Raw genomic sequence first — 288358 nt, 5'->3', positions numbered from 1 at the left:
TCCTCATCCTATTTATGAATTATTGTTTGTAATCCTTTGAGTTATTGTAATATTGCCGGGATTCAATAATCTCATCATAGGGGATTCTAAAATCACGACCAAAAAGTAAATAAAAAGGGTTGTCTTTGGTTGTTTCTGAATAAGCAGTATTGATTATGTTAGTTGAATAAGGTAAGAATTGATCCCTATCGTTCCTGTTGTCTTTTGTATAAATGCTTAATACATTCGAAAATATTTTATGCCTATTTTCTATTTTACCATTAGCTTGTGGGTGATATGGGGATGTCACCAATTTCTCTATGTAAAGAAAACTCATTAAGTATTTTTTTACTTTTGAAACGAAATTGCTTCCGTTGTCACTTATAACCTTATTTGGAATGCCAAATTTTAAAAATAATTTCGCTAACGCCTTACTCGTGGCGTAACCGCCTTGATTCTTTAATGCTTTAGCAAGATTAAATCCAGAAAAGTGATCTATAACTGAAAGAATACAAGTATGGCCTCTGTTGGAAACAGGTAAGCCTCCACTGGTTCCATATAAATCAAATGAGACAATATCAAAGGGGACTACCAGGACTCTTGCCATTGGAGGATTAGTATAAGCTTGGGGGTTTTTCTTAAGTTACACGCTTCGCATGTACTTACAAATTCCTTAAGTTTTACTACTGCCGACGGCACGTAAAAATATTGTTTTAATTTATGGAAAGTTTTCGTTACTCCTAAATGTCCACCTATACTTGAATGAAAGGTGTTCGAATGCAGGTGCTATTAAGTTTTGGGGTAATACAGGTATTATTGAGGTTTGGTTTTTATTTGCCTCAGCAGTCACGATTCTGCATAGTATTTCTTCATCAAGATCATAGTAAAAATTATCTAACTCTTTTCTAATAGTTTTGAATATATCCTGTAACGCATCGTCATTCAAAAAAATAATTAATAAGTGCTACACACATTTCGTCCTTTTTTTTGCTTTCTTTTTATATTTTCTTAAGACAGGGGACAATAGTTATCCTTATTTTCTTTTACTGTGTCTTTGACTTTGTTTTTCTTACATTTATGTTTGCTCTTAGTATTGATAGCGTTAACTTCATTTTCCTCGGCGTTCGACGGCATATTTTCTGGGAATCTACTCAAAAAGTCACAAGCTGCATTTTGATTACCCTTCAAATATTCAAATTCGTAATCTAGATCTTGGATTTTCATAATCCATCTAGCTAGAATTCCCGTTGGGTTTTTAAATGTGCGTAGGTACTGCAAGCTTTTATGGTCTGATCGTAGTATATATTTTCTACCAATTAAATAGTGTCTAAATTTGTCCAAGTTCTGGATTATAGATAATAATTCTAAGTTTGTGGCGGAATAACTATTTTAGCCTTTTGATAAAGTTCTACTCGAGTAGCATATAACTTTTTCTATTTTTTTTTATTAGAAGGTCCTTGTAAAGGATCAGGGTTTCCTATTGGAATTATTTGCGAAAGAATAGCACCAATGCCTTTTGAACTAGCATCAGTTGTGACCACAAATTGTCCGTTTTCAAAATCAGGTGGCGATAATATTGATGCCGAAGTGAGTGGCTTTTTGAGACGGTCTAGAGAGGTTTGAGCTTCCTGGGACCAGATAACATTTTGGAAGTTCCCTTTAGTTAATTCCGTGAGGGTTTTCGCAATTTGGGCATAATTGCGCACGAATTTTCTAAAGTAGCCAGTAAGACCTAGAATTCCTCTTAATTCTTTCATAGTTCTAGGGGTTTTGAGGTTTTCAACACATTTTATTTTATCTGGGTCTGGGGATATCTCTCCTTGCGTCACCACTACTCCCAAAAATTTAATTTTAGGTTGAAATAAATTTACTCTTTCAGGCCGGCATCTTAAATTGCCCTCACTGAATTTCTCGAACAGTTTAGCTAGTGTTGCTAAGAGTTGTTCAGAGTTTTCTCCTACGCATATGACATCGTCAACAAAATAAATGATATTCTTCAATCCTCTTAATAGATGTAATAAGGGTCTACATAGCGCGCTTGAACTTGTCTTAAGTCCAAAAGGTACTCTTAAATATTCATAGGAACCGCACTCAGTTGTAGAAAATGCAGGTTTATGGACATCTTTTTCGGCTATTTTCACTTGGTGATAGCCTTGGGTCAGGTCCAGAGAAGTGAAAATTTTGTTTTTAGTTGAAATATAGTTAAGAATTTCATCTATTCTTGGTAAAGGAAATTTATCACTAACTACTTGTTTATTAAGGGCTCTATAATCTACTACAAGTCTCAGGTCACCATTCTTTTTTGGGACCAAGATCACTGGTGCAGAATACGGACTTATACTGGGGCGTTTAATTTCATTTTTTTCTAATTCATGAATTTTGTTTTTTAACCACTTTGTGCTTATACGGTATACGATATGGCTGTTTCGCGACAGGATTACCAGTCGTTAAAATTGAATGTTCATAAAACAGTATCAGTCTGATGTCATCTTTAGATGCGGAAAACACATTTTTGAAATTCCATTATAATTCGCATAATTTTTTCTTAAGTACCAAGTCAGTAATATGATCCATGGTAAATTTGTTTAAGAATTGCGATTTAGTTAGCGGATAATTATTAATTGAAGTTTTAATACCGCTAACTAGGTTTCTTTTGAAATTTTCCCACCTATCTAAATCATTCTCCGAGACAACTTGGATTTGAACTAAACACGTCCCCTTTTTTATTGTAATTGTATCATTTTCGTGGTTATTAGTTACCCAAATAAAACTTTCTCCTTTGTCGTAAGATATAATCTGTTCCTCGCATAACAGATTTTCAGGAACTTCATTCGATGGGATCGCAAGCTATATTTCAGATTTGTTATCTATTGGTTCAATCATTTGTGATATTTGAATTCTTTGCAATGTTTTGGAAGGGATCTTTGTTTTCCGTATCGCGAACCCGTAATATTTCTCTTCACTATTATTGTCTATTAGATTCATACGGGCACTATGCTGCGTCATTGCGGCATCTTGCGGCGTCAAATTGGATTTTACTATGTTTTTCCCTTATTCCGCTATTTTCTTGATTTCGTTCGACCTCTGCTGTCGGATATCTCCTATTTTTATTTTTGCAGATTGAATCCACTTATTATTTAAATTTACTTCATCTCTGCAATATCTCTCAGAATAATTGAACAAATTTCTGATTATGCCATGTCCTCCTTGCGAGACAGGAGGTTTAAAACATTGCGACATTATACTGCCAGAAATTATATTTACTGTTACATTCTCTTCGTAACCTCTGTTACAATTTCTTAAGGTAGAAATTTCTTCCCTTACCTTAGTCGGGTAGACAAATCTTTCGTTTGCTACGTCTAATAATACCTTATTCGACCTTAAAAAATTTGCGCTGATAATGACTTCATATGGGAAGTTTTCGTTTATCACAAAGTTTGTCGGAAAAATTCCATTATCCCTTTCTGCGGCTAGGCGAATAGAACCATTTGCATCCAATTTATAAGCTGTCACGCTAGTTAAATTGGGATAATTAAAATTTTTCTGCCGCCTATCATGAGAGGGCAACATATTAAATACGCATGATTTTATGATATTCGCCGTGGCACCAGAGTCAATTAAAGCCTTAAAGTAAACATTTGCCACACAAAAATCATTAAATATAGGGAACTTATTGTTACTATCACTACAAGACGGTAGTACTATTGGGTTGGACCTATAAAATATTCTAGGCACCCTCTGGGTCCAATTTATTCTTCTGAGGGGCCTGACACGTTTCCCTGAGGATTTATTTCATACGTCGGTGTCTGCAATAGAGATTCAGACATGTGAGATTCCGTAGGCATATCTAATTGATTTACATTTGTCTGCCTTCGCCATGTATTATTACGATAATTTGTATTTCTTGCGCCAGTGCTGGTTGCTGGTGCTGACTGCAAATACCGTTGGCTTGAAAAATTTGCATTTCCCGTCGGCCAATTAACTATTTGCCGTCGGCTTGAAAAATTTTCAATTCCCGTCGGCAAATTTTCGTGATTTCTATATACCCTTCCCGCATTATATTGGCTTTGGCGAGTATTTGGGTTTTCAAATCGATAATTAGTTTGTCTATTGGAGGGAGGATTGTACAAATTTCGTTGGTACGCGTTGTGAGGTACTGATTGGCGTAATCTTCCCTGGCTATAGCCTAGTGCACCACTGGGGCTAAAATTTGTTCTTCCGAACAAATGGTTGCCATAATTTTGTGTTTTACCGACGGCAATCCTTGGTGTGTGATTGGGGACATAAGGCACTCTCTTGCGATATGCCCAACACGATTAAAAATATAGCATCTTATTATTGTCGGGTTGTTTTCATAACTAATTTGTTTGACGGGCTGAAAACGTACTGTTTTCTGCCTAGCGAGTTCTTGCGTTCTATTTCTTTGTGGCACTGGGGAGTTATCCCTTGAAAAGAGATTACGCCTGATCGCCCTTGAAGGTCAGGCTTGCGTTTGATTGGCCTAGGATATTTATTTTTGTTTTCCTGTGATTTGCCACAATCGTGTTAATTTCGATCATTCGTCCTACCTCCTGAACTGCAAGATCTAACGTCTGAATATTTTTGGATATTACTATTCTATATAGTTTTTGGGGTAGCCCTTGCAAAAAGGTATGTAGTATGACTTTTTCATATAGTTCTCCTGAACCTTTTCCGAATTTTGCTTCTACATTAATCCGTATATTATGAAGATATTCTCTTTTATTATGTGAATGGTCGAAGCATACCATTCTGTGTTTTAATTTATTTGTAGAACTAGTTTCGATAAATCTGTCTTTGAATGCCGTTAACAATTTGTCCACCGTATTTATTGGCAAGTTGTTATCATCACCTATAGTATTTTCGATCTTCTTTGGGAAGGTTAAGGCCTGCCCTCTTAATCTAAGTAGAAGCATACCGACCAAAGTTTCTTGCTCTGTTTTGTTAATTCTACAAACTGGGCCAATTGGATATGAAATTCATCGATATCTGTTTATCCATCATATTGGGGAATAGATTTTGCTATTTCTACATGTTTCGCGACCAACTTTTGCGCCATTAATAGTTCGCTTAATTCTTCCGACATTTTCTCGTTTAAATAATTCAAAATAAATTTATTTTTTTCACTTAACCTATTTGGGGGAGGGTATTATCTCCTATGAGATATTTTAAAAGGGTTTCCTATTATAGCTTAGCGATTATAGGCCTAATCATTTTTTCTTATAAATCAGTATCTCTTCAATGATTTAAATTTAAATTCCGAAGTTTGTAGCCTAACTAGTTCGCATGTTTTCCTCCAAATTTGCGACCGCGCCAAATGTAGAAATAAAGGTTGCGCTACAGGTCGTGCCAAATGTGGCAATAATGACTTGCGCCAAATGTAGCAATAAGGATTGTGGCAATTGTGGTAATAAAGATTGACCATGTCAAATGTAATATTAAGATTTAAAGCTGTGAACTTACACCTCATAAGTTTTTCGATAGCGCCACTTATAGCGCTAAGGATTGTGCCATCAAGGACTGCACCACAGCAATGGGGGGTAAGGTAAATGGGTGACCGTGCCACTCGCTGAAAGCGAGAAAATAAAACGCGTAACTATAGTAGGTTAGAAATTCTCCAACTGTCAATCCAGGAGTGTAACCTCGCTTCCTCGAGTTATCTCCTTGTCAATTACCTCTAATGTTATGTAGAAATCAGATTCCTGGGAGCCTTACCGATGGAAACATACGAACTAGTTACCTGCTGTGTGATAAGATACAGAACATAAATAAAACAAACACAAATAGAAAAGCAATAGTTTTATTGTGACTTACATTATAGGCGTACAACAGTGCTTCACTTCAACTGACGACAAATAGAGGCAGAGATAATAATGTAAAAATCTCTACAATGACTGCATAATGATAATTCTGAAAAAATGAAATGCCCAGTAATAGTTCTGACAAACGAAGGCCTCGAAAAACACTTTTCTTCACTATATCAAAACTAGTCCTGATTCTGCGCCTTAAGAGCTATTTCATGATTGGCCCAAGTCCTGTGGAGGGGGCCGCTACCTTGTAATTATGTTTACAAACTCACTTCATTATGCTAACTGCCCATCCAATCAATTGTTTAAGTTTTTTTGATGATTAAACATTCATACTGCTCTTGATAACTTAAACTTCCTGTAAACTTTGTATCTAGCGACTTTCTTATTTCCAAGTACCTTCGCAAAATTCAAAACCGTAACCTGTGATTATTTGGCTGAGACTAAAATGCATTTTTTCTTTTGCTGATTAAGAAGTTTTCTTTTTGAGACGGGATTTAAAGTTAATTAGGGGAAGTTTAATTTATGTCGGAATTATCCTTAGAAGGAAAGTATTTTATTTTTTTGTATTTTAAATATATAACTTATTACTCACGGTACACCCCCACGCCCATCATTCCCCCAAACACATCCGATCAAAATTTAGAGATAGGCATTTTGTCAGCCTAGCTGATTTCCAGATATAAAATATCTTTTTGAGGAGGATACTCCCCACAACTCTCAGGGCAAGGGTTTTAAGTTATGCCCTGGGGGCATATAAGGTTTTTATAGAAGGCGTTGTCGTAGAAACTTCAAACAGGTTCATTCGATTGGAAATTCAAAGGGCTAGTGCCAGTAGAATGTTTCGTCTGGATTTGCTCGGGGATATAGCAATTCCCATGCTATGATTACCAGACCGGTTATTTGGCAAGGTATAATGTAGTCAAACATGTTTTGAGAGTATGATCGTAATTATATAACTTAAAGCAGACAGGTTTTTTTCTGTTAATCTATGGAATTTGCTCAGAGGTATAGGAATTCCCATGCTATGATTACCAGACCGGTTATTTGGCAAGGTATAATGTAGTCAAACATGTTTTGAGAGTATGATTGAAATTATATAATTTAAGCAGACAGGCTTTTTTTCTGTTTTTGATAAGAATTACACAATGAATGTACATCGTGAGTTCACGTGCACATTTTTCTTAAAAACTGATTTGATATAAAGTCGTCAATTATATTTTGGGGGCCGCCATGAAATCATGTAGCTCAACATCTGTTTTTTATTCGTTCTTGAAATTCTGTATAAAATGTTCATGCATTAGAATTTAATTTTCATTATGTTTTAACATATCGTACATAGTACACTGCATATTATTAACTTTGAAACAATGGATTCGTCAATTGTCAATGTGAGTACAGCTTATTAAATTTCTTAATTTATTTCCAGATAAAAAGCATTTACCAGTAAATTTAAATTTCAGGGGGACTTAGCCCCCCCACCCCCAAAAATAAAAACCCATACGATAGTATACTCGTTAGAAAATGCAAAGTACGCTTTTTTCCTCTATGTAAACAAAAACCACCCCCACCCTGCTCTGTAGAAATAGTAATTTCGTTCAAAAATGCCCTTTTTTCCAGTTATCAAAAATCTTTTTCCGATCTAAATAGAAGCATCTGTGTTACAAGAAACAGTCGCTTTTAGAGAACAGGCTTCGCACGCTCATGCTATCACAGAGATTAAAACCATATGTGATTATAATTACAGAAAAGGGTCCTTTTTTGGAACCAAACTTCAAACGTGTCGTATCTGAAAATAAAAGCTTGGTGATTAAGACGGGATTTGTCTAATTCTAGCTAGAAACTCAGAATTGATAGGGGGCAAGATGGAACGATGCCACATTCTGTGTTTTTTTCTTTACTTGGTGGTCATTCAAAAAGCGAGGATTTTTGTTAAATAAATAATTCTTATACCTTTTAAAATAGCTTTACGGGGTTTGATAGACTCTGATTTTATATTCTCCGTGATTATTTATTTACTTGGTCACCAATCAAAAAGCGACGATATGTGTTAAATAAATAAAATTATTAAACCTTTTAAAACATCTTTAAGTGGTTAGAGAGACTCGTTCTTTTCCATTCGTGTTATTTTTTCTTTACTTCATGGACAATCAAAAATCGATGCTTTATGTTAAATAAATAATTATTTTACACTTTAAAATATCTTTACGGGGTTTGAGAGACTCTGTTGTTTTATTCTGTGTGATTTTTTCTTTACTTGGTGGGAATTCAAATAGCGAGGATTTCTGTTAAATAAAAAATTCTTTTAACTTTTAAAATAGCTTTACGGGGTTTCAGAGACTCTGTAGTTTTATTCTGTTTGATTTTTTATTTACATTGTTTCCGATAAAAAAGCGAGGATTTCAGATACAAAAAAGAATATTATACCATTTAAAAAATCTTTAAGAGGTTTTTTAGACTCTGTTGTTTTATTATGTGTGATTTTTTCTTTACTTGATGGCCATTCAAAAAGCGATGATTTCTGTTAAATAAATAATTTTTATACATTTTAAAATAGCTTTACGGGGTTTGAGAGACTCTGTTGTTTTATTCTGTTTTATTCTAAAGTGCTAAGACATAGAGTGCTACAAACACCAGAATAATCTTTAGAGGGCAATTTATCTGTAAAAGAGGGCTTATTATTTCCTTACTAAATTTTTTTTTTTTTAAGGATGTGGAGGTGTATTCATACAATTACTCCCCCCCCGAAAAGAGACCAAGATGGGGTGATATCACATCGATGCAAGCTGCAAGACCATCAATAATCAGATATGCTAGCTCCATTGCAGGTTCTCTGGAGCAGCCAGGAGCCTCTCAAGCCAGTGTCAGCTCTGCACAACCCTCTATGCAACCTGGCAGAAAATTCAAGAGGGAATGGATAGATTCTCATAATGCATCAGCCTCATCTAGTCAAGATCGGGAGGTCACTCCCTATCAAGCATTGCCAGACCCTTCACGACCAATGCTAGGCGAGAATGATGTGGCCCTTATAGCTCTCGACATGCAAACTGAAAATTTATATGTGAGTTTTCAATTATTATTTCTCGCTAATAATTCTTTTTCCCAAGTGAATTTGAAGGAGTGTATGAGCGGTGCATGCGCCGCTTATTTTTCTGTCTACTCGATAATTCATGGATATAGTATAATGAATATTGCAAATTCAATAACGTCGTATTGATTTTCTTTTTTTTTTTGTGTGTTTGTGTGTGTGTGTGTGTGTGTGTGTGTGAGCGGTGCATGCATCTAATCGATAATTCATTGAGATACTATAATGAACATTGCAAATTCAATAACAACATAATGATTGAATGGCATTTGTTTATTTCTTATGTTTGATCAAAGTGGTAAAATTTTTTCAATATAAATATTAACTGAATTGTATTTTAATGCTGATTTTGAATATCTTTAAATTATTTCGTTTAACTTAATCCATCAAAAGTTATGAGAAAATTAAGAATTTTTGAAGTAGAAATTCTGACATCTCCTAATTTGTTTCCGCAGCAAGTTAATTTGTTTCGTCAGCACGTTTCTATCTGACTTCAGAGGCATAATTACTTATAGGCTAATGGAATATATGTAGGGGTTAGAAACGTATTTTCAACCTGTAAGAATATTTCAGCGTGTATGCGCATGTGTGTGTATGTGTGTGTGTGAACGTGTGTGCGTGTGTGTGTGTGTGTGTGTTGTGTGTGTGCATGTGTGTGTGTAGTATGTGTGTGTGTGTGTGTGTGTGTGTGTGTGTGTGTGTGTGTGCATGTGTGTGTGCGCATGTGTGTGTGTGCGCATGTGCATGTGTGATATTAACAAAATTTGTAATTTATTATTCACTTGTTTTATAAATAGTGTTATAAGCAAAACTTTTTAATTTATTATTCATTTTTCTTATAAATTTGAATCTAATGAAGAAAAAAAAATTTTTGATGAAAGAAAAGTGTGCTATAATTGTGATAAAACTTTTTTCAAATAAAAAAAACTTAATACATTCATTTTCTAGTTTCAGGGGGAAGCTATGAAAACTTCTGCCTTCCCTGGTCCGGGACTTCAAAGTATCATTGGTAATTGTCCCTTCTCACCGGATGATGTTAGTGAAGGTATGTCATTTAATATCCCCCCGGATTTTCAATTTACAGCTGAAGAAATGGACAGTCTTATGCAAATTGTTGGACCTAATTTTTCTAGGGATAGTTTTGACGGTATTTTTATAACTGGTGAATTGAATCCTGTGCAAATGGATGCAAGACATGAAAATAGTCTCATGCCCTCGGTATGACGTTTATTTTATTTGTTAGCACCTGCTCCAGGTCTCTTAAAAATATAGAGAGTTTATTTTGACCCTCCAGAAAACCTAGTGGTTGACAATGTCGTCATTTTAACAGACCCTGTAAATGTTGTCAATAGCTACATTGACAAAATTTGAGCACAAATTGAGAATCAGATTCAGAAATGGGGGGGTCAAGGGGGGATTAAAGCATCAGTAAATCAAAAAGTTTATTTACAAAAGGGAACATATGGGGATATTTTTTATTTTCATTTTTCAACTAGCAATCAAACTTTTTACTCTTGTGTAAATGAATTGGAGAGCAACTTTTTCAACAGGATGAATAAATTAATATTAACTTTTGACACGTTTAGCGAGAGGAGAAGTGGTTCCACAATTTTATGCATTGAACACATGGATCTGAATCTCAGTAGATTTTAAAAAATCTTTATTTTAAGAGGGGCAGGGGGTACTCGACGAATAAAATGCCACCCAGATTTGTCGGCTACGGGAGGAGTTCAGGGTTTCAATTTTGAAACGGGGCTGCAATGCTTTAAATATGCATTTTTAGCAGCAGCCCATAAAACATTAAAAAAAGATTCATCAATAAAAAATCTCGACAGATTTGCACGTAAGGGTGGTGAAAATTTCCCTAAAGTAAATTTTGACTGTTTAGAGGGGAAGTATCCGGTGTCCTTGAAAGAAATAACCATATTTGAAAAAGCTAATGAAAATCTTGGGTTGGGGGTGGTTGTTCTCCAGTATGACACGGAATTTGTAAATGGGGGAAGAAACCAAATAAAAAAGGGGTTTTGTATTCAATTAGGACACCGATGGTAGATAATGTTAAAAATTGGGTTTGGGTTATTTACAAGCCTCCCAAATATGTAAATTCCTATGGTCATTTTTTCCCCGTTACAGCAATAAGTTGACTCCTATCCCAAGGCAAAAAATATGGGGAACGTCACTATTGTCCCATGTGCCTTTCCTCATTTAAAATTGAAAGAACATTCTCGGATCACATGAGGCATTGCAAAATTCATGGCAATCAAAGAATTGAAATGCCGGTAGAAGGCAAAGATACTTTACAATTTAAAAATTTCCAAAATTCCCTGCTACAAGCTGATAAAGTATGTTTAGATTGTGAATCAGGACTGGTGGAGGTATCAGACCCATCAAGACCAAATATAGTCAAGGAACAAAAACTAGTTGCGTGTTCCTATGCGCATGCCCGTCGCGATTCCAATAATAAAATGCAGTTGGAAGAGTTTTTTTTGGCTATGGATGAGGAGGGTAGTATGGAAAAGTTATTGGTATCTTTAATAAAAAACAGCAAACAGTGCAATTTCACGATTGCGTCACACCAACTACCCAATGACATTATCAGATAAAGAGCAACTGGCACTAGAAAAGGGGACGATTTGTTAGGTTTGTGGGAGTGCTCTTGCCCTAAAAGACGATTTACAGGATCATAATCACCTTATTGGCCCCAATTCAACGGGGAAAAGTATCTTTCGGGGGTGGGCTGACAATTCATGTAATTTAAAAATTAAACAGCAACTCTTTCTTCCGGTTTTTATGCATAACTCTAACTACGATCTGAAGTATGTGCTATGTAACTATGTGCTACCAGCAATGGCACGTCTTCAAAGAAATGGAACAGTGGATGATGCATGGGTGATAGACAGCTTTTCCTACAAAATCATTCCTAAATCATTGGAAAAGTTGCCTGTTTTGGAATTTATGTGTAAATTTGTTGAAGACGACGTTGAGTACACGCATAAAATTCGCTTTTTAGATTCATACAGTTTTTTCCCCAAATCATTGAGCGAATTAATTCAAGTGCAGAAAAACGATGAAGGCTGCAACGCTTTCGCCCTTCTCAAGCAACAATTTCCAAATGATTTATATGATTTGTTGACGTTCAAAGGCATATATCTTATTGATTATTATTGTTCCATGTCGAGATTCACCGAGGAAACTATTCGATTAATTGAATCGTTTTACGACAGTCTACAGGGTCATCTGTGCATCCCCTATGTATACAGTTTTGATAAGAATGTGTGGGCAGAGGGAGGGTGTAAAAATGGCTTTGACTTCAGCAGGCTGTATTTGTCGATTGATGTGTTAACTTTGTTAGACATTATGTGTAAAAATACGGAAAAAATCTATGGGGAATTTAATCTTGATTTGGGCTATTTTTTTCCTCTCCTCATCTGGTGATGGACCTCATCCTAAAAATTAGTGGGGAAAAAATTGGGCTAATCACTGACATTGATCAGCACCTGTTCATCGAAAGGTCAATGAGGGGTGGATACGTTTTTCAGGGGGATTGTATCTTGGAAATTGATCCAACTGGAGAGAAGACGGGGACAAAATCAGATCCAGTTTTCCTTGATATGAATTCTCTTTACCCCTCGGCCATGTTCCATTATGCGCTACCTTGCGGTGACTATAAATGGGTAAATGACCCTCAAGCTCCCCATTTCCCCAACATTGACGACAGTGTTGAGAAGAATGGACCGGTTGGATGGTTTTTTGAAATTGATGGGGAGATACCAGTTGAGCTTCACGATTCAGTAAAGGATTTTAGTTCTCCTTACATCAATGTACCTGTGACTAGGGACTCTTTGAGCCACCGCAATAGGCGAATAGTCGAGGTGGATGAAATGCATTGGTCATCTTCAAGAGAAAAACTTACTGCTGACCTTCGGCCAAAAAAAAAATATTGTTGTACATCAAGTGGCTTTAAAATGAATGTGTAGCAACGGTTTCAACGTCAAAAAGGTCCACAGAGCACTCCAGTTTAGCCAAAAACCCTATCTAAAAACGTTTGTTGACACTTTTGTCAAGAAACGTTCTGAAGCACAAACGAAAGCTGAACAAGAAATTTATAAACTCATTGTGAATTTAGCTTTTGGTGAAAGGTGTGAGAGTGTTCGCAATAGAAATTGTTGTACGTCTTAACCGACCCCTAACAATGTGCTCGAATTATTGCCAATCCAAATTACATTCCCTTCACGATCAGTGCCCCGGACATGGGACTACGGAATAGGAAAAAAAAGACGCTCTGTCATAAATAAAAATATTGCTTTAGATATCACGATATTAGGGGTCTCAAAGAAGAGATCTGAAATCTTAATCCTGCTAACAAGTGGCTAGTAAAAAATGACTAAAGGAGAGACACGTAGAAGTTTGCTGTGGGGACGCGAATTCCTTACTGTTAAAAGTACAAACCCCAAATATACTTGATGAATTTGTGCAATGTGAAATTATCGGCAAACAGATGGACTACACCAACTAGAGGAGTCTTTGCCCAGAGATAATTAAATATAGGCAACAATTCAGCTTTTAGTTTTTAAAACGGAAACGGGACGTGACATTATTTTCCGTGGTATGTTTGTAAGTCCAAAGGTGTATTTTATACAGACACACGACGAGGAAATCAAGAAACGTTGCAAAGGAGTGCCCACGCGCTATGTGGATAAGAATTTCGACATGGACATCTATAGGAATTGTATTGTTCAAAATACAATTCCACGAGCCAAATTACTGGCAATTCGTTCTCTCAACTACAGAAACTTTACTGTAAATGTAGAAAAAATTGTCATGAGTACCATCTCCGACAAGGTCTATATTTGTCAAGACAGTGTGACTACCCTCCCCCTTGGGCACTATTTAACTTCAGACCCGGCCGAATGTGTTATCCATAGGGAAAGTCTCGGTTTGAATAAAGTCCAGTAAATTTTTTCCTTAAAACCTTTTTTTTTGGGGGGGAGGGGCCTCCTAGCCTTTGAGGGGGGGGGGGGCCTTGCGGCCCGGGGGGGGGGAGGGGCGGCTGCCAAGGGGGGCGCACCGCCAGCCACTACCAAAGTTATCTTTTTTTGACTTAGAGCAGATTTTTTTTGTGCTTTTATAAATATACATGTTCCATTCAAATTAAAAAGTGCTTTATTCTAATAAATGTTGTATTTTTTCTATAAATAAATAAACAAAAAAAAATGTGTATTTATTTAAGTGTTTTTTTTTCTCTGTGCCCATGTAAATGTTGTATTTTTTATTATAAATAAATTAAAAAAATGTATTTTTTTCATGTTTAATGTGCTTTTTTTTCAATGTAGTATTTTTTTTTAAGTATTGTTACTTTTTTATGCATGTAATAAAAGAAAATATGATTCTTTATTAGTCTTCTTCTTCTTATTATACTTGAACGTAGTAGTAGTAGTAGTAGGGAAATTATTTAGTCATTTGACAATTTTAGTCCAGAGTTAGTTTTCCAGGTGAACTGTTGGAGGGAGAATGCATCAATTTAAACGACCATTCAGATCAATTATGTGTGGGCCCTCAATGTCGGGCGAAACAAAACTCTTAAATAAAATAATAAAAAATTGCGTGAAACGTTTGCGGAAAAACCGAAAAAAATCTACTATTGTTACAGTATTTGACAGGAGTCTTACGATAAAATAAAATCAAATGCCACCACGGGATTGGTGCAGATAAAATTCATACAGGGACTTGATGTTTTCAGCATTATTGAACCAAACTCTTGGCTGATCATTGACGATCTGGCTGAATCTATTGAACAATGGTCCCAGGAAATGCTAGAACTGTTCACTGTTCTCTCTCATAATGAACAGATTTCCGTTACTCTGTTTCTACACAATTTCTTTCATCAGATCAAATGTATGCGAACACTTGCATTGAACTGCACCTACTATATCATCTACAGAGTTGTCCGTGATTCTAGCTCGCTAATAACCCTCAATAAACAAATCTATTCAGGCGCCCCTAAATTTCTGCTCTCAGCATACAATCAGGCAACTGATGAGCCCATCGGGTACACACTATTACATTTTAATCCAAATACACCCAACGATATGTGTTTAGTCCCAGAAATTTTCAAAAACTGAATTACAATACATCTCCCCGTGACCAACAAAAATATCAATTACTTGCTAACGTGACACTGAAGAAACAAAATGAAAATAGACATCGTTTTCGGTTCTAAGCACTTCAAAACCCTCGCTTAGGAAAGCCATACTCAAATATGGTATTGACAATGATTTCATTAATCTACTATCTGAACTTTGTTTAAATTTGACCGAGGGTAATGTTCAACTGCCAGAAGTAGTTAAGCAACAGGCAAAGCAACATCGTTCCATTGTACGTACATTGGCCTCTAAAAAGCAAGAAAAGAATTTTAAAAAGAAACAACTTCTTCAGGCGGGAGGTAGCTATTTCACACTTTTACTGCCGATAATTGCAGGAGTTTTAAACAGTCTTCTCTCGGGAGAAAATGGTAAAACCCTATGAATTGGCTCCAATAGAACTTGCTCTCTCATCCGTGGAACACTTTGAGAACAATCTGACTAGATTCCTTGACAACGAGAATATTGAGGATGATAAAAAACTGCTTTTACTTCAAGATGCACTTCGCCGAGTGGACAAACATAAGTCCTATCGTGTGAAGGTCACTGCTGCTGTTGCTATTGATCACAAAAAAGACTCATCTCCTTAAGAGTCTGCTGCTGGAACACAATTTAAGAAGGAAGAATTGGATTCAATTGTATTGAAAATTATAAATCTAATGCCCCAGTCATATCTTGAACAAAGAAAACGACTCCTAACCTATCTCATGAAAAGTGGTCAAGATCATATTCAAGTTGAGAGCAATCGGAAAGGGATTATAATTCAGGGCAAGAGCTATAATCTACTTGATTTAATCTATGATATGGTTACAAATCGTAAAGGACTATTATCATTTGACGCTCATCTATACAACTTTCTAAATACATTAAACTTCCCCAAAAGTCTGATTAGCAATAGAAAAATTAAAAAAAAAATTAAATGAACATGCATCATTGTCAACACCATTAAAATATGAACATGAAGAAGAAGAAGAAGAAGATTTTAAATCAATTTTGGAAAATACTAGCACACCACTGATAGCTAGACAAAAGCGAAGACGTATCAAGTCAACGTCACCACCACCACCACCAACCTCCAGTATACAAAAGGGTAGCGGACGTTAAACAACGTGTTTACGTTTAAAATGGTTGAAGTTCTGAAAGGTGTTTATGAAAATATTGGTGAAGTGGGGAGTTTAAGTTCCCCCGCCACTCTTTCCAAGGTCACTGGTGTTCACACTAAAAGTGTACATGACTATGTACAAAATGAATCCAGTTACACTTTGCATAGAAATCATAGACTTCGTGCTAATCAATATCGAAAAACTAAAGTCTTTTTCCCATTGCATATAATGCAAGCAGATCTCCTAACTCTAGATGAGATTCAAAGACGTCACAATACACCGCAAAAGTACATTCTTCTTATAATCAGTGTTTTTAGTTGCTATGCATATGGAATTCCACTGCGATCAAAGAGAGGTATTGAAGTTGCTCAGGCCAATGAAAGCATTTTCGAACAGAATTCATATTAAAAATTCAAACGGATCGTGGTAGTGAATTTTTTAATCCGCATGTTGCAAAAGTACTATTGAAATATAGTACACTGCTCTATCATAGTCATAGTCCTATAAAGGCTGCATTGGCCGAACGATTGATAAGAAATATTCGACTTTTAATTTCAAGATATTTTACCCTGAAAAATAAACCGGCTTATACTCATGTTTTATATAAAATCTTGTTGATTTATAATCAACGACCTCATCGATCATTGTCCAACTCAACCCCAACGAGAAGTTCATCATACTGATCATGATGCATTTGATACTTTTCTTAAACAACATTCCACTGGAGCGATTGTCAAGAAGAAAAATAAATTCAATGTTGGTGATACTGTTCGAATTAATAGGACAACTAATTTTTTTGAAAAGGGGAATTACTTGTGGTCCATCGAACTTTTCACGTTATCGAAAACCCATTGCGCTATATCAATTGCGAACTGTTTGCACAGTAACAAGGATGAAGAGCGTCTTGGTATCTTTATGGATATTAGCTACAACAGGTTAAAAATAATAGTGGAGACTATATAGTTGAAGATATTAAAGACTTGTGATTATAGGGGTAGGAAAACGTTATTTGTATTGTGGCTAGTATACAATTCCACTCTCGGCTCCTGGGTTAGCGTGGTAGTTTATGGACGCGCTCGCTTATTTCTACGTAACTTTTATATCTTATGTTTCCAATCCTCTCTACAACGATTTGAATAGGACAAGTGATTTTGGACAAAACTCTCCCCCGCCATCAAATTTGACCGTGCGCATGAAGTGGCTCTTGTCAATTCTATTCTCAAAACTACCTACAGGATCCTTAGAAAGGCTTTTGTGTACGATTCGAAGGTTCTACATTTTGACTAATAATTCTTTGTCGACTATGAATTGATCGAGGCATTTAAATCTAGCGAGTATCAATATAACAAATTTAAATATATTGAATATGATAAAATGACAGATTTGTTTCGTACAATCAATAGAAAAATATCATATCGTAGGAATGGTAAATTCCATTTTAATTATTCATTGGAATATGATAGGATTTACATTACTTCACCTGTTGACACTGAAATAATTATTCTCAATGATAATCTGAGAGACGTTCTTGACTTTAAACAGAATACGATCAATGGGAAAAATGCTGGTGCCGTTTACGGGATGGATCAAGTTATTTTTGCTAATTATCCACCTGGTTTCGCCTCGGACTCTTGCATATTTCTCTATGCATCCTTGGTGGAAACATCGAGAGTCGGTAATTCAAATTTCCCCCTCCTACGTGTTCTTGAACGAAAAACAACTCATGAACTTGTTCATTACTTTAATATAAAGCATCTTCAGTATGTTCCTGTAAACACTTCGTATTTGGAACTCTGTCAGTTAACACTAAGAAGTGAATTGGGTGATCCTCTGGCAATAACAAAAGGCTCAGCAGTGATTACATGTCGTTTTCGACCCGTTGTCGGCGACAGCACAATCACCTAAAATGAACAATAGAAGAATTCCATTTGTCTGCCCCGATATCGATTGCTATGTTGGTGCTTTGAGTCCACGTCAAAAAAGTCATGGTATGAACTAATACAAGGGTCGTATAACGGTGTATGGATAACGCTATGATGGTTGCTTCGTTAGTTATTTTTGTTTATAGCTACACCGTGCCCAAAAATATATTGTGCTTGTTGCATCGCAAATTTCAGCCCCCACACAATAGGACTGAAAGTTGGGCAAGAATTTCAAGGAGAGTGTTAAGGAAAATATTAGATCTTCAGCAAGAGCCGTTGGTGAGCAATTAAAATCTCGACAAACTGGAGGGGGATTGAAAAGGATGCGTGCACGTCGTTCACTCATAAGTCTTCAAACAGGTGGGGAGCGAAGGACATCAACAAGGACTTTGAGGAAGAAAACAAGGAAGATCAATAAGCAGAACGAGAAGAAAAAGAAAAAGATTGTTAGATCAAAGAAGGATTTCTTCTCATAAGAAGACTTATTTCCCCCATAAGGAATCATATCCTTCAGTCAGTTCCTCATTAAATCTATTCAATGCTGAAAATGTTCATGTTAGTATCAAGTATGGCTACTATGAAGAATTTAATCCCCAACAACCCCTTTCGAAAAATAAACACTTTCAAATATTTTCCAATGAAGACTCTTTCATTGATTTGTCATCAACATTTATTGATTTAAATGTTGCGGTGAAGAAAAAGTCAGATAATACAACTCCAAATGCTGGTGATGGTCTCTCCTACGAAAACTGTATTCTACACAACCTATTCAAATAAATTAATGTATTTATTAATGGAACATTGGTGAGCACTAGCAATAATTTATCAAACTATGCAAGCTACATACAATTTATGATGATGACACCAAAGGCATACAGGGAGTTGAGAGGACAATCATTGGGCTATGAATATCGATCAGAGGTTGATACTGACGGTGAGTTGACTACTGCAGTGACCCAAGAGTATCATTTGGTTGGAAAATTAAATCATGAGATATTCAACAGCTGGCCCCATCGAATTTCATTTTGAGAAAAACACTTCCTGCAGCACCCGATGCAAATGTCATTATCACATCGGCAATTCTCCACGTCCGAAAACAACAAGTTATGAGCACTATTGCATCGGCAGTGGAAAAGCTAAGAGCCAATGGCAACAACATTAAACTTCTTGTCCCCCATACGATCACTAATCAACATAACATTGCCACCGGCTCTCGTAGCAATAGCGATTCATCATTTATCAATGGAAAAATCCCACCAAAATTGGCTTTGGCCTTTGTGAAGAGTGGTAGTGCTTTTGGATCCTAGACTGAATCCCCCCATGATTCTAGTTTCTTTGGTCTATCTAGCCTTGTGTGCAAAGTGAATGGTATTCTACTGTACACTCTATCATTTGACAAAAACTCCTATATAATTCTGTACGAGTTGACCATGCAAACTCTAGTTCATGACTCTCAATTATTTGAAAATGGAATAACCGATTCAATGTTTTCAAAAAATCATGGGGTAGTTGTTTTGGACTTGTCGGGGACTCAGGATATGAGCATAGTACGAACAGGGAATGTACGTTTAGAGTGTACATTTGCCAATGCTTTGACTGAGAGTATCACGCTAATATCATTGAGTCAATTTGAAACCTATTGGTAGATCACACCTAACGACAGTATTCTGCTAGACCTAGCACCATGAATACAAACCAAATAATCAACATATTTAGTATGGATCTATACGTTTCCCAGTATGTCTCCTATTGCATACCTTCGGACTTCATTGAAAAAATTCCAAGTGTTAACAATACCCTAATCATTGTTAATAGCAGTCCATCGACTTTGAAGACCGGCCATTGGCTATGCATCTTTCAAACAGCGAAGAATATTGAATTTTTTGATCCTCTTGGCCTATCGTATAAATTCTACACTCCATACATCAGCAACTTTATTGAAAGCAGTGGGAAAACCAATATTCAAAATCAACGAAGAGTACAGGATTTAACGACTAAGACATGTGGCTTTCATGCACTACTCTTTTTCATGTTCAGATGTCGTAACTACACCTACAAGCAGTTTCTCGACATCTACGTTGACTTACCTCGATTGAACGACTTTCTAGTGGAAAATATACTTACAAGCGTATTTAATATTGATTTTAGTGCCCTACGAATAAAATTTTCTAAAAATATATGTAAAATTGTTTATCAATAAATGATAAAAATCTAAATACATGATAAAACTGCTTCTCTATTCTTTACATTTCATCTTCTACTAGATATAGGTCTTTGTCGACAACAACTAGTGCTGGTAGATCATCCGAATTCACAGTATACTGATCCTGATGTAGTGCAATGTCAGAGTCCCATTTTCTACAGTAGAGTGTAACTTCACTCTCGTCATATCTCTTTGTATAGTCAATGATACTATTCCCATTCATTCTATAGAATTCACATGTTTCAATTTGCTTATTTGAAGCAATTTCACAAACAGTGTCCTCAAGTGTCTAATCACATTCCGTCACAGCCAAATAAATATCAGTGGGGTTATAATCGTAAGACCCATTTTCTTCACAACGATATCGTAGAAACCCTTTTCTTTTGCTATTCCAACATTTTAATCGGTGACTCGGCTCCTCCTCCCATAACAATATAAAAACACGACGATACCAATTTCTTAGTACTAAACTAAAATCACGCTTAGGATTCTTTCCAATCATACCGTGATATGTATTCTCCCACTGATTACATTTATCATAATGGCAATTGGAGCATAGGTGTCCTCTAAGATGAGAGTCACACACCTCTTCAAGACAGGAATCACAACCTTTAATTTGTACAGCATATCCTCTATGCAATTTACATGGGTTGCATAATCTAGACTTTTCGTCATACTCGTCAATCATTGTGCAATTCTCACATGATGGCCAGCTGCCCAGTGTGTACATACTTAGGGGACATGTATGGAACATTATTTCATGTGTTGACACTCTCACTGCCACAATGAAACTGAGCTACCAACAACAAAAATTGTCGGAGATAGTGAGAGAGGAGTAAATCATCCTTGAGCACCACCTTTCTCATTAAAAAAGTCCTAAAATTCTAAACTAGTGTTTAAAAGCATGTCCACAATATCATCTTGCCGGGTTATGATCAATATATCAATAAATTGTGTAAATGCATTTGGACCACGACGTAGAAGCTTCATTCAATAGTCTAATGATGGAGAATCAGTTTTCATTATATCGACAAGCATTTCTCGAGAAAATATCTTTCTTTGAATAGACAACTCTAGAAAATCGTCATCTAGAATCAAACGTTTTTCCATAAGCACTAGATTCCCCATGATTCGCTCTTTCTCAAATCTATCCATTTTTTTTAGAGTCCTAACTCTCTCACAACCAACTACAGACTAACCAGAATTTCTTTTTCTACTCTAAAAAATATACGCTAGTCTACTATAGAAAGAAAAATACCTTTGGTTTAGAAATAATTTTATTGAACATAATTACAATAATAATATTTACTGATGCATTTTGTTCTCATCAATATATTTCGATAGGACATTTAATGCTGACCGAAGTTTATTTATATGGAGAATATTCACTTTTCCAGCAAAACATAGTTGCTCCTCCTGCTTAAACTTGCTTAATGATATCACGTATCTAGTATACATATTATCCCATTCAAGGCATAGCCTACAGCCTCTGGCTATTTACACAGCAACATTGGGTACTCGTCGTATATCGTTGCTGCTGCTATCAGCTCCATCATTAATCTCCAATAATGTAAATGCACCACTCATTTTTTCTCTACTAATATCCTCTCAAATTAGCTATTCTCTCTTAATTCAATTCTCTTACTAATATGAATTGTAAAGAAAACCATTCCTTTTATTCAAATCCCAACCACAAATCAAGTTATCTTATTTGGAGTAACCTCCGCTCTCTGATTGGCTCCTAAAAACGGATGTTGACTCAAAAACCTGTCTGCTTAAATGATATAATTTCAATCATACTCTCAAAACATGTTTGACCACATTATACACTGCCAAATAACCAGTCTGGTAATCATAGCATGGGAATTGCTATACCCCCGAGCAAATTCCATAGATTAACAGAAAAAAACCTGTCTGCTTAAGTTATATAATTACGATCATACTCTCAAAACATGTTTGTCCACATTATACCTTGACAAATAACCAGTCTGGTAATCATAGCATAGGAATTGCTATATCCCCGAGCGTGTATAGGAATTCCCACGTTATTTTGCTTGCGTGTATAGGAATTCCCATGTTATTTGCTTGCGTGTATAGGAATTCCCATGTTATTTGATTGCTTGTATAGGAATTCCCACGTTATTTGCTTCCGTGTATAGGAATTCCCATGTATTTGCTTGCGTGTATAGGAATTCCAATGCTATTTTAAGGGCTTATGTCCCCTCCCATGCTATTATAAGAGTTTATGTCCCCTTCCTATGCTATTCCAGGAGCTTATGTTCCTTCCTATGCTATTATAAGGGCTTTTCCGTGCGGTTTTTCTTTACTTTGTACCCATTAAAAACAAAATTTTTGTGTTAAATAAGTAGTTCTTATATCTTTTAAAAGAGCTTTACGGGGTTTGAAAGACTCGATTGCCTGATTCCGTGTGGTTTTTCTTTACTTGGTGCCCATTAAAAACACATTTTTTGTGTTAAATAAGTAGTTCTTGCATCTTTTAAAAGAGCTTTACGGGGTTTGAGACACTCTGTTGCCTGATTCCGTTTGGTTTTTCTTTACTTAGTGCTCATTAAAAACAAAATTTTTATGTTAAATAAGTAGTTCTTGTATCTTTTAAAATAGCTTTACGGGGTTTGAGAGACTCGGTTGTCTGATTCCGTGTGGTTTTCTTTACTTGGTGCCCATTAAAAACGAAATTTTTGGGTTAAATAAGTAGTTTTTCTATCTTTTAAAAGAGCTTTAAGGGGTTTGAGAGACTCAGTTGCCTGATTCCGTGTGGTTTTTCTTTACTTGGTGCTCATTAAAAACGAAATTTTTGTTTTAAATAAGTAGTTTTTGTATATTTTAAAATAGATTTAATGGGTTTTAGAGACTCAGTTGCTTGATTCCGTGCGGTTTTTCTTTACTTAGTGCTCATTAAAAACGAAGTTTTTGTGTTAAATAAGTAGTTCTTGTATCTCTTACAAGAGCTTTAAGGGGTTTGAGAGACTCGGTTGCCTGATTCCGTGTGGTTTTTCTTTACTTGTTGCCCATTAAAAACAAAATTTTAGTAACATATTCTACACTGTGAGCAGTGTAAAAACAAATCCTCTTGATATTATTTGAAGAAATCATTACATAATTTTTTTTTTGTACGTATCTTAAAATGACAAAATATACTTACGGCTCTAACAATTGTGCTCTATGATTGGTCAAAGACACGATGTGGCTTTCCCACTGGTATTCTATGTCCGGTATGTCCGGTCTATGTCTAGGTTCACATAACAAGGTTATTGTAGCATTGAATGCCGACAAGGAGAAGTATTTGAACTATGAAACAAGTACAAGTGGTAGCACTATTGGAAATGTATGCATGCATTGTCATGACAGTAAGGAATTAAATTTCTTTGGAATACCGAAAAAATTCAACTCTTATGTTGGTGGTTATGCGAGATTGAGATCTCCAGAGATGATTTTACTCAAAGAGAATGCCAACATAAAAATAATCGTTGATGATAGAGGACAACTCCTTGCTACTGTTGCAGGTAACACATTACCTACTGATATATCCAATCGTCAGCTTTCGGGTATTAGCATTCAACGGAAGGTCAATAAAAGAAAGGCCTATTCTTCTACTAATATCATAAACCATATCTTGTCTACGTGCCGAAACTGTTACCTGTGTAAAAATTATGTGATTATAGACAGTGAAATTGCCAGAAAAATAAAAAGGGTATTGTCAGAAAATATCACTACGGAATATAAACATGAATCGATGAAAAACAAAGCACCAGCAAACGTTACTGCCATTGATCAAACAGTCAATGAACCAAATAATATCAAAGGCGAAAAGCATATTGACCCAGTTGATGAGACACCAGTAAAAACTGTGTATGACTCAAAATGGAATAATGATTATTCTACTGATTACGAACTAAGAGAAGACAATAGCTACAATATCAAGAGAGAACATGGTGAACTATTTTATGGAAGAGATTCAAAATGTCCAAAGTTAATCATTTATATTAATAATGTATCATAATATATTTTTGTATTAGTATTCTACATAGCATTATTTCATTAAAAATATTACATTGTTATGTGTTCATTATTTTAAGAGTAAGCTAAGCTAGCATATCAAACGTTTAGAATCTCTATTAAAACATTGGAGATGTAAGAAAAGGAATTTGCATACATCTATTGTCAGACACATGGGATAACATTGACTAAATCTAGGTATCAGAATGAATAAATTCATTATCAACATCCTTTACCGGATATGCCGGATAAAATTGATAAAATATAAGTGTCAGAGTGAATAATTTTTTGTTATCAACATCCTTTGTCAGATACATCAAATAAAATTGACAAAATCTAAATTTCAGAATAAATGAATGCTTTAACAACATCCTTTATCGGATATGTCTGATAAAATTGGCAAAATCTAAGTATCAGAGTGACTAAATTCTATATCAACATCCTTTTCTCAGATACATAGGAAAAAATTGACAAATTCTAAGTGTTAGAGTGAATAAACTTTTTTTTATAAACCTCCTTTGGCAGATACATCGGATAAAATTGACAAAATCTAAATTTCAGAATGAATAAATTCATTATCAACATCCTTTTGTCGGATATGTCGGATAAATTTGACAAAATCTAAGTATCAGAGTGAATATTTTTTAACAAAATTCTTTGCCAGGTAAATCGAATAACCTTGATAAAATATAACTGCCAGTGTGAATACTATTTTTTAGTATCAAAATCCTTTGTCAGATACATCAAATAAAATTGACAAAATCTAAATTTCAGAATAAATAAATGCTTTAACAACATCCTTTATCGGATATGTCGGATAAAATTGACAAAATCTAAGTGTCATTGTGAATAAATTTTATATCAACATCCTTTTTACTGATACATAGTATAAAATAGACAAAATCTGAATTTCAGAATGAATAAATTTATTATCAACATCCTTTGTCGGATATGTCAGATAAAATTGACAAAATCTAAATTTCAGAATGAATAAATTCTATTACAATATCCTTAATCGAATATGTCGGATAAAATTGACCAAATCTAAGTATCAAAGTGACTAAATTCTATATCAACATCCTTTTCTCAGACACATAGGATAAAATTGACAAATTCTAAGTGTCACTGTGAATACATTTTTTTCTATCAACATCCTTTGTCAGATACATCAAATAAAATTGACAAAATCTAAATTTCAGAGTGAATAAAATCATTATCAACATCCTTTATCGGATATGTCAGATAAAATTGACAAAATATAAGTGTCAGAGTGAAAAATTTTTTTTTATCAACATCATTTGTCAGATACATCAAATAAAATTGACAAAATCTAAATTTCAGATTGAATAAATGCTTTAACAACATCCTTTATCGGATATGACGGATAAAATTGACATAATCTAAGTATCAGAGTGACTAAATTCTATATCAACATCCTTTTCTCAGATACATAGGATAAAATTGACAAAATCTAGATGTTAGAGTGAATAAATTTTTTTTATCAACATCCTTTGGCAGATACACCGGATAAAATTGACAAAATTTAAATTTCAGAATGAATAAATTCGTTATCAACATCCTTTGTCGGATATGTCGGATAAAATTGACATAATCCAAATTTCAGAATAAATAAATGCTTTAACAACATCCTTTATCGGATATGTCGGATAAAATTGACAAAATCTAAGTGTCAGAGTGAATAAAATTTTTTTTATCAACATACTTTGGCAGATACATCGGATAAAAATGAAAAAATCTAAATATCAGAATGAATAAATTCATAACCAACATCCTTTGTCGGATATGTCGGATAAAATTGACGAAATCTAAAATTCAGAATGAATAAATGCTATAACAATATCCTTTGCCAGATGCATCGAATAAAATTGATAAAATATAAGTGCCAGAGTGAATAATTTTTTCTTTTTTCTTATCAACATCCTCTGTCAGATACATCAAATAAAATTGACAAAATCTAAAAATTCCATATAAGTAAATTCTTTAACAACATCCTTTATTGGATATGTCGGATAAAATTGACAAAATCTAAGTGGGAGAGTGAATAATTTTTTTTTTTCAAAATCCTATTCTCGGATGCTTAACGGATATGTCGGATAAAATTGACAAAATCTAAGTATCAAAGTGACTAAATTCTATATCAACATCCTTTTCTCAGATACATAGGATAAAATTGACAAATTCTAAGTGTTAGAGTGAATAATTTTTTTTATCAACATCCCTTGGCATATACATCGAATAAAATTAACAAAATATAAATTTCAGAATGAATAAATTCATTATCAACATCCTTTGTCGGATATGTCAGATAAAATTTACAAAATCTAAGTATCAGTGTGAATATTTTTTTTTAACAACATCCTTTGCCAGATACATCGAATAAAATTTATAAAATATAAGTGCCAGAGTGAATTTTTTTTTTATCAACATCCTTTGTCAGATACATCAAATAAAATTGAAAAAATATAACTTTTATGGAGAATATCTTATTTAAGGGCATCCTTTACAGGATAATCCAATTATAATTGAAAACATCTAAATATTAGAATGAGCGAATTAAAAATTAAGAATTCACTCACTGATAACTGAAATAACTTTGAAAGAATATATTTGTTAGCGGAGATAAATTTTTTTTATCAAAATACTGTCCGCTGAGACGTAGTAAAAAATTGACGAAATCTGAATTTCAGAATGAATAAAATAATTATCAACATACTTTGTCGGATATGTCGTATAAAATTGACAAAATCTAAATTTCAGAATGAATAAATGCTATAACAATATCCATTATCGGGATATGTCGGATAAAATTGACAAAATCTAAGTATCAGAGTGACTGAATTCTATATCAACATCCTTTTCTCGGATCCATAGGATTAAATTGATAAATTCTAAGTGTTAGAGTGAATAATTTTTTTTTCTTCAAACTCCTTTGCCAGATACATCGGATAATACTGACAAAATCTAAGTATCAGAGTGAATAAATTCATTATCAACATCCTTTGTCGGATATGTCGGATAAAATTGACAAAATCTAATTTTCAGAATGAATAAATGCTATAACAATATCCTTTATCGGATATGTCGGATAAAATTGACAAAATCTAAGTATCAGAATGATCAAATTCTATATCAACATCCTTTTTTCGGATACATAGGATAAAATTAACAAAATCTAAGTGTCAGAATGAATAAATTTTTTATCAACATCTTTTGTCAGATACATCGGAAAAAATTGACAAAATCTAAGTATCAGAGTGAATAAATTCAATATCAACATCCTTTGTCGGATATGTCGGATAAAATTGACAAAATCTAAGCATTAGAGGGAATAATTTTTTTTATCAACATCCTTTGCCAGATACATCGAATAAAATTGACAGAATCTAAGTGTCAGAGTGAATAAATTTTTTTATCAACATCCTGTGTCAGATACATCGAATGAAAATTGACAAAATTTAAATATCAGAATGAATAAATGCTTTAACAACATCCTTCATCGGATTTGTCGGATAAAATTGACAAAATCTAACTATCAGAGTGACTAAATTCTATATCAACATCCTTTTCTCGGATACATAGGATAAAATTGAGAGAATCTAAGTGTCAGAGTGAATAAATTTTTTTATCAACATCCTTTTCTCGGATACACATGATAAAATTGACAAAATCTGAATTTAAGAATGAATAAATTTATTATCAACATCCTTTGTCGGATATGTCTGATAAAATAGACAAAATCTAAATTTCTGAATGAATAAATGCTATAACAATATCCTATATCTGATATGTCGGATAAAATTTATTTCATTTTTTAAGTTTAATTTAGACGAGGTTACGTGCTCGCACGTAACCTCGTTTAAATTAACCTTAAAAAATGAAATAAAGCTATGTCGACTTTGCATGTCTCTCTCACTATGTATGCGCCGTCGCGGTGTACACTCCATGTCTTTCTTGTCAATTTTATCCGATATAGCCGACAAATGATGTTGATAATGCATTTAAAGGATGTTGATAAAGCATTTATTTACTCTGATACTTAGATTTTGTCAATTTTATCTCATGTATCCAAGAAAATGATATTGATATGGAGTTTAATCACTCTGATACTTAGATTTTATCAATTTGATCTGACATATCCGATAAAAGATGAGGATAATGAATTTATTCATTCTGACACTTAAATGTTGTCAATTTTATCTGATGTAACTGGCAAAAGGATGTTGATAAAAAAAAAATATTCACTCTAACACTTAGATTTTGTTAATTTTAATCTATGTATCCGAGAAAAGGATGTTGATGTAGAATTTAATCTCACTGATACTTAGATTTTGTCAATTTTAACCAACGAATCCGATGAAGGATTTTGTTAAAGCATTTATTCATTCTGATATTTAAATTTTGTCAATTTTTATTCGATGCATCTGACAAAGGATGATTATAAAAGAAAAAATTATTCACTCTGACACTTAGATTCTGTCATTTTTATTCGATGTATCTGGCAAAGGATGTTGATAAAAAAATTATTCACTCTGATGCTTAAATTTTGTCAATATTATCCTACATATTTGACAAATGATGTTGATAAAGAATTTATTCACTCTGATACTTAGATTTTGTCAATTTTATCCTATGTATCTGGCAAGGGATGTTGATAAAAAAATTTATTCACTCTACCACTTAGAATTTGTCAATTTCATCCTATGTATCCGAGAAAAGGATGTTCATATAGAATTTAGTCACTCTGATACTTAGATTTTGTCAATTTTATCCGACATATCCGATATAGGATATTGTTATAGCATTTATTCATTCTGACATTTAGATTTTGTCTATTTTATCCGACATATCCGACAAAGGATGTTGATAATGAATTTATTCATTCTGTAATTCAGATTTTTTCAATTTTATCCTGTGTATCCGAGAAAAGGATGTTGATATAAAAAAAATTTATTCACTCTGACACTTAGATTCTGTCAATTTTATCCTATGTATCCGAGAAAAGGATGTTGATATGGAATTTAGTCACTCTGATAGTTACATTTTGTCAGTTTTATCCGACAAATCCGATGAAGGATGTTGTTAAAGCATTTATTCATTCTGATATTCAAATTTTGTCAATTTTTATTCGATGTATCTGACAAAGGATGTTGATAAAAAAAATTTATTCACTCTGACACTTAGATTCTGTCAATTTTTTTCGATGTATCTGGCAAAGGATGTTGATAAAAAAAATTATTCCCTCTAATGCTTAGATTTTGTCAATTTTATCCGACATATCCGACAAAGGATGTTGATATTGAATTTATTCACTCTGATACTTAGATTTTCTCAATTTTTTCCGATGTATCTGGCAAAGGATGTTGATAAAAAATTTATTCATTCTAACACTTAGAATTTGTCCATTTTATCCTATGTATCCGAGAAAAGGATGTTGATATAGAATTTAGTCACTCTGACACTTAGATTTTGTCAATTTTATCCGACATATCCGAAAAAGGATACTGTTATAGCATTTATTCATTCTGAAAATTAGACTTTGTCAATTTTATTTGACATATCCGACAAAGGATGTTGATTATGAATTTATTCACTCTGATACTTAGATTTTGTCAGTTTTATCCGATGTATCTGGCAAAGGATTTTGAAAAAAAAATTATTCACTCTAACACTTAGAATTTGTCAATTTTATACTATGTATCCGAGAAAAGGATGTTGATATAGAATTTATTCACTCTTATACTTAGATTTTGTCAATTTTATCCGACATATCCCGATAATGGATATTGTTATAGCATTTATTCATTCTGAAATTTAGATTTTGTCAATTTTATCTGACATATCCGACAAAGGATGTTGATAATGAATTTATTCATTCTGAAATTCAGATTTCGTCAATTTTTTCCTACGTATCCGAGAAAAGGATGTTGATAAAAAAATTTATTCCCTATAACACTTAGATTCTGTCAATTTTATCCTATGTATCCGAGAAAAGGTTGTTGATATAGAATTTAGTCACTCTGATACTTAGATTTTGTCAATTATATCTGACATATCCGATAAAGGATGTCGTTAAAGCATTTATTTATTCTGAAATTTAGATTTTCTAAATTTTATTTGATGCATCTGACAAAGTATGTCTATAAAAAAAATTATTCACTCTGGCACTTATATTTTATCAATTTTGTTCAAATTAACTGGCTAAAAATGTTGTTAAAAAAAAATATTCGCTGTGATAATTAGATTTTGTCAATTTTATCCTACATATTCGACAAAGGATGTTGATAATGAATTTATTCATTCTGAAATTTAGATTTTGTCAATTTTATCCGATGTATCTGCCAAGGGATGTTGATAAAAAAAATTATTCACTCTAACACTTAGAATTTGTCAATTTTATCCTATGTATCTGAGAAAAGGATGTTGATATAGAATTTAGTCACTTTGATACTTAGATTTTGTCAATTTTATCCGACATATCCGATAAGTATCCGAGAAAAGGATGTTGATAAAAAAATTTATTCACTCTGTCACTTAGATTTTGTCATTTTTATCCGAAATATCTGATAAAGGATGCTGTTAAAGCATTTATTTATATTGAAATATAGATTTTGTCAATTTTATTTGATATATCTGACAAAGGATGCTGATAATAAAACATATTTATTCACTCTTTCACTTATATTGTATCAATGTTATTCCTTGTATCTGGCAAAGGATATTGTTATAACATTTATTCATTCTGAATTTTAGATTTCTTCAATTTTATCCGAAATATCCGACAAAGGATGTGGATTATGAATTTGTTCATTCTGATATTTAGATTTTTTCATTTTTATGCGATGTATCTGTCAAAGGATGTTGATAAAAAAAATTTATTCACTCTTACACTTAGAAATTGTCAATTTTATCAAACATAACAGAAAATGAATGTTGTTATAGCATTTATTTATTCTGAAATTTAGATTTTGTCAATTTTATCTGACATATCCGACGAAAGATGTTGATAATGAATTTATTCATTCTTAAATTTAGATTTTGTCAATTTTATCCGGCGTATCTGGCGAAGGATGTTGATAAAAAAAATTTATTCACTCTAACACTTAGAATTTGTCAATTTTATCCTATATATCTGAGAAAAGGATGTTGATATAGAATTTAGTCACTCTGATACTTAGATTATGTCAATTTTATCCGTCATATCCGATAAAGGATGTTGTTAAAGCATTTATTCATTCTTAAAGTTAGGTTTTGTCAATTTTACTTGATTTACTTGACAAAGGCTTTTTATAAAAAAGAATTATTCAATCGGATGCTTATATTTTGTAGATTTTATCTGATACATACGATAAAGGATGTTGATTATGAATTCATTCATTCTGATATCTGATAATTTTAGTTTAGGTATATTGCAAAGTATATTGATAAAAAAAAAATTTATTCATACTGACACTTAGAATTTGTCAATTTTATCCTATGTGTCTGAGAAAAAGATGTTGATATAGAATTTAGTCACTTTGATACTTAAATTTTGTCAATTTTATCCGACATATCCGATTAAGGATATTGTTATAGCATTTATTCATTCTGAAATTTAGATTTTGTCAATTTTATCCGACATATCCGACAAAGGATGTTGATAATGAATTTATTCATTCTGAAATTCAGATTTTGTCAATTTTTTCCTATGTATCCGAGAAAAGGATGTTGATATAGAATTTATTCACTCTGACACTTAGATTTTGTCAATTTTATCCGAAATATCCGATAAAGGATGTTGTTAAAGCATTTATTTATTCTGAAATTTAGATTTTGTCAATTTTATTTGATGTATCTGACAAAGGATGTTGATAGTAAAAAAAATTATTCACTCTGGCACTTATATTTTATCAATTTTATTCGATGTATCTGGCAAAGGATGTTGTTAAAAAAATATTCACTCTGATACTTAGATTTTGTCAATTTTGTCTGACATATCCGACAGAAGGATGTTGATAATGAATTTATTCATTCTGAAATTTAGATTTTGTCAATTTTATCCGATGTATCTGCCAAAGGAACTTGATAAAAAAAATTTATTCACTCTAACACTTAGAATTTGTCAATTTTATCCTATGTATCTGAGAAAAGGATGTTGATATAGAACTTAGTCACTCTGATACTTAGATTATTTCAATTTTATCCGACATATCTGATAAAGGATGTTTTTAAAACATTTATTCATTCTTAAATTTAGATTTTCTAAATATTATTTGATTTATCTGACAAAGGATTTTGATAAAAAGAAAATTATTCAATCTGACACTTATACTTTATTAATTTTATCCAAAATATCTGACAAAGGATGTTTAAAATAAATTTATCTACTCTGACATCTAGAGTTCATCAATGTTATTACATATTTTTGATATGAGCTGTATGTAAATTTCTTTTTTTACATCTCCAATTTTATATCAGATATTCTCAACGTTCGATGTGCTAGATGAGCATACTCCTAAAATAATGAACACACAACAAGGTAATATTTTTAATGAAATAATGCTATGTAGAATATTAATACAAAGATATATTATGATACATTATTAATATCAATGATTAACTCTGGACATTTTGATTCTGTTCCATAAAATAGTTCACCATGTTCTCTCTTGATATTGTAGCTATTGTCTTCTCTTAGTTCGTAATCAGTAGAATAATCATTATTCCATTTTGAGTCATACACAGTTTTTACTGGTGTCTCATCAACAGGGTCAATATGCTTTTCGTCTTTGATATTTTTTGGTTCATTGACTGTTTGATCAATGGCAGTAACGTTTGCTGGTGCTTTGTTTTTCATCGATTCATGTTTATATTCCGTAGTGATATTTTCTGACAATGCCCTTTTTATTTTTCTAGCAATTTCACTGTCTATTATCACATTATTTTTACACAGGTAACAGTTTCGGCACGTAGACAAGATATGGTTTACGATATTAGTACAAGGGTAGGCCTTTCTTTTATTGACCTTCCGTTGAATGCTAATACCCGAAAGTTGATGATTGGATATATCAGTAGGTAATGTGTTACTTGCAACTGTAGCAATCAGTTGTCCTCTATTATCAATAATTATTTTTATGTTAGCAGTCTATTTGAATGCAATCATCTCTGGAGATCTTAGTATCGCTTATCATTCAACATAAGAGTGGATTTGTTTTGGCACTCTAATGAAATTTAATTATTTACTTTCTTGACAATGCATACACACTTTTCCAATAGTGCTTCCGCTTGTATTTATTTTGTAATTTAAACAATTCCCGTTGTCAGTAGTCAATGTTACAATATCCTTGTTATGCGAACACACTTGATTAAAATGCTCCATCTTCACTTTTTTTTAAGATATGACTTATGTGTTTATCGTTCCACTGCGTAGAAAATACTGATTTAATACATGCAATAGAATAGGTAGTGTCGATAAACAGCCATAGATTACCAGTGGGAAACCCACATCGTGTCTAAGAACAAGCATAGAGTACAATTGTTCGAGTCGTAAGCATATTTTGTCATTTTAAGATACGTACAAAAAAAAATTTATGTAATGATTTCTTCAAATAATATCAAGAGGATTTGTTTTTACACTGCTCACAGTTTAGAATGTGTTACTAAAATTTTGTTTTTAATGGGCAACAAGTAAAGAAAAACCACACGGAATCAGGCAACCGAGTCTCTCAAAACCCTTAAAGCTCTTTTAACAGATACAAGAACTAATTATTTAACACAAAAACTTCGTTTTTAATGAGCACTAAGTAAAGAAAAACAAAACGTAATCACGCAACCGAGTCTCTCAAACCCCTTAAAGCTATTTTAAAAGATACAAAAACTACTTATTTAACACAAAAACTTCGTTTTTAATGAGCACTAAGTAAAGAAAAACCACACGGAATCAAGCAACTGAGTCTCTCAAATCCCTTAAAGCTATTTTAAAAGATACAAAAATTACTTATTTATCACAAAAACTTCATTTTTAATGAGCACTAAGTAAAGAAAAACCACACGGACTCAGGCAACTGAGTCTCTCAAACTGCTTAAAGCTCTTTTAAAAGATACAAAAACTACTTATTTAACACAAAAATTTCGTTTTTAATGGGGCACCAAGTAAAGAAAAACCACACGGAATCAGACAACCGAGTCTCTCAAACCCCGTAAAGCTCTTTTAAAAGATACAAGAACTACTTATTTAACACAAAAATTTCGTTTTTAATGAGCACTAAGTAAAGAAAAACCAAACGGAATCAGGCAATAGAGTGTCTCAAACCCCGGAAAGCTCTTTTAAAAGATACAATAACTAATTATTTAACCCAAAATGTTTTTTTTTGATGATCACCATGTAAATAAAAACAAAGCATAATCATGAAATCGAGTCTCTCAAAGCCCCGTAAAGCTCTCTTAAAATATATGATAAATAATTATTTAACACAAAAAATTTGATCTTCTTATATATAAAGGAAAGAAACACCAACCGGACATTCCTTGACTATAGCATAAGAAGGAACAAAAGGTCCTGGAATAGCATACGAAGGGGACATAAACTCTTATAATAGCATGGGAGGGGACACAAGCCCTTAAAATAGCATGGGAATTCCTATACGCGCAAGCAAATAACATGGGAATTCCTATACATGCAAGCAAATAACATGGGAATTCCTATACCCGCAAGCAAATAACATAGGAAGTCATATACATGAAATCAAATAACATGGTAATTCCTATACATGCAAGCAATTAACTTGGTAATTCCTATACATGCAAGCAAATAACTTGGGAAATCCTATACATGCAAGCAAATAACATGGGAATTCCTATACACGTAAGCAAATAACATGGGAATTCCTATACACGCAAGCAAATAACATACTCACTCTCTTTGAAAAACCAAACCAGACTATACCCACCAAACCAGACTATACCCATCAAACCAGACTATACCCACCAAACCAGACTGTATCCACCAAACCAGATTATACCCACCAAACCAGATTATACTCACCAAACCAGACTATGCCCACCAGAAACCTGATGTGAGGGAGTTCTGAATCTCTTTGAAAAGGTGTAGAGCTTCTATAGAATAACGTTGAAATTGGTATACCTCCGAGCAAATCCAGAAGGCGCATACTACTCCCGTTCTAAATAGACGGCCCTTTTTGTCAGGAGCCATTATTAAAAAATGGGACAAACAGTCAAACTTTAGCGCAAAAAGAGCAAGGTATTGAGGAGTGGCCGACCACTTCATATACGGAAAGATTTCTGCTCGTTTTGAGCTTTAATGTTTCTCCTTACTTTCAGTTAAGGAAAACGTGTTTTCGTATTCGATTTCCGATCGTTTTCAAATAATGTCGGTAAATCTGGCTCTTCCTCCATAAGAAAATCGCCCCCACCCTTCACATGAAACTACTCCGTGGAATTTCATCCAACGTAAAATACAACCCCCCCCCCATAAAATTCCCTCCGGAGCTCAATCCTCACTGAAAATACCCCCCCCCCCCCACACAAACACTTTTCCTTAGCATACTTTCATTCGAAAAGACTAATTTCTAATCATTTTCTCGATCACTCCGGAAATCCCCTTTCCGTGGAAATTTTTCCCCGGAAATGCAAGCACGTTGAATGCCCCTGATAATTCCCCCGGAACATCTCCATATGCAAAATTGAATTGGCAAAGAAAAGGTTAGAGAAACAAAAAGAATTTCGTAGAGTAATTCTGTCAAATCCCCCCAGTGTAAAAGTTTCCCGGGAAAGTTCACCCTCTGAAAATTCTCCTTATGAAAACCCATCTCAAGCATAAAATACCCCCCAACCCCCCCAAAAAATGACTGTATACTTCCCAAAAACAAATTCTATACGTAAACAATATGTAAATTTCATAACTTATAGGCCTCTCCCCACGGACTATGGAGGATCATATTATAATTATGACAATAACTATGTCCCCTATAGACATAGTTATTGGATATTTTAACTATGTTGAAAAAAATAACTATCTCAAAATTTTGATCGGACGACTTTGGGAAAAGAGGGGCGTGCAGGGGGATTAGTTACCCTCCAATCTTTTCGGTTACTTAAAAAGGGCACTAGAAGTTTTAATTTTCGTTCAAATGCACCCTCTTCCGATCTTCTAAGACTATTATTTCGATACGGTCACCCCTGGAAAAAAAAAACAAATAAATAAACACGCATCCGGGATCTTTCTTCTGGTAAAAATGCAAAATTCCAAATTTTTGCATATAGAAGCTTAAAACTTCTGCAGTAGAGTTCACTGATACGCTTAATCTGATGGTGTGGTTTTTATTAAAATTCCTTGACTTTTAGGGGGTGTTTCTTCATTTTCGAAAATCAGGTAAATTTACTCAGGCTCGTAACTTTTGATAGGTAACACTAAACATGATGAATCTTATATATTTAGAATCACCATAATAGTAGGGAGCTATCAATAACTCCAGTACGAACACCGTGCTGCCATCTACAATTGAGTCTAACGCTGTACGAACATAATGTATTAATGTATAATAAATCGAGTATAATTAGGCCAATGTTACCCTTTCCCTGATCGATTTATTTATTGTTTATATGTGCAATGACTGCAGGTTAACGTTATCACCTGCGCATCGAAGGAGCCAGATGTAATGATTCACGTGAGAGGGAGTGGATTTCTGAGAAATTGATTGACATAAGCAAAGACGGTGAATTATTGATCGAGTCTAACTGGAACAAGATCACGTGTCTCTTTCTAAGCCAATCAGGGAAGTTATGTAAGGTTTCCCATTACATCAGAATTTGACCTTGAGATTTTGTATATAACGGACTTGCGTTGTGATTAAACTTTCATAAAGTTTTAAGACATCATGGAGAATACATCTGATATTCTTGATTTGGAAACTCTGGCTACATCAATTTAGAATGTCAGTTCTATTTAGTAAATTTTCTTAGTTTATTTTCAAATAAAATCATTTTGCATAGTCACCCCTACAGTAAATTTAAATCCAAGGGATACCCCCCCTCCCACAATACAAACTTCACTATATGATGTTTATACTGGATAGAAAGCGTAAAATACACTCTTTTTTACCATGTAAACCCCATCTTCCCTCTCCCCCCTGTTTACGACTTTAATTATTTCATTGGAATTAATTCTTTTACTCAAAAAATGCCATTTTCCCATCATGCATTTAAAATCATCAAAATGGAATGTGCTCTCTTTGCGTTCTAGACATAACCGTGTGTGATTAAGGCTTTAATCCTCTTACAAGAGAGGAGCTTCATAGACAATTTTCGCGTGGAAAGAGATTACTGTTAATTAAACTTGTGTGGTTTCAATGCTTTGCGTAATTCTATGTTGACTGAAAGATGGAAAAAATTGTCTGCAAAATTAATATAGATATTTAGGACATGGAAATTATGTAAAAGGAAGAGGGAAACGAGTTATTTCCAAAATTAATGCCTAACAAATATTTTTAGGACATTATGTAAAAGGGGAGAGGCAGGGAAGGGACAATGCCTTGATTCTAACACCCTCGTTGTACGGTGAAAACAAACTGTTTCTTCGCGTGAAAAGTAAGGGGGAGGGCTTAAGAAAAAGATACATAGCTACAATGAAAAGATTTCCTGAAGAGCAGGCCCTTTTAATTTATATAAATCTTTGACCAGAGACGAATAATGTGTAATTATATGTGTTGCGTATCTAGGCATGTTTTTAATTTTTTTTTCAAGCTTTCTTTTGAGAAAGTTTCTTTTATATTTCCAGGGGGGGGGGTGTGAAAACTATGGTTTTTTAACTTTTATACACATGGCTAGAAAGAAAAGACTTTAGGAGTTGCATGGTTCGGTTCAAAAATCGAAAAGACAATGGGCCACAAGGATGGAGAATCCTGCTGTACAAGCCAGTGACATCGACACCAAATTTATGCAAGCCCCTCTTCATCGAGCCTCAATGCTGTCTCTTCATGTCACAGCCTCGGCTGCACGAGCCCAGTATATCGCTGGTCCGGCTGCGAAAGATCGTGATGGACATGATATGATCTATTTGAGCCCCAGTCATACAGCAGGGCTTTCAGGACAAGATAAAATGCCTGGGTCTTCTAGACAAGTCGTAGGCCAAACAATGGCTCCTTCTCATTTAATATCTGAGCTATCAGCTCCCCGTCAAGTTTCAGTGTACTCTCCTCAACTGTCTCCGTCAAGTGCTGAGCCTTCCATGCAAGATAGAAGGGTTGGCCCCTCCAGGCAAGTCATAGACCAACCAATGGCTCCCTATCGTGTAATGTCCAAGCCTCCAGCTTCCTGTCAAGTGGTTAATCAATTTGAAGACGTGAGTAAATGTGTTTCAATCAAATAAGCTATTTTTTAGCTTTTAGAGAGCTTTTCACTCTTTACTTTTATCTTTTCACTTTTTTATATTATTCAGGACCATGTTATAGAAATATCTAAACAAAACTATTTTTCAACCTAATAAAAGTTTGTTGAAGACATTAAAATGTTATTTTCGCTATAATATTAATCCCCCCCACACCCCGTGTTTTAAATTACACTGCTCCCTCCCCTCAGACATACCTAAATATAATGTAATTTTTTTTGCTTGTCAAAGAAACCCCTCTTTTTTAATTTCTCCTATCGCCTTATTTTCTATGCCTACTGCAGACATCTTCTATATTTTTTCAACCTCATAATAATAGTTTTCGCTAATTTCTAGTTTACTGTTAGAGAGCCTTTATCTCGCCATTTGAAACTAATAATGCTATTTTTCGCTAGAATATTATAGTTTTCCCCGAGTTTTAAGGGACTTAGAAGTAAGCCTTTTTTTTAACTTTTGTTTTCGTCATTTTTTCAACACAGTAAAAGCGTGTCAGAGATATTTTTTCAACCTGATAAAATATAACGTTCTCCCTTTTGAATCATGTCAATTATTGCATACATTCAGCCAGCTGAATTCTCATAGCGAAGCCAAAAAAGGCAATATATCCCGGACATAATTTCCTATATATAAGCAAAATCTTTGCGATATAAACTGCATTATTAACGAATGCTTAATCTTGCTTCTACAAATATTATAAAAACAATTTTCTATCGGAAAGAGTTGTATGTGGCCTGAAAGGGATAGACTATCCATTTCAAATCAAATAAAGACCCCGTTTTTTTTCAAAGCAGATAAAGAGTATTAATATGAAATTTTTTTAGGGGGTGTTTGAACAAAATCAAAACCTTTTATCTTATCTTTTAGATTGTATTAAGTTGGAACTTTCAGAAGTAGGAAACCAAATGCTACTATGTACATACTGCTACTAAGCGCGTTTTAAATAATAATCCAATTTTAAAAATAGGGCAATTTAGAGACTTTTAAAATAAACTATTGTCTATTATAGGTTGTATTGGTACCTTATTCCATGTCACCATCATCATCAGTTGGAGAAGAAGACGCGCCTCTAGAGCTCTCCAACAATTCACCATGGGATGGTATCATTTTACATCAAATTCCTGATAATATTGACGATTTTTTAACTGATTTTTTAATGTAGATAATAACGCAGTTGAGCAGGGGGACTTGAGTCCAAACACCTTAGAGCTTTTAGATGATTTTACCCGGGAATTAACAGGGATCCCTCCCCCCACTGATAATATACTTCCACTTCAATAGAATGAAGTGGCATCGAACAATTTTATTATTGAACAATGTGGGGGAGGGGTGGTGATAATATACAAGAGGAAGAGGGGGAGGGTAATATCCAATTTATATCATTTCGTGACTTTCAGATGTCAAATTCAATTTTAAATACGATAGTTGTTTACACTGCAACTTTTAGGGACCCTTTTAATTCACTTTTGGGGGGTAATTTTGTATTTGACCCTGTAGAAATTATCCAAGAATATGTAGATATAATTCGTGCACTGCTAGAAAATCAGATTCAGTTGTGGGGGGATAGGGATGCAATTCAGGTTTCAATTGTTTTAAAAGTGTTTTATTTAAATGAGGGAAAAAGCGAAGCTTATCATCATTATGTACATACTGAGATGCGAGTGGTCTATTCGCATTTAGAAAATTTTGAGGGTTTTTTATAGATTGAATAGACCACATTATTACACATCTCAAGAATTATAGCGAAAACGGGAGTGGGTCTGTGGTTTTATTTGTTGAAAATTTAACTGTAAATATTTGTAAATTTAAAAAAGATTTTATTTTAAGAGGGGGGCAGGTAGGGCGTCTGAGGGGTCTATAGTTTTAAAATATAATCCAGATTTAGAGGGTTGCAGAGGTGTTCAGTGAATCTGTTTCGAAACAGGTCAAAAATGTTTCAAGTACGCTTTCCTCATATAAGCATTTGAGCCTCTAGCACATGACATTACAAAGAAACATTTAGAATATTGGGCTGTGCATAAGAAGGTGGAGTCCGATTTTCCCATTGTAGATTTTTCTTGTTTAGAGGGAAAATACCCAAGAACGCTCAGGTCCATTGATATTTTTGAAAGGACCAATGCCCATTTAAATATCGGCGTTACTGTGGTTCAATATGAAACCGAATTAGAGGATGGGGTTCGTTCTAAAAAGAATGGCGGGGTGTTCCCAGTAAGGGGCCCGTCGATTGAATTGGTGAAGCACTGGGTTTGGTTGTTGTACACACCACCTAGTGAACCTAATGCAGTTGGCCATTTCAACCCAATTACAGACATCAGTAGAGTTCTGGGGGAGGGTAAAAAGGGGCGGGGGTACGTTTCTACTGTCCGGCATGCCTGTCTCGATTTTGGACAGAATTAAAGTTACAAAATCACGTGAAGCATTGTAGACGGCATGGCTACCAGTCACTGGAAATGGTTTCGGGGGATAGGGCCATTTTACGCTTTAAAAATTTCCAAAATACACTCCTCCAGAGCAATAAAATCTCTTTGGATTGTGAAGCGAAGCTAGTGGAAGTGAACAATCCTCAATTTCCGAATCGAATTCAAGAACATCGAGCAATTGCAGTCTCCTACGCTCACGTGCAAAGAGACAGTTCTAACACTATGCAGTTGTTAGCAATAGTCGAAACGTTGGATGAGGGAGAGTGCATGGTCAGGGCACTGACTAAATTAATTGGTACCGCTAATGGAGCTATTTCTCGTTTGAGAATTACAAATTACCCTATGGTGTTGTCTACAGAGGATCATCTCGCAATTAAAAATCAAACAATATGCTGCGTTTGTAAGGGGGAGTTTGAAGAGGGGGATAAGGGGAAAGGGACTAGAGGGAAAAGAGGGGGGAAGGGGAAGTCAGAGATCACGACCACTTGTGGAAGGAAATATCCTCTGGGGGTAGTAATTTTAGAGGGGTAGCACATCAATCGTGCAATGTGAATGTTAGCCAGCAGTTATTTATTCCAGTTTTTATTCATAATTCAAATTATGATTTAAAATTTATTTTACCGGCATTGGCACGCATGCACAGGGAGGGAGGGTGAGTAGATAGTCCATGGGTAAATAATACATTTACCTATAACATCATCCCCAAATCAGCAGAGAAGCTAGTGCTTCTCGAGCTGAAATGGCAGGTAGTGAATAACGGGCATGCGTGCCTGAATAAAATCAGGTTTTTAGTTTCTTTTAGTTTTTTCCCCAAGGCATTGAGTCAATTGATTCAAGTGCAGAAAAGTGAAAATTATGATAGTTTTCGTTTGCTTAAACAGCAGTTTCTAGACAGTGAAATGTAGGACCTATTGACATGTAAAGGTGTATATGCATACGACTATTACTGTTCTGGCACTCGCTTAAGCGAGGAGAAACTACCTCCACTTGAAGCTTTCTATAGTTCACTCACCAACAGTGAATGCACTGCTGAGGAAGATGAATTTGCCAAGAAGGTGTGGGCTAAGGGGGACTATAGAAATGGGTGGAATTATTGTACACTTTATCTTGAACAGTGGCGATTTAACTCTTTTACATATTATCTGCTTAAACGAAGATAAATTCCATTCAGAGTTTGGACTAGATATAGGACTTTATTTTTCCACACCAAATTTGGTGATGGACTTGATTTTAAAAATTAGTAGGGAAGAAATAGGCTTTATAACTTATGTAGATCAACACCTCTTTGTAGAAAGATCAATGAAGGGGGGTATGTTTATCATGGGGATCGCGTTTTGACAACAGATCCAAGTGGACAAGACACTAGTGTAAAGTCAAATGCAGTTTTCTTGGACATGAACTCGTTGTATCCCTCGGCTATGTCTCACTACTCTTTGCCGTGTGGGAACTATAAATGGCTTGAGAATCCTTGCGAGTTCCCCAACATTAACACGGTTGGGGACAATGGGCCGCAAGGATGGCTCTTTGAAATTAGTGGACACATTCCATTGGCGCTTCAAGATTCTGTCAGAGATTGTGTTTTCCCCTGCATTAATAAACCAGTTACCAAGAACTCACTGAGTCCATACAATCGATTATTGGTTGAGGATATAGGGATGCACTGGACCCCCTCTAAGCAAAAAAAGATTGCAGATCTGGACCCTAAAGAGTATATTCTTGTTCATCATGTGCTTTTGCACTGGATGGTGAACAATGGTTTCAAGATCACCAAAATACATAGGGTCCTGCAATTCAATCAAAAACTTTATTTAAAGACGTTTATCGACACCTTTGTTGATAAACGCTCGGGCAAACACTAAAGTAGAAAAGGAAATGTACAAACTCATTCTAAATTCAGCGTTTGGCAAAATACTTGAAAGTGTACGGAACAGATCTCGTTGTGATGTTGTGACAGACCCTCAAGAGTGTGCACGAATTATTGCTGGCCCCAATTTTAAATCGTTCACGAGCATAAAGACAAGCATTGTTCTTCTACACAGGAAAAAGAGAAATGTGGTACTGAACAAGAATATAGCAGGAGGTAGTTCAGTACTTGAAATTTCCAAAAAAGCTCATGTTGTCATTTTTTCACAATGTGTGCAAGGTGCAATGGCCAAGGGAGGGGGAGGTTAAAGTTTACTATGAGGATAGAGATTCTCTGCTGTTAAAAGTAAAAACCGGGGATTTATTGGTAGATTTAGAAAATGGGTTGCACATCAGCTCGTGGATGAATTTCACTAACTGGAATCCGTCCCTCTACCGCGAGTTGGTGAAACGTCAGGCCCCCAACCAACTACTAATTTTAAAATCTGAGACGGGGAGTGATTTGATATCTAAGGGGGTGTTCCCGGGTCCTAAAGTATATTGCGTTGAAACTCATAACAGGGATGTAAAGCAGGCGTGTAAAGGGGTGCCAACACATTTTGTAAAGAACAATTTCAACATGAGTGTGTACAGAGACTGTGTAGAGAGTAGCCTAGTGCCGAGAGCACAAGTGCTTGCAATTCGCTCTCTACAGTACATAAATTATACTGTACGAGTGGAAAAGAATGCAATGTCATGTATATCTGACAAAGTCTTTGTGCTCGAGAATGGTGTAAATGTACTGCCCCACGACCACTAAAGAATTTCAGACCGGGTTGAATGCATGGAATATCGCAAGCAACTTGGCCTGGATAAATTAACCTAACCCAAACCTAACCTCACCCAAGCCTAAACTTAACCCAACCTAACCCAACCTAACCCAACCTCACCTGATAACAATCAAACCTAACCCAACATAACCTTTTATAAATTAAATGCTCTAACCTGCAGCATTGACGGTGACTATTGTATACTTTCTCGATCCCGGGGAGTGGGGCTATCCCGCCCCTGGCCGGTCTTCGGCCCGCGGTTCCCGGGTTTGGGGGTGCCGCCTGTTGCTGGCCTTTGGCCCGCGGCTCCCCGGAGGGTGGGGGATTTATATTCATAGTGTTCAACTGTGCTATTGTTCATGTTCGTGTTTTTATTTCAAGTGTTGTATAAATAGTGATGTTGTACAAAAATGTGTGTGTGTGCACAAAATAGTGTTCCTGGACAAAAAGTGTTTTTTTATGCCAATAAGTGTTATTATTGTACATATAGTGTCGTTGTTCTTGTTGGACAAAAAGTGTTTTTTATGTCAATAAATGTTGTTTTACATATAGTGTTGTTCTTGATGGACAAAAAGTGTTTTTTTATAATAAATATTGTTCTTGTTGTTAATAAATATTATTGTTGGTGTTGTTGAACAAGTGTTTTTGTTCAATAAATGTTGTTCTCATTGAACAAGTGTTTTTTACGTCGAATAAATGAATGAAATATTGTTTTTGTTGTTCTTGAATAGATGGATCAATGGGAAAAATTACTACTTATTCATTGGAAAAGTATGGTTTACAGTTAGTTGTTGTCTGACAGTTGTCAACAACAGCAGCAGCGGTATTTATCAATTAAAAACACCATTCAGGTCGCTTCTGTTCGGCCCGTCAATGTCTGGGAAAACGACACTTTTAGCTAAAATAATTAAAAATTGTAATAAAATGTTTTTGGACCAACCAAAGAAAATTTGTTATTGCTATAGTATTTGGCAAGAGTACTATGATCAAATAAAAGCTATTGCCACATCCATACCAATACAATTCATACGGGGACTTGATGTTTTCAATAGTATTGAACCAAACTCGTGGCTGATTATTGATGATTTGGCTGAATCAATTGAACAGTTCTCACAGGAAATGCTACAACTGTTTACCGTTCACTCTCGTCATGAAAACATTTCCATAACCCTAGTTCTACATCATCAGAGCAAATGTATGAGAACCCTTGCTTTGAATTGCACCATCTATATTATCTACCGAGTTGTTCGTGATTCTAGCTCGCTAATAACTCTCAATAAGCAAATATACCCCGGCGCTCCCAAATTTCTGCTGTCAGCGTACACTCAGGCAACAAATAAGCCCTACGGCTACATTTTGCTAGATCTTAATCAGAGCACACCCAAGGATCTACGTGTAGTCACCGATATTTTCCACAAAGAAATTACTGTATATCTTCCGGTGAACAGTAGAAAAAGCTATTAGTTGCCATTATGACACTGAAAAAAATACACGAGCAAAGATATTTTTTTCTGTTTTAGGTACTTCAAAACCTCAACTGAGGAAGGCTATACTCAAACATGGTTTTGATAATGATTTCATTGATCTAATATTTGAACTTTGTTTAAATTTAACCGAGGGCCATGTACACTTGCCAGAAGGTGTTAGACAACAGATAAAGCAACATTGTTCCCCTGTACGTGCATTGGCCTACAAAATCAGCGGAAAAATTTTTAAAAAAACATGTCTCCTTCAATTTGGCGATAACTTTTTTACACTTTTACTGCCGATAATTGCAGGACTCGCAAACAGTTTTCTCTAGAGAATGGCTAAACCCTATAAATTGACACCATTTGAACTTGTCCTCTCGCCCGTGGAATATTTTGAAGACAATCTAAGCAAATTCATTAATTATGAAAATATTGCCGATGACAAAAAGCTAGTTTTACTTCAAGATGCATTGTGACGTGTGGACAAACATAGACCTTATCGTGAGAGACCCGCCGTCACCGTCAAAGATCCCCCTAAACAGGAAACATCTCAAGATTCAGCAGTGCAATCAAAGGAGAAGGAATTGAATTCTATAGTGACATCAATTGGAAACCTATTGCCAATGACCTATCGAGAACAGAGTAAAAGAGTATTATCATATCTCATGTTGGAAACTGGTGGTGATGATCAAGTTCAAGTTGATAGCGCAGGGAAAAGAATTATAATTCAGGGAAAAAGTTATAATCTAGTTGATTTAATTTGTGATATGGTGACGAATCGTAAAGGACTTTTATCCTTTGACAATAATCTATACACCTTTCTAAATGCATCAAACTTCCCAAAAGTCTTATTGGCAATAAGCAAATTCTAAAGAAACTAAGAGAATTTAGTCCTCCAACAACGCCAACACCATTTAAAAAAGAAGAAGATTCAATATTGGAAAATACTAGCAGCAGCAGCAGCAACAATGATTTAATAACACCAACGATGGTTGCTAGACAAAAGCGAAGACGTATTGATTCACCCTCCAGTGTGCAAAAGGGGTGTGGACATTACACTACGTGTTTGTGTTAAAAATGGTTGAAGTTCTGAAGCATGTCTTTGAAAATCTTGGTAAAACGGAAAGTCTAAGTTCCCCCACAACGCTTTCTAAAGTTGCCTCTGACATAGATGGCAGCAAATTAAAAAAGCAAAAGAGTAAAAAAAGCTAGAAAATGAACAGAGCTACACACTGCATCAGAATTGCAGGCTTCGTGGCAAACAATATCGATAAACTAAAGCCTTCTTCCATCTGCATATAATGCAAACTGATCTTTTAACCTTAGACTCGATTCAACGGTGTCACAATGCACCTTACAAATATATTCTATTGGCAATCAGTGTATTTAGTCGCTATGCCTATGCCATACCATTGCAATCAAAGAGAGGTGTTGAAGTTTCTCAGACTTTAGAAAGTGTTCTTGAACAAGATTAGTATAGAAAAATTCAATCGGATCGCGGTAGTGAATTTGTTCAACCTCATATGCAAAAAGTTCGAGTAAAATATAATAAAACACTTTATCGTATTGACAGCCCAATGAAGGCTGCATTTGCTGAATGGTTAATAAGAACGATTCGTCTATTAATTTCAAGATATTGTACACTGAAAAATATGCCTGCTTTTATTCATGATTTAGATAAAATCATGATAATATATAACCAACGACCTCATCGATCATTGTCCAACTCAAGCCCTTGGGAAGTTCACTGCAGTGAAAATACATTTGATGCTTTTCTAAAGCAATATTCCAATGGCAATGAGAAGAAAAAAAGAAGAAATTCAATGTTGGTGATACTGTTCGAATTAATCGAACCACCAATATTTTTGAAAAGGAGAATTATTTATGGAGCACTGAACTATTTAAAATGTCCAAAATCCTAGACACTACACCCACGACATATCGACTGCGAGACACCAAAGATGATGAGATTCTCGGTGGTTTTTATGAATATGAACTTCAAAAAGTTAGAAACACTAGTGAAATTTATCAAATTGAAAAGATATTAAAGAGTCGTACTCGCAGGGGCAAGAGACAGTTGCTTGTTCGTTGGCTAGGATACAACTCTGATTTTGATTCTTGGGTCAATGTTGAAGATATTAACAATGCCCAATGATTTTTATGTGACTTTCTTGTCCAATGTTTCTGATCATCTCTATAATGATTTGAATAGAACAAGTGATTTTTGGACGAAACTCGCTCCCGCCATCAAATTCTACGATGGAAAGTATGAGGTGGCTCTTGTCGACTGTATTCTCAAAAATACATATGACATCATGAGAAAAGATCATAAATATGAGCTAGAAGTTATACCATTTGATTTGTCGCTCTTTGCAGAGTATGAATGGGTTAAAGCACTTAAATCTAGTGAATATCCTAATGTTATATTGAAATATAAAGAATATGGTAATATGACGGATTTGTGTGCAAAAATTAATAGAAAAATCTCATATCGTAGGAAATGGTTCATTCCATTTTAATTATTCAATGGAATGTGATAGGATTTACATTACCTTACCTGTTGACACTGAAATGATTCATCTCAATGATAACCTGAAAGATGTTCTTGGCTTTAAACAGAATATGATCAGTGGTAGAAATGCTGCAACTGTTAACGGGATAGATCATGTTATTTTTGCTGATTATCGACTTGGTTTCGCCTCAGACACTTGTATATTTCTCTATGCTTCATTTGTGGAAACATCCCGGGTTGGCAATAGCAATGTTCCCCTCCTACGAGTTCTTGAACGAAAAACCAATCAAGAACATATTCACCATTACAATATAAAGCATCTTCAGTATATTCCCGTAAACACTTCCTATTTGCAACTCTGTCAGTTAACACTAACAACTGAATTAGGTGACCCCCTAGCAATATCAAAAGGTTTGGCTGTGATTACATGCCATTTGCGACCCATCGTTCAACAACAAGATGTCTAATAGAAAAGTGGTATTAATTTGTCCTGATATTGACTGCTATGTTATTACTTTTGGCCCAAGACAACAGGGCAATGGAATGGACTATTACAAAGGTCACTCGTCAATGTCTGGCTACGGTCTTGGCAGTTCTTTTGCTAAGCTGTTTCGCTCTGCACTACCTCTGGCTAGAAAATATATTGTACCAGTTGCGACAGATTTTGCATCCTCTACACTATACGATTGGGGTTCTGGCAAGGATTTAAAAAAAAGTGCTTTGGAAAATCTTAGGTCCAGTGCGCTAACCCTTGGCAAGAGATTAAAACAAAATGGAAAAGGTTTAAAAAGGTCGAGAAACAATGCATCACTCATTAGTCTCTACTCAGGTCAGAAACGAAAGACATCACCCCTGTCAAAGAATAGAAGGAAAAAGCCGACACGTACTGTAAACAGTACAAGAAGAAAACCCAGGAAGAGAATTGTTAGATCGAAACTAGATTTCTTTTCCTAAGATGTCATTTCTACTGCATAAGGTGTCTCAACCTTCAATCAACTCCTCATTGAATCTATTCAATGCAGAAAATGTTGATGTGAGTGTAAAACATGGATACTATGAACAATTTTATTCTCAACAACCCCTCTCTGATAATATCCGCTTTCAAATTTATTCCTATGAAGACTACTTTATGGACATGTCTTCGACATTTATAGATTTACAAATAAAAGTCCGGAAATCCAATAGTGTATTGCTTGTTTTTGCCAATGGAATACTGATAAAAATTGTATATTACATATTTTTTTTTATTAAATTCGTGTCAAAATAAATGGCTCATTGATGAGCACAAGCAACAATACCTCAATTTAAATGACCTATATGCAATTCATGTTGATGACACGCAAGTCATAAAAGGAATTGAGCGGCGCCTCCAATGGATATGAATATATTATTAATACTGATAGTGCAGATGCACTCAAAAATGCTACAACTAGTGAATTACATCTAGTTGGAAAAATATATCATGAAATATTTAATATACCCCAATGATTACCACCCAATGTTAAAGTAGATATAAAATTGTCGCTTGCGCCATCCAATTTCATATTTAGAAAAGAACTTCCTGGTAATCCAGATGTGACTCTCTCCCTCACTTCGGCAATACTTCATGTACGCAAACAACAGTTTGTGAGTTCTGCTGCTTTGGCAGTGGAAAAACTGAGAGCCAGTGGAAATAATATTAAACTACTTGTTCTTCATACAATCACCAATCAACGTCATATTGCCACGTTGTCACGTACCTTCACCGACTCGTCCCTTATCAATGGCGAAATTCCATCAAAACTGGCCTTGGCATTTGTAAAAAGCGCTAGTGCAATAGGTACGTGGACTGGATGCCCACATAAATTTGAGATGTTTGGGCTTTCATATCTTGTCTGCAAAGTAAATGGAATCCCACTCTTCGATCTATCTTTTGATCAATCCTATAGGACATTGTATGAGTTGACCATGCAAACCCTGGATCATGATTCACAACTATTTAAAAATGGTATAACCGAAGAAATGTTTGCTAAAACACATGGTATCATTGTATTGGATTTGTCTGGCACCCAGGATATGAGTATAGTACGTACGGGGAATGTGCGTTTATTGTGTACATTTGCCGATCCGTTAGCTGAGAGTATTACACTAATCTCGCTAAATCAATATGAAACCTATTGGGAAATCACTCCCGAAGGCTGTGTTCTACTAGACTTGGCACCATGAGCACCAGTCAAATAGTCAATGTATTTAATATGGACCCCTACATGTCCAAATACAAATCCTATGGTCTGCCCTCGGATTTTCTTGGGAAAATTCAAAGTGCCAATAATACCGTAATTATTGTTAATAGCAGTCCGTCGACTGTGCACACGGGTCATTGGTTGTGGATCTTTCAAAAAATGAAGTCACTTGAATTTTTTGATCCTCTTGGTCTACCCTATACATTCTACACACCACACATCAGTAACTATATTGAGAGCAGTGGAAAAACTATTATTCAAAATTGGAAGAGAGTGCAGGATCTGACGACTAAAAGCTGTGGCTTCCATGCAATACTATATTTTGTGTTCCGATGTCGCGGCTACACTTACAAGCAGTTTCTCAACATTCATGTAGACAATCCACGTCTGAATGACTTTATGGTGGAAAATATCCTCTCTGACCTGTATAATATTGATTTTAGTGCCCTAAGAGTAAAGTGCTTAACAAATGTATGTGAATTTGTTTATTAATAAATGAAAATGTATATATACAACAATGTCTTTAAATCTTCACTTTAGATTTCTTCTTCTTCTGTGTATAGGCAACTGTCGTGAACCACTAATCCTGGTAAATCATTTGGATTCACTGTATATTGATCTTGATTGGCTGCAAAGTCAGGGTCACAATTTCTGCATTATAATGAAACTTCACTCTTGTCATATCTCTTTGTATAGTCAAGGATACTATTTGCATTCATATTATGAAATTCACGAGTTTCAATCTGTCTATTTGAAGCAATATCACATACAGTGTTTTCAAATGATGAATCACATTCATTAACTGCAAAATAAAAATCACGAGGATTATAATAATAATAGGCAGTGTTGTCAAAACGATTACATAAAAACCAGAGTGTCTTGTTATCCAAACAGTTAAATTTTAGACCTGATTCTTTCTACCAAAATAAATTAATTTCTCGACGATACCAATCTCGTAGAAATAAACTAAAACCACATTTGGGATTCATTCCAATCATAGCGGGGTAAGTATTCTGCCACTGATCACATTTGTCATAGTGCCAATTGGAGCACAGATGTCCTCTAGGGTGAGAGTCACAAATCTCTTCAAGACATGAATTACATCCTTTAATTTGCACTGCATAGCCTCTATGTAATTTACAAGGAATACCTAATTTGCACTTTTCACTATAGTCATCAATAATTGTACAATTCTCACATTGTCTCCAACTGCCAAGAGTGTACATGCATAGTGGACATGTAAAGAAATTTTTTTGGTTTCCGATGTCAACTCTCTCAAAGCTAAAACGAAACTGATCCTCGTTAGATAAATTCAGGGGAGGGGTAAGGTGAAAGGAGTAACTCAGTGATGTCACCTCTTTCGAAGGCGGAGCCATCTACATTGAATCTATGGCAATGTTTTCAAAAGTATATCCACGATATTATTCTGCTTTCTTCCAATTAATATATCAATAAATTGAGTATAAGCATTTGAGTCAAATCGACAAACTTCCTACAATAGTCCAATGGGGGAGAATCAGTTTTCATTATATTGTCTAGTGTTCCCCGAGAGAATATCCTTCGTTGAAGAGATAACTCGAGAAAATTATCATCCAAAATCAAATGTTTTTCCATAATCATAAGATTTGATCTAATTCTCTCTTTCTCAAATTTATTCATTTTTTCAATCCTATCACTCTGACTGCTGACTCTAGACTGACCATGATTTGTTAGCCTAACGTTCTAACAAAAAGAAAGGGAACATTTTCGATTTCTAAAAAATTTTATTGGATAATTACAACAATAATACTACACATGTGCATTTAGCGATACGGCTTATTGTCTTCGATATGCTTCACTAATGTATTTAAAGCACTTTGAAGTCTATTCACATGCACTATATCAACTTTTGCAGCGAAGCATAATTGACCCTCCATTTTAAATTTACTCAAGGATATCACATATCTTGCATATACTTCATCCCATGCCAGACAAAGCCGTGATCTTCTCGTGATTTCCACCGCAATGTTTGGTGCTCTTATATCATTGCCACCAACTCCACTATCAACGTCTAATAGGGTAAACATTCCACTCATTATTATTACAAATATATCCTAATGAGTAAAGTCAAACTGTTCTCACTCCTTTGAATTCTATTCACACACTAATAAAAACTATAGCAAAAATCCTTTCTTTGTATTCTCTGCAATCCTGTCCCGCTAATATTTCCGCCCCCCTGATTGGCTTAGAAAGAGACACGTGATCCTGTTCCCATTAGAATCGATCAATGATTCCCCGCCGATTATGTAATCAATTTCCCAGAAATCTACTTCCCCTCTTGTCCTATTCGAATATGTAATCAATTTCTCAGAAATCTACTTCCCCTCTTTTCCTAGTCGATTATGTAATCAATTTCTCAGAAATCCAGTTCCCCTCTTGTCTTAGTCGATTACGCAATCAATTTCTCAGAAATCTAGTTCCCCTCGATTATGTAAATAAATTTCTCAAAAATCCACTTCCCCCTCGAGTCGATCAATACATCTCTTCCCGTTAATGCGCATGTGCAAACTTCGCCCCGGAGTCATTGCACCTAGAAACAACAAATAAATCGACCTTGAAAAAGGGGGCATTGACCCAATTAGACTCGATCAATAATCCTTGAATAAATTATGTTCGTACAGTGTTAGACTCAATTGTAGATGGCAGCACGGTGTTCGTACGGGAGTTATTGATAGCTCCCTACTCATAATAAGCTGATTTTTTTGTATCTATTGATATTAAATGTTTAATTTTTTGAGTTTTTCCGTTTTTAAGAGTATCGGTTACAATTAAGCCGATTCGCTCCTTGCAGTTCAGTCTAATTACAAATCAGTCTGCACGGTCTACGCTTTGGTATCATTGACAAGACCTTAGTATTTCTGGATTTACCTTGTCAATCCTCAACAGCAGAGATCAAAATGTTTCAATAGGTCAAAAAGACCAAAATAGCTTTGTGTAAGAATTTAAACATCCACATTATAGACACATAAGGAAACTAAACTCCTATTTGTGAAGAAAAAATCATAAGAATTGTCATGAATAACACTATAACTCGTAATAGTACATATCAGCCCTAAGCCCCCTGACACTCATACTGTGGAGCAAAGCCTCGTCAGTTTCTTCACTACATATACTTCAAGGATCGCCACTGTTTCCTAGCTCTCTTTACTTTACAAATATAATTGGTTGACCATGGGATGCCAACACAGGAAAGTATCGTTACGCTAAGGAGTGTACCGGAAGAAAGCAAGAGAAAAGCCACTGCGTAACATGCCTGTGCAATGATAGGGGGCCGAAACACAGACTTTGGAGGCTACCTTCTCCTTCAAACCCATAAATTTGGCTGGAGCATTCCTTTTGTGTGATTCACATAGTTCACTTTTAGATACATATACTTTGTAATTATACATGTGCGACAAGGATAATGACGACTCGGTCATTAACTTAAGCTGAGAGGCGTCAAAGGGCTGTTTTCTTACTCAATGAATGTATAGAATTCAAAGCATTGTATTAATCATTGACTTTTCTTTCATATAAATCGTTCACCTTAAAACTAATTTCTCAGTGAGAAAAGGATATGAGGTACTTACATATTATACCGACCTCGCCAAAGAAGTGAAGTAAGAAAACAATACTTTACCCCCATCCCCCTAATATGCAAATATATTGCCCAAATTATATATTTTCAATGCATTCTGCAACCCGTAACTTCTTTTTCCAGTTTTTGTTTCGTCACAAATGATTGAATTTACAGGTACAGGAGTTGAAACATTTGAGACGCATTGGGAGAATAGATAGAAAATATATGATTTGGGTTATATATTTGCAAATTAGGGGGGGTTATAGTATAGCAGGACTGTATAGCAGGACTACATACAAAATGTTTTAGCTACAATTATTCTGCATATTATGAAGTATGAATGATTTATCTGACTTCACTTTTTGGGTGGGGTCGGTATAATATGTAATTACCGGATATGATTCTAAGGATTTGAATGTCCATAATTATTATGCTTAGTTAGAGATACATTGGACTTTGGGGCCTTATTCACAAAAAAAAGAAAAAAGAAGCGCAATGGGCTACTTTAATACATCTTAAAAGTTGAAAAAATTTCACCACTAACACTCCTAAAAGTTAAAAAGCTAAATATATAGGTAAAACGGAAAATCTTAGTCCTTGACGGCTCACCATGCGGCTCACAAGTCTTTACATCTTTTTTATTTCGTAAGTAAGCGTTTAACAAAGTTTGGGTCATGACCTGCCAGCGAGCTGTAGAAAATTTAGCCGGATAGCGAAAACAACAATTAGAATCACAAGTTCATGCAACATCGATCTGGAAATGTGTTTGAAATTGTATCATAAATTGATTTTTGGTTGCTTCGTCAGAACGAGAATTGAAGCATAAAGGTGAAATTGATAAGTTTTTTAATTTCCACAGTCACTACTTCTCTGGGTAAAATCACGTTCTCATCTTTAGGGTGCTTAATAAAAATAAGTGTCAAAAAAGACTAGATGTCAAACCTAATTCACAAATAAAATTAGTATAAATACCTCCTAACTTTCAATTGTTATATGACGACAAACAACGGGACATACTAAGGACAACATACTAAGGACAACATATGTCCTTACTAAGGACAACATATGTTCCATACTAAGGACAACATATGCGAGAAAAGACCTTTCTTCATCTACTAAACATCTAAATGGATACAATTGTTAAACATTTAACTACTTATATTTTTCTTAAATAATCATTTTGAAATTTTTGTATAGAATAAGTGTTCAAATAAACGGTTGTTTTAATCATAAAATTGGTCACAAAAGCTTATGAAATGTTGTTTTTTTTTTTTTTTTTTTTTTTTTTTTTTTTTTTTTTTTGAAATGTTGTCTTAAGTATTTTTAATTATCAATATTAATCATTAGCATATTTAAGCAGACACTGTTTTGTTTTCTTTTGAATAAAAAATTTTAAAAAGAAAACTTTTCTCTTAATAGGATTTTTTTAATACGCCGTCTAACCTATTTTATTTGATTTGGCAAAATCAATTTGATTCGGCAATTCGGTAGTATGTTTTACCGAATATTACCTCATAAATTTCTTTTTATTAAATACTATCATATTTATTATGACCGGTTCATTTTAAGCACCTTTGAAAAAGATTTTTAGCAATACTTGCCTGTTGCGCTTTGAAAAGCTGTTCCCTCTGATGCGTTTCATTTAATTTAATTTGCAGCTCTTGTATCCGCAACAAGTTCTGCTGTCTCTCTGGATCCATTTGCATTTGCTGTCGTTGTTGCACGTTTCCAGCTGTTCTTATTAGTTGGGGTTATAATGTGACAAGGATGCCAATGAGTATAATCTTGGGGGGGGGGCAATGTGACAAAGGTGGCAATAATTGAACGCAATTGAAAAATTCATTCTTAAAAAGAGTAAAAAGAAAAAAAAAGGATAAGAGGGCCTCAGAAAAAAACCTCGGGGATCCCCCCCCCCCCTGGCCTCCCTGGATCCACCAGTGAGCAGACTACGTATATACATCTAAAGTTTTCGGGAGATAAAACATTATTTGGGGATAGGAGAGACACCTTGAAGAGGGCTCTACGAGAATTTTCGTATGCAGAACTTGTTTTCATAATTAATCTCAAATAATGCTTAAATTTCATTTTCCGTTTTTGGGGTGAGAGGGATTACTTTTTTAAACTTCAAAAATAAACAATTCTACGTTATTTAAGTTTAATAAATGTGAAACTCCAGCGGATTTTATCTTCGGATTACATAAGTATAGAAATTGCGGGTTTCTTTTTATTTATTACCTTAAAATGTTTATATTTTATCTGTTCAAGTGGACGAAGTAATTTGTCAAACTGACCTTTTGGCGTCTCCCTTCTTGACAGTCACACCACAAAAGGTCGCAAGTGGGCGTCTCTCTTCTCGACGGTGATATCACAAAGGGTCGCGGGTGGGCGTCTCCCTTCTTGGCAGTTATATCGCTGAGGGATGTGACTGATGGAATTAAAAGGTCGCTGAATAATTTTTACCTTTGGTGTACACCCCTCCCATCTATCGTCAGCAATAACTTGCTTTTTTTTCTCTTTAAAGAACCCTCAGAAGGGAAGTGAGACAAAAATTGCCATTAAAATGGTTGCTGTTGTTGGCCTCAGATAAGAAGAGAGCGAAATTCTAAGTTCTTCTTTCATCTCTTCCGATCGGACGATGCCTTTATTTGCGGCTATTATATTCTCTTCTGGCTGGTAGTTTAAATATTTTCTATTGAATACCTTTTCCTAGGATTTGTTGGACTAGAATGGAAATTCAGATGAAAAAGAGAACTTCCGTCAAGTTTTCTACATTTCTCGTCTCGAAACCTGCGTGGCGGTCACGTATCGTAAATAACTTACGACAACCATGAGAAGAAAATTTGACGGTCTGACATCAATACTTAAACACTAGAGACTAAGATATTGAGCAAACCATACTTTTTTACGGTTTGTTTACCTAAAGCATTTGAATGTATATTTTGGGCATTTTTAGACAATTTTCCGAGAAAAAATCTTTTCCATAAATAGCTGTTGTCAAATTTTGGCTCCTTTGCAGATTTTAAATTTTAGAGACCACATTGGCTATACATGAGTGCGAAAAAATGAATAAGGTAAAGGAAAGTACAGCTATTTTAAAACCTAAGACGAGGATAAATAGTGGTCAGTGTCATTTCCACTGTTTGAAAACAAAATTTATGGTAAAACTTTTTTTAGTTAGAATTACGTCATTCAAAATAGCACTAAAAAATTGCTGAGAGTGCCAGGAATTAATGTCATTATATTTTAAACGAACAGCCTACTTTCATGGGTTCTTTCCAGTTTTCTTGATTATTGCCGTTTTTCTTGTCGACATTTTGACAACAAATCTGTTCAACTGTTTTAAAAGTCACCACTCTTCAAAATTCACATCGTTTCTAATAAAGCAAAAATTACTTAAGTCGTTTAGAAAGTTTGAAAAGGAAGGGGGTGGGTGGCACTACTCTTACTTGTAAACCTTAATTAATCTTATCAGTTTACTTTTTCTGTTGTTTTGTTGATGTGGTGACAAATAAGAACACGCTACTGGAAATTGTTTTCAGTAAAGCCTAGCTCTATTCACGATTTGTCGTTTAGATAACCCTATTCCTGTTTGTGTAATTTATCTCCTTTTTAAGCTTCATATGATTATTAATTTTCGTTTCTATTCATTTTTGGATTCACCTATTAATCCTTAATAAAAGCTTTTATATTTATATATGATGAGACCATCTGCGGGGTCAAAAAAGGAAGTGTTTAAATTACGGTCAGTTAATAATATGGTAAATATGGTAATATTATGGTAATAAATATGGTAATAGTCCCCGAGAGGACTGGGAGGGATGAAAGTATAAGACTAATTTGTCTCTTTAATTTTATCTGAAAAACTTCTTTTTTTGAAAAACACTTATTTTTTTATAGTTAATATTTAAAAAAAGCATTAAGATTTTAGAATACAAAATGCAAATCAGCCAGCAATCAAATGGGTCAACAACCCCAAAATTAGAAGGCCTCTTGACTAAGCAATACTGTCTTAATTCAACGCAATACTGTTTATCCCTTTCAACTGTTAGAAATGATAGAAAACTGAGAAAAACACATGCTACATTTATTCACTTATGTTAAAAATATTTAAATTTTTGTTTTTAAAGTAGTTCATTAAATCATCAAAGTTTTCACATCATCTCGGCCTCTGGATTGGCCAAGAACAAACAATCCCCCTACAAGAAAAAGAAAACGGAAGAAACGCATAAAGGAAAAAAGGGTAAGGAAAACCAAGGAAAACACGTTCTGCATTTTCTTGCTGATATTACAAATCTTTTCTTTTTTGTTGTTGAATAAGACAGTCAAATCGTTGAAGTTTTAGCTTTAACTTAGCCTCTAGAATGGCCAAAAACAAGTCAGAGGTAAGTTAGGACTGCTTTTAATCGTATCGACAATGAGGATAATATGGTGAGTGCCTCACCCCCTAGAATTTTTACAAAGACACAGAGCCTCTCTTCTATTAAAGTTATAAAAACTGCCATCTATAATTCATTTTTTTGCGTGTCAAAAGCTTGTGTTGTGCCCTGGACGCTTTTTTTTGGAGAAGAGGGAGAAAGTCTCCAAAACATTTTTTCCTAAAAAATTTTTGAAAAGGACCCCTTTCACTGTTTTTTTTTCTGTTTTTAATTCTATCTTATCCAATTTATATAACCAATGAAAACCAAGCAGCACTCTTAATCATTTCACTCTGCTTTTCGTTGCTGTTTTTTTCGTCATGTTTTAGTTTTTTTATTTTTAACGAGTCATCTCCCTTATCTCTCATTTAGTTGAATCTATTTTACGGTTGCTGTAAAAAATTAATTTACAAATTAATCAATATATATATATATATATATATATATATATATATATATATATATATATATATATATATATATATATATATATATATATATATATATATATATATATATATATATATATATATATATATATATATATATATATATATATATATATATATATATATATATATATATATATATATATATATATATATATATATATATATATATATATATATATATATATATATATATATATATATATATATATATATATATATATATATATATATATATATATATATATATATATATATATATATATATAATATATATATATATATATATATATATATATATATATATATATATATATATATATATATATATATATATATTTATATATACATATGTAATATTAAATTATATAATGGCTGAACTCTAGTCCCATAAAATATATCAGGTGCGAACTGGCTGAAAATATCATTAAAATAAAAAACATGGAAAGAAAATAAAGAATAATAAAATCAAGACCAAGTCGAGTACTTTTATTTCAATTTGCTTCAATAAATTAATTAAACATATAAAAAAATATTAATCAATAAAACTTATAAGCCTACGTATATCTAAGACAAACCTGCAACGTAATCTGAGGGAGTTGATTCGGATCTTGTTGAGCTTGAACAGTCGTTGTCATTTGACCACCAGCCATTGTCATGATACCATCAAACCCGACATGCCCGCCTGAGGTTGACCAACTTCCGGATTCATTCCAAGTTGTAATAAAGCCATAACATTAGAAAACAAGATAAGCATTTCGTCATTACAGACATCAAGGTCATAACCAAGGCCAGTGATTGTGAACCTTTTCAGCGTGGTACCACGTCACATATAGAAATATTCCTAACTTTTAGATGTTCAAACATTGAAAAAAAGTATTTTTATGTTGAAGATAACCCTTCCCCTTTACCCTTTTGATCTTCTCCTATCAGTGGGTCATACGTGTCAAATTTTAGCCCAATTGGTTCACTCGTTTAGGATTTTTTAGTAAACAAACGATGCATATAACATTTTTACATACAAAGAATCACGCCCAAAAGCATGCATAATATTAATGATTTAAAATAATATTACAGCCCCGACCCTTTGTCTCGTCTAATCTCCTTGCCCCATCTCTTTGCAAATCAAGTAAATTGGAATAGTAAATGAAAACAGGATATGTTTGTGTGGTAAAGAGTCACACATTTAGAAATATACATTTATTTATTATATTGTACTGTATAAAACACATAATTTATAAAGAAAAACTAACAAAAGATAAAAAGTTGTTTAAATATGAGTTTTACTTTCGATTTGCTTTTTGTTTATAGCGTTTATTGTGTTTTGTTTTGGCTAGTTTCTTATTTTGTTCTTTTCCCTGTTGATATAGGCTTCCGAATATGAAACCAAAGTATTCCAACTTTTATGCTTAATTTCTTATGAAGTCATTTTTAACTGTCTTAGAAAAGGATCTTATCCGTTTTTATTAAATTATAGTTTAAACTGACAATATGTACACTTTCACTTTGCTCTGATTACTGTTTTCACTCTCGTATTTAAAAGCCAAATTTTGTTTAATAAAAGTTTTTTTTTTAGTTCTGTTACGTTGTCAATCCCTCAGTTAGTTTTTAATTCTTATTCCGAAACTTTTTCCTCTTAGTTTCCATTTTACGGTTTCAATTCCAGTTTCAGTTTTCCCAGTTTCAGTTATTGATAATTTAGTGCTGAATCAGACGATAGTATGATTGGTCTCTCATTTTTTTGCCTATAGGAATTTCGGAAATAAGCTTATGACTTTGTCCAGTTCCCAGTTTCAGTTCCAAGAGACTTGAAAAGAAAAACATGCTTCCAATTTACCCTCTTTTCTGGGCCAAAAATTCACCCTCGTTTACTTTTTTAATATGGCAACTTGATCGATAGCACATGCTGTCTGACTGTCAAAGTTTATTTAATACATAATTTTTCAATTTTTCAGTTTCCTTTTGTTAAGACTTTTCAAACAGTTCGTGGTAACGAACTGTAAGTAAGGAGCGACCCGGCTCAATGGTAACCGAAACTCTAAAAAACGGAATTTTGGTACCAATAGATACATCAAAAGAATCAGATTTTAATTCTGATTTCAAAAATACAAGTTTCATCAAGTTTAATTATACCAATCAAAAGTTACGCGCCTGAGAAAATTTGGCTGATTTTCGAAAAAAGGAGGAAAGACCCCCTAAAAGTTATAGAACCTTAATGAAAATCACACCATCATATTCAACGTATCAGATAACCCTACTGTAGAGGTTTCAAGCTCCTATCTACAAAAATGTGGAATTTTCCATTTTTTGCCAGAAGAAAGATCACGGATGCGTGTTTATTTGTTTTTTTGTTTTTTTTTTTCCCCAGGGGTAATCATATTGACCCAGTGGTCCTAGAATATCGTAAGAGGGCTCATTGGAACGGAAATTATAAGTTCTAGTGCCCTTTTTAAGTGACCAAAAAAATGGAGGGCAACTAGGCCCCCTCCCACGCTCATTTTTTCTCAAAGTCACCCAATTAAAATTTTGAGATAGCCATTGTGTTTAGCATAGTCGAAAATCTAATAAATATGTCTTTTAAGATGACTTAATCCCCCACAGTTCCCAGGGGAAGGGCTGCAAGTTATGAACTTTGCCCATTGCTTACATATTGTATTGGTTATTGGGAAGTATACAGACATTTTCAGGGCTGGGCTGGGAGGGGTGCTGGAGGAGGGGGTTACTCGGGAGAATCTTTCCGTGGAGGATGTTTCTTTGGGGTAAGGGACATTTCTGATTTCCAAGCATTATTTAAAAAACGATCAGAAATTAAATTAAAAAAAAAACAAGTACTTTCAACTGAAAGTAAGAAGCAACATTAGAACTTAAAATGAACAGAAATTATTACGTATATGAGGGGGTTCTCCCCCAAGTCAATACATCGCTCTTTACGCTACAGTTTTTTTTAGTACTTTAAATAGATCTATCTATTCTAATTAAACGGCCGTTGTGATTAAGGGGTTTAATTAATTTTTTTAAATTTTAACGTAAAGAGCGTGGTATTGACTAAGGGGAGAACCCCATCATATACGTAATAACATATACGTAATAAAAAAAACAATAAAAAAAAACAAGCGATACGGCTCAATAGTTATCGAAACTTTTAAAAACGGAACTTTGATGTCAATAAATGTATCAAAAGAATGGGCTTATAATGCTGATGCTAAATATATAAATTTTATTAAGTTTAGTATTACTCATCATAGGCTACGAGCCTCAGAAAACTCACCTGATTTTTTAAAGAGGGGGAAACATCCCCTAAAAGTGAAAAATTTTTAATGAAAATCACACCGTCAGATTCAGCGTATCAGAAAACCCTATAACATAGGTTTCAAGCTCATATCTGCAAAAATCTGCAACTTTGTATTTTTTGCCAGAAGAAAAACTCACGAATATAGAAGTTCGTTACGTAAGTTAATTTGTAAATTACGTCAGAACCAAATTTAGAGACAGCCATATAGCAAAAGAAAAGTAAAATTTTTATGCAAATTTTGTTTACTTATTCAATGACGGCGAGCCAAAATAAAAGCTGCATTAACTAAAAAACGATCAGAAATTAAATAAAAAAAAACAAGTTTTTTAAACTGAAAGTAAGGAGCGACATTAAAACTTAAAACGCCCAGAAATTAGTCCTTATATGAAATGGGCTGTCCCCTCCTCAACGCCTCGCTCTTTACGCTAAAGTTTGACTCTGTCTCACAACTTTATTTTTTAAAACAATAAAAAACTTTAGCGTAAAGAGCGAGGCGTTGAGGAGGGGACAGCCCCTTTCATATACGGAATAATTTCTGTTCGTTTTAAGTTTTAATGTCGCTCCTTACTTTCAGTTTAAAAAACTTGTTTTTTTTATTTAATTAACAGTAAACTCCACAGTAGAATGGGGGGTACCAGCACAGAACGTACCACGTGGTTTATGGTCCTAATATGGGCATGGAATCCCTAGGGAGAACACGTGGTTAATCGGTCAATGACCTCTTTTTTCCAAGGTCGATTTATTTGATGGTTCTATGTGTAATAACTCCGGAACGAAGGTTGCACATGCGCATTGAATTCTAACGGGAACAATGTTATTGATCTAGGACTCGAGGGGGAAGTGAATTTCCGAGAACTTGATTGCGTAATCGATCGCGAATGTCATGGTGTCCAGAAACAGTATTTGTTATTGTTGTTCAAGCCAAATATTATGAGTTTCCCGGAATTTGGAACACCTGTGCTGTCGACCTCAATTCACCTATCGTGAATCAATAATTCCCCTTAGAAACAACAAATTAATTCCACCAATGACATCATCTGTCAGACTTTAAAAATTTTCGCATAGAAACGATTCTCCAGGAATAGATCCAAGTCATTAATGTCTTTGCCTCGGAAACAACTCTTTTGGTCGAACTCCAAAGGATATTAATAGCCAAAGGCCATGGAAAGAATTTTCCAAGAAACATCTTAGCGATGAATTGTTTTAGCGCGGGAATCAGGTTTCTTATTAATTTGAAATGCATTAGCGCAGAGATGCCAAAAACAAAAGGAACACGCTGAATTACGTTTAGGGATTATTTGGGCGAAACTGTTTTAGACAGGTTATGGAACTATTTCGGCGAAACAGTTAGAGACATTTTAAAAGATGATTTTTGAAGAAATTTTAGAAGAGAATTTAATGGTGAAACTCTGTGGTCGTTATAATACACAAGTTTCATTCGAACAATGTTATGAGGTCCTATACCCCAGCCCCAAAGGATTCCAATCTTCCTATACCAACCCCGAGAGAAACCCCCGGTCCTCAAAGGTCCCCCCAGCACCCAAAGGGCCCCCGGCGCCCCCACCGGCCCACCCCGACCTCCAAAGGCCATCCCCGGGCCCCCCAAAGGCCCATTAAGCTCCCAAAGGACCAACGGGGTCCCAACGGCCCTCCACCGGTCCCCAACTGCCCCCCCGGACCCCCAAAGGCCCTACCTGTGCCCCAAAGGCCCTCACGGTGCCCCAAAGGCCCTCCGCCGGCCCCCAAAGGTCCCCCGGACCAGAGCAGCGCTGCCGGGATGCGCCGTGGGCCCGGAAAGCGCCGCAGGATGTGCCGTAGGGATGCGCCGTGGGTCAGGGAAGCGCCGCAGGGGATGAGCCGCAGGGAGGTACCGCAGGAAAGCGCCGCAGGATGCGCCGCAGGGATGCGCCGCAAAAAAGTAAACTAAAAAGTAAAAATTTCGAAATGTTATCCCCCAAACGCCCTCCTCAGACCCCCAAAGGTCCTCCCCTGGTCCTCAAAGGACCCCCGGGCACCCAAAGGACCACCCGGCCCTCAAGGGCCCCCGGATCCCCAAAGGTCCTCCCCCGGGCCCCAAAGAGTCCCCTCTCCATTTTTTAAATACTTTTTTATGGCTTTATTATATCTTTTCAGAACATGTTCCAGAACCTATTTTCCAGATCCACTTTTCAGAACAACTTTCGAATATGTTAATTTCCTGCTCGTCATGCTCAGAACATTTTCTAAATTAAGTCCTCATCAAGTCATCCCACCACAAAACTTTCCTTTTTTTGATACATAAACACAAAGAAATACTATTCAAGTACCATTTCAGAGCAAGTTACTTTCTTAATGTCCCTCCTAAACCCATTTTCCAACTTGAAGTACTTATCTTTTTCACCCACAACTATACTTTACAGCTTTTGGGATACCTCAAAACCAAGAAATAATTTTCAAAGATCATTTAAGAACAAGTTACTTTCTTAATTTCACTACAAAACCCATTTTACAACTTGAATTACTTATCTTTTTCACCCGTAACTATACTTTAAAGCTTTCTGGATGCCTCAAAACAAATAAATACTTTTAAAGGACCATGTGAGAGCATTTTAATTTCTTAATTACCCTCCAAAACCAGATTTCCAAATTGAATAACATATCTATTTAATCAAAACTATATCCTACAGTTTTTCCGCTACCTCAACACCAAGAAATACTTTTCAAGGATCATTTCAGAGCAATTTGATTTCCTAATGTCCCTCCTAAACCAATTTTGGAAATTTAAGTACTTATCTATTTCACACGAAAGTAAACTTTACAGCTTTTTGGATACCTCAACACGAAGAAATACTTTTCAATGATCATTTCAGAGCATGTTACTTTCTTAATGACCCTCATAAACCCATTTTTCAACTTGAAGTACTCATCTTTTTCATCACAACTATACCTTTCAGCTTTTTGGATACCTCAAAACCAAGAAATACTTTTCAAAGATCATTTCAGAGCAAGTTACTTTCTTAATCTCACTCCTAAACACATTTTCAAACATGAATTACTTATCTTTTTCACCCACAACTATACTTTACAGCTTTTTGGTTACATCAAAACCAAGAAATACTTTTCAAAGACCATTTCAGAGCAAGTTACTATCTTAATGTCCCTCCTAAACCTATTTTGCAACTTGAAGTACTTATCTTTTTCACCCACAACTATACTTTACAGCTTTTTGGATACCTCAACACCAAGAAATACTTTGCAAAGACTATTTCAGATCAAGTTACTTTCTTAATCTCCCTCCTAAACACATTTTCCAACTTGAAGTACTTATCTTTTTCACCCACAACTATACTTTACAGCTTTTTGGATACCTCAACACCAAGAAATACTTTTCAAAGACCATTTCAGAGCAAGTTACTTTCTTAATCTCACTCCTAAACCCATTTTCCAACTTGGAGTACTTATATTTTTCACACACAACTATACTTTATAGCTTTTTGGTTACCTCATCACCCTGAAATACTTTTCAAGGACCATTTCAGAACAAGTTACTTTCTTAATGTACCTCCTAAACTAATTTTCCAACTTGAAGTACTTATCTTTTTCACCCAAAACTATACTTTACAACTTTTTGGATACCTCAACACCAAGAAATACTTTTCAAAGACTATTTCAGAGCAACTTACTTTCTTAACGTCCCTCCTAAACCCATTTTCCAACTTGAAGTACTTATCTTTTTCACAGAAGATATACTTTACTGATTTTTGGATACTACAACATAATGAAATTCTTTTCAAAGGCCATTTCAGAGCAAGTTACTTTCTTAATGTCCCTCATAAACACATTTTCAATCTTGAAACACTTAACTTTTTACCCGTCAACTATACTTTACAGATTTTTGGATACAGCAAGTAAATTTCTTAAGGTCCCTCCTAGACCCATTTTCCAACTTGAAGTACTTATCTTTTTCACCCTCAACTATACTTTACAGCTTTTTGGATACCTCAACGCCAGGGAATACTTTTCAAAGACCATTTCAGAGCAAGTTACTTTCTTAATGTCCCTCCTAAACCCATTTTGCAACTTGAATTTCTTATCTTTTTCACCCAAAACTATACTTTACAGCTTTTTGGATACCTCAACACTAAGAAATAATTTTCAAGGACCATTTCAGAGCAAGTTACTTTCTTAATGTCCCTCATAAACCCATTTTCCAACTTGAAGTACTTATCTTTTTCATCACAACTATACCTTACAGCTTTTTGGATACCTCAAAACCAAGAAATACTTTTCAAAGACCATTTCAGAGCAAGTTACTTTCTTAATTTCACTCCTAAACCCATTTTACAAATTGAAGAACTTATCTTTTTCAATCACAAATATACTTTACAGCTTTTTGGTTACCTCAACACCCAGAAATACTTTTCAAAGACAATTTCAGAGCAATTCATTTTCTTAATTTCCATCCTAAACCAATTTTGCAACTTGAAGTACTTAAGTTTTTCACCCACAACTATACTTTACAGCTTTTAGGTTACCTCAACACCAAGAAATAATTTTCAAAGACAAGTTCAGAGCAAGTTACTTTCTTAATGTCCCTCCTAAACCCATTTTCCAACTTGAAGTACTTATCTTTTTTACCCACAACTATACTTTACAGCTTTTTGGTTACCTCAACACCAAGAAATACTTTTCAAAGACCATTTCAGAGCAAGTTACTTTCTTAATGTCCCTCCTAAACCCATTTTCCAACTTGAAGTACTTATCTTTTTCACCCACAACTATACTTTACAGCTTTTTGGTTACATCAACACCCAGAAATACTTTTCAAAGACCATTTCAGAAAAAGTTACTTTATTATTTTCCCTCCTAAACTCATTTTCAAAATTGAAGTACTTTTCGTTTTCCCACAAAATAATACTTTACAGCTTTTTGGATAGCTCAACACAAATAAATACTTTTCAAAGACTATTTCAGTGCAAATTACTTTCTTAATGTCCCTCCTAAACCCATTTTGCAACTTGAAGTACTTATATTTTTCACCCACAACTATACCCTACAGCTTTTTAGTTACCTCAAAACCAAGAAATACTTTTCAAAGACCATTTCAGAGCAAGTTACTTTCTTAATTTCACTCCTAAACCCATTTTCCAAGTTGAAGTACTTATCTTTTTCACCCAAAACTATACTTTACAGATTTTGGGATACAGCAAGTAAATTTCTTAAGGTCCCTCCTAAACCCATTTTCCAATTTGAAGTACTTATCCTTTTCACCCACAACTATACTTTACAGCTTTTTGGATACCTCAACGCCAAGGAATACTTTTCAAAGACCATTTCAGAGCAAGTTAATTTCTTAATGTCCCTCCTAAACCCATTTTCCAACTTGAAGTGCTTATTTTTTTCATCACAACTATACCTTACAGCTTTTTGGATACCTCAACACAAAGAAATACTTTTCAAAGACCATTTCAGAGCAAGTTACTTTCTTAATGTCTCTCCTAAACCCATTTTCCAACTTGAAGTACTTATCTTTTTCACCCACTTTCTCAATGAAAAAAAAATTAGTTTTTAATCGATTCTAATTTTCCAAATAATATAAAAATTTTCCACTTCGGTTCAGATTATTATCAAAGGGGTGAAAAAATTTAAAATTATTTTCCAAATTTTTCATAGAAGATAGAAAAGTTCAAGTTCTCTTCTGAATTTTATCAAAGAACACGCTTCAGTTCTAATTTTACCAGAAAAAACAAAAATCTTCCACTTTCAGTTCTTTATTTCACAAAGACATAAAGAAATTTAAAGTTCAATTCTAAATTTTTGGTGGAAGATAGAAAAAGTAATACCATACTTGTGAATATTTTCATGGAAGATAAAAAGTTCTAGTTCAATTTACAATTTCCTCAACGAAGTGAAGAAAAGTTCAAGTTCTCTTCGGAATTTTACCAAAGAACAAGATTCAATTATAATTTATCCAGAGAAAATAAAAATCTTCCACTTAAGTTCTTTATTTCACAAAGACATAAAGAAATTTAAAGTTCAATTCCAAATTTTTCGGTAGAAGATAGAAAAAGTAAAACCATACTTGTGAATATTTTCATGGAAGATAAAAAGTTCTAGTTCAATTTACAATTTCCTCAACGAAGTGAAGAAAAGTTCAAGTTCTCTTCTATATTTTACCAAAGAACACAATTAAATTCTAATTTCACTAGAGAAAATAAAAATCTTCCACTTCAGTTCTTTATTTCGCAAAGCCATAGAAATTTAAAGTTCAATTCTAAATTTTTGGTGGAAGATAGAAAAAGTAATACCATGCTTGTGAATATTTTCCCGGAAGATAAAAGTTCTAGTTCAATTTAAAATTTTCTCAACGAAGCGAAGAAAAATTCAAGTTCTCTTCTGAATTTTACCAAAGAACACACTTCAATTCTAATTTCTCCAGAGAAAACATAAATCTTCCACTTCAGTTCTTTATTTCACAAAGACATAGAAAAATTTAAAGTTCAATTCTAAATTTTTCGGTGGAAGATAGAAAAAGCAATACCATACTTTTGAATATTGTCACTGCAGATAAAAATTTCTAGATCAATTTACAATGTCCTCAAATAATAAAAGAGAAGTTCAAGTTCTATTCTGAATTTTAAAAAAGAATTCTAATTTCACAAGATAAAATAAAAATCTTCAACTTCAGTTCTGTATTTCATAAAGACATAAAGAAATTTAAAGTTCAATTCTAAACTTTTTCGTGAAAGATAAAAAACGTAATACCATACCTGTGAAAATTTTCACGGAAGATAAAAAGTTCCTGTTCAATGTAAAATTTTCTCAACAAAGTGAAGAAAAGTTCACGTTCTCTACTGAATTTTACTAAAGAACACAATTCATTTCCAATTTACCTAGAGTAAAACAAAAATCTTCTACATAAGTTCTTATTTCACAAAGATATAAAGAAATTTAAAGTTCAATTCTAAATTTTTCAGTGGAAGATAGAAAAAGTAATAGCACACTTGTGAATATTTTCAAAGAAGATAGAAAATTCTAGTTCAATTTTAAACGTTCTCATTGAAGTGAAGAAAAATTAAAGTTATCTTCTGAATTTTACCAAAGAACACAATTCAATTCTAATTTCACCAGAGAAAATAAAAATCTTCCACTTCAGTTCTTTATTTCACAAAGACATAAAGAAATTTAAAGTTCAATTCTAAATTTTTCTTTGGAAGATAGAAAAAGTAATACCATACTTGTGAATATTTTCCCGGAAGATAGAAAGTTATAGTTCAATTTTAAATTTTTTCAACGAAGCGAAGAAAAGTTCAAGTTCTCCTCTGAAATCTACCAAAGAATACAACTCAATTCTAATTTCTACATAGAAAACAAAATATTCAACTTCAGTTCTTTATTTCACTAAGGCATAATGAAATTTAAAGTTCAATTCTAAATTTTTCGGTGAGAGATAGAAAAATTAATATCATACTTGTGAATATTTTCACAGAAGATAAATACCATACATGTAAATATTTTCCCGGAAGATAAAAAGTTCTAGTTCAATTTAAAATTTTCACAACGAAGTGAAGAAAAGTTCAAGTTCTCTTCTGAATTTTCTTAAAGAAGTGAAAAAAGTTAGCTCAATTCTGAATTTTACCAATGAAAATGAAAAAGCTCCCACTTCAGTTCTTAATTTCTAAAAAGACATAAAACAATCAAAGTTCTCTTCTAATTTTTCCAATAAAATAAAAAGTTTCAATTTCAGTTCAGGTTTTTTCTCAAAGAGATGAAAAATTTAAAGTTCTATTCTAATTTTAAATTAAATTTTAGCTCCTTTGTCTTATGGATTTACCCCTCAAATTTCTAAATTAGAAAATGAGGGACTCGTTCTATTATTAAAGACAATCGTTCAAACTCGTTCATCTAACCTCCAAAACAATAGGTTAGGTTAGGTATAAATAAATATTAATAAATAAATAGAAACATTTCTACATTTTTATGTTGGGTTAGGTTAACTTGTCATGAGCGCTCATGATAAGTTAACCTAACCTTTCCCGGCGAGTATGGTTAGGTTAGGTTAGGCTAGATTAAGTTAGGTTAGATTAAGTTATGTTAAGTTAGGTTAGGTTAGCCCATGTACGTGTCACTTAGGATCGCGTAGGGTAGGTGAGAGCCATTCAACCCGTGAGTTGTATTATTAGGTTAGGTGCTATTAAGTTAGGTTAAGTTAGGTTAGAAGTTGGCTGCCTACGTATGTGGGGATAATTATGGAAACCTCGACTAACTTAACCTAACCTAACTTAATCAAACCAACAATAACCTAATAAAACACCTAACTTTTTGCCTGTCTCGCACCTAACCTAAGGTAACCTAAGTGAAGCGTACGTGGGCTAACCTAACCTAACTTAATCTAACCTAATCTAACCAAACTTAATCTAGCCTAAATTAGAAAATGAGGGACTCGTTCTATTATTAAAGACAATCGTTCAAACTCGTTCATCTAACCTCCATAACAATAGGTTAGGTTAGGTATAAATAAATATTAATAAATAAATAGAAACATTTCTAAATTTTTATGTTTGTTTAGTTTAACTTGTCATGAGCGCTCTTGATATGTTAACCTAACCTTTCCCGGCGAGTATGGTTAGGTTAGGTTAGGCTAGATTAAGTTAGGTTAGATTAGGTTAGGTTAAGTTAGGTTAGCCCACGTACGCGTCACTTAGGTTAGCTTAGGTTAGGTGAGAGACAGGCAAAAAGTTAGGTGTATGATTAGGTTAGGTTAGATTAAGTTAGGTTAAGTTAGGTTAGGCTTGGTTAGCCTACGTACGCGCGCGGACGTAGGCTAACCTAGCCTAACCTAACTTAACCTAACTTAATCTAACCTAACCTAACCTAATCATACACCAAACTTTTTGCCTGTTTCTCACCTAACCTAAACTAACCTAAGTGAAGCGTACGTGGGCTAACCTTACCTAACCTAACCTAACCTAATCTAACCTAACTTAATCTAGCCTAACCTAAGCTAACCATACTCGCCGGGAAAGGTTAGGGTAAATTAAAATTACCGCTCATGACAAGGTAAACAAAACAAAAATAAAAAATAATAAAATTTTATATTTATTTTTTAATATTTATTTATAAATAAAATAAACTATTGTTATGGAGGTTAGATGAACGAGTTTGAACGATTGTCTTTAATAATAGAACAAGTCCCTCATTTTCTAATTTAGAAATTTGAGGGGTAAATCCATAAGACAAAGGAGCTAAAATTTAATTTAAAATTAGAATAGAACTTTAAATTTTTCATCTCTTTGAGAAAAAACCTGAACTGAAATGGAAACTTTTTATTTTCTTGGAAAATTAGAAGAGAACTTTGATTGTTTTATGTCTTTTTAGAAATTAAGAACTGAAGTGGGAGCTTTTTCATTTTCATTGGTAAAATTCAGAATTGAGCTAAATTTTTTCACTTCTTTAAGAAAATTCAGAAGAGAACTTGAACTTTTCTTCACTTCGTTGTAAAAATTTTAAATTGAACTAGAACTTTTTATCTTCCGGCAAAATATTCACATGTATGGTATTTATCGTCTGTGAAAATATTCACAATTATCGTATTCATTTTTCTATCTCTCACCGAAAAATTTAGAATTGAACTTTAAATTTCTTTATGCCTATGTGAAATGAAGAACTGAAGTGGAAGATTTTTTTCTCTGGAGAAATTAGAATTGAAGTGTGTTCTTTGGTAGAGTTCAGAGGAGAACTTGAACTTTTCTTCGCTTCGTTGAGAAAATTTTAAATTGAACTAGAACTTTTTATCTTCCGTGAAAATATTCACAAGTATGGTATTACTTTTTCTATCTTCCTACGAAAAATTTAGAATTTAACTATAAATTTATTTATGTCGTTGTGAAATAAAGAACTTGAGTGGAAGATTTTTATTTTCTCTGGTTAAATTAGAATTGATTTGTGTTCTTTGGTAAAATTCAGAAGAGAACTCGAATTTTTCTTCACTTTGATGAGAACATTTTAAATTGAACTAGAACTTTCTATCTTATGGGAAAATATTCACAAGTGTGCTATTACTTTTTCTATATTCCACCGAAAAATTTAGAATTGAACTTCAAATTTCTTCATATCTTTATGAAATAAGAACTTATGTAGAAGATTTTTATTTTACTCTAGGTAAATTAGAATTGAATTGTGTTCTTTGGTAAAATTCAGTAGAGAACGTGAACTTTTCTTCACTTTGTTGAGAAAATTTAAAATTGAACAGGAACTTTTTATCTTCTGTGAAAATTTTCACAGGTATGGTATTACGTTTTTTATCTTTCACGAAAAAGTTTAGAATTGAACTTTAAATTTATTTATGGCTTTGTGAAATAATGAACTGAAGTGGAAGATTTTTGTTTTCTCTGGAGAAATTAGAATTGAATTGTATTCTTTGGTAAAATTCAGAAGAGAACTTGAACTTTTCTTCACTTCGTTGAGGAAACTGTAAATTGAACTAGAACTTTTTATCTTCCGGGAAAATATTCAAAAGTATGGTATTACTTTTTCTATCTTCCACCGAAAAATTTAGAATTGAACTTTAAATTTTTCTATGTCTTTGTGAAATAAAGAACTAAAGTGGAAGATTTTTGCTTTCTCTGGAGAAATTAGAATTGAAGTGTGTTCTTTGGTAAAATTCAGAAGAGAACTTGAATTTTTCTTCGCTTCGTTGAGAAAATTTTAAATTGAACTAGAACTTTTATCTTCCGGGAAAATATTCACAAGTATGGTATTACTTTTTCTATCTTCCACCAAAAATTTAGAATTGAACTTTAAATTTCTTTATGTCTTTGTGAAATAAAGAACTTAAGTGGAAGATTTTTGTTTTCTCTGGTGAAATTAGAATTGAATTGTGTTCTTTAGTAAAATTCAGAAGAGAACTTGAATTTTTCTTCACTTCGTTGAGGAAATTGTAAATTGAACTAGAAATTTTTATCTTCCAGGAAAATATTCACAAGTATGGTATTACTTTTTCTATCTTCCTCATAAAAATATAGAATTGAACTTTAAATTTCTTTATGTCTTTGTGAAATAAAGAACTGAAGTGGAAGATTTTTGTTTTCTCTGGAGAAATTAGAATTGAATTGTGTTCTTTGGTAAAATTCCGAAGAGAACTTGAATTTTTCTTCACTTCGTTGAGGAAATTGTAAATTGAACTAGAACTTTTTATCTTCCATGAAAATATTCACAAGTATGGTATTACTTTTTCTATCTACCACCAAAAATTTATAATTGAAATTTAAATTTCTTTATGTCCTTGTTAAAAGCATAACTGAAAGTGGAAGATTTTTATTTTTTCTGGTAAAATTATAATTGAAGCGTGTTCTTTGATAAAATTCAGAAGAGAACTTGAACGTTTCTATTTCTATTAAAAATTTTGAACATTATTTTACATTTTTTCACCCCTTTGAGAAAAATCTGAACCGAAGTGGAAAATTTTTATATTATTTGGAAAATTAGAATCGATTAAAAACTAATTTTTTTTTCATTGAGAAAGTGGGTGAAAAAGATAAGTACTTCAAGTTGGAAAATGGGTTTAGGAGAGACGTTAAGAAAGTAACTTGCTCTGAAATGGTCTTTGAAAAGTATTTCTTGGTGTTGAGGTATCCAAAAAGCTGTAAGGTCTAGTTTTGGTGAAAAAGATAAGTACTTCAAGTTGGAAAATGGGTTTAGGAGGGACATTAAGAAAGTAACTTGCTCTGAAATGGTCTTTGAAAAGTATTCCCTGGCGTTGAGGTATCCAAAAAGCTGTAAAGTATAGTTGAGGGTGAAAAAGATAAGTACTTCAAATTGGAAAATGGGTTTAGGAGGGACCTTAAGAAATTTACTTGCTGTATCCAAAAAGCTGTAAAGTATAGTTGTGGGTGAAAAAGATAAGTACTTCAAGATGCAAAATGGGTTTAGGAGTGACATTAAGAAAGTAATTTGCTCTGAAATGGTCTTTGAAAATTATGTCTTGGTGTTGTGTTAACCAAAAAGCTGTAGAGTATAGTTGTGTGTGAAAAAGATAAGTACTTCAAGCTGCAAAATGGGTTTAGGAGGGACGTTAAGAAAGTAATTTGCTCTGAAATAGTCTTTGAAAAGTATTTCTTGGTGTTGAGGTATCCAAAAAGTTGTAAAGTATAGTTTTGTGTGAAAAAGACAAGTACTTCAAGATTTAAAATGCGTTTAGGAGTTACATTAAGAAAGTAGTTTGGTCTGAAATGCTCTTTGAAAAGTATTTCTTGGTGTTGAGGTAACAAAAAAACTGTATAGTATAGCTTTGTGTGAACAAGGTAATTACTTCAAGTTGCAAAATAGGTTTAGGAGGGACATTAATAAAGTAACTTGCTCTGAAATGGTCTTTGAAAAGTATTTCTGTGTGTTGAGGTAAACAAAAAGCTGTAAAGTATAGTTGTGGTTGAAAAAGATAAGTAATTAAAGTTGGAAAATGGGTTTAGGAGTGAGATTAAGAAAGTAACTTGCTCTGAAATGGTATTTGAATAGTATTTCTTGGTTTTTAGGGAACCAAAAAGCTGTAAAGTATAGTATTTAGTTAAAATTATTAGTTCTTAAATACTGAAACTTGGTTGAGGATGGCCTTAGAGAGTTCATAGATCTCAGAAAATGTCTTTGAATTTTCTTTATTGTCGTCTAGGTTACGAAAAAGCTCCTTGTTTTTGATATTGATGAAAAAGATAAGTACTTCAAGTTGGAAAATGGGTTTATGAGGGACATTAAGAAAGTAACTTGCCCTGAAATGGTCCTTGAAAAGTATTTCTTAGTGTTGAGGTATCCAAAAAGCTGTAAAGTATAGTTGAGGGTGAAAAAGATAAGTACTTCAAGTTGCAAAATGGGTTTAGGAGGGACAGAAAGAAAGCATCTGGCTATGAATTGGTGTTTTATTAGTTTTTCTTTTTTTTTAGTTATCACAATAGCTGTAATGTATATTTTTTTGTTACTGATTTAGGTCCTTATAGATTGAAAATGTTTTGAGGGGGTACAGTAAGAATGTAAATTGCTCTGAAATTGTCTTTGAAAAGTATTTCTTGGTTTTGAGGTAACCAATAAGCTGTAGAGTATAGTTGAGGGTGAAAAAGATAAGTACTTCAAGTTGCAAAATGGGTTTAGGAGGGACATTAAGAAAGTAACTTGCTCTGAAATGGTCTTTGAAATGTATTTCTTGGTGTTGAGGTATCCAAAAACCTGTAAAGTATAGTTGTGGGTGAAAAAGATAATTGCTTCAATTTTAAATATTTGCTGAATAGTGATAGTAATACAGTAACATGCTCTGGAATTGTCTTTGATAAGTATTTCTTTGTTTTGAGGTAACCAAAAAGGTGTAAAGTATAGTTGTGAGTGAAAAAGATAAGTAATTCAAGTTGGAAACTTGGTTTAGGAGGGACATTAAGAAAGTAACTTGCTCTGAAATGATCTTTGAAAAGTATTTCTTGGTTTTGAGGTATCCAAAAAGCTGTAAGGTATAGTTGTGATGAAAAAGATAAGTACTTCAAGTTGGAAAATGGGTTTAGGAGGGACATTAAGAAAGTAACTTGCTCTGAAATGGTCCTTGAAAAGTATTTCTTTGTGTTGAGGTATCCAAAAAGCTGTAAAGTATAGTTTGTTGTGAAAAAGATAAGTACTTCAAGTTGCAAAATGGGTTTAGGATGGACATTAAGAAAGTAACTTTCTCTGAAATGGTCTTTGAAAAGTATTTCTTGGTGTTGAGGTAACCAAAAAGCTGTAGGGTATAGTTGTGATCAAAAAGATAAGTACTTCAAGTTGGAAAATGGGTTTAGGAGTGAAATTAAGAAAGTAACTTGCTCTGAAATGGTCTTTGAAAAGTATTTCTTGGTGTTGAGGCATCCAAAAAGCTGTAAAGTATAGTTGTGGGTGAAAAAGATAAGTACTTCAAGTTGGAAACTTGGTTTAGGAGGGACATTAAGAAAGTAACTTGCTCTAAAATGGTCTTTGAAAAGTATTTATTGGTTTTGAGGTATCAAAAAAGCTGTAAAGTATAGTTGTGGGTGAAAAAGATAAGTACTTCAAGTTGGAAAATGGGTTTAGGAGTGAAATTAAGAAAGTAACTTACTCTGAAATGGTCTTTGAAAAGTATTTCTTGGTGTTGAGGCATCCAAATCTGTAAAGTATAGTTGTGGGTGAACAAGATACGTACTTCAAGTTAGAAAATGGGTTTAGGAGGGACATTAAGAAAGTAACTTGCTCTGAAGTTGTTCTGAAAAGTGGATCTGGAAAATAGGTTCTGGAACTTGTTCTGAAAAGATATAATAAAGCCATAAAAAAGTATTAAAAAAATGGAGAGGGGACTCTTTGGGGCCCGGGGGAGGACCTTTGGGGAATCCGGGGGCCCTTGAGGGCCGGGTGGTCCTTTGGGTGCCCGGGGGACCTTTGAGGACCAGGGGAGGACCTTAGGGAGTCTGAGGAAGGTGTTTGGGGGATAACATTTCGAAATTTTTACTTTTTTTTCAGGCGCATTCCTGCGGTGGATCCTGCAGTACTTTTATGCGGTGCCTCCCTGCGGCGCATCCCCCACGGCGCTTTCCTGACCCGCGGCAAATCCTTGCGGCACATCCTGCGGCGCTTTCCTGGCCCCCGGCGCAGCCCGGCAGCGATTCGCTGGTCCGAGGGATCTTTGGGGGGCGGGGGTGGGCCTTTGGGGCACAGGGAGGACCTTTGGGGCACATGGAGGGCTTTTGGGGGTCCGGGGGGGGCAGTTGGGGACCGGTGGAGGGTCTTGGGGACCCCGTTGGTCCTTTGGGAGCTCGTTGGGCCTTGGGGGGCCGGGGGATGGCCTTTGGAGGTCTGGGTGGGCCTTTGGGGGCGCCGGTGGCCCTTTGGGAGCTTGGGGGACCTTTGAGGCCGGGGGGCTTCCTTCGGGGTTGGGGTAGGAGGATTGGAACCCTTTGGGGTTGGGTTAGAGGACCTCACAACACTGTTCAAATGAAACTTGTGTATTATAACGACCACAGAGTTTCACAATTAAATTCTCTTCTAAAATCTCTTCAAAAATCATCTTTTAAAATGTCTCTAACCGTTTCGCCGAAATAGTTCCATAACCTGTCTAAAACGGTTTCGCCCAAATAATCCCTAAACGTAATTCAACGTGTTCCTTTTGTTTTTGGCATCTCTGCGCTAATGCATTTCAAATTAATAAGAAACCTGATTCCCGCGCTAAAACAATTCATCACTAAGATGTTTCTTGGAGAATTGTTTCCATGGCCTTTGGCTATTAATATCATTTGGAGTTCGACCAAAAGAGTTGTTTCCGAGGCAAAGACATTAATGACTTGGATCTATTCCTGGAGAATCGTTTCTATGCGAAAATTTTTAATGTCTGACAGATGATGTCATTGGTTGATTGATCTGTCAAGAAAGGGGAATTAATTTGTTGTTTCTAAGGGGAATTATTGATTCACGATAGGTGAATTGAGGTCGACAGTACAGGTGTTCCAAATTCCGGGAAACTCATAACATTTGGCTTGAACAACAATAACAAATACTGTTTCTGGACACCATGACATTCGCGATCGATTACGCAATCAAGTTCTCGGAAATTCACTTCCCCCTCGAGTCCTAGATCAATAACATTGTTCCCGTTAGAATTCAATGCGCAGGCGCAACCTTCGTTCCGGAGTTATTACACATAGAAACATCAAATAAATCGACCTTGGAAAAAGAGGTCATTGACCGATTAACCACGTGTTCTCCCTAGGGATTCCATGCCCATATTAGGACCATAAACCACGTGGTACGTTCTGTGCTGGTACCCCCCATTCTACTCTCCACTCAATTAATAAATATTTCTCTTTAGATTATATAAAAGTACTTTATTGTTTTTATAGTTGTATTTTCAAAAATAGAATCATTATTTATAATCACAGATACTCCAAAGATACAAATCAAGTACTGCAGTCACTAATAATAATTTATAATTAGAGTTGTGTCTGAGCCGTGCTCATCGTCCTCACAACACATAAGAGGGATAGAATAACTCTGAGAATTTTTGTTACTTGATGATTGATGCAGTGTGATCCAAACGGACCAATGGAGCTGTACAGTCACTGTCACTAACAATAATTTTAAATCAGAATTGTGCTCGAATTGTGCTTATCATCCTCAAAAAACAGAAGAGGCACAGAATGACTCTGAGCCTTTTTGTCAATGGATGATTGATGCAGTGTGATCCAAACTGACAAATTGAGTTGTGCAGTCACAAGCAATAATTTTGAAACAGAGTTGTGCTCATCATCCTCAAAACACATAAGTGGGACAGAATAACTCTGAGCATTTTTGGTACTTGAGGATTGATGCAGTCTGATCCAACGTGACAAATTGAGTTGTAGAGTCACTAAAAATAATTTTAAGTCAGAGATGTGTTCGAGTTGTGCTCATCGTCCTCAAAACACACAAGTGGGACAAAATAACTCTGAGCATATTTGTTACTTGATAATTGAATAAATATGATCCAAACTGACAAATTGAGCTGTACAGTCACTAACAATAATTTTAAATGAGAGTTGTGTTCGAGCTGTGCTCATCGTCCTAAAAACACATAAAAACAAAAAACGTCCCAAAAACACATTGAGGTTTGACGTAGTGCGATCAAGACAGAATATACCACTTTCCCTTATTTACTTTATATAGTTAGGTATGTGTGTATGTCTAATTTTATTAACAGTCACTATGTATAAAACCAGGTAACTGATGGACTAGGAGAAGAGAGGAAACAAAAGGAGGGAAAAAAAACTAAAATAAACACAAATCAGCACTGAACAACCTGACTCGCCTACCAAAGGGTATTCAGAATAGTTCTTACAAATCTAGCCGCTTTAAGTGCATCTCATTTCTAATTTGGACATAATCCAGGAAGGTAGCAGCGCCATATCTCGATCATACAGTCGAAACATCGTCTATTTTAGAGGCTTAACTATTTTGGCAAGTGTTTTGCAGTACACGCAGCGGGTTTAAACGGCTTGCAAAATTCATGACTAGTCTGTGACAAAATACAATAAATACTAACGAATCGAAGAAAACTACAACATTTGGAAAAGCTTTTCGCAATAAAAAGTACCTCAAATTCCACAGAATTTCAACATTAGTAACAATAACAAATATGGTATGATCTTCAAAATTAGCAAGTGGTCTACGACTACATACTTTTTGTACACTTTCTAACTCAATATCTACATTCCAGGGGCATAATATTTATTTCTACTATTTAATATAAAATTTTGTTATGTTCTAATTAATACACGATAAGCAGTTTTTCTCCGTCTAACGGTCTGTAAAAATCGGTCTAACTTGATAAAAAAAAACTCGTTTTTCATTTGACACCCATCCTCCAAAGAAGATCGCCCAGATCCTCACCCAAATATTTTCGTTGTATATCTATAATTATACCTGCATACACTCTCTTTGATTTTTAGCATTCCAATACTAAGCAAAAAATTTATGTATCTTACAAAATTATTCCGAGGAAAGTATTCGCCTTTAAAGGGGAAAAAAAAAGATACAAAAGGTTAATCGTTACTTTCATAATGCAAACGATATCGTATCAACAAATTCAAGAAATAAATCTCAGCTAGCAACATACATTGCATTCTATGTTGGTTATAATTATGAAATCACTCAGCCATCCACATTTCGAACATACCACCTTCATTTTCAGCTAAAGGATAGTATTTATATTTAACATTCCTATAAATACTGTTTATTTGCCATCATTGTATTGGTTGCCACAAGCCTTGGGAGCTTGAAGTAAAGCGAATTCCCTAGAAACATCTGAATTACAGATACCAGGTGAGACGGTAAACGCCTAGGTCTGCAGCAAGTACAAGCAAGTGAGTATCAATGGATTGGTTGACCAAGTACGTACAGAAGCTAGATATCACATTTTTCGTTTTATTTAATTTCAAGGACATTGCTTTGCAGATGATTTACAGAGACTGCTAAATTGATTTGAACTATGGCATGACACAAGAAATGTTGATTATCGAGAAATGAATGTGCGCAAAAAACTGCTTATCGTTTATTAATTAGAACCTAACAAAATCTTATATTAAATAGTAGAAATAAATATTATGCCCCTGGAATGTAGCTATTGAGTTCGAAGGTGTACAAAAAGTGTGTAGTCATAGAACACTTGCTAATTTTTGAAGATCATACCATATTTGCTATTGTTACTAATTTTGAACAGAAGGAACTTTCTGTTGCGAAAAGATTTTCCAAATGTTCTACTTTCCTTCGATTCGTTAATATTAATTGTATTTTGTCATAGACTAGTCATGAATGTTCGCAAGCCGTTTAAACCCGCTGCGTGTACTGCAAAACAAAGCCTATAGACTGAGGGGGGTATAGTACATCTAAAGCAAAATTGGACAAACTTACAGGACGGACAAGTATTATAAAATATCCGGGTGCAGCGGTAGAATTATTCCTAAGCTTTAGGGATTGTATTACATTTGATAATATTACTAATACTGAAATTCTCTGGAAAGAAGAACTTTGTTTCAGTCTTTTCAAAATGTTGTGTTTTTCTCTAATTCGTTTGCACTTGTTGTATTGTGTTATTGTATAGTCATCGATATTCGCTAGCCATTTAAACCCGCTTGGTATACTAAAAATAAAGCGTATTAAAGTATTGACTGACAATTTGCCCCTGATTTGCGTTCATCAATTAAAATTAACCGTTTTTCGACTTATTTGAATGGCATTCAAATATATTTGTAAATAAATCTTTTTCAAATTGGTTACCTATATAAATGTTTCTCGATTGTATAAAAAAGGGGAACAGAAGAAGATTCAATTTGGCTAGAACTACGTTTTTAGTTACTGCAAGGTCTAAGTTTTCTACATGGTGCATTGGCCTAGAAAATTAAAATAGGTTTCCGGCGGACGTAAAAACAAGAATGTCCTAGATGACTTCAACGCTTAATTAAATTTTGGTCCCAAAGTCTATCTGTCTTGGCCAATGTAACAGAGATAGAATGAATGACTTTGGAGTGGCATTTTTGCTAACATTTAGGGCAAAATAGATTCTGTGTCTAAGTGGGTGAGTGTCAGAAAGTGTGAGGAGATTGTGAGTGGTTGCAATCTCATTCAGATTCCATTGGAATAGATTCATTTTTGTTCTTGCTCACACGGTTGGTAGGGTAAACACGCAGAACGACAAAAAAAATTTTGTTGTTGAATAAGTTTTAAGTAACTGAAGTTTGTTTTTAGAGAAGGTCATTCCTAACACACAGATATGCATCAAATCAGGAATTTATGCAGCGGTAGTGATTTCTTTTAGTCACTTTATGATTTATTGTTTGCGTCTTTTTGTTGTTGAATAAGTTTTAAGTACTTGAAGTGCGTTTTTAGAGGAGAGGGTCATTCCTAACACACAGATATGCATCAAATCAGGAATTTATGCAGTGGTAGCGATTGCTTTTAGCCTTTTTATGATTTATTGTTTGCGTCTTTTTGTTGTTGAATAAGTTTTAAGTACCTGAAGTGCGTTTTTAGAGGAGAGGGTCATTCCTAACACACACACATGCATTAAATCAGGTATTTGTGCAGCGGTAGTGTTTTCTTTTAGTCATTTTATGATTTATGATTTACTCTTTGCTTTTTTTTGTTGTTGAATAAGTTTTAAGTACCTGAGGTGCGTTTTTAGAGGAGAAGGTCATTCCTAACACACGGACATGCATCAAATCAGGAATTTATGTAGCGTTAGTGATTTCTTTTAGTCACTTTATGATTTATTGTTTGCTTCTATTTGTCGTTGAATAAGTTTTAAGCAACTAAAGTGCGTTTTTAGAGGAGAAGGTCATTTCTAACACACAGATATTCATCAAATCCAGAATTTATGCAGCGGTAGCAATTGCTTTTAGTCACTTTATGATTTATTGTTTGCGTCTTTTTGTTGTTGAATAAGTTTTAAGTACCTGAAGTGCGTTTTTAGAGGAGAGGGTCATTCCTAACACAAACATATGCATCAAATCCGGAATTTATGCAGCGGTAGTGATTTCTTTTATTCATTTTATTATTTATTTTTCGTGTCTTTTTGTTGTTAAATAAGTTTTAAGTACCTGAAGTGCGTTTTTAGAGGAGAGGATCATTCCTAACACAAAGGTATGCATCAAATCAGGAATTTATGCAGCGGTAGTGATTCTTTTAGTCACTTTATGATTTATTGTTTGCGTCTTTTTGTTGTTGAATACGTTTTAAGTACCTGAAGTGCGTTTTTAGAGGAGAGGGTCATTCCTAACACAAACATATGCATCAAATCAGGAATTTATGCAGCGGTAGTGATTTCTTTTATTCATTTTATTATTTATTGTTCGTGTCTTTTTGTTGTTAAATAAGTTTTAAGTACCTGAAGTGCGTTTTTAGAGGAGAGGATCATTCCTAACACAAAGGTATGCATCAAATCAGGAATTTATGCAGCGGTAGTGATTTCTTTTATTCATTTTATTATTTATTTTTCGTGTCTTTTTGTTGTTAAATAAGTTTTAAGTACCTGAAGTGCGTTTTTAGAGGAGAGGATCATTCCTAACACAAAGGTATGCATCAAATCAGGAATTTATGCAGCGGTAGTGATTCTTTTAGTCACTTTATGATTTATTGTTTGCGTCTTTTTGTTGTTGAATACGTTTTGATTACCTGAAGTGCGTTTTTAGAGGAGAGGGTCATTCCTAACACAAACATATGCATCAAATCCGGAATTTATGCAGCGGTAGTGATTTCTTTTATTCATTTTATTATTTATTTTTTGTGTCTTTTTGTTGTTAAATAAGTTTTAAGTACATGAAGTGCGTTTTTGGAGGAGAGGATCATTCCTAACACAAAGGTATGCATCAAATCAGGAATTTATGCAGCGGTAGTGATTCTTTTAGTCACTTTATGATTTATTGTTTGCGTCTTTTTGTTGTTGAATAAGTTTTAAGTACCTGAGGTGCGTTTTTAGAGGAGAAGGTCATTCCTAACACACGGACATGCATCAAATCAGGAATTTATGTAGCGTTAGTGATTTCTTTTAGTCACTTTATGATTTATTGTTTGCTTCTATTTGTCGTTGAATAAGTTTTAAGCAACTAAAGTGCGTTTTTAGAGGAGAAGGTCATTTCTAACACACAGATATTCATCAAATCCAGAATTTATGCAACGGTAGCAATTGCTTTTAGTCACTTTATGATTTATTGTTTGCGTCTTTTTGTTGTTGAATACGTTTTAAGTACCTGAAGTGCGTTTTTAGAGGAGAGGGTCATTCCTAACACAAACATATGCATCAAATCCGGAATTTATGCAGCGGTAGTGATTTCTTTTATTCATTTTATTATTTATTTTTTGTGTCTTTTTGTTGTTAAATAAGTTTTAAGTACCTAAAGTGCGTTTTTAGAGGAGAGGATCATTCCTAACACAAAGGTATGCATCAAATCAGGAATTTATGCAGCGGTAGCAATTGCTTTTCGTCACTTTATGATTTATTGTTTGCGTCTTTTTGTTGTTGAATAAGTTTTAAGTACCTGAAGTGCGTTTTTAGAGGAGAGGCTCATTCCTAACACAAACATATGCATCAAATCCGGAATTTATGCAGCGGTAGTGATTTCTTTTATTCATTTTATTATTTATTTTTTGTGTCTTTTTGTTGTTTAATCCGTTTTAAGTACCTGAAGTGCGTTTTTAGAGGAGAGGATCATTCCTAACACAAAGGTATGCATCAAATCAGGAATTTATGCAGCGGTAGTGATTCTTTTAGTCACTTTATGATTTATTGTTTGCGTCTTTTTGTTGTTGAATTCGTTTTGATTACCTGAAGTGCGTTTTTAGAGGAGAGGGTCATTCCTAACACAAACATATGCATCAAATCCGGAATTTATGCAGCGGTAGTGATTTCTTTTATTCATTTTATTATTTATTTTTTGTGTCTTTTTGTTGTTAAATAAGTTTTAAGTACATGAAGTGCGTTTTTGGAGGAGAGGATCATTCCTAACACAAAGGTATGCATCAAATCAGGAATTTATGCAGCGGTAGTGATTCTTTTAGTCACTTTATGATTTATTGTTTGCGTCTTTTTGTTGTTGAATAAGTTTTAAGTACCTGAGGTGCGTTTTTAGAGGAGAAGGTCATTCCTAACACACGGACATGCATCAAATCAGGAATTTATGTAGCGTTAGTGATTTCTTTTAGTCACTTTATGATTTATTGTTTGCTTCTATTTGTCGTTGAATAAGTTTTAAGCAACTAAAGTGCGTTTTTAGAGGAGAAGGTCATTTCTAACAAACAGATATTCATCAAATCCAGAATTTATGCAGCGGTAGCAATTGCTTTTCGTCACTTTATGATTTATTGTTTGCGTCTTTTTGTTGTTGAATAAGTTTTAAGTACCTGAAGTGCGTTTTTAGAGGAGAGGGTCATTCCTAACACAAACATATGCATCAAATCCGGAATTTATGCAGCGGTAGTGATTTCTTTTATTCATTTTATTATTTATTTTTTGTGTCTTTTTGTTGTTAAATAAGTTTTAAGTACCTGAAGTGCGTTTTTAGAGGAGAGGATCATTCCTAACACAAAGGTATGCATCAAATCAGGAATTTATGCAGCGGTAGTGATTCTTTTAGTCACTTTATGATTTATTGTTTGCGTCTTTTTGTTGTTGAATACGTTTTGAGTACCTGAAGTGCGTTTTTAGAGGAGAGGGTCATTCCTAACACACAGATATACATCAAATCAGAAATTTATGCAGCTGAAGTGATTTCTTTTAGTCACTTTATGATTTATTGTTTGCGTTTTTTTGTTGTTGAATAAGTTTTAAGTATCTGAAGTGCGTTTTTAGAGGGGAGGGTCATTCCTACCAGTAGTGATTTCTTTTACTCACTTTAAGATTTATTGTTTGCGTCTTTTTGTTGTTGAATAAAATTTAAGTACCTGAAGCGCGTTTTTAGAGGAGAGGGTCATTCCTAACACACAGATATGAATCAAATCTGGAATTTATACAGCGGTAGTGATTTCTTTTTGTCACTTTATGATTTATTGTTTGCGTCTTTTTGTTGTTGAATAAGTTTTAAGTACCTGAAATGCATATTTAGAGGAGAGGGTCATTCTTAACCTACAGATATGCATCAAATCAGGAATTTATGCAGCGGTAGTGATTTCTTTTAGTCACTTTATGATTTATTGATTGCGTCTTTTTGTTGTTGAATACGTTTTAAGTACCTGAAGAGCGTTTTTGAAGGAGAGGGTCATTCCTAACACACAGATAAGCATCAAATCAGAAATTTATGCAGCTGTAGTGATTTCTTTTAGTCACCATATGATTTATTGTTTGCGTCTTTTTGTCGTTGAATAAATTTTAAGTACATGAAGTGCGTTTTTAGAGGAGAGGGTCATTCCTAACAGTAGTGATTTCTTTTACTCACTTTAAGATTTATTTTTTGCGTCTTTTTGTTGTTGAATAAGTTTTAAGTACCTGAAGTGCGTTTTTAGAGGAGAGGGTCATTCTTAACACACAGATATGCAGCAAATCAGGAATTTATGCAGCGGTAGTGATTACTTTTAGTCAGTTTAAGATTTATTGTTTGCGTCTTTTTGTTGTTGAATAAGTTTTGAGTATCTGAAGTGCGTTTTTAGAGGAGAGGGTCATTCCTAACAGACAGATATGCATCGAATATGGAATTTATGCAGCGGTAGTGATTGCTTTTAGTCACTTTAAGATTTATTGTTTGCGTCTTTTTGTTGTTGAATAAGTTTTAAGTATCTGAAGTGCGTTTTTAGAGGAGAGGGTCATTCCTAAAACACAGATATGCATCAAATCAGGAATTTATGCAGCGGTAGTGATTTCTTTTAGTCACTTTATGATTTATTGTTTGCGCCTTTTTGTTGTTGAATAAGTTTTAAGTACCTGAAGTGCGTTTTTAAAGGAAAGGGTCATTCCTAACACAAAGATATGCATCAAATCAGGAATTAATGCAGCGGTAGTGACTTCTTTTAGTCACTTTATGATTTATTGTTTGCGTCTTTTTGTTATTGAATAAGTTTTAAGTACCTGAAGTGCGTTTTTAGAGCAGAGGGTCATTCCTAACACACATATATGCATCAAATCTGGAATTTATGCAGCGGTAGTGATTACTTTTAGTCACTTTATGATTTATTGTTTGCGTCTTTTTGTTGTTGAATAAGTTTTAAGTACCTGAAGTGCGTTTTTAAAGGAGAGGGTGATTCCTAACACACAGATATGCATCAAATCAGGAATTTATGCAGCGGTAGAGATTGCTTTTAGTCACTTTAAGATTTATTGTTTGCGTCTTTTTGTTGTTGAATAAGTTTTAAGTACCTGAAGTTCGTTTTTAGAGGAGAGGGTCATTCCTAACACACAGATATGAATCAAATCTGGAATTTATACAGCGGTAGTGATTTCTTTTTGTCACTTTATGATTTATTGTTTGCGTCTTTTTGTTGTTGAATAAGTTTTAAGTACCTGAAATGCATATTTAGAGGAGAGGGTCATTCTTAACCTACAGATATGCATCAAATCAGGAATTTATGCAGCGGTAGTGATTTCTTTTAGTCACTTTATGATTTATTGTTTGCGTCTTTTTGTTGTTGAATAAGTTTTAAGTATATGAAGTGCGTTTTTAAGGGAAAGGGTCATTCCTAACACAAAGATATGCATCAAATCAGGAATTAATGCAGCGGTAGTGACTTCTTTTAGTCACTTTATGATTTATTGTTTGCGTCTTTTTGTTGTTGAATAAGTTTAAAGTACCTGAAGTGCGTGTTTAGAGCAGAGGGTCATTCCTAACACACATATATGCATCAATTCAGAAATTTATGCAGCGGTAGTGATTACTTTTAGTCACTTTATGATTTATTGTTTGCGTCTTTTTGGTGTTGAATAAGTTTTATGTACCTGAAGTGTGTTTTTAAAGGAGAGGGTGATTCCTAACACACAGATATGCATCAAATCAGGAATTTATGCAGCGATAGTGATTGCTTTTAGTCACTTTAAGATTTATTGTTTGCGTCTTTTTGTTATTGAATAAGTTTTAAGTACCTGAAGTTCGTTTTTAGAGGAGAGGGTCATTCCTAACACACAGATATGCATCAAATCAGGAATTTATGCAGCGGTAGTGATTTCTTTTAGTCACTTTATGATTTATTGTTTGCGTCTTTTTGTTGTTGAATAAGTTTTAAGTATATGAAGTGCGTTTTAGAGGGGAGGGTCATTCCTAAAACACAGATATGCATCAAATCAGGAATTTATGCAGCGGTAGTGATTTCTTTTAGTCACTTTATGATTTATTGTTTGCGCCTTTTTGTTGTTGAATAAGTTTTAAGTACCTGAAGTGCGTTTTTAAAGGAAAGGGTCATTCCTAACACAAAGATATGCATCAAATCAGGAATTAATGCAGCGGTAGTGACTTCTTTTAGTCACTTTATGATTTATTGTTTGCGTCTTTTTGTTGTTGAATAAGTTTAAAGTACCTGAAGTGCGTGTTTAGAGCAGAGGGTCATTCCTAACACACATATATGCATCAATTCAGGAATTTATGCAGCGGTAGTGATTACTTTTAGTCACTTCATGATTTATTGTTTGCGTCTTTTTGGTGTTGAATAAATTTTAAGTACCTGAAGTGCGTTTTTAAAGGAGAGGCTGATTCCTAACACACAGATATGCATCAAATCAGGAATTTATGCAGCGGTAGTGATTTCTTTTAGTCACCCTATGATTTATTGTTTGCGTGTTTTGTTGACGCAAAGTGTGAAAGTGTGAGGAGATTGTGAGTGGTTGCAATCTCATTCAGATTCCATTGGAATAGATTAATTTTTGTTCTTGCTCACACGGTTGGTAAGGTAAACAGGCAGAACGACAAAAAAAATGTTGTTGTTGAATAAGTTTTAAGTAACTGAAGTTTGTTTTTAGAGAAGGTCATTCCTAACACACAGATATGCATCAAATCAGGAATTTATGCAGCGGTAGTGATTTCTTTTAGTCACTTTATGATTTATTGTTTGCGTTTTTTTTGTTGTTGAATAAGTTTTATGTATCTGAAGTGCGTTTTTAGAGGGGAGGGTCATTCCTAACAAAAGTAATAAAAAAATCATATCTTAGTAACTTCCAATATCACCATGCAAAGAGCACAAATACACACGACAGAATAACAATCATATTTTTTGTAGGCTACCCTTATCATGACTTAAATAATTTTTGTATCCTTATTATGATTTTTAAACTCAGTCGTCCTATCATTCATAATTGGTGTTGCAGCAACTTAAAGTATAATCTGAAATCTATTCTACCATATACCTTTTTTCATTTGCAGCAAAATCTGGTTAGAAGCAGAGTCACAACCCCTAAAAAACTAGCTTTAAGTATGATTTTGGGGTCCAATTACACTTGATAATTCATTGCTGTTGCTTTTTTTTGCATGACCACGCTTTCTATATAAACCTTATATTCCCCCCGGGCATAACTTAAAACCCTTGTCCTGAGGGCTGGGGGGATTTGTTATGCTCAAAGACATAATTTCCAGACCTTTTAAATACATTGAACAAACTGGCAATCGGGGAAATGATGGGCAGTGGGGTTTATTTACCCTCTGATCGCTTTCGATTACTAAAAAGGCACTAGTCCTCTCAATTTTCAATCGAATGAGCCCTTTTTGAAGCTTCTACGACAACACTTTATATTAGAACCTTATATGCCCCAAGGACATAACTTACAACCCTAGTCCTGAGGGCTATGGGGGAGGATTATCATCCTCAAAGACATAGTTTCCAGACTTTTCAACTACGTTGAACAAAATGGCCATATCAGAATTTTGATCGGAAGTATTTGGGGAAATGATGGGCGCGGGAGGGGAGTGATTCTCCCTCCGATTACTTTCAACTTTTCCGAACCTTTCAACTACGTTGAACAAAATGGCTATCTCAAAGTGTTTTTGGATGTGGTTGGGGAAATGGTGGGCGTGAGAGGGGGGTTAGCTGATCTCCAATCACTGTCGATTATTAAAGAGGGCACTAGCCCTTTCAATTTCCAATCAAATGAGCCCTTTTTGAAGTTTCTATGATCGCCCTTTCAATATAAACCTAAAATTCCCCCAGGACATAACTTACCACATGCCCTGAGGGCTCGGGGGGAGATAGTTTTTAAACCCTCGCGAACGAAGAATAGATATTTTATTATTTGGCTTAATTCCTCGACAAATGAATTTCTAGCGTATGGCAATGCAAGATAAAAAAAAATAGGTGTCTGAACGCAAGCAAATCATTGCTCCAGGGCTCCGTGTCTGATTGGCCAAGGCGCAAAGAGGTTGACTACCCCAAGTGGAGCACGAGATGGAAGATAATTCTAGTGAGTCAAAAATAACATTTTAATTTAACTCAGCTGAAACTAAAACACACACACATACACACACACACACACACACACACACACACACACACACACACACACACACACACACACACACACACACACACACACACACACACACACACACACACACACACACACACACACACACACACACACACACACACACACACACACACACACACACACACACACACACACACACACACACACACACACACACACACACACACACACACACACACACACACACACACACACACACACACACACACACACACACACACACACACACACACACACACACACACACACACACACACACACACACACACACACACACACACACACACACACACACACACACACACACACACACACACACACACACACACACACACACACACACACACACACACACACACACACACACACACACACACACACACACACACACACACACACACACACACACACACACACACACACACACACACACACACACACACACACACACACACACACACACACACACACACACACACACACACACACACACACACACACACACACACACACACACACACACACACACACACACACACACACACACACACACACACACACACACACACACACACACACACACACACACACACACACACACACACACACACACACACACACACACACACACACACACACACACACACACACACACACACACACACACACACACACACACACACACACACACACACACACACACACACACACACACACACACACACACACACACACACACACACACACACACACACACACACACACACACACACACACACACACACACACACACACACACACACACACACACACACACACACACACACACACACACACACACACACACACACACACACACACACACACACACACACACACACACACACACACACACACACACACACACACACACACACACACACACACACACACACACACACACACACACACACACACACACACACACACACACACACACACACACACACACACACACACACACACACACACACACACACACACACACACACACACACACACACACACACACACACACACACACACACACACACACACACACACACACACACACACACACACACACACACACACACACACACACACACACACACACACACACACACACACACACACACACACACACACACACACACACACACACACACACACACACACACACACACACACACACACCACACACACACACACACACACACACACACACACACACACACACACACACACACACACACACACACACACACACACACACACACACACACAGATAAATTTAATTTTTTCTTACGTTTCCAACAGAAGAGCTAGCCAGTGTCTTATACAACGGGTCCTTGTGAGAAGAATGTAATTCTTGAGGGTTTTGAATATTGTCTACCATAACTAATAAATCGTCTTATATCGATATATCCAAATTATCAGGAGACGGTATGCCACCGTCCCCTAAAATACCTTCAAAATTGAAGTCTTCCGTGTCATTAAGCTTTGGTCGTTTTTGACTTGACGCTTGAATATCAGAGTCCGGGAAATAAAACTCAATTTCAGTCTTTTCTAGTCACATGCTTACCAGCTACTAAATAAGTACCATTTTTATCCCCCCCCCTCAAAACTTAATTTCCCCCTCCTAGTTTTATTTTAACTAAATACTTGCCCCCCCCTCACTTCATATAAAGTAGCCAAAATAGAGCGTAGTCAATTCTAAATTTCACCATTTTTTTATGTTATTAATTACAGTGAAAATAATTAAACAGAAAAAAAAGCTCCGATAAATATTAACTAGTTTGGTGTGGCATACACAATGCAATGTTTTGACTAATAGCAATAAAGTAAAATAAAAAAAAATATTTGTCAAGGAGGTATCATTAGCAATAACCTATTTTTCCAATGAACCATTTCGTTATAGTGCTGCTCGCGTGTTTACTGGATACTAAATAAGTACCAAAAGTCATGTAGCAAAGTTATGGTTTTCTTCCCCACCCCCACTATGGTTTTCTTCATGATATTGTTTGTATTTAAAGGAGACATATTGTTCAATTATACTCTTAAGAAAGAAGATATTTCTGTAAAGGTACATAAGAAACATTTAGAACCAAATAGCCTATACCTGTATTGAATGTCATAAAACACATTTTTAAATATGATACATGAAAAAATACAAATTTACTTCATCTATTATTTATTCTGAATATTAATAGGGGGCGCTCCTTCCCCCATCTCCTCTTTTTTTCTTCAATAATTTCCCCCTTTAGTGAATACGCACACACGCACATACAAGTAGCTGATTATAAATTACTAGCCGAGTAAATAATGATCTTCTCAATTATATATGACACGGAAGATAATTGCTATCTGTTGAGTTAAAATAGAAATTGTTGCGAACGCTATTTTACCCAGATATCTTTATACTTGGCCATCTGCTTTGAAGTTAGCGAAAAATATAAGATCCCTTGTCAATTCGAAAACTATTAGAGGTAATTAAAAGACAGCTATAACGAAAAACCTTTGCTCACTGTTTCAATTAAAGTCCTGATTTAAATATCGCTAAATGCTAATTACCAAATCCGAAAGACATATTTGCAGATATCTATAGGAAAAAAAAAGGAATTTGTAAATCGAAACTGTGAGTGTGCTATAAAGTTGAAAGGTATCTGATAAAGGGTACTTACCGTGGAAGTTACGGCTAGCTCGGTATAATCTGTTCGTGGCGCATAGTGGATCACACTATCTCTCCTCAAGTTCATGCTTCTGATCATGTCCGTGTCAGTGGTGCCAGTCTCACGATTGAGCTTTGCTCACTTTTGACTTGATGCTTGCATATCAGAGTCCGGGAAAATAAAAATCAATTTCAGTCTTTTTCAGTCACATGTTTACCGGGGTATTAAATAAGTACCATATTACGCCCCCCCCTTAAAACTTAATTTCCTCCTCCTAGCTTTATTTTTAACCCCAATTATTAAGTTTGGTTAAGCCATGAATGCATATTGGCATAAAAGTATAGTTTTTGACGAATAAGTCACACACACCCCAATAATGCCAAAACAATGAGCCACCGGAATGCCATAAAACACATTTTTAGATACGATACATGAAAAAATACAATTTCAACTATTATTTACGTTTGAAATTTATTCAGAATATTAATGGTGGGCGCCCCTTCACCCATCTCCTCTTTTTTTCTTCAATAATTACCCCCTTTAGTAAATACGCATACGCGCATATACAAGTAGCAGATTATAAATTACTGGCCGAGCAAACGATGATCGTTTAAGTTTGCTTAATTAAGACCACAAATGATATACGAACAAACTTTCACAAGAAGCGGCTAAGAACCCTTTTACTCAAAATACCTGAACAGCTGTTACAAGAGCATGTGAATTTTGCAGTAACCCGCTGTCAACCCGAAAGCCATATGATAGATAGTTAATTGCTAACTATAGGAATAAAAAAAAGGGGTTATGTTCTTATGATAAATCAAGAATAATGTGTATTTACTCACCATCATAATTCTTTTGTTGTCCATTAGAACGAGTAGGTTTGATACTAATAGGCTTAATATAAGTTCTATTAATCAACTGATCCAGAATGATCAATTTGCATCTTATTTTATAGCGGGAAAACATGCGTATAAGCCCTCCAGCTGTAAACCAGTATTTTTACAAAGAGACCATCCTTTGAATACGTAATATAAGGAATTTTGGTTATTGAACTCAAAAAAATATGTCTGCCAAGTCTTGTACCGTCTGTATCAATTGATGCATGCTAAGGTACATAAAGTCGTAGAATAGCATGGTGATTACTATGCGTCCCGTAGAATCCATACGACATTGTGAGAGGCTATTCACTCTCTTTGAAAAGGTGTAGAGGCCCCGTAGAATACCATAGGAAGGAACATAAACCCTTAGAATTCATACTTAGCATACTACTCTTCCCTCATGCGATATTATGAATTTCATACAATATCCAAAACTTCGCTTTTCATAAATACAATTTAAGTAATAGTAAAAAAAATCCAATGAATGTGAATACATTAGTAATAAGAAAAATTATGATTTTATTCACATAATAAGCCATAAGTTTGGCAAAATACTATAGCCTCTATGTGAACATTTCATTGTAATCTCCAGTTTTCCCAAAGAAACTTCAGAATACGGAAAAAATTTAATTTTAAGATTTTTGGTTTTCTCTATAGATGTTGTTGTTGATCAAAAATGACCTATATCCATGTTAAATTCAGAAAACTAGCTTCTAAGTGAATATTTCATTGTTATCTCCAGTTTTTTGCAAAGAAACTGTAGAATTCGTTGAAACAAATAAAATTTTATGATTTTATCACTTTGGATAAAAAATGAGCCATTTCCGTAAAAACTGAACTAATAAAGCTTTTTTTAGCTGTAAACTCCAGTTTTTGTAACAAAATTATAAAAAACACATTTTTCTGGATCAAATGTGAATCTTTGGTTAGAAAAAGACTAGCTTTGGATCGAAGCTGAGCCACTTCCATAAAACTGAACTAAAAAAGCTTTTTTTTAACTGTGAATTCCTCTTTTGGAACAAAATTATAGAAAATAAATTTCTCTGGATCAAATGTGAATCTTTGGTTAGAAAAAACCAAGCTTTGGATCGAAACTCCATTTTCATAAAACTGAACTAATAAAGCTTTTTTTAAACTGTGAATTCCACTTTTGTAACACGTTATGGAAAATACATTTTTCTGGATCAAATGTAAATCTTTGGTTAGAAAAATCCTAGCTTTAGATCGAAACTGAACCCTTTCCGTAAAACTGAACGAGTAAACCTTTTTTTTTACTTTGAATTCCACTTTTGTAACAAAATTTTAGAAAATACATTTCTCTGGATCAAATGTGAATCTTTGGCTAGAAAAAGCCTAGCTTTGGATCGAAACTAAGCCATTTCAGTATAACTGAACTAATAAAGCTAATAAAACTAGGGTATTTTGGGGGTTCTTGTAGAGTATTTCTGTAGGAATATAAGTTGATTTTCATAAGGGAATTTCATAACTTTCTCTCCGACAAACTGAACAAAACACCATTGGTCAGCGAGGTAGAACACAAACTCCCTACGATAGAAGGTCTGTCTATTTTACTTCTACCTATGTGCTCATTATAGGCAGCTACAATGATTAAGTATGACTTTATCAATGGTCGATGTATATTTCGGGGGGAAGTATTCGTATATCACATGTTGCAGCAGCATAATTTGTTTCTCATAGGAGAGTGTAGGCCAAAGGGTAATGGGAATAGGATAATAAATTATACCCCTCATTAGTATGTGGCCACGGCTCCCCATGATTGATGGTCCTTCTATTTAACTTCCATTCATAGGTTCAACATATGTAGTTTTAATGACTAAGCAGAACTTTAATAATGGTCAAAGTATTATAGGGGTGGTTTTCGTAGATCGTATTGTGTAACAATATAAGTTATTTTCCATAGGGAGTTATCAGGCCAATGCCGATGACGAATGAAACAAACATACAACTGGTCATCAACCATTGTCCGTGAGCTCCGCGTGGCGTCTTGGGTGTCTTCCTACTTATAAAAAAGAATATCAATATTTCCCGGAATATGTGCCTTCATCAATATCGCTGAGTCCATCATTACTTATGAAGAGAAAAAAAAATTACTTCCTCAATAGTTTTCAGTGAAAACCCTTGCCCTTTTATGGCTCATATTTGAACGCGGGTCCATTCTAACTCATTTCCTGGTGAGTACTCGAGTTCGAATTATCAAAAAAAAATTTGGGTTCAATCGCGTCAATGAACTGACGCGATCACAATTAGGAAGGAATTGAAAGCTATAGTTTCAATAATAATCATAACTTTGCGCATTTATGCAGAATTTGGTATCAATATTTCCCCAAAAAAATTAAAAGTATGCACGTCTTATCGTAACCTCATTGAAGAATTCTGTCAGATGACATTCTGTCAGATGACAGTCAGATGACATTCTGTCATCTGACTTTCTGTCATCTGGGTTTCAGCGAACTAGTGCAATTATCTAGTGTGAATTCGCATGTATTGTGACACCTGTTCAGATATATGCTATTTGGCTAAAATGGTTCTTAACTACATTCTACATTGCTTAAATATATCATTTTTAAGACTAAAATTGTCTTTCAACTGGGTTTCAGCGAACTAGTGCAATTATCTAAAGCATCTCAAAGAATCAGGCAGCTAACTAAGTCCCATTAATGCACTGGTTTGATCTTCTAATGATCGTCTTTTAGAATGTAACATTTTTTACTATATGATCTTTACTATATGATTACAAACAGGACAAAGCTTGCGGGTTTTTCATGTTTGGAATAGTAAGAGACGACCCTCAAAGAATCAGGCAGCTACCTAAGTCGAATATATGCAATTAGTAGCTCTTTTAATGATCGTTTTTTAATATAAGCGTAATAACATTAGGGATTCTATACTGATGTAATTACAGCTAGCATTATCATATCAAATTTTTTTCACGTCATATATGAATAAAACTTAAGGTTATGGCGTCATTTATCAATCTTGTACCTGAAAATACAGTTTTTTGTAAAAAATTGATTCTATTTTAAAAACTATTTTGTATTTAATTACAGACGGCACTAGATCAGGCAATTTCCTTTAAAATGAGCCATTGAACAACTCTTTATGATGTTCAAGTGCCAAGCTATCTGTGGAAAAGAAAAAAAGAAAAAAGATAACGTTTAGGCAGAATGCTGTAGTAGCTGCCACTTTTCTTGATTTTCAAGCCAATATTTTTCCCTTTCTGTTCGAGGCAAGGGACAGAAAATTTCCTATATAGGTGTTCCGGACAAGCCAATTCTAATGGTTTACTTTTTGTTTCGATCTGACTCTATTTTTAGGAATTATGGGTTATTACATTTCTGGACATTGGACTTGATCGTCTCTTACTAGGTTACAGCTACCGCTGCAACCCGGATCGGTCTGACCTGATCTGTTCTCGTCTGATCTGATAATTTCTTTGTTTAATGTGAAAATATAAACAGGAAAAATCCTATGGCTTTTTCTTAATTGGAATAGTAAGAGAAGACCTGGCTGCAATCTACGATTATGACGTCATTGATCAATCCTTAACATGATATCTGAAGTTTTCATAAAAAAATAAGTCAATTTTTCAAATAATGGGTTTTATTTACAAAAGGTTTGTAACTCTATTAATTTCCTTTAAAATGAGCCATTGAAACACTCTCTACGATGTTCTAGTGTCAAGCTATCTGTTGGGGAAAAAGATGCCGTTTAGGCAGAATGCTGTGGTAGCTGCACATTTTCCTGATTTTCAAGCAAATATATTTCCCTTGCTATTCAAGCCAAGGGACAAAATGTTTCCTGTATAGGAGTATCGGACAAGGTGGTTCTAATGGTGTACTTTTTGTTTTGATCTGACTCTATTTTTAGGAGTTAAGGGTTATTATATTTCTTAATATTGGACGTTACCGTCACTTACGAGGTTGCTAGCTACCGCTGCAACCAGGATATACACCCATTCACACATGTTGTGCACAATTACCCATTGTTTCCCTTTATAAAAAATGGCTCTTAGTTCTTCGCCCTAATGCCAAGCAAAAATAATAAGGAAAGATGTTCAGGAAATTAAAACAACAAACATTGTATTTTTATTACATTAATTATGCAATAATAAATGGTAACGTAGAATAGCATTGGTGATTTCTTTCAAACAGTTTGCGGTAAGGAACTGTAAGTAAGGAGAGACCCGGCTCAATAGTAACCAAAACTCTAAAAAACAGAAAGAAAGAAAAGAATTTTCATGCTGATTTCAAATATTTAAGTTTCATCAAGTTTAGTCTTACGTATCAAAAGTTACGGGCCTCAAAAATTTGTCTTATTTTCGAAAAATGGGAGACACTCCCCCTAAACGTGATAGAATCTTAATGAAAATCAAACCATCATATTTAGCGTATCAGAGAACCCTACTTTAGAGTAAAGGTTTCAAGCTCCTACCTGCAAATACGTGGAATTCTGCATTTTTTGCCAGAAGAAAGGTCGAGGATGCGTTTTTTTGTTTTTTTTTACGGGTGTTCGTAACGATCCAGTGGTCATAAAATATCGTGAGAGAGATTATTCGAACGTAAATTAAAAGTTCTGGTGTCCTTTTTAAGTGACCAAAATAATTGGAGAGCAACTAGGCCCCCTCCCACGCTCATTTTTTCCCCAAGTCGCCTGATCAAAATTTTGAGATAGCCATATTGTTCAACATATTCAAAAACCTAATAAATATATCTTTGAGGATGACTTGTCTCTCAGAGTCCCCGGGGGAAGGGCTCCAAGTTATGAACTTTGCCCATTGTTTACATTATTTGCTACTTGGAAGAATGCAGACGTTTTCAGGAGGGATTTCTTCTAGCGGAGAGGGGTTCAGAGAAGAAGGCTACGTGGGAGGATCTTTCCATGGAGGATATTTTCAAGGGGGAAAGGACATTTCTATGACCAAGGCCGCCGGATATCCAAGCATTATTAAAAGAAAAACGACCAGAAATTAAATAAAAACAAGTTTTTTCAACTGAAAGTAAGGAGCAACATTAAAACTTAAAACGAACAGAAACTATAACGTATATGAGGGGTTCTCCCCTTAGTCAATACCTCACTCTTTACGTTAAAGTTTTTTTAGTACTTTCAAAAGAGCCATCTATTGTGATTCAGGCCTTTGTGATTCAGGGTTCATTCTTAAAGACATTGGAACAAAATTCAAACTTTATCGTAAATGGCGAGGTATTGACTAGGGGGAGAACCCCTCATTCACGTAATAGAAATATACGAATATAGAAGTTCACTACGTAGGTTATTTCGTAAGTTACGTCACATCAAAATTCCTAGAAAATCATTTAGCCAAAAAGGTAATATTAATATTCAAATTTCATTTTAATTATTCATTTACGGTGAGCAAAAATCAAAGCTGCATTAATTCAGAAACATTCAGAAATTAAATAAAAAAAGACTGAAAGTAAGGAGCAACATTAAATATTAAAATGAACAGAAATTATTCCGTATATGGAATGGGCTGTCCCCTCCTCAACGCCTTACTCTTTACACTAAAGTTTTGTTTATTTTTTAACAAATAGAGTTGTGAGAAAGAGTCAAACTTTAGCGTAAAGAGCAAGGCATTAAACTTACTCTCATTATCTGAAAAGTATATGAAATGCTTTTCATTGAGTGGTTTAAAAGTAAAGATAATCTCAGATGTTAGTAGTAAGCGCCCAATTACCATGGAATCTGATTGCGTAATATGCCTTACCAGGGTCATTCATCTATTACTAGGAACGGTGCATTGGCTTAGCAGACGGGTTTTTTATGAGCTAACACGCATTTTTTGGGGTCAAGCGGTGATATAGAGGAGGCTAGTATATTTGGAGTAACTTGATTACTTGTTTTTTTTTGTTTTTTTTTAAAATTGGCTACGTATGATTTACTCGAGCAAAAACCCTATAATACGTTCACACACGACATTCCGTTCTTCATTATGTTTTAAGACATTGATTATAATACATAACATTTTATTAACTTTGAAAACAATGGATTCGTCTATTTTCAATGTGAGTACAATTTCATTCTATATCTGATATTTTGGACATTTTTGGGACAATTCTTTGTTTGGTAACCTACCACAAAATGGGTGACACAACCACTTTGCAAGTAGTTAATTTTTTTGACTACTTAAGACAGACACTAGAACTAAGGGTACTTTTTCACCTAGAATCCTATTGCTTATGAGCTGAACCCTACATAGTTCTCTTATTGGCAGAAATTTACGATGCGATTTTTGTCAACATCAGTGGCCTTTTCAGGTATGTTTTTGAAAATCATGAAAATTTTTAAAAAGTGCTTATCTTTCAATCGGTAATTTTGAAATAGAATAAAATGTGTATTCTTTTAATGTATTAATTGTTACAAAAGCTTTCTTTGTAGAGTTTCGGTTACTATGTGCCCGATTTCCTCCTTACGTATAGTTTGTCACCGCGTATTGTTGGAAAATGTATTTCAGTGATATTTTAGATCATAGTAGCCTAATGGTGCTTTTGGTCTATAGAAGAAGAAGAAGCAAAAAAATTTAGAATCTAAGCTGCATACCTTAGTTTAAGATCTGAAAATCTATCTAAAAAAAATCTAAATTTGTAACAATGAGTATTTTATTTTGATAATAAAGGAAAATATAAATATTTATTTGATTGAATAAATAAAAAAAATCTCCAGCTCCCCCTTCTTTCCCCTATTTAACACCAGTTTTTAATGTAAAAATAGGCACATATTTCACCCTGTTTAAATCAGAAAAATCCGTGGATTTTTAATCTTTATGACCTAAGGACCAAAATGGACCCATTGTCCCTCCCCCTGCCAGCTTTTTATCATAAATATAAGCATGTTGCAACTTTTTCTAAGCATAATTAGTCGATATTAATTATATTTGATTGCAATATAAACCTGGCTCAGCCAATCCACTTTTTCTTTTTTTTTTATTTCTGTCATTATAGTAGCAAAATATTTTAAGATTCTTAACCTTTACTTAAACTAGAATCAATTACCCTCAGAGTAAGAATCAGCACCCAAATTGTCAAAAGCGTTTTGACTATTCTCTTATAGGCAGAAATTTACGGTGCGATTTTTATCAAGTTCAGTGGCCTTTTTAGGGATGTTTTTGAAAATCAGGAAAATTTTTAAAAAGTGCTTAGCTTTCGATCGGTAAGTTGGGATTAGAATAAAATGTTGATTCTTTTAATGTATTAATTGTTACAAAAGCTTCCTTTTTAGAGTTTCGGTTACTATTAGCCCGATTTGCTCCTTACTTATAGTTCGTTGGCATGTATTTTTAGAAAATGTATTTCAGTGATATTTTAGATCATAGTAGCCTAATGGTGCTTTTGGTCTTTAGAAGAAGAAGAACCAAAACAATTTAGAATCTATGCTGCATACCTTAGTTTAAAATCTGAAAATCTATCTAAAAAAAAATCTAAATTTGTAACAATGAGTATTTTATTTTGATAATAAAGAAAAATGTAAATATTTATTTGATTGCATAAAAAAAAAATTCCAGCTCCCCCTACTTTCCCCTATTTAACACCAGTTTTTTAATGTAAAAAGAGGCACAGATTTCAAGCTGTTTAAATCATAATAATCTGTTGACTCATAATATTTATTATCCAAGGATCTAATTGGACCTATTGTCCCTCCCCCCTACCAGCATTTTATCAAAAATATCAGCATGATGCAATTGTTTCTAAGCAGACTAAGGCGATCTTCAGTCTATATGATTGCACGATCAACGTGGGTCAGCCACTCCACTTTTTCTTTTTTTTTATTTCTGACATTATAAGCAGCAAAATATTTGACATTTCTTAACCTTTACTTAAACTAGAATCAATTACCCTCAGAGTAAGAATCAACAGCTAAATTGTCAAAAGCGTTTTGACTAACAAATGCCAAATGATATCCTAAGCCCCATAAGAAAATTTGTTTTGTTAATTAAAAAGTCTCAAGTAAAGTTTTGTAAAATTTAGTGGTAAATCCAGTTATTGTCAAATTAAGATTCAGTTGCTCAAAAAAGTAATTGAAAACCCCCGATTTTGAAATAAAGATGTTTTTACACTACTTTAGATGCCTAACATAAACTGAATTATTCTCCAAACTCAAAATGCATTTTTTTTTTCATGCTAAATTTTGCCTTTTTTTTAAGGAAGAGGATACGTGCAATAACCCCCCTTTTGAAAAGAAACCGAGATAGAGCGAATCTGCATTAATGCAACCCTCAAGACCATCAATTATCAAAGATGCTGGTAGAATTACACACGATCTGGACCAACCAACGACCACCCAACTTATACTACCAGGGTCCTCTAACCCCAGTGTTAGCTCCACGCAAGCTTGAAGGAAGTTGAAAACAGGATGGACTGCTTCTCATACTGCCTAATTCCAGCATACTCAAGATCGTAAGCTTGACCTACTTCCTAGATTATCAAGGAGTTTAGATGTGGAAACACAGTCAGAATATGTAAGTATATACACAATTTTTTCTGTCCTTTCGTAAAAAAAAAGTCAAATTTCCTCAGCCGTAATACTGTTGCTGAGTAAAAATTCAATATGTTTCTAAACTATTCTATAATAATAATAATAATCATATTTCATTTTCTTTCATTAACCAAATTAGTAGAATATAAAGGAATGCTAATAACAATGAATTAGCTTATCGTGCATTTCTAAAAACACTACCTTTGTAACTTCTCTCTTCTAACTAAGACGTTTTTCTTATGCAATAATCTAATATTCCTTTAAATAAACTAACTATACGAAAACATACAATTCACTATTTCACAGATGACAACCATTCTTAAACTGGGGTATCTTTTGCAGTAAGCTTTTGCGCATATCCGGTGCTTATCAAATCTCCCATCGTTACATCTGAATTTTAATCCGATCGACAGGTATAATTTGAATTTTAAGTGTGGTTCTTGTAGCCGGACGTGTATTTCCGATAAGATATATTAACATAGGATGAAGGTTTTTAATAATCTCCAATTATGTCTTCACAGTGTTGTCAAGAAACATTATTTGGGGCGAACCCATTTCATTGAAACACTTAGGGGCATTTTAAAAGGTGTTTTCGAGAAAGATTTTGAGGCTGTTCTATTTGAACAGTGTTGTGAAGTCCGATATCCCAACTCGAAAGGGCATTGATCCTCCTACCTCGAAGGAAGCTCCCGGTTCCCCAAGGGTCCTCCCAGGGGGGCTCTAAAAAGGACCATCCAGCATTTTAATTGTACTTTAATTGTTGATATGGATGGAGAAAAAAAAGTTCTTCTCTCTTACAATCATTTTTTTAGCCCAGGTCAACTATGTCCACAACTTCAAACAAATCCGTTGGCAAAAGACATAGGAAAATTCGGATTATTGAGAAAGTTATACCACCAACCGACATATGGGATTTGTGTCCATTATCTAAAGCTGAGGAGCAAGTGTTCGTAGAGCATTCTGTGTCGGTTGAACGATGGTCGAAATTCATTGAGAGTTATATTGAGGTGGATCAAGCACTAGAATTGGACCCATATTTTGCATTTTTGTTCTAAAAATTTTTGGAATAAAACCACTAGTTTTTTTTTCATCATTCTCTTGTTCTAACTTACCCTTCTAAGAATAAGACTACATTTTCCTGACTAAAACAATGTATATTTTTTAACATGTTCAGTTGTCATAATGAAAGACATATGGCAATGTAACTTTTTTTTTCTTCTTCTTTTAATTGTTCAGGTGGTGGTGGGACAATGACTATGAGAAATTGAGATAGTTTTTTAACTTTATAAAAATAATGGTTATTTTACATAAAAAATAAAACTTTTTTTTCTACAGATTAAAGATATAGCACCACCACCGACACCATTGAGTGATGAAGCAAGTGTATTTACAGGGTCAATTCTTTCACCACCAACGGAGTTCAGTGATGAACCTACACTAGTTCTAGAGGATATGGAGTGGCATAGGGGGTTCCTTAATGATGTTTTTGGGGAAATGGCTAGCCTAGAGGACTTAAGCTGTGATATTGACATGCTTGAGGATCCGGTGTGGACAGATAGTCTTATGCGTGAACATTTATATAATGCTACTAGTGCATCTGAGCTAGGTCCTAACAATGAAATTCCATCATAGGACGATAGGGACTGGATTGATCAATTGTCACCAAATACCTTGGACTTTGTACTAGGAAACTACCACATGCAATATCCACCCGCTGTGAATGAAAAGACTGGGAGTGGTGGTGCTATGGACAATTCCCTGTCACCCTCCTCCGTCATTCCACTTAATGATATAGATTGTAGTAGTAATACAAAAGCAACAGTATCCCCTCTTCCGGATTTTTTTCTGTCCAACTCTGCCTTGCACCACACATTGGTCTACAGCGCCAAATTTGGTGACCCCTTCAACTCTCTAGTGTCGGGGGATATATAAAAAAATATCCCCTGTCCATTACACATTCATATACTGATAAGATTCGAGCCATTCTTGAACAACAAATGGGGGTGTGGGGAGTGGGGGTCAGTTTAAAAGCATCAATAGCACTAAAAAAAATTTTTTTAAATGAAAGTGCGGGTGAGATGTATTTGAAATACTTGCACACAGAGATGTTGGCAATACACCCGCATTTATCAAATTATGGGGAGGTTTTTCTAAATTGGGCTAATAGTGAAAGATCTTAAGCCGAACCGGCCAGCCATGACAAAAAACCAAAAAAGAGAAAAATCTCTAAAAAAAACAAAACACACGAGACTGGGGCCAGTTGCGCTAAAATGAAAAAAACATAAAAACAACGCCGCGTATTTTTTGCATTTATACAAAAACGGCTTCTTAATAACGAAAGACACAAAAAAAAAAACAAGATAACCCTAAAAACAAATAAAACCACCACCAAAAAAAAAAACAACAACCATTTAAAATCGGCGCAAAAAAATCACAGGAGGGACAAGATGCTAATATAGAGTTAATTAATTGAGGACACCAGAGTAACATGGTGTCCTCACTGAGGTAACTCTATTTTAGCATCTTTTCCCTACGTGGATTAGTTTGCGCCGATTGTACATTTTTGTTGTTTTTTTTTTTGTGGTGGTTTTATTGGTTTTTAGTTTTATCTTGTTTTTTTTTTTGTCTTTCGTGCTGAAGACGCCTTGTTTTTATAAATGCGAAATATCCGCGTTGTTTTGTTTTTGTTTTTTTCCTTTTCTCTCCACTGGCCACAGTCTCGTTTTTTTTTTTTTTTTTTTTTTTTTTTTTTGTGGGGTTTTTTTAGAGATTTTTCTCTTTGTTGGTTTTTTGGGCTAATAGTATTCAAAGTAAGTGGGAAAATTATAACGAGGGGGGTAGTGGATCTGTGGTTTTATTTATTGAAAGTTTAAATGTTAATATATGTAGGTTTAAAAGGGATTTTATTGTAAGAGGGGGAGCGGGGTATATTGAGTTAAAATATCATTCAGATTTAGAGGGGTGTCAGGGGATACAACGAATCTGTTTCGATACGAGGCTGCAGTGTTTCAAGTATGCATTTTTAATTGCAGCATACAGACCACTTTGAATAGTTCCATCTAAGAAAAAGTTGAATAAAATGGTAGTTAATGGTAGGGAGGGCTCAAAGTTCCCCAAGGTAAATTTTATTTGTTTAAATGGTCAATATCCCGTGACACTAAAAAGAATAGATATTTTTGAGCGGGCTAATGCACATTTAAAGATTGGTGTCACGGTGTTACAGTATGAAACAGAATTTGAAGAGGGTCAGCGTTCCGATAAGAAGGGTGTATTATTTCCAGTGCGGTTTCCTTCAATTGAATCAGTAGAACATTGGGTGTGGCTTCTATACACCCCACCCACAGACTCCGATTCAATTGGTCATTTCAATCCGATTACGGATATTAGTAGGGTTTTATGTGAGGGTAAAAAGGGGCGTGGGGGTATGTGTTATTACTTTCCAACATGCCTCTCAAGATTTCGATTCTGGTTTAAAGTTAAAGAATCACATGAAACACTGTAAACGTCATGGATACCAGGCTGTGGAGACGGTAAGCGGAGATAGAGCGATCTTACGTTTTAAAAATTTCCAGAACACGCTCTTGCAAAGCAGTAAGATCGCTTTAGACTGCGAAGCTAAGCTGACAGACATGTGCAATCCGTCAAATTCAAATCGTGATAAAATACATGAAGCCATGGGGGTCTCTGGCGCTCAGGCGCAACAATATTCCAATAATAGTGTGTAAGTACTGGATATAGTGGAGATGTTAAATGAAGGTAAACACTGCATGCGCTCGGCATTGGTCAGTCTAATCAAAACAGTGAACGGTGTAATTTCGCGCCTTCGTTATACAAAGTATCCTATGCTCCTATGACCAGATAGCATAGTGGCCATTAAAAATCGTAACATGTGTTGGGTGTGCAAGGGAGAATTTGATGATGGTGTTGGGAATGGGGGGAGGAGGAAGGTGATCGACCATGATCGTTTGTGGCAGGAAATTACATCGGGTGGGAGTAACTTTAGAGGGGTAGCACACCAGTCATGCAATTTAAACGTTAACCAACAATATTTCGTACCTGTTTTTATATACAATTCTAATTACAACTTAAAGTTTTTTCTCCTGGTGATGGCCCACATTGCCACGGGAGAAGTTTTAGATGACACATAGATATATGGTTATCTCTCTTATAATATCGTACACAACACCTTGGAGACGCTATTGCTGCTAGACTTTATGCGTGAAAATGTTGACAAGGGCAACACGTACCTGAATAAAATCCGTTTCTTAGACTCTTTCAGCTTCTTCCCCAAATCTTTAAGTCAATCGATTCAGGTGCAGAAAAGTGACAATTTTGATAGCTTCCCCCTCCTCAAACAGCGCTTCCCCGATGATGAAATGTATGATTTATTAACGTGTAAGGGTATATATCCATATGATTATTACAACTCTGGCTCGAGGCTTGATGAGGTGTCACTACCGCCCAGTGAAGCTTTTTAAAATTCTCGTGCTGATAGTGAGTGCGCCACTATTGACTACGAATTTGCTAAGAGGGTTTGGGCAAAGGGTGAGTGTAAAAATGGGTGGGATTAGTGTAAACTATACTTGGCGAGTGATGTACTCATTCCTCTGAACATTGTGTGCAAAAATACGGATAAAATCTATGGGTAATTTGGGTTGGATTTGGGTTATTATTTTTCCACTCCCCATTTGGTGATGGACTTGATTCTTAAAATCAGCAAAGAAGAAATAGGTCTGATCACCGACGTGGGTCAGCATCTGTTTGTAGAGAGATCAATGAGGGGTGGGTATGTTTTTCACGGGGAACGTATTATGAAAACTAATCCGAGTGGACAGCACACGAATGAAAAGTTGGACGCAGTTTTTTTGGATATGAATTCTCTTTACCCATCGGCAATGTCTCACTACTGTTTGCCGTGTGGCAATTATAAATGGCTTAACAATCCCTGTTCTTGAATTTCCCCGACATTGCCAGTGTTGAGGAGAATGGGGCACAGGGATGGTCTTTTGAAATTGACGGTGAAATACCCATGGAAATCCATGACTCGGTAAAAGACTTTGTTTTTCCGTACATAAATAGACCGGTGGGTAGGGACTCTGAGCCCCTACAATTTATCTTTAGTAGAGGATGGGAGTATGCACTGGGTACCTTAAAAACAAAAACTAATTGCCGACCTCAACCCGAAACAGAATATCGTTACTCATCACGTGCTATTGAAATGGATGGTGTCCAATGGTTTCAAGGTGACAAAGATTCATAGAGCCCTCCAATCTGATCAAAAGCCTTACATGAAAACGTTTATTGACGCCTTTGTCAGTAAGCGTTCACAAGCGAAAATGAAGGTTGAAAAAGAAGTCTATAAACTCATTTTGAACTCAGCTCTCGGTAAAATGAGCAAGTGCGTATGTCATAGAAGGTGAATTGCCATTGTAAACAACACCTCAGATAGTGGTCGAATCAGTGTGGATCCAAATTTCAAATCGTTCATGATGAAAGACTCTAATATTGTGCTACGAAATTGTAAGAAAAGACACAGTGTATTAAATGATAATATTGCAGGCGGAATTACAATAACCGTAAGATGATAGAAACTCATGTTGTCATATTATTATAATGTATGCGGGGTAACGTGGCTGATTGAAATACAGGTTCAATTGCATTACAGGGACACAGCTTCACTCCTGTTAAAAGTCGAAATTGAAGATCTATTGAATTATTTGGAAAATGGCGAGTACATTAGCTCACGAATGTACTACACTAACTGGGACGAATCCATCTACCCGGAGCTAGTGAAACGCCAGGCCCCAAATCAATTGTTAATGCTAAAATCTGTAACGGGTAGCGATCTGATATCCAGTGGTGTCTTTCCTGGTCCGAAGGTACACTGTGTGGAAACGCACGGCAAGGATATCAAACAAGTTTGCAAGGGGGTACCTACACATTTTGTAAAAAATAATTTCGACATGAGTTTGTATAGAAACTGTGTATAACGTATTTTATTGCCAATGGCTAAATTCATGGCTATTCGATATTTAAAATTTAAAAAAAGAACATTTTTTTTTTATAAAAACGCATTTTCGGCAATATCGTAAAAATTATATTTACTTGTGGTTGTTTTTAAGTATATACAAAACGGTATTTTTTTAATTTCCCCTGGTGTTTAATGTACATATTACATATAACAGCTCGGTCTCCAAAAATTAACTTAAATTCACAAAAAAAAAGTATAAATTGGGTGGGAGGGTTTTTTGGGTAATTAGGTTTTTTAATTCTTTTTTTTTCTTTATCACAAACAATTTTCAATGTGTGTGTGTGCAAGGCAAATCAATTTCCAGGGGATGGGGGGTGGGGGGGGGAGGGGGGACCCCAAAATTTAAAATGTTGTAAGTAAAAGTGTATGATATTATTTCACAAGTGTGCACATTAGTCCAATAAATGTTGTATTTTTTTATAAATAAACAAAAAAAAGTGTATTTATTTAAGTGTTTTTTTCTAGTGGTTATGTAAATGTTGTATTTTTTTTATTATAAATAAATTAAAAAAAAAGTGTATTTTGTTTTATTCATGTTTAATGTGCCTTTTTCAATGTAGTATTTTTTAAAAGTATTGTCACCTTTTTTATGTATTAAATAAAAGAAAATATTCCTCTTCTTCTTCTTCTTCTAATTATTATTCTTGAACGGAGTAGTAGTAATAGGGAAATTATTTAGTCATTAGACAGCCATAGTCTAGTTGTCCAGGTGAACTGTTGAAGGGAACATGTATCAATTTAAAACACCATTCAGATCGTTTCTGTGTGGACCGTCAATGTCGGGCAAAACAACACTCTTAACTAAAATAATTAAAAATTGCGATAAAATGTTTGTGGAAAAGCCGAAAAAAATTTACTATTGTTACAGTATTTGGCAGGAGTCATATGATAAAATAAAAGCAATTGCTGCCACGACGGGGTTGGTGCAGTGCAATTCATACAGGGACTTGATGTTTTCAGCATTATTGGACAAAACTCTTGGTTGATCATTGACGATCTGGCTGAATCTATTGAACAATGGTCCCGGGAAATTCAACAACTGTTCACAGTTCGCTCTCATAACGAACAGATTTCTATCACTCTGGTTCAACACAATCTCTTTCATCAAAGCAAATGTATATAAACACTTGCATTGAACTTTACCTACTATATCATATACAGAGTTGTTCGGGATTCTAGCTCACTAAAAACTCTCAATAAACAAATCCATCCGGGAAACCCCAAATTTCTGCTCTCAGCATACAATCAGGCAACTAATAAACCCTACGGCTACATCCTATTGGATCTTAATCAAAATACACCCGAGGATCTGCGTGTAGTCACAGATATTTTTGACAATGAAATTACACTATATCTCCCCGTGAACACTAAACAGACCTATTAGTTGCTATCATGAGACTGAAGAAACTAGATAAAAATAGAAATTTGTTTTCAGTTCGAAGCACTTCAAAACCTCCGCTCAGGAAGGCAATACTCAAACATGGTATTGACAACGATTTAATTAATCTAATATCCGAATTTTGTTTAAATTTGAACGAGAGTAATGTTCAAGTGCCAGAAGTAGTTAAGCAACAGGCAATGCAACATCGTTCCATTGTACGTACATTGGCCTCTAAAAAGAAAGGAAATAATTTCAAAAGGAAACGACTTCTTCAGGCGGGCGGTAGCTTTTTCAAACTTTTACTGCCAATAATTGCAGGACTTGTAAACAGTTTTCTCTAGAGAGAGAGAGAATGGCAAAACCCTATAAATTGACTCCAATAGAACTCTCTCTCTCACCCGTCGAACACTTTGAGAACAATCTGAGTAAATTCCTTGACAATGAAAATATTGAGGATGATAAAAAACTGCTTTTACTTCAAGATGCACTTCGCCGAGTGGACAAACACAAGTCCTATCGCTCGAAGCCCACTGCTGCTGCTGCTGCTGATCCCAAAAAAGAATCATCTCCTCGGCAGTCTTCTTCTGTAAAAAAACTAAAGAAGGATTATTGCTTTTAATTGGAAACTAAATTGGGAAATAAAAGGTCAAAAACATATCGCGACAAGAGAACGCGAATCCATGTTAATACCTTGGAAAGTGGTCAAGATCACATTCAAGCTCGGACTGATGGGAAAAGGATTGAAAATTAATATAAGATCTCCAATATTACCGATTCAATCTATGACATAAATAAAAATCGTAAAAGACCACTATCATTTGACACTCATCTGTAAAACCTTATAAAGAAAATATGGTTCTCCAAAAGTCTTATTGGTAATAGGCGAATTCTAAAAAAATTAAATGAACACGCATAATCGTCATCATCATCAACAACATTGACATCATTAAAAAATGAACTTGAAGAAGAAGATTTTAAATCAATTTTTGAAAATACTAGCACACCACTGATAGCTAGACAAAAGCGGAGACGTATCAAGTCAACGTCACCACCACCACGAACGGCCAGTATACAACAGGGTAGCGGACGTTACACAACGTGTTTACGTTCAAAATGGTTGAAGTTCTGAAAGGCGTTTATGAAAATATTGGTGAGGCGGCGAGTTTAAATACCCCAACCACTCTTTCAAAAGTCGCTGGTGTTCGCACTAAAAGTGTTCAAGACTATCTACAAAATGAATCGAGTTACACTCTGCATAGAAATCATAGACTTCGTGCCAATCAATATCGAAAAACTAAAGCCTTTAACCCATGGCATATAATGCAAGCAGACCTCCTGACTCTAGATGAGCTTCAAAGACGCCACAATACACCGTACAAGTACATTCTACTTGCAATCAGTGTTTATAGTCGTTATGCATATGCAATTCCATTGCGATCAAAGAGAGGTGTTGAAGTTGCCCAGGCCATTGAAAGTATTCTTCAACAGGATTCGTATAAAAAAATTCAAACGGATCGCGGTAGTGAATTTGTTAATCCTCATGTTGCAAAAGTACTAGTGAAATATAGTACAATGATCTATCAGAGTCACGGTCCTATAAAGGCTGCAATGGTCGAACGATTGTTAAGAACAATTCGACTATTAATTTCAAGATAGTGTAAATTGAAAAATACACTGGCTTTTATTTATTATATAGGTAAAACAATGTTAATTGTTAATTAACAACTTCAACGCCGGGCGTAAGGCTGTACAGCCTTACTATTTCATCATTATGATCATTACGAACTATACACCGGCTATAATCTTTAGTGAGGTAAAATGCTGGCAGTCAAGAAAGCGAAAAATAAATTCAATGTTGGTGATACGGTTCGAATTAATAGAACAACTAATGTTTTTGAAAAGGGGAATTACTTGTAATCCACAGAACTTTTTAAAGTGGCAAAAATCCTAGACACTAAACCCATAACTTATCACCTGCGTGATACCAAAGATGAAGAGATTCTCGGCGGCTTTTATGACTGAACTACAAAAAGTTAAAAATGCTAGTGAAATCTATCAAATTGAAAAGATATTAGAGACACGTACTCGCAGGGGTAAGAAACAGTTACTTGTTCGGTGGCTAGGATACAACTCTGATTTTGATTCTTGGATCGGTGTTGAAGATATTGATAATGCCCAATGATTTCTATGTGACTTTCATGTCCAACGTTTCCGATCCTCCCTACAATGGCTTGAATACGACAAGTGATTTTTGGACAAAAATCTCCCCTACCATCAAATTTGACGGTGCATATGAAGTGGCTCTTGACTTTATTCTCAAAAATACCTTTGACATCCTGAGAAAGGATCGTGTGTATGATATAAAAGTTATACCACTCGATTGGACTATGAAAGGGTTGAACTATGTCGACTATGAATGGGTTGAAGCACTTAAATCTAGTGACTATCCACATGCCAAATTGAAATATATTGAATATGATAATATGGGAGATTTTTGTCGTACAATCAATAGAAACATCTCATATCGTAGGAATGGTACATTCCATTTTAATTATTCATTGGAACATGATAGGATTTACATTAGCTCACCTGTTGACACTGAAATACTTATTCTCAATGATAATCTGAGAGATGTTCTTGGCTTTAAACAGAATATGATCAATGGCAAAATGCTGGCACCGTTTACGGGATGGATCAAGTTATTTTTGCTGATTATCCACCTGGTTTTGCCTCGGACTCTTGCATATTTCTCTATGCATCCTTTGTGGAAACATCAAGAGTCGTTAATTCAAATGTCCCCCTCTTACTTGTTCTTGAAAAAAAAACATCTCATGAACTTGTTCATCACTATAATATAAAGCATCTTCAGTATGTTCCTGTAAACACTTCTTATTTGGAACTCTGTCAGTTAACACTAAGAAGTTAATTGGGTGATCGTCTAGCAATTACAAAAGGCCTAGCTGTGATTACATGTCATTTTCGACCCTTTGTCAACGACAGTACAATCGCCTAAAATGAACAATAGGAGAGTTCCATTTGTCTGTCCCGATATCGATTGTTATGTCGGTGCTTTGAGTCCACATCAAATAGGGAATGGATTGAACTACTACAACGGGCGTACTACAATGTCTGGCTATGGTCGTCGTAGCTGGTTTGCTAGGCTATTTCGTTCTGCACTACCCCTTGCCAGAAAATATCTTGTACCTGCTGCATCAAATTTTGCTGCCTCCACACTACAGGACTGGGGGTCGGGCAAGAATTTCAAGGAGAGTGTTAAGGAAAATATTAGATCTTCAGCAAGAGCCGTTGGTGAGCAACTATAATCTCGACAAAATGGGGAGGGATTGAAAAGGGTGCGTTCGCATCATTCACTCATCAGTCTCCACCCGAGCGGGAAGCAAAGGACATCAACAAGGATTTTGAGGAATAAAACAAGGAAGCCCAAAAAGCAGAAGAAGCAGTAGAAGAAGAAAAAGATTGTTAGATCAAAGATGGATTTCTTCTCTTAAGATGACTTATCTCCCCCACAAGGAATCATATCCATCAATTAGTTCCTCATTGAATCTATTCAATGCTGAAAATGTTGATGTCAGTGTCAAGTAAGGCTACTATGAACAATTTCACCCCCAACAACCCCTCTCGGAAAATATACACTATCAAATATTTTCCAATGAAGACTATTTCATTGAATTGTCGTCAACATTTATTGATTTAAATGTTGTGGTGAGGAAAAAGTCAGATAATATAACTCCAAATGCCGGCGATGGTCTCTCCTATGAAAACTGTGTTCTACACAACCTATTCAAACAAATTAATGTATTTATTAATGGAACATTGGTGAGCACTAGCAATAATTTATCAAACTATGCAAGCTACATATAATTTATGATGATGACACCAAAGGCTTACAAGGAGTTGAGAGGACAATCATTAGGATATGAATATCGGTCAGGTGTTGATACTGACGGTGAGTTGACTACTGCAGTGACCCAGGAGTATCATCTAGTTGGAAAATTAAATCATGAGATATTCAATATATCCCAATGGTTACCCCCCAATGTCAAGATTGACATAAAGTTACAGATGGCACCATCAAATTTAATTTTTAGAAAAACACTTCCTGCAGCACCCGATGCAAATGTCATTATCTTATCAGCAATTCTCCACGGCCAAAAACAACAAGTTATGAGCTCTTTTGCATTGGCAGTGGAAAAACTAAGAGGCAATGGCAGCATCATTAAAATTCTTGTTGCTCATACAATCACTAATCAACGTCATATTGCCGCCGGCTCTCTTAGCTATAGCGATTTATCATTTATCAATGGAGAAATCCCATCAAAATTGGCTTTGGCCTTTGTGAAGAGTGGCAGTGCCGTTGGATCCTGGACTGAATCCCCCCACGATTTTAATTTTGTTGGTCTATCTAGCCTTGTGTGCAAAGTGAATGGTATTCCACTGTACACTCTATCATTTCACAAAAAATCCTATAGAACTCTGTACGAGTTGACTATGCAATCACTAGATCATGATTCTCAACTATTTGAAAATGGAATAATCGATTCAATGTTTTCAAAAAGTCATGGGGTTATTGTTTTGGATTGTTCAGGCACGCAGGATATGACCATAGTACGAACAGGGAATGTACGTTTAGACTGTACATTTGCCAATGCTCTGACCGAGAGTATCACGCTAATATCACTGAGTCAATTTGAAACCTATTGGGAAATCACCCCTGACGGCAGTGTTCTACTAGACCTAGCACCATGAACACAAACCAAATAATCAACGTATTTAGTATGGATCCATACATGTCCCAGTACAAGTCCTATTGCATACCTTCGTTCTTCATTGAAAAAATTCCAAGTGTTAACAACACCCTAATCATTGTTAATAGCAGTCCGTCAACTTTGAAGACCGGTCATTGGCTATGCATCCTTCAAACAGCGAAGAATATTGAATTTTTTGACCCTCTTGGTCTATCGTATAAATTCTACGCGCCATACATCAGCAACTTTATTGAAAGCAGGGGGAAGACCATTATTCAAAATCAACGAAGAGTACAGGATTTAGCAACTAAGACATGTGGCTTTCATGCACTACTCTTTTTCATGTTCATATGTAGTGGATACACCCGCAATCAGTTTCTCGACATATAAGTTGACTTAACTCGATTGAAAGACTTTATAGTGGATAATATACTTACAAGCGTATTTAATATTGATTTTATTGCCCTAAGAATAAAATGTTCTAAAGATGTATGTTAAAATTGTTTATTAATAAAAATTTATATACATGATAAAACGACTTTTCTACTCTTTAGATTTCATCCACTACTAGGTATTTGTCGACAACAACTAGTGCAGGTAGATTATCTGAATTCACAGCGTACTAATCTTATGTACTGCAATATCAGGGTCACATTTTCTACAGTAGAGCTTAACGTCACTCTTGTCATATCTCTTTGTATAGTAAATCATATTATTCTCATGAATTCTATAAAATTCACATGTTTCAATTTGCTTATTTGAAGCAATCTCACGAACAGTGTCCTCAAGTGTCGAATCACATTCCGTCACAGCCAAATAAAAATCAGTGGGCTTATAGTCATAACACCCAATGTCTTCACAACGATGACGTAGAAACCATATTCTTTTGTTGTTCCAGCAGTTGAATCGTTGACCCGGTTCCTCCTCCCAGAACAATCTAAAACCATGACGATACCAATCTCCCAGCAATAAACTAAAATCATGGTCAGGATTACTTCCAATCATACCGGGATATGTACTCTTCCACTGATTACATTTATCTTAATGAAAATTGAAGCATAGGTGGTATCAAGAACGAGAGTCATACATCTCTTCACGATAGGAATTAAAACCTTTAATTTGCACAGCGTATCCTCTATGCGGTTTACATGGGTTGCATAATAGACACTTTTCATCATACTCATCAATCATTTTGCAATTCTCAAATGATGATGACCAGCTGCCCAGTGAGTACATACATAACGGACATGTATGGAACATTTTGTCATGTGTTGACACTCTCACTACCACAATGAAACTGAGCTAGCAACAACAAAAATTGTCTGAGAGAGAGAGAGAGGAGTAAATCATCCTTGAGCACCATCTTTCTCATGAAAAAAAAGTCCTAAATTTCAAAACTAATATTTAAAAGCATATCCACAATATCATTTGGCCGTGTTCTGATCAATATATCAATAAATTGTGTAAATGCATTTGGATCACGATGTAGAAGCTTCATAAAATAGTCTAATGATGGAGAATCAGTTTTCATTATATCATCAAGCATTCCCCGAGAAAATATCTTCCTTTGAAGAGACAACTCTAGAAAATCATCATCTAGAATCAAACGTTTGTACATAAGAACTATATTCCTCATGATACGCTCTTTCTCGAATATATCCATTTTTTAGAGTCCTAACTCTCTCACAACTAACTTCAGACTATTCAGAATTTCTTTTTGTACTCTAGAAAATATACACTAGTCTACTATAGAAAGAAAAAATACAATTGATTTAGAAACATTTTTACTGATCCTAATTACAATAATAATAATATTCACTGATGCATTTTGTTCTCATCAATATATTTCGATACGACATTTAATGCTGACTGAAGTTTATTTATATGGAGAATATTCACATTTCCAGCAAAACATAGTTGCTCCTCCTGCTTAAATTTGCTTAATGATATCACGTATCTCGCATACATAATGTCCCATTCAAGACATAGTCTACAGCCAGCGGTTATTTCCAGAGCTACATTGGGTACTCGTATATCGTTGCTGCTGCTGCTGTCGGTTCCATCATTAATCTCCAATAATGTAAATGCACCACTCATTTTTTTTTCTCCACTAATATCCTCTCAATTAAACTATTCTCTCTCTGAATTCAATTCTCCTACTAATATGAACTACAATGAAAATTACTCCTTATATCCGAATCCAACTACTAATCAAGTTAGTGTGACCACCACTCTCTCTCTGTTTGACCCCAAAAAAATGCGTGTTACCTCAGAAAAACCCGTCTGCTAAGCCAATGTACCGTTCCTAGTAATAGGTGAATGACCCTGGTAAGGCATATTACGCAATCAGATTCAGTGGTAATTGGGCGCTTACTACTGATGTTGATCTTAGACAGCTCATAAAACTTATGTTCTTCTACATTCATCAACAACTATCTTGTTCACCTTCTGGATACAGCATGTAAGCTAACAAACTTGAAAACCTAATACTTGGCACAGGTTTATAGCAATGGACTTACACAAAAGCCTTCGATTTAATGAACTACAAAACATGGATAGGAAATATATTATAAAAATTTGGAGCTTGCCTAAATTTAATTAGAATAATTACGACTTTCCTCTAACTGATTGCAAGTTGTCAAACACCAAAGTGTAAGTTCTGATCCACTCCCAATTAGGAATTGGTTAGGAAGTTAAGTTAGGTAATGTTCTGTCATCCATAGAAACATTACCTTTTTCCTAGTAAATCTTACACCTTCCTCTCTCGTTCTGCTTAAGAAAACTTCCTATTTTTATCCCAATCTCTCTTTTGTTTGGCTTAAATTCTTACGAAAATTCTGTGAGTTCTCATTGTTTTAACCATCTTGACTGATTGACTTTTTCCGAACCAATCTTGCTGTATTTCTTTTTTTTTTGCTTAAGGTTAAGGTTTTTATTGAAATCTTTGTCGTAGAGACTTGAAAAAGGGCTCATTCGGTAGGAAAATCAAAGGGCTAGTGCCTTTTTTAATAGTCGGAAGTGATTTGAGGGCAACTAACCCCCCCTACCCTAACCTTAAATAAACCAAAGACGATAAAAACACAGAGATGACACACATAGAGACGACACACATACAGAGACGACAAACCCACACAGAAGACACACACACAGAGACGACACACACAGAGAGACGATACACACAGAGAGACGAAAAACACACAGAGACGACACACACACACAGACGACACAAACACAGAGACGACACACACACAGAGACGACACGCACATAGAGACGACATACACACAAAGACGTCCCACACACAGAGACGACACACAGATACAGAGACAACACACACACAGACACGACAATCACACAAAGACTATTCAAACAGAGAGACGACACACACACAGAGACGACACATCCACAGACCCGACAAACACACAGAGACGACACACACACACAGAGACGACACACACATAGAGACGACACATATAGAGATAATACACATAGATACACATAGAGATAAGGTTTTTACTGAAATCTTTGTCGTAGAAACTTGAAAAAGGGCTCATTCGATTTGAAATTCAAACGGCTAGTACCCTTTTTAATAGTCGAAAGTGACTTGAGGGCAACAAACCCCCATCTCACACCCACCTTATTCCCAGACACTCCCCCACAACCCTCAGTGGAAGGATTATAAGCTATGCCCTGGGGGCATATAAAGTTTTTATTGAAATCTTTGTCGTAGAAACTTGAAAAAGGGCTCATTCAATTTGAAATTCAAAAGGCTAGTACTCTTTTTAATAGTCGGAAGTGATTTGAAGGCAACTTCCCCCCTCTCACGCCCACCTTTTCCCCAAACACATCCTCAAAAGCCTCAGTAGTAGTAGTCGTAGTAGCAGTATTAGTAGAAGTAGCAGCAGCAGTAGTTGTGATAGCAGTATTCACAAAGTACCTTTTGGTAAGTTCAACATTCCTCTCAACACACTCTGAAAGTTTCAACTTAATAATCTGAACTATAAATTGCTCACATAGCCTTTTGGAAATCTGAATGCACGTAGTGAATTTTCATTTAGTTCAACATCCCCAAAAAATTCTCTGAAAATATCACCTTAATACCCTTAGCCTAGGCAGTAATAGTCGTAGGAGTAGTAATCGCAGTAATGGTCGTAATATGCGCATAGTGCATTTTGATTAGTTCAAAATCCCTCTCAACATACCTTAAAAGTTTCAACTTGATACTCTAAGCCAGTCCTATATTACGTGTATACTCTTTCGACAGCCTGCATGCATACGGTATATTTTTATTTAGTTTAAACTCCAATAAATCTTCCCTGAAAGATTCATCTTAATATCATCAGCCTCTTTACTTGCAGAATCAAAGTAGCAGCAGAACTAATAATAGTAGTTTGCATGTACTGTCTTTTTGGCTAGTTTAAAATACGCCTCAAACATATCCACATACCTCTTTACTTAAGCAGCGCTATTGCGATGCCTATGAAATTTTAATTTCAAATGAAATTTTACATGAGACACAACATTTACCCGAGAAAGCCATTGTACCTCAGTATGTAGCAATAAGTTACCATAGAGGCTCCCCATTTCGTGGCAAAGAATTTTAAAGTAACAAGATTTTTGAGGCCTAATTCCTATGAAATTCACAATTTTAACACTCTGATCAAGGACATCCTTAAGTTAATCAGGAAGGTTCAAAGCCACCAAAGCCTCTGTGTGAAGTACACAATGAGTAAACTTACACTCAGTTAAAACCTTTTTAACATTACCTACAAGCCCCGTAAAGTGATTTCTCATAGCCTTGGCACCATCTGACACACAGTTTTTTTCACTCGAGTTGTTTTTAAGAAAAAAAAATCTAAGGACTTGAAAATATCTTCACCTTTTATCGATGTTTTAAGTGCCTTGCAAATTAAAATATCTTCAAATATTTAATTTTGAAAAATACCACGCATAAGAACAATCAGTCGGGCTATGCCAACGACATCCGTAGTTTCCTCCAGTTGTATATTAAAGGAAAGAGTACCTAAAATTGCTCCGACAAGTTGTTCCTTTGTGTCCTACGCCATGTAACTAATTCTCCTTTGCAAGCTTGCCCTCTTTCGAGGACCAGAAACTAAGTCTGGTTGTTGCCTTAAGTAAAAGTTTGGATAGCTTGCAGTACTTAATTCTCTTCCTTAACGAATCGTTTTGAATCTAAAAAATTATTTACCCAAAGCTCTTAAAGGAACAATCAATTAATGTGGTAGCGTAATTGACTGACGTGTTTTAGTTCTTTCATACTCAAAATTCGGCGTCAACTTGGTTTATTGTTAAATTCGATAAAAAAGAGGAAAAAATGTTCTGTTTTGTGTTGTTATATAAAAACTCTCCATAATGGTTCTCTTCAGATTTCATTAGTCTAATAAGATGATTATCTGCAGTTCCAAGGAGGTTGTTTCCACTGCCCAAGCGTCGTCACCGAGAAAAAAAGGTTTATCGTAAGCTTAGGGCTACTGAGTATTTCTAGTAGAATACACCAGAATGAGGCTCGGGTCTGTTCTACAATAGTTTTTAGTCTAAGTTATCAAAGAAAGTAAATTCTGTTAATTGTACTAATGGAAATGTTTTAATTCTTTTTGCCTCTTTGTTTTCAAACATGTAAGAAACAACTTCTGATGCGGCAGGGAGGATTTTATTTTCGCCAGTAGTATGGTTTTTACTAGCCTTCGCAATCAAATGACTAACTTTGTAAGAATAATTTACAGCACTTTCATTTTGTTCTGCACCAGAAAATCATTTTATTGCTTTTTTTCCTATTTTAAGATCATCTAAAAGAAGTCCAAAGTACTGTAACACTTTATTTTTACACAATTCTCATGTTTGTTTTCAAAATGGTGTTTTAAAAGAAAAGCTTTCATAAATTTGTTAGATAAAATTTCAGAACAAACAACGCATTGTGGATTAGGCTCGTCTGATCTTTCAGTCCAAGCGAAACCTAATTTTAAGCACAACATGTCATATTTTCTTTTTTACATTTAGATTCATTTGCCAGTTTTTCGTTTTTTTTGTTTTTTCCTAGGGCTGCTCATCAATAAAAATGTGTTTAGGACCACTTTCATTTTGTGAAGTTGATGCCCCAGAACTTAGATTCGGATCTTCCTGAGGCCTTTTCGTTAGGAGTCATTTATCCATTCTTATTTTGTATTGGAAAATTTGCCTACGTACCTGAATCAATACACTGACGCACTGTTTGAACAGGATTGAGTGTCTGCAAAATAACACAACACCCCACAAAAATAACACAACACTGTGAGCGACCTTGTAATAACAGGCAATACTACTGCAGCACAGTAACGCAAGAGACTGACCGGCTTACATGGCCACTCTGATGACTGAACTTTAGTGGCGTGTGCACGTCAACTTGCCCATGCTGATACCACTTGAGAGTTGGAAAGGGACAATTCTGAAAACTTTTCCAGTCCTAGAGTTAAAGGGTTGTTTTTTCTTTGTCGGGAAACCACGTAAACTTTTAAATATTTTGCTTACCCCCAAGGGGTACGCGCACCACAGTCTTAGGATCACTGCCATACCATTCCTGGGATTTTGTTGAAACGCCCGTTTGGCAGCCGTTTCGCACAGAATACGTTTTGATTTAGTTCAACACCACCCAACACATTAACTGAAAATCCTCTTCATACCCTTAGGGTCAATAGTAGTAGTCGTAGTAGTAGAAGTAGCAGCAGTAGTAGTAATAATAGGAGCGTGTACAGAGTACCTTTTGGTTGGTTCAACATCCCTATCAACACGCTATGAAACTTTCCACTTAATATTCTAGAATGTTCCTGATAAATCGCTCATATATCCTTTTCGAAACCTGAATGCGCATAGTGTATTTTGATTTAGCTCAACATCCCCTTACAAATTCCCTTAAAATTTCACCTTAATACCCTTAGTCTCAGCAGAAGTAGTATTAGTAGCAGTAGTAATAGCAGTAATGGTCGTAACATGCACATAGTGTCTTTTGATAAGTTAAACATCCCCATCAACCTGCCTTGAAAGTTTCAACTTAATACTCTTAGCTGGTCCTAATATATTGCTTATATGTCATTTTGACAGCCTGCATGCATATAGTATGTTTTTATTTAGTTGAAACTCCAATAAAAAAATTCCCTGAAAGGTTCACTTTAACACCACTAGCCTCAGTACTAAGTAGTGAAGCCATAATATATTCGAACAACAAGATAGGAAATTAACATGGGATTTCAAGCGGCCAGTACCCCAGGAAGACAAAATGTCCCAGAATACAGGTGGTTCTGGAATACAAGCGGTCCCTGTTTCTAGCGGCCCTGCGATGCCATGTTTTCAAATGACGAAATATTGTTTCAGTAAGATTAATAGAGGTGTGGCCAGGATAATAAACAAGTAGCAATCATAGGGAATTCTAAGTGTAGGTCCTAATCCCTCGCACCTGGGTGGTGTGGTCACCTGTTTCCAGCTGGTAGGCTTCTCGGAAATCCAGGTGTTTCACTATTTTTTTTTTTATATGATTAACCGGAATGTGGTTGGTATAATACACAAGTATTAATAATAGGAAATTAACATGGGATTTTAAAGGGTTAGTTAAGTGGAGCTCCTAGTCTCTCGCACCTGTGCAATGTGGTCACCTGTCCTGTTAAAGGAAACACAGTTAGCAAGACTCCCACTCCACACCTCTCTGGACTCTAATGACATCACATGACTTACCCCCTCTTAAACGATGAGGTTTAATATGCTTGATATAATTTTATGTATCTTTGCTTCAGGAGCCCGTGGGGAATCCCTGCTTGTAATTTAAAGACAGTAAATACCTTATGTGAACTCAAGTAATGATTATGCAACCATCACTGTCACGTAAAACCTTTTTTGACTTTTTTTTTCGCACGAGACGTTCAAAACATTTTTTTTTCTTTTAACTTAATGACGGTGCAAATTTTATGTAAGGTCAGCACACTTTTATGTAATGAAGGCGCGCATCACTGTCGCAAAATACCTTTTTTCCATTTTATTTTTCGCCTGAAATGCTCAAAACATTTCTTTTTTTCTTTTTTTAGTTCTTTGACCTCACCAAGACTCAAAAAGTCAATTTTCTTCCAGCGGGAAAGCGCTCCAAGCAACACGACTAAACTCCCATTCCCAACATTCTGTATTAGGGAAATACTTTCAACAAATAACACATTCCCGTGATGTCACAAGACCCATCTCTATCGATTCCATGACACTCCAAGCGTTACCTAGCAAGCGTCATTGTTCTCCCTCAAAAAATAGAAGCCCCAAATAGGAGTCTATTGATTTATTGTTTCAGTATTGGAAAAGATTCCTACAGGAGCCCTGTTTCTAGCGGTCGGCTGGCAAGATTCCTAGGATTCCCAGATGTTTCAATATTCGTGTCAACATCAAAATGGGTGTTTTATACATTATTGGATATTGAAGGCGCTAGCGAAATGGAATCTAGAGTACTTAAAGCAGCAGTGGAAGGTACAAGCAGTTGCCGACTAACCCTAGAATAAGACAAGATATAGAGATTCGTAGTGCTAATGACACTATACTAGCCCTTCTTTGGATATTTCCTATGTAACCCCAGACAAATTTCAAATCAGTTTGAAAAGTCTGCAGTGCGTTAACATGGATAAAAATGTTGAGTTAGAAATATCTTTTTATTGTGACTGTTCTATACGTAAAGGACATTATCATAATTTCAGCCATTCTTATGAGCCAATCTTATGGTCAGTTGAACATCCCCTCATCATGCCCTGTAACTTCCAACTTAATGCACTAAGCCGTTCCTAAGATATTACTGCTGTGCCCTTTAGAAAACCTGTATGCACACAGTGTGTTTTGATTTAGTATAGCTTCCCCCTCAACATTTCCTAAAATTTTCATCTTATTATCCTCAGCCTTAGAAGAAGTCACAATTGAACTAGCAGTGGCAATAGTTGTAGTGGTAGGAGTATTAGTAGTAGTAATAATAATAATAGCGCGCATATATTGCGTATTTGTCAGTTAATCATCCCTCTCATCATTCCTTAAAAGTTTCAACTTAACACTCCGGACACTGAGATAAGTCATTCCTGAGATATCTGATTTTGACTACTTGCATGCACACAGCGCGTTTTGATTTAGTCCAAAACTCCCCTTAACACTCCCTGAAAGCTTCATCCGAATGTCCATGTTCTTTTTTGACACAAAAGGTGAAACATATCCCTCTCTCTCGGTAACAAATACCATATGTAAGCAATGGGTAAATCTAGACCCTGATGCCACGCCGATAAGGGAAGGCCGTTGGTGGCGGGGCCGGTGAGATGTCGGTGGTGGGCCGAGGGCACGATCAATGTTGACTGCAAGCATTAAGGATTTCATCAGTTTTTCTCAAATCCCAGCTTGAATTTACAAAAGATTTGGGCCTATTCATGAGTTATAAACTCCTCATGTCGCTGGCTAAACGCTGGTCTTCTTCGTTAATCAACAAGAGAAGTAGAAATCTGGTAGAAAAGAAATGGTTCTGGCATTTCAGAGCCCTTGTGTAATAATTCAAATAATAGAAAATAGATTCGCCATGGAATTCAATAAGATCCAAGGAATCTAATTAAAAGGGATCACACACAAAAGCCAAACTAGGCCAGTAGCCTATGAAAAATCCAAAAATACTCAAGACAATGAACAAGTCTTAATGAGGGCCCAGGGTCTATCAAAATATTTCTATGGTTTCCCAGGGAATTTGATATGATTTTCTTCCGTCTCCACTTTAAAATGAAAAAAATAATTAGCTTTTTGGCATCTCTGCATTCAATTAAAAAAAAATGAGATATTATCATTTAAAAATGATAGCTCCCTATCCCCCTTATAGGCAATAACATACAACTTTTTTATAAATCATATTTTTGGGGTCACTTCCGTTTCAATCTTCTCCCCAACCTTGTACAATGTCTATAGCTAAATTTTCTAAATAGAAAGTTTTTTGTTTGGAGGGGGGGGGGTCAAAATTTTCAGAAAGAAGATTGTATTTTCTTTAATTTATCAGGCGTTCAATAACTCTGCATTAAACATTAAGAAAATGTATCTAAAAACAGCAAAAGAAAGCAAAATTTTATAAACTTACGACACAGCTGTCACAACGATCTGTTGACTATCAATTTCAAAATACAACTGGACTTGTATAGTATATGCGTTCCGTTTAACTTAAAAATGAAATTCTTAACTGCGAATTGTAGTGTACGCCCCAACGAATGATGCCTGTGATCGAACCAAAGATGACTTTTATCGTGCGTTATCGAATGTTGTTGCAAAAACGCATCGTCATGATATTGTGACTGTGTGTGGGGACTTTGATGCTAAAGTTGGAGGTGATGCTTCTTATGCCCCAACTATCCTCGGTAAAAATGGACTGGGGGAAATTAATGACAATGGTGTGCGACTAATCGATTTTTGCGCTACTCATGAACTTATCGTCGGCGCCACATGGTTTCCACATAAACAGATTCACAAGTATACCTGGAAATCGCCTGATGGTGTAACACGAAATGAAATAGACCATATCCTAATTAAGAGGCGCAGGCGACGATGTTTAGAGGATGTTAGAACCTTCCGAGGTGCCGACTGTTATTCCGATCACCAACTTGCTGTTGCCAAGTTCAAGCTGAAATTAAAATCTGTGACAAAGCCCCAGCTGCCAGTGAAAACCTTCAATTTGAGGAAATTGCAGGACCCAAACGTATTGAAAAAGTATACTACAGCTTTGTCAAACAAGTTTTCCCTTCTAAGGGACGAAGTGTCGCTTGATAGTCAGTGGGAAAAAATTGCAGAAACCGTGAAAGAGGTTGCACAAGAAGTTGTGGGCTACAACAGGAAGAAGAAAGAGCAGTGGATATCGGAAAGTAGTTGGGATATTATTGATCAAAGGTCACAACTCAAAATCCTCGTAGATAAGTATGACCATAGCACGACTTGTTCTAGAGAATATGTAGACAACCTGAAAGCGCAGTACATGCGTCTCCATAAGCAAGTCAAAGCAGCAACCAGGGATGATAAGAGGATGTACCTCGAAACTATGGCCGAACAGGCTGAGGCAGCCGCTAGACGGGGAGATAGCCGTACTGTGTATGCCATAACGAAGCAGTTGGCGGGTATTTCAAAGGCTTCGTCGACCCAAGTTGACAGCAAAGATGGCATTTTATTAAACCAGACTGATGACATAGTCCGACGCAGGAAAGAGCATTTTAGCGAGGTACTAAATCAGATGCCTCCCACAACTACTTTAAACATCCCTGAAGAACCACTCGTCAATCTCGGACTATATTCCGGACCTCTCTTACTGATTGAAGTCACGGAGTTCCTAAAGATTTTGAAAAATGGACAGGCTGCTCGTAATGATGGCATACCACCAGACTTACTGAAGTACGATAGAAGCACCCTAGCCAAACCCATATTTGAACTTCTTTCCCGTGTGTGGGATGAAGAAAAAGTCCCTAGTGAATGGTCGAAGGCAGTAATTGTAAAACTCTTCAAAAAGGGACAAAAGACTAAGTGTGATAATTGGAGAGGTATTGCTTTACATTCTGTTGGCAGCAAAGTCCTGTGCCAAAAAATTCTGAACAGGATTCAAAGTAAAGTGGAGAAAGTTATGAGAGATGAGCAGCACGGATTCCGCCAGAATAGATCATGTTGTGACCTGATAATTAGCCTGAGAGTCCTGCTGGATGAATCCAATGAATGGCAAGTTCAGCTACTTATAGTATTTATAGATTTTCTCAAAGCCTTCGACTCGATACATCGCAGAACCATGTTGAAGACTCTAGTGCATTATGGAATTCCGACCAAAATTGTAAGTATAATTAAAGCGCTATACCATGATATCATATGCGCAGTACAGACAGAGGGTGGCCTAATGGAGTGGTTTTCTGTTCAGTCAGGTGTAAGGCAGGGCTGCATTCTATCACCATTACTGTTTGCCATAGTGATAGATTTTGTTCTCCGTGGATACAGTTTTAGTGGCGGTCTACAATTAAATCCACTGAGAGAACTCAATGATGGTGATTTTGCTGACGATGTTGCGCTTATTACCCACGACCCAGAAGATATGCAACGCAACATTAATGAACTCGGTCGTATGGCAAATGCTGTCGGACTCTCCATAAATGCTAACAAGGCCAAATCAATGTCGAATGCAGTCATACCTGACTTAGCCGAAGGACTTTTGGTTAACAACGAGGAAATTGAGGAAGTGAGAGAGTTCAAGTATCTCGGCAGCATTCTTACGCAAGATGCCAATTCCGAAAGAGAAATTCTGTGCCGAATAACATTGGCTGGGTCTGCTTTCAGCTACCTTAGAAATGTTTGGAGAAATAAAAAATATTCCCAGAAGTTAAAGCTTAAAATTTATAATAGCAATGTGGTCTCTGTCCTTATCTACGGCTACGAAACTTGGAGCATCACTGCTCAACTAGAACAACGACTCCAGGCATTCGACAATAATTGCCTAAGGTCTATCGTAAATATACGTTGGACAGAAAGAATACGAAATAATAAAATCTATTGTATGACAAATCATACCCTCTTCCTTGATCTTATTAGAAAGCGGCGATGGATTTATTGGGGGCATATGGTTCGAATGGGGGAAGGAAGGCTGCCGCAAGATGAATGGTGTTGGACACCCCCCCCCCCGGTCGCCGCAAATCAGGGAGACCGAAAATGACCCATGGCAGGTCGCGAATGAAGAAGGCGAAGCGGTCGAGGTCCTCGTTGGAGGATCTATGGTTGAAGGCTCAGGACAGGTCGTCGTGGCGAAACACTGTTGCTGCCTTATGCACCCCCAGGCGTAGGAGGACCTAAGTAAGTAAGTAAGTAACTGCGAATGATGTAAGAACTTTATTGCAATTGGGAAACTGTATTAGAAATGGTTTAATCTCATCAAATAGTTTGTGGTAACAAACTGCAAGTGGGGAGCGACCCGGCTCAATAGCAACCGAAACTCTAGAAAACGAATACCTATTTTGATACCAGTAGTTACATAAAAACAATCAGGATCTTATGGTGATTCAAAATATATAAATTTCATCAAGTTAAGCGTTACCCATCAAAAGTTGAGCTTTTTGGCATCTCTGCATTCAATTAAAAAAAAATGAGATATTATCATTTAAAAATGATAGCTCCCTATCCCCCTTATAGGCAATAACATACAACTTTTTTATAAATCATATTTTTGGGGTCACTTCCGTTTCAATCTTCTCCCCAACCTTGTACAATGTCTATAGACAGAGCCTGAGATTTTTTGCCTTATTTTCCAAAAAGCGAGAAACACCCCCTAAACGTCATATAATCTTAATGAAAATTACACCATCAGGTTCAGCGTATCAGGTAACACTATGTGTTATTGTATTTGTTATTGGGAAGTATAGAGCAGTAGAGGGGGATGCCAGCCCGGCCATCACAAGACCACAAGAATATTTCTGCTACCAGTACAAGATCGAGGGGTTTGAATACCATCAGTACAAGATCACAGGGGTTTGAATACTACCAGTACAAGATCACAGCCAATCAGAGGGCTAGAATACTGCCAGTACAAGATCACTTGCCTATTTGTAGGCTAATCAGAGGGCTAAAATACGACCAGTAAAAGACCACAAACTCATTGAACCCGACCTGGTGTTACTTCAGACAAAATTTCTGTGAACTGTTAGCTTTAAGTTTACGTAATTTCTTTGTCGTAATAAAAGTACGGTATTATCTGTTATGACAAAATTTCACCTCTTGACCATTCATTATAATGTCTGTGCTTCAAACCTGAGATAATAGTTTGTTTGAGACCATTGATGAACAAACACCAGATAAAATGGATGATATTGATTTTATTGCTATTCAAATTTGTAACGTAAGTTTTCATTTATAATTATTAATTGTGATATTATAATTATTAATTAATAATATATTATAATTATTATAATTATAATTCATTATTATAATAATATAATTATTAATTATTATTATTATTAATTGCATGGTAAATTTTTACCAAATCATATTATTGACTTACGAACAAAGTGGATATACAACTCGATGTCATTTTATGCTCCTTTCGAATACAATAATAATTTTTTGTCGGAAGGGAATTTTAGCCCCCCCCCCTCTCCTATATATAACAATTCAGGGTATATATTTTTACATTAGGGGGGTGGGGTTGCATGTAACCCAGCTAGCTATTAGTAGAGTAGTAACTTATACTTTGCGTACCGCCATAGCAATCTTTATGTTAGCTTATACTTTGCGTACCGCCATAGCAATCTTTATGTTATTTGCGTACGCCTCTACACCTATTCAAAGAGATTCAGAACTCCCTCACATGGCCTTATAGCAAGGACTGGTTTGGTGGGTATAATCTGGTTTGGTGGGTATAGTCTGGTTTGGTGGGTATAGTCTGGTTTAGTTTTTCAAAGAGTGAGTATTTGACATTTTTGCAAAAAGGGATAAGGAATTCGCAAATTGGACACTATGAAGGATAGTAATTAATGTTTTGAATAATAGGAGTGTGAATGATTAGTGATTGGATTGTATGAAGGTGGAGAAAAAAAAAGGATTAAACTTATTAGCAGCTAAGTTAACACCGAATGGTCTGTTAACTCTTTTAATTTGTTATAAATTTGAAACAATATCAGTCTATTAAAATGGCTAATGACGATAGAATGACATTGTGAGTTGACCTAGCTTTACCTCTCCGATGTGTCAATTTTGGAGGGAAAATAAAAAATACTCAGAATCGAAAATAAATGGGATCTGCCTCAAGGGGAAGGCTCAGAGGCCCCTCGTTCCTCCATTTCTGAGGGCAGGAAAGGGGGGGTAAATTGGGAAGGGAAAACAAAAAAGGATCGCATGATAAGATAAAGAGAGTGGACCTCCACGGCAAGGCTCAGAGACTCCTCCGGCGACCATATGTGAGGGAAGAAAAGGAGTCAGTTTCGGAGGGAAAACCAAAAATAATAAAAATTGTAAAAATAGGGGAGCTGCCTCAAGAGAAAAGCTCAGAGGCCCTTGGTTCCCCCATTTCTGAGGGCCGGGGGGGGGGGGTTGGTCAATTTTGGAGGGAAAACCAAAAATACTCAGAATCGAAAATAAATGGGATCTGCCTCAACGGCACTGCGCAGAGGCTCCTCCTTCCTCCATTTCTGAGAGCAGGGGAGAGGTTAATTTTTGAGGTAAAAACAAAAGGACTCAGAATCGAAAATAAATGGGATCTGCCTCAAGGGGAAGGCTCAGAGGCCCTTCGTTCCCCCATTTCTGAGGGCAGGGGGGGTAAATTTTTGAGGGAAAACAAAAAATACTCAGAATCGTCAATAAATGGGATCTGCCTCAAGGGGAAGGCTCAGAGGCCCTTCGTTCCCCCATTTCTGAGGGCAGGGGGGGTTCATTTTGGAGGGAAAACCAAAAATACTCAGAACCGAAAATAAATGGGATCTGCCTCACGGGGAAGGCTCAGTGGCCCGTCGTTCCACCATTTCTGAGGGCAGGGGAGGGGGGTCAATTTTGGAGGGAAAACCAAAAATACTCAGAATTGAAAATAAATGCGATCCGCCTCAAGGGGAAGTCTCAGAAGCCCTTCGTTCCCCCATTTCTGAGGGCAGGGGAGGGGGGGTCAATTTGGGACGGAAAACCAAAAATAATTCTTGACTTGGTGTCAATTAAAAACGAAATTTTTATGTTAAATAATTATTTCTCACATCTGTTAAAATAGCTTGACGAGGCTTTAGAGAATCTGTTGACTCAGTCCGTGTGGTTTTTCTTTACATAGTGCCCATTAAAAACGAATATTGTGTGTTAAAAAATTAGTTCTTGTATCTTTTAAAAGATCTTTAAGGGGTTTGAGAGAATCGGTTGGCTGATTCCGTATGGTTTTTCTTTACTTGGTGCCCATTAAAAACGAAATTTTTGTGTTAAATAAGTAGTTCTTGTATCTTTTAAAAGAGCTTTACGGGGTTTGAGAGACTCTGTTGCGTGATTCCGTGTGGTTTAATCTTTACTTGGTGCCCATTAAAAACAAAATTTTTGTGTTAAATAAGTAGTTCTTGTATCTTTTAAAAGAGCTTTACGGGGTTTGAGAGACTCTGTTGCCTGATACCGAGTGGTTTTTATTTACTTGTTGCCCATTAAAAACGAAATTTTTGTGTTAAATAAGTAGTTATTGTATCTTTTAAAAGAGCTTTACGGAGTTTAAGAGACTCGGTTGCATTGCATTTTCCATAATGTTCTTACAAGAAACTAGAGTTTACGGCCGAAAGTCCTTATTACCTCAGATTTTATAGAAATGGTTTTATTTTTCGATCTGAAAATAGACTAAAGTTTCAGATTTGAACCAGAGAATTGTATTTTCCTTAATTTTCTTACATCTTTGGAAATCATTAACGATAACAAACATGTTTTCGACCAGATGGGTTTTTTAAAACACATTCAGCATGGCGTGCGCTATTTTTTTTTATCATGAACCCTTTAGAGACCAATTTGATAGCGGGTGTTTACAACTAAGGGGGAAACTGGCCCGACCAAAGAGTATTTATATTCTTGTCATTTTTCGTTCCCAAAATTTTTCACAGCGTGTTCTTACAACTACGGGGAAACTGGCCCGACCAAAGCTTATTTATATTATTGTCACTTTTAGTTCCCCCAATTTTTCAAAGTGGGTGTTTACAACTAAAAGTACTGGCCGAAGTAGGTATTAGTGAAGTTATAGTGGAGCGCGAGTTGCTAGTGAAAAACCCGTGTGGATGAGTTGAAATAAAAATTTTAATGAGAAATGACTAGAAAGTGGTTTGAGGAAGATGAGTTGATTGGCAAAAGGAGGTATTAGCGAAGTTATAGTGGAGGGCGATTTGCTAGCGAAAAACCCATGTGGATGAGTTGAAATAAATTTTTTTAACAAGAAATGACTGAAAAGTGTTTAATTTGCAGAAGGATGTATTAGCGAAGTTATAGTGGAGAGCGAGTTGCTAGCGTAAAACCCGTGTGAATGAGTTGAAATAAAAAAAAATTAACAATAAATGACTGAAAAGGGTTTTGGGGGAGATGGGTTGATTGGCAGAAGGATGTATTAGCGTAGTTATAGTGGAGGGCGAGATGCTAGCGAAAAACCCGTATGGATGAGTTGAAATAAAAAAATTTAACAAGAAATGGCTGAAAAGTGTTTTGGGGGAGATGGGTTGATTGGCAGAAGGATGTATTAGCGAAGTTATAGTGGAGGGCAAGTTGCTAGCGTAAAATCTAAGCTTAATAAGAGTGGCGCGCCACTCTAAGTGAACCTAGATCAACCCAACTTTTTGGATATCTCTCTCACTATGACTCTGTTTGTGTGTCGTCTCTGCGCGTGTGTCGTCTCTATGTGTGTGTCGTCTCTGTGGGTGTGTCGTCTCTGTTTTTATGTCTTCTCTGTATGTTTGTCGTCTCTGTGTGTGTGTCGTCTCTTTGTGTGTTTTGTATCGGTGTGTGTGTGTCATTTCTTTGTGTGTGCTGTCTCTGTGTGCGTGTCGTCTCTGTGTGTGTGTGTGTGTGTCGTCTCTCTCTCTATGTGTCTCGTCTCTGTGTGTTTGTCATCTCTGTGCGTGTGTCGTCTCTATGTGTAAGTCATCACTTTGGGTTGGTCGTCTCTATGTGTGTGTGTCGTCTCTCTGTGTGTGTGTGTTGTCTCTGTGTTTATGTGTGTGTGTGTCTCGTCTCTGTGTGGGTGTTGTCTCTCTGTGTGTGTGTGTGTGTATGTTGTCTCTGTGTGTGTGTCGTCTCTCTGCGTGTTTCGTCTCTGTGTGTGTGTGTGTCTTCTCTGTGTGTGTGTCGTCCCTGTGTGTGTGTCTTCTCTGTGCATGTATCTTCTCTCTGTGTGTTGTCGTATCTGTGTGTGTGTAGTCTCTGTGCGTGTTTCATCTCTATGTGTGTGTATTCTTTGTGGGTGTGTCGTCTTTGTGTTTTTGTTGTCTCTGTGCTTGTTGTCTTTGTGTGTGTGTCCTCTCTGTGCGTGTATCGTCTCTATTTGTGTTTCATTTCTGTGTGTGTGTGTGTGTCCTCTCTTTGTGTGTGTGTGTGTGTGTCGTCTCTATGTGTGCTTTGTCATTTCTATGTGCGTGTGTGTCTCTTCTCTCTGTGTGTGTGTCATCACTCTGTGTGTGTCGTCTATGTGAAAGTGTGTGTGTGTGTGTCGTCTCTGTGAGTGTGTCTTCTCTGTGTGTGTAGCAGTGTTATCCTTAAAGAATGAGTCTATAACCTGTACCTGTACTAAAGCTGAATTAGGACCCTATTTGCTACTATTATGCCTAAAGTTCTTGTGTTTCTACCAACGTTTCATCGGTCCAGCTAGATTTTTTCTTACGTTTTATCTTTTATTTTATTCTTTTAATTCATGGTAATTTCCTGTTAAGCATAGACCTGCCAGGATACGTTTCTTATCTTAATAAAAAGTGGTGTTTTTAAACTTCTGTAATTGCGTCTTAATATTTTTACTAGATTTTAAGTTGACTTAATTAGAAAGCGTCACCACAATACTTCCTATTTTAAGAAGATTTGTCCCAGCTCTCAATATTTCATTTTTAAAACAACTTAATTTTGTACCTAGTTACATGCTGTCATCTTTTGGGTCATTCTGTGCATATACCCTCAATAGGTTTCCTTAGGGTTATCGCTATGGTCAAATATATGCCATGTCCTTTTTTGTCCAAGGATATCAATTTTGAAATTTATCCTTGTTTCTCTTTTTCTCTGTCTCTAAGACTGTAAAATTCTCTTTTCACCCTCATTCTAATATGCATCTTCTGTTTTAGCTTGACCCCTAGTAGCTTAAGCATTAAATTAGTGGTTCTGCTTAAATTAGATTTAAATGCATATTCTAAACGTCTATTAATCATTTGAGATTAAATTTAATTCCCTTTAATAATCTAATTTATCTCGGTGATATGGTTGATTTACTGTTTATTTTTCAGGGTTAGAAATGCCTTGGATAAGTTATACATAAGAATTTTGGTTTTAAATTTTTACATATTTTTCAAGCACAAGGAATTTTTACATACTTTGAATAATATACAGCCAATTAGGCTACGTAGCAGATTTTCTAGGCCTAATATAAGTTCTGATTTTATCTCACTTTATGAAGAACTTGTAGTAAAGTCTTTAATACTGCATACAGTTTCCAAAATATTAGTTGACCAGTTATGGTTTGGTGTCTGATAGTGTGAGCTGTTGGTATCAGGATGCAATTGATCTTGGTTTGAAATTTGCTACTTTCCAAAAATTAGTCATAAATGACTGAGAAATGGATCCGAAAGGATGTCACAAAAAGTGATTTCCAAAAAAACTAAGTCTCTATCTAAAATAAATATTCACGTTAGAATACATATAAGCATAAAGTGTTACATATATAGTAAAAGAAATATTCAATTTTTTAAAGGTTAATTATTTTAATTACTTTTCTCTCTTTTTACTCTAAACATAATATGCCGCTTAAATAGAAACATAATGTTTCTTGCTGGTGATTTGTTTCATCATCCTTTTCAAACTTAATACTACACGGATTATTTCATAATGAAAATATTTATACGTTGACTCAAAGTCAAACATTTATATATAATTTTAAATCACTAGTTAAAGCTCAAAGTAAATTAAAACATAGCATATACACAAGCATTGTGTAATAAACCTACCCAAGCATTGTTAAGTAACAAAACCTCGATACAACATTTATCAAAAAATACATTTGGTTAAAGTTTTAAAGGTTGTTTTAAAACACTATATAGTAATTTAACTATACACAAAGCATTTTTCTCAAAGTAGATTTCTCACAAAGCAACATTAAAATGTGGTATAACTCTTTTTTTCAATTAGTAAAACACTCAAATTACTAACTTATTTACAATGAAAAGTATTATTGCTGATATAGCCAAAAAAAATTTGCTCCATTGTTTATCATAAATTTCTCTTTTACTTTAATATTTATGAACTCATAGTGCCAATCGAATTGTCTGCGATTGTAGATAACGCTTTTTTTGCAAGAATTAGTTTCTTTGAGATCGATTATGGTTTTGAGCAGACAGGGGTTTCTACATTCTTCCCTCCGAAGGTTTCATATTTCTTATAATACCAATATTTAAAAACATATATAATCAATCCTATAATCACGAAAGCAGTTTTGAAATATTCCCAAGTTGAGTCTAATAAGCCTTTATAATAAGTGGTTCTTTCTATTTCTGTCTAGGTAAGTCTTTTTTTTCCGGAGAGCAATTTATTGTTCACTTCTTAGTAACACGAGTTTGCAAATATACTTACAGTTCTATGCGTTATTATACGCTAAAAAAACTCATGCTACGTCTATGTGCTACGTACAACGCGTGCTCAAGGGTTGTCAAAAACCCGAGACCAGTTTTTTTTCTGCATAATACTAGGTTTAACTGTAATAATTCACATATTCAAGGGTTATCCTTTTCTAGAAAAATATATATATATATCATTTTTTTTTTCTATTATATTCAACAATAGCTAAATTTGTAGCTTTAGAATCAGTTTTGAAAATCTTGAGATGCATTTTTCTGACTTTTTACCTTCTTGTTGTGCCCTCACCTCAATAATATCTATTTGATGCTTGGTCACCATAGATAAGTGTCTGGTAGGTTGAACAGCACTTTTGCTTGTGATTCTGTTGAAGATAATAGGTTTATTAAGAACATATAAACACAACAATCTATTATGTATAGCTACACTCTTTATTTGTAGCTACAATCTTCTCATAGGCTCTTCCCTTTAGTAAAAAGGTGGTTCTTTCCCAAGGAATATATCCTTATCTCCATATTTCTTCATTTTTTTACGTGTGGTAGTTTTTTTTAAGACATATAAGCAAACATAACTGTTTTTGCTTTAAACTCCATACTTTAAGCGGTCCTGCCTTAAATTTTGACTTCAACTTGTGTCCTTTTTTCATCCAATTTCTTTTACTTCACTTCTGTTTGGCTATACTTTTAACTCTAACCCTTTTTTTTATTTTTTTTTTGATTATATACTTCAATGAAGCCTAAGGGTTTTTTTTCAAGTCTTTTTCAGCTTTTTCAGTACTATAGTCCTTTTCTAAGCCTATATTTATAAGTTTCCTGTTTTATTCATTAGATTTTTAGAGAAAATGTTCCTTATGTTTCCTTTATGTTCCCAACGCTCCTCCATGTTTTAAGGGATGGAGAGTTGTCTATTATCACAACCTGTATTTTTTTTTGGTTTTCTGTCCAAAACTGTTAATTTAGTCTTTTAAAAACACTGGATATTCCAGTTGATTTTTAGAGAACTTTTAGTTAGGTTTTTGCGCGACATAATTGCCTTAATCGGGACAGGATTTACTTCAATTCAACAGCATTAGGAATGGTCAAATGAAAGCTACATTTTTGTATAAGCACATATAAAGACAATACATGTCACGAACAGTTTGCACACATACGGCAATTAATGTGCATCCTTATCGTATAATACTGTATTAAATTAGCAGCTTGTTTACTTATTAAAGGCCTTTCCAGTTTAAAAGTTTTTATTTTAAATAATAATTTGTCCTATTGAAATGCAATTCTGGCGATGATCTGGTTTTGAATGTTTTTTAAGCTATAATATTTATAACTATAATTTTGATCTTAATTAATACGTCTATAAAATTCTAAAATATTTGGGAAATTTAATGAAGGATCTAATCTCTTTAAAGCGAGAATATTCTTATAATAACGACTAATTGGATCAAAATGAGAAGCCTTCTGTTCATTTTGAATTGTTCGTTTCCGTGTCAATGTGGTAGTTTATAGTTTTGTGCTTAAATAAGTGAGTTTTTTTCCACACTTAGTTCCCGACTTGTGAGTATGGCTGAGGGAATTTGGGTTAGAGTTTAATTTAATCTCTGCCCTGTTCGCAGCTGTCTTGATCTGTTGGTGAAATTCTCCGTTTTGTGTCAACTTCTGTCTTTGTATTAATGAAGTTATTTTTGGATACTTTTATTTATTTAAGGATATAACGATTTTTCATCCTTTTTTGTAAGTTTTATCATAGCTTTTTTCCACTTATTTTTCCTATTTTGTCTGTTCGACTAAACTGTACTGATTTATAATTAGACTAGACTTGAGAATGGTTCTTCATTGAGTAACCGTAAGAGCGGACAAGAATTATCAATATTAGCTATCCCAAAACGATGCATTGTCTTCTCTGTTTGTCCTACTGTGGGCTTATATGCTATGTAAACAAGCATAGCTGTTTTCATACACTGGTAGCTTTACATTTGTATGGCTCAAAAGCAGCCATGGTTTAACATTCAAATTTGAACTTTTTTCTGACTCATTTCGCGCAGCTAGTTCAGAATTTAAACTTTTTCTAACACCATTATTCAAATGAAGATCCTCTGTGTAGGGAAAGGAGGCCGTTTTAAGACCTATCCCCGTGCCTCCTTTTTCTGTGATTGTAGGTTTCTCCAACAAAATTTCTTGCCTTATGCAGACTTGCCATCACAGCTGGGTAACAATTCTTTTTTTTTGCTTCCTTCGGTGACTTTTCCTAAACTTCCACATTAATTTTCTTACTTATAAGGTGACTTTTCTCTTTTCTTCCATCCCTTTCCTCAAGTACTTTAATTATATATTATGTATCTTTATCTTTCCTTTGCTTGTGATGTTACACAACTAACCTAGTATTCGGGTTAGCTTTAACAAAGGTAATTTCAATGCTTACTACGTCGTAAAATGCCATATTTTTGAAGCGTCTCTACTCCTAAAAACACTCGGAAATGGCAGCTTCTAACCTGTAATTGTTCGGACCGCAATTTATGTGTTTCCTTATCTAAATTGTAGCAGTGTTATCCTTAAACAATAATTCTATAGCCTGTACTTGTAGCAAAGCTGAATTAGGACCCTATTTAATACTATTATGCCTAAAATTCTTCTGTTTTTACCAACTTTTCATTGATCCAGCTAGATTTTTTTTTATTTACGTATTATCTTTTATTTTATTCTTTTAATTCGCGATACAAATACATTGTTATTTAGTGATATACGGCCCTACTACATTGCATTTATTACTTACTCTAGAAAAATTTGATGATTATACGTTTACTTCTAATATTTATAATAAGATTACAGCTAGCTTATACATTTAGTCGACTTAATGTAAACTCTTGCTGCCTTTCTTATTAATATTTATTCCTGTCAAATTTTTTATTTTCTTAAGAACCCCCCCCCCTAAATTATTTATTTTCAATATACATATTGAAAGAATTGCCTTTTAATGCTGATTCTAAATATGTATATTTCAATTAGTTTCACTACACCCATTAGAAGTTACGAGACAATAATTAATTTATGTTATTAAACGTAATTTTGACGTTATTAACTTACCGATTAAAGGAAGAAAAAAATATAGATATCTCTTTAGAGGCTCTTTACTCGTTTTCTTGTTCCTAGGTTATCATTATTTTATTCAAATACTAATCACCTGGGGGGAGCACTAGTTCTCCCTTTTTCTGTTTCTTGATCTAAATTTTGGATTCCAAATTTTTTTTTCTCTTCTTTATAATATTGAGAAGTTTTTCCGTGGTCTCTATAATGTGGTTTACAAGGTTCCAAATTCGAGCGTGGTTTTGTTGCTTCGTCTGATGTCTTTAGCGTCCGTTACTCATGACGTTTGGCCTTTTTCATTAGGGATGTAGCTACTTGTGCTGCTGAAAAAGGAATCTGGTTTCTTTACTTTTCTCCATAATCTATCTCTTAAGGAGGTTTTTCTAAACGATGGCCCAAGTTTAGTTATATTTGTTTCTGTAGAAGAATTATCGCTTTAACATTCTGTTAGCTTACGTCTGGTAGATGGCGTTTAATCCAAAAGCCTTTTTTGTGATAAGACTGTAGGGGAGTCTAGCGTATGAAAATCAGATAATTCTTTGCTTTCTTCCAATTCTTTTTCCTCTTTGGATTTAACCTCTGGTTTATTATGTCTTAAACCAGTAGGTTGTGTTTGAGGCTCTTCTCTATCGCTTTCATTAATAGCATCCGATGAGCATTCAATTTTTCCCTTCTTCTCTTATTTGTTGTGGATATTTTGTAGCCAAGACTGGGCTAAATATTCCTTCTACTTTTCCCAACTCTTGTGGTCGTTAAATAGGTAAAAGAATTCATTTGGCCTTCTGATATATACTTGTTCTATTGTTTTATCTGTGTTTATGCTTGAGGGAGTGGGCCTTGATTTCCAAAGTTTTGAGAAAAATCCTTTTTTCATCTTATTAAGATGCAAAATATCGTCCTTTCCGTTACACTGATATTTAAGGACGCAGGTCAGGGTATTTGGTTGAAATTTTTCGATTCTATAAGGCCTTTTCCGTCCCATTTCGGTGTTAACTTTTTTGTCCCTTCTATATTGTTTTGTATGCATAGACCAAGTCTCCTAAACAACAATTTGTCTTATTTTTGCTTTTTCTGTCATATTTTTCTTTTTGTTCGGTTTTAGTATCTTCCAAATTGTCTTTAATCTGTTCCATAGCTTTTTTTATTCGCATAACCATTTCTTGTCTATATTGTTCCAGGTAGTAACACGTTATATCACTTTGTATTTCATTCAAACAATTTTTGGGTTCTCTTAGATGCTGTACAAAAGTGGTGTGTCTTAAAAAGAACGTGAACAAGCTGTATTAACTGCAAAAACTAAGCATGATATGTGGCCGTTCCAATTGTCATTTTACTCCCTTGCTCGTATCCCCAGCAAGTAAGCTAATTCCCTATGTTTGCGTTCAACTTTTACATTAGCTGACGCCATGTAAGAGGAGGTAAACCAACGCTTTATGTCCAAATATTCCGAAATTTCTTCTAATAATTTGGCTCTAAAACATGGCCCATTGTCACTAAGTAAATTTATAGGGAAAAATCCCTTGTTCCAAAAATAGCCGGTTGACTAAAACTTTCACAATGGTTTTTGCTTTTTCGTCTTTAATTGGGAAAGCGTATAAATATGAGTTGAAATGGTCAACTATGGTTAGCAAACCCCTGTTTCCTTTCCTAGAAACTGGTAAACTTCCTCCTGACCTTCAAATGTTTATAGACATTAATTATTCTACCCCTGAAGGGGTGGGGTATTGACCCAATTCGGCCCTAGGGGTCTTTGGTGGCGACTTTTGTTTGGCACACTCTGTGCAGCTTTGTATAAAAGTTTTTACTTTTGAGTAAATTTTTGGAAAATAAAATTTCCTTTAATCCTTCCAATAGTTTTCACTTCTATCATGTGACAGCCACTAGTTGCGTGTGCCATCTGTAAAATTTCTCCTTCCAGCGATTTTGGAATTACTGGAGTAATTTTTAAGTCATTTTTTCTATATTCTTGTGGTGCTCTGTAATATCTTATCAAAAGATTTTTATTTTCATCTAGATCAAAATTATCTAAGTCCTTCAAAAAATGTTTGAAGTGTTCCGGCAGTTCTGTTCCTTTTGATAAAAAGGATTTCATGGCTGAACAAAAATCATCTTTATCTCGATGACTTAAAATACTTCCATTAGATAGTATTTCCATCCTTTGAAGTTTGTGTTGGAGGGCTGTTGGCAAATTTCCTTCCGTCTCTGGATTTACTGACAAATATCCTGGTAAATTGTTTGTACGGTCCTTTATATATATTGGGGTATATGAATATGCTTGCAGGCGTAGTATCCATCGTGTCAACCGCGCTGAAGTATTTTGCATCATATGTAACCAAATTAATGATTTTAGGTCTACGCGTAAAATGAATTTTTTTTTCCAAGCAAAAATTGGTGAAAATATTCTGTAAAAACTACAACTGCTAGGCATTCTCTTTCAACCGTTGAATATTTTCTTTCCACCTCTGTCAGTGACCTGCTGGCGAATTGTACTATTGATTCTACTCCTTCCGAATTTATGTTTAATAATATAACCCCAATTCCATACCCCGAAGCATCTGTTTGTAAACAGAGGCCTTGTGACAAATCTGGTAGTTTAAGTATTGGCGCCTGTAATAATTGCCTTTTTATTTCATTCAGCGCTTGTATTGCGTCCGATGGTTATTCAAATTTGCCTGATTTTTTCAAAAGGTTTGTCAAACGTTATGCTATTGTCGCATAATTTTTAATATATCGTCAGAAATAACTGAAAAAACCACAAACTGATCTGCAGTGTTTTTGATCTTTTGGTGGCTGTAATTTTTCTATGACCGTAAATTTTTCTGAATTTGGCGAACTAGTTCCTTGGTTTATCAGATGTTCAAGAAAAAATAGTTTTGGTACTACTATTTTTATCTTTTCTGGTTTTAATTTTAAGTCGACTTTTTCAAATTTTTACAGTATTTTTTTAAGTCGACTAAATGGACTTCCAGGTTTTCAGTAAACAAAGTTACATCATTTAAGTAAGCCAATGTATCTTTTTTTCTTTCAGGTTCTTTATCTTTTAGCACCAGATTTATTACCAGATTTATTTACGACCTAAAAAGTTTGGACTAAATGATAAGCCAAAAGGCACACGTTTAAGTGTAGACGTTCTTCCATCATCTATGATTACTGTTGCCTTGTGCTTTGTTTCTGGATCTAAGGCTATTTGCCAATATCCTGCTATTAAGTCAAAACTAAAGTAGTATTTTGTGCCTCCCATCGAATCTAATATCGTATCAATTCGTGATAATTTCATAACATCTTTCACCGTGACTGCATTTAGCGCTCTAAAATCTGTGCATAATCTCCAGGTATTATCTTTTTTTCTGACAATTACTATTGGAAAACACCAATCGCTAACACTCTTTAATTATACCCTGTTCTACCATTTCCTTTATTTGGTCGTCCAGCCATGGTTTTAAATGATAAGGTGTTTTATACGGTGATTTTTTAATTGGAGGGCCCTGTGTTGGTATTTTGTGCCTGAATAAGTGAGTTAATCCGTAATCTGCTTTATGTCTTGCTAATGTCCATCTCAAATCCCAAAGAATATTTCCCACCCGGGTTTTTTTGTTTTCCGGTCAATGATTTAAATCAAATTGTTGCAAAAAGTCAGTTTTTGTCATTCCATACCTTTGTTGTGGCTGTAGTTTCGACGATGTTTGTTTGTGGCTAGTGAAATTTGCGCTTAATTCTGGGCTGCTTAGAGATTTTATTTCTGAATTTGAAATCTTTTCCACCAATCCAAGCCCTATTTGGTTCAGCTTTACTTTGTTATTACTTATATTTGATAATTTCAAATATATGATACCATTTTCAATTTTAATAACTGGATTTTCCACCAAAATCGTGGGTTATTCAAAGAGGGCGTATCCCCCTATCATGGCATCCATTGTTTTAACCTTTCCTTCTTTTTTATTTAATGTCGCCAGCACTTGACCTGTTCTTCCCCCTTCTGTTGTGATTTTCCCGTGTATTTTTAAGTTATAATTAAAATCATCACTCTCTTCATCTGTTGTTACGCAAATTTGCCTATCAATTTCGTTTGGCTGGCTTATGGTTATTGTATCAGTTAGGGGTTCCCATACGATCCAATATTTCCTTATAGCGTCTACTCCTAGAATACAAGGAAATGGTAGCTGCTTACATATTATCACCGTTACTGTTATTTCTTTATCCCCTGTGCTAAATTTCTAATGGACATTCCCCCAAAATTGTCAGCTTTTGACCTGTTACTGATGTAAGGGTATTCTGGCATCTGCTTACGTGATTTTTGACACTAAGAGGAAACCTCTTGAAAACTTTCTCTCAAATTAATGATTTAGACGCCCCCGTATCCAGTAAACATAGTAAATTTGGGAAACACTTAATTTTAAAACAACGCAAAATCGGTAGACTATTATTTTTGCATTTGTATCAAAACACTCTAAACTATAAAGGGGTCTTTGTAAGGATTCAGCTCTGTCGACCCTTACAGGCTGGTTTCTCCGTTTAAATGCCCACTGTTTGACCAAAAGTTTGGGGGTTATCTCAGTTTTCTTCAACGTTGCTATTTTGACCCTGGGTGTTGTTAAACGTTTGCTTTCTAGGCCTAAATTCAGGAATATAATCGGTGTTTGCCAAGTAATATTTGTCCCCTGCCTTCTTATATCTCTCCCCCCCCCCCCCTGCGTTCTGAACTGGTGTCTTGGCTGGTACGTCTGGCCTTCTTTGCATATTCTATGCCAGTAATTTGCCGCATAGTGATTTGGTCTGCTACAATAATAGCAATTAAACTTTCTCTTAAATTGTTTGTTTGTTTCTTTGTTACTTCTAAATATTCTTGATCTGTCATTGTTGGTTCTCCAATTCCCTGTCTTTGGTGGGGATGGGTGCCCATATTTTCTATAGTTATTAGGTGCTAATATCACAAGGTCGTGGAATCTTTCAGCTATTTCCCTAGACGGTGACCTTCTGCCTCCGTCGCGCCTTTTTGGTTCACGATTTGGCCCCTCAAAGCTCACCCTTTTCTGTCTCCTTTCATATTTTACACTTTCTTGGGCTCCTGTGTTATTTATTGACATCTGATCCAACTTTTTCATTGCCTCGTCAATTTTTATCTCGGTTTCTACTAAGATAATAGCCTGCTCTAGATTTTCAGGTTTCCGTGATAATATTAATCTTAATAGCTTTTTTGGTATCCCTTGCGTAAAAGTATGTAATTTTACTTTCTGTACTGTCTCTTCATTTCCGCCCTTCTCTAACTGTAAACATACAGATCGACAAATTTTGTCTACACATTCCCTAGTACTAGTTGAGGCTTTGAATGTAACTACATCTGTTCTTAGTCTCTCGGACACACTTGTTTCTAAGATCCTTGTTTTAAAAGATTCAATTTGAGTGCTAGTGTCCATGGGTTCTTTTTCCTTAATCGTCTCAAAGTATTTAAGCGTGCTTCCCTTTAATCTAGCAGTGACCAATAGCTCTTTGACCTTATCGTCAAATGACTGAGTAAGTTCGTCGAAAAAACAAGGTGTGCTAGAGAGTGACTTACCTTGGTTGAGTCCTAAAACCATACAAATTTTAGATAATTTTAGTCGTGAGTTAAATGAGAACCCTTCCCCCACAGATTTAAGGAATATAACCCTATTTCAACTGAATTTAATTGAAGAACAAAATAAATTCGCTTGCACTGATTTACATAGTCCTAACACACTAGAGGCTCTGTTAAGTAAACTGGGAGATTTCACTCCATACACCAGCCCTATTGTTGAACAAAGTGGGGGAGTGGGAGTAGGTAGAGATCAATCCGTTCTAATTTATAAAGAAAATAGACACTTATTTTCAAAGTGTATAAATCACCCTAATTTTTAAAAAAAGTCAAAAATTGAATTATTAGCTACTATATTTTTAAATCATTTAAAACATAAGCATTAAAACAAAAAAACACACTTACTGTAGTAGTAGCAAAAGCAATAGCAATCACACTATGTGTGTGCGTGTAGTGGCATTTGGTTAGTTCACTGTGCCACTAACCACTCTATATATATCCTAAAAGATTCAGTTCAATAGCCACCCAATATGTATTACTGATATATCATATTTACAATCTAAAGAGGATTTATAGGTTCTGATTTTGTTCAACATTTCCTAAAAATCTCATCTTAATACTCTTTATCTGTTTTGGAAAAATTCGGGATCTTACTTGGTTTGGAAGGGATAGTGTAACCCCTTCATGCCGTCTCCTGAAAATAGCTTAATTTTCAAAGTGTATAAACCACCCTATTTTTTCTAAAGTCGAAAATTGGATTAATAGCAACCTATATTTTCTAATCATTTAAAGCATAAGCATTAAAATAAATTAAAAACAAAAAACACACTTACGGTAGCAGAAGCACAAGCAGTAGTAATAATACTATCTGTATGCGTATAGTGACATTTGGTTAGTTCAATTTTCCCCCCTAACCATTATATATATATCCTGAAGGTTTCAATTAAATAGCCACCTCATACCAAAAAGGGAGAATTTACCGTTGTTGACTGCTAGTCTATTTACAAGAAATATCGGTAAATTTAAAACTTACATTATTTGTTTTTTAAAAGTTATTCTCCCTCCAACGAAGATAACTATTCTGTTCATGTACTATCGGTTATTTGATCTAAAACCGAAATAAGTTGAAATGGAGTTTCTTTTGCAGACGTTAACCATTATTAGATGCATTAAAGAAATTATGTTTCTAAATAAAGAATTAAGTAGGGATACATTTTATTGTTAGTTTAGGCTAGGCTATACAGCCCCTATTATAAAGCCTTGGAAATGTTATAAACTCTAGAAATATAGGCATGAAAGCAAGTTCTCACTATATAGACCTATAATTAGATAGAAAAATCTCTATAACATACAGTTTATAGGCCTAAAATTTATACCAAACGACATATTCAAAAGCTAGCCTAGTAGAAAATATTTTAATGTCTTCAGAGAAAAATGCTAGGTGGGTTACATTTAACATACGCTTTATATATACGCTTACATTTAACAAACCCACCCCCATAATGTGCAAATATATACCCTGAATTGGTATATATAGGGGGGGGAGAGGGTAAAATTCATTTCCAACGAAAAATCCTTACTTATTTGGAAAGAGCATAAAAAAAGGCATCGAGTAGTATATCCACTTTATTCGTAAGTCAATAATATGATTTGGTAAAAATTTACCATACAAATTTCACAATTAATTTTTATAAATAAAAACTTACGTTATAAAGTTGCATAGCAATGTCATCAATATCATCTATTCTATCTGATGTTTGTTCATCAATGCTCTCAAACGAACAGTTATCTCAGGTTTGAAGCACAGACAATATAAAGAATGTTCAAGAGGTGAAATTGTGTCATAACAGATAATACGGTACTTTGATTACGACAAAGAAATTACGTAAAATTCAATGTAATAGTTCACAGAAATCTAGTCGGCAGTAACACCAGGTCGGATTCAATGAGCATGTGGTCTTGTACCGGTCGTATTTTAGCCCTCTGTATGGCCTAGAAATAGGCACGTGATCTTGTACCGGCAGTATTCTAGCCCTCTGATTGGATGTGATCTTGTACTGGTAGTATTCAAACCCCTGTGATCTTGTAATGATTGTATTCAAACCCCTTGATCTTGTACTGGTAGTAGAAATAGGCTTGTGGTCTTTTACTGGCTGGGTTGGCACAACCCTCTACACTAGAATTCGTAAATTATAATAAAAAATAGAATAAGTGAAAAAACGATTTTTAGGGATAAGGTTGCGGTGACTCTAAAGCATAAATTAAACAAAAATAAGTTTTCAGCTAAAACTAAGGAGCAACATTTAAACTCAAAACTAACAGAAATTATTACGCATATGATAACTTGCTCAATACCTTTCTCTTCACGCTAAAGATTTTAGCACTTTTTAAAAAGCTGCCTATTCCAATTAAACAGCCCTTGTGTTTCAGAAGTCATTCTTAAAAAGTTGGAACAAGCCCTCAAACTGTATCGTCCTTTTCCATTTTTTTCTCGGTGAAGAAGAATGGAAGGGCCGTAAGAAATATCCCGAATAAGAAAAGACTCAGGTCGTGTCAGACGAAAATAACGAGTTTTAGATCTTACTATATTATTATGATATTAGAAACTTATGATTCAAAATTAAATATCGAAAGGTTCTCTAATGAAAATTGGTTTTGCAGCTTCTTCATTCGTCAGTGATGGTTGTTTACTCATGAGAAGAAAACATAAAATAACATAACTTAAGGCCCTTGGTTTCAGTGGAATTTTTGGTATGTTATTTTTAGTTCTTGCACGGTTTTGATGCATCAACTAAAGACGACAATTTTGATATAATCCCATAGCTGAGATTCAATTCTATCCATCTGCAGAAGTGTATTTTTGAATCTTCGTGTGTATAGTTTTTTAGATTGAAGATACTTTGAAAATTGCTCGAAAAACGTTTAAATAACACAAACTTTCCTTTTTTTCAAGCAAGTCCTGATCCTTCTCTAAGAACAAGTCTAGGTAATTTCATCATTCTGGCATATCGAATGGATAGATCTAAAACTACTGGAACCGGTGATGGAAGTATATGGTCCTTTCAGCAAAAATTACAGCTGCCGGCTTGTTTCACAAGTAGCTATTTTGGAGGGAACCCATACTTTGAAGACTCGAAATGTTCAATGGAGATTAGCTGCAATATTAAAGCTTAAGCAAAGGGTATTAAGTTGAAACTCTTCAAGAAATGTTGAGGTGCAATTTGAACCAAATGAAAACACATTAAGTACATCCAAGTTGTCGAAAAAGCAAACCTACAATACCTCAGGGGCGACTAAAGGTATTAATTTTAAACTCTTGGTGCGTACTGAGGGGGATGTTGAACTAAATGAAAAGACACTCTGTGTGTCCATGTTGCCAAAATAGTGAATCTGCAATGTCAAACGAATGACGAAGAGCATTTTGTTGAAACCTTAAAGGCATATTGAACTAAATCAGAACACTATGTACATTCAAGTTGTCGAAAGGGCAATTCTGCAGTATCCCAGGAATGGCTAAGGGTATTGAGTTGAGTTTTCTTGGAACTTTTGAGGGAGATATTGAACTAAATCAAAACAGTGTAAATGCATCGAACTAGCTTATTAGTCTTTTCTTTATTATTTTTCTCCTTATTGTCTCTCCTTTCTTTACAAGACAATTGGAAAAGATCATGCCTGTAAACAGGAATTATTTCAAATCTCAGGTAAATAATAGGATGATGTTACCTTTAAGCATTATTAGTGATATTGAATTTATTTATATTAATGCCCAAAAATGAAGGATCGTTATTCCCATTATCAATCAATTAAGACAGGCCCCTACAGAAATTAAGACGATCTTTTAGCTGTTGGGAAATCTCGTATTCGCCTCTGTCACTGACATTGAGTCGTTTAAGCATAAAATGTATACTAAACTAAAAAGTTGGTAAAGACATGATTATGCTAACGTTGCACGTTACCTGGGTACAAATAATGTTAATTTGTGTTGCTTAAAGCTTGTCAGTTTTATTTCAAAACTGTTTCAACATGGAATGCTGACGAAAGTATAAATTTATTGCAACTAACTAAACATTGATCGAATTAAAAGTTTAGCTAGGCACGCGCGCTGGAATCTATTCTACAGAGTGGTGATTTGTTGAAATCCCTAGATCAGACGAGTTATAGAAAAACGTGGGTAATCTTAAGTAGTAAGGCATGTATCGATTGAAACCCTACAAGAAAACCTACGCCTGAGGCAGTGTAGTTTCACGGGCACATTGCAAAAAGCATGCAAACCTATAAAGTGGTCAAACATGTTTTGAGAGTATAGTCGAGACTTTATAAGACAATCAGACTAGTTTTTTACTATTGATATCAATTGCACAAGAATATACACTACAGTTTCACGTGCACATTTTAAAAACCTGGCAAACCTATAAAGTGGCCCAACATGTTTTGAGAGTATAGTCGAGATTATATAACACAACCAGTGTGGTTTTTGAGACAATATCCGTTTTTTACGGCCGATCAGAGACAGCGGAGGTTGTTCCATATACGATAACTTGATTGATAATTGGATACTAATAAAAAGGAGTGATTTTCATTCGTCCTTGAGATTTCGTATTTAATGACAATGCATTACGATTAAATTTGCATAATGTTTTAACATACCATGGATAATACATTTAATATTATTGACTTTGAATCTATGGCTACTTCGATTTATAATGTGAGTACAGTTTAGTAAACTTTCTTAATTTATTTCCAAATAAAATAATTTTACATTGTCATTCCACCAGTAAATTTAAACTTCAGGGGACATAGCCCTCCCCCCAACCATCCAAACTCCACAATCTGATGAGTATAGTCGCTCGAAAACGTAAAATACGCTCTTTTTTCCATTATGTAAACCCCATCTTCCCCCCTCCCCGCTGTTTACAAGTTTAATTCATTCAGTAGAAATAGTTCTTTTCGTTCAAAAAATGTCCTTTCCTCGTTCATGCTTTTAAAATCTGCTTTCTATATCGGCTTAAATAGAACCATCTGTGTTTATAATGTTGTTACAGATAAGGGGAAGGTTTTTGAAGCAGACTTTACATGCTTGTGTTATCGCATAGATTAATGAGACATGTGTTTGTGTAATTCAAGACACTTTGAAAAAGAGATTCTTTTTGGTCAAATTAAACGAGAGTAAATCTTTTGAAATGCAAAGCACAAGTGATGTTTGAGCAATGTTTTCAATTTAAAATAGGGTCTAACGTTATAGTATACTAAAAAGTTGATATTAAAATCGTTAATTAAAGAATAGTACACTAAACTCAGAATTGATATACAGCCAAATCGTATTCAAAATATTTTCTTGGGAAGAAATTTAAATTTTGTATTAATTTTGGATTTTAGCTCGCCTTTAACAAACTTAGTCATTGCTAGTTGAAACTCTGCACAAAAAAGACAGGGAGCTCTACAAATATGAAAATCGATTTCAGAGGACAAACTATATTATTGGAAGATATTTTTGAAGTCCCATTCCGCCCAAACTCAAAATTTTCCAATATTTTACTTTAGAAGTTTTTTTAAACATTTGTAAAGAACTAATAGATAGAGCGCTACAAACATCAGAATCAACTTTAGAGAAAAAATTATATTATGGGAAGTTGTTTCTGAAATCCCCCTTCCCCCCAAACTCAAATTTTTCAAAGAATTACTTGGGAGGCTTTTTTAAAATGTATAAAGCCCTAATAGATAGAGTACTACAAATATCAGAGTCGAATTTAGAGGACAGTTTGTACTTTTGCAAGAGTTTTTTGAAATCCCCCATCCCCCCACCCTCAAAACTTTCCGAAATTTTACTTTGGAAACTGTTCAAAATATTTGTAAAGCGCTAAAACCTAGAGTGTTACACACATCAGAATCGACTTTAGAGAACAATTTATGTCGTGGGAAGATGTTTTTGAAATTCCCCTTCCCCCCAAACTCAAAATTTTCCAAAATTTTACTTTAGAAGCTTTTTTAAATATTTCTACAGTACTAAGACATACAACGTTACAAACATCAGAATCAACTTTAGAGGGCAATTTATCTGTAAAAGAGGGGTCATTATTTCAATCTAAATTTTTCTTCGTTTTTAAGGAGGAGGATTCCTACAATTACTCTCCCCCTGAAAAGAAAGCAAGATGGAACGACGTCACATCGATGCAAGCTGCAAGGCCTTCCATCATAAGACATGCTGGTTCCATTACACATGCTCTGGACCAGCCAATGACCACACAACTTTTAATGCCAGGAGCCTCTCACACGAGTGTCAGCTCTGCGCAAACCTCTATGCAACCTGGCAGAAAATTGAAAAGAGAGTGGATGGCTTCTCATACTGCATCCGCCCCGTCTACTAAAGAAATAGATGTCACCGTCCCATCTATCCCCAATCATGCTTTGCCAGGACCATCTGTCACTCAACTGCAGTCTAAATTTGGAAATATAGGCATTCTACCTCTACCTTCTACCTGATTATAGAAATATCTACCTATTTCTTTCCAACTTTTTTTTAGTCTTTTCTTTTCGCCATTTTTTCAACACTCTAAGAGTGTGTGTCAGAGATATTGAAATATTAATCCCCTGCCCCAACCATTATTTTAAATATCTCTGCTCCCCTCAGAGATAGCTGAATATAATGTAATTTTTTTTTATTTTCAAAGAAAGCACTCTTTTGCTTCTTTCTGAACTTTCTGGGGGAGGGAGTGGAGACAAGTGTTTACTTAAATAAATCTAGGAGAGGGGAAATCAATTTCTGAGGGAGGTGTAAAAAAAATGGCACTTATTTAATATCAGGGTAAACATACGACTAGAAATGCTTCAGCATAAATAGGGTACTGCGTCTTTCCGAGCTTTCTGGGGAGGGGGTGGGGGCAAGTATTTAGTTTAAATAATGCTAGCAGGAATTGAGCCTTGAGGATGGGGTGAAAAATGAACATGGTTTATTAACTTTATAAAATAATGATTATTTCACACAGAAAATAAACCCTTTTTTTTAGATTAATGAATTAGCAGTGCCATCTTCATCAGGTCATGAAACACCAATTTTTAGTGGAACTGAAACAATTCTCGCACCACCAATGGAGCTTAGAGATTAGCCTGCATTAGTTCTAGACAATATAGAGTGGCAAAGTGGTTTTCTAAATGAGTGTTTTGGGGACATGGCCAGCCTATACGATTTAACTTGTGACATTGACATGGTGGGGGACCCGGAATAGACAGATAGATTTATGCGAGAGCATTTAGGTGTTGTTAGTAGTAGTAGTGCATCTGAACCGGGTCCTCATAAAGAAATTCCGTCAAAGGACAATACAGGCTGGCTTGATCAGCTATCCCCAAACACCCTGGAATACATACTAACAGGCTTAGAGGATTTCATGCCACCTCCATCCAATGCAATTGAACAGACTGGGGGTGGTGCTATTGACAATTCTATGTCACACCCCACCCTTCTGGTTAATGGTACAACTAGTAGTAGTAGTAGTAATAACAATATAGCAACATCATAAGTAACCCCACTTCCAGACTTTTTTCTTTCCAACTCTGCCTTGCACCATACAAAGGTCTACAGCACCAAATTCGACGATCCATTTAACTCTCTAGTGTCGGGGGATATAATAACAGATCCCCTGGCCATTACACATTTATATTCTAATAAGATTCGAGCCATTCTTGAACAACAGATGGGGGTGTGGGGGTGGGGGTCAGTTTAAAAGCATCAATAGCACTAAAAATATTTTTTAATGAAAATGCGAGCGAGCTGTATTCGAAATACTTGCACTCAGAGTTGTTGGCAATTCGCCCGCATTTATCAAATAATGAGGAGGTTTTTCTAAGTTGGGTTAATAGTATACAAAGTAAATGTAAAAATTATAAGGAGGGAGGTAACGGGTAAGTGGTTTCATTTATTGAGAGTTTAAACGTTAATATTTTATTGTTTAGAAAGGACGTTTTTTCTAAAGGTTGGCATGGGGGAGGGAGGCTAATTTAATTAAAATATTATTCAGATTTAGAAGGATACATAGGAAACAAATATGGTTCGATACGAAACTACCGGGCTTCAAGTAATAGTTTGTAATTGCCGCCTACAGACCTCTTCAAAAAGATATCACTAGAAAAAAGTTGTATGAAATGGTAGTTATTTATAGGAAGGGTTCAAAGTTCCCCATAGTAGATTTTAAATGGTCAATTTCCCGTGACATTAAAAGGAATATATATTTTCAAGCGGGCTAATGCACATTTAAAGATTGGTGTCATGGTGTTACAGTATGAAACCAAATTTGAGGAGGGTCACCGTTCCGATAAGAAGGGGTTATTATTTCCAGTGAGGGCTCCTTCAATTGAATCAGTGGAACATTGGGTGTGGCTTCTATACACACCACCCACAGAGCCTGATTCAATTGGACATTTTAATCCAATTACCGATATTAGTAGGGTTTTGGGGGAGGGTATGAAACAGTGTGCACGTTATTACTGTCCAACATGCCTCTCAAGATTTCGCTCTGATTTAAAGTTAAAGCATCACATGAAACACTGTAAACGTCATGGATACCAGGCAGTGGAAACGGTTAGCGAAGATAGAGAGATCTTGCGTTTTAAGAATTTCCAAAACTCGCTCCTGCAGAGCAATAAGATCGCTTTGGATTGCGAAGTCAACCTCACAGACGTGTACGATTCGTCAAATACAAATCGTGTTAAAATACATGAAGCCATATGGGTCTCTTACGCTCATGCAAAACGAGATTCCTATAATACCATGCAGGTGCTGGATGTAGTTGAGATGTTGAGTGACGGCGAAGACTTCATGCGCTCGGCATTGGCCAGTCTAATCTAAACAGCAAATGGTGCAGTTTCATGCCTTCTTTACACCAGCTATCTAATGCTCCTATCACCGGATGAAAGAGTGGCCATTAAAAATCGTAAAATTTGTATGGGTTTGCAAGGGGGAATTTGATGATGGTGTTGGGAATGGGGGGGGGAGGAGGAAGGTGATCGACCACGATCATTTGTGGCAGGAAATTACATCGGAGGGGGAGTAACTTCAGAGGGGTAGCACATCAGTCGTGCAATTTAAACGTTAGAAAGCAATATTTCGTACCTTTTTTTATACACAATTCCAATTATGACTTAGTTTGTTTTACCGGCGTTGGCCCGCATTGCCAAGGGTGGAGTTGTAGATGACGCATGGATAGATGGTTCTTTTTCATATAATATCATACCCAAATCATCGGAGAAGCTACTGCTGCTAGAATTCATGTGGAAAACAGTTGACAAGGGTAACACGTGCCTGAATAAAATCCATTTTTCTCTTCAGCTTCTTTCCCAAATCTTTAAGTCAATTGATTCAGGTACAGAAAATTGACAATTTTTATAGCTTCCCCATCCTAAAACAGCGTTTTCCCGATGATGAAATGTATAATTTATTAACTTGTAAGGGTATATATCCATATGATTATTACAATTCTGGCTCGAGGCTAGATGAGGTGTCATTACCGCCCATTGAAGCTTTCTACAATTCTCTAACTGAGAGTGAGTGCACAACTACCGCCTATAAATTCTCTAAGAGGTTTTTGGAAAAGGACAGGTTTAAAAAAGGGTAGAGTGATTGTAAACTATACTTGTCTAGTGCTTTAATCACTCTTCTGGAAATTGTGTGCAACTATATGGATAAAATCTATGGGGAATATGGGTTGGATTTAGGTTATTATTTTTCCACTCCTGATCTGGTGATGGACTTGATACTTAAAATCAGAAAAGAAGAAATCGGTCTGACCGCCGTTTTGGATGAGCATCTTTTTTTAGAGATATCAATGAGGGGTGGGTATGTTTTTCACGGGGATCTTATCGTGAAAACTGATCCGACCGGAAAGAACAGCCCACCGATGAAAACTCAGACGCAGTTTTTTTTAATATGCAGTCTCTTTACCCGTAGGTAATGTCTAACTGCTGTTTGCAGTTTGACAATTATAAATGGCTTGACAATCCGTGTGCTTCGAATTTCCCCGATATTGCTAGTGTTGAGGAGAATGGGGCACAGGGATGGTTTTTTGAAATTGACGGTGAAATACTCATGGAAATCCATGACTCGGTAAAAGACTTAGTTTTTCCGTGCATAAATAGACCGGTGGGTAGGGATTCTCTGAGCCCCTACAATTTATCTTTATTAGAGGATGGGAGTATGCACTGGGTACCTTCAAAACAAAAACTAATTGTCGACCTCAACCCAAAGCAGAATATCGTTGTTCATTACGTGCTATTGAAATGGATGGTGTCCAATGGTTTCAAGGTCACAAAGATTTATAGAGCCCTCCAATTTGATCAAAAGCCTTATATGAAAACGTTTATTGACACCTTTGTCAGTAAGCGTTCACAAGCAAAAACGAAAGTTGAAAAAGAAGTCTATAAACTCATTTTGAACTCAGCCTTCGGTAAAATGTGCGAAAGCGTACGAAACAGAACTTGTTGTGGAATTGTAACTAATCAAGCAGATTTTGCTTGACCCAGAGTGTAATCACACTTCGCGCCGTATCAACAAGTCGACTCTAATATTAGATCCTTGCTTTATATACTTAGAAACATTATATGAAATGAGTGTATTGACTTCTGGGGTACACGTACGTAAATACCCAAGAAACTTACGCTTTCATTTATTCCATAGTATGGAAACTGCTATGATCAAATGAAGGATGAGATCAAGTGTATTACAGAGACACTAATGCATTCCTGTTAAAAGTTGAAGTTAAAAATTTATTGAATGATTTGGAAAATGGTGAGCACTAATTGGCTCACGAATAGACTACACTAATTGGGATGAATCCCGCTACCCAGAGCTAGTGAAACGCCATGTCCCATATCAAGTGTTAATTTTAAAATGTGACACAGGAATCGATCTGATATCCAGTAGTGTGTTTCCATGGCTGAACGTATACTTTGTGAAAACACACAACAAAGATATCAAACAAATTTACAAGGGGGTGCCTACACACTTTGTAAAAATTATTTTAACATGACTGTGTATAGGAACTGTGTGGAACTTAGTTTAGTCCCAAGAGCGAAAGTCATGGCGATTCGCTCTTTACAATTTAAAAACTACACAGTTAGAGTTGAGAAAAACGCCATGTCGGCCATATCGGACAAAGTCTATGTACTTGAGGATGGTGTGAAGGTACTACCACACGGTCATTATTTAATCTCAGACCAAGTTGAAAGTGTAGAGTACAGAAAACAACTCGGTCTACAAAAATTAACTTAAATTCATTTAAAAAAAGTAAAAATTGGGTGGGAGGTTTTTTTTTGGGGTGATGGGTGTTTTTAAATTCTTTTTTTTATCAAACAATTTTCAATGTGTGTGTGTGTGTGTGTGTTCAAGGCAGAGCAATTCCAATATTTAATGCCCCCCTCCGGCCCGCCCCGCCACAGTGGGCCCCGCGGCACTTCCCTGCCGCTGCAGCAGGCTCCGCAGCGCTTCCCGGCCACCGCAGCGGCCGCTCCCCGAGGGGACCCCATTTCAAATTTAAAATGCTGTAAATAATAGTGATATTATTATTTTAAGTGTGTGCATATTCTAATAAATGTTGTATTTTTTATAAATAAATTAAAAAAAAGTGTATTTATGGAAGTGTTTTTTTTTCTAGTAATTATGTAAATGTTGTATTTTTTATTATAAATAAATTTAAAAAAAAAGTGCATTTTTTCGTGTTTAATGTGCTTTTTTCATGTTCAATGTAGTATTTATATAGTGCTATTACTTTTTTATGTGTATAATAAAAGAAAATATGATTCTTTATTCGTCTACTTCTTCTTCTAATAGGGAAATTATTTAGTCATTAGACAGCTATAACCTACAGTTAGTTGTCTAGGTGAACTGTTGAAGGGAACATGTATCAATTTTAAACATTATTTAGATCGTGTCTGTTTGGACCGTCAATGCCGGGCAAAACGAAAATCTTGACTAAAATAATTTAAAATTGCGATAAAATGTTTATGAAAAAACCGAAAAAAATCTTCTATTGGCGCATTATTTGGCAGGAGCCCTACAACGAAATAAAAGAAATTGACACGACGGGGTTGGTACAATTACAATTCATACAGGGACTTGATGTTTTCAGCATTGTTGAACCAAACTCTTGGCTGATTATTGACGATCTGGCTGAATCTATTGAACAATGGTCCCAGGAAATACTACAACTGTTCACTGTTCGCTCTCATCATGAACAGATTTCCATCACTCTGGTTCTACACAATCTCTTTCATCAGAGCAAATGTATGCGAACACTTGCATTGAACTGCACCTACTATATCATCTACAGAGTTGTTCGTGATTCTAGCTCACTAATAACTCTCAATAAACAAATATACCCCGGCACCCCTAAATTTCTGCTCTCAGAATACAATCAGGCAACTAATAAACCCTACGGCTATATCCTATTGGATTTTAATCAAAATACACCCGAGGATCTGCTTGTAGTCACAGATATTTTCGACAATGAGATTACAGTATATCTCCCCGTGAACAGTAAAAAGACCTATTAGTTGCTATCATGACACTGAAGAAAGTACATGAAAATAGACATTTATTTTCAGTTCTAAGCACTTCAAAACCATCGCTTATGAAAGCTATACTCAAACATGGTATTGACAATGATTTCATTAATCTAATATCTGAACTTTGTTTAAATTTGACCGAGGGCAATGTTCAACTGCCAGAAGTAGTTAAGTAACAGGCAAAGCAACATCGTTCCATTGTACGTTCATTAGGCTCTAAAAAGAAAGGAAAGAATTTTAAAAGGAAACGACTTCTTCAGGCGGGCGGTAGCTTTTTCACACTTTTACTGCCAATAATTGCAGGACTTGTAAATATCTATCATTAGAGAAAGGCCAAGCCCCATAAATTGTTCCTAAGTTAAATCACTTTCTCACTCGTGGAACCCATTGAGGAAATACTGAGAAAATTCATTCATAACAACATTACTAATGATGATAAAATACTGTTCTCGCTTCAAGGTACACTTCGCTGAGTGGGTAAACGTAAGTTCTGTTTTACGAGGGCTACTAATATTGACCATAAAAAAGAATCATCGCCTCGAAATTCTTCTGATAGAAAACAATTAAAGACGGAGGAATTGGATTCAATTGTATTGAAAATTGGAAATATAATGCCCCAATCATATGGTGAAAAAAGTAAACGACTCCTAACTTATCTCATGGAAAGTGGTCAAGATCATATTCAAGTTGATGGCAATGGGAAATGGATTAAAATTCAGGACAAGAGCTATAATCTACTTGATTTAATCTATGATAGGGTTACAAATCGTAAAGGACTATTATCATTTGACGCTCATCTATACAACTTTCTAAATACATTAAACTTCCCCAAAAGCCTTATTAGCAATAGACAAATTCTAAAAAAAATTAAATGAACATACACCCTCTTCATCATCATCAACAATAACAATACCATTAAAATATGAAGAGGAAGAAGAAGAAGAAGATTTTAAATCAATCTTGGAAAATACTAGCACACCTAGTGGAAACTTGACAATGGTGGCGAGGAGGAGCACACCATTGATAGCTAAACAAAAGCAAAAACGTATCATGTCACCATCACCCCCATCACCAGCCACAACTAGTATACAAAAGGGTAGCGGACGTTACACTACGTGTTTATGTTCAAAATGGTTGAAGTTCTGAAAGGTGTTTATGAAAATATTGGTAAGGCTGGGAGTTTAAGTTCCCCCACCACTCTTTCCAAAGTCATTGGTGTTCACACTAAGAGTGTACGAGACTATCTACAAAATGAATCAAGTTACACTCTGCAAAGAAATCATAGACTTCGTGCTAATCATTATCGAAAAACTAAAGCCTTTTTCCCATTGCATATAATGCAAGCAGATCTCCTAACTGTAAATGAGATTCAGCGACATCACAATACACCGTACAAGTACATTCTACTTGCAATCAGTGTTTATAGTCGTTATGCATATGCAATTCCATTGCGATCAAAGAGAGGCGTTGAAGGTGCTCCGGCTATACAAAATATTCTCCAACAGGATTCATATAAAAAAATTCAAACGGATCGTGGTAGTGAATTGGTTAATCCCCATGTTGCAAAAGTACTAGTAAAATATAGTACAGTGCTCTATCATAGTCGTAGTCCTTTAAAGGCTGCATTGGCCGAACGATTGATAAGAACTATTCGACATTTAATTTCAAGCTACTGTACATTCAAAAATACACCTCCTTTTATTCATGATTTAAATAAAATCATGTTGATCTATAATCAACGACCTCATCGATCATTGTCCAACTCAACCCCAACGGAAGTTTATCATTCTGATCATGATACAATTGACACTTTTCTTAAACAATATTGCAATGAAACGATTGTCAAGAAGAAGAAAAAATTCAATGTTGGTGATACTGTTCGAATTAATAGAACAACTAATGTTTTTGAAAAGGGGAAATACTTGTGGTACACAGAACTTTTTAAAGTGGCAAAAATCCTAGACACTAAACCCATAACTTATCGTTTGTGCGATACCAAAGATGAAGAGATTCTCGGTCGCTTTTATAACTACGAGCTACACAAAGTTAAGAATAATAGTGAAATCTATCAAAATGAAAAGATATTAAAGAATCGTACTCACAGGGATAGGAGACAGATATTTTATCGGTGGCTAGAATACAACTCTGGACTCGATTCTTGGATCAGTGTTGAAGATATTGACAATTCCCAATTATTTTAACGTAAAATTTCTGCCCAATGTTTACAATCCTCTCTACACCGACTTGAACACTACAAATGATGTTTTGACGAAACTCTCACCCGCCATCAAATTTGACGGTACATATAAAGTGGCTCTACTCGTCTGGATTCTCGAAAATAAATATGATATCCCGAGAAAGGTTCATGCGTATGATATATAAGATACCATTCTATTGGTCACTCTTTGTCGACTATGAATGGGTTGAAGCACTTAAATCTAACGAATATCCACATGTTAAATTGAAATATATAGAATACGATAACATGACAGATTTGTGCCGTACAATCAATAGAAAAATCTCATATCGTAGGAATGGTACATTCCATTTTAATTATTCATTGGAACACGATAGCATTTACTTTACCTCACCTGTTGACACTGAAATAATTATTCTCAATGATAATCTGATAGACGTTCTTGGCTTTAAATAGAATAAGATCAATGGGAAAAATGCTGGCACTGTTTACGGGATGGGTAAAGTTATTTTTGCTGATTATCCACTCAGTTTCGCCTCGGACTCTTGCATATTTTTTTATGCATCCCTTGTGGAAACATCGAGATTTGGTAATTCAATTGTCCCCATCCTTCATGTTTTTTAACAAAAACAACCCTTGAACTTGTTCATCACTATAATATAAAGCATCTTCAGTATGTTCCTGTAAACACTTCTAATTTGGAACTCTGTCAGTTAACACTAAGAAGTGAATTGGGTGATCCTCCAGCAATAACAAAAGGCTTAGCAGTGATTATATGTCATTTTCGACCCATTGTCGGCGACACCAACATCATCACCTAAAATGAACAAAAGAAGAAGTCCATTTGTCTGTACCGATATCGATTGCTATGTTGGTGCTCTGAGTCCACATCAAATAGGCAATGGATTGGACTACTTATCCAACTATGCAAGCTACATACAATTTATGATGATGACGCCAAAGGCATACAAGGAGTTGAGAGGACAATCATTGGGCTATGAATATCGATCAGGTGTTGATACTGATGGTAAGTTGACTACTGCAGCGAGCCAGGAATATCATCTGGTTGGAAAATTAAATCATGAGATATTCCAAATATCTCAGTGGTTACCCCAATGTCAAGATTGGCATAAAGTTGTAGCCAGCCCCATCGAATTTCATTTTGAGAAAAACACTTCCTGCAGCACCCAATGCAAATGTCATTATCACATCGGCAATTCTCCACGTCCGAAAACAGCAGGTTATGAGCTCTGTTGCATTGGCAGTGGAAAACCTAAGAGCCAATGGTAACAACATTAAAGTTCTTGTCCCCCATACGATCACCAATCAACGTCACATTGCCACCGGCTCTCGTAGCTATACCGATTCATCATTTATCAATGGAGAAATCCCATCAAAACTGGCTTTGGCCTTTGTGAAGAGTGGCAGTGCCGTTGGATCCTGGACTGAATCCCCCCATGATTTTATTTTTTTTGGTCTATCTAGCCTTGTGTGCAAAGTGAATGGTATTCCACTATACACTCTATCATTTGACGAAAAATCCTATACAACTCTGTACGAGTTGACCATGCAATCTCTAGTTCAAGACTCCCAACTATTCGAAAATGGAATAACAGTTTCGATGTTTTCAAAAAATCTTGGCGTAATTGTTTTAGACTTGTTGGAGACCCAGTGTATCAGCATAGTACGAACAGGGAATGTATTTTTAGAGTGCATATTTGCTGATGCTTTGACTGAGAGTATCACGCTAATATCATTGAGTCAATTTTAAACCTATTGGGAAATCACACCCGACGGCAGTGATCTACTAGGCCTAGCACCATGAACACAAACCAAAAAATCAACGTATTTAGTATGGATCCTTACAGGTCCCAGCACAAGTCCTATTTCCTAGCTTCAGACTTCATTGAAAAAATTCCGAGTGTTAAGAATACCCTAATTATTGTTAATAGTAGTTCATCAACGTCAAAGGCTGGCCGTTGGTTATGCATCTTTCAAACAGTCAAGAACATGTATTTTTTCTATCCTCGCGACTTATTATACATACTATGCATTCCTTACATCAACGGCCGCGCTGAAAGCAGCGGAACAAATATTCTGCAAAATCAGCGAAGAGTACAAAATTTTAATACTCAGACATGTGGTTTTCATGCACTACTCTTTTTTCATATTCAAATGTCATGGCTACACCTAGAGACAGTTTCTTAACATCTATGTTGACCTACATCGTTTGAACCACTTTCTAGTGGTAATTATACTTACAAGCTTATTTAATATTGATTTTTGTGCCCTACTAATAAATTGTTCTAAAAATGTATGTGCAATTGTTTATTAATAAATTAAAAAAATATACATGATAAAAAACGACTTTTCTACTCTTTAGATTTCATCTTCTACTAGGTATAGGTATTTGTCGATAACAACTAATGCAGGTAGATTATCTGAATTCACAGTATACTGATCCTGATTTGCTGCAATGTCAGGGTCGAATTTTCTACAGTAGAATGTAACTTCACTCTTGTCATATCTCTTTGTATAGTCAATTACACTCTTCTCATTCATTTTGTAGAATTCACCTGTTTCAATTTGCTTATTTGAAGCAATGTCAAAAACAGTGTCATCAAGTGGCGAATCATATTCTGTCACAGCCAAATAAAAACCAGTGGGCTATTAATCATAAGATACATTGTCTTTACAACGATGACGTAAAAACAATATTCTTTTGTTATTCCAACAGTTGAATCGTTGACCCGGCTCTTCCTCCCAGAACAATCTAAAGCCTCGACGATACCAATCTCGTATCAATAAACTAAAATCACGCTTTTGATTCTTTCCAATCATACCAGGTTATCTATTCTCCCATTGATTTCTTTTATCATAGCGGCAATTGGAGCATAGGTGTCCTCTAGGAAGAGAGTCCCACAACTCTTCAAGACAGGAACTACAACCTTTAATTTGCATAGCATATCCTCTATGCAGTTTACTCGGGTTGCATCATCTACACTTCAACTCATACTCATCAATCATTTTGCAATTCTCACATGATGACCAGCTGCCCAGTGTGTAAACGCATAGTGGGTATGTATGGAATATTTTTTTCATGTGTTGAAACTCTCACCGCCACAATGAAACTGAGCTACCAACAACAACAACAAATTGAGTGGGATAGAGAGAGAGGAGTAAATCATCCTTGAACACCATCTTTCTCACGAGAAAAAAGTCCTAAATATCTAAACTAGTGTTTAAAAGCATATCCACAATTTCATATTGCCGTGTCGTGATTAATATATCAATAAATTTTGTAAATGCATTTGAACCACAACGTAAAAGCTTCATGCAATAGTCTAATGACGGAGAATCAGTTTTAATTATATCGACAAGCATTCCCTGAGAAAATAACTTCCTTTGAATAGACAGCTCTTGAAAATCATCATCTAGAATCAAACGTTTTTCCATAAGCACTAGATTCCCCATGATTCGCTCTTTTCTAACAAATCTATCCATTTTTTAGAGTCCTAACACTCTCAAAACCAACTTCAGACTAACCAGAATATTTTTTTCTACTCTAAAAGATAAACGCTAGTCTACTTTAGAAAGAAAAATACCTTTGATTTAGAAACAATTTTATTGAGCATAATTACAACAATAATATTCACTGATGCATTTTGTTCTCATCAATATATTTCACTAGCGCATCTAATGCTGCCTGAAGTCTATTTAAATGCACAATATTCAGTTTCGCAGCAAAACATATTTGCTCAGTTTCGTAGCATACATATCGTCCCATTCAAGGCATAGTCTACAGCCTCCGGTTATTTCCACAGACACATTTGGTACTCGTATATCCTTGCTGCTGCTGCCGGCTCCACCATCAATCTCTAATAGTGTAAATGCTCCACTCATTTTCTCTACTTATATCCTCTCAAATAAACTATTCTCTCTGAATTCAATTCTCTTACTAATGTGAATTACAATGAAAATCACTCCTTTTATTCAAATCCAATTACCAATCAAGTTATCGTATATGGAGTAGCCTCCGCTGTCACTGATTGGCCCTAAAAAACGAATGTTGCCTCAAAAAACACTCTGGTTGTGTTATACAATCTCGAGTACACTCTCAAAACATGTTTGACCACTTTATAGGTTTGCCAGCTTTTAAAATGTGCACGTGAAACTGTAGTGCATATTCTTTTGAAAGTGATATCAATAGTAAAAAACTAGTCTGATTGTCTTATAAAATCTCGACTATACTCTCAAAACATGTTTGACCACTTTATAGGTTTGCATGCTTTTTGCAATGTGCCCGTGAAACTACACTGCCTCAGGCGTAGGTTTTCTTGTAGGGTTTCAATCGATACATGCCTTACTACTATCTTAAGGGGACACTAATTGCGGTGGATAGATTATAAAAAATGCTATTTTATGGTATTGTCTTTAGGAAAAAAAACAGCCCGTTCCGTAGATACTAAAACAAATTTTTTGTGCCTTCATAAAAAAAACACAAGAAACCCTTGCCTCTCTATAATTTGTGCCCCCTTAAAATCATATACCTTGAAGACACGTACAAACAATGTTCATCATTCATGCAAAAATTACCGTCATATGAGCATGTTTCCAATAAAATATAGACCCTGCCCATATTCATTAGATCCTTATTAGTTTTTATTCAATTAATACTTTACATTTAAACTAAGTCTTTCCCTAGATCACTTTAATTTAGTTGCTCCTCCTGGTCTAGTTATGATTTTAAACCTCTTATCTCTTATCAATATTTTTATTTCTGTTTTATGCAATATTAGTCTATGGATATGTTAAGTACATTATAGAAACACTGAATTATGCAAAGTGTTCATATTTGTATGAACACTTACATTGACCTTTTTTTGGAAGCAGACGGAAGATATACGGGAATTGGTCGCTGTGTGTACCAGTCACGCGAAGGAACATACGACCTTACCATGCATAAAATTGACGTTTGTGATTATTCTGATGTTGTCAATCAGACCTTGAACTGGAAGGTAAATTTTTATAATACTATATTTGCTTCATTGTGAACCTAAATTTTTCGCATTTCAATTTCTAACCTTGTCTTCAGCCTCCTTTAATCTACTGTCTTAGGGGAAAACAAAACCCACTCAATCTAAAAATTTTAGGAGCAGACAATTCCTTATTCCGCCTGTAGAAAATAAAAGATTAATGAATGAGGCTCTCGAAAGTCTTTGACCAGTCATGAAATACAGACATTTGATAATAAAATCTAGCTCTATAAGTCTATAAGTTGTGCAAAGCACTAGTTTTTCAGAATTCTGGAAATCATAGGCAGTGCAATAGCGCTGCCTAGAACGATGTTGAACGATGTTAGCACAATGTATTATTTATTTTTTGTTTTCTTCTTCTTCCATACCAGGGCACTTCGTATCGACGGAGTCGTCGTAGAAACTTGGAAAAGGGCTCATTCGATTGGAAATTGGAAAAGCTAGTGCCCTTTTTAATAGTCGAAAGAGATTGGAAGGCAACTAACCATTTCCACGCCCACCATTTCCCCAAACATATCCAAGCAAAATTTTGTGATAGCAATTTTGTTCAGCGTAGTTGATTTCCACATGGAAATTATGTTTTTAAGAAGGAAACTCCCCCACAGCCCTCAGGGCAAGGGTTTTAAGTTGTGCCCTGGGGGCATATAAGAACGATGTTGGCACTACAGTATAGAAATTATAGGCAGTATGATCTTTCCTTGTCTTACCCATTATAAAAACCCGGACCGAGGTGCGAGTGCTCCAGAGAACGTAGAATCATAAGCGACATTAGATCTTTTCACGTGTAGACAAGTCAGATTTCTCTTGAACGCGAAACTTAGCTTCAGCGTTGGAACACTAAATTTTGAAGAAACTAATTTTAAATAAATTTATTCTAATACATATATGAAAATCGGTAACTATTAGTGCAATGTTATTATTGGATGTTTTTAGGAATTAAAAGTAGGTTTAGAAGTCTCAAGTTGGTTTCAAAGGCATTTTGAGAAAGTTTCTACCAAAATACGTGTTCCATGGTAATTGGACCGCTGATGGCAGATGAAATGAGAGGAGCTGTTTGTACGCGCTAATACAAGAATAAGTGGGAGGAGCTGTATGTTCGCACTGAGAATGAAGAGCCAGAAATTATCTGTAGTAAACTTACCGCTATATCTTTATATTGTGGTTGGCACAATGTATTATTTATTATTTTTTACTTTTAGACCAGGGCACTTTGTATCGAAGAAGTTGTCGTAGAAAATTCGAACAGGGCTCATTCAATTGAAAATTGGATTGGCCTGTGGCCTTTTTAATAGTCGAAAGTTATCGGAAGGCAACTAACACCCCTTCCACGCCCACCATTTCCCAAAACGCATCCAATCAAAATTTTGCGATAGCCAGTTTGTTCAGCGTTGTTGATTTCCACATAGAAATTATATTTTTAAGGAGGAGACTCCCCCACAGCCCTCAAGGCAAGGGTTCTATGTTATGCCCTGGGGGTATATAAGGTTTTTATAGAAATCGTTGGTGTAGAAACTTCAAAAACGGCTCATTCGATTGGAAATTCAAAGGGCTAGTTCCATTTTTATTACTCGAAAGTGATTGGATGGAAACCAACCCCCCTCTTACGCCCACATTTTCCCCAAACACATCCAATCAACATTTTGAGATAGCCATTTTGTTCAACGTAGTTGAAAGTTCTGGAAATTAGGATTTGAGGATGACAACCACCCCCCCCCCTTCACAGCCCTCAGGGCAAGGGCTTTAGGTTATGCCCAGGGGGCATATAAGGTTTTTATAGAAAGTGTTGTCACAGACACGTCAAAAAGGGCTCATTCGATTGGAAATTGAAATGGCTTGTGCCCTTTTATTAGTCGAAAGTGATTGGAAGGCAACTAATACCCCATCCCCGCCCACTATTTCTCCAAACACATCCAATTCAAATTTTGAGATAACCATTTTGTTTCACGTAGTTGAAAGTTCTGGAAATTAGGTCTTTGACGAAGACAACCACCCTCACAGCCCTTAGGATAAGGGTTGTTATTTATGCCCTGAGGGGTATATAAGATGTTTATAGAAAGCGTTGTCGTAGAAAATCAAAAAGGGCTCATTTGATTGGAAATCTAAGGGCATAGTGCCCTTTTTAATAGTCAAAAGTGATTGGAAGCCTTGACATTTTTATAGTAAAGATCGATGTGGGTACAACGTTTTTTTTTTGTTTTTTTTTTTAGCTTTTTTTTGTTTAGACAAGGGCACTTCGTATCGAAGGAGTTGTTGTAGGAACTTAGAAAAGGGCTCATTCGATTGAAAATAGAAAGGGCTGATGCTATTTTTAATAGTAAAAAGTGATTGCACGGCAACTAATCTCCCTCCCACGCTCACCCTCACATTTGCCCATTATGTTTAAAAACTAAATGTTGCCTTACGATTAAATCAAAATGCACAGTGTTAATACTAATTCCTAATAAGGCATTTCAGCAGTATCCCAAGAACGACTGAGGATATAATGTTCAAACTATCGGGGCTACTTCTGCTCTTAAAATTTGACCAAATCAAAATAGCGTAAGTGTATCCAAGCTATCAAAGAGAGTTAACAGATTTTTTTGCGAATGCGATCAAGTTTTCCATTTCAGGTCAATTAGAGGAGGTATGAAACTAAATTAAACTAAATTAAACTAAGGCATCTAAGCAGTATCCCAAGAACGACTGAGGGTATTATGTTCAAACTTTGGGGCTACATCTGCTCTTAAAATTTGACCAAATCAAAATAGCGTAAGTGTATCCAAGCTATCAAAGAGAGTGAACAGATTTTTTTGCGAATGCTATCAAGTTTTCAATTTCAGGTCAACTAGAGGAGTATGAAACTAAATTAAACACTACTATTTGTGTCCAAATTTTTAAAAGGGTGTATGCTGTTAAACATTGCTGAAAATTTTTTCTCCAGCCTACAAATAGCAGGCCAAACTATAAAGTCTTAAAAAACCGGAAAGATTTAAAGTATTATTTTCTTTTCCCCTAAAAAGATCATGTCAATATAAAACGAACAGAAATTAACTAAAAAAAAACTTTTTCCTCAAAATAAGTTTTTCAGAGAAAAGTAAAGAACTCCATCAAACCAAAAATGAGCAAAAATCAAATCAAATAATCTACCAAGCGTCAAACTTCCACAAATCAGCATCAATAGAACTAAAATAGAACTCTAAAACAGAACTCTAAACTAAAACTCTAAACTAAAACTCTAAACTACAACTCAAAACTAAAACTCTAAACTAAAGCTCTAAACTAAAACTCTAAACTAAAACTCTGAACTAAAAATATAAACTGAAAATCCGAACTAAAACTCTAAGCTAAAACTCCAAACTGAAAATCTAATCTAAAACTCTAATCTAAAATTCTAAAATATAACTAAAAAATATAACTTTAAACTATAACTCTAAACTGAAACTCCAAAATAAAACACTAAAATAAAAATAAAAATTATAACTCTAAACTAAAACTCTAAACTAAAATTCTAAACTAAAACAAAACTAAAACCCTAAACTAAAACTCTGAACTAAAACTCTAAACTAAAAATCTGAAATAATACTCTAAACTAAAACTTTGAAATAAAACTCTAAACTAAAATTTTAAAATAAAATTATACTACCACTCCTAACAAAAACTCTGAGCTAAAAATAAACTAAAACTCTAAAATAAAACTCTAAACTAAAACTTTAAAATAATACTCTAAACTAAAGCTCTGAACAAAAACTCTAAACAAATACTCTAAAACAGAACTCTAAACTAAAACTCTAACCTAAAATTTAAAGTAAAACTCTAAACCAAAATTCTAAGCTAAAACTCTAACCAAATACTATAAACTCCAACTTTAAACTAAAACTCTGAGATAAAGCTCTAAGATAAAACTACAAAATGAAAATCTAGATTAAAACTCTGAACTAAAGCTCTAAAGCAAAACTTTAAAATTAAAATCTGAACTTAAAATCTAAACTTTAAATCTAAACTAAATCTCTAAACGTGATACAGGATAGCTATGCTGAATCTGATATGGCCGAAAAAAAGACATCTAGGGTTTTTTCTACTTCTTGACAGATAAATATAATAAATGGGCTGATATCACCTTTATCACCATCTCTTATGGCTCTAAAATATTGTTTTTTATTTGAAACTCGTATTACCACGAGCGGATATTGGAACTTAATTAATATCAAGTTGGTGAGTAACCTTGCTACTCTTCCGTTACCATCAATAAATGGGTGGATAGACACCAGCTTAAAATGAGCCAGTGCAGCGTACCTAATAGGATGTAACCTTCTGGCGTCATCTGAATTTAGCCAGTTTAAAAATTTAGTCATTAAAGACCTTACTTCTTGGGGAGGTGGAGGCTTATGATCACCAACATACACCTGCACACGTCGATAAACTCCACTTTCTTCAGGATTTACCTTTTCAAGCACAAGGTAATGCAAGTTTAAAATTACAGCCTCTGATATTGTTTTTTCTTTTTTGAGTAGATTACTTTTTAAATAATTGACTAGTGGTACACTATACATATTTGCATCAAAACATGTCTTGCTATGAACAAAATTAAATAAAAAAATTAAATAAAATTCACATATGAGCAACCTTTAAAACTCATGGCATGATGGCTTGGGGATTTAAGGAGCAGAATTTCAACGAAATAAGAGTGTTATTTTTTGGAAGAGATAGTAAAAGATAAGATTGGATGAACGTCATACAAAACTATATACAGGATGAGGGTGTGAAGAGTCAACATTTCGCCAGTCAGTATAATTCAAAGAATATAGTCACCCCCAATGAAAAACTGTGATGATTCGCAAAAACCTCTTTCGCGGGATGAAAAGGGATCAGAAACGAGCCCACCACACACTCTTCTGATATCCTCACCCTTAAATCTTTTGTCCCAGCAAGATATTCTTAACATGTCAAAAATACTGACAATAAGTAAGAATACTGTTGATCAGACAATTACGCAGCCGTCAAATTCCCAGCCACATAAACCCCCCATCCCACATAGTGGTACTGTTCTATTATGCAAGAAGCACTCGAGAATTGAAGTTTGGTGAATTCTAATGAAATAAAACAAAACAATACTTTAGTAACAAAATTATGAAAAAACTATGAAATTATGAAATCTAAAACACGAATAGGTTCTTATGCAGCTTTACATCCCTTCCTCAAGAACTTAGACGTTGATTTCTCCGGAGCCATTAATGGCACACATCTCGAAAAAAAATTTGTCACTTTTTCCAAACCCGTGCCCCAGCAGTGCTGTCTTCCGACTCCAGGACTAACGGGCTACCAGCCGTCCTTGAAGATCGGTTATAAGTTCGAATTAAGGTGATTTTTTTGTATGATCTCGTCTTCTTCGGCCATTTAGCATCCAATCATAAGCTGTCCGAGGAAGGCGGCTTTGTTGTAAACGAAAGGCATGTTCCAAAATGTCCACATCTCCTTCCTTAGAACAGTAGTAGAAACAGGCTTGCCCGTTAAATAAGAATTTCAGAATTGGTAACTATTTGTTACCAGCATATATTTTAGAATTTATTCCCCAGGACATGACCTTATATCCCCCCCCCCCCTTCATGGGAACTGGAAGTCTTCTCTGTAACCATGCTTTATAGTAATAATCATTATTTGGAGTTGCTTGAATTACAAATTTGAAGCAAGACTTTGGTATTGTTAATTTTGTCTAACCAATGGCGTCAATTCAACAGAACCTTAGGAAGAGGGGCAAATTACCTTTTCAAAATTTGAGGGGGGAGTATTTTTTAATGGAAATACCTGAAAAGCATTTTTTGATGAAAATATCATAAAAGGTATTTTGAAAATACCCCCCCCCCCCCAATAAAAAAAAGTATTTTTCTAAATCTAAGCGTGAAAAGAGCACATGCCCACTCCTTCCGATTAATGGAAGTCTTCTCTGTAACCATGCTTTATAGTAATAATCATTATTTGGAGTTGCTTGAATTACATATTTGAAGCAAGACTTTGGTATTGTTAATATTAAGGCTGTGCCCAGCCTTAATCGGTTGTAATATTATCCCAAATATAGAATCAACCGAATTCTGGTGTCTATCTCATGTTTTTCTGAAAATGAAAGAAAAATAAAATTTTGCAAGACTCATATTCAAAGAATGGCATCTAATTAAATACAAATACTTTCAGTTTTAATGAAGACGAATAAGAGGATTAAGCTCATGAAAATAAGGATGGGGAAAATGTATTTTTGTTTTTAATCTGGGGAGCGGGTAATCTTGTTGTTTATTTCAATTTTTCAGTGAAAATACCGAAAAGAGGTATTATTCAAAATATGTTAGATTTTTAAAAATAGCATGTTTCTCAAATTGTTTGCCAAAATAATATAGGAGGGCACATATACCCTAGTTTTCATGAAAATTAGGGCAGGGGAATATATTTTTTCATAATATCAGGACAAGAATTTTTTTTCATTATTTCAATGAAAATATAAAAAAGACGTGGGTGTTAAAATCTCCTAGTAAAAACATCAGATATATGATGTTTTTACTAGGAGATTTTAACGCCAAGGTCGGTGTAAATAGGGATAGATGGTATCCTAGTCTAGGTAAATTTGGTGTAGAAAAAGAAAACAGCAATGAATACAGACTTTTGCAATTTTGCAGGTATAACATTCTAGTTATAACCAACGCGGTATTTGGTCATAAAATGGTTCATAAAATAACATGGTATCTATGTGACGGTAAGACAGCAAACCTTATTGATTATTTTATAGAAAACCGAAGACTAGCAGGATCAATACAAGATACTAGGGTATATAGGAGTGCTGTTACTGATGTTAAAAGTAAAGAGCACCATCTAGTAGTGTCAACGGTTAATTTAAAGCTGAAATATCCGAAGGGTAACTACCTCCCAGGAAGTTATGATGTTGGTAGACTCCAGGATGAGCATTTGAGAGAAACTTTCCAGGAACAGTTGAATACTAAACTTGAGAGTTTAAAATATGATAATGTGGAAGATGGTTGGAATAATTTTTGAAAAATAATTTGTGAAGTTGCTGAAGGTGTCTTAGGGAAGAAAGCTAGAACTGCAGCTAAGAATATTAGTGAAAAAGCTTTATGTTTAATAGAAAGGAGAAAGGACTTGTACAATAATTATCTGAGTGATAGATCATATGAAAACCAAAGGAATGTAAAGAAAATGGAGAAAGTATTAAAATATGAACTAAGGAGGTGCGAAGTGGAGACCCTGGATAAAATTGCCAAGGATCTGGAAGATGCAACTAGACGGCATAATAGTAAAGTATTGTACTGGCATGTTAACAAATTGAGAGGGAATAGTCAATCCGGAATTGGCCCAGTTAAAGATAGGAATGGGGCCACAATTAGTGATAAGGAAAGAACTAAAGAGAGATGGGCCGAACATTTTGAGAATTTATTTAACCGAGATAGAGTTGCAAGAAAAGATATAGAGGAAAATGAAAAAGTTTGTGATACATTGGATGTGAAGGAAGATTTGTTTTGTGAGGAAGAATTAGCAACAGTACTAAAAGGATAAAAAAATGATAAGGCTCCAGGTGCTGACAGGGCGGTAAATGAGTTTCTGAAATATGGTGGCTCTGAAGTTAGAAATAAGTTACTGAAGATTATGAATATGATTTTTGAAAAAGGGGAAATACCTAAAGATTTTAGGAAAACCTTAATCAAGCCACTTTATAAGAAAAGTGACAAAAGTGAGTGTGGTAATTATCAAGGTATTAGTCTGGTCTCTGTAGGTATTAAATTACTTAGTAATATGATACTTTTTAGACTGAGATATGCCGTAGACAAAATTTTAAGAGAAAAACACTGCAGTTTTAGAAAAGGTAGAGGATGTGTCGACCAACTTTTCACTCTTAGGCTAATAATTGCGAAGTGATTGAGTTGTCAAACACCTTTGGTCCTCAGTTTTATAGATTATGAGCAAGCGTTCGATCCTGTTGATAGAAAAACTTTAGTAAAGATTTTATCCTTGTATGTTATACCAGACAAATACATTAAAGTGATTAGTGCTATGTAAGAGAATAACACTGCTCCGGTTAAGTTAGGAAATGAGGATAGCAGCTGGTTTTATATTAAATCAGGAGTTAAGCAGTGTTGTGTTCTATCCCCCTTATATATGGATTATTTTGAGGGACTTTGTCTTAAGGAGCACAGGAAAGGCAGTGGGAGACCATGAAGGCAATGGGAGACGGAATCAAATGGGGAGAAAAAAGTCTCCTGGACTTAGATTATGCTGATGATTTAAGCATCCTAGAAGAAAGTGTGAGCAAAATGAATCAAGTTTTAGAGGTTTTACGAGTTCAAGGTGCTAGAATAGGTTTGAAAAATTAATGTTAAGAAGTCTAAGTCACTAAGGCTAGGAATAAGTGAAGATGAAAAGGTGACATTGGATAATGAAAAGATTGATCAGGTGGGCAGCTTCACTTACCTTGGTAGTATTATTAGTAAAGATGGTGGGAGCAGTTAAGATGTTAAAAGTAGAATAGTCAAGGCTCAGGGTGTTTTTTCAAAGTTAAAAAAAGTTTGGAAGAATAGGAAGATAAGTCTGCAAACCAAGATCAGGATATTAGAAGCTACAGTGATGACAGTGGTCAAATATGGCTCTGAAGCATGGACACTCACAAAAGTGGATGAAGATTTGCAAGATGTTTTCTAGAGAAATTGCTTAAGGATTGTTCAGGGTACCTGGCCGACAGACCGTATTTAAGACAATAGGCTATACGAAAAATATGGTTCAATACCGCTCTCTAGGGCTATAATGAAAGAAAGGTTGAGGTGGCTAGGGAACGTTGTGTGGATGAAGGAAAAAATATTGCCAAAGATTGTCCTTGTCGGCCAACTGTCTAGGGCTAAACGGAAAGCAGGTGGTCTTTGTCTTGGGTGGGAGGACGTCATAAAGAAAGGTTTTAAGGAAATAGAAACTTGGTGGTCGGATGTAAAAAAGCAGGCTTTGAATAGATTGGGATGGAGGAGGAGCGTGTGTAGCTGTGTTGGCCTCAGGCAGCTTGGTGCTGCGGTGAGTTGTTAGTAGTAGTAGTAGTAGTAATAGTAGTAATAAATAAATAGGTAATTAGTAGTGCAATGTTATTATTAAATTTTCTTAGGAATTACAAGTAGGTTTTGAAGTCTCGAGTTGGTTTCAAAAGCATTTTGAGGAAGTTTCTGATAAAATATGCATTCCAGGATAATATACACTGGACCGCTGATTACAGATTAAATGGGAGGAGCTGTTTTTATGCACCGAGGGTTTAGTTACCAAAAATCACTGAGCCGTGATCTTACTGTCATATTATTTATATACAGTGCTACTTACTGACAGTTCGTTGCCACGAACTGTTTGAAAGTCTTTTAACAGCGGTGTACTTTGCATAAGCTGTAAAAATCTTTAAGAAGACGTGTTCTATCATTCGCCAGTATGGTCCAATTGCATACTCTAAAGCATACTCTAAAAATAATGGACACATAAAAATTTAATGAATAATATATTCTTAAAGAAATAATGTCATGTAGGATATTAGTATAAAAAGATATTATTATACATTAATAATATCATTGAACAACTTTGGACATTTTGAATGTGTTCTATAAAATAATTCATCTGTTCTCTCTTGATTCTTTAGTTACTCTCTTCTCTTAGTTCGTAATCAGTAAAATAATCATTAATCCATTTTGAGTTATGCACAATTTTTATTCTGATACTTAGATTTTCTCCATGCTAACTTATCTATCCAACATGTGATGTATGCAAATTCCTTTTCTTACATCTCCGATGTTTTAATAGACATTTTAAACGTTTGATATTCTAGCATATTCTAAAAATAATGAACACATAACAATGTAATGCATAATATATTTTTAATGAAATAATGTCATGTAGGGTATTAGTACAAAAATATATTATTATACATAAATAAAAGGTTCACCTAGTAGATACAAATGAAAGAGGAAGGAGATACTACAAGAAAACTCGTCATCTGTTTCGGTGATGCGGATACCCGTAAGAATTGGCAAATGAAAAGATGCCATAAAATTTTTTAAACTTTAATTTAGATGATCTTTCCAATTCATTGCAGTGGCTTCAATTGAAGTGGGGACATTTACCCCCTCAAATTTTAAGAAGCATCCGTTTTCGGTATTTTCGTTGAAAAATGCTATTTTGGTATTATCATTCAAAATATTTGTTTTGCATTTTATTGAAGAATGTCTTTTTTATACTTTCATTGAAATAATGAAAAAAAATTCTTGTCCTGATATTATGAAAAAATATATTCCCCTGCCCTAATTTTCATGAAAACTAGGGTATATGTGCCCTCCTATATTATTTTGGCAAACAATTTGAGAAACATGCTATTTTTAAAAATCTAACATATTTTGAATAATACCTCTTTTCGGTATTTTCACTGAAAAATTGAAATAAACAACAAGATTGCCCTGCCCTCTCCCCAGATTAAAAACAAAAATACATTTTCCCCATCCTTATTTTCATGAGCTTAATCCACTTATTCGTCTTCATTAAAACTGAAAGTATTTGTATTTAATTAGATGCCATTCTTTGAATATGAGTCTTGCAAAATTTTATTTTTCTTTCATTTTCAGAAAAACATGAGATAGACACCAGAATTCGGTTGATTCTATATTTGGGATAATATTACAACCGATTAAGGCTGGGCACAGTGGCATTAATCGGAAGGAGTGGGCATGTGCTCTTTTCACGCTTAGATTTAGAAAAATACTTTTTTTTATTGGGGGGGGGTATTTTCAAAATACCTTTTATGATATTTTCATCAAAAAATGCTTTTCAGGTATTTCCATTAAAAAATACTCCCCCCCTCAAATTTTGAAAAGGTAATTTGCCCCACTTCCTAAGGTTCTGTTGAATTGACGCCATTGGTTAGACAAAATTAACAATACCAAAGTCTTGCTTCAAATATGTAATTCAAGCAACTCCAAATAATGATTATTACTATAAAGCATGGTTACAGAGAAGACTTCCAGTTCCCATGACGGGGGGGGGATATAAGGTCATGTCCTGGGGAATAAATTCTAAAATATATGCTGGTAACAAATAGTTACCAATTCTGAAATTCTTATTTAACGGGCAAGCCTGTTTCTACTACTGTTCTAAGGTAGGAGATGTGGACATTTTGGAACATGCCTTTCGTTTACAACAAAGCCGCCTTCCTCGGACAGCTTATGATTGGATGCTAAATGGCCGAAGAAGACGAGATCATACAAAAAAATCACCTTAATTCGAACTTATAACCGATCTTCAAGGACGGCTGGTAGCCCGTTAGTCCTGGAGTCGGAAGACAGCACTGCTGGGGCACGGGTTTGGAACAAGGGACAAATTTTTTTTCGACATATGTGCAATTAATAGCTCCGGAGAAATCAACGTCTAAGTTCTTGAGAAAGGGATTTAAGCTGCATAAGAACCTATTCGTGTTTTAGATTTCACAATTTCACAGTTTTTTCATAATTTTGTTACTAAAGTATTGTTTTGTTTTGTTTCATTAGAATTCACCAAACTTCAATTCTCGAGTGTTTCTCGCATAATAGAACAGTACCACTATGTGGGATGGGGGGTTTATGTGGCTGGGAATTTGACGGCTGCGTAATTGTCTGATCAACAGTATTCTTACTTATTGTCAGTATTTTTGACATGTTAAGAATATCTTGCTGGGACAAAAGATTTAAGGGTGAGGATATCAGAAGAGTGTGTGGTGGGCTCGTTTCTGATCCCTTTTCATCCCGCGAAAGAGGTTTTTGCGAATCATCACAGTTTTTCATTGGGGGTGACTATATTCTTTGAATTATACTGACTGGCGAAATGTTGACTCTTCACACCCCCATCCTGTATATAGTTTTGTATGACGTTCATCCAATCTTATCTTTTACTATCTCTTCCAAAAAATAACAGTTCTTATTTCGTTGAAATTCTGCTCCTTAAATCCCCAAGCCATCATGCCATGAGTTTTAAAGGTTGCTCATATGTGAATTTTATTTTATTTTTTTATTTAATTTTGTTCATAGCAAGACATGTTTTGATGCAAATATGTATAGTGTACCACTAGTCTTTTGAATAGCAATTTTAAGGTGTTCATCTGGATATTACTTGTGCTGGCGGCTTTTTAATAGCAAACTGGCTCTTCCGCTGTCGCACTTCATTCATTTACCCTTTTTTTCAGGAGGTATTCAATTTAGCCATAATTGTACCAGATGATCCTCTTGGATGCATAGAAGTGGAAGATATGCTGCTTAAGTATCCAGAGATTCTCCCGAAAATTATTAATCGACTATCAACGAAAGACTTGAGTTTTCCTTATTTTAACATTAAAATTTAATATCTTCTCATATATTATGTCTATATTATTTTTTATATGCCAACTGAACAATGAGAGCTATAAATATAATGTTTGCGTTAGCAACCCTCGGTGTTGCTCACTGCCCTTTGACAAATTTTTTTATATCGATAAAATTTGTTTTTTGCTCGCGTTTTAGACAACTTATAATTCAAGCATTATTTCTATCAACCTTTGCTCTACATATTAAAGTCTGCATTCAATTTTAGTCAAAGACGTGTGAAATCGTAACATGCGTATTAAAAAATGACAGTGGCAATGCAATATATGCGGAGAAAGCTGCAACAATTAATTTTTTTTTGCATATATGCTTTATTAATATATTTTTTTCTCATAATCTTAACTGCCAGTTAATGCAACAGGGTATTCTTGCAATATTCCGTATCAACTTTTAGCTTGAATGTCACAACTTTAGAGCATGAATTTATGTCAGGGCACTCCTCTAAAGTATCATAATCCCAAACTTCGCCTTTTTTTTGTTATTCAAAAATAGACTATTATATTAAAAATATGCAAAATACCCCTCCACCTCATATTTCAAACTCTTTTTATTTTCTTTTCCCCTATCCAGCGTTCTTTGGTCTACACTGAAACATCCCAGATGTAACACTCTTTCTGTTGTCGTTTTCTCTTTCGCCCTCTTGACCATGGGTTTTGATGCCTCATGAACTGGCCAGAATCTGAACGGGCGTTGTTTTTCCCTCTCGTACTCCTGAAAATAAAATAAAAAATGAAGCTAATTTATTTCACTTTTTTTTACTCTAAGACCCCCTGCTTAATTGTAATCTAATTCATCAATATTTCACTATCAGTTACTTTACTTTGATACTTATCTACCTTACCTCTTACTCAGAATTCAATAGCTTTCGACCTTTCTAATTCTTAAAAGATCTAATTTTTTCTCTCACAATATATTTTATCGATCTTTTACATAACTTATTTTTTTATCAATTTCCCCGTTCATACGATTCTCAATCTATTAATTTGTGATACACTAATTTTAAAATTCACATTCTAGCTACCCACGGCGACAAGGGGCTGCCCCCGTTCATTACTCCTATAAAATATAAAAATAAAATACAAATTTACAATACATATACATTTTTGAACTTAAAAATTTTTTCACTTTCCTTAAAATATTTCACTGAATTTATAAAAATAACACCAATTTTTTTCAAATAGATCACATTTCGTAATATTCTGCTTTCGCTTGTCCTTGCGTTACTGGATATCTACAATAATCCTCAAATAAATTCGCCTTCACCTGCAATTCCATTTCTGCATTTTTTAAAATCCTCCAAGATAAAAGCTAACCAGAAAAAACTATAAAATAAAAATTTAAAATAAAACAGTAAACTAAAACTCTAAAATTAAACCCTATACTAAAACTCTAAAATAAAACTATAAACTAAAACTCTAAAATAAAATTATGAACTACACCTATAAACTACAACTCAGATCTACAGCTAAACCAAATCTCCAAACTACAGCTCTAAGCTAAAACCCTAGACTAAAACTCTAAACTAAAACTCTAAACTAAAACTCTAAGCTAAAACTCCAAACTGAAACTTTAATCTAAAACTCTAATCTAAAACTCTAAACTATAACTCATAACTAAAACTTTTAACTATAACTCTAAGCTAAAACTCTAAACTGAAACTCCAAACTAAAACACTAAACTAAAAATCTAAATTAGAACTCTAAACTAAAACTCTAAACTAAAACAAAACTAAAACCCTAAACTAAAACTCTGAACTAAAAATCTAAACTAATACTCTAAACTAATACTCTGAACTAAAACTCTGAACTAGAACTTTAAAATAAAATTCTAAACAAACACTCTAAACTAAAACTCTAAACTAAAACTCTAAACTAAAACTCTAAACTAAAACTAAAAACTAAAACTTTAGAATAAAAATCTAAAATAAAGCTCCGAACTAAAGTTTTAATCTAATACTCTAAACTAAAACCCTAACCTAAAATTTAAAGTAATACTCTAAACTAAAACTCTAACCTAATATTCTAACTTAAAATTCTAAGATAAAACTCTAAGCTAAAATTCTAAACTAATATTCTAAACTAAAACTATAAGCTAAAACTCTAAACTAAAGCTCTGAACTAAAGATATAAAGCAAAACTTTAAAATAAAACTCTAAACTTAAAATCTAAACTAAAACTCTAAACTAAAACTCTAAACGTGATACAGTATAGCTATGCTGAATCTGATATGGACTAAAAAAAGACATCTAGGGTTTTTTCTACTTCTTGACAGATAAATATAATAAATGGGCTGATATCGCCTTTATCACCATCTCTTATGGCTCTAAAATATTGTTTTTTATTGGAAACTCGTATTACCACGAGCGGATATTGGAACTTAATTAATAACAAGTTGGTGAGTAACCTTGCTACTCTTCCGTTACCATCAATAAATGGGTGGATAGACACCAGCTTAAAATGAGCCAGTGCAGCGTACCTAATAGGATGTAACCTTCTGGCGTCATCTGAATTTAGCCAGTTTAAAAATTTAGTCATTAAGGACTTTACTTCTTGGGGAGGTGGAGGCTTATGATCACCAACATACACCTGCACACGTCGATAAACTCCACTTTCTTCAGGGTTTACCTTTTCAAGCACAAGGTAATGCAAGTTTAAAATTACAGCCTCTGATATTGTTTTTTCTTCTTTGAGTAGATTACTTTTTAAATAATTGACCGCGTTTCGAAGTCCGATAATCTCATTATCTTCCCAATTATTTTTATCAGATGTTTCACGACAATCAAGCACCGTACGTGTCTGTTCTAAGGTCAGTCTGTTACCTTCAATGGACACGGAATTGAAAATGTAATGAATTTCATTTTCAATTGATAACTCTTTTATTTTCTTGTATGTTTCATCTGTCAGTTCATCAGGAACTATCAAAATCTTATCCTTCTTAGTAGTAATACGCTGTAGCAGCCCGTCGACTAAATTTTCTACTTTGGGTTTGATTCTTTTGTAATTTTCTAAGGCTTGAGGATGGTGAGGTGCTGACAACACGACATCTTTTTTAACAACTTCCAGATATTTGCCTTGACTGTTCCAAATGTCTTCTTCTTTTTCTCCAAAAAGATTTGGGTTGGAGGCAAAGATTGTGTGTCTTCCAAGCCCATCGATTGGTGGTCTAGTATCAAATGAAGATTGAGTTTGATGAAAAACTGAGTATGACATCTGTTGTTGCTGTTGTGGCTGCTGACTGAAATTGGTGGGTGGCGTGACGAGAGGCTCTTCTAAAGCGCTGATAGTTTCCTGATTTAGCCCGAAAGTATTCGGAGTTGTGCCGCCAAAGAGTGTTGTTGATGGTGTAGCTGGTTGAGCACCAATAGAACTTGGGGTGTGAGTTCCGATTCCACCCATTATTGGTCTAGTTTCAAATTCAGTCTTCGGGCCTGGTTTGTCTTCGAATTTCTTTTCTGTCACAATTGACTGCTTTGTTACACCATTCAGAAGACTTGGCTGTTGTGGAGTGGGCCTATCCGACTTAAAAGAAAGAGGTATAAACTTGTTGATGCATTCTTGAAGACCCATCAAGTTTGACTCCACATTTTGGTCCACAGAGGACTCAAAGGTTGACGAGAAATGAGAGCCAGGAGATTTTCCTGTTTGGATGGACACTTCTTTTTCTCCGTGATGAAGTGACGATATACTGTCATTATACCAAGGTGGATTCTGGAGAATGTTATAATTGTTTACAGCTTGTGACTTTTTTTCAGTGTCAGACAGCTTTGGATTAACAATGTCAAGTTTAAAATTCTCATCCATTTAATTGTGCTCCTTCGAGACTGGAGCATTAATGGTCTTATCCTCCTTAACCGGGTTGAATTCAGTCTTCTCATTAATAGGATATTTCTTATTTTCTCTTGAATCTGCTTTCAAGTTGCTATATTTTCCAACAGCCCACCAAACTGATATTCCAAAACCTGCGATTGAAGTGCACATAATGACAAGTTTAATCATAATATCTTGATGCTTTAACAAGTAGTTAATAATGTACTGGGAATCGCAGGCTTTGTATCAAAAATGACGTCATAATGTTCCCCAAACTATGATGTTTATAGGAGAAATGATGTTACTGCTTTATAATTAAAATGACGTCACACTGACACTACTGCTATGATGTATGCAAAAGAATAATGCAGACTGAAGACTCCAAAATATACCTAAGAGCTACGAACGTCAATGAGCCTTTAATAAATATTAATCGAGAAAGGAATGTTAAAAAAATAGGCCATAATAAAAACTGATAATACTTTCAATAAATTTGATAATCTATTTAGTCAGAAGCAAAAAATAGATTAAACATTCATTTACGTTGATTTTAGAAATAAGTTATTTATGTTTTTAATTAATACACGGCTCTTTCCTTTAGAGCCAGATCTAAGTTGTTCTCCGATATGGTGGGGGGGGGGAATTTTTCGCACCCTGTCCTTAAAAATAAATAATATTTTTTAACCAAAAAAAAATTATTATAAAATAATCGTATATTAAGAGGTTGAGAGGTACCGCTGACTTTGAATCCTGCGATCTGAGTTCAAATCTCGGTGGAGGTTTTTTATAAATTGTAGCTTACTTATACTGCCATGTAGGTTTCTGCCGTAATACCTTCTTTTCAAAATCAAATTAATCACTATGTTGAGTACTAGCTATCGCTGTAATCCGAATTACAAACAGGAAAAAGCTTATGGCTTTTTCTTAGTTGGAATAGTGAGAGACAAACCTTACTATGGCACTATACACCAACCAAGTAAACTTTTCAAATGATGCTTGCATTATCTATACTCTCAATTGCTTTGTGCCGTGGTTTGTCACTTACTAAACTTCACCTATATCCGATGATCGATCCCTTATGTAATTAATTAAAATAACTTTTTCCTCAAAATAATTTTTTCAAAGAAAAGTAAATAACTCTATTAAACAAAAAATGAGCAAAAATAAAATCAAATAATATACCAAGCATGAATCTACCACAAATCAGCATCGATATATAAATAAAACCAAAAACGAACAGAAATTACAATAAATAACCGAGTCAAACTCAAAACGAGCAGAAATTAACATAAGTTGGGCTCGAAACCCCTATGCCTTCCCAAGGCGAGAACATAATTTGTACTTCACTGAAAAAAAAAATATATTTTTACTTTTATAACTTTAATAAATGAAATAATATTAACATTTTGATTACTAAATTTCAGTATATGTAAATTAAACTGACAATGAATATTCATTTGTATTTTTTTTACTAAAATACAAATTATGTTCTGGCCTTGGGATAGCATAGGGGTTTGAGCCCAACTTAAATTAATTTCTGCTCTTTTGAGTTTGCCTCGGTTATTTATTGTAAGTTCTATTCGTTTAGGGTTTCATTTATTTATCGATGCTGATTTGTGGTAGTTTCACGCTTGGTAGGATATTTGATTCTATTTTTGCTCATTTTTTGTTTAATGAAGTTTTTTACTTTTCTTTGAAAAACTTATTTTGTGGGAAAAGTTTTTTTAAACTAATTTCTGTTCGTTTTATATTGACATAGTCTTTTCAGGAAAAAAGAAAATAATACTTTAAATCTTTTCATTTTTTTAAGAGTTTATAGTCTGGCCTATTTGTATGCTGGAGAAAATTTTTCAGCAATTTTTTACAACAAACACCCTTTTAAAAATCTGGACACAAATAGTAGTGTTTAATTTAGTTTCATACCTCCTCTAGTTGACCTGAAATGGAAAACTTGATACCATTCGCAAAAAAATCTGTTTACTTTCTTTGATCGCTTCGATGCACTTACGCTATTTTGATTTGGTTAAATTTTAAGAGCAGATACAAAGTGCCCTGGTCTTCAATACAAAGTGCCCTGGTCTAAATAACAACAACAACAAAAATAATACATTATACCAACATCGATTTTTACTAAAAAATATTAAGCCTTCCAATCACTTTTGACTATTAAAAAGGGCACTAGGCCTTTCGATTTCCAATCGAATGAGCCCTTTTTGAGTTTCTACGACAGAACTTTCTATAAACAACTGATATATCCCCAGGGCATAAATTACAACCCTTACCCTAAGGGCTGTGAGGGTGGTTAACATTCTCTAAGACCTAATTTCCAGAACTTTCAACTACGTTAAACAAAATGGAGATCTAAAAATTTTGATTGGATGTGTCCGAGAAAATGTCGGGCGTGAGACTGGCTATAGTTGCTCTCAAATCACTTTCAACTATTAAAAAAGGCACTAGCCCTTTCAATTTCCGATCAAATGAGCCCTTTTGAAGTTTCTTCGACAACGCTTACAATAAAAACCTTAGATGCCCCAAGGGCATAACTTACAACCCTCGTCCTGAGGGCTGATGGAGGGTTGTCACCCTCACAGACCAAATGTCCAGAACTTTCTTCAACGTTGAACAAACGGGCGCTCGTAAACGTTTGACGGGAAGTGTTGTGGGGACTGGTGGGCGTGAGAGGGCGGTTAGTTAAACTCCATTCACTTTAAAAGATCAAAATGGTTACTATCCCTCTCAATATCTAATTGAATGAGCCCCTTTTGATGTTTTTACAACAACTCTATCAATAATAACCTTATATGCCCACAAGGCATAACTTACAACCTTTCCCCTGGGGGCTCTGGGGGGGTAGTCTTCCTTAAATACATAAGTTCAAGAACTTTTAACTAAGTCGAACAAAATGATTATCTTTTAACGTTGAGTGAATATGTTTGGGGTAAAGGTGGGCTTGAGAGGGAGGTTAATTACTTTCCACCAACTTTCGACTATTAAAAAGGACAATTTCAATTTCCAATCAAATGAGTCCCTTTTGAAATTTCTACAAAAACTTTCTATATAAACCTTATATGCCCCCAAGGCATAACTTACAACCCTTGCACTTAGGGCTCTGATGGGGTTATCATCCTAAAAGACCCTAAAATATAATGAACCACCTCAAATAAGCCTCTTCGTGGAAATGGAGTCACAGTACAGACACATATAGATGATGCAAGATTGATGAATGTGATATTATATTTTTGAAAATAGGTTATAGTTCTTGCCTGGGCCAAAGTAAATGATTTTACTTGTCTTTGAGCCAAATCCTACACTATGCAAGCTGAAGTGGAGCTTATGGGATGTGTCAGAGAGAACTCACTAAGGTTATTCTGGCAAGGTTTTACTTTTACAAGTTAAGTGTCTGCTTTGGAGTCACCCCGCTCAAGACGGAAGTAAGGAGGCACCAGTTTCAAATTGAAGTTAGAGCAAAACTCTGAAAGTACTTTGGAGGTGCGACTGTTCCCTGATGTGCGACTGTTGGTGCTGATGCAGAAGAATGATTTCACACGGAATATATATTCCGTGTGAATTACGAAATATATACACACATATATATATATATATATATATATATATATATATATATATATATATATATATATATATATATATATATATATATATATATATATATATATATATATATATATATATATATATATATATATATATATATATATATTATATATATATATATATATATATATATATATATATATTTCCATGTAACAAATATGTCCACGTTTCTGTATATAGATTTGATTATTAAATAATTATCAGAAATTGGAAAAATCATATGGTCTGATAATGTGTTTCCTTTTTCCACCCATCGTCTACAAGGAGTTCAAGCACCCCTCTCCCATTAATTTGGTTGCATACACCTGTATTTAATTTTATGATCCTACCTTTCCTTTTCTAGTTAACTATAGTCACCATTTAAGGGACCAGAAAGATATCGTTAACGTGGTATCTTCCATTTCAGGGACAATTCGAACAGAATTCAAATTATAGCTCCAAATTATTTCTCAAAAAGGGTTGTACCCAGGATTTTTTTTTCGGGGGGGGGGGGGTTACGGAAAAAAAACTTGAAAAAAACTCATAAATTTTTTTATATAAATTTTTATTACGTGTATACGATATTAAGAGTCGGACAAACAATGAGGGGGAGGGGGCTCAAACTCCTTAAGCCCCTTGGATACAGCCTTGCTTTCAAGACTCTGTTTTAAGCGAAATTGTAGGCACTAATTTGCAAAATTTACAAAATCCTGGAGATTATAGCATGCGTATGTTTTTTTTTCTTTTTTTTATTCAATTATATCTTTTAAAACATCTTTTTGCACTACTTCGCTTTCCATTTCAAATATTGGCAAAGAAAACGGAATGTCTTTCGTTGGAAGTTGATTAATAATTTTCGGGAGAATCTCTGGATGCTTGACCAACGCATCTTCAACTTCATTGCATCCCAGAGGAACATATGGTACAATTATGGCTAGATTGAATACCTCCTGAAAAACAAAATGGGTAAATGAATGAAGTACAATAGCGGAAGAGCCAGTTTGCTATTAAAATGCTGCCAGCGCAAGTAATATCCAGATGAACACCTTAAAATTGAAATTCAAAAGACTAGTGGCACACTATACATATTTGTATCAAGACGTGTCTTGCTATGAACAAAATGAAGAAAAGATAAAATAAAATTCACTTATGAGCAACCTTTGAAACTCATGGCATGATGGCTTGGCTATTTATGGAGCAGGACCTCAATGAAAAGAAGTGTTATTTTTTGGAAGAGATTGTACAAGATAAAGTGTTATTTTTTCGGAAGAGATTGCAAACGATAAGTTTTCGGCCGAACGTGTAGCCCAAACCGGCGTAATCACCAGCCCTAAAAATAGTCCAAACTAGCCCAAAATTAGCGAATGCCACTAAAAACTTATTATGCCTTATTATTGCACTTGCCTCTTTTTTGTCACTTAAAAAAACAAAAGAACTTTCAAGTCCCGCTAGAATGAGCTCTTTTCCGAACTCCTATTACCATTGGTTCAATACGATTACCCTTGGGAGGAAAAAAATAAAGAAATAAACGCGCACCTACGATGTTTCTTCTAGTATAAAATTTAATCTAAATTTTTTCAGAAGGGATTTTGAAACTATTACCTTTTTAGATCATTTTAGTGGCCAGAAAAGTCAAAATGACGGTTAAAAAAAAGAACTATGCAGCCGATTTTGAAGCTTGGTCTCGGCACTCGGCAGGTGGTAGGTTTGTATATATTAATTCTCGTTGTAAGTAGCAACCTCAAAATGAGTCAGTTTGGTTCGGGTACTCGGGAAAATGGAGGGCTCCCCAGAGAACACGTGGAACTTTTAAGGGTTTTGTTATCTAACGGCATAATTTTTTCTTTTTCACTCCATTTTTTACAAGTTTTGATGCTCGGTTTCTAGAAAATGCTGATAATCCCCAGTGCTGCTTATCCTTTAACTGCATATTCCCTTGTTCTCGCTGTGACACACCTTTTAGCTGCATATTTTTTTAATATTCACTTTTGTTTTTGAGTAGTTTTAATTCTTGCTGCCGCTTATCTTCGAACTGCACGTTTTACCCATGGGTAAACCCCTAATTTGGGTGAAAAATTGATTATTATATCGGAAATATGAGGAGGAACTATTGTAAAGACGGACGAGACGCATAATAGTTTATATATCCAGTGTTTTGTAGTCTATTTGATCAATATTATCTTCTAATTTCCTTCGAAGCTCTAGTTCACATTTTTTAATGTCGCAAGACGTATACATAGAAATGTGTTTTTTTTTTCAGTTACCCTTTCACCGTTACTAGGAAAGGGTCGTCCAATTTTAGTTTGGTTTTTTTATTTTAATGTTTGTTTTTTATATTTTTATAAGTTTTATTATGCACTGAGGACGGTCAAGCGGAGGTCTTGACAGAAATATTTTCATATATTTTTAATTTTTTCACTGGCTGTTAATTGTCCTCGTTTTCTTCCTTTCTTCGTGATTTTTTGTTTTATTAGTAAGGAGCGACCCAACTCAATAGTAACCGAAAAAATAAAAAACGGAATTTTGATTAAAAAAAATATATATATCAAGAGAATCAGTAGAGGAGGGGGTACCAGCCCTGACCCTCACCCCTGCTGCCATCTACAATTTAGTTCAATGCTGACGGGATATAATTTATTCAAGGATTATCGATCGAGTCTATTGTGGGTGTGTCAAGGTCAATCGATCTGTGGTTGTTTGGCCACGTGCGAATGACATGAGGGGGTGATTTACATAATCGATGGGGGAATTATTGATTCAAGGATTATCGATCGAGTCTAATGGGGGTCAAGGTCAATCGATCTGTTGTTGTTGTTTGGCCACGTGTAATGACATGAGGAGTGATTTACATAATCGCTCAGGGAATTATTGATTTATGACACTGTGGGGTGATTTACATAATCGCTAGGGGAAATTATTGATTCACGATGGGGGAATTATGAAACAAACATGACTTCATTATTGTTTGGCTAACCTAACCTGTGAACTTGATTTACATAATCGGCGGGGAAATTGATGATTCACGAAGAGGGAATTAAGAAACATTAAGGCTTCTCTAATCTGTGATTTACATAATCGCTAGGGGAAATTATTGATTCACGATGGGGGAATTATGAAACAAACATGGCTTCAGTGTTGTTTGGTTAGCTTAACCTGAGAAATTGATTTACATAATCGGCGGGGAAATTGTTGATTCACGAAGAGGGAATTAAGAAACATTAAGGCTTCTTTAATCTTTAGGCCTGAGGGATTTATTTATTATTGTTGTCAGGACAGGTACTGCTCCAGGAATAGATCCAAGTCATTAATGTCTTTGCCTCGGGAACAGTTCTACTGGTCGAACTCCAAAGGATATTAATAACCAAAGGCCATGGAAACAATTAGGCAAGAAACATCTTAGCGATGAATTGTTTTAGCGCGCGAGAAGGTTACCTATTAATTTGAAATGCGTTAGCACAGAGATGCCAATAACAAAGGAACACGCTGAATTTGCGTTTAGGGATTATTTGGGTGAAACCGTTTTAGACAGGTTATGGAACTATTTCGGCGAAACATATAGAGACATTTTAAAAGAATATTTTTGAAGAGATTTTAGAAGAGAATTTAATGGTGAAACTCTGTGGTCGTTATAATACACAAGTTTCATTTGAACAGTATTGTGAGGTCCTCTAACCCAACCCCAAAGGGTTCCAATCCTCATACCCCAACCCCGAAGGAAGGCCCCGGTCCTCAAAGGTCCACCGGGCTCCCAAAGGCCCTCCACCGGTCCCCAAATGTCCCCCAGGCCCCCAACTGCCCCCCGGACACTCAAAGGTCCCCCAAGCTCCCAAAGGGCCACCGGCGCCCCCAAAGGCCCCCCCCAGACCCGCAACGGCCATCCCCCGGCCCCCCCCAAAGGCACATCGAGCTCCCAAAGGACCAACGGGGTCCCCAAGGCCATCCCCCGGGCCCCAAATGTCACCCAGACACCCAAAGGCCCTCCCTGTGCCCCAAAGGCCCTCCCTGTGCCCCAAAGGCCCTCCCCGGCCCCCTCCTCCTCCTCCTCCCACCTCCACCTCCTCATCCCACCTCCTCCTCCTCATCCCATCCTCCTCCTCCTCCTCCTCCTCCCATCTCCTCCCTCCTCCTCCTCCCTCCTCCCCTCTCCCCCTCCCATTCCCTCCCCATTTTTTATACTTTTTTTGTGCATTGAGACACAGAAAGACCCCCTCCCCCCGGCCCCTCCCCCTCCAAAGGTCTGATTTTTTTCAAAGTTCATTTTGAATTTCTTTCATTGAAATGCAAGAGTTGGAATATTTCAGTAGTGTTTGGTTGTGGTTTACCTTGTCACAGTTACATTTTCTTGATTTTTCAAAGTTCATTTTGAATTTCTTTCGTTGAAATGCAAGAGTTGGAATATTTCAGTAGTGTGATGTTGTAGTTTACCCTGTCACAGTTACATTTTCTTGATTTTTCAAAGTTCATTTTGAATTTCTTTCGTTGAAATTCAAGAGTTGGAATATTTCAGTAGTGTTTGATCGCGGTTTACCCTAGCACAGGTACAGTTCCTTATTTTGTGAAAGTCCATTTCGATTTTCTGTCGTTGTAATGAGCCAGTTTGAATATTTCACTAGTGTTTGGGTGAGGTTTACATTGTCACAGTAACATTTTATTGATTTTTAAATTTTCATTTTTTATTTATTTAATTAAAATGCAAGAGTTGGAATATTTCAGTAGTGTTTGGTCGTGGTTTACCTTGTCACAGTTACATTTTCTTGATTTTTCAAAGTTCATTTTGAATTTCTTTCGTTGAAATGCAAGAGTTGGAATATTTCAGTAGTGTTTGGTTGCGGTTTACCTTGTCAAAGTTACATTAGCTTAATTTTTCAAAGTTCATTTTGAATTTCTTTCTTTGAAATGCAAGAGTTGGAATATTTCAGTAGTGTTTGGTTGTGGTTTACCATGTCACAGTTACATTCCATTAATTTTTCAAAGTTCATTTGAATTTCTTTCGTTGAAATGCAAGAGTTTGAATATTTAACTAGTGTTTGGTTGTGGTTTACCATGTCACAGTTACATTTTCTTGATTTTTGATAGTTCATTTTGAATTTCTTTCGTTGAAATGCAAGAGTTGGAATATTTCAGTAGTGTTTGGTTGAGGTTTACCATGTCAAAGTTACATTTTCTTAATTTTTCAAAGTTCATTTTAAATTTCTTACCTTGAAATGCAAGAGTTGGAATACGTCAGGAGTGTTTGGTCGGGGTTTACCATCACACAGTTACAGCCCATTAATTTTTCAAAATTCATTTTGAATGTCTTTCGGTGAACTGCAAGAGTTGGACTATTTCACTAGTGTTTGTTTGCGGTTTACCATGTCACAGTTACATTAACATAATTTTTCAAAGTTCATTTTGAATTTCTTTCGTTTAAATGCAAGAGTTGGAATATTTCAATAGCGTTTGGTTGTGGTTTACCATGTCACAGTTACATTTTCCTGATTTTTCAAAGTTCACTTTGAATTTCCTTCGTTGAAATGCAAGAGTTGGAATATTTCACTAGTGTTTGGTTGAGGTTTACCATGTCACAGTTACATTTTCCTGATTTTTCAAAGTTTATTTTGAATTTCATTCGTTGAAATGCAAGAGTTGGAATATTTCACTAGTGTTTGGTTGTGGTTTACCTTGTCACAGTTACATTTTCTTGAATTTTCAAAGTTCATTTTGAATTTCTTTCATTGAAATGCAAGAGTTGGAATATTTCAGTAGTGTTTGGCTGTATCTTCCACTTCAGTTCTTTATTTCACAAAGACATAAAGAAATTTAAAGTTCTATTCTAATTTTTCGGTGGTAGATAGGAAAAGCAATACCGTACTTGTGAATATTTTCACGGAAGATAAAAAGTTCTATGTCAATTTAAAATTTTCTCAACGAAGTCAAGGAAAGTTCAAGTTCTCTTCAGAATTTTACCAAAGAACACGCTACAATTCTAATTTCTCCAGAGAAAACAAAAATCTTCCACTTCAGTTCTTTATTTCACAAAGACATAAAGAAATTTAAAGTTCTATTCTAATTTTTCGGTTAGAAGATAGAAAAAGTAATACCATACTTGTGAATATTTTCATGGAAGATAAAAATTTTTAGTTCAATTTAAAATTTTCTCAACGAAGTCAAGGAAAATTCAAGTTCTCTTCTGAATTTTACCAAAGAACACACTTCAATTCTAATTTCGCCAGAGAAAACAAAAATCTTCCACTTGAGTTGTTTATTTCATAAAGACATAAAGAAATTTAAAGTTCAATTCTAAATTTTTTTTGATGGAAGATAAAAAAAGCAATACCATACTTATGATTATTTTCACGGAAAATAGAAAGTTTTAGTTTAATTTAAAGTTTTCTCAACGAAGTCAAGAAAAGTTCAAGTTCTCTTCTGAACTTTACCAAAGAATACGCGTCAATTCTAAGTTCACCCAGAGAAAACATAAATCTTCCACGCCATTTTTAAGTTCACCAAGACATGAAAAATTTAAAGTTCAATTCTAATTTTTCGGTGGCAGATAGGAAAAGTTATACTATGATTTTTATTATTTTCTATGAATGTAAAAAGTTATAGTTCATTTTTAATTTTCTCAACGAAGTGAAGAAAAGTTCAAGTTCTCTTCTGAATTTTACCAAAGAACACACTTTAATTCTAATTTCTCCAGAGAAAACAAAAATCTTCAGCTTCAGTTGTTTATTTCACAAAGACATAAAGAAATATAAAGTTCAATTCTAAATTTTTCTGTGGTAGATAGGAAAAGCAATACCGAAATTGTTAAATATTTTCACGGAAGATAAAAAGTTAGAGTTCAATTTAAAATTTTCTCAAAGAAGTGAAGAAAATTACAATTTTTCTCTTCTGAATTTTACCAAATAACACTATATAATTCTAATATCTCCAGAGAAAACAAAAATCTTCCACTTCAGTTCTTTATTTCACAGTGACATAGATAAATTTAAAAGATCAATTCTAATTTTTCGGTGGTAGATAGGAAAAGAAATACCATACTTGTCAATATTTTCATGGACGATAAAAAGTTCCAATTCAATTTAAAATTTTCTCAACGAAGTCAAGGAAAGTTCAAGTTCTCTTCGGAATTTTACCAAAGAACACACTACAATTCTAATTTCTCCAGAGAAAACAAAAATCTTCCACTTCAGTTCTTTATTTCACAAAGACAAAGAAATTTAAAGTTCAATTCTATTTTTTCGGTTGGAAGATAGAAAAAGCAATACCATACTTGTGAATATTTTCACGGAAAATAAAAAGTTCTAGTTTAATTTAAAATTTTCTCAACAAAGTGAAGAAAAATTCAAGTTCTCTTCTGAATTTTACAAAAGAACGCACTTCAATTCTAATTTCGCCAGGGAGAACATAAATGTTCCACGTAATTTTTAAGTTCACCAAGAGATAAAAAAATTTAAAGTTCAATTCTAATTTTTCGATGGCAGATAGGAAAAGCTATACTATGATTTTGATTATTTTCTATGAAGGTAAAAAATTCTAGTTCATTTTTTAATTTTCTCAACGAAGTGAATAAAAGTTCAAGTTCTCTTCGGAATTTTACCAAAGAACACACTTTAATTCTAATTTCTCCAGAGAAAACAAAAATCTTCCGCTTCAGTTGTTTATTTCACAAAGACATAAAGAAATTTAAAGTTCAATTCTAAATTTTTCAGTGGTAGATAGGATAAGCAATACCGTACTTGTGAAATATTTTCACGGATGATAAAAAGTTCTAGTTCAATTTAAAATTTTCTCAACGAGGTCAAGGAAAGTCCAAGTTTTCTACTGAAATTTACCAAAGAACACAATACAACTCTATTTTCTCAAGAGAAAATAAAAATCTTCCGCATAAGTTCTTTATTTCACAATGACATAATGAAATATAAAGTTCAATTCTAAATTTTTCGGTGGCAGATAGAAAAAGTAATACCACACTTGTGAATATTTTCCCGGGAGATCAAAAGTTCTAGTTCAATTTAAAATTTTCTCAACGAAGTGAAGAAAAATTCAAGTTCTCTTCTGAATTTTACCAAAGAACACAATTCAATTCTCTATATTCGCCAGAGAAAATAAAAATCTTCCAATTCAGTTCTTTATTTCACAAAAACATAAAGAAATTTAAAGTTCAATTCTAAATTTTTCGGTGGCTGATAGAAAAAGTAATACCATACTTGTGAATATTTTCCCGGAAGATAAAAAGTTATAGTTCAATTTAAAATTTTCTCAACGAAGTGAAGAAAAGTTCAAGTTCTCCTCTGAGCTCTACCAAAGAACACACTTCAATTCTAATTTCTCCAGAGAAAACAAAATCTTCCACTTCAGTTCTTTATTTCACAAAGGCATAAAGAAATTTAAAGTTCTATTCTAATTTTTCGGTGAGAGATAGAAAAATTAATATCATACTCGTGAATATTTTCACAGAAGATAAATACCATACAGGTGAATATTTTCACGGAAGATAAAAAGTTCTAGTTCATTTTAAAATTTTCTCAACGAAGTCAAGGAAAGTTCAAGTTCTCTACTGAATTTTACCAAAGAACACGCTACAATTCTAATTTCCCAGAGAAAACAAAAATCTTCCACTTCAGTTCTTAATTTCACAAAGACACAAAGAAATTTAAAGTTCAATTCTAATTTTTCGGTGGAAGATAGAAAAAGTAATACCATACTTGCGAATATTTTCCCAGAAGATAAATACCATTCATGTAAATATTTCCCCGGAAGATAAAAAGTTCTAGTTCAATTTTAAATTTTAACAACGAAGTGAAGAAATGCTCAAGTTCTCTTCTGAATTTTCTTAAAGAAGTGAAAAAAGTTTGCCCCATTCTGAATTTTAACAATGAAAATGAAAAATCTCCCACTTCAGTTCTTAATTTCTCAAACTAGGTTAAGTTAGGTTAGGTTAGCCCACGTACGCGTCACTTAGGTTAGCTTAGGTTAGGTGAGAGACAGGCAAAAAGTTAGGTGTATGATTAGGTTAGGTTAGGTTAGATTAAGTTAGCTTAGATTAAGTTAGGTTAGGTTAAGTTAGGTTAGGTTAGGTTAGCCTACGTACGCGCGCGTACGTAGGCTAACCTAGCCTAACTTACACAACCAGGCTAACCACAACCAAACACTAGTGAAATATTCCAACTCTTGCATTTCAACTAAATAAATTCAAAATGAACTTTGAGAAATCAAGTGAATGTAACTGTGACATGGTAAACCACAACCAAACACTAGTGAAATATTCCAACTCTTGAATTTCAACGAAAGAAATTCAAAATGAACTTTGAAAAATTAAGGGAATGTAACTGTGACAAGTTAAACCGCAACCAAACACTACTGAAATATTCCAACTCTTGCATTTCAACTAAAGAAATTCTAAATGAACTATGAAAAATCAAGAAAATGTAACTGTGACACGGTAAACCACTACCAAACACTACTGAAATATTCCAACTCTTGCATTTCAATGAAAGAAATTCAAAATGAACTTTGAAAAATCAAGATAATGTAACTGTGACATGGTAAACCGCAACCAAACACTACTGAAATATTCCAACTCTTGCATTTCAACGAAAGAAATTCAAAATGGACTATCAAAAATTAAGGGAATGTAACTGTGACAGGGTAAACCACAACCAAACACTAGTGAAATATTCCAACTCTTGCATTTCAACGAAAGAAATTCAAAATGAACTTTGAAAAATTAAGGGAATGTAACTATGACAGGGTAAACTACAACATCACACTACTGAAATATTCCAACTCTTGCATTTCAACGAAAGAAATTCAAAATGAACTTTGAAAAATCAAGAAAATGTAACTGTGACAAGGTAAACCACGACCAAACACTACTGAAATATTCCAACTCTTGCATTTCAATGAAAGAAATTCAAAATGAACTTTGAAAAAAATCAGACCTTTGGAGGGGGGAGGGGCCGGGGGAGGGGGTCGTTCTGTGTCTCAATGCACAAAAAAAGTATAAAAAATGGGGAGGGAATGGGAGGGGGAGGGGAGGGGGAGGAGGAGGAGGGAGGAGGTGGGATGAGGAGGAGGGAGGAGATGGGAGGAGGAGGAGGAGGAGGAAGAGGGATGAGGAGGAGGAGGTGGGAGGAGGAGGAGGAGGAGGAGGAGGGAGGAGGAGGAAGAGGGCCGGGGGAGGGCCTTTGGGGCACAGGGAGGGCCTTTGGGGCACAGGGAGGGCCTTGGGGGGTCGGGGGGACATTGGGGGACCGGGGGATGGCCTTTGGGAGCCCGTTGGGCCTTTGGGAGCTCGATGGGCCTTTGGGGGGGCCCGGGGAGGGCCGTTGAGGGTCTGGGGTGGGCCTTTGGGGGCGCCGGTGGCCCTTTGGGAGCTTGGGGGACCTTTGAGTGTCCGGGGGGCAGTTGGGGGCCTGGGGGACATTTGGGGACCGGTGGAGGGCCTTTGGGAGCCCGGTGGACCTTTGAGGACCGGGGCCTTCCTTCGGGGTTGGGGTATGAGGATTGGAACCCTTTGGGGTTGGGTTAGAGGACCTCACAACACTGTTCAAATGAAACTTGTGTATTATAACGACCACAGAGTTTCACCATTAAATTCTCTTCTAAAATCTCTTCAAAAATATTCTTTTAAAATGTCTCTATCTGTTTCGCCGAAATAGTTCCATAACCTGTCTAAAACGGTTTCGCCCAAATAATCCCTAAACGCAAATTCAGCGTGTTCCTTTGTTATTGGCATCTCTGTGCTAACGCATTTCAAATTAATAGGTAACCTTCTCGCGCGCTAAAACAATTCATCGCTAAGATGTTTCTTGCCTAATTGTATCCATGGCCTTTGGTTATTAATATCCTTTGGAGTTCGACCAGTAGAACTGTTCCCGAGGCAAAGACATTAATGACTTGGATCTATTCCTGGAGCAGTACCTGTCCTGACAACAATAATAAATAAATCCCTCAGGCCTAAAGATTAAAGAAGCCTTAATGTTTCTTAATTCCCTCTTCGTGAATCAACAATTTCCCCGCCGATTATGTAAATCAATTTCTCAGGTTAAGCTAACCAAACAACAATGAAGTCATGTTTGTTTCATAAGTCCCCCATCGTGAATCAATAATTTACCCTATCGATTATGTAAATCACAGATTAAAGAAGCCTTAATGTTTCTTAATTCCCTCTTCATGAATCATCAATTTCCCCGCCGATTATGTAAATCAAGTTCACAGGTTAGGTTAGCCAAACAACAATGAAGCCATGTTTGTTTCATAATTCCCCCATCGTAAATCAATAATTTCACCTAGCGATTATGTAAATCACCCCACAGTGTCATAAATGAATAATTCCCTGAGCGATTATGTAAATCACTCCTCATGTCATTACACGTGGCCAAACAACAACAACAGATCGATTGACCTTGACCCACATTAGACTCGATCGATAATCCTTGAATCAATAATTCCCCCATCGATTATGTAAATCATCCCTCTTGTCATTCGCATGTAGCCAAACAACAACAGATCGATTGACCTTGACACACCCACATTAGACTCGATCGATAATCCTTGAATAAATTATGTCCCGTCAGCATTAAACTAAATTGTAGATGGCAGCAGGGGTGAGGGTCAGGGCTGGTACCCCCTCCTCTACTAGAATCATATTTTTATGCTGATGTCAAATACATAAGTTTTATTCAAGACGAATTTGACCCCTTCACTATTTCACATTTATGGATATGCACGCACTGTTTCAACTTTCAAAATATAAACAAATTTAGATCCCGACGAAAACACCCCACGAAAATTCCAACACAATCCCAACAAAACCTTGAAATAGTTCTTTAGATACACGTCTAGAATTAATTTTCTTATATTGTGTTTCTACATTTAGTTTTAACTTTAAAACAGATTCAATTTCAATATTTAATGGGATCAAAAACAAGAAGAATAAAGGGGTACCTGTTCTACTCAAGGGTCCTCTTTTATTACTTTGCTAGAGAAGTCACATAAACAAAAAAAAATGATACGGCACAGGCATTGGATTAAGTATAGCATAGCTTTACTTAAGCAGGATATATCGGTTGAATCTACGTTTGATAAAATAAATGAACAGTATGTGTCACCTGCAGGACCATAGGGCAGAGAATTTAAAGAAGCAGGGAGAAAGGTAACGGTTCAATAACGGTGCAGAATAAAACTGATAAAAATATAAAAACCAAACCTTAAAATAAAAACACCAAACTAAAATTGGTCAAATTCGTCTTGAATAAAACTTATGTATTTGACATCAGCATAAAAATATGATTCTCTTGATATATATATTTTTTTTTAATCAAAATTCCGTTTTTTATTTTTTTCGGTTACTATTGAGTTGGGTCGCTCCTTACTAATATTAAATAAAAAAAACAAGTTTTTTTAACTGAAAGTAAGGAACGACGTTAAAACTTAAAACGAACAGAAATTATTCCGTATATGAAGGGGGCTGTCCCCCTCCTCAACGCCTTGCTCTTTACGCTAAAGTTTTTTTATTGTTTAAAAAAATAGAGTTGTGAGAAAGTCAAACTTTAGCGTAAAGAGCGAGGCGTTGAGGAGGGGGACAGCCCCTTCATATACGGAATAATTTCTGTTCGTTTTAAGTTTTAACGTCGTTCCTTACTTTCAGTTAAAAAAACTTGTTTTTTTTATTTAATTTTTGAACGTTTTTGAATTAATGCAGGTTTTGATTTTGGCTCACCGTACATGAATAATTAAAACAAAATTTGCATATTATATTTGGTTAAATGGCTTTCTCGAAACTTGTTTAATTTCATTTACGAACGTTTTTATTAGTAATAAATATACGTAACTTAGAATTAACTTACGTAACGAACTTCTATATTCATAAATTTTTAACACGTATATTAGGGGGTTCGCCCCCTAGTCAATACCCTGCTCTCTAAACTATAGTTCGAATTTTTTTTCCAGTTCTTTAAAAATGACCTCTTAATCACAATCAGTTGATCAGTTGAAAAACTTGTTCTTTTTTATTTAATTCCTGATCTTTTTCTTTAATAATGCTGGGAAATCCGGCGCCCCCTTCATAGCAATGTCCCTTCCCCCATGAAAACTTCCTTCATGGAAAGATCCTTCCATATAGACCCCGACCCTCTCCTTCCCCCACCTACCAGAAAAAATCTCCTCTGAAAAAGTCTGTATACTTCCCAATAACCAATACTATATGTTAACATTGAGTAAAGTTCATAACTTTCAGCCCTCCCCCTGGGGACTTTGGGGGATCAAGTCATCCTAAAAGACATTTTTATCATATTTTCGACCATGCTGAACAAAATGGCTATCTCAAAATTTGGATCGGGTGACTTTGGGGAAAAAATGAGCGTGGGAGGGGGCCTAGTTGTCCTCCATTTTTTTTGGTCAATTAAAAAAGGCAATAGAACTTTTTTTTACGTTAAAAAGGCCCCCTCCCAATTTTTAAAAGGCCCCGTGGTTCTTAACGTAACCCCCTGGGGAAAAAAAAAAAAAAAAAAAAAAAAACAAAAAAAAAAAACAAAACCCCTCCGGGTGCTTTCTTCTGGAAAAAAATTTCAAATACACAATTTTTGTAGATTGGCGATTGAAACCTCTACAGTAGGGTTCTCTGATACGCTGAATATGATGGTGTGATTTTAATTAAGGTTCTATAACTTTTAAGGGGTCTTTCCCCCTTTTTTCGAAAATCTGCCAAATATTCTCAGGCACTTAACTTTTGATGGGTAAACTTAAACTTAATGAAACTTATATATTTGAAATCAGAATTAAAATCTGATTCTTTTGATGTATCTATTGGTATCAAAATCCCGTTTTTTAGAGTTTCGGTTACCATTGAGCCGGGTCGCTCCTTACTTACAGTTCGTTACCACGAACTGTTTGAAAACAAAAAATCGCGAAGAAAGGAATAAAACGAGGACAATTAACAGCCAGTGAAAAAATTGAAAAATTATGCAAATATTTCGGTCAAGACCTCCGCTTGACCGTCCTCAGTGCAGAATAAAACTGATAAAAATATAAAAACCAAACCTTAAAATAAAAACACCAAACTAAAATTGGACGACCCTTTCCTAGTAACGGTGAAAGGGTTACTGTATAAAAAACACAAGTCTAAATGGCATTTCAGAATTTCATTTTGCGTAAAGCACTTTTAAAGGCTGATCGCTTTCCAGTCTGATTATTATCGGAGACTCTATTCGATTGCACAATACAACTTTGTGGATGTATGTAAAAACGATCAGAATTAATAATTTTGTCATAAATGGGACTTAAAAAAATTTCTCCAGTGTCCCTATTGAGAGCTACCTTTTGTTGAATGTGCTTTTTTATATCAACTGCCTCCCTGAAAACCTGCGTGAGACCCTTAACGGGGGCAACGATGGAGGCCTCGTCAAACAAAATGAAATGGTGTGGACTCTCATACACATGTTGCGCCAAGGCGGAATCAAAAACCTCAGGCCTTTGGCGTAACCTCATTGCCTTGTCGATTGAGGACTTTTGCTCATATAACCTCTCACCCAATTGCGGTTGGGTTCTACCCAACAACTAAATTAAAATAAAAAACGGAATTTTGAAAAAAAAAATACATATATCAAGAGAATCATATTTTTATGCTGATGTCAAATACATAAGTTTTATTCAAGACGAATTTGACCCCTTCACTATTTCACATTTATGGATATGCACGCACTGTTTCAACTTTCAAAATATAAACAAATTTAGATCCCGACGAAAACACCCCACGAAAATTCCAACACAATCCCAACAAAACCTTGAAATAGTTCTTTAGATACACGTCTAGAATTAATTTTCTTATATTGTGTTTCTACATTTAGTTTTAACTTTAAAACAGATTCAATTTCAATATTTAATGGGATCAAAAACAAGAAGAATAAAGGGGTACCTGTTCTACTCCAGGATCCTCTTTTATTACTTTGCTAGAGAAGTCACATAAACAAAAAAAAATGATACGGCACAAGCATTAGATTAAGTGTAGTATAGCTTTACTTAAGCAGGATAGATCGGTCGAATCTACGTTTGATAAAATAAATAAACAGTATGTGTCACCTGCAGGACCATAGGGCAGAAAATTTAAAGAAGCAGGGAGAAAGGTATTACTCTATCTATCAAACAGTTCGTGGTAACGAACTGTAAGTAAGGAGCGACCCGGCTCAATGGTAACCGAATCTCTAAGAAACGGAATGCTGATACAAATAGATACATCAAAAGAATCAGATTTTAATTTGATTTCAAATATATAAGTTTCATCAAGGTTAATCTTCATCAAAATTTACGAGCCAGAGAAAATTTGGCAGATTTTTGAAAAAAGGGGGAAAGACCCCCTAACAGTTATAGAACCTTAATGAAAATCACACAATCATATTCAGCGTATCAGACAAACCCACTTTAGAGGTTCCATGCTCCTATCTAAAAAAATGTGGATTTTTGAATTTTTTGCCAGAAGAAAGATCACGGATGCGTGTTTATTTGTTTGTTTGTTTGTTTTTGTTTTTTTTTTGTTTTTTTTTCCCCAGGGGTGATCGTATCGACCCCGGGGTCCGAGAATATCGTGGGAGGGCTCCTTGGAACGGAAATTAAAAGTTCTATTGCCCTTTTTAAGTGACCAAAAAAAGTGGAGGGCAACTAGGCCCCCTCCCACTCTCATTTTTTTCTCAAAGTCACCCAATTAAAATTTCGAGATAGCCATTTTGTTTAGCATAGTCGAAAATCTAATAAATATGTCTTTTACGATGACTTAATCCCCCACAGTTCCCAGGGGAGGGGCTGCAAGTTATGAACTTTGCCCATTGCTTACATATCGTATTGGTTATTGGGACGTATACAGACATTTTCAGGAAGAATTTTTTTCTGGTGGGGGGGGGAGGGGGCTGGAGGAGGGGGTTACTCGGGAGAATCTTTCCGTGGAGGATGTTTCTTTTGGGGTAAGGGACATTTCTATGAAGGGGGCGCCGGATTTCCAAGCATTATTTAAAAAACGATCAGAAATTAAATTAAAAAAAACTAGTTTTTTCAACTGAAAGTAAGAGGCAACATTAGAACTTCAAATGAATAGAAATTATTACGTATATGATGGGCTCCTCCCCCAAGTCAATACCTCGCTCTTTACGCTACAGTTTTTTTTTGTGCTTTCAAAAGAGCTATCTATTCTAATTAAACGGCCTTTGTGATTCAGGGGTGTGTGAATTAAATTTTTTTTTTAACTTTTAACGTAAAGAGCGTGGTATTGACTAAGGGGAGAACCCCAGTATATACGTAATAACATATACGTAATAAAAAACAAAAACAAAAAAAAACAAGCGATACAGCTCAATAGTAAACCAAACTTTTAAAAACGGGACATTGATGTTAATAAATGTATCAAAAGAATGGGCTTATAACGCTGATTCTAAATATATGAATTTTATTAAGTTTAGTATTTTTCATCAAGGCTACGAGCCTGAGAAAACTTACCTGATTTTTTAAAGAGGGGGGAAACATCCCCTACAAGTGAAAAAATTTTAATGAAAATTACACCGTCAGATTCGGCGTATCAGAAAACCCTATAACATAGGTTTCAAGCTCATATCTGCAAAAATCTGTAACTTTGTATTTTTTGCCAGAAGAAAAATATACGAATATAGAAGTTCGTTACGTAAGTTAATTTGTAAATTACGTCAGAACCTAATTTAGAGACAGCCATTTAGCAAAAGAAAAGTAAAATTTTTATGGAAATTTTGTTTACTTATTCAATGACGGCGAGCCAAAATAAAAGCTGCATTAACTAAAAAACGATCAGAAATTAAATAAAAAAAACAAGTTTTTTTAACTAAAAGTAAGGAGCAACATTAAAACTTAAAACGAACAGAAATTAGTCCGTTCATAAAAGGGGCGGTCTCCTCCTCAATGCCTCCTCTTTACGACAAAGTTTTGTATCGTTTTAAAAAATAGAATTATGTGAAAGAGTCAAATTTTAGCGTAAAGAGCGAGGCGTTGAGGAGGGGACAGCCCCTTTCATATACGGAATAATTTCTGTTCGTTTTAAGTTTTAATGTCGCTCCTTACTTTCAGTTTAAAAAACTTGATTTTTTTATTTAATTATAGAAAATTCCACAGGGAGATATGCAATATAAGATGACCCAGATTTTTTTTTTTCAAGATTTAAGTGTTTTTTTTTCAATGACCGGTTTTACAAGTAATAAATAATATTATTATTTTAATTTATTGTTTAATTTTATTTTTTTTTGATTATATATTATAAAAGTTTATTATATTTTTTCTATTTTGCTATTTTTTATGTTCTATTTTATTTATGTTATTTTAATATTTTCATGTCTGTATGTTTGGATTTAAAATACACTTCTCTATTTGTCTATGTAACATGCAGAATAATTGTACCAAACACATTTTGCATGCACACCCGCTCTACTTTACCCCCCCCCCCCTAATATACAAATCTATAGCACAAATTTATTTCTAAAGTAACGAAGAAACTAACGAAAAAACTGGTGTGTTCTCGAATTTTACAAAGCGTAAACTTGAGTGAGTGGCACATCAAACAGTTCGTGGTAACGAACTGTAAGTAAGGAGCGACCCGGCTCAATGGTAACCGAAACTCTAAAAAACGGAATTATGATACAAATAGATACATCAAAAGAATCAGATTTAATTCTGATTTCAAATATATAAGTTTCATCAAGTTTAGTCTTACCCATCAAAAGTTACACGCCTGAGGAAATTTGGCTGATTTTAGAAAAAAGGGGGAAAGACCCCCTTAAAGTTATAGAACCTTAATGAAAATCACACCATCATATTGTATATGGCCCTGTAGAAAGGCTTTTGAATACACGATTATTACTATTATTATTATGTGTGTAACATTGTGTGTAATTGTGTGAGTTAGTTTTATAGTATTATGTGTGCTTTTGTGTTATAATTGTAATGTTATTTTATTTTTATTTGCTATGGGCTATGTTTAGTTTTTGTTATATATGCTATTAGCATGTGTTTTGACTTTATATGCAACTGTGTTTGTTTTTGCCATGGCCCAAAGAGGCTTTTGTTTTGCAATAAATATCTATCTATCTATTCAGCGTATCCGAGAACCCTACTGTAGAGGTTTCAAGCACCTATCTACAAAAACGTGGAATTTTGCATTTTTTTGCCAGAAGAAAGATCACGGATGCGTGTTTATTTGGTTTTTTTTCCAGGGGTGATCGTATCGACCCAGTGGTCCTAGAATATCGTGGGAGGGCTCATTGGAACGGAAATTAAAAGTTTTAGTGCCCTTTTTAAGTGACCGAAAAAATGGAGGGCAACTAGGCCCCCTCTCAAGCTCCATTTTTTCCCAAAGTCACCCGATCAAAATTTTGAGATAGCCATTTTGTTCAGCATGGTAGAAAATATGATAACTATGTCTTTTAGGATGACTTAATCCCCCGAAGTCCCCGGGGGGAGGGCTTAAAGTTATGAACTTTACCCAATGTTAACATATAGTATTGGTTATTGGGAAGTAGGCCTATACAGACATTTTCAGGGGGGTTTTTTTCTGGTAGGTGGGGGGGGTGTCGGGGGTTAAATAAGAGTATCTGACCATGAAGGAAGTCGTAATGGGGGAAGGGAAATTGCTATGAAGGGGGCGCCGGATTTTCCAGCATTATTAAAGAAAAAGATCAGAAATTAAATAAAAAAAGGTTTTTCAACTGAAAGTAAGGAACGACATCAACACTTAAAACAAACGCAAAATATTACGCATATGATTGGGTTCACCCCCTATTCAATACCTTGCTCTTTAAGCCAAAGATTTCGTAATAGCCATTTATTCTAATTAACGGCCTTTGTGATTAAGGGGTCATTTTTAAAGAATTGGAACAAAATTCGAACTTTAGCTTAAAGAGCAAGGTATCGACTAGGGGGCGAACCCCCTAACATACGTTTTAAAAATCAATTAATATAGAAGTTCGTTACGTAAGTTACGTGTATTTATTACTAATAAAAACGTTCGTAAATAAAATTGAACAAGTTTCGAGAAAGCCATTTAACAAAAAAAAAAGTAAAATTAATATACAAATTTTGTTTTAATTATTTATGTACGGTGAACCAAAATCAAAACCTGCATTAATTCAAAAAGTTCAAAATTTAATTAAAAAAACAGTATTTTTAACTGAAAGAAAGGAACGACGTTAAAACTTAAAACGAACAGAAACTATTCTGTATATGAAAGGGGCTGTGCCCTCCTCAACGCCTCGCTCTTTACGCTAAAGTTTGACTTTCTAACAACTCTTTTTTTTAAACAATAAAAAACTTTAGACTGCCCAATAAGACTGCCCATATAGACTGCCCAATAAGAAAAACCAAACAATAGCGGATAACAGCGCGTAAACTCAATTTCTGATGATAAACAGCTTGAGAATAGCGATATGAATGAAACTAAATAGCTTCAAGAAACTAAAACCTACTAACAGTGTAATTAAAAAATGTGACTCTTAAGATTAAATAATTAAATTACATAGAACTGTTTCAGTATTGTGACAACCAAGGAGATCGCAAAAAAATGAAGCGCCCAGTATGTTAAGGTGTTTCAGGGCCTAAGCAATCAGGACATGTGCAAATATTGAGTTTATAGTAAAATATTGTAGACTGCAAAATAGTTCAATTCAGAAGAAAAAATTAAACCCCAGACCTTCAAACCATGTTTTTACAATTTTGTCCTCAAGAGGAGCCAAAACATTATACATTATACATTACTAACATTATTTACAATTCTTGTGGAATATATTTTTAGAAGTAAGGGTTGAATATGCCAAATACTCTAAAATAATTTGAAATAGCTATATTTGATTTTAGAAGTAAAAATGTTTCCTAACCCGAGTTAGATGGTTCAAAATATTAAAATACAATGTAATCAAAGAGTCATAACGACAAGTAAATTTATTATTCATTCAATGATTTTGATTAAAATAATAACACTGACTACCCAGGCAAATTTCTATTCGTTTCATCCAAATTTTCATATGGTTATACAAATTCTTACGGATATTCGCATTATGGTAAGATAGCTAGCCTTATTGATTATGTTATAATAAACCAAAGACTGGCAGGATCGATAAAAGATACTACGGAATATAAGAGTACTGTTATTGATGTTAATAGTAAAGATCACCATCTAGTAGTGTCTACGGTTAACCTAAAGCCGAAATACAGGAAGGATAACTAGCTTTCGGGAATCTAAGACGTTGGTAGACTCCAGGATGATAATTTGAGAGAAACTTTCAAGGAACAGTTGAATATCAAACTGGAGAGTTTAATAATTTGACAATGTATAAAATTTGATGGATGGAATGATTTTAGGAAAATAGTTTGTGAAGGCGTTGATGGTGTCTTAGAGAAGAAAGTTAGAAAGATAGCTAGGAATATTAGTGAAAATTCTTTATTTTTAATGAAAAGGAGGAGGGGCTTATACAAGAATTATTTGCGTGATAGATCAAATGAAAATAAGAGCAATGTAAATAAAGTGGAGAAAGCATTAAAATATGCATTAATGAGGTGTGAAATGGAGGCCATGGATAAAATTACTAAAGATCTAGAAGATGTAGCCAGACGGCATAATAGTAAAATATTTTACTGGCACTTTATTAAATTGATAATATATTCAACTTTCTACATGATAATCATAAGAATCGCCATTTACATCATTTTTAACGTTTTGTTCCGTTTTTGCCACTGTTTTTTTTTGCTAGATGCAGGTACTAGATTTGTAATTCTAATTTCTAACTTGAAATACTGACTAATTTCTAACCTGAAATACATTATTTCTAACCTGAAATACTGTCTGTTTTCCAATTTGCACATAATTGCAAGCAGCAGTTGGTAGAACCTTCTATTTTTAAGACACAGTAGCCTTAGCCCACCCTTTAGGGCTAATTAATAAAAATAAAATGAAGCCAAGAGACTGGCTTGTAAAAATGAAGTTGTCAAGGCTCCAGGGATCTAGCTACCTTGTATTCCCAAAAATTACCCCCATGTTGCTGGTAAATTAAAAAAAAATAGTTAGTTTTATAATGAAGTAAACTCTAAAATTATTATAGTTAGTTCTGCTTTTATTAATGATATTTTTTTTTCTTTTAACAGATATTTTCATTCTTCTAAGAAAGAAAAAAGAGAGATCAAGAAGATGAAGAGTTTATTTTTGGACCCTAGAATAATGAAAAAAATATATATAAACACCCGTTATTGTAAAATAAATAAAGTTTACTGGATTTTGAATACTTAAAATGACAAAATACATTGGAAACTTTCTGTCAATAAGAATTACAGACAATAAAACAACAAATTCATTTCAAGACGAAGCATATACATGTGCCCTTTAAAGACAAAATTGGCAAGTCAATTTATAACTAATTTTGACAATCATAGGCAGCGCAATAGCGCTGCCTTAGTACAGAAAGATGTTGGCACACTGCATTTGTGGTTGGTATTAGACCAGGGAACTTCATATCGAAAGGGCTGTCGTAGAAACTTCAAAAAGGACTCATTTAATTGGAAACTGGAAGGGTTTGTGTCCTTTTTAATAGCCGAAAGAGATTGTAAGGCAACAAACACCCCTTCCACACCCACTATCTCCTCAAACACATGTAATCAAAATTTTGATATAGCCATTTTGTTCAACGTAGTTGAAAGTTTTGGAGATTATGTCTTTGAGGAGGACACTCCCCCTCAGAGCCCTCAGGGCAGGGGTTGTAAGTTATGCCCTGGGGGCATATAAGGTTTTTACAGAAAGCGCTGTCGTAAAAACTTCAAACAGGACTCACTCAATTGAAAATTGAAAGGGCTCATCCCTCTACAATAGTTGAAAGTGAATGGAGGGCAACTAGCCCCCTTCTCGTGCCCAAAACTCCCCCAAACATCTGCAATCAAAATTTTGAGATATTCATTTTGTTCAACGTAGTTGAAAAATCTGGAAATTACGTCTTTGAGGATGAAAACCCCCTCTGAGCCGTCAGGGCAAGGGTTTAACATTATGCCCTAGGGGCAGATGAGGTTTTTTATAGAAAGTGTTGTCGTAGAAACTTAAAATAGGGTTCATTTGAATAGAAATTAAAAGGAATAGTGCCTTTTTTAATTTTTTTAATAGTGGGAAGTGATTGGAGGGCAACTAAATCCTCTTTCACGCCCATTATTTCCACTAACACATCTAATCAAAATTTTTAGATAGCCATTTATTTTTTCAACATAGTTTAAAGTTCTGGAAATTAGGTCTCTGAGAATAATAACCCCCTCACAGCCCTCAGGGAAAGCGTTGTAAGTTATGCAATGGGGGCATACAAGGTTTTTATAGAAAGGGTTGTCGTAGCAACTTTAAGAGGGGCTCGATTGGAAATTGAAAGGGCCAGTGTCCTTTTTAATAGTAGAAAGTGATTGGAGGGCAACTAACCCCCCTCACGCCCACCATTTCCACAAACGAATCCAATGAAAATTTTGAGATAGCTATTTTTTTTTGACAGTCGAAAGTTATGCAAATTAGGTCTTTGAGGATGATAACTCCCTCAGAGCCCTCAGGGCAAGGGTTGCAAGTTATGCTCTGGGAGCATATAATGTTTTTATAGAAAGCTTTGTCGTAGAAACTTCAAAAAAGGGCTCATTTGATTGGAAATTGATAGGGCTAGTGCTCTTTTTAATAGTCGAAAGTGATAGGAGAGCAACTACCCCCCTCTCACGCCCACTATTTCCCCAAACACATACAATCAAAATTTAGAGATAGCCATTTTGTTCAGTGTAGTTGAAAGTTCTTGAAATTAGGTGTTTGAAGATGACAACCCCCTCTCAGCCGTCAGGGCAAGGGTGGTAAGTTATGCCCTGTGGCCATATAAGGTTTTTATAGAAAGTGTTGTCGTAGAAACTTCTAAAAGGGTTCATTCGATTGGAAATTGAAAGTGCTAGTGCCCTTTTTAATAGTCAAAAGGGATTAGAGGGCAACTAACTCCACTCTCACGCCCACAATTTCCTCAAACACACTCAATCAAAATTTTGAGATAGCCATTTTGTTAAACATAGTTGAAAATTCTGGAAATTATGTCTTTAACAATGACAAATCCCCCACATCCCTCAGGGCAAGGGTTGAAAGTTATGCCCGGGGGGCATATAAGGTTTTTTATAGACAGTGTTGTCACAGAAACTCCAAGGAGGGCTCATTCAATTGGAAATTGAAAGAGCTAGTGCCCTAATTAAAAGTTGAAAGTGACTGGAGGGCAACTAACTCCCCTCTTACACCCACCATTTCCCCAAACACATCCAATCAAAATTTTGAGATAGCCATTTTGTTTAAATTAGTTGAAAGATCTGAAAATTATGTTTTTGAGGAGGACACTCCACACACAGCCATCATGGCCTAGGTTCTAACATACACTCTGGGGGTATATCAGATTTTTATAGAAAGGGCTGTCGTATAAACTTAAAAAAGGCTCATTCGACTGGAAATTGAAAGGGCTAGTGCCCTTTTTAATAGTCAAAAGTGATTGAAGGCCAACTAACCCCCCTATCACGCCCACGATTTCCCCAAACACATCCAATGAAAATTTTGAGACAGCCATTTTTTCAACGTAGTTGAAAGTTTTGGAAATTAAGTCTTTTAGGATGACAACCCACACCACAGCCCTCAGGGTAAGGGTTCTATATTATGTCCTGGGGACTCATTTTATGTAAATGGGCTCATTCGATTGGAAATTGAAGGGCTAGTGCCCTTTTTAATAGTCGAAAGTGATTGGAGGGCAACTATACCCCCTCTCACACCCACCGTTTCCCCGAAGCCATTCAATCAAAATTTTGAGATAGCCATTTTGTTCAACGTAGTTGAAAGGCCCAAAAATTATGTCTTTGAGGATGACAAACCTACTGCAACCCTCAGGGCAAAGGTTGTGAGTTATGCCCTGGGGGCATACAAGGTTTTTTTTTATAGAAAGCGTTGCCGTAGAAACTTCAAAAGGGGTTCATTCAATTGGGAATTGAGAGGGCTAGTGACCTTATTAACAGTTAAAAGCAATCGGAGGGCGAATACCCCCCATGCCCGTCATTTCCCCAAACACTTCCGGTCCACATTTTGATATAGCCGTTATGTTGAACGTAATTGAAGGGTCAGCAAACTCTTTCTTTGAGTATGATAACCCCCCCCCCTTATCCCCAGCCGTAAGGGCAAAGCTTGTTAGTTATGCCCTGGGGGTATATAAGGTTTTTATAGAGGCCGTTGTCTTAAAAACTTCAAAAACGGTTCATTAAATTGGAAATTTGAATTGGATTTTGAATTAGGGTAATAGCCCTAATTTTAATTAGGGCTACTGCCCTAATTAACAGTCGAAAGTGATTGGAGGGCAACTAATCCCCCTCTCACACCCACCATTTCCCCTAACACATACAATAAAATTTTGAGATATCAATTTTGTTTAACGTAGTCAAAAGTTATGGAAATTAGGTCTTTGAGGATGACAAGCTCCCCCTCCCCCCCATCCCTCTGGGGCAGGGTTGTATGTTATGACCAGGGGGCATATAAGGTTTTTATAGAAAGGGTTGTTGTAGAAACTTTGAAAAGGGCCCATTCGATTGTAAATTGAAAGGGCTAGTGCCCTTTTTAATAGTAGAAAGTGATTGGAGGGCAACTAACCCCTCTCTGACACCCACCATTTCCCCAAACACAGCGAATCAAAATTTTGACATCGCCATTTAGTTTAACGTAGTTTAAAGTTCTGGAAATTATGTCTTTGGGGATGACACCCCCCCCCCCCACAACCCTCATAGCAAGGGTTGTAAGTTATGCCCTGGGGGCATATACGGTTTTTATAGAAAGTATTCTAATAGAAACTTCCAAAAGGGCTCATTCGATTGGAAATTAAAAGGACTAGTGCCCTTTTTAATAGTCAAAAGTGATTGGAGGGCACCTAATCCCCCTCTCACACCCACCATTTCCCCGAACACATTCAATCAAAATTTTGAGATGGCCAGTTTGTTAAACGTAGTTTAATGGTCCGGAAATTACGTCTTTGGGGATGACACCCCCCCCCTCCACTACACACATGGCACGGGGTGTAAAATATGTCCTGGGGGCATATAAGGTTTTTATAGAAATTTTTTTTGTAGAAACTTAAAAATGGGCTCATTCGATTGGAAACCTAAAGGGCTAGTGCCCTTTTTAATAGTCAGAAGTGATCAGAGGGCAACCAATCCCCATCTCACGCCCACCATTTCCCCGAACACGTCAAATCAAAATTTTGAGATAGCCATTTTGTTAAACGTAGTTGAAAGATCCGGAAATTATGTCTTTGAGGATGACAAATCCCCTACAGCCCCCAGGGCACAGGTTGTAAGTAATGCCCTGGGGGTATATAAGGTTTTTTTTAGAGCGTTGTCGTAGAAACTTAAAAAAGGGTTCATTCAATTTGGAATTGAGAGGTCTCGTGGCCTTATTAATAGTCAAACGCGATCGGGGGGCGAATGCCACCCCACGCCCATCATTTCCCCAACACTACCGATCAACATTTTGATATAACCGTTTTGTTGAACGCAGTTGAAGGGTCTGGAAACTATATCTTTGGGTAAGACACCCCCCCCCCCCACAGCCATCAGGGCTAAGGTTGTTAGTTATTCCCTGGGGGTATATAATGTTTTATAAAAAGCCTTGTCGTAAAAACTTCAAAAATGGCTCATTTAATTGGAAATTGAGAGGGCTATTGCCTTTTTTAATAGTCGAAAGTAATCAGAGGGAGAATCCTCCCCCCGCCCATCATTTCCCCAAACATTTCCGATCAACATTTTGAGGTAGCCCTTTTGTTCGACGTAGTTAAAGAGTCTGGAAATTATGTCTTTGAGGCTAACAACCCTCCCCCCAGAGCCTTCCGGATAAGGGTCGGAGGATCTGCAAGTAGGGCATATATGGTTTTCATAAAGTTTTGTCGGAAAAGCTTCAAAAGGGGCTCATTCAATTGAAAATTGAGAGGACTCGTGCCTTTTTTATTAGTCGAAAGTGATGAGAGGGCAAAAGCCCCCCCCACGCCCATCATTTCCCCAAACACTTCCAATAAAAATTTTCAGATAGCCATTTTGTTCTACGTATTTGAAATGTCTGGAAATTATGTATTTGAGTATAAGAAATCCCCTAGCTCTCAGGGCAATGGTTGAAAGTAATGCCCTGAGGGCATATAAGGGTTTTTATCGAAAGCATGGTCATATAAACGTCGGAGGGGGCTCATTGGATTGGTTATCAGGCGCTCTAGTGCTCTTTTAAGAGTTAAAGTGATCGGAGGGCAGCTACCCCTCCCCCCAAATACACGTCGTATTGTCCCGAACTGCATCTAATAGAAATTTTGAGATAGCCACTCTGTTCAAAATAGTCTAAATATCATATAACAAGGCTTTTGGTGTTGAAATAATCCCCATAGATTAGGAGCAAGGGCTGTAAGTTATACCCCCAGGGTATTTAAGGTTTTTATGGAAGGGATGGTTGTTTAACTTTAGAAGATGCTCAGTGTTTTCCCTGAAAAAGACTATGCCCATATAAAACGAACAGAAACTAATTAAAAAAAACTTTTTACACAAAATAAGTTTTCAAAAAAAGTAAAGAACGCCATTAAACCAAAAATAAACAAAAATTGAATCAATCTACCAAGCATACAACTACCACAAATCAGTGTCAATAAATAAACGGACTTCTTTACTTTTTTTTGAAAAACTTTTGTGGAAAAAGTTTTTTTTAATTAATTTACTGTAAAAGAGCTTACTCTTACCTTTTCATGTTCACAAGAAAATTATAAAAAGTTCAGTTTAATTTCCCCAAAATGACAGAAATCTTATTGGAAAAATAAAAATAAAATATGGAAACATAGAATCTCACTGTATGTATACTATAATCAAAACCAAAAATCTGTGTTCATTGCCTGTTTTCTCTTTTAATTTATTTATTTTATTTTTATTGGTTTTACTGAAGCCTGGTCGAAATGACAGTCGAATAATTCATATAATGAATACAAAATCTTTAACGCCAGTCTATTTTTTTTTTATGTCAAAGCAAAAAAATATAAACAAAACTTGATTTATAAATCGGAATAAAAAAAAAAATTTCAAAATACCCTTTAGAGCCAATTCAGCAACAATGATGATCTTGGATTTGCTGGTGGTTAAATTCAAGAGAATTCAAAAAGTTAATAGAGATTTCGTGTATTAAACTCTGACAGTTAAAACAAAATTACTATAGGAAGATTTATCAACAGTTAATGTTGAAATAGCAATTCCTTATAACAGGTCGAGAAAAGGGATCGACTTACCAACTCTGGCCCTATCCACGAGGTCATTATTCGTGTATTTTCTTTTTCTGCCCTATCCGTTTAGTGACAAAAATGTATTTTCTTTCCAAAGCAATTTTTAAAACAGTCTTTTGAATGATTAATGTTGAGGGTTAAAATTTAATAGCTTAATACAAATAACAAGTGTGTTTAGTAATCAAACAGTTCGTGGTAACGAACTGTAAGTGAGGAGCGACCCGGCTCAATGGTAACCGAAACTCTAGAAAACGGATACCAATTTTGATACCAATAGATACATCAAAAGAATCAGATTTCAAATATATAACTTTCATCAAGTTTAGTGCTACCCATCAAAAGTTAAGCGCCTGAGAAAATTTGGCTGATTTTCGAAAAAAAGGGGGAAAGACCCGCTAAAAGCTATAGAACCTTAATGAAAATCACACCATCATATTCAGCGTTTCAGCTCCTGAAGTGTTTCAGATTTCAAGCTCCTATCTACAAAATGTGGCATTTTGCATTTTTTTCCAGAAGAAACATCACGGATGCGTGTTTTTTCTTTTTTTTTTTTTTTTTTTTTTTTTAGGGGTGACCGTATCGACCCAGTGATCCTAGACTATCGTGGGAGGGCTCATTGGAACAGAAATTAAAATTTCTAGCGCCATTTTTAAGTGACCAAAAAAAATGGAGGGCAACTAGGCCCCCTCCCACGCTCATTTTTTTCCCCAAAGTCACTCGATCAAAATTTTGAGATAGCCATTTTGTTCAGCATGGCCGAAAATATGACAACTATGTCTTTTAGGATGACTTAATCCCCCGAAGTCCCCAGGGGGAGGGCTGAAAGTTATGAACCTTACCCACTCTTAACATATAGTATTGGTTATTGGGAAGTATAGAGACATTTTCAGGGGGGATTTTTCCTGGCAGGGGGGGGGGGGGTCGGGGGTTATGTGGGAGGATCTTTCCATGAAGAAAGTTTTCATGGAGGAAGGGACTAGTTTTTCAACTGAAAGTAAGGAGCAACATCAATACTTAAAACGACAAATAATTTCTGAGACCACACTGGCTAATCATTATAAACAAAAAATCGCGAAGAAAGGAAACGAGGACAATTAACAGCCAGTGAAAAAATTGAAAAATTATGCAAATATTTCGGTCAAGACCTCCGCTTGACCGTCCTCAGTGCAGAATAAAACTTATAAAAATTTAAAAAACAAACCTTAAAATAAAAACACCAAACTTAAATTGGACGACCCTTTCCTAGTAACGGTGAAAGGGTAACTGAATAAAAAACACAAGTCTAAATGGCATTTCAGAATTTCATTTTGCGTAAAGCACTTTTAAAGGCTGATCGCTTTCCAGTTTGATTGTTATCGGAGACTCTATTCGATTGCACAATATAACTTTGTGGATGTATGTAAAAACGATCAGAATTAATAATTTTGTCATAAATGGGACTTAGTCCCATTTAGTCCCATTTATGTCCCATTTATTTAGTCCCATTTAGTCCCAAATATATGAATATAGAAGTTCGTTACGTAAGTTAATTCGTAAGTTACGTCTATTTATTAATAATAAAAACGTTCGTAACTATAATAAAACAGGTTTCGAGAAAGCCATTTAACCAAATAAAAGTAAAATTAATATTCAAATTTTGTTTTATTTATTCATGTAGGTTGAGCAAAAATCAAAACCTGCATTAATTCAAAAACTTTCAAAAATTAAATATAAAAAAAAACAAGTTTTTTTAACTGAAAGTAAGGAACGACGTTGAAACTTCAAACTAACAGAAATTATTCCGTATATGAAAGGGACTGTCCCCTCCTCAACGCCTCGCTCTTTACGCCAAAGTTTGACTTTCTCACAACTCTATTCTTTTTAAACAATGAAAATCTTTAGCGTAAAGAGCGAGGTGTTGAGGCGGGGACAGCCCCTTTCATATACGTAATAATTTCTGTTAGTTTGAAGTTTCAACGTCGTTCCTTACGTTCTCTTGAATAAATCAATATCTTATATGGGAGGAATAGCCGCCGTATAGGAACGGATTCAGATAGATATGCAGATATGCAGCAACGTTGTGTTTAAAGCCCTTTTTCCTAAAAGTTTGCTCATTCAGGTAATCAGAGGAAGCTATGTGCTAACATTTTCAGTGTTATGTATTAAGATATGTCAGTATAATCTTTCCCTTTTCTTTAAAGCGTGTGATCTTCGAGCGAAGAAAGTGATAGCTTCATCAAGCAAATGCCGGTTACAACCTTTCAAGGATATAATGGAAGGATTTTTTGGAAAAGGTAAGACCCGGTCGTGGTTTCGAACGAAACCACGTTCGAATTAAAATTTGCCTCTGATTTATTTTAATCTGAATGAATTGCCTTGTTACTTTTTCTTTCTTGGCTGAACTTGTCTTAAGTAATGATTCTATCATTGATTCAATCTTGGTTTTAGTTTATTTTTACTTATTTTATTGAAAGTTTAATTTTATATTTATTTATTTGTTCTGCTGAAGACTCTTAGGTACAGAGTCGAAATTTTCATTAATTTTCGTCTAAATTTCACGGTTTTGAAACAATTTCTAACCAGCGGTGTTGTCGTAGCCTTCGTTTCCGGTTTATTTTTCTTAGCTGCTATGCCTCTTCCTTCTCTTTTCACTATTTTTTTTCTACAAAAATCAAGCCGATATAGGGTAGGGAACAGTTAACTACACTGAAAACCCCGTACATCCGTAAAGCAAACCAAAGGTCAGAACTAGAATAGAGATGGAGGGAAGTCCAAAACGGTTAACTTAGTCTTTTTCTTTAAACAAAGTCAAGCTTATTTTTCTTCTTTTTTTTCTTTGCACTCACATAACAAAGTGTGTTCCTTATTTCAATTCCAACACACACTATCAATACTTTCAAAGTAAAGCTAGAAAAAGGACGTCTGCCAGAGAATATAAATACTATTCATTATATACCAATGTGTGCATCAAGGCTATCCAAGTGGAAAACAGAAGACATTGGCCGTCCATGCTAAAACGGCTAGATCACCCTCAGTGAAAATAATTGCTTGGACCTAGGACAGTGATAGGAGCAATTGGAGTATGAATATCCTTTCCTTAATAGTCCCTGTTTGCTTTAAATTCTGCTTTTTGCGAAGACCAAAACTATAAAAGTAATGTCAATACCAATTATAAAGCGGTGAAAATTCTTCTAAGAGCTTTAGGAGCATCCTACAAACTCTAAAAAAAAAATCTTCAAATAATTCCAGTGATTTACTTGCTTTGCCAAATTACTTATTATGTGGACAAAAATAAACCTTTTGTCGGCGAACAAGGCAGTTACCATCATTATGATTATATTTTTTTTTGTCCTACGCAACAGCAACAGCTATAGATATTGTTGCTGAATTTATCTAAAAAATGGTAACAGCCACAGAAAAGAAAAGTGCCGAGAGTAGAAAAACTAAATGGCATAAAAATGTTGTTAGAATACAGTATCAATTTGGATTGCTCACTGATACGATTTGTAAATATTCCCTATCATAGCAACTTTTTCTGTTCGAACTTAGGGTAACTGCTGGTTCAAAAAATAAAAGCTCTGGAATAAAGAGCTGTCGCAAACTGGCAATCGCTCACAAATTAATTTCGGGGGGGGGGGCATAAGACCATAAAAAAACAAAAAACAGGAGAATTACAGCTGAAGACGAAAAAAAGAGTCTGATAATTCGGGCAGGCACATACACGGGTATTCATAAGGGGGCAGATTTTTTTTTTTTTTGGGAGGGGGGGCACAAAAGACACTTTATATGAGGAATAAAAAGACTTGCATGACAAATCATAAAATCTTTAGATTTCAGAGGGGGATGATAGGACCAGAAGACTCTGTGCATATTTCTTTTTATTATTCTAAAGTCGCGGAGCCAGGTACTTTTGCGAATTTGATTTGCAGCTAGTCTTTTGCATCGGTCCATCATGTTTCCAATTACGGTTGAATCTTTTTTTGAAGAAGTTAACAGATTGTGTATTATGCGCCACTCACTCAAGTTTACTCTGTGTAAAATTCGAGAACACATCGTTTTTTTTTGCTAGTTTCTTCGTTACTTTAGAAATAAATTTGCGCTATAGATTTGCACATTAGGGGGGGGGGGGTAATCAGAGTGGGTCTGCATGCAAAATTTATTTGGTACAACTATTTAGCATACTAGATACATAGACAAATAAGTGTATTTTAAAGCCACAAATAAGGCCATGAAGACAGTAAAATAACACAAATGAATATATTGAATGGGGGGGATGTTTTACAAACAAAAAATACCCGGAGGCCCGAATCGCAGAAAAGGAACCAAGAGGGAGGCTGATTGCTCTCTAGTAGCAAGCGGCCTTTAAAGAGAGCACTAGAACTTTCCATTTCCAACTGAATAAGCCCCCTCCCAAGTTTTGAAAGATAGCTCCTTCGTTTGAAGTGGATGGGAAATGTTTTTGGTACTATTTAAGCCTTTTAGGGCTCCATTTTTAGATGAAGCAATATTTTATTTATTTTCCCTCTACATTTGGGTTCCCTTAGCCTAAGGTTTCACTTGGCAATTGAAAAAATTCATCCCTTTTTTTAGCCCCTTGGTATATTTTTTGTACTCAATAATTTTTTGTACATTAGTCCCATTAACCCAAGGGCTTACTGGTGTAAGTTCCACATTGATCAGGGAAAGAAGGTTTCGTGACTCATTTGTCATATCCTGGTGGCTCAATTTTGACTTTTAAAAGGACACTAGAAATGTAAATTTTTGATCGAATCTTTTGAAATTATTTTATCGAATCTTCCGACGTTTCTACAAAAAGGGGGAGTGGGGAAAGAAGAGGGGCCAGCTCCCCTCCAATACAGAACAAATTCTGCTTGTTTTATTTGCATATGTCAGCCCTTGTTAGTGTTTGTTTAATAGAAGAAAAGGTGATCGGGTTTGGTTTTGATCATATTATCAGCTAGAAGCTTTTAGGGATCGTTTCCTAAGCCAAGATGCAAAAATTCTCTATGGGTATTCATTGGAATCAACATGCGTAGCTGAGTAAATCAGAAGACGGTGTACAGGTCCGCCGTTTCCTACGAGCTGCTTAGGAGATTGAGTTGAAACCTCAAAGGAATGTTGGATGTCAATTAGACCTCAAATTTTGAATTGAGGGAGGGAGGAGAGCTAAGCCAAAAGACTTAATGTGTATCCAGTATTCAAAATAAGAAAAGCAGAATCGCTCTTATTTGTAAAGGCTGACTGGTCTTCTGATACTGTTAAGTTTTAATGTAATTTAATTAACATGGAGTCAAAATCTAAGCCAAAATCAAGCAAATTTCAAATTGAAAAAAAAACCTTATTCTATATTCTGCCCCCTTCTCAACACCTCTGTCGTTACGCTAAAGATTTTTAGTGATTTCAAAAAGCTTTTATAAATAAGAATTCGACCTACATTTCTTTCCAAAAACATCAAAATCTAACATTTTTGTCCCTTGCAGCAAACATTTTTCAATTCATAGGTAAAAACCGGGATTACCTACGAATTTCTGTTGTTGTTTCAAACTACCAGGATTTTAGGGTAGTACCACGTTTTGTTAGTATTGTCACGTTGAATTGCGAAAAAAAAATTAATTAATTAAAAATGACAACCGTGAAAATTCGGACATCAACAACGTGTTGGTTCCTACAGACAATAACACCTTCAAAGAAAACCTACACAATCTTAAGCCGTTTAATGCCAAATTTGATGCCAATGCCAATTTAATGCCAAATTTAATGCCAAATTTAATGCCAATCGTAAGCAATCTTAATGCCAAATTTTCTAGCCTGTTTATTACTTAATTTTCACCCAACTCCCTTTTTTTCAAATATAGCACCTGCTACTACCAAAAACTACGCAGCTGCATATCAAGGTCTTTTTCATTAAAAATTTAATTTTTAATTAAATTTTTTCTTAAAATTAAAATTAAATTCTAAAACTATTAAAAGTAAATTCTTAAAATTAAATTTTTTCGATTTTTGCTTAATTTTATACAATATAGAGTTTTGTGGGTTTTCATTTAACCAAATCAAATGGTAAGTTTACATTTTCACTGTTCTTGGTACTAAAAAATCTTAGTACCATTAATATTAGATGACAAATACTTACAGCAACTTTACAGACTACATCTTCGTACGCTGCTTCTAAATTATCAACTAAGAATTCAATAACTATTTTGGCAAGGAAGGATTTCTCAATAATGGCGTTCATAAATGGCTTATATGCCAGAGAGGGTTTCATGAGGTAATATTCGGCAAATGCTGTGCTGACACTTATCAATACTTCTTGTCCTCCGTCAAAACCTAAAAAAAGTACTTTGGCTAATTTAAATATTGATTTAATATTTCAAGAACTTAAAGAATCCAATAACTATTTTGGCAAAGAAGGATTTTTCAGTAATAACGTTCATAAATAGCTTGTATGCCACAGGGGTTTTCATGAGACAATATTCGGCAAACGCAGTGCCGTAAATTTTAAATTATATAAATTTGGTAATTTTCATACGTTTCACAAATTTTCAAGCCTAGAGAATAAAAAAAAAAAAAAATTAAAGCAGAACACATAAATTGTTGGATTTAGAGATTCTCAGGAGCACTTCCAACGAACTATTGAAAACAATAAAAATCTGTAAACCTAGAAGAAGAAACACTGTACTTTCTTCAAAAAAAAAACAAAAAAAAAAAAAAAAAAACAGACCGCATCCAAAGACGGGAGATTTTTTAACAGATTTCTGAAAAGGATTTAACGAAAGAATAGAGAGACGATAGAAGAGAGGATTTAACAAAATAAGAGAAAAGACAGACACATAATTTCTGCTCATTGAAAGAAATAGACATTTAACCTTAACAGCTATTAAATTAATAAATAGACAAAAGCATTTCAAATTTTTTGGAACTAGTTTGTCTAAACTCATTATTTCGACAAATCGCCTTTTTCTACAAAGAATCATTAGGATGGGCAATCTTCTAAAGGAACAACTTTATGTATAATATTAAGCTTAAATATCCTCTATTTCTTTCTTTTTAACTCTAATCAAAAGAAATATTTTGGCACAGTTTCGTCATCATATGCTGATTTTAAGGTTCTACGCAAAGACCTTTTAAATCCAAGAAACGATTGAATTTCACTGATTTCAGTTTAGAAACAAGTACGCCATCAGATGGCAGCATGAAAATAGCCTAAAATAGTCCTTAGCTAATTACGACTACTACTACTACTACTACTACTACTACTAACAACTCACTACAGCACCAAGCCAATTGAGGCCAGCACAGCTACGCGCGCTCCTCTTCTATCCTAATCTATTCAAAGCCTCCCTCTTTATACCCTCAACGGAAGTTCCCATTTCCCTTAAATCTTTCTTTATGACATCCTCCATCCCAACTACAGACGACCTGCTTTCCGTTTAGCCCTAGATGGTTGGCATAAAAGGATAATCTTCGGCAATCTGTCATCCTTCATCCAAAGAACGTGCCCTAGCCATCTCAAACTTTCTCTCTTTATAGACCTAGTAAACGAGATTCAACCACACTTCTCGTACAGCCTACTGTTTGAAATAAGGTAAGTCAAACGGGTAACCCGAACAATGCGTAGGTAATTTCTCTGGAAAACATCTAGCAGATCTTCATCCATTTTTCGGAACACCCATGCTTCTGACCCACATTTGACCCCTGTCACCACTGTAGCTTCCAACATTCTAGTCTAAGTTTGCAGACTTATCTTTTGATTCTTCCTAACTTTTCTCAACTGTGAAAAAACACCCTGAGACTTGGCTATTCTACTTTTAACATCTTTACCGCCCCCACCGTCTTTACTAATAATACTACCAAGGTAAGTGAAGCTGTCCACTTATCAATCTTTTCGTTACCCAACGTCACCTTTTCATCTTCACTTATTCCTAGGCTTAGCAACTTAGTCTTTTTAACATTATTTTTCAAACCTATTCTAGCCCACTGAACTCGCAAAACCTATAAAAGTTCATTCATTTTGCTCACACATTCATCTAGGATGATTATATCATCAGCATAATATAACGCCAGGAAAGCTTTTCCTTCACATCTGTTTCCGTGTTCTCCTATTGCCTTTCCTGTCCCCATTGCCTTAGCTGATTGCGCATTTCATAATTTTTCTGGAAAGCATTATGGTCCTATTCAGGCCGGTAGTATTGAATTACAACATAAGATAACAAGATCTATTGTAGCACAGGAGATACACACTCTGCTTGGCACTACTGGGCCCAGGGTTCGATTCCCACCGCCGCAAGGTTGGGTGACAGGTTTGCTAGCTGTCACCGTAAAAAAAGATCCAGTAACTGAAACGTCTGTAGTAGCCTGCAGACGCTCCATTTGCCATTAATGGCTCTGAAGGATCTTTATCCTTATATTACTTTTATCGAGACAACAGAAACTGGAAACTTTATATTTCGATTGGAATATGCCCTCATCAGATATCAAATGATCATTGATTCAATGAAATAAACTCTAGTGAAGAAAAAACACATCTTTCTAAGAAAAAAATACGAAAATAAGAAACTTCCAATCTGTACTATTCTAAAACAATTCAAATTTTTCTATGCTACAATTTTTGAAGGCTGATTTCAAAGTTCTAAAATTTTACATGTTTGGAATCAGCATAAAAGGAAGATTCTTGAGGTGAGCACCTATTATCCAAAAACCAGAAAATCAGGCTTTTTAGAATTTTGGTTCTATTAACACGGGTCGCTCTTCACTTACTGTTCACTGCCTTGAACAAATTGATTCCTCGTTATCAAAAACTACAAAACCGGACCAAATTTTTCTCTAAAAATTAATAAAAATATAAGCAAATTATTCAAGTTGCTTCATACAACTGAGCTCCACAGACAATAATCCATAAAAATAAAGAGATTGACAAAACAAAATATCGTGTAAAAGAACTCCCGGAATTACAGAGCTTCCTACTCTAAATGATTCTTTTACTCTTCGTCAAAAATTCCAAGAAAATATTTACCAGAAATCCACCATGCGATGATTGGCCCCATCTCTTTAGCTGCAACGCCCCCTTCTATGTCAGAATTTTCATCATAGATTGGCTTCAAATATCCAGCAAAATAGATGAGTTTATTCCTTTCAATCATACTTCCGTCTATTGGACAAAGATGACCATGTTCGTCATACATTCTATGAATAGCAATCAGTTCAATGAACCAATTATTAATATAGTAAGCAAATTAATATAAACATTTAATATATTTAAATTATATAATGTATATTTTCTTTTAATATTGTAAATTGGAAAACTTATTAAATACATTTTCAAATACATACTAACATTTCGCCCAATACCAAAGAGCTTGCCGGGCATTTTGATAAGTATGCATCTTTCTAAGTGGTTTCACCAATAAATATTGGGAGGGGGGGATTTTTAATCTTGAGGGTGGCTCAGTTTTTTCATTTTTTTTCAATGAAAATAAAAAAAGGTATTTTTCAGAAATCTCGCGGGGAGTCGGGGGGGGGGTATTCTAGGGGAGAAGATCATAAATTCAAAACTATTGTAAATTAGAAAGCTTATTAAATAAATTTTAAAACACAGACTATCATTTTGCTCGATACCAAAGAGCTTGCCAAGCATTTTGATTATTTTAAAGTTGATTGGAAATAAGGTTCTGAAGCAGATTGTGCAATATTTTTATATTATTTCTAAGCATTTTCACAGAAAAATTTGACAGGTACAAAAATAAAACTTAACGCTCCCACACTGAACATTTTGATGTTTACATGCATGAAATGAATAAGATAAAGATAAAAATTTACAAGAATCCTTTGTTTTTCGATGGAGGAGCCTGAGGCGGTGAAAATATAAAAGAACGGGGAAACATTACGTACCACTTAACACTATAGCCTCTAGTAATAATAATAATTCATTTTTTACCCGTGATTTTAGAAAAGTAGGGTAAATAAATAGAAAAAAATATCAAAATACACAAAAACGATCAAAGAAACAAAACGATCAAAAGACACAGTACGTGACACAGTAAAAGTAATTGCGAGAAAAGACGGACAAAAAATACTATTTACAACGGGCATAACAACAAAGCACGGAAACGGTCACAGAAGCTGGAATATAGTCTAGAAAAAGCTCATCTCCTATGACGACTCAGGCTTCCAACAATTTTTGAATATTCTAGTTACAGGCCAACTCGAGAACGGCTAGTGAGATAATCCGTATAGGCTAAATACGATAAATCTGAACAACCTGTCAAATAAGTACTTTGAATCCCAGACAGAACCCTGACAATATAGGCGTTAAAGATATCGGGCGAAAGTACACCTTCTTGCCTGACTCCACTACGTACAACAATATACCCAGAAAACTCTCCACAACCCAACTTAAGCGGCAAGAATCAATGCGAACACTGAAACTTTGGAACCAAAATCACGGAAACGTTGACTCTATGTTGATGCAAAGTAAACCAAAGCTACGAATGACAAGCGCTGCTAAATGTTTTGAATATATTTAAATAAATAAAAAGGAAGACTATGATGAATTTGAGTCGTGTCCTTCAAAATATGAACAAGATCATGATGAGTAAGTAGACGACTATGCATTCAAATAGCAATACTCATGAGTATTGTATCGGTGAAAGATAGTTCTGTACCGTATCGATGCTTTCGATTCATTTTATCTAAAATTAGACGTAAAAATAAACGTTCAAATAGGGATAAGTCCATCTATTAGACAGTGAAAACAGACACAAAAGTCTGGATATTTCGATCACATGTAGAGCGATCGTCATTTACTCATGACGATCTCTGTACATGTGATCAAAATATCCAGACTTCTGTATCTCTTTTCATTGTCTAATAAATGGGCTTATCCCCATTTGAACGTTTAATTTTTCGTCATAGAAGGGCCGTGTGGTCTTGGAAAAAAATACCTAATTTAAGGTATTACGTGGAAAATTAGACGTGTTTCCAGTTTTCCGGTAGGAACTTTAGATTCTTCACACAAAATATTTTCAGTACTTTTTACTCCGGCACTCCCCTTGAAAAAATGAAATGGCTCACAGCTTAATAAACAAAAGAAGTACAGAGAAGTAGAACTCAGACTCGACTTCCATTTGTGCCTATCCTTATCCATAGTCACGTTATCTACCAAGGCCAGAGAAAAATCAACTTTAGACATAGTACGAAACAGTTACAATCGTGTCTATAATGCGATCGCGTCCGAGATACGATTATTTCCCTTGTTGAATGATAAAGGCTTTATTCAACAAGGAGGTAAGGTTAAATGAGAAGCCCCTTTAAAAGAGAGTTTACAAGACTGAATAATCTTTAGCTTAATTTCGTACGAAATTTATTAGACTAGGCCTTGATAAGGTGTTAAGATATGAATGTTGTGGCATTGAGAAATGGAGAGAATACAAGACCTTTCACCTTTCCTTGTTTTTTTTTTTTTTTTTTTTTTTTTTTTTTTTTTTTTTTAACTAGCCCTACCCATGATTCTGATTTATAGCTTTAGAAACTAAAACATTTGGCAGATTGATTTAGCTGAATTATTTATTTCGTGTTTACTTTAGCTTACCTTTTCGCAATATGTATTGAAACATTTTGTTCAAATTATTGCAAGTTTTCCTACACTCTACGAAGTAAATAAGTCTCTGTAAGTGCTTTGAGTCGATAAAAAAAAAGAAAAAAACTCTACTACAAGACAAACAATATAAAACATTTAAGAATGCTGTCAGATAAACCCTTTGTTACGGATACAATTAAATAAAAATCGAAACTTTTTCAAACTCCCTGAAGCGACATATTTTACCGCAATAAGAAAATAATTTGGATGGTTTGCCTTACTTAAGAGTGACCTAAGTAATATAACCTTCTGAATCTTTCCAAATAGCAAGTATGGCTAAGCTCTAAAAAATGACACCAGGATGTCATTGGGGAAGATCACGAAGGCAGACGTCATTCTTACAATAGACTTCAAGAAACTTTGAAACACATGCTTGAGATTTATGCAAATGATCCAGCAAAATTTCGCTGCATGCCAGCTTATAATACACACCCCCATTTCGGGACTAAGCTGGTGCTGCTAGGCTTATTCCTCCCCTCCCCCCCACGTGCCACACTGAGCCGCCCGAGAGAACTTATGTCAAACAAAAATAATGTAAAAATGAATTTCCTACATATATTCCTAAATACAGGCAGAATATGTGGTGTAGAATGTCTTCTAGTATTTATTTTTACATTTCAATTTTTTCTTAATTCCTTTTTCGTGCTTCTGGGAGTTGAGTTATCATTATAGGGTAAAATAAATTTTATAATAATTTACGGCCCTTGTACAAGGGGCTCTGGAGGTTGGCACCATCGGATGCAAATTTACTGATATTTGCAACTATTCTGAAGAAAATAAGTATCATGCCTCGAACAGTTGTGATCAGATTTCCTAAAGGGTTACCAAAGGATCAGGTATCATAAAAGATTCTAGGACAGGGGCTAGTTGCTCTCCAAACACTTTTGACTTTTAAAAAAGGCACTAGAACTCTCATTTTCCGATCGAATGAACATCCTCTAAAGTTTCTACTACCACATGGGGGTTGATGAGGAGGCAGCACCTCTCCTATATGGAATAAAATCTGATCGTTTTGGGTTTAATATTACTCTTTACTTTCATAATAAAGGCGTAGACCAGAAATATTCCCGGACTTCAAGACAGGTTCTCTCTCAATATCACCCCCCCTCTCCCTGGAACTAATTCTATATTTACCTAAAGGCTCAATGGGAGTTAGAATGGTTTGGTATTAAAACACACTCTTTGAGGCATCTCCTCCCTCCCCCCATCGACGAAATGATCCATCCCTCCTTCATAATAGCTGACGCGCACTCGCAACATTGCATATAATTTTATGAAATATGAATCAAATTATTTTAGTAAAATTAAGGTTTAAAATAAATGTCAGAAAAATTTTTCTAATCTTTGTAAGTTCAAACGAAGGGAGATGAGAGATAAATTCCCAAAAAGCCCCCATACCCCTTCCTATATTCATCTGAAGGCCCATAGAGATATAGAGGATTTGGGTATTGAAATGCGTTCTTTTCGTTATCTGGCACCAACCCCCCCCCCCCACCTATAAAATGACCCACTGCACATCATTCATAATAGGCTATGTACAATTATACACTTTTCTTCGTCCTTTTTATATGTCTTAATTTATTTCTGGCTGCTCAATTTTATATTTAGAGAGAATTCCGCGGGATGGGTGGTTGCCGGGTTTGGGGGGGGGGGGTAAGCCGGACCCCGTAGGTTGATATAAGGAATTACAAGGCAGAACCAGGTAAAATTTTCGATCTTTTAAAGCTCATGGTGCTGGTAGGGTACATTCCATCATGTTCCAACAAAATGAGAACATTTACAAACTCATTATATTTGGATTACTAAGAGGATCATTACTTGACGCTATATTCCTAAGAAATGGCTAACAAAAAATGAGTTCTTATAACTAAGCCAGGTACAATTACAGCTCTTATTAAACTACAATTCCTACAGATCGGTCACGCTAACATCCCTTCAACTGAAAATAATGGAGCGGTTAGTACACTGGTGCCTCGTTGGTAAACCAGAAACGAAAAATTTGATTTAAAAGAACCATCTGGGTTTTAAAACGAGATGCTTCACAGATACAATGTACACCAGCTAATAGGGTGCACAGAACGAGCTTTTGGGACTAAGGAGTATACTTTAAGCACATTTCTAGACATAAAAAGGACGTACGACTACACTGCCTTTGAATCTATAGAAACATCCATGGAGAAAGGGAGAATAGAGGTGTGGACTCCTCGACACTCTGGGATCACAGGTAATGAAATTGCATATAAAATAGCGAAGGTTGGGATATCACTGACACGCTACGTTCCAGAAACTAGAGACGTCAATTGACATCTCTAAAAGCGGATAAAAAGCGGCAATATAGAGATAGAGCTATGAGAGGGCGGAGCGAAATTGACAAAGAAAGGTGGGATGCAAAGAAAAAAAAGGAGATGATTGCGAAGTTTAACCTCATGAATCGTATATTACGACTTAATAGGTCGTAAATCCGAATAGTTACTAAAGCCATTACTAAATAGTTACTAAAGCCAAAATTCCAGAATCATCTCACCCGATTATGAAGGGGTAATTCCCCAGTTTGCCCGTAGAAAAAAAAAAGGCATCTAATAGAAGAATTTCTATCCAGGACTCGATGCCAATTGGAGGCATTTCATAAATTGAACATTAAGCTGGATGGCATAACTAGGGAAAGGTATTGCCCAGCAGTTAGCAAAATATATGGTAAGGATTGGAAAATCCCCATCCTTACCATATATTTTGTCCCCCGTCCACCCGTCCACCCCTAATTAGTTTTTTTTTTGGGTGCGAAGGTGATGGGCCTTTGTGACCCAAGCCTCGATTCAGTTTAGTGAATCTGCTCATAATAATAACAGTAATTTCTCAGGGTATGACCATTTAGAGAGAAATCTCAAGAGAAATTCCCTTTGTTGCTCATATGTGCAGGTTTCGTAGCAACAAATCCAAGCTGTCATTAACTGAAATGTACAATATTCATTGATTACGTTATAGAAAACAAATTAGATATAGATAAACCTTTTCAGATTTCTTTGGGAAGGGCCAAAAGTAGGAGTTTTTAACACATAGGAAATAGATAGACTATCTATCAACAAGTGAAAATGACATCATTTTCACACATTCCTGAAAAAAAGGCTTATGTCAGCTGTGCCTCTCACTCAGACTATCTTTCATGGCTTTTTCTCCAATAAGCCATGGATTGATGGCAACTTGATTTTGATTCGAAACATATTACTCGTACATCTCATTATTTATTACCTAAACTAAAATTATTTTGATTACATTAATATTTATAAAATTTAAATAACTTTGGTAAATTAAGAAATACATTAACAACAACGACACTGCTCTACATGGAGTTCAGAATTGTGGGGTAACATAAAAAGAAGTAAATTTTGGAAAAGGGAGTTATAGTTCTTCTGCAAAGATTTTTTAACCTAAAGATGAGTCACAGATTTAAATCTAGAGTTAATTAACCCGTATTTTGGGGGGCTACCATGGATAATTTAAAGGTTCTAAATGTATATGAGCAATTGTGAAAGATTTAGAATCCTACACAAACCTTCACAAAAACATTTTTTTTTCTATGATATATATCCCCTCTCTATGTGGATAGAAGAGCAAAAAAGAAAATCCAAGATAAAGTTTTTTTATTAAACATGAACGATGTACCTTAGCTTTAGATTCTTTTATGGCACTGATTGTTTCAGTTTCCCAATTGAGAAAATCAGTAGGAAAGGAGTATAGTCCTGCCTTACATTGTAAACTGGTCTTCATACTACAATTATAGTAGCAATGTAAACATGTTTATAGTACTGACCAGATGGATAATGTCACTTCAAGTAGACAGGACGGTAGAAAACAACAGAGGGAGAGAGTAAAATACATGGTATTTATAAACCGGGCAAAGATATTCAAGGAACTAGCTGCACAAGACTAAGGTCACTGGCTGATCGGCCTGAAGTCCTTCGTCCCCAAAGAACTATCAAGCTACCTGACAATCCAAAATACAAATCCATTCAATGGAATAAAGTTACTGATTTTAAAGTTCAAACGATAGTCTAGTTGTCGGATAGTGAATTGAAATAAAAATCAATGATCAGAAGGTTAATAGAAATCGAAATAAAGAATCAAAACTGTCAACAGAAAACGCATATACTACAATTTATCATTTGTCACCTATGGCACTCTAATGTACTATTTTTTGCAGTTATAGCCACATTTTTTTTTAGAAAAAAATGAGACTAGATTTTAGCCCCCCCCCCTAAATCGAGTTTTTATTACAATCTTACTGAAAAACCTACTGTAAAACAACTATTCCTTAATTGCCTTACGCAAAATATGTGATTTTTAAAACAGGCCTTTCATCTCCATCATAAATAGAATCTTCATTTCCAGTAAATAGGCAAAGAGCTTCATTAGTCAGTGCTATCATCTATTCTTCTGCTCCATTAGGAGGACCTGCAACATAAAACAACCTTTACCTTTAATATATAGCCTAAGCCCCCTCAGTCAATTTTATTGTTTCTACCTAATAATGTTCAAGTGAGTTTTTGCAGTTATTAAATAAAAAAAACAAGTTTTTTAAACTGAAAGTAAGGAGCGACATTAAAACTTAAAACGAACAGAAATTATTCTGTATATGAAAGAGACTGTCCCCTCCTCAACGCTTCGCTCTTTACGCTAAAGTTTTTTATTGTTTTAAAAAATAAAGTTGTGAGACAGAGTCAAACTTTAGCGTAAAGAGCGAGGCGTTGAGGAGGTGACAGTCTCTTTCATATACAGAATAATTTCTGTTCGTTTTAAGCTTTAATGTCGCTCCTTACTTTCAGTTTAAAAAACTTGTTTTTTTTTATTTAATTTTTGAACGTTTATAAATAAATGCAGGTTTTGATCTTGGCTCACCGTACATGAATAATTAAAACAAAATTTTCATATTAATTTACTTTTATTTAGTTAAATGGCTTTCTCGAAGCTTGTTTAATTTTATTTACGAACGTTTTTATTAGTAATAAATATACGTAACACGAATTAACTTACGTAACGAACTTCTATATTCATATATTTTTAATACATTTATTAGGGGGTTCGCCCCCTAGTCAATACCTTGCTCTTTAAGCGAAAGTTCAAATCTTGTTCCAATTCTTTAGAAATGACCGCTTAATCACAAAGGCCGTTAATTAGAATAAATAGCTCTTATGAAAGTACTAAAAAATCTTTGGCTTAAAGAGCGAGGCATTGACTACGGGGTGAACCCAATTATATATGTAATATTTTCTGTTCGATTAAAGTTTCGATGTTGCTGCTGTTGCAGTTGAAATACTTGTTTTTTATATTAAATTTATGATCTTTTTTTAAATAATGCTGGGAAGTCTGGCGTTCCCTTCATAGCAATGTCCCTTCCCCCATGAAAACTTCCTTCATGGAAAGACTCCTCCCACATAACCCCTGACCCACCCCCCCTCCCCCCACTACCAGGAAAAATCTCCCCTGAAAACGTCTGTATACTTCCAAATAACCAATACTATATGTTAACATTGGGTAAAGTTCATAACTTTCAGCCCTCCCCCGGGAAGTTCGGGGGATTAAGTCATCCTAAAAGACATGCTTATAATATTTTCGAACATGCTGAACAAAATGGCTATCTCAAAATTTTGATCAGGTGACTTTGGGAAAAAACTGAGCGTGGGAGGGGGCCTAGTTGCCCTCCATTTTTTTTGTCACTTAAAAAGGGCACTAGAACTTTCAATTTCCATTCCAATGAGCCCTCCCACGATATTCTAGGACAACTGGGTCGATACGATCACCCCTGGGGGAAAAAAAACAACAAACAAACAAACAAATAAACACGCACCCGTGATCTTTCTTCTGGGGAAAAATGAAAAAGTCCACATTTTTGTAGATGGGAGCTTGAAACCTCTACAGTAGGGTTCTCTGATTCGCGGAATATGAGGGTGTGATTTTCATGAAGGGTCTATGACTGTTAGGGTTTCTGTCCCCCCGGTGTTGAACATCCGCCAAATTTTCTCAGGCGCCTAACTGGAAATGGAAATGGAAAGGATTAAACTTGATGAAACTTATATATTTGAAATCAGCATTAAAATACGATTCTTTTGATGTATCTATTTGTATCAAAATACCGTTTTCTAGAGTTTCGGTACCATTGAGCCGGGTCGCTCCTTACTTACAGTTCGTTACCACGAACTGTTTGATAACCTGCATAAAACCTTGGTTATGTGGGAATAAAAAACCATGTGCGGTCCTCTAGATCCCAACCGATTAACTAGAAAAAAAATATATATATTTCTTCGGGGGAGAGCATTAATTTTTTGAAAGAGAGCATCGTTATTACATTCACTGAACACTGATTACGACAGGCCGTGTTCATCAATTGCCAAGCTTTGAACAAGACCCTGCGGATCTCTTTTTTATGATTGTCCTGACTAAAAAATCAGCATTTGCAGTTTTTTTCCCAAATAGCCTAGAAACTAATAACGGTTATGCTTAAAACTTGTTTTGCACAAAACGTGTGTCAGCTCTAGACAGACAAAATACTAACCCAAAAATAAGTTGCTCTGTGCAACATCTAATAATTGACGGCATTCTGTACATCTATCAGGGCCCAATGGAAGCTCTTTCACTTTAACTGGACGATAACTAATTAAATCCAACTTGTCTTCATATTTCATTCCTTTAAGCCTAGAAATGATAATTATAGAAAAAAATTCAAGAAAAAAATAAAGGAATTAGGGCTAAAGGTCTACAATTTTAATTTTCAACCCCCACCCCGGTTAGGAAATGCCCACTGATACCCTCTCCAATCAAAAATAAGACCTTCGTGTACCTAGGAGCTGGCAAAAAAAACAAAAAAAAAACATGCTTACATTTACTACATCAAGCTTTCCATGGTAACAATATATACTATCTGATTTTTCAGATTTTACTGGCACTATAAATTTTATATAATTTTACAAAAAGAATAATGAATAGTAGCATATATCATTATAAAATAAATAATTCTATATCATTTCTAAGATTACACTGACAGTAAAATCTGATTTTTTCTGCTCATTCCACAGATAGAAATTCATTGACTTTAAATCTATTCACCAAAATTAAGTAGACAAAGGGGAAAAAAACTAAAAAAAAAACGCACAATATTTGTGAAAGTTGCAACAAAAATTCAACCTGTTTAAAGCTCCCAGCTAGAAAAAATGCAAAATTTTGTATTTTTCCCAAGAAGTATGGTCAAAATGCCTGTCTATTTGTATTTTTTATCAAGGATTGACCATACAGAACCACTAGTCGTAGAACGTCATGAGATGCTCCCTAGTCCAAGACTTAAAACAAGACGTTCTTTTTTAAACAAAAAAAGTGATTGTGCCACATCAAAATGCCCATTTCTGCATTTTCGTACTGCAAAACAACAGTTTTGACAAGAATAGGGCTATAATGCTATCAAGCAAAAATGATAATACAGCCAAATGATTCAGAACTATCAAAAAAGGTAGTTATATCGGCTTCCAGATTCAAAGACAATTCTGATGTGCAAGAGGGCCTTTTGTTCCTGACCGTTTTTTATCGTCCATACAAAACGAACAGTCATAGTGGAACATTCATAGAGTATTGCATAGTAACGATCCAAATCTTAGGAAGAAGTTTAGTGAATTTCTTTCTGGAAAAAGGGGGAGGACTAGACCCCGAAAAGTGCACTTTAGGCATAACAGGTCCTTTCGATCAATATGGAGGGCAAGAGCTGTTTAGGCTCTAGCCTTCCTTCATTCGGAACATTGTATGTAGACTAGGCAGAAAACATGGGTGTGGAGGGGTTGATAGCTCCTCTTTCTTTGCAGAAAAGGTGTTTCTTTTAATGAAAAAAGGCAAAAAAAAACTTTAATTTAAAAATCCAGGATTTGATAGGCGTGGACGCCTCCCTTATAATTCAGAAAATCTCATTTCATTTTGGAAAGCAAATATGCCTGAATGACCCCATATGCTCAAAAAATTGGTAAATAAATGCTAAAATTCAGTGTAGAGAGAGGAAGGAGGTTTGGTTAGGAGCTGTCCACCTCATATTCAGGACGATTCTAAATAAGATATTTAAAACGAAGGAAAAAATCAATTAATTTTTTAATAAAATGAAAAGCAAAATATAAACTCAAAAGAAGCAGAGATAACCCTTTTCAAACAGTTCGTGGTAACGAACTGTAAGTAAGGAGCGACCCGGCTCAATGGTAACCGAAACTCTAGAAAACGGTATTTTGATACAAATAGATACATCAAAAGAATTAGATTTTAATGCTGATTTCAAATATATAAGTTTTATTAAGTTTAATTGTACCCATCAAAAGTTAGGTGCCTGAGAAAATTTGGCTGATTTTTGGAAAAAGGAGGAAAGACCCCCTAAAAGTTATAAAATCCTAATGATAATTACACCATCAGATCCAGCGTATCAGAGAACCTTACTGTAGAGGTTCCAAGCTCCTATCTACAAAAATGTGGAAGTTTGCATTTTTTGCCAGAATAAAGATCACGGGTGCGTTTTTGTTTGTTTGTTTTTTTTTTTTTTTTTTTCCCCAGGGGTGATCGTATAGACCCATTTGTCCTATAGAAAAGTGGGAGGGCTCAATGGAATGGAAATTGAAAGTTCAATTGCCCTTTTTAATTTACCAAAAAAATTGGAGGGCAACTGGGCCCCCTTCCCTGCTCATTGTTTTCCCAAAGTCACCTGATCAAAATTTTGAGAGAGCCATTTGGTTCAGCATGTTCGAAAACATAATAAGTATGCCTTTTAGAATGACTTAATCCCCCAAAATTCCCGGGGGGATGACTAAAAGTTATTAACTTTATCCAATGTTAACATATAGTATTGGTTATTTGGAAGTATACAGACGTTTTCAGGGGAGATTTTTCCTGGTAGTGGGGGGAAGGTGGGGGGGTGGGTGGGTCAGGGGTTATGTGGGAGGAATCTTTCCATGAAGGAATTTTTCATGGGGGAAGGGACATTGCTATGAAGGGGACGCCGGACTTCCCAGCATTATTCAAAAAAAGATCATAAATTTAATATAAAAAAACAAGTATTTCAACTGCAACAGCAGCAACATCGAAACTTTAAACGAACAGAAAATATTACATATATAATTGGGTCCACCCGGTAGTCAATGTCTCGCTCTTTAAGCCAAAGATTTTTTAGTACTTTCATAAGAGCTATTTATTCTAATTAATAGCCTTTGTGATTAAGCGGTCATTTCTAAAGAATTGGAACAAAATTTGAACATTCGCTTAAAGAGCAAGGTATTGACTAGGGGGCTAACCCCCTAATAAATGTATTAAAAATATATGAATATAGAAGTTCGTTACGTAAGTTAATTCGTAAGTTACGTATATTTATTACTAATAAAAACGTTCGTAAATAAAATTAAACAAGTTTCGAGAAAGCCATTTAACTAAATAAAAGTAAATTAATATGAAAATTTTGTTTTAATTATTCATGTAAGGTGAGCCAAGATCAAAACCTGCATTTATTCCAAAACGTTCAAAAATTAAATAAAAAAATTAAGTTTTTTAAACTGAAAGTAAGGAGCGACATTAAAACTTAAAACGAACAGAAATTATTCTGTATATGAAAGAGAGTGTCCCCTCCTCAACGCCTCGCTCTTTACGCCAAAGTTTGACTCTGTCTCACAACTTTATTTTTTAAAACAATGAAAAACTTTAGCGTAAAGAGCGAGGCGTTGAGGAGGGGATAGTCTCTTTCATATACAGAATAATTTCTGTTCGTTTTAAGTTTTAATGTCGCTCCTTACTTTCAGTTTAAAAAACTTGTTTTTTTTATTTAATTATATTAAAAGACGGAAAGGGTGTCGGGTCAGGCCCCTCGACCCATCACTCTTTACAATAAGAAATGATCTTTTGACCTCAATACTTAAAAAGTGCAAGTGCACAATTAGTTGGTTCTACTTCAAGCAATACCATTACTCAAACGCTACTCAAACGTTCTGAGTGACTGAGATTTAAAAATATTTTTAGGAAAATACCTGTTAAAATTTAGTACAAATAGCGGGAGGCGGTAACCTCATTAATGTATGGGTTAATTTCTATTCATCTTAAATGTATTGCATATTAATAATTAAGTAATTAAAGTACAAATAATAATTAAACATTAATAATTATCATGTATACGAAGCCATATTTTACCAAATTTAGACCCAAGAGGTGAAATGGTCCTTCATTAACCTGTGTAATGTTAATGGCTAAATACCCATGCATTTTTAATGGCTAGAATGCAAGAACTTAAGATAGTTGCTACATTCGAGAAATTAAACCTATTCAGTTAATCTTAAATCCAATTTGTTATATTTCAGCTCAGAAATTTCCATTCGGAAGTAAGAGTGCTTTTTAATAAAGTCTGTTACTCTTAAAATACAGGTCTGACAACAGGTCTATTGAGGATGATTAGGGTAAGACTAGAAGAGATGAGATCCAGAAATGATGGCATGAACTAGGTCTATCCAAGAGTTTACAATTATATAGACTAGTTAGATCTGGATATTGAATGGGAGCGGATTTTGACTTGAATATTTCCGTTAGATTTATAAGGTTATGGAGAGCAAACTGTCTGCCAGTGGGGGAGGTAACTTTTGGAAATTTAAGGGAAATACTTAAGCAAAGGTAAATTGTCCACTCTGCAATGCGGAGGAGGACGGATTGGGCCATTTTCTCCCAAGGTGCAGCAAGCTATCTCAAATTAGGGTAAATGAAATGGAGGGAAATTTTGATGAGCTACTACTTGGTTTTCTTACAATACGACCCCACAAACGGTTGTTCTGGTGGGAAATTTTGTGTTGAAGGTGATGGAGGTAAGGTACAAAAGTCGCAAATAGAAGAACACAGTGTTTGGTTTCGATTTTGATTCGTTTGTAGCTAGATCTATATGTAATCAACACTTGTTTATATGATCCGCAGATTTTCCGATACAAATTATCATTAATATTACGGTTCATACTTTTTAACCTTTTGCTTGCTTCTTGATTTTCCAAACATGAACTCCTCATCTGAATCAGAGCTATGACTAAGATAATCAATTTCTGACTCAGATTCTACATGCTTTGCTTGTAAAACATTTGTCTTTCTTTTGAAACTCAAATTTGTATTAGTATCAGAGCAAGTTCTTCTATTAGAGTTTTCAACTTGCAAAGATTCACCGATTTTCGGCTCTATATCATTTTCTTTTCTGCTAGAGGACGCAACTATGCCATATTCATTCTTTTTAGGGCTCTGTTTTGAAGTTTCGTAATAAGGACTAATAATGCTATTTTCTGTGTTAGCTAGTCCATGAGTCTTCCCCTTCAAAAAACTACTGCTCCTTTTTCTTAAAAGGATTTCCTTAAGTGACAACTGTCGACTCCGTTTTCGAACCGGCTCTGAGGGTCCCTCAAAGGATTTAAGGGTCTTTCTTTACCTGTTTCAGGGCGGACGGTTCTGTCTGGCACAATTCGCGATTTAGATTGTCTTTTTCCTTTCATCAACCGAGCACGTTGCTGGGTGATTTAGGACACCCAAAGGAAGTCACGAAGTTTCTTATTAAAACATATTTTTACCGCACAATTATTTCACAGTCTAATATCTCTTTAGTCGTCTCGAAATTCACACCCTCTTTATCAAATAACATTACGTTAGTTACGCTGGCGTAGCTTCTTATTACGACTAAGATAAGAGATATCTCAGCCTAGTTTCTATATGAAGACATTATGAATAATCTAAGGAATCTTAGATATGTCTTTTTTTTAGGCCCCTGGCGCAAACATTAGCTTTCTGTCCTCTTTGAAATTCATGCTCCTATGTAGTACCCTCGAGCACAAGTATTAAAACAAAGCAGTTATTTTCTGCATGTATAAGCTTATTCCTCTTTTTCACGTTTTCAAAAGGCTCTCCCTCCCCAATCGTTCAAAATTGCTTTCGTCAATTCGAGGAAATGTAAAAACAAATACACTTCAGCCTCTAACAAACTAATTTTATCATGGCAATCCTGAAAAAAATTGAAAAGTTATCAAAGTTGTAGAAAACTAAAACTACCAATTCCTCAAGAATAAAGTTATCGGGTAAAAACACGGTTTTTCTCACCAAAGCTAGAACTTAAAAAAAAAACACAACCCAAAAAAGTCCCATAAGGGGGGGGGGAATATGAGGGAGAGATACAAGGTGGAAAAGCAAGTTTCATTTACAACTTTAAGGTTCATATAGACACGAAACTGGTTTCCTGACTTAGTTGCCGCTCAGCTGTCGAAATATCAGAGCAGTTATAGACTTAAGCTGTGCATACTAACACGCTGATGGACTTATATTAGAAATCAATAGCCTCCTGAAGCACCTTAGCGGTCGAGCATTGTGGGTTGGAAACTGAGTTCAACTGCATACCAACGATATGATTTGATAGCCAGCCAGTTCATGTTCTGTCATCCTTAGCCGTGAGTCGCATAACTGACACTTGCAAGCAGCGACATGAACTTTCAAAGATACGAACTGATGTTTCAAGGACCTTAGCTATCAAAAATGCAATACATTTATGAGTAAAGTAGGCTTATGTAATATGCTCTTGGAACTGCACAGGATAGACCTAAAGATGAAGGAATTGTGCGTGTAGACCCTCTTCTACATTGTGTATGATAGAACCAGGAAAGCCCACTTTAACAGGAACCATGCAAGCAGGTTTTTAAATTGGTCTTCCTTATGACCATTAAAGGACAACCTCGCTCAACCAGGAAAATTTCAAAAAGATCAGGTTAAAAACTTCTTGGATAAAAGAGGCATTAACAGTAGGCTACTTTAAAAATTTCTTACATAAATAAAATGGCGGAAAACTTAAATTAAGGACACCCTAGACAGTCAATCATTTTGATTACTAAACGTTTTAAGCGATAACTTACCCCTCCGGAAAGTACTAGGCGTTTACCCCCCGAAAAATACTCCCCACAGAAAATAAGGATTTCAAACTTGAGAATTTTATATGAATTTTTTTTAGTTTCGCTGAGAAGTGCTAAGGAAAGGAAAAAGGAAGAATTTACACACCATAAATATCTTAAAACCAAAAATCCATTTTTGTTGAAATGACTTCAATATGAACTTCTGTAATTTTTGGCAGTAGCGATCGCCAAATTAAAAAAAAAGAAGAGAAAAATATAGGCAAAAAATAATCCAAATTAAGCTAAAAACATGTAGTACCAAAAAGTTTAAGAAGGTTTAGCTTGCCTTTGAAAGGATAGTTGGCTTTGGGAACCAACAAGTTCTTATTGTTTAAGTTTTTACGGACAAAAACGTTGTCAAAATCTACGAATTTTTTACGGGTGGTGGCAAAGTTTTATATAGAATAAAAAAAGCTGATCATTCGAATTAAACAGCCATTGTGTTCCAGGAATTGTTTTTAAGGAATTGGGGCAAAAAGTCAAAACTTTAATGTAAAGAGAAAGGTCTTGAGGAGGGGACAACCCTTTTTATATACGTAATAATTTCTGTTCGTTTTAAGGTTTGATGTTGCTCCTTACTTTGAGTTGAAAAAAACTGTCTTTTTTAAATTTAATTTCTGATCGTTTTTAAATAATACCGGGAAATCCGGCTCCCTGTCCAAGAAAAATTCCTTTCTTCTACTGAAACATTTCTGCATGGAAAGCTCATTCAAGATGTCCTCCCCCTCTCTCACCGTGGAAGTTTCCCCCAGACAATTCCATTCTAGCTGAAAATTCCACCAACAATATTTCTTGTTGATGAACTCGGGTGAAAATTTTTTTCTCAGCACACTTTAATTTGCAAAATAACTTTAATTTTTGATGGTTTTTAAAATCAAGCCGGTAATCTCCTCCGTAGAAAAGTTTTCCATCAAAACCCAGCAAAAGGGTATTTTCCAGCAAAGGTGTTTTTGGGTGGCGGGGGGTGTGCAACAAAAACTTTAAAAAACACACCAAAACTGTGAAGTCGATATCTACTCTCTTATGATTTCTGAGAATAATTCTGGTCTGCGCTGTCATTATGAAAGTAAATAGTAACATTAAACTCCAAAATGAGCAGAATATATTCAGTATAGGAAGGGGACTGCCCCTTCATCATCTCTTCCTCTACGTCATGATCGCAGAAACTTCGGAGTGTGCTCATTAGATCAGAAATTGAGAGTTCTATTTTTTTTTTTAGTGCAAAGGGACTAGAGACCAACAAGCCGCATGGGGGGAGGGTATTTTCCGAGGGGAAATTTCCACATGGAGGGGGGGTAAACACCACCCACCAAATAATCGAGTTTCTTGATTAAGGCTGTGGCATATCATCTGCTGACACTCCAGACTTCTTTTTTGCTCAATCGCCTTGTATTCACGATTAAAAATCATTCTTAAAACATTATTTTATTTTTTTGTTCGGAAACTATAATCTGGTTTCAATGTCTTTACCGTCTGTAATATCTTGCCAAATGGTGCATTAAAATAGTCTTTACTTTTAACTTTCCATAACTCAGGGTGATCCCCGTATAACCCTATCAGAGGCAACGCTGTAGCGTTGCGTATAGTAAAGGCCATACGGCTCCAATGTTTTATTATTTTTTTCCCCCATAGGCACTTCATATGGAAGGAGTCGTAGTAGAAACTTCAAAGGGGGCTCATTCAATTGGAAATCAAGAGTTCCTGTGCCCTTTTTAATAGTCAAAAATGATTGGAGGGCAACCAGTCCCCCCAACGCCCATCATTCCCGCAAACAAATCCAATCAAATTTTGAGATAGCCATTTTGTTCAGCGTAGTTGATTTCCAGATAGAAAATATATTTTTGAGGAGGACACTCCCCCACAACCCTCAAGGCATGGGTTTTAAGTTATGCCCTGGGGACATATAAGGTTTTTATAGAAGGCGTTGTCGTAGAAACTTCAAAAAAGGCTAATTCGATTTTAAATTCAAAGGGCTAGTGCCCTTCTTAACAGTCGTAAGTGATTGGACGAAACTAGCCCCCCCCCACGCCCATCATTCCCCCAAACAAATCCAATCAAATTTTGAGATAGCCATTTTGTTCAGCATAGTTGATTTTCTACGGGAAAATCTTGGGGAAAAGGTGATTTCCCACCTTTTCCCCAAACAGATCATATCAAAATTTTGAGACAGCCATTTTATTAAATCTAGTCTTAAGTTCCGGAAATTCGGTCTTTGAGGATGACAACTCCCCCACAGCCCTCAGGGCAAGTGTTGTAAGTTATGCCCTGTGTGCATATATGGGTCTTATGGAAGGGATGCTCGTATTAACTTCAAAGGGGGATCATTTGATTGGAAATTGAAAGTTCTAGTTCACTTTTTAAGAGTCAAAAGAGATTGGAGGGCACCTAGCCCCCCCCCCCCTCTACACCCTTGCCCTTTTTTCCTCAAACCTATCCGATAAGAACTTTGAAATAGCTTTTATTAAAATAGTTCAAAGACCATATAACGAAAAATCAGGGGTCAACACAGTCCCCCAGGGCCCGACGGTAGGTGTTGTAAGTCATACCCTTGGAGAATATATGGTTCTTATTGAAGTGATGCTCTTAAAAATTCAGAGATGACTCATTTGATTGAAAATTGAAAGTTCAAGTTAACTTTTTTCGAGTCAAAAGATATTGGACGGCAACTAGCCCCCCATGCCTCTTTCCCCAAATGCATCCAATAAAAATTTTGAGATAGGTATTAAGTTAAAAATTTCTCAAAAGTCAGATAACAAAAACTCAGGTGTCGTTACAACCCCCCAGGGCCCGGGAGCAGGTGTTGTAAGTTATGCCCTGGGGTATATATTGTTCGTATGAAAGGGATGCTCGTATAAACTTCAGAGAGGGCTCATTTGACTGGATATTGAAAATTCGAGCTCACTTTTTAATAGTCAAAAGAGATCCGAGGGCAGCTATCCCCTAACCCATCTGATGAAAATTTTGAGATAGACATCTAATTAAAAATAGTTCAAAGGTCAGGTAAGAAAAAATCCCATGTCAATAGAACCCCTCAGGGCACAGGGGAAGGCGTTCTAAGTTATGCCCTAAGGGCATGTATGGTTCTTATGAAAGGGATGCTCGTATAAACTTCATAGTGGGTTCATTTGATTCGAAATTGAAAGTTCTAGTTCACTTTTTGAGAGTCAAGAGAGTTAAACTAGCCCCCCAAGCTCTTTTTTCCCAAACCCGTCCCCTACAAATTTTGAGATAGCCAGTGTTTTGGAAATTGTTCAAAAATTAGATAACAGAAACACCCCCAGATCCCGCGGGATAGGCGTTGTAAGTGCTGTCCTGAGGGCGTACATGGTTCTTATGAAAGGGATGCTCATACAAACTTCAGAGGGGGCTCATTTGATTGGAAATTGAAAGTTCTAGTTCAATTTTTAAGAGTAAAAAAATATTCAAGGGCAACTAGCCCCCCCCCACACACCCTTTTTTTACAAAGCCCATCCGATAAAATTTTTATATTTGACATTTAATTCGAAATAGTTCAAAGGTCAGATAAGAAAAATTCCTGTGTCGATGGAACCTCCCAGGGCCCGAAGGCAGGCGTTATGAGTAATGCTCTAGGGGCATATATAGTTCTTATGGCACGGATGCTCGTATAAACTTTGGAGAGGGCTCATTGCATTTGAATTGAAAGTTCTTGTTCACTTTTTAGGTCATACCCAAACTCTTGTTTATAGTGATTTTTTTCCTTTCAAGCTTGATTTGCATATTCAATTTAAGTTTCACTCGTTTTAAGATTTATTTATTAATTTACATTAATATCTATTGTATGTTTGTTTGCATTGATTATTTATTTAATTTCTGTTCGTTTTAAGTTTAATTTATACTTCAATAGGAAAATATTTTTTTTCGTTTTAAGCTTGATTCTCATATTCAATCTAAGAATTACTCGCTTTAAGATCTATTTATTCATTTACGTTATTACTTGCTGTATGTTTCTGCTATGATTGTTTATTTAATTTCTGTTCGTTTTTGTGTTTCATTTATTCTTTAATAGTAATTTCTGGTCATTTTGAGCTTGAATTTTAAAAGGTATTTGTATCTGCTGAGCTTAAGTTTAAAATGGTCTTTACTTTTCTTTGAAAAACTTATTTTTCGGAAAGTTTTTTTAAATTAATTAATAAACAAATAAACCCGCGCTCCACATTTTTGCTTTTTTTCCGGTATATATTTCATTGTTGTTGGTGCGTGACTGACGCAATATTTGAACAAAACTAGTCTAGACGGTCAATCACCCTCGTCAACCGATTGATTCATTCAAACTTTCTATCAATCACCGTCAACGCTGGACTCAAGCGTCAAACAGGTTCCTTGATGGTCAATCATATTTGAATCAATCTATTGACGGAAGCTTTTAATCAAAATGATTGACGTCTAGGGTGTCTTTTAGACAGAGAAAAATTTTATTGAAGGGTTACAATAAAGAACAAGAGGAAATGTGTTTCTTGCATTCACAAATTTAAATTGTGTAAGCCCATAATATTAAGTATTTGAATGCTTAAATTGAAAGTAGGAATTCCAATAAATTATAATAAAAATTACCTTGTTGATATTTTTCCTGGTGAATTTACTGTTTAGATCATCAAGCAGTCTCACGTGATCTTTTGTCATAAGATTCTTTAGTAAGTTTAGTTTCTGCTTCAGATACTGTTGCTTATTCAAAATACCATCCTTACTTTTATTTTCCAGAACTTGCAACCTATATAAAAATATAAAGTAATAACAAGCAAGTAAGATCATACCCAAATCCAATACACAGTATGCCTCATCTTAGGATATGTTTAGATAAGTCTTATAGGCCTAAGCTGACATTTGGATTTAAGCATACAATTAAAACAGTTTAAACCAGCTTCAGAATTCATTTAAAAGTGTTCCAGTTTATATTAGATAAGTATTATAGGCCTAGGCTGACATTTGGATTTAAGCATACAATTAAACAGTTTAAACTAGCTTCAGAATTCATTTGTAAAAGTTTTCCAGTTTATATTGTAAAAAGTTTTCTAGCAAAATGAACAAATTGTAAAATATAAAAAAATCTTTTCTTCCTCTTTGCTGATTTTCTGTGGTGTCCTGAAAGGAACAGAGATTGGTCCTTTATGCTTCCTCCTTATAATCAACGATATAACTGTTAGACTAGACGAAAGATGAATATGTGTAGATGACCTTCCCTAGCTGAGGTAGTATCTGGAGTGGGTAAAAGTCAAAGTTTCAATTATACGAAAAAATTACCTCTAAAGGAGCAAAACTGAATATGGTGGTAAATAAAGATAACTGCTTAGCAACAATAGTTTCATTTCTTATAAAAAGCCTTCCTAAACTGGAATATAGACCCAAACCTGATCAGCAACAGCTCAACCCTACTAGGGGTATTCATTTCTTCCAATCTAACCTGGCATGAAAATAAAAGATTGACGGTAACAAAAGCAAACGGTGCTAACCAAATGCTGAAAGCTTCAAAGGAATTCTAGTTCCAAAGAACAAACTAAACTAATCTTCTGCATGTTCATCAACCCAATAGTGGAAAGTGTATGTACTTTTTAGAATTTCTCTCTATCTAAAGAAGAAAGTGACAAAACTGGCTGGGTTCAGAAGAGTTTACTTCAAATCAAACAGTTTGTGGTAACAAACTGTAAGTAAGGAGCAACCCGGCTCAATGGTAACCAAAACTCTATAAAACGGGTTTTGATACCAATAGCTACATCAAAAGAATCAGATTTCAATGCTGAATTCAAATATATAACTTTCATCTAGTTTAGTCCTACCCATCAAAAGTTACGCGCCTGAGAAAATTTGGCTGATTTTTGAAAAAAGGGGGAAAGACCCACTAAAAATTATAGAACCTCAATGAAATTCACACCATCAGATTTAGCGTATCAGAGAAGACTACTGTAGAGGTTTCAAGCACCTATCTGCAAAAATTTTGAACTTTGCATTTTTTTGTCAGAAGAAAGATCACGGATGTGTATTTTTTTTTTTTTTTTTTCCAGGGGTAATCGTATCGACCCTCTGGTCCTAGAATATCGTGGGAGGGCTCACTGGAACATAAATTAAAAGTTCTAGTGCCCTTTTTGAGTGACCAAAAAAAATGGAGGGCAGCTAGGCCCCCTCCCACGCTCATTTTTTTCCCAAAGTCACCCGATCAAAATTTTGAGAAAGCCATTTTGTTCAGCATGGTCAAAAATATGATTAAAATGTCTTTTAGGCTGACTTAATCCCCCAAAGTCCCCAGGGGGAGGGCTGAAAGTTATGAACTTTACTCAATGTAAAGATCAACTGATTGTGATTAAGGGGTAATTTTTAAAGAATTGGAAAAAAATTTGAACTTTAGCTTAAAGAGCAGGGTATTGACTAGGGGGCGAACCCCCTAATATACGTGTTAAAAATTTATGAATATAGAAGTTCGTTACGTAAGTTAATTCGTAAGTTACGTATATTTATTACTAACAAAAACGGTCGTAAATAAAATTAAACAAGTTTCGAGAATGTCATTTAACCAACTAAAAGTAAAATTAATATACAAATTTTGCTTTAATTATTCACGTACGGTGAGCCAAAATCAAAACCTGCATTAATTCAAAAATGTTCAAAAATTAAATAAAAAAAAACAAGTTTTTTTATCTGAAAGTAAGGAACAACGTTAAAACTTAAGACGAACAGAAATTATTCCGTATATGAAAGGGGCTGTCCCCTCCTCAACGCCTCGCTCTTTACGCTAAAGTTTGGCTTTCTCACAACTCTATTTTTTTAAACAATAAAAAAAAACTTTAGCGTAAACAGCGAGGCGTTGAGGAGGGGACAGCCCCCTTCATATACGAAATAATTTCTGTTCGTTTTAACTTTTAATGTAGTTCCTTACTTTCAGTTGAAAAAAACTTGTTTTTTTTATTTAATCATCTACAGAAATCCCCTGCTGCCTTACAGTTTTATTTCAAAGCATTTGAACCTGACCCTCCTTTTTGTCTGGTTTGAGAAACTATGATTGCAGTTTGCCTCAGCCCTCCTCTCCCATCCCATATATAAGAACTTCCTCCTGTCTCCCTTTGTCTCTCTTAGATCCCAACTCTTCAGAGAAGCAGCTGTGAAGGTTTCATAACTAAAAAAAAGTTTACTCCAGGTCACAGCATTATAATCTTGAAGCTTTGTGTCAGGTTTTGTTCAAATTTTTAACAATTCATAACTTGCGTGTTTTATTGTATCTCGTTGACAAATTTTTATCACGGTGACTCTGTCTTGATTATTAGAGTATTTTCAACTTTGCAACCAATTGATTGACTAAAAATACCATGATTAAACCATGCATATGAGAGTGTATCTTTTCTATAATAAACAATTTTTTGTTTATCTTTTTAAGTTGAAATTTATTGCTAAGTTTTTAAATTTGAGATTTTATCACTTTGATTCTAAAAGTTTATTTCAGCAAATATGACGTTTTATACACTTTGTTTGTAGAAGACGAAGTACAATACTTAGTTTGCAGAAAGACATGATATCAAAATAGCCCCTCCCCCTCCTCCCATGCACATTAATTCTTTTAATCCACGTCAGGGGAACAATCCAGCAAGCAGGGCTTAAAAGAATGGGGCACCTTCCCCTCCCATAGAGGATTCTTGTGGTTCATAAATTATTCTAAGTTCTATATGAAAACCTTTTTTTTGCTGATTTTTCTTACTGGCAAAGAAAACACAAGATACAACAAATTTGCGTCTTCACAACATAGCCTAGTGGCTGCATGTAGCCAACTAATTCTCAATCTACACCCAAAGTAACCTTTTTCTATGAGGCATCAGGCTGTTATAAAAATTAAATAGTGGTCTTGCCTTTTCAGCTTCTAAGTTTTAAAAACAACATATAGACCAAATTGGATTAAAATTCTTACTATTTTCAGAAGGTAATAAAAAACATAAGAATAATCTAATCATGTATGTAATAGCTAAGACGGCAGCACTTGTTGATATAGTCCTGACACAGAGAAGCAAAAATATTACTATACTGTTGCAGGTATACTATACACTATACTGTACTATACACTTATTACTGTGATATTGATATATAACCTTTCTTGAATTCCGGGGGGGGGTGATATTGATATATAACCTTTCTTGAATTCCGGGAATATTTCTGGTCTACGCCTTTATTATGAAAATAAAGAGTTATATTAAACCCAAAACGAGCAGATTTTATTCCATATAGGAGAGGTGCTGCCTCCTCATCAACCCCCATGTGGTAGTAGAAACTTTAGAGGATGTTCATTCGATCGGAAAATGAGAGTTCTAGTGCCTTTTTTAAAAGTCAAAAGTGTTTGGAGAGCAACTAGCCCCTGTCCTAGAATCTTTTATGATACCTGATCCTTTGGTAACCCTTTAGGAAATCTGATCACAACTGTTCGAGGCATGATACTTATTTTCTTCAGAATAGTTGCAAATATCAGTAAATTTGCATCCGATGGTGCCAACCTCCAGAGCCCCTTGTACAAGGGCCTTAAATTATTATAAAATTTATTTTACCCTATAATGATAACTCAACTCCCAGAAGCACGAAAAAGGAATTAAGAAAAAATTGAAATGTAAAAATAAATACTAGAAGACATTCTACGCCACATATTCTGCCTGTATTTAGGAATATATGTAGGACATTCCTTTTTACATTATTTTTGTTTGTCATAATTTCTAATATACATATTACTATACTATACACTATACTGTTGCAGGTATGGGCAAAAGTTGACATGACACACAGAACATTCTTGCAGCGTATGGTGTACTTCGATTTGATTGTTGATCACAGGATCTATATCTCAAATCATGTGGGTGCATTACAACAACAAGCTCCTTTGTGACAACTTTTATGACAAGAATAGCAACGTTTCATAATAAAAAAAAAATCCTGAGTAACAAGACGCTCATAACCTATTTCTACTGGTCTCCTTAGGAATTCATCGATTTCCTCACGGGAATCGTAATGCACTTTAAAAGTGAGAGATGAGCCGTATTTTGACATTTTATAGCACTTAGAAATTAAATTTTTTATGCTGTCTTCAGTCATGTTTTCAAAAACTCCCTTCACGACACCGATAAAGAGAGAACCCGGAGAAGGGTGCACCAATCGGTAAATCATTCATTTGCTGGTAAAAAGAATTAAGGAATTGGAAATGATTGAATACTTGTTACAGAGTTTAACCAATGTAGAAAAAAGGATGCCCTGTATGCAGAATATCGTAGTTTCAGCCACTTTTCTTGATTTTCAAGCCAATATATTTCCCTTGTAGGTCCAGCCAAGGGACTATACGTTGTCTATATAGGGGTAATGGACAAGGCGGCTCTAATAGTGGAATTCATTTTTGATCCGATTCTACTTTTAGGATTTAGTACCTATTTAGCCTAGACCTATTTTAGGACCAACTAGCCCCCCCCCCACGTCCATCATTTCCCCGAACACATCCAATCAAAATTTTGAGATATCTATTTTGTTCATCGTAGTTGATTTCCAGATAGAAAATATGTTTTTGAGGACACTCCCTCATAACCCTCAGGGCAAGGGTTTTAAGATATGCCCTTGGAACATATAAAGATATTAATTAGGGCATTGTCGTGGAAAATTCAAAAAAAGCTCATTCGAGTGTAAATTCAAAGGGCTAGGACCAATTTTAATAGTCGAAAGTGATTGTATGGCAACTAGCCCCCCCCCACGCCCATGAGTCCCCCCAAAACATCCACTAAAATATATTTGATAGATCCATGTTGTTCAGCATCGTTGAGTTCCAGATAGACAATTTATTTTTGAGTAGGACACTCCCCCACAAGCCTCAGGGCAACGACTATACGATAAGCCATGGGTGCAGATAAGGTTTTTATTATTTTTTTTGTCGTAGAAACTTGAAAAAGGGCTCATTCGATTTGAAATTCAAAGGGATAATACCCTTTTTAATAGTCGAAAGTGATTTGAGGGAAACTAACCCCCTCTCACGCCCACCTTGTCTCGAAACACGTCTAATCAAAATTTTTAGATAGCCATTTTTTTCAACGTAGTTGAAACTTTTGGACTTTAGATCTTTAAGTATGAAAACCCCTCTCCCTAAAGCCGTCAGGGCACAGATGGTAAGTTATTCCCTGTAACATATAAAGTTTTTATTGAAAGCGTTGTCGTTGAAACTTCAAAAGGGCTCAATCAATTGGAAATTGAAAAGGCTAGTGCCTTTTTTAATAGTTGTAAGTGATCGGATAGCGACTACCCCCCGAAATAGAACTAAAGAAAAGTTGAAAACAACGTTTCAAAAAAGGGAAAAATAAATGTATATAGTCATATATGGGAGATGTACATAGTGGTAACAAATGTTAGTGAGAAAATATATATAGTTATAAAGGTATTTTGAAAACCTTTACTAAATATGAGAATTGTTTTCGTATAAAGTTGTAAATGCATAAATTTGAATTATATGAACTATTTCTATGCCCTTATATAGAGGCTAATCACAGTTCTCAGTTATAGTTTATAAATCTATTTGTTGGAGTTGAATTTTTTTTTTTGTAAATATTTTAATTGCAGTTAAGACTTATCAGATAAAAGTCTTGACGGACTTATTTAAAAATTATACGAAGAGCAAATATTGCAGTGATTATGTAAATTGTTAGGGTACACAATTGTTGTTCGTGTTTAAACAGTTAAGTTACGTAAAAACATAGCTGAAGTCACTTTAAATTATAAATGCAAATATAGTGAATTAGTATGTTGAGTATTTTTGTTTTTGTTTTTTTATTTTTATTTTTTATCATTCAAGAAGTATTCGAAGAGATGATGAGATGATGATCGAAACATAAATGACGACAATCCTGAATTGTTGATGGCTAATCAAGCGAATATTGATCTTTAGCATATTGGGCACTTGGCTTCCATATTGCCATATTATATCACAGATTACATGACAAAAGCGGAAAGTGCCGAAGTTGATGACATGTGGGAGGAAGTGAATAGTGCATGCAAGAGTCTTGGGCAAAGAACCATGTTTTATTTGTTGAATTCTGTGAAAACTCGTCAAGTGGGAGCTGTTGAAGCTTCAGACGGGCTTCTAGGCACCAAGCTGCATAGTGTTTCCAGGTAACTTAGATATGTTGACCTTGGAAAAATAAGCGAAGTTAAGAGGACGCTAAAGAAATATCAAGAGCTTGAAAATCTAGCCAAAGAGGATCCTCAAAGTTGTGACTTGTATGTTGCCCACTGGGTTGCTGATGTCTACCCCAAAAGGCCTGAACACATGGAGAACGTCAGTCTTTATCACCTGCTTTCTTGGTATGAGCGAGAACGTAAGGGTGCTGATGAGAACGTGCTTTTGAATGATAGCTCTTTTTACCTCAGAAAAAGAACTGCTGAACCCTTCATCATTCAGCATAAGAAGATAAACCTACTCGAGTCTGACGAGAAGAAAAGTGATTTATTATGAAATGCTTTTAAAGATGTTTAAACCTTTGCGAAATGAAAAAGATATACCGATTAGTGGAATAAATAATAGCAAGACGTACTGTGTTGAAATGGCAAGCTATTCAGATATGGTTGCTTACCATGAGAAATTTGTTGGTAAAGAACAGAGGGACGAAGAATGTGAGAAAAGAATTTGAGACTGGGCGAAAGGAATTCAAAACTTGTTATCATAAACGAAAAATCGTTACTTCTAAGAAAAATCTGGTATCTTTGGCAGAAAACTTGTTAGTTCTAACAGAAATTTTGTTATCACTGACGAAAAATTGTTACTTCTAAGAGAAATTTGATAGTATTAAGCAAAATTTTGTTAGTGTTGAGGAAAAAGTTGTTACTTCGAAGAGAAAATTTGTTAGTGTTAAGGAAAACTTGCTACTTTCGACAGAAAACTTTTTATCATGAACGGAAAAAAATTTATACTTCTAAGAAAAATTTGATAGTTTTATGTGGAAGTTTGTTAGTATTACGGGAAAATGTTGATACATCGAAGAGAAATTTGAATATGTTAAGTAAAAGTTTGTTAGCATTAAGGGAAAATGATGATACTTGGAAGAGAAAATTTTTTAGTGTTAAGGAAATCTTGCTACTTCTGACAGAAAACTTGTTATCATAATGAAAAAATTTGTTATCTTTGATGGAAAATTTGGTGCTATTAGAAGAAATTTGTTACTGCTAAGAAAAAACTGTTACTTCTAACAAATTGTACAAGTATAAAATGTGAATTTCTTATATTTTAAGTATGTTTAATGTAATAAAAAGAAATTTATAAAAAAAGTTGAAAAATATTTCATGTTAAAAAAATAATAATAAAAAAACTTGAAAAAAATACTGTTAAAAAAAAAGTTGGGTGGGGGGGGCCATAAAGTTGTAGGGACGGGAGTCATCCTGTGTCTCAAGCACACAAAAAAGTATTAAAAAAAGGGGGCCAAAAAATTGGCGGGGGGCCTTTGGGGGCCCGGGGGAGGAGGGCCCTTCTGTATCTCAAGCTCGCAAAAAAATTAAAAAAATGGGGGGGGGGGCAAAAGTTGTGTGGAGGGGGGCCTTGGGGGTTGGGGACCTAAAGCATGATTACAGCCAAAACTTCCAGTTCACATGAAGGGGGGGGATAATGTAATTTCCTGGGGAAGAAATTCTAAAACATGTGCTGGTAACAAATAGTTAACAGTTCTGAAATTCTTATTGAACGAGCAAGCCTGTTTCTACTAATGTTCAGAGGTAGGAGAGGTTGATATTTCTGATTACGACCTTCGTGTTCAACAAAGCCACCATCCTCGGACAGCATATTATTGGATACTAAATGGCCGAAGAAGACGAAATCGTACAAAAAATCACCTTAAGACGAACTTATGACCGATCTTCAAGGATGGCTGATACCTCATTAGTCCTGGAGTCGGAAAAAAACACTGCTGGGGCACAGGTTTGGAACAAATAAATTTCTTTGTTGACATGTTTGCCATTGATGGCAAAGGAGAAATCAACGTCTAGGGTCTTGAGGAAGGAAGTAAAACTGCATAAGAATGTATTTTCAATTTTCATTTGGTTTTAATACATTTATTTACATTTTTTTTATTTAATCGGGGAATGGTCCCTGCTTTATCCGCAGATAGCTCATTCTACAGGTTGCATCCTTAAAAAAAAAAGTTGTGATCGTATATTGGGAAGTCTTTTAACAAGGAATTTAAATTATTTTATGCAATGAAGAGTCATTGTTTAGCTCAATACCATCCAATTCACAATGCATAGCCTTTATAAGAAAAATATAATTGATGAATTTTACAAAAATTGAATATATACGTGGAATATGAAATACCACAGTTATGTCGAAAGCTCTCCCACGAAAATCTTACCCAATTACGTACAAATTATTGATGCGAGATATCGGAGAAAAAAAAAACTCTTTCAGAACATCAGACAGGCCCCTCTCCCTAATAAAAGTCTAAAGACTTTTTTCGGAGGAATGGTATTGCAGGATGAAACTACTACCACTACTAACAACTCACCACAGCATCAAGCCGTCTGAGGAAAATACATCTACGCACGCTCCTCCTCACTCCCAACCGATTCAAAGCCTCTCTTTTTACACTCGCCCATGAAGTTCTCATTTCCTTTTAATCTTTCTGTATGGCGTCCTCCCATCCCAGACGAAGACGACCTGCTTTCCGTTTAGCCCTAGACAGTTGGCCGAAAAGAACAATCTTCGGCAATCTGTCATCCTTCACCCGCACAACGTGCCCTAGCCACCTCAACCTTTCTTTCATTATAGCCCTAGAGAGCGGTATTGAGAGAGGTAGGAGATGTGGACATTTTGGAACATGCCTTTCGTTTACAACAAAGCCGCCTTCCTCGGACAGCTTATGATTGGATGCTAAATGGCCGAAGAAGACGAGATCATACAAAAAAATCACCTTAATTCGAACTTATAACCGATCTTCAAGGACGGCTGGTAGCCCGTTAGTCCTGGAGTCGGAAGACAGCACTGCTGGGGCACGGGTTTGGAAAAAGTGACAAATTTTTTGTCGAGATGTGTGCCATTAATGGCTCAGGAGAAATCAACGTCTAAGTTCTTGAGGAAGGGATGTAAAGCTGCATAAGAACCTATTCGTGTTTTAGATTTCATAATTTCATAGTTTTTTCATAATTTTGTTACTAAAGTATTGTTTTGTTTCATTAGAATTCACCAAACTTCAATTCTCGAGTGTTTCTCGCATAATAGAACAGTACCACTATGTGGGATGGGGGGTTTATGTGGCTGGGAATTTGACGGCTGCGTAATTGTCTGATCAACAGTATTCTTACTTATTGTCAGTATTTTTGACATGTTAAGAATATCTTGCTGGGACAAAAGATTTAAGGGTGAGGATATCAGAAGAGTGTGTGGTGGGCTCGTTTCTGATCCCTTTTCATCCCGCGAAAGAGGTTTTTGCGAATCATCACAGTTTTTCATTGAGTTTTCCTTATTTTAACATTAAAATTTAATATCTTCTCATATATTATGTCTATATTATTTTTTATATGCCAACTGAACAATGAGAGCTATAAATATAATGTTTGCGTTAGCAACCCTCGGTGTTGCTCACTGCCCTTTGACAAATTTTTTTATATCGATAAAATTTGTTTTTTGCTCGCGTTTTAGACAACTTATAATTCAAGCATTATTTCTATCAACCTTTGCTCTACATATTAAAGTCTGCATTCAATTTTAGTCAAAGACGTGTGAAATCGTAACATGCGTATTAAAAAATGACAGTGGCAATGCAATATATGCGGAGAAAGCTGCAACAATTAATTTTTTTTTGCATATATGCTTTGTTAATATATTTTTTTCTCTTAATCTTAACTGCCAGTTAATGAAACAGGGTATTCTTGCAATATTCCGTATCAACTTTCAGCTTGAATGTCACAACTTTAGAGCATGAATTTATGTCAGGGCACTCCTCTAAAGTATCATAATCCCAAACTTCGCCTTTTTTTTGTTATTCAAAAATAGACTGTAATATTAAAAATGTACAAAATACCCCTTCAACTCATATTTCAAACTCTTTTCTTTTCCCTATACAGCGTTCTTTGGTCTACACTGAAACATCCCAGATGTAACACTCTTTCTGGTTTCGTTTTCTCTTTCGCCCTCTTGACCATGGGTTTTGATGCCTCATGAAATGGCCAGAATCTGAACGGGTGTTGTTTTTCCCTCTCGTACTCCTGAAAATAAAATAGAAAATCAAGCTAATTTCTTTCACTTTTTTTTACTCTAAGACCCCCTGCTTAATTGTAATCTAATTCATCAATATTTAAATATAATTTACTTTACTTTGATACTTATCTACCTTACCTCTTACTCAGCATTCCATAGCTTTCGACCTTTCTAATTATTCACATATCTAATTTTTTCTCTCCCAATATATTTTATCAATCTTTTACCTAACTTATTTTTTATCAATTTCCCCGTTCATACGATTCTCCATCCATTAATTTGCGATACAGTAATTTCAAAATTCACATTCTAGCTACCCACGGCGACAAGGGGCTTCCCCCATTAATTACGCCTATAAAATATAAAAATAAAATCCAAATTTACAATACATATACATTTTTGAACTTTAAAATTTTTTCACTTTTCTTAAAATATTTCACTGAATTTATAAAGGAAAATAACACCAATTTTTTTCAAATAGATCACATTTCGTAATATTCTGCTTTCGCTGGTCCTTGCGTTACTGGATATCTACAATAATCCTCAAATAAATTCGCCTTCACCTGCAATTTCATTTCTACATTTTTTAAAATCCTCCAAGATCAAAGCTAACCAGAAAAAACTATATAATAAAAATTTAAAATAAAACCGTATACAAAAACTCTAAACTAAAAATATATGCTAAAACTCTAAACTAGAGATATAATATAAAAATCACAACTCTAAGCTAAAACTATAAACTAAAGCTCTAAACTAAAACTCCAGACTAAAACTCTGAACTAAAACTCTAATCTAAAACTCAAAACTTAAACTTTAATCTAAAACTATAAACTATAACTCAAAACTATAACTCTAAACTAAAACTCTAAACTGAAACTCTAAACTAAAACACTAAACTAAAAATCTAAATTAGAACTCTAAACTAAAACTCTAAACTAAAATTCTAAACTAAAACAAAACTAAAACTCTAATTTCGGTCAAGACCTCCGCTTGACCGTCCTCAGTGCAGAATAAAACTGATAAAAATATAAAAACCAAACCTTAAAATAAAAACAACAAACTAAAACTCTAAGCTAAAACTAAATTAAAACTCTAAACTAAAACTCTAAACTAAAACTCTAAAATAAAACTCTAAACTAAAACTCTAAACTAAAGCTCTAAACAAAAACTCTAAACTAAAACTCTAACCTAATATTCTAAACTAAAACTCTAAGCTAAAACTCTAACCTAATATTCTAAACTAAAACTCTAAACTAAAACTCTAAGCTAAAACTAAACTAAAGCTCTAAAGCAAAACTTTAAACTAAAACTCTGAACTTAAAATCTAAACTAAAACTCTAAACTATAAATCAAAACAATAAATCTAAACTTGATACATGATAGCTATGCTGAATCTGATATGGCCGAAAAAAAGACATCTAGGGTTTTTTCTACCTCTTGACAGATAAACATAATAAATGGGCTGATATCACCTTTATCACCATCTCTTATGGCTCTAAAATATTGTTTTTTATTTGAAACTCGTATTACCACGAGCGGATATTGGAACTTAATTAATATCAAGTTGGTGAGTAACCTTGCTACTCTTCCGTTACCATCAATAAATGGGTGGATAGACACCAGCTTAAAATGAGCCAGTGCAGCGTACCTAATAGGATGTAACCTTCTGGCGTCATCTGAATTTAGCCAGTTTAAAAATTTAGTCATTAAAGACTTTACTTCTTGGGGAGGTGGAGGCTTATGATCACCAACATACACCTGCACACGTCGATAAACTCCACTTTCTTCAGGATTTACCTTTTCAAGCACAAGGTAATGCAAGTTTAAAATTACAGCCTCTGATATTGTTTTTTCTTTTTTGAGTAGATTACTTTTTAAATAATTGACCGCGTTTCGAAGTCCGATAATCTCATTATCTTCCCAACTATTTTTATCAGATGTTTCACGACAATCAAGCACCGTACGTGTCTGTTCTAAGGTCAGTCTGTTACCTTCAATGGACACGGAATTGAAAATGTAATGAATTTCATTTTCAATTGATAACTCTTTTATTTTCTTGTATGTTTCATCTGTCAGTGCATCTGGAACTATCAAAATCTTATCCTTTTTTGTAGCAATACCCTGTAGCAGCCCGTCGACTAAATTTTCTACTATGGGTTTGGTTCTTTTGTAATTTTCTAAGGCTTGAGGATGGTGAGGTGCTGACAACATGACATCTTTTTTAACAACTTCCAGATATTTGCCTTGACTGTTCCAAATGTCTTCTTCTTTTTCTCCAAAAAGATTTGGGTTGGAGGCAAAGATTGTGTGTCTTCCAAGCCCATCGATTGGTGGTCTAGTATCAAATGAAGATTGAGTTTGATGAAAAACTGAGTATGACATCTGTTGTTGCTGTTGTGGCTGCTGACTGAAATTGGTGGGTGGTGTGACGAGAGGCTCTTCTAAAGCGCTGATAGTTTCCTGATTTAACCTGAAAGTATTCGGAGTTGTGCCGCCAAAGAGTGTTGTTGATGGTGTAGCTGGTTGAGCACCAATAGAACTTGGGGTGTGAGTTCCGATTCCACCCATTATTGGTCTAGTTTCAAATTCAGTCTTCGGACCTGGTTTTTCTTCGAATTTCTTTTCTGACACAATTGACTGCTTTGTTACACCATTCACAAGACTTGGCTGTTGTGGAGTGGGCCTATCCGACTTAAAAGAAAGAGGTATAAACTTGTTGATGCATTCTTGAAGACCCATCAAGTTTGACTCCACATTTTGGTCCACAGAGGACTTAAAGGTTGACGAGAAATGAGAGCCAGGAGATTTTCCTGTTTGGATGGACACTTCTTTTTCTCCGTGATGAAGTGACGATATACTGTCATTATACCAAGGTGGATTCTGGAGAATGTTATAATTTTTTACAGCTTGTGAATTTTTTTCAGTGTCAGACAGCTTTGGATTAACAATGTCAAGTTTAAAATTCTCATCCATTTCATTGTGCTCCTTCGAGACTGGAGCATTAATGGTCTTATCCTCCTTAACCGGGTTGACTTCAGTCTTCTCATTAATAGGAAATTTCTTATTTTCTCTTGAATCTGCTTTCAAGTTGCTATATTTTCCAACAGCCCACCAAACTGATATTCCAAAACCTGCGATTGAAGTGCACATAATGACAAGTTTAATCATAATATCTTGATGCTTTAACAAGTAGTTAATAATGTACTGGGAATCGCAAGTTTTGTATCAAAAATGACGTCATAATGTTCCCCAAACTATGATGTTTACAGGAGAAATGATGTTACTGCTTTATAATTAAAATGACGTCACACTGACACTACTGCTATGATGTATGCAAAAGAATAATGCAGACTGAAGACTCCAAAATATACCTAAGAGCTACGAACGTCAATGAGCCTTTAATAAATATTAATCGAGAAAGGAAGGTTTAAAAAATAGGCCATAATAAAAACTGATAATACTTTCAATAAATTTGATAATCTATTTAGTCAGAAAGACAAAATAGATTCAACATTCATTTACGTTGCTTTTAGATGTAATTGAGTTATGTTGTTAATTAATACCAGGCTCTTTCCTATAGAGCCAGATCTAAGTTTTTCTCAGATATGGTGGGGGGGGGGAATTTGGACCACCCCGTCCTTAAAAATAATTAATATTTTTTATCAAAGAAAAAATAATTATAAAATAAACTTATATTAATCGGTTGAGTGGTACCGCTGACTTTGAATCCTGCGATCTGAGTTCAAATCTCGGTGGAGGTTTTTTATAAATTGTAGCTTACTTATACTGCCATGTAGGTTTCTGCCGTAATACCTTCTTTTCAAAATCAAATTAATCACTATGTTGAGTACTAGCTATCGCTGTAATCCGAATTACAAACAGGAAAAAGCTTATGGCTTTTTCTTAGTTGGAATAGTGAGAGACAAACCTTACTATGGCACTATACACCAACCAAGTAAACTTTTCAAATGATGCTTGCATTATCTATACTCTCAATTGCTTTGTGCCGTGGTTTGTCATTTACTAAACTTCACCTATATCCGATGATCGATCCCTTATGTAATTAATTAAAATAACTTTTTCCTCAAAATAATTTTTTCAAAGAAAAGTAAAGAACTCTATTAAACAAAAAATGAGCAAAAATAAAATCAAATAATCTACCAAGCATGAATCTACCACAAATCAGCATCGATAAATAAATGGAACAAAAAGCGTACAGAAATTACAATAAATAACCGAGTCAAACCCAAAACGAGCAGAAATTAACATAAGTAGGGCTCGAAACCCCTATGCCTTCCGAAGGCGAGAACATAATTTTTACTTCACTGAAAAAAAATAAAATATTTTTACTTTTATAAATTTAATAAATGAAATAATATTAAAATTTTTATTACTAAATTTCAGTATATGTATATTAAACTGACAATTCACATTCATTTGTATTTTTTTTAGTAAAGTGCAAATTATGTTCTGGCCTTGGGAAGGCATAGGGGTTTGAGCCCAACTTAAATTAATTTCTGCTCTTTTGAGTTTGCCTCGGTTATTTATTGTAATTTCTATTCGTTTAGGGTTTCATTTATTAATCGATGCTGATTTGAGGTAGTTTCACGCTTGGTAGGATATTTTATTTTATTTTTGCTCATTTTTTGTTTAATGAAGTTTTTTACTTGTCTTTGAAAAACTTATTTTGTGGGAAAAGTTTTTTTAAACTAATTTCTGTTCGTTTTAAATTGACATAGTCTTTTCAGGAAAAAAGAAAATAATACTTAAAATCTTTTCATTTTTTTAAGAGTTTATAGTCTGGCCTGCTATTTGTATGCTGGAGAAAATTTTTCAGCAATTTTTTACAACAAACACCCTTTTAAAAATCTGGACACAAATAGTAGTGTTTAATTTAGTTTCATACCTCCTCGCGTTGACCTGAAATGGAAAACTTGATACCATTCGCAAAAAAATCTGTTTACTTTCTTTGATAGCTTGGATGCACTTACGCTATTTTGATTTGGTTAAATTTTAAGAGCAGATACAAAGTGCCCTGGTCTAAATAACAACAACAACAAAAATAATACATTATACCCACATCGATTTTTACTAAAAAATATGAAGCCTTCCAATCACTTTTGACTATTAAAAAGGGCACTAGGCCTTTCGATTTCCAATCGAATGAGCCCTTTTTGAGTTTCTACGACAGAACTTTCTATAAACAACTTATATATCCCCAGGGCATAAATTACAACCCTTACCCTAAGGGCTGTGAGGGTGGTTAACATTCTCTAAGACCTAATTTCCAGAACTTTCAACTACGTTAAACAAAATGGAGATCTCAAAATTTTGATTGGATGTGTCTGGGAAAATGTCGGGCGTGAGAATGGCTATAGTTGCTCTCAAATCACTTTCAACTATTAAAAAAGGCACTAGCCCTTTCAATTTCCGATCAAATGAGCCCTTTTGAAGTTTCTTCGACAACGCTTACAATAAAAACCTTAAATGCCCCAAGGGCATAACTTACAACCCTCGTCCTGAGGGCTGATGGAGGGTTGTCATCCTCAAAGACCTAATTTCCAGAACTTTCTTCAACGTTGAACAAAATGGCTATCTGAAAATTTTGACTGGAATTGTTGTGGGGAATGGTGGGCGTGAGAGGGGGGTTAGTTAACCTCCATTCACTTTCAACTATCAAAAAGGGTACTAGCCCTCTCAATTTCTAATTGAATGAGCCCCTTTTGATGTTTTTGCAACAACTCTATCTATAATAACCTTATATGCCCCCAAGGCATAACTTATAACTTTTGCCCGGGGGGCTCTGGGGGGGTTTGTCATCCTTAAATACATAATTTCCAGAACTTTCAACTACGTTGAACAAAATGACTATCTCTAAAATTTGATTGAATTTGTTTGGGGTAATGGTGGGCTTGAGAGGGAGGTTAATTACTTTCCACCAACTTTCGACTATTAAAAAGGACAATTTCAATTTCCAATCAAATGAGTCCCTTTTGAAATTTCTACAAAAACTTTCTATATAAACCTTATATGCCCCCAAGGCATAACTTACAACCCTTGCACTTAGGGCTCTGATGGGGTTATCATCCTAAAAGACCCTAAAATATAATGAATCACCTCAAATAAGCCTCTTCGTGGAAATGGAGTCACAGTACAGACACATATAGATGATGCAAGATTGATGAATGTGATATTATATTTTTGAAAATAGGTTATAGTTCTTGCCTGGGCCAAAGTAAATGATTTTACTTGTCTTTGAGCCAAATCCTCCAGTATGCAAGCTAAAGTGGAGGTTATGGACTTTATCAGAGAGAACTCACTAAGGTTATTCTGGCAAGGTTTTACTTTTACAAGTTAAGTGTCTGCTTTGGAGTGACCCCGCGCAAGACGGAAGCAAGGAGGCACCAGTTTCAAATTGAAGTTAGAGCAAAAATCTGAAAGTACTCAAGAGGTGCGACTTGTTCCCTGATGTGCGACTGTTGGTGCTGATGCAGAAGAATGATTTCACATGGAATATATATTCCGTGTGAATTACGAAATATATACACACATATATATATATATATATATATATATATATATATATATATATATATATATATATATATATATATATATATATATATATATATTTCCATGTAACAAATATGTCCACGTTTCTGTATATAGATTTGATTATTAAAAAATTATCAGAAATTGGAAAAATCATATGGTCTGATAATGTGTTTCCTTTTTCCACCCATCGTCTACAAGGAGTTCAAGCACCCCTCCCCATTAATTTGGTTGCATACACCTGTATTTAATTTTATGATCCTACCTTTCCTTTCCTAGTTAACTATAGTCACCATTTAAGGGACCAGAAAGATATCGTGAACATGGTATCATCCATTTCAGGGACACTTCGAACACAATTCACATTATAGCTCCACCGATTTCTCAAAACGGGGCGTACCCGGGATTTTTTTTCGGGGGGGGGGGTTACGGAAAAAGAAAAATTAAAAAAAATCAGAAATTTGTTTATTTTAATTTTTTTTACGTGTATACGATATTACGACGCGGACCCACATTGAGGGGGAGGGGGCTCAAACTCCCTAAGCCCCTTGGATACAGCCTTGCTCTCAAGACTCTGTTTTAAGCGAAATTGTAGGCACTAATTTGCAAAATTTACAAAAGCCTGGATATTATAGCATGCGTATGTTTTTTTTTCTTTTTTTTATTCAATTATATCTTTTAAAACATCTTTTTGCCCTACTTCGCTTTCCATTTCAAATATCGGCAAAGAAAACGGAATGTCTTTCGTTGGAAGTTGATTAATAATTTTCGGGAGAATCTCTGGATGCTTGACCAACGCATCTTCAACTTCATTGCATCCCAGAGGAACATATGGTACAATTATGGCTAGATTGAATACCTCCTGAAAAACAAAATGGGTAAATGAATGAAGTACAATAGCGGAAGAGCCAGTTTGCTATTAAAATGCTGCCAGCGCAAGTAATATCCAGATGAACACCTTAAAATTGAAATTCAAAAGACTAGTGGCACACTATACATATTTGTATCAAAACGTATCTTGCTATGAACAAAATGAAGAAAAGATAAAATAAAATTCACTTATGAGCAACCTTTGAAACTCATGGCATGATGGCTTGGCTATTTATGGAGCAGGACCTCAATGAAAAGAAGTGTTATTTTTTGGAAGAGAGTGTACAAGATAAAGTGTTATTTTTTCGGAAGAGATTGCAAACGATAAGTTTTCGGCCGAACGTGTAGCCCAAACCGGCGTAATCACCAGCCCTAAAAATAGTCCAAACTAGCCCAAAATTAGCGAATGCCACTAAAAACTTATTATGCCTTATTATTGCACTTGCCTCTTTTTTGTCACTTAAAAAAACAAAAGAACTTTCAATTCCCGCTAGAATGAGCTCTTTTCCGAACTCCTATTACCATTGGTTCAATACGATTACCCTTGGGAGGAAAAAAATAAAGAAATAAACGCGCACCTACGATGTTTCTTCTAGTATAAAATTTAATATAAATTTTTTCAGAAGGGATTTTGAAACTATTACCTTTTTAGATCATTTTAGTGGCCAGAAAAGTCAAAATGCCGGTTAAAAAAAAGAACTATGCAGCCGATTTTGAAGCTTGGTCTCGGCACTCGGCAGGTGGTAGGTTTGTATATATTAATTCTCGTTGTAAGTAGCAACCTCAAAATGAGTCAGTTTGGTTCGGGTACTCGGGAAAATGGAGGGCTCCCCAGAGAACACGTGGAACTTTTAAGGGTTTTGTTATCTAACAGCATAATTGTTTGTTTTTCACTCCATTTTTTACAAGTTTTGATGCTCGATTTCTAGAAAATGCTGATAATCCCCATTGCTGCTTATCCTTTAACTGCATATTCCCTTGTTCTCGCTGTGACACACCTTTTAGCTGCATATTTTTTTAATATTCACTTTTGTTTTTGAGTAGTTTTAATTCTTGCTGCCGCTTATATTCGAACTGCACGTTTTACCCATGGGTAAACCCCTAATTTGGGTGAAAAATTGATTATTATATCGGAAATATGAGGAGGAACTATTGTAAAGACGGACGAGACGCATAATAGTTTCTATATCCAGTGTTTTGTAGTCTATTTGATCAATATTATCTTCTAATTTCCTTCGAAGAGCTAGTTCACATTTTTTAATGTCGCAAGACGTATACATAGAAATGTGTTTTTTATTCAGTTACCCTTTCACCGTTACTAGGAAAGGGTCGTCCAATTTTAGTTTGGTGTTTTTATTTTAAGGTTTGTTTTTTATATTTTTATCAGTTATATTCTGCACTGAGGACGGTCAAGCGGAGGTCTTGACAGAAATATTTGCAAAAATTTTTAATTTTTTCCCTGGCTGTTAATTGTCCTCGTTTTCTTCCTTTCTTCGTGATTTTTTGTTTTATTAGTAAGGAGCGACCCAGCTCAATAGTAACCGAAAAAATAAAAAACGGAATTTTGATTAAAAAAAAATATATATATCAAGAGAATCATATTTTTATGCTGATGTCAAATACATAAGTTTTATTCAAGACGAATTTGACCCCTTCACTATTTCACATTTATGGATATGCACGCACTGTTTCAACTTTCAAAATATAAACAAATTTAGATCCCGACGAAAACACCCCACGAAAATTCCAACACAATCCCAACAAAACCTTGAAATAGTTCTTTAGATACACGTCTAGAATTAATTTTCTTATATTGTGTTTCTACATTTAGTTTTAACTTTAAAACAGATTCAATTTCAATATTTAATGGGATCAAAAACAAGAAGAATAAAGGGGTACCTGTTCTACTCAAGGATCCTCTTTTATTACTTTACTAGAGAAGTCACATAAACAAAAAAAGATGATACGGCACAAGCATTAGATTAAGTATAGTATAGCTTTACCTAAGCAGGATAGATCGGTCGAATCTACGTTCGATAAAATAAATGAACAGTATGTGTCACCTGCAGGACCATAGGGCAGAGAATTTAAAGAATCGGGGAGAAAGTTATTACTCTATCTGTTATAGAAAATTCCACAGGGAGATATGCCATATAAGATGACCCAAATATTAACTATATCAAAATACAGTTAGAGCTTTCATTGTCGTCACAGCAAAAAGGAATGGAAAGAAAAACCAAAGATTAAAAAAAAAATTCTCAATGTTATATGAAGATATAGCCTTCTAGATTTGACACTGGTAGACTATTTCGTGGAGAGAAGAAGGAGCAAATGATGATCACGAGGAAAATAACAGACGGAAGTGTAGTTCTTATGTGGGAGACAGCATATAATTAGAGGGCAAAATTGTTCACGTGTGTTGTTCTTATGTCTGCCTAAGACCTATTTCAAGGCCGGGCACAGCACTCGGCACGTGGCAGGCTTGTATGTATTGATTCTAATTGTTGCTTGTCTTCTAACTGCAGATAATGTGTTCTTCTTGATGGCATGGTGTCGAGTTAGGTTCGATGCAACCACCCAGTGAAAAATGCTAGAAAGGCATATGATTCTAACAAGAAGATGTTTTAAATAAATACACGGTTGCTCGTTTAAATGGAGGATATAAGTTCGTTATTCTTTTGTTTTAAGTCTTGAGGTGTCAAATAAGCAAAAACAACAACACGAGATTGTCGCTTGCCACAAAATTCAACCACCATCAACCCCATCACTATCATCTTAACCATCATAACTCGACCACTAAACAACTCAATCACCCTGAACTCAACTACCTTAAATTCAACCACCAAACAATTCAACCACCACATATTTCACCATATTAGTCAACCACTATATAACTCAGGTCTTCATCTATTTTTTGTCTCGTGAGGGATTTTTAATATGGTTTTAAAAAAGGAGCACAAAACGAAACACTGCAATTGGTGCCATTTTCCTTAAGAGCCAAACATGAATCAAAGAGAGGAAAACTCTACTCTAAAGAACAAAATACGTGTGGGCAATTCGTATTTATATTTCTGTTATTTTTTTTTTCATAGAATCCTTGACAATGTAAGTGTTTTTATCTTCTAAATTTATTTAAGCTTCGATCTGACCACAAGCGCTGGGGGGACACACAAACACTGGAAAAAGTGGTTCTAAAGTGAACATTATTCTTCTTGGAGGAGGGGGGGGGGAGATAATCTGCAAAAATTTAAAGCAAAAACACGTCTTTGCAGGTATTATTACTCTTGCATATGAGCAATTGCTTTCATGTACCTCATTTTTGTTTCCTTCCCGAGGATATGTTTGAAGGTGTCTTGAAAGTCGTTGAGCAAGTATCTTATACTTTAAAATGTTCTGACCCAGCTGTTGAGCATCAAACATAGCTATTTCAAATTCCCTTGAGCATTTAGCATATTCAAACCTTACTTCTAAAATTATTCTCCACAAGTATTGCAAACAACGTTAACTCCGAGGTATCTATACTTATGTTTACTTTTTGAGATTAAAATCTGATTTCAAGGTTTTTTGGCTGCTCTCCAGATCTCGAGGAGAACATTGTAAAAATTGAGTTTGAAGGTTTAGGGTTTTATTTGCTCTTCTAAATTGAACAATTTTGCAGTCTACAATATTTTTACTAGAAACTCAATGTTTGCAAATGTCCTGATTGCTTAGGCCCTGAAGCACCTTAAAATATTTGGCGCTTCATTTTTTTCACGTTCTCCCTGGTTGTCGCTATGTGACAACCAGATATTTTTTATGTGCTATTTTATTTACGTTATTTTTCTATTTTCATGTCTGATTGTTAATCTTTAAAATACACTTCTCTATTTGTCTATTTAACATGCAGAATAATTGTACCAAAAACATTTTGCATGCACACCCGCTATACTTTACCCCCACCCCTAATATACAAATCTATAGCACAAATTTATTTCTAAAGTAACGAAAAAAACTAACGAAAAAACTGGTGTGTTCTCGAATTTTACAAAGCTTAAACTTGAGTGAGTGGCACATCAAACAGTTCGTGGTAACGAAATGTAAGTAAGGAGCGACCCGGCTCAATGGTAACCGAAACTCTAAAAAACGGAATTATGATACCAATAGATACATCAAAAGAATCAGATTTAATTCTGATTTCAAATATATAAGTTTCATCAAGTTTAGTCTTACCCATCAAAAGTTACACGCCTGAGGAAATTTGGCTGATTTTAGAAAAAAAGGGGAAAGACCCCCTTAAAGTTATAGAACCTTAATGAAAATCACACCATCATATTCAGCGTATCAGATAACCCTTCTGTAGTGGTTTCAAGCACCTATCTACAAAAACGTGAAATTTTATATTTTTTGCCAGAAGAAAGATCAATGATGCGTGTTTATTTGTTTTTTTTTCCCAGGGGTCATAGTATCGACCCAGTTGTCCTAAAATATCGCGGGAGTGCTCATTCGAACGGACATTAAAAGTTCTAGTTCCATCTTTAAGAGACCAAAAATGGAGGGCAACTAGGCCCCCTCCCACGCTCCTTTTTTTCCAAAAGTCACCCGATCCAAATTTTTAGATATCCATTTTGTTCAGCGGGGTAGAAGATATGAAAACTATGTCTTTTAGGATGAATTATTGCCCCGAAGTTCTCGGGGGGAGGGCTTAAAGTTGTGAACTTTACCCAATGTTAACATATAGTATTGGTTATTGGGAAGTAGGCCTATACAGACGTTTTCAGGTTTTTTTTTCTGGTAGTTGGGGGGGGGGGTCGGGGGTTATATGGAAGGATCTTTCCCTGAAGGAAGTTTTCATGGGGGCAGGGACATTGCTATGAAGGGGGCGCCGGATTTTCCAGCATTATTAAAGAAAAAGATAAGAAACTAAATAAAAAAAGGTTTTTCAACTGAAAGTAAGGAACGACATCAACACTTAAAACAAACGGAAAATATTACGTATATGATTGGGTTCACCCCCTAGTCAACACATAATAGATAGGTGATTTCAATAGACTGCCCAATAAGAAAAACCAAACAATAGCAGATAACAGCGCGTAAACTCAATTTCTGATGATAAACAGCTTGAGAATAGCGATATGAATGAAATTAAATAGCTTCAAGAAACTAAAACCTACTAACAGTTTAATTAAAAAATGTGACTCTTAATATTAAATAATTAAATTACATAGAACTGTTTCAGTATTGTGACAACCAAGGAGATCGCAAAAAAATGAAGCGCCCAGTATGTTAAGGTGTTTCAGGGCCTAAGCAATCAGGACATGTGCAAATATTGAGTTTATAGTAAAATATTGTAGACTGCAAAATAGTTCAATTCAGAAGAAAAAATTAAACCCCAGACCTTCAAACCATGTTTTTACAATTTTGTCCTCAAGAGGAGCCAAAACATTATACATTATACATTACTAACATTATTTACAATTCTTGTGGAATATATTTTTAGAAGTAAGGGTTGAATATGCCAAATACTCTAAAAGAATTTGAAATAGCTATATTTGATTTTAGAAGTAAAAATGTTTCCTGACCCGAGTTAGATGGTGCAAAATATTAAAATAAAAAGTAATCAAAGAGTCATAACGACAAGTAAATTTATTATTCATTCAATGATTTTGATTAAAATAATAACACTGACTACCCAGGCCAATTTCTATTCGTTTCATCCCAATTTTCATATGGTTATACAAATTCTTACGGATATTCGCATTATGGTAAGATAGCTAACCTTATTGATTATGTTATAATAAACCAAAGACTGGCAGGATCGATAAAAGATACTACGGTATATAAGAGTACTGTTATTGATGTTAATAGTAAAGATCACCATCTAGTAGTGTCTACGGTTAACCTAAAGCCGAAATACAAGAAGGATAACTAGCTTTCGGGAATCTAAGACGTTGGTAGACTCCAGGAGGATAATTTGAGAGAAACTTTCAAGGAACAGTTGAATATCAAACTGGAGAGTTTAATAATTTGACAATGTATAAAATTTGATGGATGGAATGATTTTAGGAAAATAGTTTGTGAAGGCGTTGATGGTGTCTAAGAGAAGAAAGTTAGAAAGATAGCTAGGAATATTAGTGAAAATGCTTTATTTTTAATGAAAAGGAGGAGGGGCTTATACAAGAATTATTTGCGTGATAGATCAAATGAAAATAAGAGCAATGTAAATAAAGTGGAGAAAGCATTAAAATATGCATTAATGAGGTGTGAAATGGAGGCCATGGATAAAATTACTAAAGATCTAGAAGATGTAGCCAGACGGCATAATAGTAAAATATTTTACTGGCACTTTATTAAATTGATAATATATTCTACTTTCTACATGATAATCATAAGAATCGCCATTTACATCATTTTTAACGTTTTGTTCCGTTTTTGCCACTGTTTTTTTTTGCTAGATGCAGGTACTAAATTTGTAATTCTAATTTATTTACAACACCTATCTATATTATTGTCAGCTTACTATATTATAAACCTACATTATTTTATGGTTAAAATAAAACTGGAAGCCCAGGCCAATTTCTCTTCATTCAAATACAATTTTTAGTATAGATGCCCAGTGTAAAAGTTTTCCTACAAACATCATTTATTTCCTTAAATTTACTACTGATATCATACTCGATATTCATCATCATCTGGGAATAGACTAAAAGTCCATCCGACTCCTCCCCCCTGAAGCTGTATTTTTTTAACTTTGATTTAGTTTCCCTGAATTTATTCAAATTGACTCTAAAAGTAAAGCTCAAGTCTACACAGACATAATTATTCCCGCCGTCTGTTCAATGCCCTAAAATCAAATGAATATTTATAATTCACTTCTTTAAATTCTAAATTCATTCCCAAAAATTTTACAAAATTAGATGATTTTTACCCAAGTTTTGCACTGTTCAACCGAAAGTACATTGTCATCAGCATATAGCACACGAAACAAAAAATCGAACATCACAGCACTAAATGAGGTCTAGATTTTTTCTACCATTGGAGAAAAAATGGCCAACCAATAGCTTATGGGCAGAATTAACGTGTGTTAACGTCTGAGGACAGTTGAAAAACCAATTTCAAACATAAGAAAATAAATAACTGACTAACGTTCCTACTATGCTTATTTTCAATTATTGTTAATATTTTAAAGTACAATCCTAAAAAAAACTATTCTTCTTCTCTTGTCCCATCAAACCTTCTATAATCTTGCCTCAGGAAAAGAAGGGCGGTATTCTTTAGTCAACAGTTGATGGTATTTCAAATAGTATTTCAAGCACGTATGTCTTTATCTACCGTTAACATTTAAGTGTGGTTCAACAAAAAGCTAGTTCCTCCGATGTAGCCCAATGAACCATCTATAATCTCACTACAGAAAACAGAAAAGAAGTTTCGTTAGCTATCACTACATCAATTTTACATTCCAAAGTAAAAAAACCTTCTGCTACTACAGATTATTACAAACAAGCAAATACAAACCTAGCTTATTATAAGATGAACGTCCAAAGATAAGCGATGTTCAGCCAATGGCCTTTAGGCTGAAATAATGGTACAGCTCCATAAGTAATTTCAAACGAAATTAACAATTGATCATTACTTAATTGGTGTCCAAGAAAAAGTTATTTCTTTTTATGTGGACCACCCAACCTTTAGTAATCTCATCAGCGTAAAGAAAGAAAAGAGGGGGAGGAGAAGGAGAAAAGAGGGGGAGGAAAAGAGGGGGAGACGGGGGACAAAAGGACACGACACCAATTTCGTCATTCAGAGGAACCAACTCTGACGCGACTTCAAAATGTTAAAAAAGAAGAAGCTGAAAATCTGTCCTATTAATCAAATGAATATCCGAATATAAGTAAAGTCATGAAAATAAATATCACGAGACGACCTACTTTCGTTTCATACAGGTTTGTTTCATTTTGTAAGTGCCACCAAACTTTGTCATGTCTTTACAGAACTTAGAGACCCCGCAATCAGATGACTGATATGCTTCACAAACCCCGCATCGATGGCGTCTCGGACCCTAGAATTATGGACAAGAAGATAAAATTTTCTTAAAAGGCTGTTTCTTCTAAACAGATAGAACTCTTTATTCAAAGCCTGGAACATATAAAAACTATATAAAGAAAAACACAACCAATATGAAGAAAAATCAAAATAACAAAGAAAAAAAGAAAAGAAAAAGAAAAAAAGAAAAACAATAAAAAGCAATCACAACGTGACTTTGGTGAAGTTCCTTTTAACCGAAATCAATTAAGTTGCAACTACGAAAATAATCGAAAAAATTAATTTCCAATAATTCACTCCCCCTCCCTACCCTATCTTTCAAAGAATAACACATACAGCGGTATAAATTCTGGCACTTGAAGAGCAAATTAAGTGACCCATCTTCATCAATCTCACAAGCTGGGTAACCAGTCTGACCTTCCATCCCGATTCCTGACCAACAAAAACTGCCATGAAATGGCAAGCAGTTTTCTTGCAGTTGGTTCCACATGCTCCAAATCAGTGGGAAGCCCAAACGCGGATAAAACACAGATCCCCGGAACGACGACCGAGGGGGGGGGCTAACAGCCTGATCCGCCTCGAAAATATTAAATTTAGGTAGATTTCAGGTTACTTCTTAATAAATATAAAAAGAAAACTTATTTTTTTTTTGTTTTCATTAAATTTTTTTTTTTACAATTACCCCCCCCCCCTGAAACATCACGGCGCACGGGCCCGGCAGAAACAAACTTGATTATCACGAATCTATACAAAGCTAATACTGACGAAGTACCTGTGATTACCTCTACCGCTTTCAACTTTGTATTTCTGTGTCTTTCAAAACCTAGAACTAATTTTTTTGAGGATGAGTACATCCTGAAATACTGTCTGTTTTCCAATTTGCACATAATTGCCAGCAGCAGTTGGTAGAACCTTCTATTTTTAAGACACAGTAGCCTTAGCCCACCCTTTAGGGCTAATGAATAAAAATAAAATGAAGCCAAGAGACTGGCTTGTAAAAATGAAGTTGTCAAGGCTCCAGGGATCTAGCTACCTTGTATTCCCAAAAATTACCCCCATGTTGCTGGTAAATTAAAAAAAAATAGTTAGTTTTATAATGAAGTAAACTCTAAAATTATTATCGTTAGTTCTGCTTTTATTAATGATATTTTTTTTTATTTTAACAGATATTTTCATTATTCTAAGAAAGAAGAAAGAGAGATTAAGAAGATGAAGAGTTTATTTTTGGACCCTAGAATAATGAAAAAAATATATATAAACACCCGTTATTGTAAAATAAATAAAGTTTACTGGATTTTGAATACTTAAAATGACAAAATACATTGGAAACTTTCTGTCAATAAGAATTACAGACAATAAAACAACAAATTCATTTCAAGACGAAGCATATACATTTGCCCTTTAAAGAAAAAATTGGCAAGCTCAATTAATAACTAATTTTGACAATCATAGGCAGCGCAATAGCGCTGCCTTAGTAAAGAGCGATGTAGACACAATGTATGTTTGGTTGGTTTTAGACCAGGGCATTTCGTATCGAAAGGGCTGTCGTATAAACTTCAAAAAGGACTCATTTAATTGGAAACTGGAAGTGCTTGTGTCCTTTTTAATAGCCGAAAGAGATTGGAAGGCAACAAAAACCCCTTCCACACCCACTCTTTCCCCAAACACATGTAATCAAAAATTTTGATATAGCCAGTTTGTTCAACGCAGTTGAAAGATCTTGAAATTATGTCTTTGAGGAGGACAATCCCTCTCACAGCCTTCCGGGCATGGGTTGTAAGTTATGCCCTGGGGGCATATGAGGTTCTTATAGACACCCCTGTCGTAGAAACTTCAAAAAGGGCTCACTCGATTGGAAATTGAAAGGGGTGATCCATTTACAATACTTGAAAGTAAATGGAGGGCAACTAACCCCCATCTCGTGCCCACAACACCCCCATACATCTCCAATCAACATTTTTCGATATTCATTTTGTTCAACGTAGTTGAAAAATCTGGAAATTACGTCTTTGAGGATGAAACCCCCTATGAGCCCTCCAGGCAAGGGTTGTAAAATTATGCCCTGGGGGCATATGAGGTTTTTTATAGAAGGCGTTGTCGTAGAAACTTCAAAAAGGGTTCATTTGAATAGAAATTAAAAGGAATAGTGCCTTTTTTAATAGTGGAAAGTGATTGGAGGGCAATTAAACCCTCTATCACGCCCATTATTTCCACAAACACATCTAATCAAAATTTTGATATAGCAATTTTTTCAACATAGTTTAAAATCCTGGAAATTAGGTCTCTGAGAATAATAACCCCCTCACAGTCCTCAGGGAAAGCGTTGTAAGTTATGCACTGGGGGCATACAAGGTTTTTATAGAAAGGGTTGTCGTAGCAACTTTAAAAGGGGCTCGATTGGAAATTGAAAGGGCCAGTGTCCTTTTTAATAATAGAAATTGATTGGAGAGCAAATAACCCCCCTCACGCCCACCATTTCCAAAAACGAATCCAATGAAAATTTTGAGATAGCTATTTTTTTTAACAGTCGAAAGTTATGCAAATTAGGTCTTTGAGGATGATGACTCCCTCAGAGCCCTCAGGGCACGGGTTGCAAGTTATGCTCTGGGAGCATATAATGTTTTTATAGAAAGCTTTGTCGTAGAAACTTCAAAAAAGGGCTCATGTGATTGGAAATGGAAAGGGCTAGTGCTCTTTTTAAGAGTCGAAGGTGATAGGAGAGCAACTACCCCCCCTCTCACGCCCACCATGTCCCCAAACACATGCAATCAAAATTTAGAGATAGCCATTTTGTTAAATGTAGTTGAAAGTTCTGGAAATTAGGTCTTTGATGATGACAACCCCCTCAAAACCCTCAGGGCAAAGGGTTGTAAGTTATGCCCTGTGGCCATATAAGGTTTTTATAGAAAGTGTTGTCGTAGAAACTTCTAAAAGGGTTCATTCAATTGAAAACTGAAAGTGGTAGTGCTCTTTTTAATAGTCAACAGTGATTAGAGTGCAACTAACTCCACTCTTACGCCCACAATTTCCTCAAACACACTCAATCAAAATTTTGAGATAGCCATTTTGTTAAACATAGTTGAAAATTCTGGAAATTATGTCTTTAACAATGACAAATCCCCCACATCCCTCAGGGCAAGGGTTGAAAGTTATGCCCGGGGGGCATATAAGGTTTTTTATAGACAGTGTTGTCACAGAAACTCCAAGAAGGGCTCATTCAATTGGAAATTGAAAGAGCTAGTGCCCTAATTAAAAGTTGAAAGTGATTGGAGGGTAACTAACCCCCCTCTGCTTACACCCACCATTTCCCCAAACACATCCAATCAAAATTTTGAGATAGCCATTTTGTTTAACTTAGTTAAAAGATTTGAAAATTATGTTTTCGAGGAGGACACTCCGCCCTCAGCCCTCATGGCAAGGGTTCTAACATACGCTCTGGGGGCATATAAGGTTTTTATAGAAAGGGCTGTCGTATAAACTTAAAAAAGGCTCATTCGACTGGAAATTGAAAGGGCTAGTGCCCTTTTTAATAGTCAAAAGTGATTGAAGGCCAACTAACCCCCCTATCACGCCCACGATTTCCCCAAACACATCCAAACAAAAAGTTGAGACAGCCATTTTTTCAACGTAATTAAAAGTTTTGGAAATTAAGTCTTTTAGGATGACAACCCACACCACAGTTCTCAGGGTAAGGGTTCTATATTATGTCCTGGGGCATATAAGGTTCTTTTTATAGAAAGTGTTGTAGTAGAAACTTCAAATGGGCTCATTCGATTGGAAATTGAAGGGCTAGTGCCCTTTTTAATAGTCGAAAGTGATCGGAGGGAAACTGAACCCCCTCTCACACCCACCGTGTCCCCGAAGCCATTCAATCAAAATTTTGAGAGAGCCATTTTGTTCAACGTAGTTGAAAGGCCCAAAAATTATGTCTTTGAGGATGACAAACCTACTGCACCCCTCAGGGCAAAGGTTGTGAGTTATGCCCTGGGGGCATACAAGTTTTTTTTTATAGAAAGCGTTGTTGTAGAAACTTCAAAAAGGGTTCATTCAATTGGGAATTGAGAGGGCTAGTGACCTTATTAACAGTCAAAAGCGATCGGAGGGCGAATGCCCCCCACACCCGTCATTTCCCCAAACACTTCCGGTCCACATTTTGATATAGCCGTTATGTTGAACGTAATTGAAGGGTCAGCAAACTATGTCTTTGAGTATGATAACCCCCCCCCCCTACCCACAGCCGTAACGGCAAAGCTTGTAAGTTATGCCCTGGGGGTATATAAGGTTTTTATAGAGGCCGTTGTCTTAAAAACTTCAAAACCGGTTCATTCAATTGGAAATTTGAATTGGATTTTGAATTCGGGCAATAGCCCTAATTTTAATTAGGGCTACTGCCCTAATTAACAGTCGAAAGTGATTGGAGGGCAACTAATCCCCCTCTCACACCCACCATTTCCCCAAACACATCCAATAAAAATTTTGAGATAGTAATTTTGTTCAACGTAGTTAAAAGTTCTGGAAATTAGGTCTTTGAGGATGACAAGCTCCCCCTCCCCCCATCCCTCTGGGTAAGGGTTGTAAGTTATGACCAGGGGGCATATAAGGTTTTTATAGAAAGGGTTGTTGTAGAAACTTTGAAAAGGGCTCATTCGATTGGAAATTGAAAGGGCTAGTGCCCTTTTTAAAAGTAGAAAATGATTGGAGTGCAACTAACCCCCCTCTCACAGCCACCATTTCCCCAAACACATCGAATAAAAATTTTGACATAGCCATTTAGTTTAACGTAGTTTAAAGTTCTGGAAATTATGTCTTTGGGGATGACACCCCCCCACAACACTCATAGCAAGGGTTGTAAGTTATGCCCTGGGGGCATATAAGGTTTTTATAGAAAGTATTCTAATAGAAACTTCCAAAACGGCCCATTCGATTGGAAATTAAAAGGACTAGTGCCTTTTTTAATAGTCTAAAGGGATTGGAGGGCAACTAATCCCACTCTCACACCCAACATTACCCCGAAAACATTCAATCAAAATTTGGAGATGACCAGTTAATTAAACGTAGTGTTAATGTCTGGAAGTTACGTATTTGAGGTGGACACCCCCCCCCTCCACAACCCTCCTGGCCCGGGGTGTTAAATATGTCCTGGGGGCATATGATGTTTTTATAGAAAGTTTTTTTGTAGAAACTTCAACATGGGCTCATTCGATCGGAAATTGAAAGGTCTCGTGCTCTTTTTAATCGTCAGAAGTGATCGGAGGGCAACTAGTCCCCTTCTCACGCCCACCATTTCCCCGAACACATTCAATAAAAATTTTGAGATGGCCATTTTGTTAAACGTAGTTGAAAGATCCGGAAATTATGTCTTTGAGGATGACAAATCCCCTACAGCCCCCAGGGCACAGGTTGTAAGTAATGCCCTGGGGGTATATAAGGTTTTTTATAGAAAGTGTTGTCGTAGAAACTTCAAAAAGGGTTCATTCAATTTGGAATTGAGAGGTCTAGTGGCCTTATTAATAGTCAAAAGCGATCGGGGGGCGAATGCCACCCCACGCCCATCATTTCCCCAACACTTCCGATCAACATTTTGATATAACCGTTTTGTTGAACGCAGTTGAAGGGTCTGGAAACTATATCTTTGGGTATGACACCCCCCCCCCCCACAGCCATCAGGGCTAAGGTTGTTAGTTATTCCCTGGGGGTATATAAGGTTTTATAGAAAGCCTTGTCGTAAAAACTTCAAAAATGGCTTTTTCGATTGGAAATTGAGAGGGCTATTGCCTTTTTTAATAGTCGAAAGTAATGGGAGGGAGAATCCCCCCCCCCCCGCCCATCATTTCCCCAAACATTTCCGATCAACATTTTGATATGGCCATTTTGTTTGACGTAGTTAAAAAGTCTGGAAATTATGTCTCTGAGAATAAAAAACCTCCCCCCCGAGCCCTCCGGACAAGGGTCATAAGTTATGCAATTAGGGCATACATGGTTTTCCTAAAGTTTTGTCGTAAAAGCTTCAAAAGGGGCTCATTCGATTGGAAATTGAGAGGACTAGTGCCTTTTTTATTAGTCGAAAGTGATGAGAGGGCAAAAGCCCCCCCCCCCCACGCCCATACTTTACCCAAACAAGTCCAATAAAAATTTTGAGTTAGCCAATTTGTTGTACGGATTTGAAAGGTCTGGAAAGTATGTATTTGAGTATAAGAAAGCCCCTAGCTCTCAGGGCAATGGTTGAAAGTAATGCCCTGAGGGCATATAATGGGTTTTATCGAAAGCATGGTCATATAAACTTCGGAGGGGGCTCATTGGATTGGTTATCAGTCGCTCTAGTGCTCTTTTTAAGAGTCAAAGTGATCGGAGGGCAGCTACCCCCCTCCCTTCCAAACACACACAGAAACACGTCGTATTGTCCCAAAATGCATCTAATAGAAATTTTGAGATAGCCATTCTATTCAAAATAGTCTAAATATCATATAACAAGGCTTTTGGTGTTGAAATAATCCCCAGAGATTAGGGGCAAGGGCTGTAAGTTATACCCCCAGGGTATTTAAGGTTTTTATGGAAGGGATGGTTGTTTAACTTTAAAAGATGCTCAGTGTTTTCCCTGAAAAAGACTATGCCCATATAAAACGAACAGAAACTAATTAAAAAAAGTTTTTCAACAAAATAAGTTTTCAAAAAAAAGTAAAGAACGCCATTAAACCAAAAATAAACAAAAATAGAATCAATCTACCAAGCATACAACTACCACAAATCAGTGTCAATAAATAAATAAAACCCAAAACAAACAGAAATTGAAATAAACAGAGTCAAACTCAAAACAAGCAGAGATTAATATGAGTAGAGTTCTACACCCCTACGCTTTCTAAAAGACAGAATATAATTTTTACTTTACTGAAAAAAATTATTTTAAATGTTTTCAGTTTTATAACTTTAAAAAATAAAAAATTAATTAAGATTTTAAGGAATAAATATCAGCATATGCATATTAAACTGACAATGCACATTATTTTCAGTAAATTCATTTGAATTTTTTCCAGTAAGTTACAAATTATATTCTGGCTTTTAGAAAGCGTAGGGTTCAGAACCTTACTCAGATTAATTTCAGCTCGTTTTGAGTTTGACTGTTTTTTAATTTTAATTTCAGTTTGTTTTGGGTTTTACTCATTTATTGATACTGATTTGTGGTAGTTGTATGCTTGGTAGATTATTTGATTCTATTTTTGTTCATTTTTGGTTTAACGGACTTCTTTACTTTTTTTTGAAAAACTTTTGTGGAAAAAGTTTTTTTTAATTAATTTACTGTAAAAGAGCTTACTCTTACCTTTTCATGTTCACAAGAAAATTATAAAAAGTTCAGTTTAATTTCTCCAAAATGACAGAAATCTTATTGGAAAAATAAAAATAAAATATGGAAACATAGAATCTCACTGTATGTATACTATAATCAAAACCAAAAATCTGTGTTCATTGCCTGTTTTCTCTTTTAATTTATTTATTTTATTTTTTATTGGTTTTACTGAAGCCTGGTCGAAATGACAGTCGAATAATTCATATAATGAATACAAAATCTTTAACGCCAGTCTATTTTTTTTATGTCAAAGCAAAAAAATATAAACAAAACTTGATTTCTAAATAGGAATAAAAAAACAAATTTCAAAATACCCTTTTGAGCCAATTCAGCCACAATGATGATCTTGGATTTGCTGGTGGTTAAATTCAAGAGAATTCAAAAAGTTAATAGAGATTTCGTGTATTAAACTCTGACAGTTAAAACAAAATTACTATAGGAAGATTTATCAACAGTTAATGTTGAAATAGCAATTCCTTATAACAGGTCGAGGAAAGTGATCGACTTACCAACTCTGGCCCTATCCACGAGGTCATTATTCGTGTATTTTCTTTTTCTGCCCTATCCGTTTAGTGACAAAAACGTATTTTCTTTCCAAAGCAATTTTTAAAACAGTCTTTTGAATGATTAATGTTGAGGTTTAAAATTTAATAGCTTAATACAAAGAACAAGTGTGTTTAGTAATCAAACAGTTCGTGGTAACGAACTGTAAGTAAGGAGCGACCCGGCTCAATGGTAACCGAAACTCTAGAAAACAGATACCAATTTTGATACCAATAGATACATCAAAAGAATCAGATTTCAAATATATAACTTTCATCAAGTTTAGTGCTACCCATCAAAAGTTAAGCGCCTGAGAAAATTTGGCTGATTTTCGAAAAAAGGGGGAAAGACCCCCTAAAAGCTATAGAACCTTAATGAAAATCACACCATCATATTCAGCATTTCAGCTCCTGAAGTGTTTCAGATTTCAAGCTCCTATCTACAAAATGTGGCATTTTGCATTTTTTGCCAGAAGAAACATCACGGATGCGTGTTTTTTTTTTTTTTTTTTTTTTTTTTTTTTTTTTTTTTCAGGGGTGACCGTATCGACCCAGTGATCCTAGACTATCGTGGGAGGGCTCATTGGAACGGAAATTAAAAGTTCTAGTGCCATTTTTAAGTGACCAAAAAAAATGGAGGGCAACTAGGCCCCCTCCCACGCTCATTTTTTTCCCCAAAGTCACTCGATCAAAATTTTGAGATAGCGATTTTGTTCAGCATGGCCGAAAATATGACAACTATGTCTTTTAGGATGACTTAATCCCCCGAAGTCCCCAGGGGGAGGGCTGAAAGTTATGAACCTTACCCAATGTTAACATATAGTATTGGTTATTGGGAAGCATAGAGACGTTTTCAGGGGGGATTTTTTCTGGTAGTGGGGGGGGGTGGTCGGGGGTTATGTGGGAGGATCTTTCCATGAAGAAAGTTTTCATGGAGGAAGGGACTAGTTTTTCAACTGAAAGTAAGGAGCAACATCAATACTTAAAACGACAGAAAACATTACGCACATGATTAGGTTCACCCCCTAGTCAATACCTCGCTCTTTAAGACAAAGATTTTTTAGTACTTTCATAATGAGCTATTTATTCTAATTAACGGCATTTGGGATTAAGAGGTAATTTTAAAAGAATTGGAACAAAATTCAAACTTTAGCTTAAAGAGCAAGGTATTGACTACGGGGTGAACCCTCTAATATACGTATTAAAAATATATAAATATAGAAGTTCGGTATGTTAGGTAGGTTTTAATTTTCGTATATTTATTACAAATAAAAAAGTTTGTTAATAAAATTAAACAAGTATAGAGAAAGCCATTTAATCAAATAAAAGTAAAATCAATATTCATATTTTGTTTAAATTATGAATGTATGGTGAGCCAAAATCAATACCTGTATTAATTCAAAAACGTTCAAAAATTAAATATAAAAAAAACAAGTTTTTTTAACTGAACGTAAGGAACGACGTTAAAACTTCAAACTAACAGAAATTATTCCGTATATGAAAGGGACTGTCTCCTCCTCAACATCTCGCTCTTTACGCCAAAGTTTGACTTTCTCACAACTCTATTTTTTGTAAACAATGAAAATCTTTAGCGTAAAGAGCGAGGTGTTGAGGAGGGGACAGCCCCTTTCATATACGGAATAATTTCTGTTAGTTTGAAGTTTCAACGTCGTTCCTTACTTTCAGTTAAAAAAAACTTGTTTTTTTTAAATTTAATTTTATGAAAGATTAACTCGTATAGCACCTTTTCTGTTTAATACCAAAATTTAGAAGAAGGTCTAGAACTACATGAGGATAGTATAATAAAGGCTCCAAATTCTAATAGTCTCCAGCTCTTTTGATTAGGAACTGACTGACCATATTTTCGAAACCCAAACCAATATTTTTTGGAAATACCACCCTCATTAGTAATGATCTGGGAATCAAACAAATTTTTCGAGAGGCGACAGAGACTAAACTAATTTAAAAAATAATACTTCTTTAAATACAGATGTAGGAGAATGCTTACTCAACACATTATACACAAATTTAACTAAAAATGATATAAATCTGCATCAAAAAGACCAATAATGTTTGCTTCCAATAAAGCAAGACTTGTATTAAAATTTGCCTCTGATTTATTTTAATCTGAATGAATTGCCTTGTTACTTTTTCTTTCTTGGCTGAACTTATCTTAAGTAATGATTCTATCATTGATTCAATCTTGGTTTTAGTTTTATTTTTACTTGTTTTATTGAAAGTTTAATTTTATATTTATTTATTTGTTCTGCTGAAGACTCTTAGGTACAGAGCCGAAATTTTCATTAATTTTCGGCTAAATTTCACGGTTTTGAAACAATTCCTCATTGTGTTACCTATGTTATACGTATACGTAAAATCGATGAAGTAATATAAATAAAATTACCTGATCAGCTTTTTCACTTTGCGCAATCTGGTCAGTAAAAAACATTTCAAACACATTTCTAACCAGCGGTGTTGTCGTAGCCTTCGTCTCCGGTTTATTTTTCTTAGCTGCTATGCCTCTTCCTTCTCTTTTCACTATTTTTTTTCTACAAAAATCAAGCCGATATATGGTAGTGAACAGTTAACTACACTGAAAACCCCGTACATCCGTAAAGCAAACCAAAGGTCAGAACTAGAATAGAGATGGAGGGAAGTCCAAAACGGTTAACTTAGTCTTTTTCTCTAAACAAAGTCAAGCTTATTTTTCTTCTTTTTTTTCTTTGCACTCACATAACAAAGTGTGTTCCTTATTTCAATTCCAACACACACTATCAATACTTTCAAAGTAAAGCTAGAAAAAGAAAAGGACGTCTGCCAGAGAATATAAATACTATTCATTATATACCAATGTGTGCTTTAAGGCTATCCAAGTGGAAAACAGAAGACATTTGCCGTCCATGCTAAAACGGCTAGATCACCCTCAGTGAAAATAATTGCTTGGACCTAGGACAGTGATAGTAGCAATTGGAGTATGAAAATCCTTTCCTTAATAGTCTCTGTTTGCTTTAAATTCTGCTTTTTGTGAAGACCAAAACTATAAAAGTAATGTCAATACCAATTATAAAGCGGTGAAACTTCTTCTAAGAGCTTTAGGAGCATCCTAAAAACTCTAAAAAAAAAAAATCTTCAAATAATTCCAGTGATTTACTTGCTTTGCCAAATAACTTATTATGTGGACAAAAATAAACCTTTTGTCGGCGAACAAGGCAGTTACCATCATTATGATATATATTTTTTTTGTCCTACGCAACAGCAACAGCTATAGATATTGTTGCTGAATTTATCTAAAAAATGGTAACAGCCACAGAAAAGAAAAGTGCCGAGAGTAGAAAAACTAAATGGCATAAAAATGTTGTTAGAATACAGTATCAATTTGGATTGCTCACTGATACGATTTGTAAATATTCCCTATCATAGCAACTTTTTCTGTTCGAACTTAGGGTAACTGCTGGTTCAAAAAATAAAAGCTCTGGAATAAAGAGCTGTCGCAAACTGGCAATCGCTCACAAATTAATTTCAGGGGGAGGGGCATAATACCATAAAAAAACAAAAAACAGGAGAATTACAGCTGAAGACGAAAAAAAGATTCTGATAATTCGGGCAGGCACATACACGGGTATTCATAAGGGGGCAGATTTAATTTTTTTTTTGGGAGGGGGGGCACTAAAGACACTTTATATGAGGAATAAAAAGACTTGCATGACAAATCATAAAATCTTTAGATTTCAGAGGGGGATGATAGGACCAGAAGACTCTGTGCATATTTCTTTTTATTATTCTAAAGTCGCGGAGCCAGGTACTTTTGCGAATCTGATTTGCAGCTAGTCTTTTGCATCGGTCCATCATGTTTCCAATTACGGTTGAATCTTTTTTTGAAGAAGTTAACAGATTGTGTATTATGCGCCACTCACTCAAGTTTACTCTGTGTAAAATTCGAGAACACATCGTTTTTTTTTGCTAGTTTCTTCGTTACTTTAGAAATAAATTTGCGTTATAGATTTGCACATTAGGGGGGGGGGGGTAAGCATAACGGGTCAGCATGCAAAATGTGTTTGGTACAATTATTCTGCATATTAGATAGATAGAAAAATAAGTGTATTTTAAAGCCAAATATACGGCCATGAACACAGTAAAATAACATAAATGAATATAGTGAATGGGGGGGGGGGGGGGTGTTTTACAAACAAAAAATACCCGGAGGCCCGAATCGCAGAAAAGGAACCAAGAGGGAGGCTGATTGCTCTCTAGTAGCAAGCGGCCTTTAAAGAGAGCACTAGAACTTTCCATTTCCAAACGAATAAGCCCCCTCCCAAGTTTTGAAAGATAGCTCCTTCGTTTGAAGTGGATGGGAAATGTTTTTTTGGTACTATTTAAGCCTTTTGGGGCTCCATTTTTAGATGAAGCAATATTTTATTTATTTTCCCTCTACATTTGGGGTCCCTTAGCCTAAGGTTTCACTTGTTTCCAGGCAATTGAAAAAATTCATCCCTTTTTTTAGCCCCTTGGTATATTTTTTGTACTCAATAATTTTTTGTACATTAGTCCCATGAACCCAAGGGCTTACTGGCGTAAGTTCCACATTGATCAGGGAAAGAAGGTTTCGTGACTCATTTGTCATATCCTGGTGGCTCAATTTTGACTTTTAAAAGGACACTAGAAATCTCAATTTTTGATCGAATCTTTGAAAATTGTTTGATCGAATCTTCCGACGTTTCTACAAAAAGGGGGAGAGGGGAAAGAAGAGGGGCCAGCTCCCCTCCAATACAGAACAAATTCTGCTTGTTTTATTTGCATATGTTAGCCCTTGTTAGTGTTTGTTTAATAGAAGAGAAGGTGATCGGGTTTGGTTTTGATCATATTATCAGCTAGAAGCTTTTAGGGACCGTGTCCTAAGCCAAGATGCAAAAATTCTCTATGGGTATTCATTAGAATCAACACGCGTAGCTGAGTAAATCAGAAGACGGTGTACAGGTCCGCCGTTTCCTACGAACTGCTTGGGAGATTGAGTTGAAACCTCAAAGGATTGTTGGATGTCAATTAGACCTCAAATTTTGAATTGAGGGAGGGAGGAGAGCTAAACCAAAAGACTTAATGTGTATCCAGTATTCAAAATAAGAAAAGCAGAATCGCTCTTATTTGTATTAAATAAAAAAAACAAGTTTTTTTAACTGAAAGTAAGGAACGACGTTAAAACTTAAAACGAACAGAAATTATTCCGTATATGAAGGGGCTGTCCCCTCCTCAACGCCTCGCTCTTTACGCTAAAGTTTTTTTTATTGTCTAAAAAAATAGAGTTGTGAGAAAGTCAATTAGCGTAAAGAGCGAGGCGTTGAGGAGGGGACAGCCCCTTTCATATACCGAATAATTTCTGTTCGTTTTAAGTTTTAACGTCGTTCCTTACTTTCAGTTTAAAAACAACTTGTTTTTTTATTTAATTTTTGAACGTTATTGAATTAATGCAGGTTTTGATTTTGGCTCACCGTACATGAATAATTAAAACAAAATTTGCATATTATATTTGGTTAAATGGCTTTCTCGAAACTTGTTTAATTTTATTTACGAACGTTTTTATTAGTAATAAATATACGTAACTTAGAATTAACTTACGTAACGAACTTCTATATTCATAAATTTTTAACACGTATATTAGGGGGTTCGCCCCCTAGTCAATACCCTGCTCTTTAAACTATAGTTCGAATTTTTTTTCCAGTTCTTTAAAAATGACCTCTTAATCACAATCAGTTGATCAGTTGAAAAACTTGTTTTTTTATTATTTAATTCCTGATCTTTTTCTTTAATAATGCTGGGAAATCCGGCGCCCCCTTCATAGCAATGTCCCTTCCCCATGAAAACTTCCTTCATGGAAAGATCCTTCCATATAGCCCCCGACCCTCTCCTTCCCCCACCTACCAGAACAAATCTCCTCTGAAAAAGTCTGTATACGTCCCAATAACCAATACTATATGTTAACAGTGAGTAAAGTTCATAACTTTCAGCCCTCCCCCTGGGGACTTTGGGGGATCAAGTCATCCTAAAAGACATTTTTATAATATTTTCGACCATGCTGAACAAAACGGCAATCTCAAAATTTTGATCGGGTGGCTGTGGGAAAAACATGAGCATGGGAGGGGGCCTAGTTGTCCTGCATTTTTTGGTCACTTAAAAACGGCACTAGAACTTATAATTCCCGTTCCAACGAGCCTTCCTACGATATTCTAGGACCACTTGCTCGATACGATCACCCCTGGAAAAAAACAACAAAAGAAACAAATAACGCATCCGTGATCTTTCTTCTGGCAAAAAATGCAAAATTCCACATTTTTGTCGATAGGAGCTTGAAACCTCTGCGGTAGGGTTCTCTGATACGCTGAATATGATGGTGTGATTTTCATTAAGTTTCTATAATTTCTAGGGGGTCTTTCCCCCTTTTCTTGAAAATCAGCCAAATTTTCTCAGGCACGTAACTTTTGGTGGGTAAGATCAAACTTAATGAACTTTATATATTTGAAATCAGAATTAAAATCTGATTCTTTTGATGTATCTATTGGTATCAAAATCCTATTTTTTAGAGTTTCGGTTACCATTGAGCCGGGTCGCTCCTTACTTACAGTTCGTTACCACGAACTGTTTGAAAGGCTGACTGGTCTTCTGATACTGTTAAGTTTGAATGTAATTTAATTAACATGGAGTCAAACTCTAAGCCAAAACCAAGCAAATTTCAAATTGAAAAAAAAAACCTTATTCTATATTCTGCCCCCTTCTCAACACCTCTGTCGTTACGCTAAAGATTTTTAGTGATTTCAAAAAGCTTTTATAAATAAGAATTCGACCTACATTTCTTTCCAAAAACATCAAAATCTAACATTTTTGTCCCTTAGGGCAAACATTTTTCAATTTATAGGTAAAAACCGGGATTTCCTAAGATTTTCTGTTGTTGTTTCAAACTACCAGGTTTTTAGGGTAGTACCACGTTTTGTTAGTATTGTCACGTTGAATTGCGAAAAAAAATTAATTAATTAAAAATGACAACCGTGAAAATTCGGACATCAACGACGTGTTGGTTCCTACAGACAATAACACCTTCAAAGAAAACCTACACAATCTTAAGCCGTTTAATGCCAAATTTTCTAGCCTGTTTATTACTTAATTTTCACCCAACTCCCTTTTTTTCAAATATAGCACCTGCTACTACCAAAAACTACGCAGCTGCATATCAAGGTCTTTTTCATTAAAAATTTAATTTTTAATTAAATTTTTTCTTAAAATTAAAATTAAATTAAATTCTAAAACTATTAAAAGTAAATTCTTAAATTAAATTTTTTCGATTTTTGCTTAATTTTATACAATATAGAGTTTTGTGGGTTTTCATTTAACCAAATCAAATGGTAAGTTTACATTTTCACTGTTCTTGGTACTAAAAAAAATTGAAACGGGATTTGATTTTTCATATGTTTGTGAAAACAATAGGACATGGAAATATCCTTAAAAGAAAAGCTTGACAAAGTTTAAATCCAGACAATAGGATATGAACACAGTTACAGCTCAAAACTCAAGTTCTCACTACGCAACGATTTTTGTTGCATGACAGATAAAATTAACTTGTCAATATCTATTTTTCTTAGCGAAATTTACTTTTCCAATATATATAGACATATTTTGAAAAAGTGATATACGTTTCCTTGCTGATCCCTAAAAAAAAAAAAAAAAAAAAAAAAAAAAAAAAAAAAAAAAAAAAACTTTTCCTAAAAAAAAAAGCAAATGGAAAGCAGCTGAAACTGCAAATTAGTTTCTCATCTTAGTACCATTAATACTTACAGCAACTTTACAGACTAAATCTTCGTACGCTGCTTCTAAATTATCAACTAAGAATTCAATAACTATTTTGGCAAGGAAGGATTTCTCAATAATGGCGTTCATAAATGGTTTATATGCCAGAGAGGGTTTCATGAGGTACTATTCGGCAAATGTAGTGCTGACGCTTATCAATGCTTCTTGTCCTCCGTCAAAACCTAAAAAAAGTACTTTGGCTAATTTAAATATTGACTTAATATTTCAAGAACTTAAAGAATCCAATAACTATTTTGGCAAAGAAGGATTTTTCAGTAATAACGTTCATAAATAGCTTGTATGCCACAGGGGTTTTCATGAGACAATATTCGGCAAACGCAGTGCCGTAAATTTTAAATTATATAAATTTGGTAATTTTTATACGTTTCACAAATTTTCAAGCCTAGAGAATAAAAAAAAAACATTAAAGCAGAACACATAAATTGTTGGATTTAGAGATTCTCAGGAGCACTTCCAACGAAATATTGAAAACAATAAAAATCTGTAAACCTAGAAGAAGAAACACTGTACTTTCTTCAAAAAAAAAAAAAAAAAAAAAAAAAAAAAAAAACAAAAAAAAAAATTAGACCGCATCCAAAGACGGAGCTAGATTTTTTAACAGATTTCTGAAAAGGATTTAACGAAAGAATAGAGAGACGATAGAAGAGAGGACTTAACAAAAAAAGAGAAAAGACAGACACATAATTTCTGCTCATTGAAAGAAATAGACATTTAACCTTAACAGCTATTAAATTAATAAATCGACAAAAGCATTTCAGATTTTTTGGAACTAGTTTGTCTAAACTCATTATTTCGACAAATCGCCTTTTTCTACAAAGAATCATTAGGATGGGAAATCTTCCAAAGGAACAACTTTATGTATAATATTAAGCTTAAATATCCTCTATTTCTTTCTTTTTAACTCTAATCAAAAGAAATATTTTGGCAGTTTTGTCATCATATGCTGATTTTAAGGTACTACACTAAGACCTTTTAAATCCAAGAAACGATTGAATTTCACTGATTTCAGTTTAGAAACAAGTACGCCATCAGATGGCAGCATGAAAATAGCCTAAAATAGTCCTTAGCTAATTACTACTACTACTACTACTACTACTACTACTACTACTACTAACAACTCACTACAGCACCAAGCCAATTGAGGCCAGCACAGCTACGCGCGCTTCTCTTCTATCCTAATCTATTCAAAGCCTCCCTCTTTATACCCTCAACGGAAGTTCCCAATTCCCTTAAATCTTTCTTTATGACATCCTCCATCCCAACTACAGACGACCTGCTTTCCGTTTAGCCCTAGATGGTTGGCATAAAAGGATAATCTTCGGCAATCTGTCATCCTTCATCCAAAGAACGTGCCCTAGCCATCTCAAACTTTCTCTCTTTATAGCCCTAGTAAACGAGATTCAACCACACTTCTCGTACAGCCTACTGTTTGAAATAAGGTAAGTCAAACGGGTAACCCGAACAATGCGTAGGTAATTTCTCTGGAAAACATCTAGCAGATCTTCATCCATTTTTCGGAACACCCATGCTTCTGACCCATATTTGACCCCTGTCACCACTGTAGCTTCCAACATTCTAGTCTAAGTTTGCAGACTTATCTTTTGATTCTTCCTAACTTTTCTCAACTGTGAAAAAACACCCTGAGACTTGGCTATTCTACTTTTAACATCTTTACCGCCCCCACCGTCTTTACTAATAATACTACCAAGGTAAGTGAAGCTGTCCACTTATCAATCTTTTCGTTACCCAACGTCACCTTTTCATCTTCACTTTTTCCTAGGCTTAGCAACTTAGTCTTCTTAACATTATTTTTCAAACCTATTCTAGCCCACTGAACTCGCAAAACCTCTAAAAGTTCATTCATTTTGCTCACACATTCATCTAGGATGCATATATCATCAGCATAATATAACGCCAGGAAAGCTTTTCCTTCCCATCTGTTTCCGTGTTCTCCTATTGCCTTTCCTGTCCCCATTGCCTTAGCTGATTGCGCATTTCATAATTTTTCTGGAAAGCATTATGGTCCTATTCAGGCCGGTAGTATTGAATTACAACATAAGATAACAAGATCTATTGTAGCACAGGAGATACACACTCTGCTTGGCAATACTGGGCCCAGGGTTCGATTCCCACCGCCGCAAGGTTGGGTGACAGGTTTGCTAGCTGTCACCGTAAAAAAAGATCCAGTAACTGAAACGTCTGTAGTAGCCTGCAGACGCTCCATTTGCCATTAATGGCTCTGAAGGATCTTTATCCTTATATTACTTTTATCGAGACAACAGAAACTGGAAACTTTATATTTCGATTGGAATATGCCCTCATCAGATATCAAATGATCATTGATTCAATGAAATAAACTCTAGTGAAGAAAAAACACATCTTTAACCATCTTTCTAAGAAAAAAATACGAAAATAAGAAACTTCCAATCTGTACTATTCTAAAACAATTCAAATTTTTCTATGCTACAATTTTTGAAGGCTGATTTCAAAGTTCTAAAATTTTACATGTTTGGAATCAGCATAAAAGGAAGATTCTTGAGGTGAGCACCTATTATCCAAAAACCGGAAAATCAGGCTTTTTAGAATTTTGGTTCTATTAACACGGGTCGCTCTTCACTTACTGTTCACTGCCTTGAACAAATTGATTCCTCGTTATCAAAAACTACAAAACCGGACCAAATTTTTCTCTAAAAATTAATAAAAATATAAGCAGTTTATTTAAGTTGCTTCATACAACTGAGCTCCACAGACAATAATCCATAAAAATAAAGAGATTGACAAAAACAAAATATCGTGTAAAAGAACTCCCGGAATTACAGAGCTTCCTACTCTAAATGATTCTTTTACTCTTCGTCAAAAATTCCAAGAAAATATTTACCAGAAATCCACCATGCGATGATTGGCCCCATCTCTTTAGCTGCAACGCCCCCTTCTATGTCAGAATTTTCATCATAGATTGGCTTCAAATATCCAGCAAAATAGATGAGTTTATTCCTTTCAATCATACTTCCGTCTATTGGACAAAGATGACCATGTTCGTCATACATTCTATGAATAGCAATCAATTCAATGAACCAATTATTAATATAGTAAGCAAATTAATATAAACATTTAATATATTTAAATTATATAATGTATATTTTCTTTTAATATTGTAAATTGGAAAACTTATTAAATACATTTTCAAATACATACTAACATTTCGCCCAATACCAAAGAGCTTGCCGGGCATTTTGATAAGTATGCATCTTTCTAAGTGGTTTCACCAATAAATATTGGGGGGGGGGATTTTTTTTTAATCTTGAGGGTGGCTCAGTTTTTTCATTTTTTTCAATGAAAATAAAAAAAGGTATTTTTCAGAAATCTCGCGGGAAGTCGGGGGGGGGGGGGTATTCTAGGGGAGAATATTATAAATTCAAAAAAATTGTAAATTAGAAAGCTTATTAAATACATTTTAAAACAAAGACTATAATTTTGCTCGATACCAAAGAGCTTGCCAAGCATTTTGATTATTTTAAAGTTGATTGGAAATAAGGTTCTGAAGCAGATTGTGCAATATTTTTATATTATTTCTAAGCATTTTCACAGAAAAATTTGACAGGTACAAAAATAAAACTTAACGCTCCCACACTGAACATTTTGATGTTTACATGCATGAAATGAATAAGATAAAGATAAAAATTCACAAGAATCCTTTGTTTTTCGATGGAGGAGCCTGAGGCGGTGAATATATAAAAGAACGGGGAAACATTACGTACCACTTAACACTATAGCCTCTATTAATAATAATAATAATAATTCATTTTTTACCCGTGATTTTAGAAAAGTAGGGTAAATAAATAAAGAAAAAAATATCAAAATACACAAAAACGATCAAAGAAACAAAACGATCAAAAGACACAGTACGTGACACAGTAAAAGTAATTGCGAGAAAAGACGGACAAAAAATACTATTTACAACGGGCATAACAACAAAGCACGGAAACGGTCACAGAAACTGGAATATAGTCTAGAAAAAGCTCGTCTCCTATGACGACTCAGGCTTCCAACAATTTTTGAATATTCTAGTTACAGGCCAACTCGAGAACGGCTAGTGAGATAATCCGTATAGGCTAAATACGATAAATCTGAACAACCTGTCAAATAAGTACTTTGAATCCCAGACAGAACTCTGACAATATAGGCGTTAAAGATATCGGGCGAAAGTACACCTTCTTGCCTGACTCCACTACGTACAACAATATACCCAGAAAACTCTCCACAACCCAACTTAAGCGGCAAGAATCAATGCGAACACTGAAACTTTGGAACCAAAATCACGGAAACGTTGACTCTATGTTGATGCAAAGTAAACCAAAGCTACGAATGACAAGCGCTGCTCAATTTTTTGAATATATTTAAATAAATAAAAAGGAAGACTATGATGAATTTGAGTCGTGTCCTTCAAAATATGAACAAGATCATGAAGAGTAAGTAGACGACTATGCGTTCAAATAGCAATACTCATGAGTATTGTATCGGTGAAAGGATAGTTCTGTACCGTATCGATGCTTTCGATTCATTTTATCTAAAATTAGACGTAAAAATAAACGTGCAAATGGGGATAAGTACATTTATTAGACAATGAAAACAGACACAAAAGTCTGGATATTTCGATCACATGTACAGCGATCGTCATCGTTTCAAATAAGTCTCTGTAAGTGCTTTGAGTCTAAAAAAAAAGAAAAAAAACTCTACTACAAGACAAACAATATAAAACATTTAAGAATGCTGTCAGATAAACCCTTTGTTACGGATAAAATGAAATAAAAATCGAAACTTTTTCAAACTCCCTGAAGCGACATATTTTACCGCAATAAGAAAATAATTTGGATAGTTTGCCTTACTTAAGAGTGACCTAAGAAACATAACCTTCTGAATCTTTCCAAATAGCAAGTATGGCTAAGCTCTAAAAAATGACACCAGGATCTCATTGGGGAAGATCACGAAGGCAGACGTCATTCTTACTATAGACTTCAAGAAACTTTGAAACACATGCTTGAGATTTATGCAAATGATCCAGCAAAATTTCGCTGCATGCCAGCTTATAATATAAACCCCAATTTAGGGACTAAGCTGGTGCTGCTAGGCTTATTCCTCCCCTCCCCCCCACGTGCAAAACTGAGCAGCCAGAGAGAAATTATGACAAACAAAAATAATGAAAAAAGGAATGTCCTACATATATTCCTAAATACAGGCAGAATATGTGGTGTAGAATGTCGGGGGTTGATGAGGAGGCAGCACCTCTCCTATATGGAATAAAATCTGCTCGTTTTGGGTTTAATATTACTCTTTACTTTCATAATAAAGGCGTAGACCAGAAATATTCCCGGAATTCAAGAAAGGTATTCTTTAATAGTAATTTCTGGTCGTTTTGAGTTTGAATTTTAAAAGGTATTTGTATCTGCTGAGCTTAAGTTTAAAATGACCTTTACTTTTCTTTGAAAAACTTATTTTTCGGAGTTTTTTTTTTAAATTAATTAATAAACAAATAAACCCACGCTCTACATTTTTGCTATTTTCCGGTATATCTTCCTTTGCTGCTGGAGCGGAACTAATGCAATATCTGAACAAAACTAGTCTAGAGTCTAGACGGACAACCCATGTCGTCAACCGATTGAGTCATTCAAACTTTCTATCAATCATTGTCAACGCTTGACTCAAGCTCCAAACAGGTTCCTTGAAGGTCAATCAGACTTGAATCAATCGATTGACGGAAGCTTTTAATCAAAATGATTGACGTCTAGGGTGTCTTTTAGACAGAGAAAAATTTTATTGAAGGGTTACAATAAAGAACAAGAGGAAATGTGTTTCTTGCATTCACAAATTTAAATTGTGTAAGCCCATATCATTAAGTATTTGAATGCTTAAATTGAAAGTAGGAATTCCAATAAATTATAATAAAAATTACCTTGTTGATATTTTTCCTGATGAATTTACTGTTTAGATCATCAAGCAGTCTCACGTGATCTTTTGTCATAAGATTCTTTAGTAAGTTTAGTTTCTGCTTCAGATACTGTTGCTTATTCAAAATACCATCCTTACTTTTATTTTCCAGAACTTGCAACCTATATAAAAATATAAAGTAATAACAAGCAAGTAAGATCATACCCAAATCCAATACACAGTATGCCTCATCTTAGGATATGTTTAGATAAGTCTTATAGGCCTAAGCTGACATTTGGATTTAAGCATACAATTAAAACAGTTTAAACCAGCTTCAGAATTCATTTAAAAGTGTTCCAGTTTATATTAGATAAGTATTATAGGCCTAGGCTGACATTTGGATTTAAGCATACAATTAAACAGTTTAAACTAGCTTCAGAATTCATTTGTAAAAGTGTTCCAGTTTATATTGTAAAAAGTTTTCTAGCAAAATGAACAAATTGTAAAATATAAAAAAATCTTTTCTTCCTCTTTGCTGATTTTCTGTGGTGTCCTGAAAGGAACAGAGATTGGTCCTTTATGCTTCCTCCTTATAATCAACGATATAACTGTTAGACTAGACGAAAGATGAATATGTGTAGATGACCTTCCCTAGCTGAGGTAGTATCTGGAGTGGGTAAAAGTCAAAGTTTCAATTATATGAAAAAATTACCTCTAAAGGAGCAAAACTGAATATGGTGGTAAATAAAGATAACTGCTTAGCAACGATAGTTTCATTTCTTGTAAAAAGCTTTCCTAAACTGGAACCACCTATAGACCCAAACATGATCAGCAACAGCTCAACCCTACTAGGGGTATTCATTTCTTCCAATCTAACCTGGCATGAAAATACAAGATTGACGGTAACAAAAGCAAACGGTGCTAACCAAATGCTGAAAGCTTCAAAGGAATTCTAGTTCCAAAGAACAAACTAAACTAATCTTCTGCATGTTCATCAACCCAATAGTGGAAAGTGTATGTACTTTTTAGAATTTCTCTCTATCTAAAGAAGAAAGTGACAAAACTGGCTGGGTTCAGAAGAGTTTACTTCAAATCAAACAGTTTGTGGTAACAAACTGTAAGTAAGGAGCAACCCGGCTCAATGGTAACCAAAACTCTATAAAACGGGTTTTGATAGCAATAGATACATCAAAAGAATCAGATTTCAATGCTGAATTCAAATATATAAGTTTCATCAAGTTTAGTCTTACCCATCAAAAGTCACGCGCCTGAAAAAATGTGGCTGATTTTCGAAAAAAGGGGAAAGACCCTCTAAAAGTTCTAGAACCTCAATGAAAATCACACCATCAGATTTAGCGTATCAGAGAACCCTGCTGTCGAGGTTTCAAACACCTATATACAAACATGTGGAACTTTGCATTTTTTGTCAGAAGAAAGATCACGGATGTGTGTTTTTTTTTTTTTTTTTTTTTTTACAGGGGTGATCGTATCGACCCAGTTGTCCTAGAATATCGTGGGAGGGCTCAATGGAACGAAAATTAAAAGTTCTAATGCCCTTTTTGAGTGACCAAAAAAAATGGAGGGCAACTAGGCCCCCTCCCACGCTCATTTTTTTCCCAAAGTCACCCGATCAAAATTTTGAGATAGCCATTTCAAAATATGATTAAAATGTCAAAAATATGATTAAAATGTATTTTAGGATGACTTAATCCCCCAAAGTCCCCGGGGCGAGGGCTGAAAGTTATGAACTTTACTCAATGTTAACATATAGATCAACTGATTGTGATTAAGGGGTAATTTTTAAAGAATTGGAAAAAAATTTGAACTTTAGCTTAAAGAGCAGGGTATTGATTAGGGGGCGAACCCCCTAGTATACGTGTTAAAAATTTATGAATATAGAAGTTCGTTACGAAGTTAATTCGTAAGTTACGTATATTTAGTATTAACAAAAACGTTCGTAAATAAAATTAAACATGTTTCGAGAAAGCCATTTAACCAAATAAAAGTAACAATAATATGCAAATTTTGTTTTAATTATTCATGTACGGTGAGCCAAAATCAAAACCTGTATTAATTCAAAAACGTTCAAAAATTAAATTAAAAAAAACAAGTTTTTTAACTGAAAGTAAGGAACGACGTTAAAACTTAAAACGAACAGAAATTATTCCGTATATGAAAGGGGCTGTCCCCTCCTGAACGCCTCGCTCTTTACGCTAAAGTTTTACTTTCTCACAACTCTATTTTTTTAAACAATAAAAAAAAAAATTTAGCGTAAACAGCGAGGCGTTGAGGAGGGAACAGCCCCCTTCATATACGGAATAA

The 288358-nt window shown here is 35.1% G+C and overlaps 3 protein-coding genes and 1 long non-coding RNA gene across 14 annotated transcripts; 2 read left to right on the top strand and 2 right to left on the bottom strand.

Moving 5' to 3' along the window:
- Positions 1-118809: 118809 nt before the first annotated feature.
- Positions 118810-145506, top strand: LOC148955685 (uncharacterized). The gene is made up of 4 exons (XM_089107882.1): positions 118810-118880; positions 121724-121896; positions 123630-124859; positions 145286-145506. Exons 1-4 carry the CDS (start codon positions 118810-118812, stop codon positions 145504-145506), a joined length of 1695 nt encoding a protein of 564 aa, XP_088964008.1.
- Positions 127248-174635, top strand: LOC148955684 (uncharacterized). Of its 8 annotated transcripts, none has more exons than XR_016143738.1 (3): positions 127248-127285; positions 161972-162096; positions 174317-174635. It is a non-coding gene; the product is annotated as an uncharacterized LOC148955684 (long non-coding RNA). The 8 variants fall into 8 exon arrangements; XR_016143737.1 differs by lacking the exon at positions 127248-127285 and adding an exon at positions 144044-144162; XR_016143733.1 differs by lacking the exon at positions 127248-127285 and adding an exon at positions 144065-144190.
- Positions 174636-174960: 325 nt separating this feature from the next.
- LOC148955683 (DNA (cytosine-5)-methyltransferase 1-like) lies at positions 174961-238476 on the bottom strand. Of its 4 annotated transcripts, XM_089103480.1 has the most exons (7): positions 238321-238476; positions 227346-227485; positions 225121-225247; positions 218177-218346; positions 215297-215490; positions 182680-182841; positions 174961-175202 (listed from the first exon to the last, which is right to left on the bottom strand). In XM_089103480.1, the coding sequence occupies exons 3-7, from the start codon at positions 225219-225221 to the stop codon at positions 174993-174995; spliced, it is 837 nt and encodes a 278-aa protein (XP_088959606.1). In that variant the 5' UTR covers positions 225222-225247; positions 227346-227485; positions 238321-238476; the 3' UTR covers positions 174961-174992. The 4 variants fall into 4 exon arrangements, with proteins under 4 accessions (XP_088959606.1, XP_088959611.1, XP_088959629.1 ...); XM_089103485.1 differs by lacking the exon at positions 225121-225247; XM_089103503.1 differs by lacking the exons at positions 225121-225247; positions 227346-227485.
- Positions 238477-248778: 10302 nt separating this feature from the next.
- On the bottom strand, positions 248779-286213 carry LOC148955682 (uncharacterized). The gene is made up of 5 exons (XM_089107880.1): positions 286062-286213; positions 282990-283159; positions 280079-280272; positions 256191-256352; positions 248779-248946 (listed from the first exon to the last, which is right to left on the bottom strand). The coding sequence occupies exons 3-5, from the start codon at positions 280208-280210 to the stop codon at positions 248779-248781; spliced, it is 462 nt and encodes a 153-aa protein (XP_088964006.1). The 5' UTR covers positions 280211-280272; positions 282990-283159; positions 286062-286213.
- Between the last annotated feature and the right edge of the window lie 2145 nt (positions 286214-288358).

This window comes from Artemia sp. Qi Xiang Cuo, chromosome 2 (assembly GCF_049724085.1).
Source record: "Artemia sp. Qi Xiang Cuo chromosome 2, ASM4972408v1, whole genome shotgun sequence".
Lineage (NCBI taxonomy): Eukaryota > Metazoa > Arthropoda > Branchiopoda > Anostraca > Artemiidae > Artemia > Artemia sp. Qi Xiang Cuo.
This window is presented reverse-complemented; position numbering and strand designations above follow the sequence as displayed.

Coding starts and splice junctions, on each gene's coding strand:
- LOC148955685 (XM_089107882.1), top strand. CDS start 118,810: ATGATTATCTGCAGTTCCAAGGAGGTTGTTTCCACTGCCCAAGCGTCG. Junction 118,881..121,723: donor CCGAGAAAAAAAGGTTTATC/GTAAGCTTAGGG, acceptor TTATTGTTTCAG/TATTGGAAAAGATTCCTACA. Junction 121,897..123,629: donor ACTTAAAGCAGCAGTGGAAG/GTACAAGCAGTT, acceptor TGCGAATTGTAG/TGTACGCCCCAACGAATGAT.
- LOC148955683 (XM_089103480.1), bottom strand. CDS start 225,221: ATGATAGCACTGACTAATGAAGCTCTTTGCCTATTTACTGGAAATGAA. Junction 218,347..225,120: donor TTAAAAATCACATATTTTGC/GTAAGGCAATTA, acceptor TGCTATTCATAG/AATGTATGACGAACATGGTC. Junction 182,842..215,296: donor ATGTAGTCTGTAAAGTTGCT/GTAAGTATTTGT, acceptor TTTGTTTTTCAG/GAGGTATTCAATCTAGCCAT.
- LOC148955682 (XM_089107880.1), bottom strand. CDS start 280,210: ATGAAACCCTCTCTGGCATATAAACCATTTATGAACGCCATTATTGAG. Junction 256,353..280,078: donor ATTTAGTCTGTAAAGTTGCT/GTAAGTATTAAT, acceptor TTTGTTTTTCAG/GAGGTATTCAATCTAGCCAT. Junction 248,947..256,190: donor TATTTGAAATGGAAAGCGAA/GTAGGGCAAAAA, acceptor TTTTATTTTCAG/GAGTACGAGAGGGAAAAACA.